The sequence below is a fragment of the Scyliorhinus torazame genome, chromosome 18 (genome assembly GCF_047496885.1).
Source record: "Scyliorhinus torazame isolate Kashiwa2021f chromosome 18, sScyTor2.1, whole genome shotgun sequence".
In the NCBI taxonomy this organism is placed as follows: Eukaryota; Metazoa; Chordata; class Chondrichthyes; order Carcharhiniformes; family Scyliorhinidae; genus Scyliorhinus; species Scyliorhinus torazame.
Genome location: NC_092724.1, coordinates 18,458,543 through 18,746,900, shown reverse-complemented (window position 1 = coordinate 18,746,900; position 288,358 = coordinate 18,458,543). Strand labels below are relative to the sequence as shown.

The 288,358-nt window shown below is 47.5% G+C and overlaps 1 protein-coding gene across 1 annotated transcript; it reads right to left on the bottom strand.

The window, feature by feature from the left end:
* Positions 1-63,584: 63,584 nt before the first annotated feature.
* mef2b (myocyte enhancer factor 2b) lies at positions 63,585-212,809 on the bottom strand. Its single transcript, XM_072482287.1, has 9 exons — positions 212,245-212,809; positions 137,004-137,136; positions 123,403-123,606; positions 119,091-119,231; positions 113,172-113,352; positions 83,093-83,262; positions 80,171-80,273; positions 72,794-72,944; positions 63,585-70,396 (listed from the first exon to the last, which is right to left on the bottom strand). The coding sequence occupies exons 2-9, from the start codon at positions 137,055-137,057 to the stop codon at positions 70,096-70,098; spliced, it is 1,305 nt and encodes a 434-aa protein (XP_072338388.1). The 5' UTR covers positions 137,058-137,136; positions 212,245-212,809; the 3' UTR covers positions 63,585-70,095.
* Positions 212,810-288,358: the final 75,549 nt, after the last annotated feature.

Here is a 288,358-nt window from a genome sequence, read left to right as displayed (position 1 = left end):
CCGGGTATAGGCACTCTCCCGTGTAAATCTAGAGAACCCCAGAGTCCAATACGATGAAATAAACGGATTATACAGAACCACAAATATACACATCACTAAAAGCTACAGTAATGTTAGCACGGATCGTGCTGAGGAGTCGGATCTTTCCCAGGGAGTGAGAGCGAGGAGCTTTTGCTAATGGGGGCGGAGAGCCCAGTGAATGGGTACTGGGTACAATACTGTGTTCTCTTGATACCGCTCAATCTGTAAGATTTAGAAATTTAAGGGCATCTGTTCCATCTCGCCCGTTTCTACATACAGAATAGAACCTAATATTTTATCTTAGTTCATCTATCCATATATCTATAACTATCGCTAGATACACAATGATTATATGTATATACTTCAGAATGATTCATATCTCTCTTATACAGTCACACTACATATATCTGTCTTCTCTACATAGTATTTATTCTCTATAAAAATTAAAGCATCAATGCTAAATTAACCTTTAGCGTGTACATGTAGGAAGTATGTATTAAATGGTATGTCCCAAATATCGACAATGGCACGTCTCAATCTTTTCGAAATGTGCTTTATTCTGCACTTTCTTTCCTGTATTCAGGTTTATGCATCGCTGCAAATTCACAGCCATATTCTAAGCCTGCCGGCCCATACTGTACCTGTGTTATTACAGTCTCTACTGCTTAAACATCCCACGTCCCCTAGTATATTCGTCATTGCAACCTGTCTTTGTCCTACAAAGCACGAAATATATATAAATGCATCATTTTATCTGTATTCCCATTCTGTCGGTACAAGGTTGCAACAGTTAGATATGCATTGGTCCCCTCTGAATGTAAGGAGCTCTTTATACATTTCAATCTCATAAAATTGTAATTTTATGTAACTACAGTACTGGTACGTATTTGGCAAACTGCAGTAACATTAATATCTAAACGATGGTCTATGCAGATTAAGACCATAATTCTAGCACAGCACGGTGCCACATTGACACACTCGCCCAGACACAATCATTCATAAAACATGTTTTTTTTAATAAAGTTGAGCCTGTAAACTTTAAAATGATTGCGATTTATACATTTAAGGTTTGTTTTGGAGCTGTAAGGACAGACTGAATCCAAGTTCGGTAGATACATCCAGGACACATTCGTTCCATCACGATTCTACCTCAATCCCTGCCGCGGGAGAGGTGTAAACAGAGGTTGCCAGGTTATATTTTTATGGGGGGGGGGGGGGGGGGGTGATGAATGCAATGGACGTGAAAGGAAATGTATGAATCAGCCAAAAGAACATAGATATAGCAGTGTTACTGTAGAAAGACTGAGAACGGGTAACACGTGGACTAAAAAAGCGGAGACAGAGGGAGAAACATTCAATCATCATATATTTGAATTTCTTGCATTGTCCTATTTAAGGACTTTACATAAAGATTTTTTTTTTTGTATTTCGCAGCTGCAATGATCTTTTCTACGTTTTAACGGAACCGCGACTCGATTTTACTGGGCTGCTTTAAGGAGAGGGTTATTTCTAATAATATTCTTTAGGATCGTCAACGTGGTGTATTGAGCATACATTCCAGTTATTGGCTGCACGCCTGGTCCATAAGGGTAACCCAGCAGACAAAATAAAGATTCACATCGACGTACCCTTCAGGGAGAGGGAAGGCAAAGTCAGCACTACTGAATTGAGGGATGTGTGCAGAAATATCACATCACCTCGTTTATTTTGCTCCAGATTTAACAATTCTCAGGGCTGGATGGAAGGTTAGTGCTAAGCTGATGAGCAAGGGTTCTCGAACGCTTATCCCGACGAACGACAACCTTTTATTTTACCCAATTTCCCAACACATACAGACAAAATAGGATTGCTTCTTCCAGGCCTCAACCTTCATCTCTTTATCCCTCGAGGGGCGATTGATTCTCTGTGGACTGTACTGCATTGAGAATGTCACGGCTCGCCTAGGCCTTCACGGTGCCTTCTCTTCCCCAGTCCCCCAGTGTTAAATCTCTCTGTATTCCAGCCCCTTCACATCCCCTCTTGCCGTTTTAATGTTACCACAGCGAGCCGTTTACCTCGCTAAAGGATCATTTCCCCATGATCGTTTCTATATAATAATTAGAACCACACATTTAGCCGAGACAAAAGGAATTACATCTGGCTCTTCCCGGGATCCAGCTCTTAGCAACAATCTTGCATTCCTATCATTTTAACAACAAAAAGAAAATTCAGGTTAATGATATTGTCACCGGGAAGGTGTCCAATCTAGCCCCTGTGCGAGCGAATGTACCTGTGTTTAGATTTCACAAGGTCACATTCTGAAACATTTCCAACAGGTTTAAAACACACACACACTGCCACTTCTGTTATATAATGCGTGCTAAGAACATTATTTTGGAAAAGATCACAAATACATTTAACAGAGGTGTTGTCACAAAGTACAGCACTCAGGAAGTATCAACTGCGGCCCTTTCAAATGCGAGACTTTGCCAAAATTGTATTCTAAGCCCCCCTCCAAATCTCCAGATCAACGTACTTCCCCGCCTCAAACTTTCCCCAGGTATGTACAATTTGGGGACCTTCTCATCAACAAGCAGAGGATTTAGAGCCGGTTATCATCTCAGTGATGAGAGCCTGGATTATTAAAAAATGACCACAAATAGTCTGAAGTCACAGTGATATAAATATAAGGAATAATATCCCAACGAGAACGGACACTATTGAGAGAGTAATAGCAGAAATTACTCCATCACCGTTTGCAGCTAAGATAGAAGAATGGATGGATTGATAGAATGAAATTAGCCGTTCATTGTTCTATCGCCAGTTACCAATACAATGTTGTTAGGGCCTTTGCAATAGACTGCTCTGAATTCCTGGGAGTGTATATTGTATTTTTGATGCCTTGCAACCAGCAAAATAATTCGCGTGTTCCTGCACTAGAGTTGAACCTGGTGCAGAATTTCAGCAGGAGTTTTTGAGACGTCAGTATCCATTCGATGTCATTGCTCCAGTTGTATGCACTATCTACACTGAGCTATAACATAAATACACCAATCAGCGGCACTTTAAACAATTTCCATTTGATTTAAAGAAAGAACGTTCAATGTATGAACCAGAGCGAAGGAAGGTTAAACTGCTACCAGAAATTCATGGTGAAAGGGAATCTAACGGAGAGAAAGTAAAGGAAAGAAATAAAGGCGGGATACAAAGAAGGGAAGATTACCTAAGAACAGAAATGAAAATAATATGAAGGAAGCTTAAAAAAAGACAAGAGGGAGGAAGACTCATCCTTAATATTTAAAAGTTCCTTTCTTCTGAAAACATAATTTCTGGAAAATTCACATGTCAAATTTAAGTATTAGCATGGTATGACTGAAATATTATTTTCAATCCACGTTTCAGCTAAAATATAGACAAATATATATGGATAAAAACGTCGCTGCTCGGGGAGGACGATTGAGTCATAGCTAGATTTATAAATGGATTCATGGATGGATAAAGGAACCTATAGTTATAGAGATTCGTAGATAGATAGATTCTTGGACAGATAGGTGAATATGTGAACATGTTGTAGCCCATTGATGGGCTGAAAGACAGTTCTTGGATGGACAAGGGATGCAAACTGAAGGGCCAGGGGTTGCGACAGAGACACGGTGAGGTTACCCCCTGCTGCATGTAATAGTTACAAACTTTGATAGGTCACCTGTCCTTTTCGCTTGCCTTCCAAACCTCATAACGCACCTTTACGTTGTCTCACGTTCAGTAACTTCACTATTTTGCATTGGGAACTTAGTTAACACCCAGTGAGGCCCATTATCCCTAATCTTTACTCTGCGGCTTTTAAGATGGGATTTCTGCCATTTTGTCAACCTTGGACTTCTACCAGTTCAGTAAATAAAATAGTGTTAAAAGTTCTCTGAGTAGAGTTTCACAGAAAGGAAATCCACTTAACTGTGACACTTTATTTTACATTTACTTAATATATATATATACACACAATTATATATAAAAGCCTCATTGTGCATCTCACGTAAACACACAGGTAATTAACATTGGCTGAAATTTTTAAACGCACATAATTTCAGAAAAAAAGTTATTTAGGATGTGATTTTTTTTGTACGATGAGTTGAATTTTGATTCCGAAATTCTTCCTGCAACCAGTAAATGTTGGCGCCACATTTACTACAGTGTAGACTTTGAATGTTTTGAATTCACCTGCTTTACAATAGGTGTCATCACCGGCAATGGCGGTCCATCAAACTATCTACACTTCTATCTATCTGTCTGTCTATCATCGTTGCAACAGTTTAAAAGCAATTCTTTTCCATATAAGCACGGTTGTATTTAAACTGCTACATGACTGTTGGGCTATATGGGAGAGGGAAACATTAATCCACAGTAATGTAAAGTCGTGTAATATCTTACACTCGGATCTTAATCATATGTTGCATTTAAACTGTTGGATCTCTCTCTCCGTCTTTCCATTTATAACTGTCTATATATGTCACTTCTATCACAATACAATATATTTTTATATTGCATTTAACGGCGTCCTGACTACGCAGAAGAGATGCCTGTTTGCGACCTCTAGCTCTGCAGGATATAAGGAAATAATTGTTCCAGGATTTCCCTCTAGTGAATTTGTAATAGTTAAGACCCCCCCCCCCCCCCCCAGAAATAAACTGCTTCGGAATGCTTTTTAAACGGTTGCTACGTGATTCAGTTTTACCTTACATTAGCTTTTGGATGATACAGAATTGTTACCTGGCATTGGAGCCACTCTAACCCATGTTGGACAGGTCTCCTGCCTTACATTGCTTCCCTGCAGTGCACATATATCCCAGTTGCAGCCTGATATCCGACAGGGGAGGTTCGTTGTTGGGAATTTTTTGGGGGGGTATTTAATTTAACTTTTCTTAAACGCCAGGCATGCAGCCACAGACTCAACTCAGCACTTTTCTAGAATTTGAGATCAAAAAGTAAGCATACCTCAAGTGGGAGTCGGACGCTCTATTGTTTGATGGGACGCCGGGTTCCCATTGAACTGTCTTTTCTAGTCACCTGGAGAGACGTTCACGTTGAAATGTTACATCAGCGGGTATTGCCCGCTGGAAACTGCCCTGTGATAATAATATTTTTTACGAACAATATGAACTCCATGTGCCAACTTGTGGTTGTGACTGTGTTGTGTTGTGTTGGTGTTGAGGAGTCCCTCCATGCACAACTCGGCGTGGGGGGATAGAATGTGTCACTGGAGTGTGCACGGTGGCATATGGGGGGTCTGTGGAAAGGGCATATGAGTGTACATCCAGACACATCCAGTCGATGCAAAGAAATTTGCCTTCTTTTCACACGTTCTACTGGGCGTGCTCTTTAATTCTCGAATTGTTTCTTATTTGAGTGGAGGGGGAGGGGGGGGGGTCTAGTAGGGAGCACTGGTGCCATTTGTACATGTTTTGTTTTAATTATCCCGTCCAATTGCATTGCACTGACCACACACAGCAGCGGGCAATGAATGGTCTCATTTCATAGTGTAACATGGAAATTGTCAAAGACCCTCTTCCCCACAGGCTGGAGTATTTAGCCCCCCCCCCACCCCCACTTACTAACATTCAAATGTTCTTACAATTTTCTAAGCAAGTTTTGTTCCCATTACCATAAATCACACGCGTGGATAAAATTATTTCAGATGCAAATTTAAAAAAAAGCTAGCGACATTAATAGACCACAATTAAATTCGAAAAAAAAAATTGATGAAGGATCCAAAACGTGAACGCGTGAAAGTCTTTCTCTTGCAGATGCTCACTTACTTGTTGTGTTTTACAGCAATTCCTGTTATATATATATAAATTCTTCGTTTGCACAGATCTCTCAATATTTTATTGCTAGAGGCCTCCTTATTTTGTCAGCCACACGTAGCTACTGAAAAATCACTTCTTACTGCTTAGAGGATTGTGCGACCTTACCATCTTATATCATCTTAGTGCTGTCTTTGATAATCGTTTAACAGAAAAACAGAAAACTAAGCAAGACGAAAATTCTTATGAGAAAGGGACAGAAGGCGAGAATTGTGCTGGTGACTATGCAATTATATATTGTATATGTGTGTGTGTGTGTGGAGAGGAGAACTTGGGAGAGAGATGTGGTTGCGTGTGAGAGACGCCATGTATGTCAATGCAAAAGTGTGTAATTGTGTGCATGTGTGAGTTTGTGTGAGTATCTGTCTATGCGGTCTCTGTGTGTTATGTTTTTATGATTGGGGTTCAATGTACTGGTTGGAATCGTGTGCCTTGTGATCTGTATGTGTATCTGAGTGTGCATTATGATTCTGTTTGTAAGTGTGCGCATGTTGTGGTCATGGATATGTATGTCTTGTGATTCTGTATATTTATGTATGTGGTGATCCGGTGTGCATGTGCTTACGTGTGTTTGTGTGCTGTGATTCGAATAGTTTGAGTGTCTCTGTGCTGTGATGGAGTGCCTGTATATGCCTGTGATATTTTGCAGGTTTGCAGTGGGTGTACCTGTTTGCAGATATACCTGAACGTTTACATAGGTGTGCTCTTAATGCAGCACCATCAACCTGTCCAAATCAAGGTGCTTGCTTAGAAATAGAACTTCTAAAAATAAAATAAAATAATCCACTCTTTACTCTGAAGCCGGATCTTTACCTAAAATATCCTCCTTTAAAAATAACATTCGGTCTCCTGTACAGTGCTTGACTCTGAACTCAATTTACGTCGATTCCACTCCCTCCCCTGTCTCTAAACCCATCATGTATTGAAAATGTGACGCGTGGCACTGCAGACAGGTTCGGCGTTTAATATAACATCAGATACAAATTCTTACATATAGACAATCCATGTACGCAGTGGATGGGCTGCGAATACCCCAAAGCTCATTGCTGTCTAACCCCCGCAGCAATAACCTTGAATCGTTCGCCGTACACACCGCCTCTTACACTGCACAGGACATGTAGAAATATTCATTTTAGTAACCATAGAGACTTGACAACCAATCCACACAGTTGCGATTCAATGGCAAACCAAAAGGGATGTTTAAAGTTGGGTTTCCCCCCTCCCTGCAACCTCCATGAGGTAGTCAAATCCGACCACACCTGTTTTTAAATGCTGTAATCCCTATTTGAAATGAAGTTACACTGGACAATTTACTGAAGGCTCAACGCTTTAAAATAAGTGGTGATATATTGAGCATCTGACCTTTTTCTCTGTCCATCTGGTCAACTATCTGTCTCCATATTTTGTATTAAAAACCACACGCAATATTTTATAGATAAAATACATCAGATGCTTAATAACATATATGTGTGCAGCTGTGTATTCCGATTCACACACGAAGAGTCTGTAACTATCACTCTCGAATATGCAAGTACAACTTACTACAACGAGGCATTAACCTGTGGACTATCGGACATTTTTTTCCCTCTTCTGTCTCTGCCCACCTACATTTAAAAATTCCCACCAGGAAAAATCACTTCCTGGTTACCAAATGTATTTTTTGTTGTTGAAAGTTTAACATTGTGCCCACAAACACATGGGGCGGTGAATCCTCGTGCCGAATACTTACGGGACGTTTCCTTTGTCAGCTCAGATCTTGCAAATATGCAGTTTGGTGGCAGTGGACAGCTGGCCTGAGATGGCGATTTCCAAACCAGCAAATCACTTCTTGATTTTCTTTTTCATTTGAATAACCAAGAAGTAGGGACACTACCAAGATTGGAAGAGTGGGAGAGAAGACAGGTAGATGAGGAAATTATGATTAATTATTTGACGCCAGGCTTGGATTTTAAGAGCCCGAAGATTGGAAAAAGAAGATTGGCTTCCCATACTTGTTGGGGTTGCGGGAGGGACCCTACTTGCCCGTGTATTCGTTACTCCTGTTCCATTTTAGCCACCTCTCCAACTACCCCACCCCACTGGTTTATCGCCAATCTCTCTCCAAGCACTAATGTACCACAACACAATATCTCACATAACATTACATGAATTCAAATCTGAGTTCACGTGTAAAACTATTTTTAATATATAAATCTATAATATACAAAGGCAATGGAGCCGGTGGATAGATCTTATCTTATCATAGGACCACATCTTGATTGTATGATAAAATACAACATATATTCGAGACCAAATAAAGAATCTTCCCAATAAATCTTAAACTGCACAGTCAGATCTACATATAAAAACAACGCCTTAGCTTGACGATAGCGAGAGGTGGGAAGACATGTACAGTATCACAGAAGGTAAATAACCGTCCAGTTAGAATGGGGAAATGCGTAGCGAGATAGATAGATAGATAGATAGAGAGAGAGAGATAGATAGATAGTCAGAGAAGGTCGGGAGAAGAGAAATATATTCAGAGGAGAGGTGGCTCGGCAAATACATGCAGGTATAACTGGAGACGATATAGTACCACAGTAAGTAGACAGATAAAGTGATAGATAGCCAGAAAGGGGAAGGGAATATAAATGTGTCAAGAACAAGATGGTTAACCAGAGGACCGATAGAGATAGAAAGGTGCAGTTAGATAAAGAGAGCCACTCTGTGGAGATGTTAACAGAGACAACATTCTTTGAATACCTGAGAACTATTTATCTTATAAAACAGGCTCAGCTCGGCCCCCCAAAGGAATTCCAATTGATTTTTTTAACCTAAAGCCGCATCCACCAGACAACAGATGTTCATGGACGATTTGAAACGAGATTAAAATCGCGATATTTTTAAGACTATCGACACGAGAAACCATCGGAAAAGAGAAAATCGCAGTTTACACCCTCGCCCCGCCCTTTATTAGTTTCTCCAGAATATAGTCTCAATTCTGCAAATGCTTAAGTGTCAAGATCGATCTTTTAATAAACGCAGGTTCCTCCTTTAATATCGAACTAAATTGCCAACGTTTAATATTCCCACCGCGCGGGGGGAATTTTGCTCACTTTTCTTAACGTACTCGGCATCTTATTTAGATTAGCAGAAGACACAGAATCGGATAATTTCAATCATTTTAATTCAATCCATCCCGCCTTTTCAGCTCCTGCCGAGAATTCAGTTTGAACTCGGTTCTGTATTGTCCCCGCACTCGGAAATAAAGATTGCCTCTGTTTATTTTTTTTTTGGGGGGGGCGGGGGGGGAGAGAAAAATCGTATCTTAAGTGACACACTAAGACATAATTGTGACGGGTGTGGGCGTGGGGGATACGACACAGATTGAGCGGAAATTCAGCCGACATGCAGGGAAAAGAAGGAATCAAAGAGCATTAAACAGTGAGCAGGGAGCCTACAAGAAAGAGGTGACTGACACACTGCCAGCCCCTCGCCACCGGCCCCTTGCACAACCACTGTTACTGAGACCTGGAGTCATTTCACCCTCTCCTGCACTAACTCATTCACTCCCGGGACTAGGGAATCCTTCCCAATCACTCGTCTGCATCTCATAATGAAATGAAAATCGCTTATTGTCACAAGTAGGCTTCAAATGAAGTTACTGTGAAAAGCCCCTAGTCGCCACATTCCGGCGCCTGTTCGGAGAGGCTGGTACGGGAATGGAACCGTGCTGCTGGCCTACCTTGGTCCGCTTTAAAAGCCAGCTATTTAGCCCAGTGTGCTAAACCAGCCCCAGTTTCCTGGAAGAAACATCCCAATTTGACCCCACACAATCACCACTTTACTTATCTGGCTTTGTTCAATGTTTTGAAAAAAAATTCCAATCTTGGTGTCGTCCTGCCGCTTAGATCTTGGACATGGAGATGGTGCTGGGAAATGAGGAGGAGGGGGTGCTGGAGAGAGAGTTGATCTGTCATGATCTTACTGCATAGTGGAACAGGCCCCGAGCCGCCGAGTACCTATTCATTCTGCTCTTCATCTCCCGGGTATCTCAGGTTTTGTAAAATAAAGTAATTGTTTGCAAAGTATATTATAACAATGCAAAGGGATTTGTGTCCCTCCCCATATACCTCCCTGGGTACACAGATGCCATTTCGTGTACGTAATGGTATAAGGGGCTAGTATCACTAGGAGGGACCATGGAAGTGTCAGATTGTCATAAACATCTATTGGCTCTGTTAGGGAAGAAAATCTGTCACCCCTTCCCAGTCTGGCCCCAGACCCACAGTAACGTGATGAATTGTAACTGCCTCCTGGCACGGACCGACAAGTCTCTCATTTGTATTACAGAGGACGCTTCATTGGATTGGATTTGTTTATTGTCACGTGTACCGAGGTACAGTGAAAAGTATTTTTCTGCGAGCAGCTCAACAGATCATTAAGTACATGGGAAGAAAAGGGAATAAAAGATAATACATAATAGGGCAACACCAGGTATACAATGTAACTACATAAGCACCGGCATGGGATGAAGCATACATGGGTGTAGTGTTAATGAGGTCAGTCCATAAGAGGGTCATTTAGGAGTCTGGTAACAGCGGGGAATAAGCTGTTTTTGAGTCTGTTCGTGCTTGTTCTCAGACTTCTGTATCTCCTGCCCGATGGAAGAAGTTGGAAGAGTGAGTAAGCCGGGTGGGAGGGGTATTTCTCCCCTCACTTTCTCAAGGGCAATTAGAGATGGGCAATAAATGTTGGTGAATGTGGGAAGCATTGTATGTAGCACATATTCATTTATCGGAATGTAGGAATATTTGTTCATGGGATATGGACGTTGTTGGCAAGGCTAGCATTTTTCTGTCCCCAATTGTCCTTGAGAAGGTAGTGCAAAGTTTCCTTTTTGAACTATTGTATATGGTGTGGGTATGGAGATCCGGGATTTTAATTTAGCAGCAATGAAGCAATGGTGATATGGTCCCAAGGTTGGATGGGGTGTGACCTGGAGGGGAACTTGCAGTTGATGATGTCCCCATGTGTCTAGTCTAGTGCACTTGACCTCCCAATTGGTAGAGGTCGTGGATTTGGAAGGTGCTGTCACAGGGGTCTTGGCGAGTTGCTTTGTGCATCTCAGTGGCAGCCACTGTGGCAGTGATGGAGGGCGTGAAAGTTGACAGTTTTGGATGGGGTGCCAATAAAGCGGGGCTGCTTTCTCCTGGATGCTATTGACCTTGAGTGTTGTCGGAGCCTCACTCATCCAGGCAAGTGGGGAGTATTCCATCACACTCCTGACTTGTGCCTTGTAGATGGTGGACAGGCTTCGGGGAGTCAGGAGGTGTGTTACTCGATGCAGAATTCTCAGCCTTCTAACCTGCTTCTGTAACAACATGGTATTTATCTGCTTACATTTGGATGCGTGTTATACATTCAGTCTGTACACATTATTACGTTTATGTATTTAAAACATCACACGGGCACGGGCATTATATATGTGAGGAAGCTATTTATACCGTACAGATTTATTGATTCACGTCTGCCATGTTAGGTGATACCCGTTTCTATTAGAGTCGACCAATGTATTTGGAGTATCAATACAGATCGGGTAAAGATCGCCAAGCGCCAACTCCATATAGACATCCCCTTTTCCCCAGTCTCTCGCTCTCTCTATCTTCCCCCCTCCCCCCCCCCCCCCCCCCCCCCGCCCACCCCTCTCCCCGGGCTGTGCTCAGGCTCGGGTCACATAACCAGAGAATCAATGGATTAAACCGAATTGTAAGTCAGCAGGCATTCAACAAGGGCACTGTCCCAGTCCCAGTTCCTCTCCGAAAAATCATTGCCTGCACCCACATGAGGGGTAGATTCCTACATACTGACTTAAATTGGAGATCAAACTATGTATTTTTTAATGCCGCAAACTATCCCTCTTCCGCAATTTTGTGCAGACACAATTGAAGCTGAAAGCCTTGGTGAAAACCCCTATTAGGACTGGGTCGGATTTTCCATTCCCGCCGCTGCCCCGCCCACTCACCGCTTTGCTTAACCTCGTCTCCCGCTTTAGGAAACCTCGACCCCTTTCGATGCAAATGATTCACCGGGTGTCCGATCTGTGGATCTACGTCGGTTTTGTAGCCAGGCATCTATTGGAATTGGGGGGGGGGGGGGGGGCGGGGGGGGGTGCCTGGGTCATTGTGCAGATGTCATTTCGCTGCATTTCACTAAAGTCCAGCTGCCGGAGTCTCGCCGCTAGTTTGACAGATGTCACGCCCAGTGCCAATGCAGAACCTTCAGTCGGACCCCCGCCCCTACCTCCCGCCTCGGGTTAAACGCCGGAGGCAATTCGGGGCAGTTGGGGACGGGGACAGACATTAGAACCTCATTGAGGGCGAAAGGAAAGTGAGCTGCAAACTCAGGTGTTGCAAAGCGGAGTTCCAGACAAAGTCTTGTCTCAGAACATTATTTCAGATTTCACTTGTGCATATAAACATCTCAGTGAAAGATTCTCTTTTCTCTAATCAGTCTGTGAGGCCGATCACCCCTCGGCCAATTGGCCCCTCCCCCCCCCCCCCCCCCCCCATTATTGCAGAGTCATGGAATAAAACAGCACAGGAGCCCGTTCGGCCCATCGTGCCTGTGACAGCTCTTGGAAAAGACTACCCAATTCATCCCACTCTCCTTTTTTTCCCTTCAAGGGAAATGGGGCAGTTTGAGAGAGAGCGCCTATGGCAAAGAAGGTAACTGGGTACATACAGGCTGTGTGACCGTGAAGATTTAAAGATAGTTTTAATCGCTCACAATATAGAACAGATCTCCCTTTTTAGACACTGTTATTGCACTGACGTAGAAAAAGGTCATTCACCCAATTGGTCAAAAATGTATATTGACGATACATCGTTTAAAAACTACCTGATAAGATTCACGTACAGACGGCGAATCTTTCCTCCCGAATGCTCCGGGCCTTGAGAATCTGTAAGAGAGTAAGACCAGCTCAGTGTGTTTCTCGCTTGGGTTCGGTGTCTCAAACCCACCCTTTGCCTGACTTAAAAACGAATCACTGCATTCACATAGCGCCCCAAATCAGACCCTCCGGACGCTGTTCCCAGCCAGTGAGGGACCGTTTCTGCTGCCACGCTGACCAAGGTAGCTGTCGATGTTCCGCACAGCAAGATCCCACAGGTGCCAACTGAGATGAGTCAGCGGGTAAGCTGTTGGTGGAGAATTGGAACCCTGCCCAGGACAAGAAAGTGACTCCGATGGGCCCGGGTAGCCTGGGACTGAATTGGTTTGGTTCAATGGGTTGTTTCAGCGGTGGTTTCAGACCTGGACGGGAACATGGGGAAAATCATCAGATAAATCGTCCAACCGCAGCCCTGCCCTATCCATACTGAGGACTTTGGGGTCAATTTATTGCACCAGGGAGGCGATTCTAAGCATTGAGCCAAGTTCCTCTCATGACCCGTTCCCAGTATCTGTCCATTCATTGATGAGAAGCTGGGCTCTCTCTATCTACAATCATCTGATCCCTCTGATGGAGTAGGGCCATTTCCTGTGTTCCCATTTATTTCGTGGACGAGGCCCCGGAGATTGATTTGATTGGATGGTTTCACAATGTGTAAAAATGGGATTGTTTAGAATTGGGGGCAACAGACCCACCAAACCACGAATGGAAGATGCGGGCTAAACATACAGACAGAAATTACATCCCTGTGGCGTCTGTCACAACCCCTGGATACCCCCCCCCCCCACCCCCACACACACACACAAGCCAATGAAGTACGTTTGAATTGTAGTCACAGCAACCAGATTGGGCACAGGAAGATCCCACACACAGCTCTGTGCAAATCCATGAGCAGGTAATCAGCCGGAGTGGTACTGGTGAACTCCCCAGCTCGTAGGGGCAGGGATGTGGCCCCAACCTGCCCACCTGAGAGGGCACCCGTTTAACCTCTGACTCTAAAGAGGGGTCACAGTGCGAGAATAAATAAAAACAACAGCAAGGAAAACACCCTACCCCAGCGGGTTCCCATTTGTACTCGAACCCTGGGTGCACGGTGATCACACCCATCCAAACTTCACTGTCACTCTGCTGCCTGGTGTTCGAGACTATTGTTAGTATTTGGGCTCAATCTCCCATTGAAGGCGCTGGCTGCGACCGGGGCCACGCTATCATCAGCTCTGGACTCAAGCCCATTCAACACACCTTCTGTGCACCCGGTCCCCCAGAAAGAGGAGAGTGGCACACTGCCACCTGAAACCGCAAGGAGGATGTGAAAGCCACTGGTCGTCGGGAATTTCAATTGAGTGTGATTCTAGACCATCTGGGCAAAAAAATACAAAAATGGTTATTTAACCACAGGTCTATTTAAAACCAAGGCAGGGTGACTTCACGATGGCCAGGGGTCCGTGAGAAATGTCATCTATCTCATCTCCACTCCTTTCCAACTCTCCAATTGTCATTCCCTCCGCCGATGGAGGCTACTACCTCAACTTCCGAGGCCCTCAGCTCTGCAGCTCCCTCGCTTAACCGCCACATGTTCGAGACATTCCATTATTCTACCTCTTTGAGCGGTATTCTGGCGTGGATCCCGAATTTCCGTTGTGCGGCACGGTGCCAATTGCGGGGCATTTACTATCTTAAAGGCTCCATGTACATGCACATTTTTGTTGCTGACTTCAAATAACATTTGGTAGAGACAGACTAGGAGCTGGGGAAAGGCAACTCCATCCTCCCAGTGGAGCGGACCAAAAACGCAATGGTTGATAGATCAGGAGGCAAGTTATATACACTTGGAACTGTGGCATCCTTCCTCGCATTATTCATTTCTGGTCTTATTTCAGGATCTGGCGTGGACTCAATGGGCCGAATGGCTCTCAAAAATAACTGTAATCCAAAGGGTCGGTGCAGACACGATGGGCCGAATGGCTTCCTTCTGCACTGCGGGGATTCTATGGCTCTGTCAGCTGACCTGGCGTTACACGTTGGAATTCCCTGTCCAAACATCTCCACCATCACCTCTTCCTGTATTGTCCCGCCTTGAAACTCACCCCTTTGAGTAAGTGCTTGACCACCTTCCCTAAAATCTCCTTTTAGTGGATCAGGGTCACATTTTCTTTGATAATTCACCTTCAAAGCCCCCGACGACGTTTGACGACTGAAAAGGTGGCATACAAATGCAAGTTGTTGTTGTTTTATTATCACCCATTGGGCGCTGTCCACTCCCAGAGACTTGAACACAAACTCCAGGCTGACTGAGGGAGTCCTGCAGTGTCGGAGATGTCGCATTTTGGATGCAATGTTAAACCCAGTCCCTATTTAGTTAAAGAAGCTTCTAAAGACGAATTTACAGACGCTTCGTTCGTGAACAGATAGAGGATTTATGAATAAGGATTGTTCAGCATCCTCATGGCGGCACCGAGCTCCCTGCGCGCCTCCTGCCTATGAAGACTCCACCCCCCGGGGGCGATAACCCACCCTGGGTCCCAATTGGTCACCCAAACCAGACGACCCTTTTCGGCTATGTGGCTCTTAAAGGGACAATCACCACAGAGCTCTCCCCAGTGACCTGGGTCAATGTTTATACCCCACCCTACATCACAACAGGTTATCTGGTTATGATTGCATTGCTGTTTGTGGGATTGTACTGTGCACAAATTGGTTGCTACCTTTCCTATATTGCGCCCATGCCTAATTGCAAAGGTTGCAAAGCGCTTTCGGGCTATCTAGGGTGCTGAAAATAACCCTGTAAGTGGCAGTCTTTCATTTTTTTTGCCTGGAAAATATCGGTTACTTTTCCATGGTAGACCACCACTATACTCTTTAGTGTGTGCAATGACTTTCTCACTAACCCAACGAAAGGCTCCCTCCACCCCCCACCCCCAGAGTAAAATGACAACTCCATCCATTGTTTTTCCTCCAATCATTTTTTTAACGTGTCAGAGTTGCATGAAAACTAGAATTTGAAATGTACAACTGCTGTTTCAACAGTTGAGGAGCTGCCAACATCAGCTAAAACGTATTAAAATCTGTTACATTAACTTAGCTGCCTTGCCAGATTGTTTGACTTTCCGGGGAGCCAGGAGGCCCTCGAACGCACCACATGAACTTTGGCCGGGTACAGAATGACTCCAGTCCAGCATGAAGCCGTTGTTTTAAAAGTTCTCAGGCAGCCCAACTGCTCCAGGATTTTGTATATTAACAAAAAGCCTCCAGGCGATCGGACCTCAATTGACGTGAAGGATTCACGCAGGACAGTTAGTTACCAGTCCTAGACAGGGAGTGTGGTAAAAGACAGCTGCGGTCTGTAGTGGAGCATTGCAGACATATATATCTCAGTGGCTCCATCTTGTACCATCTCAAGCTAGGTTTGTCCATCTTGTTCCATCATCTCAAGCCTCCATGCCTTTCCCCAGGACTCCCTGTAGACCACCTACTTAATTCAAAGGACAGCTTTCCTACTTCAACACATTGTTTCTCCAAACATCAAGGAGAGCCCTCTCCTCCCTTACATCCCCTTCTCCCCACCGTCAATACTTCAAAGAAAAACCTTATCCATATTGTGGGCAGCTCATCCGGTTCAACTGGTTTGTGCTGCTGTTCAAGCTCGACTTCCAGTTTACTTCACCCCAGCCCATCAATAAATCCCTCTATTCCTTTCTCCTTCCTGTGTGTTTGGCAGCTTTCCCTAAAAATGTATCTACCCTATTCACTTCGATGGGACGAGTTCCACGTTCACCAGTATCTGGTTGAGGAAGTTTCCCCTGAATTGGATTTATTAGTGATTATCTTGACATTTAGGACTTGGATTGCCTAATCTTCTCTCCGAATCTTTGCAGTTTTGGTTTGAAGCCTCCTTTGCTTAGATTCCGTGGTAGGTATATTGAGGAGTGGATGCTGAGGACGGGTCAGTGACGTACAGCCTGTGCGACCTTATTCCAATCGTGCACCAACCAACATGACACTAAGAAACCCCCAGATTAATTCTGCATTGGTCATTTGCCGTTTCTGGCATCTTGCTGCGCACAAATTGTCTGCTGTGTCTGTTATTGGAAAGTTGTCCATTGGTTCCAAATTGCTCTGGGACTTCCGGTAGATGGGATAAAGAGGTCAAATGCAAGTGCTTCTGACAAACGCAAACCAGCATTAAGGTTAATTCAGATCATTAATGGCGCTGGCTTTTCTCTGCCTTGTTTTACGCAGAACTTTATCTTAAAACAATATTAACCAAAACCTAATTTCATGGGGCCACGTCTCCTTGTCACCGAGTTCCCTGTCTCGAACGGCGAGGGTTTAACTAAAGCGGTAAAATTGAATCCAAGCAATGGGTTCCTCTCCCCCTGTCGGATGACACGCTGATTCTGCCCGTGTTCCCGGCGGCCCAATGAACTCTCTGCTTCCTCCCCGGGATTCTCTCCAAGGACAGTGGCATTTCTGGATCTGATTAAAAGGGCAGGATCAAATCGGACAGAAGAATGTCACTTATTAAAGGAACCATGTCTCCAGCCGGTCCACCCATCTGAAGATTCAACTCTTCCTCAGCGGGCAAATTAAAGTAGATTCCTCTCATGGTCTGAATCCACCCTGAAATAATTCGGATGCCCTCTCCGCTGTCCGCAAGCACGGAGAGGGGTGGGGGGGGGGGGGGGGGGGGGGGTGAAGGGAGACTATATTTTTGTGACACAGACCAGTGAACTTTTTTAATGGACATCATGACTTGCAAGTCAAGTATTGCAGGTCCTGTTTTATGTACCGCAGTTCCACGTTCTGAAAAAAATGGGCCAGAATGGAAAATATGGCATGTATTTCTCTATAATGACTTTATTCAACCCTTGAATACGTTAGAATCGAAAGCCCCCCCCCCCTCCCCCCCCATTGCATTTTAAATGCAAGCCGAAAGACCTCGCGACACCTTTCAGGAAATCAAGCTGGAAATCCCATTATATCCAAATCTAGAGCAGGTTAGCAATGATACATTGGCTATAGAGAACCTATCCTGATAACCCATCTGATTGCACCCGAATTCATATATCTATCGACAGCTAAATCTCGATCTGTGCTCATACACACATAAAGCATAGCTTTATACAGAAACTCACTTATATAACATACATTTTATAATCAACATTCAATGTCGAAGGTTAGATTTAAAACATCTCCATTCAAAACGGATTTAAATATTCACCACGAGTGATAATATTTTCTCCTTAAGAAATATCTAGAACCTGCAGATAACGTTTAAAAGAACAATGACCTCTTTGCTGTAAATTTAACTTAAACATAGAAAATGGATGTTTTATAAAATATATATTTAATGTATAAATAATGTCAACGAGAAACACTTTCTCGACGGTACATCAACAGTTCATAATACAACCAGAAAATGTAAATATCACACTTACACAAACAGTCTCTCACTCACACACATACTTACACACACACACACAGATACTTAGTCTCACTCACACTTACATACATACACACATATGCACACTCATACACACATACACTCTCTCACACACTTATACACACACGCACACTCTTACACACACGCACACACTTACACAAACACTCTCTCTCTCACACACACACTTACACACGTACCAGCCTGGTTAACTATTATCACATCAAGTTACGAAAAATTTCTCTTGTACATTTTTGAACAGCACAAATAAAAATTCGCAGACTTAAAAGGTATCCAGGTGGGGGGGAAATATTAATTTCCCTCCCTGTAATGCAAACGAGAGTATTGTGCAGGTGACTGCTAGACTTACAAAACTCACCACTAGAATGGTACAATAAATATATAAAGTGGCTCCACTTTTAAAAATGACCGCGTTGTTACGCTTTTTCGATGCCCTGTGAGAAATTCATTTATCCCTTTGTGTCTTTTGAAGAAAAATGTACAGGAACCCCCCTTTTACTCAAACAAACGCATCACGTTCACCCTCATTTAAAAAAACGGTTTAACTGGAAGGTGATGGGAGTGAGTTAAGATCATAGTTAGTGCTTAATATCCATCTCTATGATGATATTGACACTTCGCACATACGTTGCATTAAAAATGTTTTACATTATGTTTTTTCACCTTTCATCTACGCACCGGGTGTCCCATTTGGGGGAACTCTCGTGTATGTATGTGTGTGTGTATATGTGTGTGTGTATGTAGATGTGTGTGCGTATGTGTGTATTTGTAGGTGTGTGTATATATGTGTGTGTATATGTATGTATGTGTGTATATGTGTGTGTGTATGTAGATGTGTGTGCGGACGTGTGTGTATATGTATATGTGTGTGTATGTGTGTATATGTATGTGTATATGTGTGTGTGTGTGTGGGGGGGGGGCGGTTCACGGTCAAGTTTAATTTGTAACTATCAGCAATTCGCCAATGGGAAGTGAGGGAACCGTCTGCGTTTGATAAGGATACCCTGCGATTAAAGGTACATCCACCGATAACCTTAAATTATTGACAGAGGGATGCATACAGGATTAATCGAAAATTAATGTTACTTTAAACACGAATTAGATCATCGTTAGTGAAAGCGTGGAACATTCCACTCTGAGTTTTAATAATCACATTCCAGACACCTCCTTCCAAATCTCTCCCCCCTCACTCCGCAAATAAACCGAAAGAGGGATTTATTATAAATTCATTTCAACTGTAATCCAACCTCTGTGGATATTAATTTTATCTAATTCTGGGCGTTGGATTGTGCAGGTGACAGGTGGCTCTGTTAAGTCCCTCCTCTGTCTGTTTTCACTCTGAACTTTCAGAATCTGCGCGAGGTTTTGAGGGAACACATTTCCGTATGGTTAACCACCTTCTTTTTTTGGGGGTGGGGGGTGGGGGGGAGGGGGTGATCAGCTGTTCGACTGGTGTTTTGGATCCGTGCACCAGGCCAGAGATGTGGTAGTGAGCAAGGTCCAAGCAAAGAGAGTCACCGCCGGGAAGACTCCCTGCCAATCGCCAGGTGTCCCAAACACGGCAAATGTCATTTTCAAATATCGTTAAATTTCTCCCACTTTGGGACAGAATTGAATTTTACTGGGACACCTTGAATCAATCTTTCCTGGCATAGCGCAGGACAATTACAAAGGGGATGATTCTTAAATACGCATTGGAACCGAGTGAAGCAATTTAGGGTCATGCAAACCGCACAATAGTCATCAGAAGGGCTGCATGCAACATTCTTTACTAACGTCCGAGTTGTATTAAACACACGAGTGTTGCATGTGTATCGTATGTTTGAGATTTATAATGGGTTACAGTACATGTATAAAATGCAACAGGACGATTGATCCTCGGCCTGGCGGTCCCAGTTTAACAAGATAGCAATAGAACACATCTCTGTATCATCGAAATACACACACCGGCACACACACCGACACACATCACCCCACCCCCCACCCCCCCTCCACACACACACACACACACACACACATACCACACAACACACAACCCCCCCCCACACACACACACACACCACCCCCACACAACACCCACCCCCCCACACACACAACACACACACACGCCGACACACACGAACACCCCCCCCCCCCCCCCACACACACACAAATAAAAACAGCTTGTTACTTTTTGCTTAATAGAATGAGACGGCTCTTTGTCACCCTCCGTAAAAAAAAAACGATATACATATAAAATATATGCTTTTAAAGGATGGACCCTCATTTTTGCCAAGCCAACCCCAACACCTTTATTGGCACTTAAAATCTGCACGAAGTCGAGAATCAGACCTGGCTCAATCTCTTCCATCCTTAGGCAGAAGGAAAGGTTTCTGATTTACTATAAAATACAGTTTGATACACCCCAGGGTGGGGGCGGGATGCGGATGGACATCAGGCAGATCCGGGGGGGGGGGGGGATATTATAATTTCTAAAAAAAAGAGGCCATCGAGGGAGAAGTCGCTTAGCTCGCAATTCCTAACAAGTTTTACAGCGTTTGAGAATGTATTGAATTTTAGCAATAAACACGCTGTAGGCCCTCACATGTCCCCAGAACAGTGAGGGCTGCAACGGAAGATCCTGGAGTTCCAATAGCAGTATTCTGTTCTGCAGCATTGCCATGGAGGTTTATACAGGCCCGCGAGTGTAAATATAACATATATATTATACGCACATTATATATATTATATATTTAAAGGTAAACGTTGGATAGATGCAATGATATTTATCCACTGTAAACAGTTTTGCACAAGATCAAGCTTAAGTAACAAGCCCAGTTAAGAAGGTTGAGAGTTAACACAACTACCACAGGACTGACAGCCCCGAAATATGTCCAACGCTAAGGAGCAACCGTTGAAAGGCAGCTCTCAGGACACGCGTACCTTCTTATTCCATTTATTATTTCACACCTATGTACATTTGCAATAGCCACAGTCAGTTCTGTGCATCAAGGATCCCTGAAAGCCATTGCATTTCCTTACCTTCTGAGGCAGAATGTAACGAAGAATCCCATTCTGGGAGGAAGCTGGCGGGTGTTTTGGTTGGGGGAGAAATCTTGCAAGTCAGAATGTGACGGCGGTGATGGAATTCAAGCAACTGAAACACTGACCAAATGCAGTGTCACTTTATCAGACCTTACAGACTCTCTCTTTCTCTCTCTCACACACACACACTAGATATCGCTGGATAACACACACTGACAGTTAAAAATATGACGTTCCCCTTACTCGATTATCTGAATGTACCTCCTTAAAACAGCACTGCCATCAATGATGTGCCTTTTCAAATCTTGTCCAACCCAGAACTCCCCTTCTCCTCTCCACCCGCCCCCCTCCACACACACATACCCACGCACCCTTGATTATAAAAAGACAGGACTGATTCAGAATATTTTAATTTCACACGCTACTCCCAGGAGAAGAGGGGATTTTTTTTTTGTCTTTTCTCTCTCTCTCTCTCTCTTCTTAAGAAACAAGTGACCGCAAAAAATCGCAGGCAATAGAGGAAGTCAAAATCAAGTTCAACAGCACAGAGGAAGATATTATCATAATAATGCGTCTTTCAGAATAGAATCTGGCCAGACAACGGTCCTGGTGTCACGCTAACCAGAGCAAGGCCCTCAGTGAGATTTTCCCATGAACCTGCTGATTATTAAGACAACTGGGTTCGTCAGTGACACAGACTTTAGGACCATTTCGAGCCGTAATGCCTGAGTAGGAATTCTGTCCTGAAATACATTTTTAAAAAAATGTTTCACATATCGATCTCTCTAGGAAGGGCTGGATAGGATCCACTGACAGTGTCAGGTTAAAAAGGCAGGGCGGTGGGCAATTAGCTAGCGATTTAATAAACTTTTAATATTAAAAAAAAGATATGCTTTTTCTCTCTCATCCCTCCGTGCTCAGAAATGAACACCCCTCAAGTAATTAGCAGTAAGATGTCAGGCATGTTGCGTCCTCAACCCCGCCTGATTCTCACTTTAAGAAGACGAGACTTTATAAAGGAAACTCTTGCATTACTTACATGGTTTCGGAAGAATGGATTTGCATCCATTAGTTCTCGTCCACTGCCCAGTCAGGAATTGCGTCAAGTTTTGCGTTTAAAAATTAAAATTGGAAATCCTTCATTGTGCTCTTGTGGCTATCTTGTTTTAAGTTCTTTTTGACTCCCAAAGTATTAAGTTTGCTCGTCTTGACACTGAAATTGTGGAGGGCCCGGGGATGGGGGCGGGGGGGGGGGGGGGGGGGGCGGGGTAAGTAGACAAGGGACTCAACTCTTTCCCTTAACTTCCCTCCAACACCCGCCCCCCCCCCACCCCCCTTCCCCTCTCCAACCCCCACCCGCTCTGATTTCCCACTAATTTTCTCACAGAACTCGTGCCGGGTGTCTGGGAGTCCGCACTGGAATCCAAACTGGCCCAGCCTGAGGTGGACGTGTTCAGAAACCCAAGCAGTCAGCCGGCAATTCATTGTGCAGCTGAACTGATAGCCATTGTTCAATCTCTGCGGGATCTGTTCTCAAACACCCCCTCCACTCCCACACGCCACCACCACCTCCTCCTACCCCCACCCACCCCCTACACTCCCCTTCACGTCTTGTACACCCCACTCAATCCGCCAAGACAGAGAGAAATATATATATATATATATGGGCCAACATGTCCTCCCAAAGCAGGAAAGGAGCCGGCTCTGAAAGGAAGTGCGCCGCGCGGTACATGTTCCCCTTCGAGACTTGAGAATGAGGGTTACTGCTGCGAGCTTCACTCTTTTCTGAATAATCTGCTCTTGTATATTAATCCCAACTTTTGGCAGTTCATTAATGAAGCAATGGCTGCACATGGCACATCCTGAACATCTGAAGGCATCTCCCTCTCATCCCTCTCTCTCTATTCCTATTTCCTTTACTCTCTTTCTCGGCCACCGTCCAAAGCACCTTTGCTATTCTGAATTTACCTGACACCTCCTCCCCCCCCCCCCCCCCCCCTGTAACTAGGAATTATCCTGGTGCCAAGTTATTTATTTAAAAAAACACACAGCAGACCCACAGACACTGCAAATAACCCCCCCTCCAGCTCACACAAGGACCCGGGTTGCCAAAGGATGCAACCCGTTTTTTGTTAATTTCCCAGCCAGCCTCAAGATACCCATATATATTATTTTTATTTGTCTTTCTGTCTTCCTCCCCCCCCCCCCCCCCGCTCCACCCCACCCTCTCCCTCTCGGTCTGGCTCCTGTTTTTTAAAGAGGGATTTAAAAGGACAGGATTGCGATTGGATTCAGACATTCCAGCAGAAAAGCTCCGGGAAACTGCGCGCTAAAACGCCGCTCAGATCTGACTGAGATGCTCCAAACACGACAGTGAGGGAGCCCAGCTCTGGGTCACGTTGCCCTACGTGAGGTGAAGCAGAGACGTCTCCCATATTTCCCGGGAATCCTGGATTCGACTTCCATGCAATTTCCAAAAGAACAAGCCTGCACATTCTGCCATGTAGAGAGCCCCGCTCTCTCTCTCTCTCTCGCTCGCAAGGCGTTTTGATAAAAAAATATGAAATAACCCATTGCGGGGAATGGAGGGTGGGTGGGGGGGGGGGGGAGGGGGGGGGGAGTCTCCCCCCCCTAAAATCCGCCACGTTTATCATTACGCGTTTGCGTCAGCGCGCGTAGTGGTTGAAACGGATTCACAATTTTACTGTGTTAATATCTGGTGGTCGTTAATGTTCTCCCCCCCCTGCCCCGGGGCTGGGAGGGGAGGGGAGATATTAAGCAGGCCGGTTACATTGGAGGAATGTTTAATTAAGAAATACAAACCGCAAAACCCAGTGAACGGCTTCAGTTAGGAAGGAGCGAATTGAAGAAGTGACTCTTACACGTGCCAATGCAGCCAGGGCTAAATTAAAATATCACACATGGTTCATCAATGGAATAGATCCGTTGTGAAAATGCCGCCTCCTCTTCAGCGAACTCTCTTCCCCGCTCCATTTGCCCCCTCCCCCAACCCCACCTTGGATTAGTCGGAAGCTTCTCGGAATTGCTTCATAATTATGCAAAATAATTATGAATGCAATATCTGAGGGGGGGGGGGGGAATTAAAATCAACTCCCATCTTGTGTAACACACAGAGCAAAGTACTTACAAGAGGGCTAATGCGACAATGCGCATCTCTACTCACCTTGATGCAGAGCATACTTCTCTAACCGTAATATTAGACATGTACTGATGGAGATTGGGGGCCAGGTATAAATTAAATAGTGCATCAAATAAGATGCAACTGCTGCTTAATCTGGGTACCGAGTATTGCAAACAACCTCCCCCACTGCAGAGACCCTTAGCAGAATTTACGTTATTTAGTTGTTTCCTGATATTTTCCCTGGAGCTAAATATTGTGATTTAAATGTGACATGATGAGAGAAGAGTGTATTTTCATTCAAGTTATCCCCCCCCCCCCCCAACCCACCCCTCCGTTAAAAACAAGCTCCTTTTACCACTTGCTTCTTGTGATAGGCAGTTGGACCCAATGTTTGGGGGGCACTGTCTATTTTTAAGACGGGGTGGAATAAGCTGCAGACAAGATATGCAGCAAAGCATTTAAATGCTGAAAAGTAAAGTGACCTTGAAATGATAGATGCTTGACGAAGGTCTCTTTTGGAAGGAGAGCGCCGCATCTTTGCAGCTTGAAAGACAAGCCCAAAATAAGATGAAGCTACCGAACAAATCCCCCCGACTTCATTCGGTTCTGCAATCTTAAATTAAAACCACAATTAAGTCCTTTTTTAAAGAAAAAAGAACGCAAAATTCTGTGCAATAATTGAAATATACACATGAATTTTAAAAAATATATTTAAAACAGATTTCGGCGGGAGACTAGAGAACATGGATAGTATTATGAAGGGCGTGTGTATGGGATGGGTACTTCCTCAGATATCTGTACATTTCTATAGGATTTCGTCTCTATTTATTTTACTTCCCTGCAACTCAAATTTCGCGGGAACAGCAATAATACATTCGCAAGCCGATCTACAATTTTTATTTTATTGTAAACACGCACAGGCGAAACGATACAAGGAAATGAGCAGAAATTAATTTAAAACGTCAAATAGATGCTTGGAATTTTCCATCTGTTGTTTTTAATGTGCTTTCTCCCACCAAATTCCAGAATGGAATAACTCAGAGATAGCAAGAAAAATATCGGCGAATTCTCTCTGTGTAATATATTCCGGAACAAATCATTTTCGTGTGTTAATTATACATGACATACGGGGCAGAAAAGAACATTTTTGAGGTTGCAATTTTACAAGAAAGAACCGGCATTTGGGAGTGTGTGTGCGTGGGAGGGGGTTTGTAATAAGCAGGAAAGGTGATGTTGATGAAAATAATCTCTCCTTCATCTACTTTGTTGCCCTGTCTTTTCGCTTTAAGGGAGCAGACATGACCAGAATATGCGGACTTGAGTTGAAACATCCATGTAAACGCTGCAAAGATTAACTGGACACATGTATTTAAAAAAAAAATTCGAGTACCCAATTCATTTTTTCCAATTAAGGGGCAATTTAGCATGGCCAATCCACCTAGCCTGCACATCTTTGGGTTGTGGGGGCGAAACCCACGCAAACACGGAGAGAATGTGCAAACTCCACACGGACAGTGACCCAGAACCGGGATCGAACCTGGGACCTCGGCGCCGTGAGGCCGCAGGGCTAACCCACTGCGCCACCGTGCTGCCCTTGGACACATGTATTTGATACACATTTAGAATGCCCGTGTTTATCCAATCTATGAAACAGATGGCTTAATGTCCAAAGTGTGGGTCAGTCGGAAACTTTCAGGCACAATGGCCCCTCCAGTCAAACTCACGAGGAAGGCAACACAGATGGATGGTTTGAACATTAAATGCGTTTCTGTCCATTTCAATCTTCCCCTGTGATTTATTTTAAGGAACGCCGATCGTGTATGGGCCCTAAACAGATATGTAAATCTGTGTTTTGAGGGGGGGGGGGGGGGTAGTATGTTTGTTCTTTGCTGGTTTACGAAATAAAATTCCAATATTATCCGACACAGAACTGACTGTGTTCAGTAACATAACTGGCTTGGTTCTCCGATAGGAACCCCGCACTATTCCATATTTCTGGGTTCCCAATTATAATTAACATAAAAATGCAACGACGATTATTTGGGCAATTTATGTTTGAGCAGATAGTTTGATTTTTTTTAAAATGAGAATAGCCGCTGGCACGTTGTGCCTATAATCTAACACAGGAGTGCATGCAGATATTTCTGTTGTGCAGGAATCACAATATTCAAGACTTGTCTTTTTACACGAACTTCAGTATTTAAAACCTGTGTTACTTTTGTGTTTCTTGTTCAAATAAACATTCCCAAATGATTGGACAAAGAAACCAAAGTGTGCCGCTATTGACCTACTCTGCCTGCGCTGTGATCCTGTGTCCTTTGACATCCCATTCACATCTGTAACTGGAAAGCGCGGCCCGGTTGCCCCCTTTCCCCTCCCCTCCATCTAACTTGCCCCGTTTCTTGTTTAATGTCCTGATGTTAAATGGTTGTAAAAGGGCGAGGTCAAATCAATTGGTCCGAGAGGCCTCGGGGACGGGGGAGGGGGGGGGGGGGGCTGCACACACTTGGTCAGTCCCTGAGGGTGAGAGTCTCTGGTCAGTAGGCGCCGCTTAACTTTGAAGTGTTGTTATAACTTTCCCTCAACGAAGGAAATGGTACAACGCATATTGCTCCGTCACTCCTCACCAGTGAGAATCACCTTTGCGATTCCATCTCTTTGGAGACACACACACACTGCATTTATTCAGTTGCTTCTCGTGTAATACACCAATTTGTAGCCAAAACCCTAGCCTATAGCTCGGACATATTTGATACATTATATATGGTACATATCGCACGGCCTGCCCTACACTGTCAAAATGTTACTTATTACCTCCATAATAATATGCTGGTGGCAGTGTGGTATGTTTTATAAATACAATCACCTACATTAGCTGTCATTTTCTCACTGCTAATTCTAAAAATAAACTCCTACAATCACATGTTGTACAATTTGATTCAGATCAAGCACTCAGCGCATAGGCTTGGGAAATTGTATTTCAGGGGATGTGCAGTAACAGCATTTCTACCTGGTCGCCTCACTGGACGTGACTCTTCGCTCTATGCCTCTATAATCTGCCCGAGCGTCGGTGTTAGCCTCCGTTGTTCCGATCTTGAGAGTGAATGGGAAGTGGGCGAAGTCCCCGGGTTGAGAATCGTTCTTCAGATGTGGGCTGTGTGAAATGTCCCTTGTTATTTGTTTGGGTGTGTTGTCACTCGCTCTAACACTGACTTAAAATGTTATTTCCAAAAACAAAACAGACCTGCTAAATATCTACATCAAAAGTGCAGACTGTACACAAACACACCCGTACTGAAATCCGAATAACTGCTAAACCAGCAGAATAATAAAGTTAATTTGTACAGATTTCAGCTAAAGAAGCTGTGTATAAACTTGCCACGTCGCTCTTTTAAGCTAATGAATCTTTCTAGCTATTTTATGATTTAATTTTGCTCCCAGGATCGAATAAAATCCAATGACATTTCTATTTCTAAAACCAGTTGTTTTTATCTAATAAATTCTCCAGTTAGAAATTGCTCAGTCTGGTGATTTGAAGTTCCGTTAACTTGTTTACCGCATATTTGTTTTTTGGAATATTTTTTAAAAGATTGTTAATAACGATTTCGCGGGAGAAATACATCGGAGCCCTATCCTGAATAACAAACCATATTAAGTATACTTTTAAATTCGCTGCACTAGTTTCCAATCCCGTTGCTGCATCTCTGTGTAACACCCATTGTCAGGTTCGAAGGAGACACATTAAAAATGGTCAGAATATGTCACTCTGTATTCAGTTGCTGTTTTCGCCAATTAAATAAGAAAGCTTTTAGTGTTTACATTTTGACATTAGCTTTGCACTGTCACAACAGAACAGTCTTCAGGGAAGATTCGCGTTTAAAATAATGATTTAATCGAATTATAACTTTCGATTAAAATGCAAACACGGAGGGGACAAAAAATTGACATAAAATGTGGCACCGCACTCAAAACCCCAATTTAAAGTGAAAAGGCCCAACATCGAAATTATACCCAGTTTAAAATCTTAATCGATGGCATATTTGATATATGGACATAAAAGTTCTGATCACTGGAGATACTATCGATTCTCTGTTAAATATTACTTCCGTAGACTTCACCGTTCCATACCACGATTGCATAGTTGTTGGGTCTGGAGGTGGTGTTCAGGGGAGGAGGGCGGGGGAGGATTGCAGAATTAGGGCTCCTAACTTTTGCAGTGACATATTGTCCATGTAATCTCCAGGAACCGCACTCCAGGTAGCGGTCGCGCGACGGGACACTGATCCTGGTGCATTTCCCCAACACAATAAAAAAAAAATCTTGCAAGCAGATTTAAGGCAGAGAGCATTTTCTTTTCACAATTCGGAAAGATTCTGTATTCTGGCACTGTTGGAATCCAGTTCTCACGTTAGGGCTGTTTAATGGGTGATATCGAACGTTATGATAATGATCGGAGGATTTAATAATTTGAGCTTTAGTAAAAAATGTATTAGAGTTAAAGTGAGTTTCATATTTAGTAATTATTTGCCATTCTTACATTTTATAGTTTTCAGGGTTAATTTTAGAATGAGGGATTAATTTCTTGAAGAAACAAACAATATGAAAAAAAACATTCGATGCAAAATCGAGACAGATTGGATAATTGTCTTTTTACTAAAGGGGGCGGGGGGGGGGAGATTAAGGTGGGGTAGCTGGCGACATTTGCAACAGTTTCCAAAAGAACTGGAAATGAAAGCGGCAAAACAAAACAGGGAATTTGAATTGTAGAAACGGTGGGTTTAAAGTCGGGAAACGGCTGAATATTTCTTCTTTTCTCAGGTTGAGTTCTGTTTCTCCACCACCCGAATCCAGTCCCCTTAAATCTCGAGAATCATTATCTTTGTTGGAAAGCTACTCTTAAAAAAAAAACCCAGTAAACTTTCAGCCCCAAACTAAAAGATTTAAAACCGTCGCTCCCGCGAAAAAACTCAGAATAACCAAACAATAGAGGGGAAAAATAGGTTTGAAAATAAAAAAATCACATGTCTCAACATTTCAGCAGTTGCTACATAAATAGCTTTCCTCACTAAGGCTGGGCAAATATTTTTTCGCTGCAGGTTTTAATCGATGCTGGTAGATACATTCTGCAAAAAAGACCCACAGGAAATATTATACAGAACGAATATTTCTGCCATTCCTTATTCACACCACGTTGCAAAAAAATAAGTTATAGTGATCGCTTAAAAAAAAAATCAAATTAAAAGTTTACAGGCTGGGAATCCCCTCGGAATTTATGACTTGTCTTGCGAAGGCACATAATTTCATGTTAACTTTCAAAATTTACTTGTGTAACATTACCCGCTAAACAAGAACATATCTAAAATAAATCTGCATATATTCTATGTGAGTTAGGAAAACTCCTGCTTTATTTGGTCAATTCAAGATGTGTCAGTAATTCTGCGACGGTCAAGTTGAGGTATAGCGACACCTGTCGGTTGCAGCCCCAATCTCAGCCAGCCCAATGGTTTATCCAGGTTCATTCAGCTGAGTTTGGGAAATTTTCCAATGGATTATATCCAGATTATATCCACCTATCCCAAAGGAATCAAGATTAGACTCCGAATTTGCCCTCACCCTTCGTCTAACAGCAGCAGTTTGACCTTGCACACAGTTTTGGTGGTAGAATTGGGCATAGATAATTAATAATAATATTGCTCTTTAGGAGTGTCCGTGCAGACTTGATGGGCCAAATGGCCTCATTCTGCACTGCCGGGATTCTATGGATGGCTAGGTTACGAGGATAGGGCGGGTTGGATGGGTGACTACATCTGGGTAGGAAGCTCTTTCAATGGGTCAGTGCAGTCTGGATGGGCCGAACGACCTCCTTCTGCACTGGAGGGATTCTGAGGCATAGAAGAGAAATCAAGCAAAAAATAGAACACCCAGCTAACATCAGACAGGAGCTTGGTCAAAACCTTCGGAGAGGCCTTAAAACAGGCGAGAAAGGGGATGGGGGTTGGGGAAGGACTACCAATGGCGAAGAACAGGTATTGGGGTAACAAAATAAATGTCCCTAATTGGTGGGGCAGACATATAGGGCCGGACAAAATGTTACAACGATAGGGCAATTTGAGTCCATGAACACCAGGGCAAAAGTGTTAAAATGGAGGTATTGTCAAACCAGGAGCCAATGTAGCACTGGACCCATTTGGACCAGAGCTTGGAGCGTGCTCAAGAATCGAGAGCATGGAGGATTGAGGCCACCCTGGAATAATCTGGAGCTAATAAAAGCCGGGATGAGGGCGTCATGGACAGAGGCGAGAAGTTCCGGAGCTGGAACTAGGTGGACTTGGCCATGGAGACGCTAAGGAATCGATGTCAATGTAGGGTTCCAGATTAAGTTTGCAATCACGAGGAACAGGTATTATCCATCAAACCCCCTTGAACCTATTCGATTAGATATATAGCTCATCTCGATTTACCTGCCTTTTATTTGTATCCCTTGATACCCTTACTTCACAAACATCTATCGATCTCAGCCGCGAAAATTTCTCTAGATCCGCATCTACCCGCAGAAGTGCGTTTCAGATTTCAACAATCGTTTACGTGAAGAAATGCTTCCTGATATCATCCCTAAATGGCCTAGCTCATGTTTTAAGGTTTCACGCCCCCCCCCCCCCCCCCGCTTATTCTGGATTCGGTCGCTAGAGGAAGCAGTTGTCTTCCTGTCTACTTTATCATGTCTCTTTATCATGTTCAGGTTACTGATGTGTGGAACTCATTCCGGTGCGGGTCAGTTTGAGACCCCTTCCATCAAACTGCTTATTCTTTCTTTTCATACACTACATGTACTAAATCTGATCAGCTTTCTGAAAGGTATTGAGCTTTAAGGAAACTATGTGTACCTTACTCTTGAGGCACCTTTTTTGACCTTAAAATATGTAAATTAGAGGTTTAGAGGCCCTTCGGTCCATCATGTCTGTTTTTAAATGCCTGCGATCTTATTTGAGCCCAATCATTCAGCCCCACCAATAATAAGATTGAGAATAGCCTTTATTAGTGTCACAAGTAGGCTTCCATTAAAACTGCAATGAAGTTACTGTGGAAAGCCCCTAGTCGCCACATTCCAACGCCTGTTCGGGTACACAGAGGGAGAATTCAGAATGTCCAATTCACCTAACAAGCACGTCTTTTGGGACTTTGAGGAATCCGGAGTACCCGGAGGAAACCCACGCAGACATGGAGAGAACGTGCAGACTCCGCACAGACAGTGACCCAAGCCGGGAATCAAACCCGGGTCCCTAATATTTCCCAACTCTTAGTCACATTTATCCACCCAGCACCCATAATACAGGAAGGGGAGTAGGCTATTCAGCCCCTCAAACCTGTTCCATCATTCAATTGGACCGTGTGTCTTGCCTTACCTAATTCAAATATCCGGTCAACCCCCTTCACTTAATCCATCTCGCCAATCTAATCCTGAATGTTAACATTATATTTGCCTTGGCCACTAACCTCGGAAGCAAATTCTATAGCCTCACAACTATGTGTGTAAACGTTCCTCTGCCCTCTAGTCTGAATCCAACATGGCGGACTGGTCATGGGATCTCAGGTAAAGTCGCATGTTGGATTCAAAATTGGTTCAAAGGGGGCAGCACGGTGGCGCAGTGGTTTGTACTGCTGCCACATGGCGCCGAGGTCCCAGGTTCGATCCCGGCTCTGGGTCACTGTGTGGTGTTTGCACATTTTCCCTGTGTCTGCGTGGGTTTCGCCCCCACAACCCAAAGATGTGCAGGTTAGGTGAATTGGCCACGCTAAATTGCCCCTGAATTGGCAAGACAAATTGGGTACTCTAAATTTAACAAAAAGAAAAATTGGTTCAGAGGCAGGAAGCAAATGGTAATAGTGAATGAGTGTTTTAGAGACTGGAAGGCTGTTTCCAGTGGGTCCCCACAGAGCTCAGTGCTGGCTCCCTTCGCTTTGTGTGGTATATAATCAATGATTTGGTCTTATTGTCGTGAGGGCGGGTGATGATGAATAAGAAGTTTGCAGACCATACAGAACTTGACTCTATGTTTGTTAATAAAGAAGAAAGCTGTCAATTGCAGGAACATAGGAATTATAAGCAGAAGTAGGCAATTCAGCCCCTCGAGCCTGCTCCACCATTCAATCAGATCTCTTCCTGGTCTAAAAACCACCTCCCGAACTGTTCCCCATATCCCTTTAAGATATCAATGCACCAGTCAGGTGGGCAAAACAGTGGCAAATGGAGTTCAATCCATAGGAGTGTGAAGTAATGCAGGATGAAGTATTCCAGTTATATGGATAGACTGAGGAAACTGGGGTTATTTTCATATAGAGGCATTTGAAGTCTTAAAAAGATGGACTTCCATTTATATGGCATTTTTCCCCACAAGCAGCAGGCACCTTGATATGTTTTACAGGCTATAAGTATTCTTTGAAGTTATAATGTAGCCAGTTTGTGCACAGCAAGATCCCACAAATAACAACTTGTATCAGATAATCTTTTTTTGTGATGTTGATTGAATGATAAGTATTGTCCAGGATATTGGAGATAAACCCGCTGCCCTTCTTTGAAATAGTGTCAATGGGATCTTTTACATTCAACCCCAGGTGGCAGAAGGAGCCTCAGTTCAACGTCTCAACTGAAAGAAGTAAATAAGAAGAAACGTTCCGATGGCAAACTGGTCAATAACCAGATTTAAGGTGATTGGCAAAAAGGACCACACTGACTTTTCTACATAACAAATGTTAAGGGTTTGGAATGTGCAGCCTGAATGAGATGAGGGGTACAGTTTTAATCATAGTCTTCAAATAGAAATTCAATGCTGAGAAAATATTTCAGTGTTATGGGGAAAGAGTGAAGGTGGCAGGGTAGGTAGATAATGCGGTAAAGAAAGCATATGGAATGTTTTCCTTTATTGGGGCAAGGTATTGAACACAAAAGCAGGGATGTAATGATGGAACTGTACAAAATGCTGGTTAGGCCACCACTAGAGTTTTGTGTACAGTTCTGGTCAGCATAACAGGAAGGGCAAAATTGCTCTGGAGGGTGTGCAGAGGAGATTCACAAGAATGTTGCCAGGGCTGGAAAATTGCAGCTACGAGGAGAGATTGGATAGGCTAGGTTTGTAGTCGCTAGAACAGACAAGGCTAAATGGTGACCTAATTGAGGTGTACAAAATTATGAGTGGCCTGGACAGGGGAGGCAGGAAAGATTTGTTACCCTAAATGAGGGATCATTTACCAAGGGGCACTGATTTAAGGTGATTGATAGAATGAGTAGAGGGTACATGAGGAAAAGCGTTTTCACCCAGAGGGTGGCGGAGGTTTGGAATTCGCTGCCTGGTTTGGTGGTTGAGTCAGAAACCCTCAACTCATTTAAAAGGTACCTGGATCTGCACCTAAATTGCTGTAACCTGCAAGACTACGACCAGATGCAATGGGCCGCTAGTTTCTTTTTGACCGGCGCAGACACGATGGGCTGAATGGCCTCTTTCTGTGCGGTAACCTTTCTATGGTTCTAACTGGATTGCTGGATGTTCTGTGATTCAATCTCTTGAATCTTTCTTTATAACCTAGGCACAACAAGGCCAGGAACTACCCAGGGCTGGTTTAGCTCAGTGGGCTAGACAGCTGGTTTGTAATGTAGAACAAGGCCAGCAGCGTGGGTTAAATTCCCAAACCAGCTTATCCAAACAGGCGCCGGAATGTGGCGACTAGGGGCTTTTCACAGTAACTTCATACTTGTGACAATAAAATAATATTATTATTATCACTCTCTTGTGAAACCTTTCCAATGCATCTATTTCCTTCTTTGAGGTAAGATGACCAAAACTGTATCCCATGCTTCAGAATTGGGCCCCACCATTGACCTGTACACCATGAGGAGCTACCTGCTGATGTTTCCATAATGCTCAGCTTGATGCAAATCTATACTGATAATGGCTCAGACAATTGTCTCACTCCAAAGACTTGACCACAAAATCTAGGGTGCACCCAGTAGTAATAAGGGAATGCTGCACAGTCAGTAGTTGCATCTTTTAGATGAGGTGCTAAATCAAAACCCTGTCTGTCCTCTCAGGTGGATGTAAAAGCTCTGACAGTACTATTTCTAAGGAAAGTAGTCGGGTGGTTTTTACCTGGTGCCCAAGTCAATAGTTATTCCGCAACCAATACCTAAAATCAGATTATCTGGTCATTACTGTTGGGTGGGAGTGTGCTGTGTAAAAATTGGCTGCTGTGTTTCCAACACTGCAATTGAGACTATGGGCGGGATTCTCCGGCCACACCCGCCCAGCGATGGGAGAATCCCGCATGAGGCGAATGGACTTTTCCATTGTCCGCGTCCCGTCCATGGCGATCTTGTGGCAGGAGGGGTGGAAGAATCCAGCCCCATATCTCAAATGTACTTCATTAGCTGTAAAGCACTTTAGGACATCCTAAAAAAGTGAAAGGCTCTATATAAATGCAAGTTCTTGTTCTCCTTTTACCCAACAAGTTAGAGTCGAGTTTCTATTAACGTTCTAGCAAGTCATGAGCTGGAACTCAATAGCTAATCATTAATCTATAAGATCGGAGATTTAAAAATATAGTATATTTGCAATGAAGGATTTCCCTTACAAACATTTAGGCTTTGTCTAGTTGGCCATTAATAGAAGGTAATGTAAAATAGTGTATGAAGTGCCGAGGGCGAGACTTGGGATAGCAGGGATACAGGTCTCGTGTCAGAAAGACAAATTGGATTCCGGGGAAAAAGCTGCTGCTGACTGTTATTCATTCAGGTGATTTGCACAGGAATATAAAAAAGTGACAAAAGATTACAATTTGAATTTTTTAATACATCTTTACACCTCATAGTGTCAGATAATCAACACCTTGTGAGTTTTGGTGCTGTGAAGGAAGTGGAAATGGTTCCTGCATCAGTGTTAGCCATCAAACCACATGAGGAGAAAGTTTAACACAGAGAAGTCTGAGTCAGACTGGGAACATTGTACATGCAAGAGGGTAGAGGGCCAGGAGCGGGTGACAGAGGGGAACAAGAGGGCAAGGGGGTAATTCCCCAAAATACTGTGCTGAAACAATGTAGTAAATTGGTGAAATATTAATCTCAATCTATTTAGTCTGGAGCTGTCCTTATAATGTAATAATCATTAGAAACATGCCCGATAATGTTCCCTCTGCAAGAGCTGGTATGACAGTGCAGTGGTTCTCTTAGTGGCTAGTAATGATTATAATAAGAAGCCTTACAACACCAGGTCTGTTTCGAATCACTAGCTTTCGGAGCGCAGCTCCTTCATTAGGTGAGTGAAGAGGTGGGTTCCACAAACCTATATAGACAAAGTCAATGATGCAAGATGATACTTCGAATGCGAGTCTTTGCAGGTAATTAAGTCTTTACAGGTCCAGACGGAGCGACTGGAGATAGGGCTAATCACAGGTTAAAGAGGTGGGAATTGTTTCAAGCCAGGGCAGTTGGTAGGATTTTGCAAGCCCAGGCCAGATGGTGGAGGGTGAATGTAATGTGACATGAATCCAAGGTCCCGGTTGAGGCCGTACTCATATGCACGGAACTTGACTATCACTTTCTGCACGGCGATTCTGCGTTGTCCTGCGTCCTGAAGGCCACCTTGGAGAACGCTTACCCGAAGATCAGAGGCTGAATGCGATTGACTGCTGAAGTGTTCCCCGACTGGAATTAACATTCCTGCCTGGTGATTGTCGCGCGATGTCCGTTCATCTGTTGTCGCAGCGCCTGCATGGTCTCGCCAATGTACTATGTGTCGAGACATCCTTTCCTGTAGCGTATGAGATAGACAACGTTGGCCGAGTTGCACGAGTATGTACCGTGTAGCTGGTGGGTGGTGGTCTCATGTGTAATGGTGGTACCCATGTCGATGATCTGGCATGTCTTGCAGAGGCTGCCATGGCAGGGTTGTATGCTGTCGTGGTCGCTGTTCTCCTGAAGGCTGGGTAGTTTGCTGCAAACAATAGCAGGGGTGGCATAGGACTCCCCTGCTTGGTACCCCAGTGCAGAGCAAAGTACCCCGAACTCATGTTATTTGTGCAGACACTCGCCGTCGGTTCCCTTTATAAAGCTGCACCCATTCCGTAAACCTCGGCCCAATCCCGAATCTCTCTAGGACCGCCATCAAGTACTCCCACTCTACCCGGTCGCATGTCTTTTCCGCATCTAGCGCCACCACCACCTCTGTCTCCTTTCTCTCAGCCGGCATCATGATCATGTTTACTAGCCTTCTGGCATTCGAGAATAGCTGCATTCCTTTCACAAGCCCTGTCTGGTCTTCCCCTATCACTTTCGGGAGGCTCCCCTTCAGCCTAGCCACCAGCACCTTGGCCAGTATCTTGGCATCCACATTCAATAAGGATATGGGCCGATACGACATACACTCCATCGGGTCCTTGTCCTTCTTTAACAACAGGGAGATCGAAGCTGGTCTCACCGTTTGTGGTAGTACCCCTCTCCCTATTGCCTCCTCAAACATCCCCACCATCAGCGGCGCTAATTCGTCTTTGAACTTTTTATAATACTCCACTGAGAACCCATCTGGCTCTGCCACCTTCCCCGATTACATACTCCCAATTGCCTCCTTCACCTCTTGTTCCCCCACCGACCCCTCTAACCTATCCCTATCTTCTTCACCCAGCGTCGGATACTCCAACCCTTCCAAGAACTCCCTCATCCCTCGCTCCTCTCCCAGTGGCTCCGACCTAAACAGCTTTTCCTAAAACTCCTCAAAACACCTTATTAATCTGCTCCAGAGCCATCACCAATTTTCCCATCCTATCCTGCACCTGACTATCTCCCTTGCCGCTGCCTCACTCCGGAGCTGGCGAGCCAACATAAACCGCTCGCCTCACCCGCCTCAGTCGGCTCACCGCCTTGCCCATAGACAACCGGTCGAAACTAGCCTGGAGCTCCTTCCTCCTGGCCAGAAGGGTTGGATCTGCATCCCCCGTGTACCTCCCGTCTACCTCCTGTCGTGTTGGGTGTTCCGATGCACAAATGATCCAACACGGCTGTAGATGGTACAATTCTGTTTTATTGTCTTAAACAATAAGAACTACTAACTGCTGGCTGAGGTTCGTGCTTCACCAGCTATACTGTGGACCCAGCCCTATCACTATCTTGGTGAGGCACTCAGCACATGGTCTATGTCAGAGTGGCACGCTGTTAGCTCTGTGCTCTGGTAGAATGAGCGGGAACTGTGGTGTTCCCTGTTTTATAGTGCGTGTGCTCTCACTGGTGATTGGCTGCGATGTGTGTGTGTTGGTTGGTCCAACTACCCGCCTATCAGTGTGTGTGTGATTGCACCATGATATGCTGATGTGGACATCATGACATCCCCACTTTTCACAAGGATATGTGCCGACATGCTAATAAATAGAAATGTGTACTGAGTGCATCTGAGTATGTGTGTGCAATATTTACAACATGTACATGAGGCTAAACTATATACAGAGGAAGGTGTCAGGTGCAGCAGAGCAACGAGGTTGTACCAATAACAAAACAAATGCAATCAGCAAACGACGAGAGAGAACTCCTGGAACGACAAGAAAGAAACACGTTAACAGTACTGTAAAACAATTCAGTGAGTCCAATGTACAAACAGGCTCATATGTCAAGTCTACCAGGTGGGTGACGAGTTTGGGTTGACCGTTAGGGTGGCACACCACTCATCGCCCGGATCAATGCTGTGCACTGGCAGCGGCTGGTGGTTCCGACTTGGGGACATCCGATTCTTGTGGATTACCGCAACGCGGAAGGGTTCCCTGTCTTCGGTATTGCTGGTCTGCATACTGTCTGGATGTGACTCAGTGTATGGGGGCTGAATAGCCCACAGGTCCCTGCGAGGCTGGCGGAATTGTTGAGAGTTGGCAGGTTGAGCTGCTCGACAGCAGGCAGCGTAGTGGCCCATCCTGCCACAGCAGAGGCATTGTCGCGCTTTGGCCGGACTTTGCTGCTTTAAGTGGGCGGAGCCACATTTGCCGCATGTCGTGACGTCATGGCGTTCGTTGCGCCACCGCGCATGCGCGGTGCGGTCTTGCGTAGAGCGCGCCTGCGCATCGCGTCACTCTGCGGCAACGTCCCCTCTTTTAGCGCGTACTAGCGCGGGAGGCCTCGGAAAGCACGCAAAATGGCCACCCTCGTCCGGGCTGCGGGCCAGGAGGAACTCGATCGATTGGACCCGCTCCGCCTCGTAGGACCCCTGCCATGCCGTTTCGGCTGCCTGGATTTGGGAGTACTGGCTGGTCGCGTTCTCGTGGAGGACGCAGGTCTTGATGGCAGTCGCTAGGGTGAGGCGCTTAATTTTGAGGAGCTGCTGGCGCAGGGTGTCCGAGATAACCCCAAAAACTATCTGATCCCGTATCATGGCGTCGGAGGTGGCCTCATAGCCGCAGGACTGCGCGAGGATACGGAGGTGTGTCAAGTAAGATTGGAAAGGCTCATCCTTACCCTGCAGGCGCTGCTGGAAGAGGTACCTCTCAAAGCTCTCATTGACTTCCACGCTGAAGTGTTCCTCGAATTTTAGAAGCACCGTCTTGCATTTTGTCTTGTCCTCGCCTTCCGCGAATGCCAGGGAGTTATAGATGTGGATGGCGTGTTGCCCCGCCATGGAGAGGAGGAGGGCGATCTTCCTGGTGTCCGATGCATTCTCCCTGTCTGTGGCTTCTAGGAAGAGCTGTTTAAACAGCTTCCAGTTTACACCAAGATTTCCAGCGATTCGGACCGGCTGCGGCGGGCTGATGTTGTCCATGGAGCAGGATGGCGGATTTCTGAAAGGGTGCAGGTAGGTCTCACAGTCGCTGGTTAGCTTCCACTACTGGTATCATGTCGTGTTCCGATGCACAAATCATCCAACATGGCGGCAGATGGTACAACTCTGTTTTATTGTCTTAAACAATAACAACTACTAACTGCCGGCTGAGGTTCGTGCTTCACCAGCTATACTGTGGACCCAGCCCTATCACTATCTTGGTGAGGCACTCAGCACATGGTCTATGTCTGAGTGGCACGCTGTGAGCTCTGTGCTCTGAGCTATCTCCTGGTAGAATGAGCGGGAACTGTGGTGTTCCCGGTTTTATAGTGCGTGTGCTCTCACTGGTGATTGGCTGCGATGTTGTGTGTGTGTTGGTTGGTCCAACTACCCGTCCATCAGTGTGTGTGTGATTGCACCATGATATGCTGATGTGGATATCATGACACCTCCCACATCTCTTCTACCAATTTTGACACTCCTCCCTCTCTTTATCCATCTTGGTCTTAAACGATATCACCTCCCCCCTCACTACTGCCTTCAGGGCCTCCCATAGCACCGCCTGCGATACTTCCCCTGTACAGTTAAATCTTACGTACTCCTCAATCAGCTTCCCAATCTTATCACAGAAGCTTCGGTTCCCCAGCAACCCCGCATCCATTCTCCACCCCGGCCTCTGGGCTACCCCACTCTCTAGGACCACACCCACCCAGTGCAACGCATGGTCTGAAATTGCTATCGCCGAAAACTCTGATCCCCTAATCCCAGCCAATATCGCCTTCCCTAGCATGAAAAGGTCTATTCTTGAATATACTTTGTGAACTGGGGATAAGAAGGAATACTTACGCTCCCTCCACGATTGCGCCAGCGAGCGCGGCTGCAACGTGCCCATCCTCGGCTCTTGTACCATATTCCAATCCCCTCCCACTATTAGCTCGTGTGAGTCCAAGTCAGGAATGGCCCCGAGCACGTTCCTCACAAATCCTGCATCAATCTAGTTAGGGCCATATACACTCGCCAGTGCCACCAATTTCCCCTCCAACACCCCTGTTACAATCACATATCTAACCCCTGGTCCGCCACCACCTTCTCTATCTGGAACCTCACTCTCTTGCCCACCAACACCGCTACCCCAGAGCCCTACTAGCGAATGAAATGCCTGGCTCACCCAACCCTTCCTGAGCCTCACCTGCCTGGCCTTTCACCTTCAGGTGGGTCTCTTGTAACATGGTCTTCAAGCTTTTTAGGTGCATAAATCTTTTTATCTCGTCACTGCCCCCGCCCCCCCCCCCACAATCCCCTCACTTTCCACCAACATTACTATTCTGACTGGGGATCTCAACCAACCTTCCCTGTCCCTCCTATCTGCCATCATCATATCTCCAGGCCTTGCCCACTGGTTCTGGCCCGCCCCGTCCCTTTGTTGCCATCAAACCCCCCCAGAATCCCCCCATCCACTTCCTCTCGAAAACACCTCTCCCAATATCGATCTCATCCCCCTGCTTTTCACACCTCCCAGGCCCATCAAAACCTGTTTGACCAGCTGGCGAGTGTATTTGCAGATATTTTCACCACCTCACTCCTCCGCTCTGAGTTCCCCACCTCCTTCAAGAAGACCACCATAATACCAGTACCAAAGAAGAACAAGGTAGCCTGCCTCAACGACTACTGACTGGTGGCCCTGACATCTGTTATCATGAAATGCTTCGAGCTCCATGTCATGCGACGGATCACTGCCAGCCTCCCAGATGGTCTCGATCCACTGCAGTTTGCCGATCACCGCAACTGGTCCACAGCAGATGCTATCTCCCTGGCTCTACAATCAACACTCAAACACCACGACAACAAGGACACCTGTGTAAGACTGCTGTTCGTCGACTACAGCTCCGCCTTCAACACCATTATCCCGACAAGACTAATACCCAAACTCGGTAATCTTGGACTTGACCCCTCCCTGTGCAGCTGGATCCTCGACTTCCTCACCAACAGACCGTAATCTGTCAGGTTAGGCAGTGGCGAGCAGCACGGTGGCACAGGGGATTACCCCTGCTGCCTCACGGTGCCGAGGTCCCAGGTTCGATCCCGGCTCTGGGTCACTGTCCGTGTGGAGCTTGCACATTCTCCCCGTGTTTGCGTGGGTTTCGCCCCCACAACCCAAAGATGTGCAGGCTAGATGGATTGGCCATGCTAAATTGCCCCTTAATTGGATAAAATGAATTGGGTACTCTAAATTTATAGAAAAAAAGGATAGGCAACAGCACCTCCTCCACAATAGTCCTCAACACCGGAGCCCCGCAAGGATGTGTGCTCAGTCTCCTCTACTGTACTCCCTATACACCCATGACTGTGTGGCAAAATTTAACTCCAACTCAATCTATAAGTTTGCGGATGATACAACTGTGGTGGGCCGTATCTCAAACAACAACGAATCAGACTCCAGGAGGGAGATAAATCACTTGGTTGCATGGTGTACCGAAAACAACCTCTCTCTAAATGTTGGAAAGACCAAGGAACTGATCATCGACTTCAGGAAGCACGACACACACTCCCGTCTGCATCAATGGCTCCGAAGTGGAGATGGTCGATAGCTTTAAGTTCCTGGGGGTCACCATCACCAACAACCTGTCCTGGTCCACTCACGTTGATGCAACAGTCAAGAAAGCCCAACATCTCTACTTCCTACGGAAGCTAAAGAAATTTGACTCTCACCACCTTCTACAGATGTGCGATAGAGAGCATCCTATCCGGCTGCATCACAGCCTGGTATGGCAACTGATGGCAAGAAACTGCAGAGTGTGGTGAACTCAGCCCATTGCATCACACAAGCTTGCCACTCCCACATTGATTCTGTATACACCTCCTGCTGCCTCAGGAAGGCAGGCAGCATTATCAGGGACCCATCCCACCCAGGCATGGCCTTCTTCCAGACCTTTCCATCAGGCAGAAGGTACAGAAGTCTGAAGACCCACACATTCAGACATAGGAACAGCTTCTTCCCCACAGCTACAAGACTCCTCAACGACTCCCCCGCAGATGGATCTGTTCCTTGTAAGAACATTATTCACGGCGCCCTATGTTGCTCTTGCTCATGTATTTGCTTTGTTTGGCCCTTGTTCCACACTGTAACCAATCACTGTTTGTCGATGTACTATTTGTCAATGTTCTCTGTTGATTATTCTTTTGTCTACTATGTACGTACTGTGTACGTTCCTCGGACGCAGAAAAATACTTTTCACTGTACTTCGGTACCTGTGACAATAAATCAAATCAAAATCAGGCTCCAATGGCCATGGCGCCTCCCCCCACCACACTCCCATTCACTAGCCGACTTAAGCTTGCTAGTGTGGAGGCCCCTCAGGTAAACAAACCCAGTGCAAACACACAAACCCCAGAAAATCACCATCGCAAAAAATCCCAACTCCTACCCTTCCCAAAGAGGCACTGTCACACCCTTAAATCACAAATATCAACATGAAATAGAACTATATATAACCATTCACCCCCCTACCCTCATTCCAAGACCAAACCTCAGTCCCATTTCTCATTTCTGCCCCAGTCCTTCTGCTTTCACAAAAGTCTCTGTCTTTGAGTCCTTTGAGTTGTAGGTCACCCTACACTTCGCTCGATACACCATGCCAAACCGCTCGCCACTGTTGTACAACGCTGCCTTTACCCGACCGAAGGCTGCCCGCCTTCTCTCCAGCTCCACGGTTAAGTCCTGGTATATGTGTATACCAGCTCCTGCCCACTGCACCTCATGCTTCTGTTTCACCCAACTCAGGACCTTCTCCTTCACATGATACAAATTATTTATTTATTTTTAAATTTGGAATACCCAATTTTTTTTTTCTCCCAATTAAGGGGCAATTTAGCGTGGCCAATCCAGCTAACCTGCACATCTTTGGGTTGTGGGGGCGAAACCCAAACAGACATGGGGAGAACGTGCAAACTGCACACGGACAGCGACCCAGCCAGCGACCCAGCCTCCGCCATCTTTGCGCTGCCGGGCTGACCCGCTCGCTTGACGGCGAACCTTCACTCGCCCCCTTCTTCCCAAGGGCTTTCTTCTGATTTTTTGACATCCCCCTCCTTCCTTATGTCTTCCTGCACTTGTCCATTTAAAAATTGCCCCTGGGACGTGGTATTAAGTTCCGAAAAATCAAGCCTCGAGCAGGAGCTACCCAACGTGCGAACTCCTCCTACATGCTGCCACCCGAATACTTGCCTGGATGAGTAAAGCTTCACCAAGTCAAGAAATTTGACACAATTCAGGACAAAGCAGCCCACCTGATTGGCACCCCATCCAGAAACACTCACTCCCTCCACCAGCAACGCACTATGGCAGCCATGTGTACTATTGATAAGAGGCGCTGCAGGAACTCACCAAGACTCTTAAGCCAGCACCTACCAAACCATGACCGTTACCATCTAGAAGAACAAGGACAGAAGAGAGATGTAAACAGCACCACCTCCAAGCCCCTCACCATCCTGACTTGGAAATATATCGACCTTTCCTTCACTGGCGTTGGATCGAAATCCTGGAACTCCCTCCCTAACAGCACTGTGGGTGTAGCTACACCACATGGACTGCAGCGGTTCAAGAAGGCAGCTGATCATCACCATTTTATGGGCAATTAGGGATGGACAATAAATTCTGGCCTAGCCAGCAAAGCCCTGGAATGAATTAGAAAAATGTTCAACACCATCAAGAACAAAGCAGCCTGCATGATTGACACCCTATCCACCATCTTCAACGGCCACTGTCTCTATCACTGCCACCATCACAGTGAACACAGTATGTACCATCTACAAGATGTACCTCAGACACTCATCAAAGCTCCTTTGACAACACTTGTGCCGAGTGGATGATCCATCTCAGCCTTCTTCGTAGGTCCCCAACATTACAGATGACTGTCTTCAGCCAATTTGATTCATCCCACCTGATATGAAGAAACGGCTGAAGGCTCTGAAGACTGCAAATGCTATGGCCCCTAATATTCCGGCAACAGTGCTGAAGATTTGTGCTCCGTAACCTGCCACTAGCCATGCTCTTCCAGTACAGCTACAAAACTAGCATTTACCCGGCAATGCGGTAAATTGCCCATGTATGTCCTGTAAATAAAAGGCAGGACAAATCCAAGCCAGCCAATTACAACCCTATCAGTCTACTCTGGGTCATCAACAGTGCTATCAAGCAGCAGTTGCTTAGTGATGACCTGTTCACGGGGGCTCAGTTTATCTCCAGCCATGTCACTCAGCTCTTGACCTCAATACAGCCTTGGTTCAAACATGGACAAAAGAGCAAATGCCAGAGATGAGAGTGACTGCCTTTGGCATCAAGGCAGCATTTGACTAAGTATGGCATCAAAGAACCCCAGAAAAACTGGAGTCGATGGGAATCAGGGGGAAAACTGCGCTGGTTGGAGTCAGACCTGGCACAAAGGAGATGGTTGTGGTGGTTGGAGGTCAATCAGTGTCTGAGGCCCAACCATCTTCAGTTGCTTCAACAATAATCTTCCTTCGGGGAGCAGGGTGGCACAGTGGGTTAGCCCTGCAGCCTCACGGCGCTGAGGTCCCAGGTTCGATCCCGGCTCTGGGTCACTGTCCGTGTGGAGTTTGCACATTCTCCCTGTTTTTGCGTGGGTTTCGCCCCCACAACCCAAAGATGTGCAGGGTAGGTGGATTGGCCACTCTAAATTGCCCCTTAATTGGAAAAAATGAATTGGGTACTCTAAATTTATATTTAAAAAAACAATAATCTTCCTTCCATCATAATGTCAGAAATGGAGATGTCCTCTGATGACTGCACAATGTTCAGCAGCATTCGCAAATCCTCAGATAATGAAGCAGTCCACGTCCAAATGCAGCAAGACCTGGACAATACCCAGGTTTGGGCTGACAAGTGGCAAGTAACATTCATGCCACACAAGTGCCAGGCAATGACCATCTCCAACAAGAGAGAATCTAACCATAGCCCCTTGACATTCAATGGCATTACCATCACTGAATCCTCCACTTTCCGAGGAATTATCAGTCCAGAAACTGAACTGGAAAAGCCATATAAATACTGTGGTTAAAAAAGGTCAGAGGCTAGGAACCCGGTGGGGAGTAAGTCATCTCTTGACTCTTCAAAGCTTGTGCACCATCTACAAAGGGGAAGTCCAGAGTGTGATGGAATACTCTACAGTTACCTGGATGAGAGCAGCTTCAACAACACTCAATAAGCTTGAAACCATCCAGGACGAAGCTTGCTGCTTGATGGCAAATATTCATTCCCTCCATCACCGACGAACAGAGGCAGCCGTGTGTACCATCTGCGAGATGCACTGCAGGAACTCACCAAGGTTCCTCGGGCAAGGGGCAGCACGGTGGCGCAGTGGTTAACACTGCTGCCTCACAGGCACTGAGGACCCGGGTACGATCCCGGCCCTCAGTCACTGTCCATGTGGAGTTTGCACATCCTCCCCGTGTCTGCGTGGGTCTCACCCCCACAAACACAAAGGACAAGAGCAACAGATATCTGGGAACACCATCACCTGGCAGTTCCCCTCCAAATGACTCATTACCCTTACTTGGAAATATACCGCAGTTCCTTCACTGTCGCTGGGTCAAAATCATGGAACTCCCTCCCTAACAGCACTGTGGATGTACCGCGACCTCAGGGACTGTCGGGGTTCAAGAAAGCAGCTCACCACCATCTTCCAAAGGGCAGTTAGTGATGGGCAATAATTGTTGGCCTAGGCAGTGAGAGCCACATCCCGTAAAAGAATAATTAAAATACTGCTGCAAAGAATAACACCGTCACCACAAACAGCATCTGAAATGACCCCCCACCACCTCCCAGGGTAATGGAGGGTTCAATGAGTTCCAGCCTTGTGAGCAAGTTAAAAGAACAGCTCAATAATACCTACTTACCTTTAACATAGTAAAATATACCAAGGCACTTCACAGGAGCATTATCAAATTAAATTTGGCGCCAATCCTCCTAAGAAGGTCTTAGGGCCAGCAACCAAATGCTTAATCAAAGAAACCCATTGTAAGGAGGGTCTTTAAGGAGGAAAGTGCAGTGGAGAAGTTAAGGGTGGAAATTCAAGAGCTTAGCATCTCAGCGATTGAAGGCACGGCCACTAATAATGTCACGATTGAAATTAGGGGTCTGCAAGAGGCCAGGATTGCATGAACACAGAGATTTCAGGGGTTGCAGAACTCGAGGAGCTCACAGAGATAGGGAGGGATGAGGCCTTGGGGGGATTGGAAAACAAGGATGAGAATTTTTAAATTGGTACACTACCAGACTAGGAGCCAATGTAGATCAAGGTGAGATATCCAGGAATTATTGATTAGGTGACATCAATCTTGAGGTTTTAAAAGCCCCAAAAAGGGAAAACTGAGAGAGGGGAGAAATTGTATGGTTTTGAGGTCCTGGGGAATGAATGGGTTAGAGTAGCGGATGGTGCCATGTTTAATTTTAATTTGAACAGAGTGAGGATGTCGGGAGTAATTTATTAAAAATTAGGGGGAATGAGGGAAGAAACTCATTCTCCTGATTTCCCTCCAAGTCGTGCCTCTTGTACATTGCCACTTCTTTCAACCCACCATCGATGGCTCTGTCTACAGCAGTTCAGCCCCTCAGTACTGGAATTCCTTCCCACATCCTCGTCGACGCTCTCTAATCTCCTTCTCAAAATCTACCTCTTTGGTCACATGAATTAATATCTCCTTCACTGTCTTGCTGTCAAATTCTGTTTGTTACGCTCCTGTGAAGCACCTTGGGCCATTTCACTATGTTAAAGGCGCCATATAAATGTAAGATGTTATTGTCGGTGCCATCCCAGATATCAAAAGCATTGCACTTCAATAATCGTTATTAGTGTCACATGTAGGCTTACATTAACACTGCAATGAAGGGCAGCATGGTGGCCTAGTGGTTAGCACAGCTGCCTCACAGCGCTGAGGTCCCAGGTTCGATCCCAGCTCTGGGTCACCGTCCGTGTGCAGTTTGCACATTCTCCCCGTGTCTGCGTGGGTTTCGCCCCCACAACCCAAAAATATGCAGAGTAGGTGGATTGGCCACGCTAAATTGCCCCTGAATTGGAAAAAATAATTGGCTAATCTAAATTTATTTTAAAAAACACTGTAATGAAGCTTTGAAAAAATTTAGAGTACCCAATTATTTTTTTCCAATTAAGGGTCAATTTAGCGAGGCCAATCCACCTAACCTGCGCATCTTCGGGTTGTGGGGGTGAAGTCCACGCACACACGGGGAGAATGTGCAATAGTGCAATGAGGTTACTGTGAAAATAACCTTGTCACCACACTGCGGCACCTGTTCGGGTGCATTGAGGGAGAATTCAGAATGTCCAATTTACCTAACAAGCATATCATTCAGGGCTTGAGGGAGGAAACTGGAGCACTCGGAGGAAACCCACGCAGACACAGGGAGAAGTTAAGGGTGGAAATTCAAGAGCTTAGCATCTCAGCGATTGAAGGCACGGCCACTAATAATGTCACGATTGAAATTAGGGGTCTGCAAGAGGCCAGGATTGCATGAACACAGAGATTTCAGGGGTTGCAGAACTAGAGGAGCTCACAGAGATAGGGAGGGATGAGGCCTTGGGGGGATTGGAAAACAAGGATGAGAATTTTTAAATTGGTACACTTCCAGACTAGGAGCCAATGTAGATCAGGAGCTGAAATGAATACTAGATATTAAACAAAGGTTAATCTAGAACATCAAAATACACCTCATTTCCCAGCAGGATACATGTCAGCACTGCAGCATTTATATCCATCATCACAAAAAGCAATCTGTTATTGTTTCAGTTTATTAACAGCCCTCTGTGTCCATCACTATTGATACTGAATGTTCTTAATTTGTATTCGATTTTGTTTTGCGAAATGAATGATGAGAAATCAGGTGCTGAAATATCTTAATGTTAATTATTCTAGGGCTAGATTTCACTTCAATAACTGGTAGCTGAAGCACCGAATGAGAGATGCTGGACGGTGGTAATATTAATTCACATACACAGCTGGATTTAAACAGAATGCTGATCAATAGCCTCATAACTTTGCAGTGAACTGGTTTCACTTCCTTGAACACAAGGGATAAGCGCAGGCGTAGACCTTACGGCTCTTTGTGCGTCCTCTGACATTCAGTCTGATCATAGTTGATCTTGGACTTCAATGCCTATGGGATAGAGAATTCCAACACTTCGGGTGAAGACTTTGCCTGTTTTTTTAAATTTAGAGTACCCAATTATTTTTTTTCCAATTAAGGGCAATTTAGCGTGGCCAATCCACCTAACCTGCACATCTTTGGGTTGTGGGGGTGGAACCCACGCAGACACGGGGAGAATGTGCAAACTCCACACGGACAGTGACCCAGAGCCGGGATCGAACCTGGGACCACGGCGCCGTGAGGCAGCAGGGCTAACCCACTGCACCACCGTGCTGCCCGAGGATTACATTTACAACATACATTTATATTTCATGTCAAATATTCTCTGGTGTATAAAGCCCATTGAGTTTTACATGGATTCCAGATTCTAGTTGTATCATGTTGGGGGGGCCTTGGACTGTGGCCTTTCCTTTTGAGCCTTTGTAGGGACAGCCCCACGCTTTAGTATGTTTATCAGCATGTTCACCTGGACCTTGGAGTGTGTCAGTCTGCAACACTTGGCCATGGAGGGCTTGGCAGAATAAATGCGGATAGATCTGGCTGAACCTTCCCGGCCCCAGGATGACAGGCTTGGATGCTCGGGGGTGGGAGAAGGGGCAAGAAAATAGTGGGGAAGCCATGTTGCACTGGCTCTCCAATGCATTCCCAGTGTAGGGAAACTTTCCCAGCAATAGACCGAAACAGATCAGCTGCCCACAGCAGGCCCCCAATTAGGGCAACATTGCAGCCTTTCCACTATTTTGTCAGTGACAGAGTGATCCCCTGCTACCTGTGGCAGACTGAAGGGTCATCAGAGCGGAGGCTCTATGCTGCTAACAGGGAGCTACATGCCAGAAAGGCTGCAATTGCAGCCAACTGAGATCCAGTGGAGGGATTTCCTCTCTATGATGACCCTCCTACCTGTCCATATCCCAGCTTTTTCATATCTCAAGTACAGAGCAGGGAGGGTACCTCACTTTGAGTGAGGTGCCCTTGCAGTTCCAGACCTGTGTTAACAGCATCCATCTTTCCTGGTGGTGCCATTGAGGTTGTAGAGTTGTTGACCTTTTTTATCATGCAGCATTGAAAGTCCTTCCCTTATATAGGACTGCAAGCTTGGAAGTGACCAATTAGGATGCAGCCTCCCATGGGATTATGCACAGGTCTTGCTGTCAGCACCTGCAGGCTTAGGACCCCAAATTTGTCCCAACTTGGGCGTGCAAAAGCCAGCTGGAAAATTCTGCCCAGCGTTTCCCCAGGGTGAAGAGCCTAGGGCTAGGGAGTCACAGTCTCCACCGTTGACGGGGTGGGGGTGCCTTCAGCCTGTTCCTCTTGAATATTTATTTGGTCGTCCTAACGGTGGACATGGCTGATTCCGGGATGAGGGATGTAGCCACCTGGAATACAAGGGGTTGGGTGGCCCAGTGAAGAGATCGAGAGTTTTTGCTCACCTGAGAAACCTGAATGCTGATCTGGTGTTTTTCCAGGGCACTCACTTGTGGGTAAGAGATCAGACCAGAGTGCGGAGGGGTTGGACATGCATTTCACTCGGGCTTTGATGGAAGGGCCTGAGGTGCGGCAATCTTGGTTAATAAGGGGGTCCCCCATTCGGTTACCAAGATCAATGCGGATCCTACCGGTAGGTACATGGTGGTTAGTGGGTCTCTGGAGGATACACGTGGTCCTGGTAAATGTCTATGCCCCCAACTGCGATGATGTGTGTATTAGGAATCTGCTGGTTTCCATCCCGATCTAAACACGCACCAGCTGGCTCTAGGAGGGGACTTCAATTGTGTACTAGAGCCTAAAATGGAGCGGTCTAGGCCTAAGTCTCTGGCTCTCTCAGGGTTAGGGTTATGGATCAGATGGAGGCGTTGGAAATTTTTACACCCAAACAGTGAAGAGTTTTCATTTTTTTTTCTCATGTGCATGAGGTCTCCTCCGGAATTGACTTTTATATTGGGGGAGTTCCTGCTTCCGAGGGTTAAAAAGAGCGGTTTGACTTGATGTCCACGGGGAAGGCGGTGGGCCAGCTACGCCGCTCCAGGGGGATGGTTTACAAGCACGGGGAGAACAAAGAACAAAGAACAAAGAAAATTACAGCACAGGAACAGGCCCTTCGGCCCTCCGAGCCTGCGCCGATCCAGATCCTTTATCGAAACCTGTCACCTATTTTCCAAGGATCTACTTCCCTCTGTTCCCCACCCGTTCATATATCTGTCTAGATGCATCTTAAATGATGCTATTGTGCCCGCCTCTACCACCTCCGCTGGCAAAGCGTTCCAGGCATCCACCACCCTCTGCGTAAAAAACTTTCCATGTACATCTCCCTTAAACTTTCCCCCTCTCACCTTGAAATCGTGACCCCTTGTAATTGACACCCCCACTCTTGGAAAAAACTTGTTGCTATCCACCCTGTCCATACCTCTCATAATTTTGTAGACCTCAATCAGGTCCCACCTCAACCTCCGTCTTTCTAACAAAAACAATCCTAATCTACTCAACCTTTCTTCATAGCTAGCACCCTCCATACCAGGCAACATCCTGGTGAACCTCCTCTGCACCCTCTCTAAAGCATCCACATTCTTCCGGTAACGTGGTGACCAGAACTGCACGCAGTATTCCAAATGTGGCCTAACCAAAGTCCTATACAACTGTAACATGATCTGCCAACTCTTGTACTCAATACCCCGTCCGATGAAGGCAAGCATGCTGTATGCCTTCTTGACCACTCTATCGACCTGAATTGCCACCTTCAGGGTACAATGGACCTGAACTCCCAGATCTCTCTGTACATCAATTTTCCCCAGGACTCTTCCACTGACCGTATAGTCTGCTCTTGAATTAGATCTTCCAAAATGCATCACCTCGCATTTGCCTGGTAGGCCATCTCTTGGATCACCAGTTGAGGCGACTTCCCGAAGATGGTACAGATCAGAGACACGGATGGCAGCTTGGTGTCCGATCTGAGGGAGGTAAATGCGGTGTTTGAAGCCTTCCATAGGGATCAGAGTCCCGGAGAGTGGGCCGTACATGGCGGAGTTCTTGGATGGGTTGCCATTCCCAGTGGTGGAGAGAGAGTACAGAGGTGTTGGAAGCTCCGTAAAGCTCTGAGGAGGTGCTGAGCGGCTTTGGGCTGATGCAAACTGGCCCTCATGGGTTTTCCATCGAGTTTTATAAGACGTTTATGGACCAGTTGGTGTCATTGATAGTTAATATGTTCAATGATTCTCTAACTTGGGGATCATTGCCCGAAACACCCTCACAGGCCTCAGTCTCCCTCATATCGAAAAAGGATGAGGATCCGACGGAATGTGGTTCATATAGGCCCATCTCTCTTTTGAACGTGGACATCAAGATATTGGCTAAGATACTTGCGCTGCGATTGGAATCCTGTGTCCCGGAGATAATTGCAGAGGACCAGACAGGCTCTGTGAAGGGGCGGCTAACATACAGCGTGCGCTGAAAGCTGTCCTCTTCCCTTTCCCAGAGGTTATTATATCTATGGATGCTGAGAAAGCATTCGACAGGATGGAATGATACCTTTTTGAGGAGCTTGGGAGATTTGGATTTGGGTAGAAGTTTATCTCATGGGTTTGGATGTTGTACAAAGCCCCTATGGCAAGTATGTGCACTAATGCATTGAGTTCAGGGTATTTTCCACTGAATTGGGGTACAAGGCAGGGGTGCCATTGTCACCGCTCCTGTTCGTGCTAGCGATAGAACCTTTAGTTATAGCACTGAGGTCTTCAGGCAAATGGAGGGCAATAAGACGGGTTGGGGTGGGCGAAGGGAGCATAGGGATGCGGATAACCTGCTCTTGTATGTTACGGATCAAGTCTCCTCTGTGGATGAAATTATGAAGCTACCGAGGAGTTTTGGCTCCTTTTTGGACCATAAGTTGAAGCTGGAGAAGTGTGAATTTTTTCCGCTTAACCGTTTTTTGAGTTTTCCGGTTGCGCTACCTGGGTCGTTGGTGGAGAGGGTACTATCACTGACCAGGTTGGAGGAGGGTAAAATCTGGTATCTATGGGAGGCTGGTGGTGGAGGACAAGGCCTCGCTGGACAGGATTAAGGTAAAATGGGAGGAGCTACGGGGTAAGGTGGAGGAGGGGTGTGTGGTGTGAGGCCTTACGGAGGATAAATGCCATGTTGTCATGTGCGAGGCTCGGGCTTATACAACTGAAGGTGGTGCATTGGGAACACTTAATGAGGGCAAGGATGAGTTGAGTTTTTGTGGGGGTAGAAGTTAAGTGCGGGCGGTGTGGGAGGGGCCCAGCGGATCACATACACATGTTCCGGGCATCTCCGAAGCCAGCAGACATTTGGGGCTCTTTCTGCAGCACCATGTCAGCGATCAAAGGCAGGGGGCTGGAGCTGGGTACCTTAGGGACCCTTTTGGGGGGTCAGAGCTGCCGGAGTTGCAGGCGGGTATGGGAGCAGATGTTTCAGCCTTCGCCTCGCTGATTGCTCGCAGGCAGGCTGGAGTGGAAGTCAGCTTCTCCACCCAGTGCCTCGGAGTGGCTGGGGGAACTTCTGGAATTTTTGTATTTGGAGAAAGTTAAATACATGCTAAGGAGGTCGATTGGGAGGTTCTATATAAGATGGCAACAAGTCTGTTATGTCTTTTAAAGAGCTGGTCACTGTCAGCTGTTAGGAGGGAGTATGGAGGGCTGTTCTTGGTTTTTATGCTTGGTATTTGTATATACATTTAAAAGTGTTCAATAAAATATTTACAAAGAAAATTACTCAGGTTTGGTGAGCAGGTTGAGGTGCAATTTGCAGAGATGGGATGTCCGTCTGCTGTCTCCAGTGGGCAGGGTCCAGATGCTTAAGGTGAATATTCTACAAAGGTTCTTGTTTCTGTTCCCCGTTTTCCTTGCTCAGTCTTTTTTTGCCAAGGTGAACTAGTTGGTGACTTCTTTTATTTGGGCGGTAAGTCACCAAGAATTCATAGGTTGTACCATCAGAGTGACCAGCAGTGTGGGGGCCTGGTGTTACCCAATTTTCTCCTTTATTATTGGGCGGCCAATGTTGAGAAGGTGTTGGGGCGGCTGGGGTAGTCAGACTCCATATGGGAGGGGGGGAATGGAGGCAGGTTTGTGTAAGGGTTCGTGTTTGCAGGCCTTGGTTACAGCTTTGTTCCAGTTCTCCTCAGTGAGGTAGTCCTCAAACCCAGTGGTCATCTCTACTTTAAGGATATGGAGGCAGTTTAAGCAGCATTAGGGGAAGATTCATTTTGATCCGGATGCATAGGGAGAGGGTGGAATGAGAGGAGAGACAAGGCTGGTGGGTGAGATTCTGAGGGTGGATCGGAAGTACTCGGTAGTGCCAGAGGAGGTGTTCTTAAAGGAGAGGCAGAGGTTCCAGATCGAGTTTGTGTTGGTGTCCATGGGGAAGGCGGTAGGACAATTGCAGAGGGCCAGAGGGGCGGTGAACGGGCCCACCAGCTGAGGAAGCAGGCGGTGGCAAGGGAGACTGGTAGGGTGAGGGGATGAGAAGAGTAAAGAGGTGTCGGACCCAGAGGGGGGTGAATGGGGTCTTGTACAGAAGGCTGTATAAGATGGATACTCCACCCGGGGAGGAGGGGATGAGATGGTTCCTGGATGGGCTGGGGTTCCCTCAGGTGGAGGAGGAGAGGGTGCGGGGATGGGGGCCCCCGATCGGGCTGAGGGAGGTGATGGACAGCGTTGGTGCGTTGCAGGCAGGGAGGGGCCCGGGGCCGGATGGGATCCCAGTGTTGTTTTACAAGATGTTTGGTGCGGAGTTGAGATCTCAGCCAGTGAGGTTGTGCAATGAGGCAGGGATAAAGGGGAGCTCCTCCCCCCCCTACTTTGTCGCTGGTGTCCATTTCCCTGATTTTGAAGAAAGATAAGGACCAGGAGCAGTGTGGGTTGTACTGCCCGATTTTGCTGTTTAATGTGGATGCAAAGTTGTTAGCAAAGGTGTTAGCGTCGCGGATAGAGGACTATGTGCCGGGGGTGATAGGGGAGGATCAGACAGTGTTTCAGAAGGGGCGGCAGTTTTTGGTGAATGTGTGTAGGCTGCTTAATATTGTTATGATGCCCTTGGAGGGGCAGGGGGTAGAGGTAGTGGTGGCAATAGATGCGGAGAAGGCCTTCAATTGGGTGGAGTGGGCATATTTGTTGGAGGTGCTGGGTCGGTTGGATTGTGGCCAGGGGTTTGTGAAGTGGGTTTGACTGCTGTACAGGGCACTGGTGACAAGTGCCTGGATGAACACGACGAGTTTGGTGTACTTCAGGCTACACAGGGGAACGAGGCAGGGGTGCCCGCTCTCCCCGTTGCTTTTCACCTTGGCAATAGAGGCGCTGTGATAGCACTTAGGGCGTTGAGGGGTTGGAAAGGGATTGAGTAGGGTTAGGACACAGAGTCTCGTATGTGGACGATCTATTGTATATATTGGACTGGGGGCAGCTTCGAAAGGATCATGGAGATATTGAGGGAATTTGGCAGGTCTTCGAGGTATAAATTGAACATGGGGAAGAGCGAGGTGTTCCCGATTAATGCTAGAGGACAGGCGAGGAGGAGTTGCCATTCCGGGTGCTGGGGGTGAGTTTTCGGTCTACGCGGTGTTGGGCGCAGTTGCATGAACTGAACGTGGTGCGGCTGGTGGAGGGGACGAAGGCGGATTTTAAGAGGTGGGATGTGTTGCCGCGGTCACTGGCTGGGTGCGTGAAGACGGCTAAAATGAAGGTGCTGCCCAGATTCTTGTTTGTGCTCCAGAACCTTCCCATCTTTGTTCCCAACAAGGAGGAGGAGGGGTGGGGGAGGGCTGCTGGCGGTGCCAAGTCTGATAAATTATTCTTGGGCAGTGAACATGGTCTGATACACCGTGATCCCAGTGGTGGTTTTGGAGTTGCGGTGTCGTGGAGCCAGTGCAGGCAACATTTTGGGTTAGGGGGCATGTCGTTGTGATAATCACAGGTTTGTGCCAGCTGGGCTGGATGTGAGGTTACGTAGGTGGCGGCCAGTGGGGATAGAGTACTTCAGGGACTTATAGGGACTTCAGGTGCATTTGCAGGTCCGAAGGAGTTGGAGGAAATGGAAGTGTTGCCCAAAGGGAATGGTTTCAGGTACCTGCAGGTAAGAGATTTTGTGAGGAGAGAGGTACCGTACATCCCAGGACTGCCGCCTATGGTGTTGCGGGACAAGTTGTTATCAGAGAGTGATAGTGGGGAGGAGAGAGTGTTGGATATCAACACTGAGATAATGGAGAGGGAGGGCGCTCCGATGGAGGAGATGAAGCCTAAATGGGAGGAGGGGTTGGTTGGGGAGGTGCGGGCCAGGCCGTGGAAAGAAGCCCTGTGGAGGGTGAATGCCTCCTCGTGAATGTGCGAGGTTAAGCCTCATCCAGTTTAAGGTGGTGCACAGGGCCCCACATGACAATGATGAGGATGAATCGGTTCTTTGCGCGGGTAGAGGAGAGGTGTGAACGGTGTGCAGGGGGGCGGAGGGGTCCTGTGAATCACGACCACATGTTCTGGAGTGTCAGAGGCTGAGGGGGTTCTGGCGAGGGTTCTCGGATGTGATGTCCGAGATTCTGGGTGTGGGGGTGGCCCCCAGTCCGCAGGTGGCGATATTTGGCATGTCGGAAGATCCGGGAGTCCAGGTGAGGGGAGAGGCCGATGTTTTGATCTTTGCCTCTCTGATAGCCCGGAGACAGACCTCATTGTGTTGGCGGGACTCTGAGCCAGGGTGACCTGGCAGAATGCCTGCGTTTGGAGAAGGTCAAGTTTGGGGTTCACCCGGAGGTGTAAACGAGTCATTGGTTTCTTCAAAATGGATTAAGGATCGGGGCGAGAGGATGGTGGAGTGGGGAAAAATTAGGAAGGCAGGGTGTGGTGTTGGTATTGGGGGAGGTTGGGGGCTGGTCGTTTCTGTGGATGTTTAGTCTTCTGATATTTTCATGTATATATGTATATGACGTGAATAAAAATATTTTTAAAGAAATCGAACTGAGAGATACCACTACCTCAGATTGACGCCTCCGACAGTGCAGGACTCTCTCAGCACTCTTCTCGAGCGACTGCCTTGATTTTAGTGCTGGAGACTGGAGCTCCTGACCTTTAACTCACTACCTGCTGACTCAGAGACAAGGATGTTACCCACTGAGCCATTGGGCTGAATAATACAAGGGGTAAGGGGGTAGACGGCACCCTACCTCCTCCCAAAAATGACCCGCCCAGCAACCGTAAAGCTATGTGGGGCAGTCTAATGAGGGCCAAATGGTACTTCTGCTCCTCACAGGGGCTAAGATCCCTTCCTCTAGAGATGCCGGCCAACCAGATTAGCTGGCAGCTGTAACAGTCTTGGCAGTGCCAGGCAGGCGTCAGTGGCCACTGCAATCCGAAAAGAAGATCAAGGCTCATGGGTTCCCAGAGCTGGTAAATTCGGGGTGTCCTGCCGGGAGGGTGTGTGCAGATTAAGGAGAGTGCTGGGGAGGGGGGATGGTTTCAGGGAGGGAGCAGGTAGGGAGGAAGTGGGTGTTCAGCCTAAGGGGTCGGGGTCGCCTCACAAGCGGCAAAGGGTAGGCCATGAAGAGCGACCACACCCCCATTTATGTTCAAAAAATAATAATCAGGCTTTACGGTAGCACAGTGCTGCTGCTTCACAGCTCCAGGGTCCCAGGTTCGATTCCCCGCTGGGTCACTGTCTGTGCGGAGTCTGCACGTTCTCCCTGTGTCTGCGTGGGTTTTCCCCTGGGCGCTCCGGTTTCCTCCCACAAGTCCTGAAAGACATGCTGTTAGGTGAATAGGACATTCTGAATTCTCCCTGTGTACCCGAACAGGCGCCGGAATGTGGCAACTAGAGGCTTTTCACAGTAACTTCATTGCAGTGTAAATGTAAAATAAAAATAAAATAAATAAGCTTTATCATCACAAGTAGGCTTACATTAACGCTGCAATGAAGTTACTGTGAAAAGCCCCTAGTCGCCACATTCCGGCACCTGTTCGGGTACACAGAGGGAGATTTCAGAATTCTCAGCCGGTACGGGAATTGACCCCCGCTGGTGGCCTTGTTCTGCATCACAAGCCAGCTGTCTAGCCCACTGAGCAAAACCAGACTAATGTAAGCCTACTTGTCACAATAAAGGTTATTATTATTATTAACTGCTCGCACCACCCGTTTCATTGCCTGGATCAATTCGCTTGATACCAAGCCTAATTGACCCATAACTATTCATTTAAATCCAACTGGCAGGCTGCCGATTTCGGCAGGTGAATTCTGGTAGTGGACGGAAAGATGGTGGGATGGGCGTCTGCCCCATTTAACGTGCTCCCCCCCCCCGCCCAACGAGAAACAAGCCCGCTGGGGGCATGTAAATTTCAGTCCATGGTTGACAGTTCATTTGCATATTATAAACACAAACATTAATATTCTATTTCTCCATGAGCGGAAGGGAAGAGAGTGATGGACAAAAATAATCACTCACGGCGATGCAGAATGTGACTCATTCTGTCAGTGTAGCAGAAAGAAAATCAGCATCAGTGTAAATAAGCCACAAATTCAACAAGAAACTGCCTTAAAGGCACAACGCTGCCTTAAAGGCACAACGCACCCAGAGGGGTAAAGGAGAAGAAATATCTTCCCATCCTGAAAAGACCAGAGGAGAGCAGGTGTGTGGTTACTGTGGTGGGATCACAGCTATATATTAATTAGGAATCACAAGAGGACCAGACAATCTGTGTATAAATAATACATCATTATCAATTTTTCAATGCTCATGGAAAAGGAGATAGACTTTAATGGCTTGTGTGTTCTCAGTTGAGAAATCGAGTTATCTCTTTCACTCAGTGACATAATTATATAATACCTTCTGAATAATACAACTTCCCAACCCCCTCTGTGCTCAGTCTGCGTAGGGATTTGTTCAGATGGAGGGTAGAATTTGGACTGGTCAAGGACTGAAATGACTGACATTCTGTTCTGTACATTACAGGATAGGCAACCCCAGATTATATATTCAACCCGGTTTGTAATGGTCTTCTTATCATCCAACACCCTTCTCCTCCTTGCCAGAGGGTGCTTTCAGCTTTTTAATGGGATATTTGTGTGTTGAGGAGACGGTCTGTAAGGGGAGGTGCAAAAGCTCGGCGGCACCTCCTAGTGTTACCCTGGCCAATTGAGTAATGATAAAGAGACACCGTTCATGTTCTGTTACTGGAGTAAACTTGGCTTTAAGACTCAAAGACTGAGAGGGAAAAAAAACACACAATAAAGGAAGAGAGAAGCAGACAGAGAGGGAGTGCAGGAGAGAGAGAGAGAGAGAGAGAAGAAGATGCAGAAAGGTAGAGACAAAGAACAACGGAGAGAGACATAATGAGAGACGCAGAGGCACACCACAGAGAAGGATGAAAAGAGAGCTTAAGAAAGAGAGAAGAAATAGAGAAAGAGAAATATGGAGACAGAGAAAGGCAGATGGAAAGGTACAGTCTGTTCCTCATACAATGGTGTTCCTTGTACCAAAACAAATTAAACTTTCCAGTAATTAAAATTAAGCAAACCCAAATCACAAAGGATAATAAGTACTTAGAGCTAAACAAAGATGGAATAATCAGATCATTTGAATTAAGAGTAGACTGTACATAAACAGACACGGACTGTCCAGAGCAGCTACAGACATCATAAAATCATAGAATTTACAGTGCAGAAAGAGGTCACCCGGCCCATCGAGTCTGCACCGGCCTTTGGAAAGAGCACCCGACTTAAGCCCACGCCTCCACCCTTTCCCCGTAACCCTGCAACCCCACCTAACCTTTTTGGACACTAAGGCAATTTATCATGACCAATCCACCTAACCTGCACATCTTTGGACTGTGGGAGGAAACCAGATCACCCGTAGGAAACCCACGCAGACACGGGGAGAACGTGCAGACTCTGCACAGACAGTAACCCAAGCCGGGAATCGAACCTGGGACGCTGGAGCTGCGAAGCAACTGTGCTAACCACTGTGCTGGCCACGTGATGGGTCAAATGGTCTACTTTGTGCCATACATTTTCTTTGTTTCTGTGTTTGTTATATTAAGAGAGATGCTGACTCGTCCAACTTGCTTTATCGGCAACTGGCAGCCCCACCACCTCTGTCAACTCTAGGCAAAAAACACTGACACCTTGGGAAACCCATCACCTCTAAAGTCAGATAACTGTCCAACTCAGAAGTAGATCAAGATTCCTCACATCAGTAACCCTACCCAACATCATAGCGGGATTAGATTCAGCGCAGTGACGGCAGAGGTTCAAGCAGAAGGGCCCCTGCCATCATTTCCACAGGGCAATGGATAATAAATGCCAGCCTCGCCCAAGTTTGGAGAACAAAGAGGAAAGAAATATTTTAAAGGGATCACGGTTCCGCTAACGCACCATTGTGAAAAATTTCAGGAAGCATTAAATTCCCGCAGTGTTCATTTCAGCAAATGTTAATTTCAGGAAGTGTTAGTTTCAGAGCCTTTATCTCCTCCCAGTGAGCGATTCACCCACTCTGATTACAAAGTGGCTGGAATGAATGAATGATGGTGTACAAGGACATCTAGTGGCTTCACACACAGGCTGCAACAGTTCCTCGTTATTGGGTCAAAGCCAAAATATTACAGATGCTTGAAAAAGATATAAAAAATACTGACCAGGCCAGAGCGGAGGGAGAAACAGGGTTACCATTTCAAGTTGATGATCTTTCATCACAACCTCTTATTGGGAGTTTCTGTTCAAGGAAAGGACATGCCTTATAGCAACTGAATAAACTTTTTTATTATATGCAAGATAGATTATGTAATTCTATAGCATCTTTCACCACCTCAGGACATTTTAGAGCCAATGATGCACTTTTTGAAGTGTGGTTACCATTCTAATGTAGTAAATGTGGTCGCCAATTTGTGCACAAAAAACAGCAAGGTGATAATCTTCATATTATCTGTTTTGTCTTGCAGTGATGCTGGCTGAGGAATACACGTTGTGCAGGACATGCCGAAGTTTAACGTTTTCTTCTTCATCAAAGAATCTTTTGCATCCAAGGAGATCAGATAGGGCTTTGATTTAACACCTCATCTGACAGATGGCACCTCTGACACTGCAGCACTCCCTCAGTATTGCAATTGCAATGGAAATGTTAGTTAATATTCTGTGCCCAAGTGGTAGAGCCTGAACCCACCGCCTTCTGACTCAGAGACAAGAATGCTACTCATTTAACCAAGGTCATCGCTCAGAATGTTTGGGAAGCTGGGAATTGGGATTCTGGAACTTTCAAAAATCCGTGCCCTTGTTTGAAATGCATTATTGTATTCAGTAAAATATAAAATACACTTTTGAATGGTGGCGCAGTGGCTAGCACCGCTGCCTCAAGGCGCTGAGGACCCGGGTTCGAATCCCGGACCTGGGTCACTATCCGTGTGGAGTTAACACATTCTCCCCCTGTCTGCGTGAGCTTCACCCCCATGCCCCCAAAATATATGCAGGTTAGGTGGATTGGTCACGCGAAATTGCCCCTTAATTGGGAAAAAATATTGGGTGCTCTAAATTTAAAAAAAAAAGAAACAAAAATAAAACAATACACTTTTGAATGACTGCAACATCCCGGGTGTTTTTGTTTTGCTCGATATTCTTCCTTCTCCTGATTTTTACTTGCAAGCACCAACTCTCAGCCCCACCTCAGCCAATCCTTCAAGTGTGAGCCGAGACAAGTGTGCACAGGCCCGATCGGATCCTCGGCCGTTGACGCACACATGGTTCCGCAGCAGCCAACATCCCATCCGGCTGTAGCTCACTGATCGCTGAGCCTGACGATTGTGGGTTCAAGTCCCATGCAAGGACCAGGCTGACTCTCCAGTGCTTGCATAGAGGGAAGAGTTGAAGTATTGTCAGTTGGAGGGGATGTTAAACTGAGGCCGTGTTTTCCCGCTTGTGTGTCTATAATGGATTATGGCACTGTTATAAAGAGCAGGGGAGTTCTCCCCATAGTCCTGATACTTATCCATTGATCAACATCAGGAGCACCGAAGGTAATTACAGCACCAATCTTGCTGTTTTCACTGGTAATTCAGCACAGGGCAGGGGTTGGACCGAGTGTTTCATTGTTCTGCGACTGCTCAGGGTACCTCTGGGTTTAACAATTACTCATTGACCCATTCGGACTCTTGGTTCTCATTGCCAAATTGAGTTGACCCCATCAGACTTCGCCCATCTCATTCAGCAAGAGAGAGCTTGTACTTCTAAAGCACCCATCATGAGTTCATGAACGCTGCAAAGTGTTTACAGCTGATTAAGTGTTTTTTGAAGTTTTGTCCCTATTGCAATGGCAATGTGGCAGCCATTTGACACAGAACAAGCTCCCACAAACAGGAATGTGATAAGAACCAAGCAATCTGTCTTCCCCCCCCCCCCAATGATGTCAATTGATGGATAAATGTTGACTCGGACAAGGGGAGATCGCCCCTGGTGCTTCTTCAAAATCACATGTCCACCCGAGTGGGCTGCGCGGTAGCACAGTGGTTAGCACAGTTGCTTCACAGCTCCAAGGTCCCAGGTTCGATTCCCAGCTTGGGTCACTGTCTGTGCAGAGTCTGCACGTTCTCCCTGTGTCTGCGTGGGTTTCCTCCCACAGTCCAAAGATGTGGTTAGGTTGTTTGGCTATGCTAAAATGCCTTTAGTGTCCAAAAAGGTTAGATGGGGTTACTGTGGTTGCAGGGATAGGGTGGAGGTGTGGGCCTAGGTAGGGTGATCTTTCCATGGGCCGGTGCAGACCCGATGGGCCGAATGGCCTCCTTCTGCACTGTAATATCTGTGATCCATTCTACGAGAGGGCAGACAACACCAAGTTTAGCGTCATTTCCGAAAGACAGCATCTTTGAGAGCGTAGCACGCCTTCAGTACAGCAGTGGTATCGTACATCATGATAAACAGAAGCAAAATACTTCCGATGCTGCTGGAGATCTGAAATAAAAGCATGAAGTGCTGTAGAAACTTGGCAAGTCGGCAGCAAATGCAGATGCTGCCAGACCTGCTGCGTTTTTCCAAAACCATCTGTTTTTAGTTCACACATCATCAACCCAATCATTGACCTTGGTGAATGGATCTTCATGTAGAAACGGACAAAGGCTCCCTGGACTATGGTAGAGTGGGGCTTTGATAACAGCTTTGTGGAGCTACAAATTGCAAAGATTTGCAAATTTGAATTGAATAAACCTGGTGATTTGTGGTGTTGCGATACCCATAAAAACAGTGACTCACCAATATCGTACGGAGGGGGAAACCAGTCTGCCCGGCCCCTGATGGTTCTCCCTGACTACGTTATTGGAATTTAATATCCTCTTGAAGTCTCGCATTCACAAAAGAGGCATCTCGGAATGGAAAATAAATTGGGCCTGGCCAGTGTCAGCTTATGTAGCCTGGGTTTTTAGTCGTTCCACCATTGGCAGCCACGTCTCCAGCTGCTAAGATCCTGAGCTCTGAAATTCCCTCCCTAAATGTCTGCATCTCGCCCCCTTTAAAAGGGTCCATTAAACCTCTTTGACCGCCTGTCAAAACTTCGTCCAATTACACTCCTGTGGAGTGGCCTGGTATGTTTTGCGGAGTAAAAGGTGCTAGGCAAATGCTGGTTGGGTTGTTGTTCTTGAGGTCAGTGACATGGTAGAGAAACCGGCGACTGACTTTCTTTTTTGTTTAAAAAAAAATTATTTCAAGGGATGTGGCGACACCAGCACTACTTGCCCACCCCCAATTGCCCTTGAACTTCGCACTTGTTCAGCCATTTCAGAGGGCAGTTTAAGAGTCGACCGCATTGCTGTGGTTTGGAGTCACATGTAGGCCAGTCCGGGTAATGATGGCAGATTCCCTTCCCCTAAAGGACATTAGTGAACCAGATGGATTTTACAACAATTAATAATAGTTTCATGGTCACCATTACTGAGGTGAGCTTTATTAAAAATATATTCCAGATTTTTTAAATAATTCAAGTTAAATTCCACCAGGATTTGAACCCATATGTCGAGGCTATTGGCCTGGTCCTCTGGATTACTAGTTCAGTAACATTACCGTTACGCACCGTCTTTCTGTTGGAGCGATGGTGGTTAAAATGACCCACTTCCACCAGGCGCTAATTTAGTTACTTCTAAGTTTCCAAGTTTCTACTTTAGTTCCAGTTTTGAGAGTTCCATGTTTCCATTCCCACATCTCGCCCAGTTTTGATTTAAGGAAGGAAAGCAATGGGACACAACGTAGCAGGATAAGGACTTTTATTTGTTTTTTTTTAAGTTAACTTAATAAAATACAACAGTGCTTTTCCCTGGAGAATTCCGCCTCTATCTTAATGTACAGGCTCGTTGTGGGGATTGAGGGGTGGAAAGGAAAGACAACACTGTGATTTTCGAATGGAGTCTCTAAAACCAATTACGCAGAATCTTCTGGAGAAGTCTAGAACATTCTGAAGTGGTACGGCAGCAAAGAAGGCAACTTTGGACGGGCAAAATAAACAACATCGCTGAACATCTTCATTCAAACTAATGGGAGATGGGGTGGGAGTGGGGCATGTGAAAATATGGTCTCCTGTTGGAACCTCTGCATCTTTTTTGTTTACTAATGATTGTTAACAAACAGAACAAAATAACCCTCTGAGTGCTGGACACCACCTACCAATTACATTTGCAATTCCCCCCCCCATCCACCTTCCAGCAATATAATAGCCTGAGACACTAACTCTCCAATGCTATGGGGATTCAGAATTGCTGCGTCCTCTACTGTTCTTGAAGCAGCACCTTCTCCCAGCCTTTAACGCTATCCTCTTGCTCATAACACTCTCTCCCATCCACAATGCCCCTCCCTATAGCAGTCTGCTTCTGCCTTCAACACACTCTTCCCCTCCTGCCCCGCATAACACACCCTTTGCCTCCAACACTGTCCCCAGCACTCTCCCCCTGCCTCTAACACTGTCCCATGCTTCTTCCCTTACACCACTCTTTTCCTGGTCATAACACTCTCCCTCACCAGCAATACTCTTCCCCTCCCAGGAACACACTCCCCCTGCCTGTAACATTACCGACAACACTCTTCCCTTGCCTGTAACACTCTCCTCCCTCCTCCTGCCTGTAATAAAAGGGTTACCAGGGAGGGTGCTTAAGGCCATGTTACCAGATTCATTTGCAGAACAGCTGGATGCTGTGAAGAAGAGACTGGAGTTTGAATCATAGAATCATACAGTGATTCCAACAGTGCAGAAGGAAGCCATTCAGCCCATCGAGTCTGCACCAGCTCTTTGAAAGAGCACTCTACCCAATCCCATGCCTCCACCCTATCCCCATAACCCAGTAACCCGACCCAACACGAAGGGCAATTTTGGACACTAAGGGCAATTTTTTAGCATGACCAATCCACCTAACCTGCACATCTTTGGACTGTGGGAGGAAACCGGAGCACCCGGAGGAAACCCACGCACACCACGGGGAGAAGGTGCAGACTCCGCACAGACAGTGACCCAAGCCGGGAATCGAACCTGGGACCCTGGAGCTGTGAAGCAACTGTGCTAACCACCATGCTACCGTGCTGCCCTTTTCAGATGGAAGTTCGAGATCAAATGCATCAACGTGTTTCTATCACCTGAAAGCACCTTGAGGTGATGCCACACAATTCGAACCCATTTTGCCTCAGAATTCCAGAAGGAAATAACACTTCCCGATCAGCATTCTTTCCCTGTTTGACTATTTTCTTTCCTTCTGGGTGGGAGATGTTGACCATTACGAGTGACAACCAATCACTCTTGCTTAAAATCAACACCGAATTAGTTGGGCTTCTGTCATGAAAATAAAAACAGCTCATTTATACGAGGAACGTAATCTGTCTCACTCTTAACTGACCAACTCTTGCTGATGGCTCTGTATTGCACTAGCAAGTATCCCGATTGCATCCTCCTCCAACCCATTAGAGGGCAGTATAGGTGGATGGATACCATCTACAACAGAAACACCTGCGTCAAAAAGTTGAATGTATCACATGTTGCCAACTCTCCAGGAATCAAAGGTTAATCTCCGGAACAGGCTGCAAGCCAAGCCCAGGAGATAAATCATAGCAGACACTAAAATAAATAGTGCATTTTTAAAATCTTTAAAACTTTGTTCATTAGTAATAAAAAAATTTACAGGTGGGAAAAAAAAAAGATAAAGGTCATGTAATTGAACATCCAGGAATTCATCTGACTTGAGTTGGCAACACGCCTATCACCAAGCCATCGGACCCATTGGCTAATTCCTGTTGACATCCCTCATAGTCTAACACTACCTTCCAGTCAGTGGCACAGGAGGCACTTGAGCTTTAACATCATAGGGAGGATGGAAGGCAGTTTGCTACTTCTTCTCTGACAAGGAAATCACCTGTAATAACTTGAATAGGAGATATCCTTTCCCATCACATCTAAAACTCTATCGCAATCAAAGCTCAATCGCAATCAGTGACCCATCGCAATCAGTGACCCATCGCAATCAATGCCTCATCATAATCGGTGCCCTATCGCAACCAATGCCCCAACTCAGTGACCCATCGCAACCAATGCGTCTTCATAATCAATGCGTCCTCGTAATCAATGCGGCCTCGCAATCAATGGGTCTTCGCAATCAATGTCTCAGTGGAACAAATGCTCCTAAGCAATCAATGCCCCAGTGGAACAAATGCCCTATTACCATCAATGTCCCATCTCAACAAATATTCCATTGCAATAAATATCCTATTGCACCAAATACCCCATTGCAACTTCTGCCCTATTGCACCCTTGCCCCTGGAGTTTAGTCATTGAGGATGAAGCTTACAGTTTCTATCTTCAGGAGGGTTGCCTTGCATTTAGAGAAGAAAAAAACTGGGAGATTTCCTTCATCACACTAGTTGGTTTGTGACTTTTATTCTGTTTATTTTTTTAAATTAGGACACCCGGTGAAGACTCTTGAGTGCAGGGCACTAACAAACTTGGGAAGAATATTACAAAGTATTCATGACACTGAAACAGGCCATCCCCGTACCAGCCTCCCCGAACAGGCGCCGGAATGTGGCGACTAGGGGCTTTTCACAGTAACTTCATTTGAAGCCTACTTCTGACAATAAGCGATTTTCATTTTCATTTCAGCCTAAATGGTCCATGCCAGTGTTTATACTACACACACGCCTCCTCCCATTCCACTTCATGTAACAATCAACATATACTTGTATTCCTTCTTCCCTCCCGTGTTCATCCAGATTCCCCTTAAATGCACCCACACTTCACTTCAACCACGCCCCGTAGTAACAAGTTCCACATTCTCACCACTCTCTGGGTAAAAAAGTTGCTCTTGAATTCCCTATTGGATTTATTAATGGCGAGTGATTCGGGAAGAAGATAAATCCAGCCAAGAGTAATGTCTAAGTGCCAACAAGCTTAGGCTCCGAGGGTCTATAAACCGTCAGATGAGGGGTAGACTGAGGGATGGGAGGAGCACCCTCTGTTTTAAAAAATGAGTTAAATAGTGATTTTGCGATGAGTCTTCATTTCATCACGGCGAGGATGTAGGGAAGGGCAAGGTTGGGTACAACGGGGGATTCGGAGCTGAAGAGGAAGAGAGAAGAGTTTAGGGAGCATTGATTAGAGTTACAATGGGGAGAGAAAGAAGTTGGAAACTAAATAGAGAGATTAGCTAGGGCAATAAACCCGTTTTTGCACCGTGTCCCATAAAGAGGTAATAGAAGAGCTTCGCAATTGATGGGATTTGGGTCTTATTCAGGAGCGAGAGCGTAGTCAGCCTCACAAGGTTGAGATAACACCCAGACACAGATTCCAGCTAAATACAAGAACTGTGCTTTGTTTTTTGACATGCTTCAAATACAAAAATAAAATTGAAACTCGGGAGTGTGCAGATCTTGCAACACACCTTAAGTAACTCTCATTATATAATGAAATTATAAAGTACTGCAGTTTCTAGCTGCCCTATAAAATCACAGCAAAAGTTGCCAACACCTTCAGTCAAACTGTTGTAATGTTTGTTTTCCCTTGTACAGTGTTGTCCCCCAGGACACAGAGGGAGGGACAGGGTAACAGAGCTGAAGGATTCAATGAAGTTATTAAGATCTTATTTTTGTGTGCCAAGAGGTTTTGTGTTCAACAAAGGTTTGTTGGGGGGGGGGGGGGGGGGGGGGTGGTCAGGATGAGTTCTAAAGCAAATTTATATTCTGCAAAAATTCAAGGCACCATATCATGGGAAACAAATTTCCCTTTAACAAAAATATGCTTGGTGCCTATTTTATCCAATAGAGATTTGTGAGCGAATGTTTCATTGAATCGCTACGCTCCTTCTTGTCCCAGGGGTGTTGGCTCTTAGTGAGGTACCATCTCCCACACACCAGGGAGTCGAGGGAAAGGGAGGTGAGGGGAAGGTCAGGAGAAGTCACAGGAGGTAAAGGGAGAAAAGGGGAAGTGAGGGGAGAGGAGAGAGGGGTGGGGGAATCATCATAAATGTAGCTGATAAGTTGCCTTGCGATTGCTCCCGGACCAGGAACAATAAAAGGCATAGTGTCACTCGCACAATTTACATCCTCGTGACAAAAAAGTGGCACAGGCACCCTCTCCCCGAATGCACAACCAAAACAAATGTTTCCACACACTTTCCATTTTACCCCCACCTTTAAACGGGTCTCACACAGAGAAAAAAAGAGACACAGAAATCTATTCGCACTGCGAAAAACCTTCACTTTTAAAAAATAAAACTGAACAATATTTAACAAAGTTACGGTCTCCCGTTTGAAACCAGGGGAGTTTTAACCCAAGACTTGAGTATTCAGGAGCAGTGAGAACCTGTGATACATTTCCACCGCACCCAGGAAATTTATCGCGGGTTAAGATGCCCAGAGTTTACGGAAATCCATTTGCAGCCTGTGATATTCACAGAATAAATGATAGAATGTGTCATCTCCAACATCTAATGAAAGGTTCTTTTAACTTAACCTGCTTGATAGGATCAGCGAGAGCCCTGGTTTTTACATCTTACCTAATTTTACTTTTGGTCGGAGTGAGTGAGGGGTAATGTCACAAGGGATGCAAAGCCTGCATTCCTCCCAATCCTGTGGGATTCCTGCCCAGCGACCTAGGTTAAAACGAGGCCCCACCCCTTCCCGAAACATGCCATGTGGGTGCAGGAGTAAGAGCCATTTGTGGGGAATGAAGAAGAATTTGCTCCAATGGGGTCCACCTTCAATTGCGTTTCCCTGACCCATCTCCACCCCAGCCACCCCCCCGTCTCAAAATAGCCAGCCATTGGATTACCAGCCGTATTCCCGGGTCAGCCAGGATTCCCCTGTGACACTGTGGATTGGCGCCAACGTGCCAACTTGAGGCAGGCAAGGATGAGTTCCTGATCTTGGCTGGGCTGTGGGTGAGCACAGAGCTGTAATCCTCTGCTGTCTAACATAGAACATACAATGCAGAAGGAGGCCATTCAGCCCATCAAGTCTGCACCGCCCCACTTAAGCCCTCACTTCCACCCTATCCCCATAACCCAATAACCCCTCCTAACCGTTTTTTTGGTCACTAAGGGCAATTTATCATGGCCAATCCACCTAAACTGCACGTCTTTGGACTGTGGGAGGAAACCGGAGCACCCGGAGGAAACCCACGCACACACGGGGAGAACGTGCAGACTCCGCACAGACAGTCACCCAGCGGGGAATCGAACCTGGACCCTGGTGCTGTGAAGCCACAGTGCTATCCACTTGTGCTACGTGCTACCCACACCCATGGCTTAGTGGGGAAATGGGCATGCTTTCTGTTCCATATGAAACCATGAAGTTGCCCATGCCAATTCCCGAATGTACAGGTAAGCATAATTTATGCCGTGGCTGGTAGTAGGGGGGGTTGTGGGGCATTTTTTTTGGCGGGGGGTGGGGTGAACGGACTACATTTTGCCTCATTAGCCTCGGGGGGCAAATGGGGGAAGCTTTCTGCCTCAGTTCCTGCTCATTATCCAGCACTCTCATGTGTGGCTGCGGTGCCATATATAGTCAAACCGCCTGCCATCAAACAGGTGAGGATAGGCCACTTGGGCGGAGTGTACCAGAGGCGCCCAGCGCCCAGAGAAATTATTGCCCCAGGATTGTCCGTGTTATGTCCTGCCGCCTCTCTCTCCCTCAGTCACGGACCAAGGATTGAGCTCAGGGTTTTTCATGGCCCATATGGAAACAAATGCATGACAAGGGGAGGCACATTTAGCACATGCGACTGAAGAAGGGAGCCGCAGATGTTAAAGGCGGAGGAAGGGAAAAGGGATTAAAAAAAATAAATGCACCAAAGGACAGAAACATAATGGCAGAAACTAGCACGGAGGCCTCTAACCAGCCGAGGCTCTGGGGAGGAGTTGGAGAGCGGGAAAGAGAGAGAAGGCTGTGGGCCAAGAGCTGGAAAATGGGATTAGAATAGTTAGGTGATTGTTTTTGACCTGCGCAGAAACGATGGACCAAAGGGCCTTGCTGTCGACCTCTCTGACTCCATGGGAAATGGAGGAGGAGGAAACACCCCCTTGTCCTGCTCCCTCAATCCTATCCCCAATCAAAGTGGTAACTGCCAGCCTGGTTCTCAAAGGGTTAACAGATTCAATGTAAATTAATTCCTGGCCCCTATGCTGGAGAACACAGGAAGAACTGCAAAACAAAATAAAAGCAAGATCCAGGAGCTGCCTCCGTCAGTTTCTTTCTTAAAAACGGTAAATTTTGGCATAGCCACGGAGCGTCATCTCTGCCAGCTGTCCACAAGGCGCATCCGTTTGGCTGTGAGGCTTTCCTCGTCCCTGGCCGGGGGCCGGGTCAGCACAATGGGGCACTGGTAGCCCTTGGCGTAATCCTTGGGTTCTTCACAGGGACTGTGAGCGCCGTCTAGCCCGCTGAGTGCCAATCGTCCGTCGTGGAAGATTCCACCACCCCCTCCTCCTCCATCGCTGTGGGGGGAGGCGCGTTCCGACTTGATGTTGACCGTTTGAAAAGTAGGCAAGGCCAAGCTGGAGCCCTGGCTCAAGTGGGAGTTGCCAATAACCCTAGCAAGGGGAAAGAGAGAGAGAGAGAGAGAGAGAGGAAACAAAAATTAGGTAGTGTTTGACATACAAGTTAACCCCATCCACCCCCCTTGGTTCTGTAACCCTCAATACCTTCCCTAATAAAAGCCACAAATCTGAGGCTTTGACATTTTCTCCCAACTCCCAGCCTCAACAGCGTTTCGGGTGGGGCTTTGTCCATCAGAAGAAATAATTTCTGTTTATCTTTCCCTATCAACTTCTTTAATCATCAGTTATGGAATCTCTACAGTGCAGAAGGGGCCAATCAGCCCATCGAGTCTGCACTAACCGTCCCAAAAAGCACTTCATCTAGACCCACTCCTCTGCCCTGTCCCCATAACCCCCATGCAGTGATCCTGGCCAATCTATCAACCTGCACATCTTTGGACACTAAGGGGCAATTTAGCATGGCCAATCCACCCAACCTGCACATCTTTGGACTGTGGGAGGAAACCGGAGCACCCGGAGGAAACCCACGCAGACACGGGGAGAACGTGTAGACTCCACACAGACGGTCACCCAAAGCCGGAATCGAACCCAGGCCTCCAGCACTGTGAGGCAGTAGTGCTAACCACTGTGCTGCGTGTCGGGTTAAGCACACTGAAATAACACGGGCTGCAACTGGATGCAGCTTTAACTGAAAGATACTCCAGATCTTGAAGTTAGTTCAATCGGATTTATTGAACCTGTCACACAGTTAGCGCAGTTCTCTGTGAGTTCGACTCATTGCTAACCTAAGTGTGATTACTCTGTCTGACTGAACCAGACTAGCTCTTAGTCACGTGCTGGAGGTGTTATGTGATATATACACCCTGACTCACTCTGTACATGTCCCCAGTGAGGCGGAGTGTGAGTGCCTCATGCCTTTTATAGTGGGAAACCACCCCCAAGTGTTCTGCCTGCTGATTGGTTATGTACTGCTATGCCTGTCTGTATCTCATTATGTGCATGTCTGCATTTCATGACACTGCCCTCCTTAATCTTTTATCCTGGAGGAAATACCAGCTTCATCACAATTTAACCTTTTAGCCTCAGTTGAGAGTCCCAGGTTCGATTCACTGCTGGGTCACGGTCTGTGCAGAGTCTGCACGTTCTCCCAGTGTGTGCGTGGGTTTCCTCCGGGTGCTCTGGTTTCCTCCCACAGTCCAAAGATGTGCAGTTTTGGTGGATTGGCCATGCTAAATTGCCCTTAGTGTCCAAAAAGGTTAGGAGGGGTTTTTGGGTTAGGCGGCTAGGGTGGAGGGTGGAAGCGGGCTTAAGTGGGTTGGTGCAGACTCGATGGGCCAAATGGCCTCCTTCTGCACAGTATGTTCTATCTAATCCTGACACCTGGTGTGAAGCAACCCTGTCCCAGTAGTCGTTTGTGCGAGGAGTTGAGAACATTAAGCAGTGTGTCAAAAATGATCTGCTTTTCTTTCTAATTGACAGGCACCTGAACGTTAATATTCAAACAAACATGACTTTAAAACGTCGTTTGGAAAGAAAAGCATGATTTTTCTAAAAAAGCTTAAAAATAAAGTGAAGGGTTACAGCCATAAAGAAACAGGGTAGGATTTGTTTCTGACACACTGTAGGTTGTAAATGCAGTGTGATTATCACCAAGGCCTGCATGTGCACAATGCACATTCTTCAAGCTGCACCATACTTATGGGCCAACAGCAGGAGGCAGACTCAAGTCTTGATCCCCTCCATGTTAAAAATCAAACTAGGATCAGGTGGGGCCTGGGGACAGATAAATATATATTTTTTTATTTTTGAAAAATAACTTTAGAGTACCCAATTCTTTTTTCCAATTAGGGAGCAATTTAGCGTGGTCAATCCACCTACCCTGCACATCTTTGGGTTGTGGGGGCGAGACCCACGCAGACACGGGGAGAACGTGCAAACTCCACACGGACAGTGACCCGGGGCCGGGATCGAACCCGGGTCCTCGGCGCCGTGAGGAAGCAGTGCTAACCACTGCGCCATACTGCCCTCAGGAGGGACAGATAAGGAATGATTATGGATATCCAAGGTGATATCGCAGGTCCTGCCCAGGATGGAGATGATTGGGTAATTTACCCATTAATTACACCTGGAGGTCACATCCTGCTGTAAGGGACAGGGATGGACTTGATAATCTGTGTTATGCATACTGTCCTCCACTCACTGCACCTTGCTCGAGAAAACACTCTGCTGTGGCGAGAAATTGCTGTTGTTTTGAACACGAAATAGGTTTGCTGCAGTTTGTAGAGGCTCTAATTAAACAGACTTTGTTAGTTTGCTGATTCCTGTAAAATAGACTGTTTGCAACCGGTTCCTGCCCACCTCCAGCCCTGTGATGAACACAGAGCTGCCCACAGACTCTCAGTGTGATTACAGGTGGGACATTTGACCTACCCTAGGTGGGGGTGTGGAGAAGATTGAAGGTCAGCCTGGTGCGAATGATGGTGCTGGTGCTGTCGTGGCTGCCAAATTGCAGACTGGTCTGGATGGACTCCGCCTGGCGAGTTGTACACGGAGACAGACACGTTGTCATTCAGTGAGTAACCTACAGATGAACAGGGAACAGGAAAAGAAAGTGACGGTTAATAAAACCCAGTTCATGTATATGAAATTGAAGGTACTTTAGAATAAGCAAGTTGTTGTAATCTGGAGTGTGCTGCCTAAAAGGCTGATGGAAACAAATTGAATAACAACCTTGAAAATGCTTAGAACATACAGGGCAAAAGGAGGCTATTCAGCCCATCGAGTCTGCACCGACCCACTTAAGCTCTCGCTTCCACCCCATCCCCGTAACCCAATAACCCCTCCTCACCTTTTTGGACACTAAGGGCAACTTAGCATGGCCAAGCCACCTAACCTGCACCTCTTTGGACTGTGGGAGGAAACCGGAGCACCCGGAGGAAACCCACGCAGACACGGGGAGAACGTGCAGACTCCACACGGACAGTGATCCAGCGGGGAATTGAACCTGGGACCCTGGCGCTGTGAAGCCACAGTGCTATCCACTTGTGCTACCGTGCTGCTCTAAATGAAAATGCCCCAAGTGAAAATGAAAAACTTGTAGGGCCATTGGGAAAGAGAAAGGGAGTGGGACTAGTTGGATACTTTTCTCAAAGAGGCAGGACGGACAGAAAGGGCTGAACGACCTCCTATTTATTTAATCAGTGTCAGCCATGGCTAGTGGTTCTCCCAACCCTGACTCAGAACGACGTGCGTTCAAGTCCCACTCCAGAGACTTTTAAAAAAAATCTCCAATTAAGGGGCAATTTAGCTGTTGTGTTATGTACTCTGGGATAACACAGGCTGCAACTGGATGCAGCTTTAACCAAAAGATACTCCAGACCTTGAAGTTAGTTCAATCTCATTTATTGAACCAGTAGCACAGTTAGCACAGTTCTCTATGAGTTAGACTCTCTGCTAACCTAAGTGTGGTTACTCTGTCTGACTGAACCAGACTAGCCCTTAGCCACGTGCTGGAGGTGTGATACTGTAAATACACCCTGACTCACTCTGTAGATGATCATCAGTGGAAAGAGGCAGAGTGTGAGTGCCTCGTGCCTTTTATAGTGAGATACCACCCCTGAGTGTCCTGCCTGCTCATTGGTCATGTCCTGTTCTCGGTGTTCATTAGCTGCCTGTCTGTGCATCATTATCTGCATGTCTGCATATCATGACATTAGCGTTGCCAATCCACCTATCCTGCACATCTTTGGGTTGTGGAGGTTGAGACCCACACAGACATGGGGAGAATGTGCAAACTGCACACGGACAGTGACCCGGGGCCAGGATCGAATCCGGGTCCTCGGCGCCGTGAGGCAGCTGTGCTAACCACTGCGCCACCGTGTCGCTGAGAAAACACAGGCTAATGCTCCTAGTGCAGGTACTGAGAGGGTGGCTGCACTGTCGGATATGCTGACTATTGTCATAATATACATCAGCATATCATGGTGCAATCACACACACACTGATGGACATACAGTAGGACCAACCAGCATACACAACATCGCAGCCAATCACCAGTGAGAGCACACGCACTATAAAGACAGGGGACACCAGAGTTCCCGCTCATTCCAGCAGCAGCCAGCTCAGAGCACCGAGCTCAGAGCCTGCCACTCAGACATTCACCATGTGCTGAGTGCCTCACCCAGATAGTAATAGGACAGGGTCCACAGATAAGCTGGTAATGCACGTACCCAAGCTTACAGTATGTTATTACAGTTGAGTTGTTAATAAAATAGAGTTACACCATCTCCAGCCGTGTTGGCCTGTTTGTAGACCAGAACACCCAACACGACAACTATCACATGACATATTGAACCTTGCCTGCCCTCTCAGGTGGGCACAAAAGATCCAATGGCCACTATTTCACAGGAGTTCAGGGAGTTCTTCCTGATATCCTGTCAATATTTCTCACTCAACAAACTTTAAAAATAACCCAGGCAATCTGGCCACTGAGGGAGACAGTGGCATAGTGGGAATGACACTGGACGAGTAATGCAGAGGCCCACAGTAAAGCTGTGCGTTCAAATCCCACCAGGGCACCTGATGGAATTTAAAATTAATAAATAAAATCTGGAATTGAAAGCTAGTCTCAGTAATGGCGACCATGAAACTATCACCAATTGTAAAAAATAAACCGTCTGGCTTACTAATGCCACCCTTACCCAGTCTGGCCTCCAGTGTGACCCCTGAACCACAGCAAAGCGGTTGATTCTTAATGGCCCAGAGAGCCACACTCTTTAAGGGCAATTATTGCTGTTTGTGGGGCCTTGCTTAGTGTAAATTGGCTTCTGTGTTTTCCCCACATTATAACAGTGACCACATAACTTCCTGGGGCTGTGAAAGTGGCGATATAGATTTTAATTTATTTTATTTCTGTAAATTTAGAGTACCCTGATGTGTTGGGTGTTCTGGATCACATACAGGTCACCAACACTTGAAATAGTGCAACACTATTTTATTGAACCATTAACTGTTTAAACATACTCAGACTGTGGGTAAATACGATACTAGCTTTAACTAAAGACCTTTGCCTTGTCCTAACCAGTCGATGCACTCAGCACATGGTGAATGTCTGTGTTGCAGGCTGTGAGCTCTATCCTCCTAGCTAGCTGCTACTCGAATGAGCGGGAACTCTGATGCCCCCTGTCTTTACAGTGCGTGTGCTCTCACTGGTGATTGGCTGCGGTGTTGTGTATGTTGATTGGTCCCACTGTGTGTCCATCAGTGTGTGTCTGCACCATGATATACTGGTGTATATTATGACATACCCAATTCATTTTTTTTCCCAATTAAGGGGCAATTTAGTGTGGCCAATCCACGTAGCTTGTACATTTTTGGGTTGTGGGGGCGAAACCCACGCAAACACGGGCAGAATGTGCAAACTCCACACGGACAGTGACCCAGAGCCGGGATCGAACCTGGGACCTCAGCGCCGTGAGGCTGCAGGGCTAACTCACTGTGCCACCGTGCTGCCCAAAGTGGCGATACAGATGCAAGTCTTTCTTTTTGTCATTCAATTCATTCAGGTTCATGGGATCTCATGGTCGTCCTCCAAATGCCAAATCCTATCAGTTTCACCCTTAACTTGCAGGAGGCGAATGAACATCTCATCTATCTTACCACAGCAGCATTAAACAACTTTGAGTCTACTGTCTGGCGCAAATCAAGGATTTCTGACTCTCCTGTCAGTGTACACGGCAGAGGCAGATGTTAAACAAAGCGAAAAGCGAGTTGATCCAGGGGTCACGAAAGGTGATATATGGGAGTGAGCAAGCATCCATGTTAGCGACAAGTTGCCAACTCAGGCTGAACGCACTCCTGCCCAATTCCCGATGTGACCTCTCTCCTCCAACCACCCGTCTGCTCAAACGGCCTTCATATTTTCCTGCCACTCCCCCACCAATCTTCTTTAATTAACAAACAAAAAGATGGACCGTACATTTCTGGGGACTCCAGGGCAATTCTGGAGGGTTGGCAACAAAGGAGACGGCACCAGTTGGAACAGGGCTGCAACCACACTAACTAATTTAGGTTCTTGATGTCAGGATAGTGAAGAGTGGGTCTAAACGGTTTTAAACTTAAAAGGCGACTACAAGGGTATGAAGTCTGCTGGATAAAGTGAACTTTAAAAAATAGGTTAAGTGGTAGGGCAGAAGAAATGCAGTGTCTGACATTTAAGGAGCTGTTTCATAACTTTTAGCAAAGATACATTCCAGTGAGAAAGAAAGACTTGGGAGAAGGATGCACCGTCCGTGCCTTAACTAAGGATGTTAAAGATAGCATCAACTTGAAAGAAAAGGCGTACAAGGGCAGCAGGGTAGCACATTTGCTTCACAGCGCCAGGATCCCAGGTTCGATTCCCGCCTTGAGTCACTGTCTGTGCGGAGTCTGCACGTTCTCCCTGTTTCTGCGTGGGTTTCCACCGGGTGCTCCGGTTTCCTCCCACAGTCCAAAGATGTGCAGGTTAGGTGGATTGGGCATGCTAAATTGCCCTTCGTACCCAAAAATGTTGGGTGGGGTTACTGGGTTATGGGGATAGGGTGGAGGTGTGGGCTTGGGTAGGGTGCTCTTTCCAAGGGCTGGTGCAGACTCGATGGGCCAAATGGCCTCTGCACTGTAAATTTTATGATTATGCTCGTCTTACAGCCCATCCTTGGCGGGGACAAAATTAAACTTGGACGAGTAGCAAAGCGACTATGCGTTGCCCCTTAATGGCCACACACCGCTCAAGACTGGGGCAGAAAGTTGGCCATGATCTAATTGAATGGCAGGGCAGATTCAAGTGGACTTATGTCCTACTCCTTTTCCATTTTTCTTATTTTCTCTTGGAGGCAGCTGACCGGATTGAGTTGCTCTAGCCTCCTTCCCCCATGAGGTGGCAGTAGTAAGCAACAAGTCCAGCAAGATCGGTCAAGGAACATTCAGCTTCTACTTGACATCGAGTAGGGGCCACTGTTAAATTTGTAGTCTAAAACCAATGTCTGTATTGTGCTCGCCTCTTAGACCTAGGTTACAAAGCATCATACAATGACTGTGGCCGCAAAGGAACTCTGGGTTTGTGTTCTCTGCTCTCTGCAAAGCTAATTTTAAACAGCTATTTATAAGCAGCAGCAAACTCATTCTGTTAACATCAAAAGGTTCGATTTCAGATCAGAGGAATGAACAGAAAAGTCTCCTCTACCTTCTGGCTGTAAGGGTCCAAAGTGAGATGAACTTTGTACATTCACCACTGGTCCTGGCACTATGTGGGCAACGCCACATAACAACTCCTAAGCGAGAATGCATTGACAATCCTGGCAAGTGTCAGGTCACACTTTGAAGGATCCTGCTGTGCACAAATTGCCTGCCACATTTCCTATTCAGTGCTGCTGTGGAATGGCTGCTATTGAAGGAAGTAAGAACAGTTGCATTTCTGGCATGGTGAGCCACTATTGTGAGGTTAGAGCTCAGTTGTAGGCATACCATAGAGGAGCTTTACTCCATATCTAACCCCATGCTGCACCTGCCCTGGGAGTGTTTGATGGGGATAGTGTAGAGGGAGCTTTACTCTGTATCTAACACAGTGCTGTACCTGTCCTGGGAGTGTTTAATGGGGACAGTGTAGAGGGAGCTTTACTCTGTATCTAACCCCGTGCTGTACCTGTCCTGGGAGTGTTTGATGGGGACAGTGTAGAGGGAGCTTTACTTTGTATCTAACCCCGTGCTGTACTTGTCCTGGGAGTGTTTGATAGGAACGGTGTAGAGGGAGCTTTACTCTGTATCTAAACCCGTGCTGTACCTGCCCTGGGAGTGTTTGATGGGGACAGTGTAGAGGGAGCTTTACTCTGTATCTAACCCCGTGCTGTACCTGTCCTGGGAGTGTTTGATGGGGACAGTGTAGAGGGAGCTTTATTCTGTATCTAACCCCGTGCTGTACTTGTCCTGGGAGTGTTTGATAGGAACGGTGTAGAGGGAGCTTTACTCTGTATCTAACCCCGTGCTGTACTTGTCCTGGGAGTGTTTGATGGAGACTTTTCTGAAGGGAGCTTTACTCTGGATCTAACCCCGTGCTGTACTTGTCCTGGGAGTGTTTGATGGGGACGGTGTAGAGGGAGCTTTACTCTGTATCTAACCCCGTGCTGTACCTGTCCCGGGAGTGTTTGATGGGGACGGTGGAGAGGAAGCTTTACTCTGTATCTAACCCTGTGCTGTACCTGTCCTGGGAGTGTTTGATGGGGACGGTGTAGAGGGAGCTTTACTCTGTATCTAACCCCGTGCTGTACCTGTCCCGGGAGTGTTTGATGGGGACAGTGTAGAGGGAGCTTTACTCTGTATCTAACCCCGTGCTGTACCTGTCCTGAGAGTGTTTGATGGGGACAGTGTAGAGGGAGCTTTACTCTGTATCTAACCCCGTGCTGTACCTGTCCTGGGAGTGTTTGATGGGGACAGTGTAGAGGGAGCTTTACTCTGTATCTAACACAGTGCTGTACCTGTCCTGGGAGTGTTCGATGGAGACTTTTCTGAAGGGAGCTTTACTCTGTATCTAACCCCGTGTTGTACCTGTCCTGGGAGTGTTTGATGGGGACAGTGTAGAGGGAGCTTTACTCTGTATCTAACCCCATGCTGTACCTGCCCTGGGAGTGTCTGATGGGGACAGTGTAGAGGGAGCTTTACTCTGTATCTAACCCCATGCTGTACCTGTCCTGGGAGTGTTTGTTGGGGACAGTGTAGAGGGAGCTTTACCCTGTATCTAACCCCGTGCTGTACCTGTCCTGGGAGTGTTTGATGGGGACAGTGTAGAGGGAGCTTTACTCTGTATCTATCGTATAGAAGGTTACGAGTCAGGTGGAGTGTTTCATGTGCAACCAATTCCTTACTGGCCAGTTTACATTCTCGTTGACCATTAAAAGGGTCCCGGGATGTGTACACAGCTGCAGACACATTGTGATAATGATCTGATAATCTGTTTTTCATGATATTGAGTGAGGGATAAATATTGTCCAGGCCACTGGCAAGACCCTCCCCTACTCGTCTTTGAACAGTGTCAAAAAAATCTCTTACGCCCATTAGGGCCTGGGTATCTTCCGAAAGACAGCACCTCTGACAGTGCAGCCCTTCCTCAGTACAGCCACGGGGAATGTCAACCTGGATTATATTCTCAAAGTCTGCAGCAGGGTTTGCAGAAACTTCTGACTCCAGAGACAGGAGTGCTCCCAAGTGAGCCAAGCTGACAAAAAGGCACCGGGATGTACTTCCTCCAGCCCAGAGCTATTTGTGCTAAACCACGGTACTGCATTGTATTGTGCTGTACATGCCTGGACTTGTCCAGGCTGGCTCCGCCTGTGGCTTCTCCCCTCGGGCTTATGAATAAAGGTGGCAAGTCTCCACCTCCGACCCAGTTCGGGTCCATAGGCAGGAGGCTTGCTGTTTCGTGTATTAAAGCCTCAGTTAGGTTCATCGCTCGTCCTGTGTTTATTGATGCCATATCACTATCCTCCATCACCTTTTTGACACAAGAGCCCGTGCAAGTGGGTGTACAGATGAGACTGGTTCGAGCACCTTGCCATTCGCCTCTGATCAGTCAACTCAGTGTAGGGTCAAGGGCAAACAAGTCTGAGATCTTCTCATTCTCCAAGGCTTACAAAAGGAAGCATTGAGCTACTAAAGCATCAAGAGCTGCCTCATGAATCATCTTTACTGCCTGTAATGTGCAGGTGGAGGTGGGGATGGAGGCATCACAAGGAAGTAGATGGATAGCTGCAAAGTACCCTGATCAGCAAATATTCCTACCAGTTAGGCCGGAGGAGTAACCACCTAATCCATGGCCAGTTAGACTGGGGGTTGTCATGGTAACCATCGGTGAGGTGGGTTGTAGAGCTGAAGTGTTCGTTCTCTGGTGAGAGAAAAAAAGGTTTAAAATAGCACATAACATTCTTCGCACTAGAATATTTCTTGCATAATTCTGTGTGAAATGTCCTAAAATGGGACATCAATTGCTCCCACGTCAGAACTAAGCTCTGCCAATGTCTGACATGATTTCTGTCCTCCACGCTTACACAAACTTTTCTTTTTCTTCTTTCCTATAGAGCAGCAATGCACCCCCCCCCCCCCCCCCCCCAAACCCCCTCCCCGCACCACCGTTTTCCCTGGCTCTGCACTCACCCATTGTTAAATCTTTAATTTATTCCAGGTCTGGCAGTTTACAGCTGAGCTGCAGCCGGAAACAGGAACGGTTTCGCTCTCCACAGACGCTGCCAGATCTGCCGGGTCTTTCCATGCCTGTACCGGGGATTAGATCAATTTTCAAGCAACCTTTTCTCCGTCAACGGTGCTCGGTCTGACCCACTTTCCACCCATTGGTACGGCCACTTTGAGCAAAGCTGCCAATTCAGTGTAAAATTGTAGGTAGTTTTTGTACCGTAGGGTGGAATTCTCTCATCATAGAATTTACAGTGCTTAAGGAGGCCAATCGGCCCATCGAGTCTGCTCTGGCCCCTGGAAAGAGCACCCCACCCAAGCCTACACCTCCACCCCCACATTTCCACCCTATTCCCGTAACCCTACCTAACCTTTTTTGGGGGGCACTAGGGCAATTTATCATGGCCAATCCACCTAACCTGCACATCTTTGGACTGTGGGAGGAAACCGGAGCACCCGGGGGAAACCCACACAGACACGGGGAGAACGTGCAGACTCCGCACAGACAGTGACCCAAGCCGGGAATCAAACCTGGGACCCTGGAGCTGTGAAGCAACTTCTGAGACTATGTCCCGTGGTGCGGGTGGGAACGTGGAGTGTTTCCCGTTGCGCAGGCGGGACTCATTAAGTATATGCGCCATCGGGTGTTTTGTACCATATTGGGTGGCGGGACAGGTTTGATGGCGTGTAGTCCACCTTTGTATCCGACTCACATCACCGACTCACTATTGAAGAAAGTGAAGATGGATCTCCCGGAGCACTCTGGCCTGGAAGATGGGTCATCTCGGTGACACTGAATCGTGACGATCCACTGGTGGATGCTCCCCCCCACCCATTGCTGCGATGTTACGGGGTGTAGGGTTGCTGACAGCTTCTATTCTGAACTCTGGAGTAATCCCAAGGCATTGGATTGGATTTGTTTATTGTCACGTGTACCGAGGTACAGTGAAAAGTACTTTTCTGCGAGGAGCTCAACAGATCATTAAGTACATGAGAAGAAAAGGGAATAAAAGAAAATACATAATAGGGCAACACAAGGTACACAATGTAAATACTTAGCACCGGCATCGGGTGAAGCATACAGGGTGTAGTGTTAATCAGGTCAGTCCATAAGGGGGTCATTTAGGAGTTTGGCAACAGCGGGGAAGAAGCTGTTTTTGAGTCTGTTCGTGCTTGTTCTCAGACTTTAGTATCTCCTGCCCGATGGAAGAAGTTCAGGGGATTGTTCAGGTGAATCCTGCCATTGGCAGGCCATGGTGTTCGAGATGTATTTTGCACCAGGGTCTTTTCTCCACTGGCACTGCAGAGATTAAGGCATGGGGTGGAAGACTCCGTCTGCATCCCATCAGCGGGCTGCGAATCAGTTTCACATCGGCCTCCAGCGGGTTTCCAGATGTTTCATGGTGGGCACCAGCAAAAGACACTGCGGGAAATTCACGCTGGCATGAAACCGATTTTGGGAGAATTTTGCCCCGAGACTGGACATGAGAAATTGGATTGAGCACTGATGGAAAACAACCAATGTTATCTCTACAATGGTCAATCAATAACTCCCAGATCAGTTACATTTAGATATAGGATAAAGCTTACTCTATCCTGACGTTTCTATGACTCAACTTCAGAATACTTTCCCTCACACCACTGGGAATGACATTTCAGTCATAGCGACGGTCTCTCAGAGTTAGGTTACCAACTGGTTTCAAACTTGCACCCATGTTATTCTGCTGGCCAAACCCTCTACCAATTGGATTGTCCGAAGTCAATGGTATAGCCTATCAGATAGATGGGGCATTCATCCAATCAGTGCCTTAGAGAGGGTGCAACAACGTTTTGCTGCACAGAATGAGAGGGTTGTTCTATCAGGAGAGATCGAGAGGAATGCGTCTATATTGTCTGGACCTTAGAAGAACGAGAGGTGTTCTCATTGAAGCATGTATGATTCTGGAAGTGCTTGAGAGGCTGCTTCTCCTGGCTGGAGGGTCTTAAACTAAATTTCTGGAATGTAAGGGAATCCAGGCTGAATATCAGCTGTGATCTGATGGAATGGCGTAACAGTTTTGAAGGGAAATATTTAAAAAATTAAATTTAGAGTACCCAGTTCATTTTTTCCAATTATGGGGCAATTTAGCGTGGCCAATCCACCTACCCTGCACATCTTTGGGTTGTGGGGGCGAAACCCACGCAAAGACGGGGAGAATGTGCAAACTCCACACGGACAGTGACCCAGAGCCCGGATCGAACCTGGGTCTCGGCGCCGTGAGACAGCAGGGCTAACCCACTGCGCCACCGTGCTGCCCTTGAAGGGCAATATAACCTACACCTGCACCTATTCCATATGTTCTTGTGCTATTATTAAGGCCTTTTCACCAAGGTCCCAAAAGGGGAGTGCGTTAATCTACTGTCTGGATGTGTTTTCACAGGATTATCATCGAAGTGCGGAGTAAAGTCAAAGGGATTCAGATAACCCATGAAGTGTAGGAATAAGTGGCCAACCAATTGGAGTCAAGCTCTCACCATTGCAGCAACCATGTTCCTGGAGCCAGTTGAGACCGCGTGCATTTCACCTCTCCGGTTGTCGGGCCCAAGGTTCACAGGGGTCGGCGACCTTGTTGCCATGTTTCTATTGAGGTTACCAGGGGAGACCAGCATCCCTGGTGAGACATGGGTATTCAAGTAACCAGCACCTGTCACACAAAAGGAAATCAGTATACGATGATAAGTGATCAGTAAACAAGATTTGACCACATTTATGTTGCTGGTTTATCTATAAAACCCGTTGTGAAATCTAGATGAATGGCCAAGACTCACATTGAAGGAGAATATCAATGGAAAAAATATTAGGTGAAGAGGTAAGGGAAATTGAGACGTGGTGGGATTTGAACCCACGACATTGTAGTAACCATAGGACCGGGCCTCTGAATTGCCACTGTGCCAACTTCATCCCCTTAAGATACTACAGCTTAGATATTAGAATCACGTTGATTCTTGGAGGGAGCAGAGGTAAAACATCATCCTGCTCCAAGACCCGCTGAGATCCCCAAACCTCTCCATCTCCATCCTGCTCATCTCCCATTTCTTTGCTCCGCTATTGGCAGCTGGGTTTTTTTTTTTTTACACCCAAGTCCTGAACTCTAGAATTCACTCCAGAAAAGGGCAGCACGGTAGCACAAGTGAATAGTACTGTGGCTTCACAGCGCCAGGGTCCCAGGTTCGATTCCCCGCTGGGTCACTGTCTGTGCGGAGTCTGCACGTTCTCCCAGTGTGTGCGTGGGTTTCCTCCGGGTGCTCCGGTTTCCTCCCACAGTCCAAAGACATGCAGGTTAGGTGGATTGGCCATGATAAATTGCCCTTAGTGACCAAAAAGGTTAGGAGGGGTTATTGGGTTACGGGGATAGGGTGGAAGTGAGGGCTTAAGTGGGTCGGTGCAGACTCAATGGGCCGAATGGCCTCCTTCTGCACTGTCTGTTTGATGTTCTATGTTCTAAACCTCCTTGGTTCTTTTTCTTCTCTCTCTCCTCTTAGAACTTACCTCTTTGACAAGGTTTTTGGTCACCTGTCCTAAAATCCCGTTCTTTGGCTCAATTACTCTGCCCCGTTTCTATCTGCAGAGGCTCCCGGACCCGCTGAGTGTTTCCAGCATTGTCCGCAGAATGTAGCAAAGAAAGCTTCCTCTACTCTGTCCCATCAATGGCCCTCAGCCGTAACCTCACACCAGTAACCTGTGCCACCATTTTGAGCAAGGTTACCAATTTAGTGGCAAATTATCACACCGGAGTGACATACAGGCTCAGACCAGGTATGGACAGCAGGCATCCTTCTCTGAAAGGATATTATTGAACCAGTTGGGTTGTTGATGACATTCCCACAGCTTTGTGGCCACTTATTTCATTCTTTTTAAAAACCAAGTTGAATTCTCAAACTGTCGCAGTGCCGATTGAACTGCCGTTCTGCGGATTACTGGCCTAGGCGTCTCGGTTAGCAGTAACATAACCACTGTGCTGCTACGCCCTAATTTGGATTCAGAGCTGACCTGTGAGTGTTTGATGCTGATGCCATCAGCTCAAAATAGATGTGCTTCATTCTCCAGCACTAACACCCCAACCTCTGTGAACACACAACAGTAATACTTCACAAAGTGGACAGTGGGCTTAAGTTCAGTTCCTGATCGGTGAGGTGTTGATCTCATCTGGGACTTCACTTGCTGTCTGGCCTCGCACTGAGAAATGAAATACTTGCATTTCTGTAGCACCTTTCGTGGCCAGTGAAGTACTTTTGAAGTGTGATCATTATTGAAGTGTGCAACAATCAAGTCTTACAAACAGCAATGTAATAATGACTAGATAATCGCTTTTAGGTTTTGGTTGAGTGATAAATATTGACCTGGAACCAGAGATTACGTCCCTTTTCTTCTTCAACATGGTACCATGAGATATTTTGCACTTAACTGGGAGCACAGATTAGGGCCTCAATTTAACATCTCATCTGAACGATTCATCCCAGCAGGACAGCGCTCCCTCTGACCTGATACCGGGAGCGTTATTCTGGATGTTTGTCCTCGAGCCTCTGGAACGGGACTTCTACCCACAACCATTTGTTCCAGAGGCAAGCTGATAACCCACTGAGCCCCAGCAGACAGAAAAAGGTCACCTGAAGAAAGGGGTCACAGAATCACAACCCAGAAGGAGGCCATTCAGTCCATTATACCTGTGCTAGCTCTTTATAGGAGTCATCCAATTAGTCCCACTCCCCCCGTCTGCACTTATGGATTTACAATTCCCGCCCCCACTCGTTGTCCTGAACGAACTTTCACCCCAGTGATAATAAATCTTTGAGGTACAATACCAGCTCAGTTTGTGAACCTGTGGCTTGGGGCAATATTCAAGGAATATTGGCATTCCTTGCTTTGTGAGGGTATATGTCATTTGAGGTAAGGATGGCTTGGGGTCAGTATTGGAGCGTGATATCAAAGAGCAGGCCGAAGCCAAGACATTGGGCGGGGTCCTCCGTCAGCGGGATCCTCCGTTTCGCCGGCAGCACACTTAGGCTCGCGGATTTTCCGACAGCGTGGGAGTGCCCACAATGGGAAATGCCATTGGCCGGCTGCCGGGACAGAGAATCCCGCTGCCGGCGTTGGCGTGCCGCACCTGTGCGGGACGCAGCATCCCACCCATTATCACCACCGCTAATGCGAAAAATAGGTCATAGTCACCTTTGTCTCTCACCCTGACTCCGCCAAATGCTGGACAATGACTTTCGTACACATCCTGAAATTAAGTTGTTCAAACTTAGGTATCAGCTATTTAAACATAAACCACCCACCACCTCTCGATTTTAATCCAACCTGTAACTCACACCCAGGCATCTGTTACTCTACATGAACAACACAAGTGGCACAGTCGTTAGCACTGCTGCCTCACAGCGGCAGGGACGCACGTTCAATTCTGGCCTTGGGTCACAGATTGTGCGGAGTTTGTACATTCTCACCGTGTCTGCGTGGGTTTCCTCCGGGTGCCCCGGTTTCCACCCACAGTCCAAGAATATACGGATTAGGTGGATTGGCCATTATAAATTGCCTCTTAGTGTCCAGGGGTGTGCAGGTTAGGTTGTGGGGGTTACAGAGATAGGGTGGTGTGGACATGGGTAGAGTGCTCTTTCGAAGGATCATGCAGTCTCGATGGGCTGAATGGCTTCCTCCTGCACTGTAGGGATTCTATGGGAAACCACCTGAACTGCTGAATTAGATTCCAGCCTGTAATAATTCTGGTATCTGTTATTCTATAAAAATCACCCAATCCCGCCGATTAGATTACAGCCTATAACTCACTCCTGGGTATCTATTTTTTTCTGTACAAATCATAATAGGAATTAACTGTAAGCAGATATAATGATAACGTGAAACAGTCTGTGACCGTGGCCAACCTTATGAACACTTTTTACTTCTAAAAATCAATTTGAATGGTCGCTGTGTCATTGATGAATATTCTTTTAGAAATGATTAAACAAAGGGTCACAATGGCAGGTTTCCCCAGGGGAGGCAAGGACAGTCAACAGCACTAAACGGTTGCCGTACAACCTGCCTCCACTAGCTAGGTGACCCTCCTGCAGTTACCTATTGGCGGTGGGTTGCCAACACACCAGGGTTGCCCTCGAGGGTCTAGGGCTCTTCATCGGCAGTGCAGCAAGCAACGTCCGGAGAGGGGGCAACTGGATGTAGGGGGTCATGTGATTAAACTTCCAGGAATATATTCATTCAATCAGGACTGGCAATCCTACATCAGTCTTAAAAAGGAATGCGTTGAAAAGATGTTCCTTCACCTGAGGAAGGAGCAGTGCTTCAAAAGCTAGTGATTCGAAACAAACCTGTTGGACTTTAACCTGGTGCTGTAAGACTTCTTACTGTGCTCACCTCAGTCCAACGCCGGCATCTCCACATCATGAAAAGATGTGGACATGGCTGTCAATGCCAATTCATGACCCAGTCCTTAACACCCTCAAAATGCTGCTTCCCATTCTTGCATTTCTTTATTCATGACTTCACCAGCTGAGCAGGGATTTAATGCCATCCCATCTCGTTTAAGAAAACAAGAGATAGGTTGCCTTGCATCCCAAAAGATGGCACAACAGGATTATCCTAGTCTGCAGTCGGCAAATAAATCCATAATTTAGAATAGAATAGTGGCGCTGTAGCATTTTTATCCCCATCCCGCTCTCCCGTGGGATAATCCTTTGCTTCCATTTGGCAACTGGGATGCAGTTCTGCATCTGCGTTTCTTACTGCGTGGGAAACCGTACTTTGAAGGCTCAGGTCCCATCAGTCCACCTCCCAGCATGTCACAACATCTCTGGGAGTAGGCCTCAATCAAGATCGTTGGGGTGATGATGCTTGGCAAAACATTAGAGAGTAACACTGACTAGAGATCGGCTCTGGTCCACATAGGAGGATAAGATCAGGCAATGGCGAGACTTATGGTTCGCATAAACCCTTTGCACATTGTGAACAAACCCACTTCCTGTGCACACCACGGCCCTGTGGCTACAATCACAGGCTTCGGCCTACACAACACCCACACCAGGCGTGGTATTACTGTGCACTTCCATCTAGGAATGGAAAATACTTGTAGGCCAGAATTAACCCTTGAGAATCTTTGGATTTTTCTGCCCTGGTATATTGTGAAAACTGTCACAGGTTCTATTTTTATCATTTGCCGATTTTCGTGGGCGGTGGATTATGTCCAGATTTCCGTTTCCATAGTTACCACACTGTTTCTTTTAGTTGTTCATGCTGATGGAAGATAGAAAATTTTACAGCTATTTAACAGCAAAGGCTCAAACTAGAAAGAGCTTTCCCTCACTTCGAAAAAACATTAAAGCAGTTCACCCTTATTTACAGGACCGACAATCAGAAAAGGAGGAAATCCTTCAGAAATTTATTTATCTCCCCTTTCTCAAAATGAAGCATTGCTGTACAGTGTCTTTCATGGCCTCAGGACATCCCAAAGCCCTTCAGAGCCGATGAACTATTTTTCCAAGTGTAGTCACTGTTTTAATGCAGGAAACACAATTTTCAATTTGTGCACAGCAAACTCTCAAAAGCAGTGAGGTAACAACATAGGGTGAAGGGGCAAATTTTGGCCAGGGCACTGGGAACAAATCCCACATTCTTTGAACTCGGGGCCATGGGATCTTTTACGCCAACCTCAAAGGGTAGAGAGGGTCTAAATTTGACTATTGATTCAAAAGACCCCTGACAGTGCAGCACTCCCTCAGTGCACTAGCAGGGTCCTCATAGAGAACAGTGCAATGTTATTGCTCGGTACAATGGTACGAAAGTACCAGACTGTTTGTGCATGCTACAGTACATTGAGACCTGCAGGAGACCGGAGACTGGGAACAACAACGATGAACCCTGGAATTTTCAGGGTCAGGAGGAACCCCAAGCCCTACAATTCCTTCCCTAGAACTCTATGCCTCCCTTAATTTCTTCCCTCCTTTAAAGCACCCCTTTTAAGTTACCTGTTTGACCAAATAGAGGTCAAACTGTACTAATATCGCTCTAATGGCTCAGTGCGAAATTTTGTCTGACAGTTGCTCATGTGAAGGGAGAACGTAAAGGGCTATAAAAATGCAGGCTCTTTTTATTGACCGATGCAGTGGGCATTCTGCAGACCAGGGGCGAGCCCACGTTGTAACTCAGTGTGAATCTGTGCATTGCACTAGTGAAATCACTCAGACAGTGGTACAGCCAACTAGCACTATAACCCCAACCTCTCCTCGTCACGGGCTCAATTTGAAACCGTGGAACTGCACAGCACTGAGTAATGCTGAACAGGAAATCCGGCGTGCTCGCCAAGATACAACTGTGAAAATGATGTCAAGTTTCATTTTGACGTAGAACCCACAGATGATACAACTAAGCTTCTTAAAACTTCCTCTTTGAAACAGCAGCAGGAAACCTCCTGAGGTATCTATAACACACCACTCGATCTACAGCCCTGGCCTATTCCTGCCTTTTATTTTTTTTTGGTGCATGTTTGCATATATACAAGCATTAACCAACATGTGGCTAATTGACAATCCAGATGAGCTGTAATTCCATTCCCGACACTTCCAAAAAAGGAAGGAACTCTCATATTACATGGCAGCTTTCAGAACCTTGGGGTCTCCTGAAGTGCTGTAGAGCCAATTAAGTACTTTATTGGAATTGTAACCACTGCTATAACGTATACAACGGCAACAACTTGTTTCTGCACAGCAAGATCCCACAAACAGTAATGTCAGATTGTGTGTTTAGGTGTTGGTCGTGTGTATTGACCAAGAGGCCATTTGGGCGAGAGGGGCGCCCATATCGTGAAGTCACACATTACACAAAAGGAGGAAATTGGCATTAAAAAAGTTCAATTTGACTTTTAAAAATTGTTGCCCCTGAGCTAAATTGTTTCAAGAGCAGTTAATAACAATGGCACAGAAAAAATTCATAAGCCTCGTTTCTGGCCTCATCACTTTCTATCTCTGTAACCTTTTCCAGTCCCACAACTAATCTTCGCTCAGGGAAGAGGGGATAGGGTAGGCTCAGTCCAGATAATCCCAGAAGCAGATCCTAGGTAGCCCCGAAGGCCGATGAGTACCGAGGCCCGCTGGTTACAAGGCCAGTTGTGTGGGCGGCATGGCGGCGCAGTGGTTAGCACTGCTGCCTCATGGCACCGAAGTCCCAGGTTCGATCCCGGCCCCGGGTCATTGTCCGTGTGGCGTTTGCACATTCTCCCCCCCCCCAACCCAAAAGATATCAACTCATGCCCCCCAACTACTGGGTCTCATGCCAACACATGCTCCAAGCTATTCCATACCCTCTCACATCATCATGCCAACTAATGCATCCACCCACTCCCATTCTCTCTTATACCCCCATGCTCCCTCATGTCCCCTCCATAGTCACTCAACCAATATTCATCAGATCTCAGGGGCCATGTGGAGATGTAAAATACCCTCTAACAATCTAATACAGCTATCACTCCTGCACTCTTGATATTGGAAAGAAAACCTTCAATTCAAGAAACTCATTCAAAGCTTTTAAATCTCAAGTGGTTAAACTCTAATAAAAACAAAAAGACTTCTGTTCAGACCCCACATCAAAGACTGCTAATCCTTTAATTGCCTATTTAAACTGGCAAACAAGCTGTGAACCCAGTTCGAACTGTGAGCCTTGTTGAGATCAATTTAGCTTTTGAATATCAGCCAAGCATTCAGACTAGCTCTTGGGAAAATGTCAACAAAGACATCTATTAAAATTGCATGGCCAGGGGCAAGATTCTCTGGCCAGTCGGTGGTGTGTTTTTCGGCATTGGGATGCAGTCCTCTGTTGGAGAAGATCACGCCGCTGTCAATGGGATCTCCCATTGAATCCACTCCACCCTGTTGCTGGACTGGAGGATCCTGCCGGTATGAACAGCAGGAAGATCTCACCTCGATAGTAATTTTTTTTCTTACACCAGATGGCATTTCAATCAAAACAGTCCAGCAGAGGGTTTTTTCAGAACTGTCACTGACCGCTTACGCCTATTTTTTCATGTTTAATGAGGAGGTTTTAAAATACTTCTGCTCTTAATACTTAAACAGAGCTTACCTGGCCTTCATGAGCATTTACATCCACTCTTAATTCATCACTCCCGCACTGCAGGTTAAGGCTGTACCAAACGTCAAAATGGGGTCTGTTCGAACTCAGCACTAGGTTCAAACGGACATTCTCAATTTGAGCTTTGGATTGTGTGAATCATGCTCCACCTGTTTCCCCCCGCTGTGCGGAGTCTGCATGTTCTCCCCGTGTCTGTGTGGGTTACCTGCGGGTACTCCGGTTTCCTCCCACAAGTCCCGAAAAACGTGATGTTAGGTGAATTGGACATTCTGAATTCTCCCTCAGTGTACCCGAAAAGGCGCCGAAATGTGGCAACTAGGAGATTTTCACAGTAACTTCATTGCAGTGTTAATGTGAGCCAACTTGTGACATTAAAGATTATTATTATTAGAATGGGATGTCAGAAATGGGAGCGGGGCTTCCGTATCCAGGTCCCCTGCATCCAGGTCCCAACTTGCCAGAATCCAAACTTAAATTTTTTTACAACGAATAAACTGATTTAAAAGAAAATTATTTTTGGTATATACATTTCTGCTCTGCATTTTCTCCCCAGGTTTGCTCTGATCAGTTTCTTGGAAATTAGTCTTCAATTGCTGGAAAGTCCAGGACAACCCTATCGGGTTAGCACCTCTCGGAAGTGTGACGTGGTTCATTATGTGCACAGTTACTGTTCTGTACCAGTGTGCTTGCCGCCCTGTACACTCTCCATCGGAGTTAGTCAGACAGACAGCCATCGATGCCTCTGCGTACTCTCAGATACGACAGGGCCCAATGTGAACCAGAGAGTTCTAGCCACAACAAAGTCACTGATTAGATTTGTGTCATTTCAGGTCAAACCCGCCTTCTGCGTTTAGTTGATGGTGAAATTCCTTTTATTCAAAGTACTTTTCTCTCAAATTTTTAATGTTTATGCCGATTCTCAGGCCCTACTTGTGGACAAAAATCGAATTGTGTTTTCAACTAGGTAACTTAAGTCAATGCACTCTTGAAAGGGGTCGGGGGGCCCAGTGGGTTAACCACACTGACCTGGGTTCAAATCCCTGGCGTGCCCACTCTTAAACATTAAGATATTGATGAGGAACCTCAATATAATTGGATATTCTGGTAGATATTCCTAAAGAAACCTGTGAACATTGAGACATTTAAAGTGATCACCTATAAATACTAATGCATTGTGCATTCTGTTGCAACAACCCAAAGACAGGTTCAGCCACAAAGCAGAAGGTTGGAGATTCACACCTATTTTAGTGCATAATCTAAAAACGGTAAAGAAAGACTTGCATTTATATAGCATCTTTCACAACCTCGGAACAAAGCGGTTTACAGTCAGTCAATGAAAAACGGTGTGAATTGTAATCACAGTTGTAATGTAGGACACACATACCTGTAGGAAGCACCTAATTTGCACACAAGACTCCAAAAAAAAACCCAACATGACAATAACCAGATAATCCTGTTTTAAATCATGTTGGTTGAGGACACAGTGGAGAACTTCCCACTCTGCTTCAGAACTGAGATCCTTCGCAACAACCTTGGAGGATAGACTGGGGCCTTCCATTTAACATAGTGTCCAAATGATGGCACCTCCAACAGCGCAGGACTCCCTCAGTACTGCCCTGGAGAGTTTGCGTGGATTTTGCGCTAAAATGCCCGAATTGGCCCTCGAACCTCCCACCTTCTGAGGGAGAGGGGTGAGCGTCACCCACTGAGCCTCGGTTGACACCATGGTCCGCCGCGGTGGGGCCGGAAAATGTGGCAGACCGTTCAAAACTTCACCGACTTTGCCGGGACTGGAGGATCTCACCGCGGGGAGGGGCGGTAAAATCTCACCCCTTATCTAGGCTAACAATCCAAGTGTTGAGGGAGTGTTGTGCTGTTGGAGGTGCTGACTGCCGATTCAGATGGATGTAGCAGATGGCACGCTACTATTCAAAGGAGCGGAGGCATTTCCCCATCAACCCCCAAAACAGTTTAACTCATTGCTGTCTGCGGGACTTTGCTGTGTGCAAACTGGCTGCCGTATTTGCCAATTGACAAGTGGACAGACTTTAAATTTGGACTGGACTAATAATTCAGACTCGCGCAAATTCAAATCCCTTCGTGTCGATTTGAGTTATTGAGTTTTCAAAAAAATCTTGGAGAAGCAATCTGGGAACAGTGAACGTGATCTTGAAGATTTGAGTCTGTCCTACAGATATAACTGGTTCATCATTATGGATTGAAGCCTGCCGTCCTTACTCTGAATGGGCCCACGGTGGCACAGTGGTTAGCACTGCTGTCTCACAGCGCCAAGGGCCCCGGTTCGATTCTGGCCTTGGGTGATGGTCTGTGTGGAGTTTGCACGTTCTCCCCGTGCGTGCGTGGGTTTCCTCCTGGTGCTCCGGTTTCCTCCCACAGTCCAAAGAGATGCAGGTTAGGTGGATTGGCCATGCTGAGAAATTGCCCCTTTGTGTCCAAAAGGTTAGGTGGGTTTACGCTGATTGGACGGGGGAGTTGGCCTATGTAGGGTGCCCTTTCAGACCTGATGGGCCGAATGGCCTCCTTCCGCACTGTAGGTATTCTATGGTGAATGCGACTCCAGCCCCATGCCATCATGGTCAGTTCCTAACTGCCCTCTTCCGTAGCCTAACAAGTCACTCAATTTAAAGATAAATTACTTCCCTGCAATGTGGGCACCGTTGGCAAGGCCGGCATTTGTTGCCTGTCCCTAATTGCCTTGAATAAGGGGCTTGCTCAGAGAGACGGTGGACGATTTCCTTCCCCAAAGGACACCAGATCGATTCAGGGGTGTACGAGAAGAGATTGAACAGCTTAGGCTTATACTCTTTCATAGAATTTTTTTTTTTTTTTTTTTTTTTTTTTTTAAACAGTGCAGAAGGAGGCCATTCGGCCCATCGAGTCTGCACCGGCTCTTGGAAAGAGCACCCTACCCAAGGTCCACACCTCCACCCTATCCCCATAACCCAGGAACCCCACCTTACACTAAGGGCAATTTTAGACACTATGGGCAATTTAGCATGGCCAATCCACCTAACCCGCACATCTTTGGACTGTGGGAGGAAACCGGAGCACCCGGAGGAAACCCACGCACACACGGGGAGGATGTGCAGACTCCGCACAGACAGTGACCCAAGCCGGTATCGAACCTGGGACCCTGGAGCTGTGAAGCATTTGTGCTATCCACAAGGCTACCGTGCTGCCCAGTTTCTCTGGAGTTTAGAAGAATGAGAGGGGATCGGATCGAGGTATATAAAATATTAAAAATGATCGATAAAGTAAACGTAGACCAAATGTTCCCCCTTATGGGGAAATGTAGAACGAGAGGTTACAGATATAGGTGGCGAGGTGGTAGATTTTAAACTGAGATGAGGAGGAACTACTCGCAGAGGGTGGTGAATTTGTGGAACTCGCTGTCGCGTAGTGCGGTGGAGTCGGAGTCATTAAATGGTTTCAAGAAGGCGATAGATATATTTTTGATTTAAAAAATGGATATGGGTTACGGGCAGGGAGGTTGATCTGAGACCAGGAAGAGATCAGCCATGATCTGATTAAATGGCAGAGCAGGCTCGAATGGCTGAATTACCTACTTCCGCTCCTAATTCCGATGTTCCACAGTGAACCAGATGGGACATTTTTTTAAAAAAAGGACGCTTTCATGAGTCACCATGAGGTTTCAATTTCAGCAGCGGGATTCTCTGCTTTACGCTGAAATGTCCTGACGCCGGCGTGAAAACCGGTGCGAACCACTCCGGCGTCAATGGCCCCCGAAAGTGAGGAATTCTCCACTTCCTCGGGGGCTAGGTGGACGCCAGAAGGGTTGGCGCCGCTCCAGCTGGCGCCGAAGGGACTGCGCGAGTTCATGCATGCGGCAAAGGGCCGGCGTGATCTCGCGCATGTGCGGAACCGCCGGCGTGTTTTGGCGCATGCATGGGGGGTTCTCTTCTCCGCCCGGGCCATTGCAGAGCCCTACAGGGGCCGGTGCGGAAAGAAGGAGTGCCCCCACAGCACAGGCCCGCCCGCTGATCGGTGGGCCCCGATCGCGGGCCAGGCCACCGTGGGGGCCACCGTGGGGCCCCACCCCCCCACCCGGCAGGGTCGGATCCCCCACACCCCCACCCTTGAGGACTGCCCCAGCCGACTTACCTGCCAGGTCCCGCCGTGTGGGACCATCCATAACCCACGTCAGCGGGACTAGCCAGAAACGGGCGGCCGCTCGGCCCATCGGAGCCCAGAGAATTGCCGGGGGGGGGGGGGGGGGGGGGGGGCTGCCAATGGCCTCCGACCAGCGTGGCAAGAACCCCGCCTGAAAAACGGCGCCGGAGAATACAGAAGCCAACGTTGGGGCGGGATTCGCGCTGCCCCCCGGGGATTCTCCGAAGTGGCGGAGTGTTGGAGAATTTCGACTCAGGTTTATGAATTAAAGTTAAATTCCACCAATTGCCGTAGTAGGGTTTGAACCCCAGCAGCATTAACATCTGGATTACTACTCCAATGGCATTGCCAATACAACACCCACCATCTCCACTGAGTTCTATCCAACAGAAGAAGGTCCACCTCCAACTTTTCAGGGGTAATGGAGAACACGCAATAAATGGCAGTCTTTCCAGTGACACCCACATCCCAGGAATTATTTTTTTTTAAAATAAACAATTTACTAAGGATGTGAAAGGTGCTACACAAATGCAAATCATGCCTTTCTTTCTTCCAAAGAGACAATACCTACACTGCAGGCTTTAAAAATAAGTATGCAGCGACAGAAATGCCGGTGAGACGTGACAAATTTCAGACAGTCGGCTAAGGGAAAGCTCAGAGTCAAAATCAGACAGCTTGGCGAAAACATTGTTATTTCCCCACTTGACAGTCAAATGACCGCCCCCCTCGGAATGCTGAGATTTCTCTTGGACTTTCCAGGATTCTCTCACCGAGACGCAGCCACCACACCCTGGAATTTCCTGGGAGAATTGAAGGTGCCATTCTATCCATTTTGGCGTTGAGGTTATTTTAACCGCTCCACCATTGGTGACCCGGCCCTCATCTGGCTGAGCCCGTAATGTCCGGAATATCTCTGGAATATCCGGCCTAAACCTCTCGCCATTCTCTCTTCTCCTTTAAGATGGTCCTGAAAAGACTTCCTCTTTGATCAAACCCTGTCCTAACATCTCCTCACGCGGTTCGGAGTCAAATGCCGCCTGTCACGGGTCCTGTGCAGTTTCTTGGGTTGGTTTACTATGCCTACGGCTGCTATGTAATGACACGCTGCTGTTGCTGCTGCAGGTGTGAGATTGTTCTGGCTGGGTGTGAATGCAACAGGAAGCTGGAGAACTCGGATACAACCCAGCCGCACAAGGCGTCAAGTGGGGGCGACATGCTGTCCAAGAAGCTGTCTGGCATTAGAGTCCCTGCCACTGCAGGTATAATCCTGATCTGATGGGAAACCACATTCTGAAAGGTGGCAGGTGGAAACTTTGAAAAGTCTTGAACAGGACATTTTAAAAGCTTGATGCGAAAGGACGTGACCCTACCCACTGTCTTGCCACTGGGTAGGTGTGTGCGTGTGTGTGTGCGTGCGCGGGGGGGGGGGGGGGGGATGGGATCTCAGGCAGCAGGGGAACAAACGTCAAAGTGCCTTGCCTTTCTCATTGCAGGTTCGTTTCGATACAAACATTACCAATGGTGGTGTTACTCGAGTGCCAACTGTGTCTCAGTTGGTAGCACCCTCCCGTCTACTTCACAAGATTCCACACTCAGGACATTTCCATTCATAATCATCTTTATTGTCACAAGTGGGCTTACATTAACACTGCAATAAAGTTACTGTGAAAATCCCCTAGTCGCCACACTCTGGCGCCTATTTGGGTACACTGAGGGAGAATTCAGAATGTCCAATTCACCTAACAGCATATGTTTTGGGACTTGTGGGGGGAAACCAGAGCACCCGGAGGAAACCCACGCAGACACGGGGAGAACGTGCAGACTCCGCACAGACAGTGACCCAAGCCGGGAATCGAACTTGGGACCCTGGCCCTGAGACACAACAGTGCTAACCACCCAATCAAGCCTGACACACCAGTGCTGCATCGAGGCAATTTTTATTTATTTAAAAAAAAATTAATGTACCCAATTCATTTCTTTTTCCAATTAAGGGGCAATTTAGCGTGGCCAATCCACCTAGTCTGCACATCTTTGGGTTGTGAGGGCGAAACCCACCCAAACACGGGGAGAATGTGCAAACTCCACACGGGCAGTGACCCAGGGCTGGGATCGAACTTGGGACGCGGCGCCGTGAGGCAGCAGGGCTAACCCACTGCGCCACCGTGCTGCCCTGCATCGAGGCAATTTTTAAGATGCGATGTTAAACCGAGGCCCATCTGCCTCCTCAGTGGGCATAAAGATAACCGTCACACTATTTTGAACGAAAAACGAGCAGGAGAGCTATCCCAACAAATCGAGCTGATATTTATCCTTCAGTCAACATCACAAACACAGATTGTCAGCTCACAATCTTCCTGCTGTGTGTGGGATATTGCTGTGCGTGAATTGGTTGCCGTGTTTCCAACCTGACACCAGTGACCGCCTGACCGCCACTTTATTGGCTGCAAAGCAATTTCAGACCCCTGGTGGTGATAAAAGGGGCAAGTCATTATTTTTGGACCAAGTAATTCACGGGGCCAGAATTCCAAATCCCACTGTAGCAATTTGGGAATTTGAGGCACTTGGACGAGGGAAGAGGAAAATCAAATCTTCATGAATCGCCACCCAGTGACATCCCAAGAAGGTTCGCACGCGTGGACGTAAGTTCGAAATACCAGTGATCTGGTTCAACTGTGATGCTGACTGTGGGCGAATAGCTTTGTCGATGCTTAGCGTCAAGGCCAGCACATGGTGTACGAGAACATGCAAGTGGGGGGGAATGGACGATGTAGTGAAGCAATATTAGAAGAAAGCACCTTCAGGATCAGCCTGAACAGATATCATTCAGCCCATCCTCCCTGAACCCGTTGCCAGATAGACAAAGATAGCCACTTCAGTCTTTATTACCTTGCCCTTTCCCTTGTAAATTTTTCTTCATTGCTATTTTCCCATATTACACACACCTCACTTTTTAAATTCTCATCTTTGTTTTCAAATCCCTCCAAAGGTCTCATCCTTCAATCTCTGGAATCACCTCTTGCCTTCCAACCTTCCCAGATATCTGTGCTCCTCCAGCTGAGGCTTCTTGTGCACCTCGGATTTTAATCGCTCCACCATTGACGGCTATGCCTTTAGCTGACTCAGCCCCAAGCTCTGTAATTCCCATATTAAAGTTCTCCACCTCTCCATTTTTTACCCTCCTTTAAGGCACTTCTTAAAATCCACCTCTTTGACCAGGTTTCTGGCCTCTATAGAATTCCTACAGTGCAGAAGGAGGCCATTCGATCCATCAGGTCTGCACTGACACTATGAAAGCACATCCTACCTAGACCCACTCCCCCACACTATCGGGCAGCACGTAGCCCAGCGGTTTGCACTGGAGCTTCACAGCGGCAGGGTTTGATTCCCGGCTTGGGTCACTGTCTGTGCGGAGTCTGCACATTCTCCCCGTGTCTGCGTGGGTTTCCTCCGGGTGCTCCGGTTTCCTCCCACAAGCCCCAAAAGACGTGCTGTTAGGTGAATTGGATATTCTGAATTCTCCCTCCGTGTACCCGAACAGGCGCCGGAGTGTGGCTACTAGGGGCTTTTCACAGTAACTTCATTGCAGTGTTAATGTAAGCCTACTTGTGACAATATCCCCGTAATCCCATGATCCCTCCTAACCGGCACATCTTTGGACTGTCCTAACATCTCCCAATGTTACCCGGTGCCAAACTTTGTCTGAAATTGCTCCCGTGTACCATCTTGTGACTTTTACAATATTAAAAATGCTACAAAAATGCAAGCTCTTGTTGTTATGTTCAATGGATATGCAGAAAATGAGAGAATTATGGTGGAGATGACAGCTTAGGTAAGAAAGACAAAAACACTTTGAATCTGAGAGCTACCCCTTTGGGAAGTCTGAGATGGAATATCGAGCTCAGAGCTGACTCTGCAACATTCTCCATACCATCACTACTGATGGCCTTTGATTGGGAGAATATTTCAAACAAACACCTTCCTGTTCCCTCCCGATTTCCTCTGCTGGCTGGGCGAGCTGTCCCCTTCATTTCCTGTTTCTGTTCTAACACTTGGCTACTGTTCCTCTCCACAAGCTTGCTAACCACCCCCCCTCCCCAGGCCCGGTCATTCTTGTCCCTCTTAACGTCCGCCTCCTCTTCTCGAGCTCTCAATCCTCCCATCCCTCTCGCTATACCTATTCCCTCCATTGAAATGAAAGATCAGTCAGACTCTTCCTCCAATACTTCTTTAAATCTTTTTTTTGCATCTTCACTTCACTGGATGGGTGAGGGCTGCATACCCAAAAATCTTCTTTAGCCAGTGGGTTTGGAAGGGCATTGGAAGGGCCAAGCAGAAACGAAAGACACAGCAAGCCGAGAAGGCAGAGGCCAGTGAGTCGTGCACCTTCTCGGCCAGCTGCCTTCCTTTGCAGCAAACGTGACAGAGGCTGCTGTGCCAGAGTGGGCCTCCAGAGCCAAATCAGAAAATGCTCAGCACAGAGCAGCACAGTAGCACAGTAGTTAGCACTATGACTTCAGAGCTCCAGGGTCCCAGGTTCGATTCCCCGCTGGGTCACTGTCTGTGCGGAGTCTGCACGTTCTCCCCGTGTCTGCGTGGGTTTCCTCCGGGTGCTCCGGTTTCCTCCCATAGTCCAAAGACGTGCAGGTTAGGTGGACTGGCCATGATAAATTGCCCTTAGTGTCCAAAAAGGTTATGAGCGGTTACTGGGTTACGGGGATAGGGTGGAAGTGTGGGGTTAAGTGGGGTGGTCTTTCCAAGGGTCGGTGCAGACTCGATGGGCCAAATGGCCTCCTTCTGCACTGTAAATTCTATGTTCTATGTTCTGAGTTGGTTACCACAGTGTAAACCAGAGGTGGGCAACCTGTGGCCCGGGGGCCACGTGCCGGAGTAAGTGAAGTGAGGTGTGTGATGAATGCCCACAACATTGACTGTGAGAGCCGTGCGCTCCCTCTACGCCCAGTCAACTGTAAATGTTTCTTTTGTTTTTACCATTTGAAGCTGGTGACAGTTTTATAAATATATGAATGATCAACCATTTTCTACAACTTATTAAATATTCGGCATGTGCTAAACGTATTCAATCTTGTTCAAGGGTCATGGTGAGTGAACAAGCCCGAATTCAATCTTGTGACCCACCGAGATGAAGGAGGGCCACTCATGCGGCCCCCTCACTAGCCTCGGTTGCCCATCACTGGTGCAAACCATCATCTTAGGAGTAGGAGGTTGCCACTCACTCCACACTGGGAGAACAATGCGCAACTATGGAAGTCTCAGACTGGATTAACAATCCGGCAGGTTGCAACGTGGACATTCCCTCCATGGCTGTGAACATCGTTACAGCCCATATAGTGGGGAAGGCTAGGAGACAGACAGACCATAGAGGGAGTTGGACAAGGGATGTTTCCTATTGTGGTGATATGCGTCACTGTAAATACACAAGGTGTTAATGTAAATACACTACAACTAAGTAAACACTAGAGGGAGCACCGGAGATGTCATGACATGCAGACATACAGCTAATGAACACACAGAATAGGACACGACCAATGGGCAGTCAAGACACCCAGAGGTGACACTACCACAAGGGGGCATTACAAAACCCATATATAAAAGGACAGGGCACACATGCTCTGTCTCTTTCCACAGGCAACACTTAAGAGAGTAGGACAGGGGCAGATCAGAACCATCACACCCGCCACGTGGCTTAGAACAGACTGGTTAGTTAGACTGGTTACTATAGCAAGATTAGCAGAAGAGTCGAACTCATAGAGAACTGTGCTAACGGTTCAATAAATCACATTGAACTTGCTTCAAAGTCTGGAGTATCTTTTGGTCAAAGCTGCATCGCGTTGCAGCCTGTGTTATCCCAGAGTACATAACACATCACCTATAACCCATACAATGTGACACAGAGGGAGTCAGCCACTTGGTATAAATATTTCACTGGATGCCAAGCCAAATTTCAGGACAGTACTCCAGGTTGCCTGGAGTGAGGTTTGAACCAGTACCTTCTGGCTGAGAGGCAGGAATGGCTGCCACTTAGCAAAATATTGTTTCCTCCCCCTTTAGGTACCATTATGTAAGGCTCTGTCCACCATACAATCACAGAATTTACAGTGCAGAAAGAGGCAATTCGGCCTATCGAGTCTGCACCGGCCCTTGGAAAGAGCACCCTACTTAAGCCCAGACGTCCACCCTATCCCCGTAACCCAACCTAACCTTTTTGGTCACTAAGGGGCAATTTACCATGCCCAGTCCACCTAACCTGCACATCTCTGGACTGTGGGAGGAAACCGGAGCACCCGGAGGAAACCCACGCAGACACGGGGAGAACGTGCAGACTCCGCACAGACAGCGACCCAAGCCAGGAATCGAACCTGGGACCCTGGAGCTGGTTGTGAAACAAGGCAATGTTCCAGAACTGAAAAAACCTGATCAGAATTGGGCTCTGTGATTCTACTGTTGAAGTTAAAAGGAGCTAATTTAAGCTCTGTAAATGCAGAAGATGTTTGCTCCCACCTGTTCTTTCTGTGTCTCCCTTTGAACATGGCACTTGGCACGATTACAAAACATAGCTGAGTGTGGCACAAAGCTTCCAATACAGGGATAGAGACCTAGAGGCATAGAGTCGTACAGTTCAGAAAATGCCCTTCGGCCTATCTAGTCTGCACCAACAATGACTACCCCAATCCTGTGCTAAGTCCACTTAGCAGCACTTGAAACCCCGTTACATTCAAAGATATGGGACAAGTGTTCCTCCAAGTGCTTTTTAAAGCTTGTGATGTTTCCAGCCTCCGCTACCTTCCCAGGCCGTGCATTCCAGAGTCTCGTCACCCTCAGTGAATTTTGTTTTCTTAAATCCCCTCGGAATCTCCTGCCCCTCACCGAAAGCTATGCCCTCTTGTGATTGACCCCTCAACCAAGGGGAACAGTTGCTTCCTATTTACCCTGTCCAAGCTCCTCAATCTTTCACACCTCAATCATATCTCCCCTCAGCCTTCTCTGCTCCAAGGAAAACAATCCAAGCCTATCCAGTCTCTCCTTGTAGCTCGGATGCTCCATCCCAGGTAACATCCTGGTGAACCTCCACTGTTCCCCCCTTCCAATGCAATCACTTCCTTCCTGTAGTGAGGTGACCAGAACTGCACACAGTACTCCAGCTGTGGCCTAACCAATGTTCTGTACAGCTCCAACATAACCTCCTTGCTCTTATATTGTATGCCAGTGACCCATATGCCGTCTTAACCACCCCATTCACCTGCTCTGCCACCTTCAGGGATCTGTTAACAAGTACCCAAGATTCATCTGTTCCTCTGAGATCCCTAGTGTCTTGCCATTCATTAAATACTCCCTTGTCCTGTTTCTTCTTCCAAAGTGCATCACCTCGCACTTATCAGGGTTAAATACCGCCTGCCACTGCTCTACCCTTCTGACCAACCCATTTATATCTTCCTGTTACCTACGACCTGCCTCTTCACTATTAACCACCCTACCAATCTTGGTGTTGTCTGCAAACTTACTTATCATTCCCCCCACGCGTTATCATTCATATATAACAAACTGTTCTTCTGTGATGGGCGGCACGGTAGCATAGTGGTTAGCACAGTCCAAAGATATGCAGGTTAGGTGGACTGGCCATGCTAAATTGCCCTTAGTGTCCAAAATTGGCCTTAGTGTTGGGTGGGGTTACTGGGTTATGGGGATAGGGTGGTGGTGTGGGCTTGGGTAGGGTGCTCTTTCAAAGAGCCAGTGCAGCCTCGGTGGGCTGAATGGCCTCCTTCTGCACTGTAAATTCTGTGATTCACAGTTGCTTCACAGCTCCAGAGTCCCATGTTCGATTCCCGGCTTGGGCCACTGTCTCTGCAGAGTCTGCACGTTCTCCCCGTGTCTTCGTGTCTGCATGGACTTCCTCCAGGTGCTCCGGTTTTCTCCCACCGTCCAAAGATGTTCAGGTTAGGTGGATTGGCCATGCTAAATTGCCCTTAGTGTCCAAAAAGGTTGGATGGGGTTGCTGGGTTGGGGTGGAGTTGTGGGCTTAAGTGGGGTGTTCTTTACAAGGGCTGGTGCAGACTCGATGGGTCAAATGGCCTCCTTCTGCACTGTAAATTCTATGAATAAGGGACCCAGCACTGATCCCGGTGGCTTGCCGCTGGACTCCGGCCTCCAGTTACTCAAACAGCCTTTTAAAAAAAATAAAGCCTTCAGTCTTCCCCTCCACCCACAAGCTTCAGGTTTTCAAAACCCAAGCTTTGCATTACATTACCACTGATATGTATATATATGAAGTCACGAAGCCTTCCACAGTCAAACATCCAGGAACATGGTTCCAATTCAGATTGGCTGCTTAAGTCTGGTCCCAACGGACTGCCGGAGCTCAAGGAAACAAAGGCCTGCAAGAGAAGCAGAGCAGGGCAGGAAGCGCGATTAACCAGAAAAACAGAAGCAGCTTCTCATGAGCACGGAAATATTCCAGGAGATGCGTTGGAGGCATGAAGTTTAATACTTCCCATCGCCCTTCCTCCACACAACTTGCGTTTGATGGAAATTTCAAGTCATTGTCTCCCGCACTGAATACAGCCAATCATCACGCAAGCCTGGGACATTGGAACATAGGAACAGGAAGAAATCATTGAGGCCATTCCACCAGTGAGATCATGGCTGATTGTATCCGAACTTCAGCTGCCCAGATTTGCTCCATATCCCGTAATACCCCCATCAAGCAAAATCTACCTGGTCTCAGATTTAAAGCTACGAATTGAGCTGGCAAATACTGCATTCTATGGGAGAGAGCTCTACACTTTACTGTCCCTTGCTTCAGGAAGTCTTTCATCATTTCTCTCCCGAATGGCCTTATTTTAACGTTATGTCTTCTTGTCTTCGACAGCAGAAAGGGTTCCTCCCCACCCACCAGATGAATCCCTTTCAAAATCCTGAACAAAAACACCCCAAAATCAAATCATTTTTTTCAACTTTCTAATTCCAGGGAGTGCAAGTTTATAGTTGTCAGATCTCTGCTCATTTCGAACCTGTGTTGCTCTGGTGAGATTATGGTAATCAGGGCCTTCCCAAATCAGCATTGTCCTGCCTAAGGTGCGATGTGTGCAGTCACCCCAAGGCCTGAGCACAGTTTCCGCATGTCCACTATTCTCTGGGAAGAGAACAATTAAAAGGAACCCCAACATCCCACCTAGTTCTGCTGTTTTGTAATTTCTTTTAGCAAAGAACTTCCAGAGAAACGGTTTCAGGTGCTTGAAGGCACCAACACCAATGGCTGGGCAGAGGCCAGTGCAGACTTACGAGCACAAGTCCTGGTCTAGGAACACACATTGAGGGTTAATTTCTTGTGGACAGCATGGATCAGGGGCCACCATGTCAGGGGTCGCTCAAATCAATTTTCTATTTATTTTCAATTTTCCAGACTTGTTTACATTTCACTAACTTACAGGTAGTGACCGGCTGTCTCCCAACTCAGTAAACAGTCTTGGGCTGATGCAAGAGGCGCTACTGAGAATCTGGACCAGACCAGAAGGATTGCAAAGTCTTTTCTCACACTCTTGATTACCTTGCAACCCATAGCTGATATGCTGCTGAAGGACATTTATATTTTTCAGAACATAAATCAGAGCCTGTGTGATAACCCAACTAGCTTTGATTGCCTGAGGGGTTCAGGAGAACTATCTCGGAATGTCCAGACAAGAGGGACTGATGCAAATCGAGGACTCGGCTTGCTGGCTAATTACTGTTTTCAGCAAGAAATTCTCAATTCCAGTTCCTACTTCCAGCCCTTGACCACTAAACAGACCATTTGTTTACAGCAAGTTCATTTTCATCCGCTCTATCCTCTTCTTTATCCCTCCCTGCCTCCCAAATTTCAGGCATCACTCCTTCCACCAAGAAGCTTGAAGATATCTGATGTTACTGTGCAAAAATAGAGCCGAAACGCTGAAGAAATAATTGTCATCCAATCATACTGCACAGAAGGAGGCCTTTCATTTTTTTGGGAGAACTATCCAATTAGCTCCACTCTCCCGCTCTTTCCCCACAGCCTCGAAATGTTTCCCCTTTCAAATATTTATCCAATTTCCTTTTGAAATTTATTACTCAGTCTGCTTGAACCATCCTTTCAGGCAATGTGTTCCAGATTGTACCAATAATTATACAGTCTGGTTACCTCGATTAAGTGCTGATCAGATCTGAACTTTTAGCAGTAAGGGGGGTTCTCCTGAGGGCTCGACACATCACCCACTTGCTCTGTAATTATACCCCAATTACTGCGCCCAACACTGGCCTTGTCTGTGGCCAATATTGTGCTGTCCTCAATCTGTTATCAGTCTTGTTCTCAAACAAAAATGTGCCAAGTTCAGCCAGTACATCTGGAGGACAAGGACACTGTAACTTGCTGTCAACAGGCACAGCCTGCTCGGGAAAATGGCCAACTAGGAATGGTCAACTAGCTTATAATTCCCTTGCCAACTATTGAGGGAACCTGGTGGATGGAAGTGCAGGGGACATTCCTTTGCAGACAGGAAATGCCATAGAAGGCATCGCACAGGAACAGGCCATTCGGCCCAACATATCCCTGCATCCTTTGTCCAATCTCATCTTCATAGAATCATACAATACAGAAGAGGCCTGTTGGTACATTAAGCCCGCTGAATGACAGCCTGGTTCAGTTATCAGCACTCTTGCCTCAGGATTAGCAAGTTGTGGCTTCAAGATCAGTCTACGACCTGAGCGTGTAATTTGAGCTGAACCTAAATTCTCATCCCCTCTCCCCAACCCCACCCAAATCTTTTCATCCTACCACTGGAGAAAAAGCCTTCAGCTGTCCGAATGTTCCTCCTTGAAAAAAGAGTTACACAGGGGCAGACAGATGGTGTATTTTGAGCGGTTCTTCTCATCGAGTGGATATGAGGAACAGGCGGCCAGCTTGAGCTCACCTTCCCAAGTGAAAGCTACACCTTTTTCTGGTAGGGGTGAAGATCACTTTGTACAAGAGATGGGTGTCGTACATTGTAAATTCAGGCCAATGTAATCGCCTGGGCTAGATACAATCTCCCAGTGGGATCAGAGAGCCATTGCCCGAATCTTTATCCCCAATTGCCCTGTTTTTATTCTATTTTTCACCCCTTCCCAGAGATTGCAAGGCCTCAGGTCAGGTGGAGAGCTTCTGTATCATGACGCATGAGGTATCAGGGCCAAATGGAACAGGCTCGGCGGACCTTTTCTTTTCCCCGGTCCCACATTTCTGTCCATTCATTTGTAAACTTCTCCATTTTCTCTTTTTGTAAGATCTCTTCAAAATCCAACTTATTAAACAAATTTTTGGCATCCCCTCCTAATCTTTCCTTCCATGGGTCACCATCTGATTTCCATCTGGGAGGAGGGGTGGCTTATTAAAAAAGACTTGCGTGGAATTAATAAGAGCGGTTGCTGTTGGTCCTCCACTGTGTGGCACTGAGGAAACACATTTCTTGATTTTAATCCAGGCGACAGGGGTCTCTGCCACCAGCTGGTGAGGGCCCCGCATCGCTTCCATCAGAGACTTAACTAGCCAGGAACGGAAATTCCGTCCTCCAACAGCTTCCGGCCATAGGCCTGGAATGGATAAGGCCACAGGTGAGCGAGGGTCATGGAGAACGGGGCTGATCAGCAGGGGAGGAAGAAGATTGGAAGAAAGGGCAGGGGGGCTTGGCGGGTTGCTCTCCGAAGAAACGCCCCTCCTGAAATCCTTGATGACAGATCCCTTGACCAGGTCCCTTTGAATGAGAGATCCCCCCCCACCTTCTGGATGCCCGCAAGCAAATTTGAGAGTTTTCTTTTTGGGTTTCTTCTTGGCGAGCCCCCCTGCCTGCCACTATTTAAATACCATGAAGGGGTTAAAGAGCCTCAATTAGCATCCAGGCAGCGAAGCCACCCATGAATCCTCCACCCCAGAATTAAATCGAGCAGAGGTAGCAAGGTGGCAGGGTGGTGGGGGGGTCTGGAATAGCTGCCTCAAAAAGATGATACAGGCAGAAACCCTCATCAAACTTAGAAAAAAAACTAGGAATGCACTTTGGAGTGCTCAGCCTACAAGGCTACAGACCCACGGGTGGGATTTTCCAGATTTGCCATCATCAAGACGGATTTAAATGGATCGCCACACCCGCCGTGAGAAATCCCACCGCAGGGGGCCAGAACGTCTTGGTGCAGGAGCTCAAAAGAGGGTTCAGGCGGGATGGCTCATTTTCAGCCTGCACAAGCTCAAAGGGACAAATGGCCTCCTTCTGCACCATACGTTTTTGTTTCAAAAAAAAAAAGAGAGGAAATCTGCTGTCCTTCCCTGGTCTATCCTACCGCAGCACGGTAGCACTGTGGCTTTACAGCGCCAGGGTCCAAGGTGCGATTCCTGGCTTGGGTCACTTAACGGAGTCTGCACCTTCTCCCCGTGTCTGCGTGGGATTCCTGCGGGTGCTCCGATTTCCTCTCAGGTCCCGAAAGACGTGCGGTTAGGTAATTTGGACATTCTGAATTCCCCCTCCGTGTACACGAACAGGCGCCGGAATGTGGCGACTAGGGGATTTTCGGGGGGATTGGAGCCAGGCCATTCAGGAGCGACCTCAGGAAATACTTCTCCACACAAAAGGTAGTGGTAACTATTTTGCCGCATCACCCAAGGTGCTGGGGCTCAATTAAAATGATTTAAGATGGAAACTGATAGATTTGATTTTTTAAAAATTAAGTTAAGGACATCAAGGGACATGGAACCAAGATGGCAAATGAATCTGAGGTCGAGATCGAGCAGCCGAGATCTAATGGAATGGTGGAGCAGGTTCAAGGGGCTGAATGGCCTACTCCGGCTCCAATAGAACCCAAGATAAGTGGAGTTAAGGATAGCTGCGCAGTGAGGACTTTACTGCAGTAATTTCTCAGCTTTCGCGCTATGCTGTTCTGTCTCGGGGAGGAAAGTGAGTCATTCTCTGCTATTTGTTTCTCTGCATCTGGCCGACAGGAAGCTTGTGTGAGCCACCTGCGAGCAGCCCACTGTGTGTCTGCTGGGCAAGAGGCTGGCCCGCGCTGAGCAACGCACACAATGCAACTCCACCCCCCCCCCCCCCACCCCCTCTTATCACGTCATGCTACGTTAACGCAGTCACCACTGTGAAGGAACACGGCCATTCTCAAGTTGTGACATTCCTCCTGCCCCCTCACTCGTGTCTGAATCAAAGGGAGGGGGGGGGGGGGGAGGTTAAAGTGTTCTTGTACAAAACCTGTGGCCTGGAAACTGTGCGGCACTCATGGAGTTAATGAGCTCATATGTTCCTGAAGCAACCAGGGCAGGAAATGGCACTCAGTACTGTACACTGTGGTTGGATGAGTCAGCCAGCAGATTTTAACCCATTCATGGCCTACATCTTTCCCTCTCTTCTTCTACAGTGGGTTTGTAAGTGTCTTCCAAATCAGCTCCTGTTCTAAGAGAATCTGGATCAGCCATGGCTTAGATGATAGCCTTTATTGCCTATGAATAGAATGTTCAAGTCCCATTCCAGGTACTTGAACACATAATCCAATATGACACTCCCAGTGCAACACTGAGGGAGTGCTGCACTGTCGGAAGTGCCGTCTTTCAGATAAGACATGAAACAAGTACACTTATTCAGGTAATGAAATGCGGGTTTGGGAATGCAACCTTCTCGCGCTGGCACAGCCGATGTCGCCTTACATCCCCGTCGACTCATGGGAATCCCTGGTTGAGTGCCTGGCCAAAGTTGGGGCAGGCTCGGCCAAAGAAGGCACCAAACCCGCTGACAGACTGTGTCAGGAACGTGCTGAGACGAGGTTGAATGGTCAAAGGGAGCGACAAACATCAAATCAGCCCAATTTTACCCGACCCTTCGAGCACCAATTGCCCCGCATGTGGTAGAGTCAGCCAATCGCGCATTTGAATTATCTCGGGACCCATCGTGCCAGAGCAGCTGCAAGTCCTCCTCGATCCCAAGGGACTGACTAAGAGACAGTCAAACAGAAAGCACAATACCGATGTCGCTGCGTTCGACAATAAAAACATACTGGAAACACAGGTGTGGCAATATCTGTGGAGACCTTTTCTCAATAAAAGGTGGCATAAAAGGTGACAGATCTTGGCCCTTTCACCCTGTTCTTTGATTCACAAACAATTGGCTCTGCCCCATTTCACGAACTCTGGACGATTTTGAGTTTCCCGGTTGGTGGGTAACATTGCGAATTCATGGCTAGACGCGCTGCATTGAGGAGATGCTGTTTCTTAGCTGCTTTCAGCAATCATTGATTCATTTTATTGTATTTGATCAGTCCCTTGATTCTTAATTTTTACCCCTTTATTTTCCCTGTCACGATTGTAGTCCAGTGTCACTGATTATTGACCAGGATACTGACTATGTCATTGATTATTGCCCAGGGTATTGACTATGCCATTGGCCAGGGTATTGACTATGTCATTAATTATTGGCAAGGAACTGACTATGTTATTGATTATTGGCCAGGGTATTGACTATATCATTGGCCAGGGTATTGACTATGTCATTAATTATTGGCAAGGAACTGACTATGTTATTGATTATTGGCCAGGGTATTGACTATATCATTGGCCAGGGTATTGACTATGTCATTGATTATTGGCCAAGGCATTGACTATGTCATTGATTATTGGTCAGGTTATAGACTATGTCATTGGCAGGGTATTGACTATGTCATTGATTATTGGCCAAGGCATTGACTATGTCATCGTTATTGGCTGTTTACCCTGTATTAAACCTGTTTTTCTTTCCAAACAGCCTCTCTATTGCTGATTATTTAAATCCCCAATACATGTTTGAGCCCCATAATATGCAATCCTGCACTGGAAATAGATCGGTTTTCAACTGTACGTAGATTCCACTCAATCCTGAAGTTTCCATATTTGATTTATTTCTTACAGTTGAAGGAGGGAGGATGTTGGATTGTGTGAGAATCTCACCACAGATTTGTTTTGTGGGCCCTTGTGGATTTGCTAGTAAAGACAGCAGACTGGACTATGGAGCCCAGCTTCGACTAACAGTGCAAAGGACTACTAGGTAAGACCTGGTGTTTGTACCTGACCACTGTCCAGAGAGCTCTCTTGTAATAGGTGAAAGTCAGTGTGTGTGCATGTGTCAGGATGTTTGTTAATATGTGTGCATGTGTGAGAGAGTCTGGGTGCATGACAGTGTGCGTGTGTGTGTGTGTGCACGCTTGTCAGTGAGTTCACGTCTGTCAGTGAGTGCGCGTGTCTGTGCGAGTCTTTGTGCGGTAGCCTCATTACCTAAACTAACGACGTTCTTTTTCTCCTTCCCGCTTTTGGCAGACTGAAGCCAGCTAGACAGAAAGGCCCGGCTGTGTGAAAAGCCATGGACACTCCATCGAGCGGAATGATGTTTTGTTATTCAATGGTCCAAACCGAGCTCTCCAAAATTGCGTGGGCTTCATGTAAATTTCATTCAAAGAAAGCCAATCAGATGTGAGTTGAAGGAAGGACCTGCGATACAGCGCTGTAGCTAGGGTTGAGAGGAAATAAAAATAGCAAAGAGATTCGGGAACAGAAACAAGACATTCTGATGCCGGTATACCAAGTATACGGGATACTGGTTTCTGGTAATTAAACACTGATGATTTCTCAATAAACCAGCAGAAATTATTGATTCCCTTGTATGGATTAGAAAAATGACATTTCTTTTTGGCCATGTGTAGAAACCCATTATCGTGTAGCATCACAGGCTCAGTGGGCAGTTTTCCCACCTCAGAATCAGGTGGTCCTGGCTTGAGCACAAAAATCTAGACAGACACACCCATTGCAATACTGAGGGGAGTGCTGCACTGTCTTTGGGGATGAGATGTTAATCCGAGGCTTCCGTCTGCCCCCTTGGGTGAATGTAGAAGATCCCATGGCACTATTTCAAAAACCAACAGGTGATTTCTTCCAGGTCTCCCGGGCTAGTATTTGTCCCTCAATCGACGTCACTAAAAGCAGATTATCTAGTATTTGTCACATGACTATTTTTGGGAGCTTGCTCTGCACAAATTGGCTGCTGTGTTTCCAACAATAGTGATGACGCTTCAAAAATTATTTAATTGGCTCTAAAGTGATTTGAGGTGTCCCGAGGTCATGAAAGGTGCTACAGAAATGCAAGTCTTCCTCTTTTTTTTCCTTTTTCAATCCCCATAACAAACTGGAAGAACTCTATATCAGCCTGTCTTTCAGCGCACACTCTCATCCTATTGGGATATTGTCTACTTAAGCCTTGAGATCGTACGGACTCTACATAACAACTGACAACTTGGGATTCCACTCCCGCTTACTCCAAAATCTGGTCACAGTTTGTGAGGGGCCAAAACAGACTTAGAGCCCACGTGGGTACTGGCTCAATGACCCCATTCTTCTAAAAGGGAACTGGTAAAGTTGCTTCAAAACAGAAAGATCAGTGAATGTTTTGGGATTGCTGACAGGAAGCTGATGTGAAGAAAAACACCAGACAGTGCAGACATTTTACTTTGTTCGTTCAAGGGATGTGTGCCAACTTTCATTGTCCATCCCTAATTGCCCTCGAGAAGGTGGTGGTGAGCCGTTCATGTGGTGTAGGCACACCCATGGTGCTGTTAGGGAGTGAGTTCCAGGATTTCTACCTAGCGACAGTGAAGGCACGGTGATAAGAGTTTCAAATCAGAATGGTTAGTGGCTTGGAGGGGAACGTTTGATGTTCCCATGCATCTGCTGCCCTTGTCCTTCTAGATGAAACGGGTTGGGAGGTGCTGTCTCAGGAACCTTGGTGAGTTGCAGCAGTGCATCTTTTAGATGGGACACACTGCTGTCAATGTGCATCAGTGGTGAAGAATGTGGATGTGGGAGTGCCAATCTAGCGGGCTGCTTTGTCCCGGAGAGCATTGAGCTTCTCAAATGCTGTTGGAGCTACACTCATCCAGGCAAGTGGGAGGTATTCCATCACAGTCCTGACTTGTGCCTTGTAGATGCAGGGCAGGCTTTGGGGAATCAGGAGGCGAGTTATCCTCCACAGAATCCCCACCCACTGCTTGCAAGAGCAGTTCACAATACTCATAAGGCTATTCCAGTTTAGTTGCTGGCCAATGTGACCAGGATGTTGATATTGGGGGATTCAGCAATGGTAATGCCGTTGAATGTCAAGAGAGACGGTTAGATTCTCTTTTATTGGGGATGGTCATTGCTTGGCACAAATGTCACTTGCCACTTATCATCCCAATCCTGAATATTGTCTGGGTCATGTTGCATATGGAGTTGAAGGGGCAAATGATCTGTTTCTGCACTATAATAGTCTATGACTCTAAGATGCTCTCTGCAAGCCCAGTTAAGCCCACACTATGTGCTAAGATGTTGGTCGACAGGGTCAGCTAGAGCTAATGTGAGAAGCATCTCAGGCCTCAGTCAAATGCCTATTTCCAGGTCTAACTGGCCTAGAGCATTGAAACTCTGCCAGGTGCACAGCAGAGAACTAATTGATTCCAATCTCCCATAACCAAAGATGGCAGCTTGGAAGAAATTCAATCATGTTACAGAGCATCTTAAGAACATTGCTGCTGCTGCTGCCCCCCCCCCCCCCCCCCCCCCCCCACACATCCCAATGGGTTGGCTGCTCTTTTGAGAGATGTGTATTTATCTAGTGCCTTGCACAACTTCAGGGCACACCAAAGCACTTTATAGCCAATGAAGTAGACTTGAAGTGTGGTCGCATTGTCATGTGGGGGGAACACAGCCAATTCTCACACAGCAAGATCCCATAAACAGCAACATGATCATCTATTTTTCTTAATGATATTGATTGAGGGATAACGGTTGACCATGAAACAAGGGATCACGCCCCTGCTTTTCCTTGGAATATAGTGCCCACGGGACCTTTTATATCCATCCAAAAGGACAAACGTGGGCGTAGGCATAACACTTCATCCAAAAGAACAGCACCTCCAACAGTGCAGCACTCCCTCAGTACTGGCACTGGCGTGTCAGCCTAGAAGTTATGCAAGTGTCTGATATGGGATACAAGAAGATCAGAGGACACAGATTTTAAGATAATTAGTAATATGAGCAAAATTGTTTCTAAGCAACTCGACACTGAGCTGGAATGGATCACTTCAAAAGGCAGTAGAAGCAGATTCAACAGTAACTTTCAAACATGGACTAAACGGTCTCCTTCTACGCGCTAAGATTCCCTGATTCTAAGAGAATGTCCCCGAATTGATGAGGCACTGATATTAATTCAAATAAGGAAACATTTGCAAATGCTCAGACTAATTTCAACAACATACCTGAATGGGAAATTGTGGACACTTGCGATGTCAACCCTGATGAATGAGCACTTCGAGGTACAATTGGCTGTTGCAGTTGTCCTCGATTTAGGATGGACCCAGTCGGGTTGCTGTAGGCCAAACTGGTGGCACTCTGTGCTGCAGCCAGAATGGATACTTCATGGTTAGACAGTGTGCCTGCCTGAGAAGGAGAGAGCGAGAAAGAGAGCGAGAGAGACAGGCGAGAAGGTGGAGCAAAGGCAAGAAATCGCAACGTTAATGCTCAATTGTGAAACTCCATGAAAACTAATCACAATAACTTGCATTTATGTAGCACCTTTAACATAGCAAAATGTTCTGAGGGGCCTAACAGGAGTGTAATCAAACAAAGGAGGTATTGGGACCAGGTGACCAACAGCTTAGTCAGAGGTAGGTTTTAAGGAGGAGAGATAGAGATGCAGAGGCAGAGATGTTTAGGGAGGGAAGTCTGGAGTTTTATGGCCACAACAGCTGAAGGCAGGGCTGCCAACGGCAGAGCAATGAAATTCAGGCTGTGCAGTAGGCCAGAATTAGAGGAGCACGGAGATCATGGACAGTTTGGGGGATTTGGAGACGAGTAACCATGGAGGAATTTGAAAACAAGGATGTGAATTTTAAAACTGAGGCATTGTCATACCAGCAACCAATTTTTTTTTTTTTTTAATTAAAAAAAAATACATTTAGAGTACCAAATACTTTTTTTTTCCCAATTAAAGGGCAATTTCGCCAATTCGCCTACCAGGCACATCTTTGGGTTGTGGGGGTGAGACTCACGCAGACATGGGGAGAATGTGCAAACTCCACACGGGCAGTGACTGGAGGCCGGGATCGAACCTGGGAACCTGGCGGAGCAGCAACCAATATAAGTCAGTGAGCGCAGGGGTGATTGGAGCATGGGACTTGGTACAGGTTAGGATAAAGTCCATGGAGTTTTGGGCAAGCCCAAGTTTACGCAAGATGGCAGGCCGGCCAGAAGGACATTGAAATAGTCAATACAGCATCATAGTCACTAGGAAATACTCCTTCCGTTTTGGACACCAAGAATTTGCCGATTCACCAAAGAGATGGGGTCCAATTTCAGAATCCTCTGTTCATCGAATCACTGGTGTTTTGGAATCAGTGGGGTCAAAAGCTAGGTCCTTTTAAGGGTTTGGGGGACAGTCAACATTGACCACAGTTTGATCATTACAATACAAGTTATTGCAAGAAATAGGAGCAGGAATAGATCATTCAGCCCTGCTCCGCCATTCAATAAGGTAATGGCTGATCTGATGCCCACTTTCCTGCCTGTTCCCCATAACCTTCGACTCTCGTCAATCAAAAATCTATCCAAGTCAGCCTTGAATATATGCAGCAGTTCTGCTTTCACCGTACTCTGGTGTTGGGAATTCCAAAGATTAATGACCCTCTGAGAGAAGAAATTCCTACTCATCCCTGCCTTAATGAGGTGATCTTTTATTTTGAAACTCTGCCACATCGTTCTAGATTCCTGCACAAGAGGAAAATCCTCTCGGCGTCTACCCTGTCAAGCCCCCTCAGAATCTTACATGTTTCAATAAGACCATCTCTCATTCTTCCGAACTCCGAAGAGTATCGATCCAACCTTGTTCATTCAACCTTTCCTCGTAAGCCAACCCCCTTCATACCAGGACTCAGCCGAGTGAACCTTCTCCAAACTGCTTCCTATGCAAACATGTTCCTCAGTGCATCCTAGGTGAAGAACGTTAGCAGGAATTTATAATAATAATAATCTTTATCAGTGTCACAAGTTGGCTTACATCAACACTGCAATGAAGTTTCGCCCAAGTCATCACCTCATGCAAGAGTTTCTGATGGAGCAAATAAGGAGAAACAGTCTCCAGTGGCTGAAGGGTCGGCAGCCACAGGGCTCGATTTCTAAGGTAATCAGAGATGAAATGAGGAGAAAGTTTTCATTCAGCAAGTTATTGTGATCTCGAATGCACTGCCTGTTGCCCGAGAGGGTGGTGGAAGCAGATTCAGCAGAGAATTGGACAAATACTTGTGAAGGGAAAAGATTGGAGAGCGATGGGGGAAGAGCAGGGGAGTGCAACCAATTAGATCGCTCTTTGAAAGAACCAGCGCAATCGCAACAGGCAAAATGGCCTTCTTCTGTGCTATATCATTCTATGGTTCTAAGCAAGTTACTTGGGCTACGAGGATGGAAGAGTGACTTTAATATATTCTTCCATCCTTCTGGGCATTCTCTTTGATGAAGTTTCCTTCTCCGCAGTCCACCTCACTGTAGGATCTGCGATTGCTTGCTCACCTGGAGGCCTGTCGTTTGAACAGGAGCCTTTTTGCTGGGAATGCTGGGACATTCTTCTCTCCATTGCGAACGCCTGCATTGTTTCACTCTCCAGCAAAAGCAAGCAAAGTGTCAGAGATAACTGGTACGATCGCAATTCTCTGTGACAAGAAGACATAATATGAGGGGTTCCATTGAATGTGGCATGCTCCTACTGCTGGTGATCACCCCCCCCCCCCCCCCCCAACCAACAAAATAGGTTGCCATCTACGTTAGGAAGATACAAAATAGTAGCAAGAGAAGACCACACGGCCCACCGAGCCAGCCGCACAAGTCAGTACGATCATGGTTGATTTTGGGCTTCAATCCATTTTCCTGCCGTCCCCCATATCCCTCAACTTTCTGAGAACTCAAAGAGTTTGTCTTTCCTGGCCTTAAATGTATTCAACATGCTGATCGCCTCGTATTCTTCTGAACTTCGGAGAGTACAAACCCAATTTACTCAGCCTCTCATCATAGGACAACCTCCTCTCGTCCCAGGGACCAATTTAGTGAACTGTCACTGTACCGTCGCCAATGAAATTCCCCTAGCTTAGGTTGCTCCATGTCACTCTCCCCACCCTCAGCTTTTCAAATGGGCCAATCCTTTGAAGGATATGCAAGATTCAACACACAATATCATCATGGGACAGTCCATTTGAAGAGAAGGGAAGCACAGGAATTTGACTGGAATAATTCAGCCTTTGACTATTTTCCAGGTTACAGGTCTTGACTGTGGGTGGCTGCTGTTGTGTCCTTATATAGCCTGGACTTCTGCAGTGCTCTCTACTGATGAATATACTTGCAGCTTGCCAGAGAATTTGATGGTTCGGTTATGATTTTGGATCAAGGTCTCTGGCACCACTGTGTCTGGGGTAAAGAAGGGGGGGGCATCTCTCATAACCCAAATGGGATTTTCTTGTCCCATCTTTCTCTGCCCGTATACAAGGGCATTGATCGGCATGAGGATCAATAGGCAACGACTATTCTCTTATCCCTTACCAAATTGGCAACTCTTAATGTGCAGCCGTAGACAGGGATGTTTGCAAGTCATTAGACACTAGAGATTTCCAGATAGCATCACTAGACAAGTAATAGAAGCAGGAATATTGGCCAATTTTATTTTATCCCCTTCATTCTTTCATGGGGAGGAGGTGGCGTAGTGCTATTGCCACTGGACTAGTAATGCTCTGGGAACCCAGGTTCAAATCCCGCCTCTGCAGATGGTGACATTTAAATTCAATAAAAATTTGGAATTAAAAGTCTAACGATGACCATTGTCGATGGTTGACTGATGTCTTTTAGGGAAGGAAATACGACATCCTTACTCTACATATGATTTCAGACCCACAGCAATGTGGTTGACTGGCCCCTCAAGGGCAATTAGGGATGACCAATGCTCGTTGCCCATCCCTAATTACCCTGGACTTGCTTGGCCATTTCCAAGGGCGGTTAAGAGTCAACCATATTAGAACGGCATGGTGTTGAAGTGGTTAAGCAAGGCCACCTCACGGCGCTGAGGACCCGGATACGATCCTGGCCCTGGGTCACTGTCCCTGTGGAGTTTGCACATTCTCCCCGTGTCTGCGTGGGTGTCACCCCCACAACCCAAAGATGTGCAAAGTAGGTGGATTGGCCATGCTAAAATTGCTCCTTAATTGGAAAAAAAAGTATGGGTACTTAAAATTAAAAGAAGTCAAAACTAGGTAAGGATAGCAGATTTGTTTTACATAGAACTACAAAATTCCAAGTGCAGAAGGAGGCCATTTGCCCCATTGAGTCTGCACCAACTCTCTGAAAGAGCACCCCACCTAGGCCCCTCCCACACCCTATCCCCAGGGTATTGGAGGACTCCAGGTGCATACCATTTGGGAAGGGTGGTACCCCTCACACTGCTGGTGCCACCTGGGCACCCTGGCCATGCCAAGGTGCCCAGGTGGCATTGCCAGAGTGTCAGGTTGGCACTGCCAAGGTTCCAAGCTGTGGCGATCGGGTCAGGGGTGCCCTGCGCGGGTGTTACAGTGGGAGGGAGGGCAGTTAACAGCAGGGGATTCAGCGTTGATAATGCCATTGAACTTCAAAGGGCAAAGGTTTGATCCTCTCTTGTGGGAAGTGGCCATTGCTTGGCATTTGCATTGCGCAATTGTTTCTTCTACATTGTCTATTAGTATTAATGGTTCACATTCTTCCCGTGATGGGTGGGGTCCTGAAAGGGGGGATGGCCAAAAGGAGGTGTGGGAAGGCCTGAAAAGGGGGTGATCCCTGAGCAGGGTGTGGGGTAGAGCCTATATGCTGTGGGGGTAGGTGACATTGCCTGTGGGTGGGGATGTGAGGGACCTCCAAGTTCACTTGGAGATTGGGGCACCCTTTCAAAATGGTGGCCCATTCTCAGAGGCGCTGGTCGGGCCAGTGGGTTCAGCTTCCCAGTGATGGAAAATACTCTAAATGTTGGCTAGCCCAGAGAGGCCTGAAAGAAGTGACGTGAATAGCGGGAACTCTCTGAAAGAGCAGGGGAGAAACTCCCAGTCAAACCCGCCTGAAACGTCACTTAGAAACCTTTCCGTTAGATCGTGCCCTCAGCGTGAGGTTACTTTTTAAAATGTAGTTCCTGGTTTCTGCCACTTGATGCTGCTAGTGAGTGAAGGTGCCAAAAAACTGTAAATTTGCATCTCCATTGCATCTCTCCCGCATTGCAGTTCATCTGGTTAAGGTTTTAGAGTGATCAGATTTCTATCCTTATGATGAGCTCAGCGTCTTAGGGATTTACTGAGTCGCTTGTGCATTGTCATCACCAGCTGCCTAACCCTCGGAGGTCTCCGCCGTCTAATTACAGCCTCTTGCCCATCCCGGACTTGCGTCCCTCCATCATTGGTGGTGGTGCTTTCAGTTGCCGAGCCCCCCGAGCTTTCGAATTCACACCCTCTCTGCCCCTCTCTCCTCCCTAAAATCGGCCCTTTGGCCGAGCTTTATTCGGCCGTCCCAATACCTCTGCACGTGGATCAGCATCAGGAATGGTTTTATTCATGGTGCTGTTGTTAAGTGCCTTGGGTGGGTTTACAATGTTAAAGGTGTTACATAATGCAAGCTGTTGTCGCTGTACATCTAATCAACATCTTCTGCAATGCCAACATCATCTGGGGACGTGAGCGGTCATTGGGGCGGGGGGGGGGGGATTAGAACAGGAGTCCCTGGGAATGTATCAATATTTGCAAGATTCCTCCAAGGGAAATTTACTGGCATAGAATATGCAAGATTTGTTGAGAGGTTTGTTTACACAGCAAAGGAGCTCAAGAAAGAGAGAGGAAAAAATTGCCCCAGAGCATTCAGATCTAATTTGTACTTTGTGATTCCAGAGAATATTTAATCCCATAGGTCAATGATGGTAAATGAAGGCCAGATTCTTTCACATACGGAGCACGTAAAGAGCTGGGACAACGTTAGCATTCCCCTCATATAAAGTTGACGAGAGGCCAGAGATCGAGGCCCCTCAGTAGGCGCTATTTGGTTGTGAAAAGTACGTGATGTGGGGAGATTTCTGGAGGAAGAGAAAATAAGTTCGACAAAAAAAAACATATAAACCATTCCAAACTACTTACACAAACCCTCTGTCTGTTGTTCATGTGATTCACCACTTCATACTTTCTGTATTTGTCGTTCACCTCCAGGCTTGGCTCAACGGAATCATCAATCTCCAGATCGGGACTCTCGCATCCATTTAAACCCTTTTTTCTCAGCGTCTAGGCAGAAATCACAGTTTAAAGGGACATTCAGCACCACATCCTGAATATTTTCCCAGGGGAAGTTCTTTGGCAATCTTGTCATGAATTCGAAAAGTGCAGACAAGCATAGAGGCCTTGGTACCCACATGCACAAATCCTTCAAAGAGGCAAATAAAATTGATTTTAAAAAACATAGGGGGTTACCTAAATTTATAAATAAAAGCATATAATATAAAAGCAAAAAGCCACTGCTCAGGTCTCCGCTGGAATGTTGTGGACAATTATGGGGCCCACACTTCGGGAAAGATGCAAAAGCCGAAAGATCTTGGGCAGGATTTATTGGCTGTTCACGCCGGCGGGAAATTCCGGTCCCAGGCCGGCGCATGGGCTTCCCGGCGACGAGGGGTGCAGTCACCGGGAAATCCCGTTGACAACGGTGGGATCGGTAGATCCCGGCTGGCGGGCCGCCTGCACCGCTGGAATCCCGCCCCTTATCAGGGATGAGGGGCTTTCAAAACCAAGAAGAGTTTGGAAAGGTTCAGGCAGTTTTCCTGGGAATAGAATTATTAAGAGGTGACCGAATAGTCACGGTGATGATAGGATAGACGGAGAAAGACCATTCACTTCTGACGAGCGGGTCTGTGACGAGAGGTCACAGATTTAGAGTCAAATTGGCAAAAAGAAATACGGGAGATATGAGGAAAATCAGTTTTCACTTCGCGTTGTCATGTTCCGGAATGCTCCACCTGAAAAGGTGGCGGAAACTGATTCCATTAATAATTTTAGGGGCAGCACGGTGGCGCAGTGGTTAACACTGCTGCCTCACGGTGCCAAGTTCCCGGGTTCGATCCCGGCCCTGGGTCACTGTCCGTGTGGAGTTTGCACATTCTCCCCGTGTTTGCATGGGTTTCACCCCCACAACCCAAAGATGTGCAGGGTAGGTGGATTGATCTTTAATTGGAAAAAGTGAAATGGGTACTCTAAATTTTAACAAGATAATAATAATAATTTTAAAAGGGTGTTGGCACTTGAGGGGAAACCCACAAGAGTCACGGTCAAAAAGCGGGTCCATGGTACTCAGCACGACTCTTCTTTCAAAGAGGCAACCTGTGCACAACAGGCCAAACGGTCTCCTTGTGCGTTGCAACTTTCTGTCATTCTATCTTAACAAGAGACTCAAGTAAGTGAATTCTGAGGCAAGATAAAGGCCTAATCTTAGCTATGTGCCCAGCAGATTCAATACAGAACGTTGGGTTGGCAAGGAAACGGGCCTCTATCCAAAGTACGACCACTTGTCCTTTAGAAAATTCTGATCAGCAAGTTAAAACATGCTCCCTCAAAGTTCAGATAATGTGTCGAGCCAACCACCCACTGGACCCCACCACCACCCCCGATGTTTAAATATTTGGCGGTGAGGGAGGAGAATGCTCCCTTTTGATTTTCCTGAACGCCCAGCTCAAAACGGCACGCAGAGCAACAATCAACAGCTTCGATGCAATTGTTTGGAGGTTGGTTGTACAAAATGAAAGAGATTAGCGCCTGCTACACAAAATGGTCAGCCTTCATTCTTTGCAAATTTCGATGTGAAAAGGTGATATTTTATTTGCATAACACATCAGGCTCACAGGAGCCCAGTGAAAACTTTATTAACAACGAGCTGAGCTTTGAACGAACTTCATTAGTAGAGGCGGTAAGGTAACAGAGTGGTTAGGTTTTTGCACTTGCAATCCAGAGATCTGGACCACTGCTTCGGAGACGGGAATTCAATCCCGCCATGGAGGAAATTTAAACTCAATACATAATGAAGAAATCAAGGGCAGCACGGTGCCGCAGCGGATTAGCCGTGTTGCCTCATGGCACCGAGGTCCCAGGTTCGACCCCGGCTCTGGGTCACTGTCCGTGTGGAGTTTTTCACATTCTCCCAGTGTTTGCGTGGGTCTCACCCCCACAACCCAAAGATGTGCAGGCTAGGTGGATTGGCCACGCTAAATTGCCCCTTAATTGGAAAAAATGAATTGGGTACTCGAAACTTTTTTTTTTTTAAATGAAGAAATCTGAAATAAACTGCTAGTCTCATTAATAATGATCATGAAACTATTTGAGTGTTATAAAAACCCATTTGGTTCACTAATGTAGTTTAGCAAAGAAGATCTTCAGATATTGGGTGGGATTCTCCCCTACCCGGCGGGGCGGGGGGTCCCGGCGTAATGGAGTGGCGGGAACCACTCCGGCGTCGGGCCGCCCCAAAGGTGCGGAAGTCTCCGCACCTTTAGGGGCCAAGCCCTCACCTTGAGGGGCTAGGCCCGTGCCGGAGTGGTTTCCACTCCGCCGGCTGGCGGGAAAGGCCTTTGGCGCCATGCCAGCCGGCGCCGAAAGGTCTTCGCCGGGCGACGCATGCGCGGGAGCGTCAGCGGCTGCTGACGTCATCCCCGCGCATGCGCAGGGGAGGGGGTCTCTTCCGCCTCCGCCATAGTGAAGACCATGGCGAAGGCGGAAGAAAAAGAGTGCCCCCACGGCACAGGCCCGCCCGCGGATCGGTGGGCCCCGATCGCGGGCCAGGCCACCGTGGGGGCACCCCCCGGGGCCAGATCGCCCCGTGCCCCCCCCAGGACTCCAGAGAACCTGCCCGCGCTGCCTTGTCCCGCCGTTCAAAAGGTGGTTCAATCCACGCCGGCGGGAGAGGGTTGACAGTGGCAGGACTTCGGCCCATCACGGGCCGGAGAATCGCCGGGGGTGGGCCCGCCGACCGGCGCGGCGCGATTCTGGTGGCGGAGAATTCAGGACACGGCAGGGGCGGGATTCACGCCAGCCCCCGGCGATTCTCCGACCCGGTGGGGGGGTCGGAGAATCGCGCCCATTGTATCAAACCACTACAGAAAAAGCACTGTAGATGTACCTGGGCTTCACGGTGGCACAGCGCTGCTGCCCCACAGCTCCAGGGTCCCGGGTTCAATTCTGGCCTCGGGTGACTGTGTGGAGTTTGCAGACTCTCCCCGTGTCTGCGTGGGTTTCCTCCGTGTGCTCCAGTTTCCTCCCACAGTCCAAAGATGTGCAGGTTAGGTCGATTGGCCACGCAAATTTGCCTCTCAGTGTCTAAAATGTTGGATGGGATTACTGGGTCACGGGGATGGGGTGGAGGTGTGGGCTTAAGCAGTGTGCTCTTTCAAAGGGCTGGTGCAGAATGGCCTCCTTCTGCACTGTAAATTCCATGATTCGAGACCAGAGGAACTGTGGCGGTTCAAGTTGGCTCCCGACCACCCTCTCAAGGGCAATTAGAGGTGGGCAATAAATTCTATGTGGACAGAAAACTGGAAAAGGCAAAAGTCGTCTGCACTTATGATACACTGGGTTTTATGAATAAAACGTTGTTGACAGACTGACTGTTCCAGTTTATCTTTAATGTCCTCGATGGTCTTTCTCTTGGACGGTGCTAACTGACTGCAGTGTACTGCAGATTAATTCCTGAAACTCCAGGACAATCTTGGCGACCCATGCCGGCTCCCAAGAGACTCCAATTAAACGCAGTCATTGTGCACAACAAAACTAGATGGTCGAGGAAGACCTTTAACAATGCGCAGGTGAAGATTATCCAACACCGTTTAGGGAATTGCTAATAAATACCCGCTTTGCCATTGAAATCTATGTCGCCAAACCCAACATGAAAAAAAAAGCAAATAAACGTTCCCCACTTCCACCTTCTCTCCAGTTTGAAATCATCGAACCAGATTTAGTTTTACAGCTCAGAAACAGGCCATTTGGCCCAGCTGATCCATACTGATCACACATCTTCTAGTCCGTTCTCCATCGTGTGTTTATTAGTTTATTCTTGAATTGTCTATTCAATTCAGCTCAATTACTCCCCATGGCAATGAACAATTAAACATTTAAGAGGATTCATTCCTTCCAAAAATTTAAAACGCATGCTTAAACAAAATCATTTGGGGAAATAGAGCATGGGGAGGGGAACATGGGGTTAGAGTTAAGACTTTAGGCTTTGTCTGGGATGGGGTAGGGTAGAGGTGACAGTGGTTAATGGAAAATTCTAACCAGGTTGTCCTGGTGAGTTAGCACTTGTAGATACTAGGCCAGTTGGTCGACTCCTGTTCCTTAATCCTGGACTGTGGAGGACAGGAATTGAATGGTCGAGTCAATGGGTTGGCTCATTGCTCACGACGGACGATCTCCTTACCTCTAGGATGTCGGAGTTTGTGCGGCTCTCGTGCGGCTCGCTATACTCTGTATACTTGAGCAGCACCCGGTCCATGTCAGTGCTGGCGTACTGGAAGAGCCGATTGGTGCTATTGAAGATGATGAGGGCAATCTCGCAGTCGCACAGCACACTCAGTTCATATGCCTTTTTCATCAGGCCAAACTTCCGTTTGGTGAAGGTCACCTACAAAAAAAAGTAAAGAAAGACTCGAATTTATGCAGAGCTTTACACGATCATTGGCCATCTCAAAGTGCCCTTCGACGTGTAGTCACTGTTGTAATGTAGGAAACATGGCAACCAATTTGTGCACAGCAAGCTCCCACAAAAAACACCGGGAAATCATCAGATAACCTATTCTTATGATGTTGATTGAGGGATTAGAAATGGTCAGACTACTTGGGAGTGCTCCCTTGCTCTTCTTTGAAACAGCGCTGTGGTATTTTTTAAATGTCCGCCAGAGAGTCACACTCTCGGTTTAGCGTCTCATCTAAAAGACGGCCGCTCTGGCAGTGCAGCACGTCCTTGGTATGACGCTGGAGTGCCAGCCTTCGGAGGGGAAAAGGTGAAAGGTTATCAAGATAGGTGGAGGGAGGAGGAGGAGAAATAAGAAAGATAAGGGGCGGGATTCTCCCGCAAATCGATGGGATGGCCCGATGCTGGCGCCAAGAACGGCACGAACCACTCTGATGTCAGGCCACCCGGACGTTGTGGAATTCTCCGCACGTCCGGGGGCTAGGCCAGCGCCGGAGGGGTTGGCGCCGCGCCAAAGGGCCGCCGTAGTCCCACGCATACGCAGAACCGCCGACATGTTCCTGCGCATGCGCAGGGAGGGTTATTAACTGCGCCGGCCATGGCGGAGCCCAACAGAGGGCAGCGCGGAGGGAAAGAGTGCCCCCGCGGCACAGGCCCGCCCGCAGATCGGTGGACCCCGATCGCGGGCCAGGCCACCATGGGAGCCCCCCCTGGGGCTGGATCCCCCTGCGCCCCCCCCCCCTCCCCGAGGACCCCGCTAGACAGCCGACAAGCCAGGTCCCGCCGGGATGGACCATGTCCATTTCACGCTGGCGGGACTGGCCGAAAACGGGCGGCCGCTCAGCCCATCGGGGCCCGGAGAATTGCCGAGGGGGCTGCTGCCGACGGCCCCCGACCTGCGCGGTGTATACCCGGCCCCCAAACCAGCGCCGGAGAATACGGCAGCCGGTGTTGGAGCGGAGTGGCGGGATTCACGCCACCCCCCCCGGGGATTCTCTAACCCGGCGGGGGGGGTCGGAACATCCCACCCGAGATGTCAGAGGTGAATTGAGGTTACGTTATCATCAAAGCAACATAACTCAGTTCGAATGGTGGAATTCACCCAGAATCACAGAATGGTTTTTCTTTAGGTTAAACTCACATTCCCGTGGTCCCCCCCACCCTCTGCTTGATGAAGGTAAATGTACAACCTTAACTGAACCAAGTAAACTTGCATTAACGTGTTACCCTGATGTGTGTCCAACAGGTCAATGTGATGTATCAGGCATGTGGGTGAAGAACGTTAGTGTGCTTCTTGCTTTCAGCCGCCACGGTTGCCCAGCAACAATGTGAGACGAGTCACATGTCGAAGTCTCTCCATGTCAACACACAGCCTCTCCATTGGCAATTCTACAGCTTAAATCTCTTTGTGGTGACACACAGAAACAATGGCCCCCAGGCTAAAGCTTCACAGGAGCTCAGAGGCGAGCTGGCCCCCCCCCCAGGCATGCGGTGTGCAGGCCCATCAGCACCCGGAGACTCCCAGTTTAGGGCAAATCGACACAACTGGAGAGGTCGGCTTTTGGGAAGCCATTAATTTGGGTCTCCATTAATTTGGCCGACACTTGTACTCTGGAGAGGACACTCCACTTTCTCTGAACACAAAGAGTTGACCACCACGGGTCATACCATCTTCTCCCCGATGAAGGGGCTCTCTGCTGGTTGTCAAATCTGCTGATGATTCAAAGATAAGTAGGAGAGCAAAGAGGAAATAGAAAATCTGCCATTAAATGAGTGGGTGCAAATCTGGCAGATGGCGTATAATGTGGACCAATGTGAACTTGTCTATTTTGGCAGGAAGAATAGAAAAGCAGGAAATTATTCAAACTAAGAGAGATTGCAGAATGTTGCATTACAGAGGGATCTGGATGTCCTTGTACATAGAACATGCAGAAGGAGGCCATTCGGCCCACTGAATCTGCACCGACCCACTTAAGCCCTCACTTCCACCCTATCCCCGTAACCCAGTAACCCTTCCTAACCTTTTTGGTCACTAAGGACAATTTATCATGGCCAATCTACCTATCCTCCACGTCTTTGGACCGTGGGAGGAAACCGGAGCACCCGGAGGAAACCCATGCAGACACGGGGAGAACGTGCAGACTCCGCACAGCCAGTGACCCAGCAGGGAATCGAACCTGGGACCCTGGCGCTGTGAAGCCTCAGTGCTATCCACTTGCGCTGCCGTGCTACATGAATCACAAAAGGTCAGCATGCAGGTACAGCAAGTAATTAGGAAAGCAAATAGAATGTTGGCTTTTATTGCAAGGGGAATGGTATATCATAGAATGCCTACAGCGCAGAAGGAGGCCATTCAGCCCATCGAGTCTGCACAAACTCTTTGAAAGAATATCCTACCTAGGCCCATGCCGCCACTCTATCTCCGTAACCCCACCTAACCGTTTGGACACTAAGGGGCGATTTGCCATGGCAAATCCACCTAATCTGCATATCTTTGGACTGTGGGAGGAAACTGGAAAACCCAGAGGAAACCCATGTAAACACGGGGAGAATGTGCAAACTCCAGTCACCCAAGGCCGGAATCGAACCCTAGTCTCTGGGGCTGTGAAGCAGCCGTGCTAACCACTGTGCCACCCCTCCTTAAAGTAGGGAAGTCTTGGTACAGCTGCATAGGTGGGACCATACCTGAAGCACTGTGTACAGGTCTGATTTCCTTACTTAAGGAGGGATATACTTGTATTTGAAACAGTTCAGGAAGGATTCACTAGGCTGAGGCTGAGACTTATGGGGAAAGGTTGTGGAGGCTGGGCTGAGGCTCAGCGGAGTTTAGACGAGTGAGAGGTAACCTTAATTGAAACATAAGAGGGGGCTTGATACCGTAGCTGTGGAGAGAATGATTCCCCTCGTGAGGAATCTAGAACTCAGGGCCATAGTTTCAGAATATTCACGATGGAGTGCAAGAGGAATTTCTTCTCTCAGATGGTCACTAGTCTTTAGAATTCTCTTCCCCAGAGGACAGTGGAGTCTGGGTCATGGAATATATTCAGGGTTGAATTAGACAGATTTGTGGTTGACAAGGAGTTAAGACTTGCGAGGGTAGGCAGGAAATTGAAGTTCAGACCGCAATCAGATCAACCTTGACCTTATCAAGTGATGGAGTAGTAACGAGGGGCTGAATGGCCTACTCTTGCTCCTATTTCTTGTGTCACACGGTTCAGGTGCTGCCAGAGAGTTTGTTGTAAATTATCACAAGGGTACTCCAGAGGAACATTGTTCACTGATTGTGAGTCAGGGAGGAGGGGGGATTGTGAAGTAGTGGTATCCAGCGATCCAGGCTAATGCTCTGGGCACTTGGGTACAAACCCCACTGTGGCAGCTGGTATAATTTTAATTCAATTAATAGTTAGGTGGATTGGCCATGCTAAATTGCCTCTTAGTGTCCAAAAGGTTAGGTGGGGTTACAAGGATAGATGGGGTCGTGGGGCTAGGTAGGGTGCTCTTTCAGAGGGTCACTGCAGTCCCGATGGGCCGAATGGGGTCTTTCTGCACTGTAGGGATTCTAAATCTGGAATTGAAAGCTAGACCGCAAAACTGTCATCGATTGTTAGAAAAACAATCCACCTGATTCTCCTTTACAGGTGGAAATCTGCCACCATACGTGGTCTGGCGTCCATGAAGTAGAGACCGACAGCAATGTGGCTGACTCTTAACTGCCCTCCGAAATGGTCTAATTAGCCACTCTGCTCAAGGCCAATTAGAAGAGTGAGGTACCATTTAGTTGGCTTTGCCAGCGATGCTCGCATCTCATGAAAGAATAAATTAAAAACGCATGTCTTTCTGAAAAATGCAGATTATGGGGAAGTTGATTCTAACCTCGCTGCGATTCTTCACACAGTCGATAGGAAATATTGAACTTATAATCGCACTTTACCACATCTCAGAAACATCTTAAAGCTGAGGGCTGCTACGTGTAACAGCTACTTTTGAACGCACTGATATTTAATGTGTTCCACGGCCACATGGAATTCTATGAGGTGAGCGACCAGTCACCCTGCTATTGATGAGGAATGTAGACTGGCCAGGCCAACTCCTTACTCTTCTCAGAGTACCGTGGGATCTTTACTGTCCACCCACATGGGCCACCAGAACAGGCAAATCTTGGCTTGCACTAAAGGCGGCGCTTCTGACAATGCAGCGCACCCTGAGCGCCAGCATGGGTTATACCCAAGGCCACTGAAACAAAACTTGAACTCACAGGCTAAAACTTTCCGGCAGCTCCCACCGGCAGGATTTTCCTGTCCCGCTGACGGCAGACCCCCGTCGCTGGTTTCCCGGTGGCAAAGGGCACAGACAACGGGAAAACCCGTCAACAATGGCGGGACTGGAAAATCCCACCCATAATCTTCTGACTTAGAGGCAAGAGTTTTTTTAAACTCATTCATGGGATGTGGGCAACGCTGGCTCGGCCAACATTTATTGCACATCCCTAATTGCCCCCGGGAAGGTGGTGGTGAGTTGCCTTCTTGACCCGCTGCAGTCCGTGTGGTGCAGGTACACCCACTGTGCTGCTGGAGAAGGAGTTCCAGGATTTTGACCCAGTGACAGCAAAGGAACGGCCAATGTACTCCCAAGTCAGGATGGTGTGTGACTTGGAGGGGACCATCCAGGTGGTGGCATTCCCATGTGTCTGTTGCCCTGGTCCTTCTAGATGGTAGGAGTCGTGGGTTTGGAAGGTGCTGTCTCAGGAGCCTTGGTGATTTCCTGCACTGCATCTTATAAATGGTACACACTGCTGCCACTGTGCGTCAGTGGTGGAGGGAGTGCATGCTTGTGGAAGGGGTGCCAATCCGCAGAGTGATACACACTGAGCCACAAGTGAGAGGTACTGCCAGCTAAGGCCAACAGATACTCAGTGAAAGTACAGCACACAGCTCAGATTGAATAGCCTTCTGGCACTCACTGTCTGGCCTGCTGAATGAAGAACAGTCACTTGAACAAGGATGAAAGCCTGCCAGTTGGCCTGGAACTGTCCCAAGGTGAATCACCTCCTTCAGGAGCAGAGGGAATAAAGAATTTCTCTCAACTTCAAACAGATAGGAAATCTTTAACTTGCATCGCACTTTACCACGTCTCGGAAACATCTCAAAGCCGAGGGTTGTTACGTGTAACAGCTACTTTTGAACGCAGTGATTCCTATGGGAGAGGGGAAGTGATATCACAACACCCAGAACTTCAAATATTTGAAGGGGAAAAAATTGCTCAGTTACGGGTAAAAGAACATGGCGGAATGGGACTAATCGGGCAGATCTTTCAATGGGCCAGCACAGGAATGCTGGACCAAATGGCCACATTCAGCGATGTGTGATCCTATATAGCATGTTCCCTGACTATTGTTAGGGATGAATGGGTGCAGACTGTGTCACATTGAAGGAGACCGAGTCTCCACTCTGACCCTCTCCACAATTTCACACTTACGGTGAGGTGTTGAAGAGACATTAACACAATGAGCTGGCATCCGACCACAACAAGTCCCCTGCAGCGCAACTGTGGCTTTGCACGTACAGCAGATGCCCGACGATACAGACTGCACAGGTCCGACTGTGTACTCTGTCCCCGTGCAGACTCTGCATCAATTGGTGTACTTTAGACAGCACCCGGGCAACCGTTTCCCAGTATGAGTCAGAAGACAGCAACAAAAGCCCTTGCAGTTAAATCAATGCCTACTGCATAAATTAATTGGGCAGAAAATCTCTATAATCCCCTCCAGCCCTACAATTCTCCGAAGATACCGATATTCCTCTAATTCTGGTCTCTTGACCATCCTCAATTTTAATCGCACACCACTGGGGCTGGATCTTCAACTATTGAGGGCATAAACTCCAAACTCCCCTCCCTCAACCTCTTGCCTCTCTCTCCTCCTTTAAGACGCACGGCAAACCTACCTCTTTGGTCACTTGACCTAATATCTATTGAATTGGCTCAGTGTCAAATTTTATCTGATTACATTGCTGCTAAACATCAGGATGTCTGCATAAAAACAAATAGTCATCGTGGGTTCTGCCAATCCTCCCGACTTGTCCAGCAGTCTGCAGGAATTACCAGCTAATCTTCTGGAAGGAAAAACCCCATAGGAGGCATTGAAAATAGGTCGTGTGCGTCTACAGTTTTCTTGTCAGCACATTTTGTTTATTAGTTGCAAAAAGAGATATTGATGATGGGGAGAAAAGTTATGTGACTGGCTACGACAGGTTGGACACACGAGGTATATGCTCAGCCAGAGTTGGCAGCCCTAATCGAGCAAGGCAGAGAGGAGATTTCTACTGGAGGAGTAATGCAGACCTGTAATAATACCCCAGAGAATATAAATTCAGGTCCCGCCACGTCTGTTCGAGGGTTTGAATTCAGTTTAAAAAAATAAATAAATCTGGAAATGAAAAGCCTAGAATAGGTAAAAATGACCACGGATCGTCTTAAAAACCCGACTGCTTCACTCATGTCCTTTAGAGAAGGAGATCATGACCCTGTCTGGGCCCATAATGTGACGCCAGTCCCAGACTAAAAAAGAAAGACAAACTTGCATTTCCATAGCACCTTGCACAACCAGTCTACGTCCCAAGTGCTTTACAGACAAATAATTCTTTTCTGAAGCGTGGTCATTGTTGTAATGTACGAAACATGGCAGCCAATTTATGCACAGCAAGATCCCACAATATGATAATGACCAGAAAATCGGTTAATTGAAGGGTTAATATTGGACTGGATCCCCCCCCCCCACAATGTGAGAATGTCAGCCGAGATTCTTGTGTTGAAGTGCTGGAGTTGGGCTTGAACCCACATCCTTATCACAGAATTGTTATGGTGCAGAAGGAGACCATTTAGCCCATTGTGTCTGCACCAGCTCTCCAAATGAGCAACTTGCTGAGTTCCATTCTTTGGCCTTCCCTCCATAACTCTGCACATTCTCCCTTTGCAGATAGCAGCCTAATTGCCTTTAATGTTTCAACTGAACTGCTTCCACCACACTCCCCGCATCTCACTATTGCTTCTTTACTTTGTAAATCTGTGCCCTCTTTTTCTTGATCCTTTCAGGAGTGGAAACATGTTCTATCCACCCACTCTGCCCAGACCCCGCATCACCACCGAACCTTCTCCTCTCGAAGGAGTCATAACTTCCTCATCCCAGGAGCCATTCTTGTGAATCTTCTCTGTACTCGGTCCATGCGACGCTTTCACATCCTTCCTAAAGTGTGGCGCCCAGAACTGGACGCAATAATCTAACCGAGGACAAACTAGTGACTTATACAAGTGCAGCATAACCCCCTTGCCCTTGTACTCTATATACTCTTATTAATAAAACCCAGGATATTGAATGCTTTATCAACCGCTTTCAAACTATCCTGCCACCTTCAATGTCTTTCGCGCATACAAAACCCAGATCCCTCTGCTCCAGCACCCCTTTTCAGAACTGCACATTTTATTTTATATTGTCTCTCTATGTTCTTCCTACCAAAATAAATCACCTCACATTTCTCTTCATTTGAACTTACATCTGCCACGTGTCCACCCATTCCACCAACGTGTCCTTCGAAGTCCTACACTATCCTCCTCACAGTTCACAATGCTTCCAAGTTTTGTATCATCCACAAACTTGGAAACTGTGCCAAGTACACCAAGGTCCAGGCCACTAATATATTTCTAGAAAAGATCCCAACACTGACCACTAGGGAATTCCCGTACAAGCTTACGTCCAGCCTGAAAAACAACCATTGACCATTCCTCTCCGTTTCCCGTCACTCAGCCAATTCCGTATCAATGTTGCTGTTGTCCCTTTTATTCCAGGAGCTACAGCGCTGCTCATAGGTCTGTTGTGCGACGCGGTATCAAACACCTTTTGAAAATCCATGTACACCCCATCAACAGCATTGCACCTCATCAACACCTTCAAATAAACTCCAGCGAGTTAGTTAAACCAGATGTTTCCTGAAGAACATTTTCCCCTTATGGCCCAAGAGAATGTTGCCAGGGTTTGAAAATTGCAGCTATGTGGAGAGATTGGGTAGGCTGGGGTTGATTTCCTTAGAACGAGGAGGCTAAGGGGTGTCCTAATTGAGGTGTACAAAATTATGAGGGCCCTAGACAGGGTAGCCTTGATTCCCCTAGCTGAGGGGTCAGTTACCAAAGGGCGTAGATGTCTGGTGATCGGCAGATGGATTAGAGGGGAGATGAGGAAAAACTCTCCAGAAGGTGATAGGGGTCATGATATGCAAACATGCAAACAATGAACACTCAGAATAGGACGCAACCAATGGGCAGTCAGAACACTCAGAGGTGGCATCACCACAAGGGGGCATGACATTAACACTATAAAAGGGATGAGGCACTCACACCCTGCCTCTTTCCACAGACAGACATCTAGAGAGTTAGACAGGGTTGATCAGCAGCATCACAGCCCAGCACGTGGCTTAGAGCAAGCTGGCACAGTTAGACTGAGTTACTACAGTTAGATTAGCAGAGAGTCGAACTCATTTGAGAACTGTGTCAACAGTTCAATAAACACGTTGAACTCGTTTCAGAGTCTGGAGCATCCTTTAGTTAAGACCGCATCAAGTAGCAGCCTGTGTTATCCGAAGCAGCATAACACAACAATAGGCATCTGGAATTCACGGCCTAAGTTGTTGGTCGAGGCTGAAATGCCCAACTCATTTAGAAAGGTACCTGGATCTGCCTACGAAGTGCTGTCGGCTGCAAGGCTATGGACCAGGTGCCAAAAATGGGATTAAAATGAGCGGCTAGTTTCTTTTTTCTCCTTTTGGCCAGCACAGATACAATGGGCTGAATGGCCTCTTTCGGCATCGTAACTTTTCTATTGTTCTGTCATTCTCGTGCAACCAGCTGAGGCACGGCTGACTCCATAGAACCCCTGCAATGTAGAAGGAGAACCTTCGGCCCGAGTATGCACCGACCCCGCACCCCTCCTGGGCCCCACTCCCCCACCCTATCCCCGTAACCCCACCTAACCCGCACATCTTTGGACAGTGGGAGGAAACCAGAGCACCCGGAGGAAACCCACTCAGCCACGGGGCGAACGTGCAAACTCCACTTCGACAGACAGCCACGGCCATAATTGAACCCGGGTCCCTGGTGCTGTGAGGCAGCAGTGCTAACCACTGTGCCACCGTGCCGCCCTTGGCTTTTTGTTTTCGAAGTGGCCTCTTACTCATTTCTATTAGTGCCACTAATTGAAGAAAGCAGCTCACCAGCACCTTCTCAAGGCAACCGGGGATGGACAATTAATTAGTCAGTCTTTGCCAACACTGCTCACAGCTCAGGAACAAATAAAAAAATATATAAATTTGCTTTCTAAAGACAAGTGTGAATGATTTCTCTGATTGATGACAGTGTGAGTTCATAAACAAGAACATTTGCTCAATATTAAACTAACAGGGACTGAAACTGATACGTGGATGAGAATACCACAAGCCAAAGATAGCCAAGAGAGACGAAAGATTTTGCACATGGTGACTGATTACTTGTGCTTGGGAATTCACCTATGAGAAGCTCTGATAACTTTGCAACATTGACTGAATGGGCAGTGACTCGTCAGTCTTGTGACTTGCTGATTCACAACCAGAGATTAGGCAAATCTGATGCAAATCTGCGCGGCAGTTTTTTTTTTTCTCGGGGGATTTGGAAACAGAGGGCGGCCCCTCGGGAACGTAACCCGAGCCAAAAGGGCATTCAGAGAAGTAGAGATCGAGCTTGCATTTACATAGCACCTTCTGCAACCCCAGGACGTCCCAAAGCTCTTTGCAGCCCATGAACTACTTATTGAAATCTAGTCACTGTTGTAAAGAAGGAAACACGGCACCCAGTTTGCGCACAGCAAGCTCCCACAAACAGCAATGGTGAGAAAATAAAAACAGAAAATCTCTTTTAGCGACATTGGAGGATAAATAAGGACGAGGATGCCTGGGAGAACTCCTCCGGCTCTTCTTCGAAATAGGGCCGTAGGATCTTTCCTTTCCACCGAGGGCACAGATGGGGCCTCAGTTTTCATCTCATCCGAAAGGGGAACTGTAGCCGATCGGTGCACAGCAAGATCCCACAAACAGCCACGAAATAGGTGGCTAGGCGGCAGCCAAGACTGTTCGACCATGCATGGCAGGCCACAACATTCTCAGCAAGAGCTACGGGAGTGTGGATCGGGAGGGGGGGCCTCTGGCTGTGTCTTTCTCTTCCGGTCACGGCAGCTGGAGCGAGTGACCCTACCGCGGGGGGAAGGGAAAAACCCTGACACCAGTGCCACAGTGAGCAATGCATTTATCAGTGGAGCCATGGGTGTAGGTGGAAAATTGGTAACTTTTATTCTTAAATTAACCTGCACCATAATATAAGATAGACACTGATGGATACAATACGGAATTCAGGAGAAAGTTTACCCAGAGAGCGGTGAGAATGTGGAATGCGTTGCCAGGGGGATTGGTTAAGGCAAACAGTATTGAAGGAGGAGTTAGGTAAACTCACAAGAGAGACAAGAATAGAAGGATTTGCAGATAGGAAGAGATGAAGGAGGGTAGGAGGAACTTTGTGTGGAGTTGTAATAACAGCATCCACTGGTTGGGCCAAATGGCCCATTTGAAGGTCGAAGATGCCATAGAACATACAGTGCAGAAGGAGGCCATTCGGCCCATCGAGTATGCACCCACCCACTTAAGCCCTCACTTCCACCATATCCCCGTAACCCAATAACCCCTCCTAACCTTTTTGACCACGAAGGGCAATTTATCATGGCCAATCCACCTAACGTGCATGTCTTTGGACTGTGGGAGGAAACCGGAGCACCCGAAGGAAACCCACGTAGGCACGGGGAGAACGTGCAGACTCCGCACAGAGAGTGATCCAGCGGGGAATCGAACCTGGGACCCTGGCGCTGTGAAGCCACGGTGTTAGCCACTTGTGCTACTGTTCGGTCCTGGTCAATTCTATGAAAGTTATTCTGAGAGTTTCTCTCGTCACTTTAACATTCCCAGACCACCAAAAAGGTGGAATTTCAACTGGGATTGTGGAACAATCTATTCCAGGAAGCTCTTGGGATTTAACCTAACCGACCAAAAACTCCCTAATATGGTGATGGTCCCCTGTTATCGCTGACCCAGGGCATCACCCCTCTCTTCACAAAAATAGGAAACTTACTTTCCTGCAATGCTTACTGCCTCTCAACTGAAGTGAAGAATCCGGTTTTAGTTTTAGATTTATGCCGGCAACCTGGGAATTCTGCCTCCGACCCTCACACGAGCAGATGGCTGACTTACCCTGGGGGGAGTCTTGGTACCAATCCAAGAAAACGCCCCCAACTGAATATCTTCCCACAATCAAGGGTGAAGGAAATTCCTTCCTTAAATCTGTCACCTTCCTTTTCGATCTGGGGCTCTTTTCCCAGACACAATGGGCGCGATTCTCTCCCCCCACGGCAGGTGGGAGAGTCGCCGGGGCGCCGTGCGAATCGCGCCACGCCGCCCCGACCCCCGCATGCGATTCTCCCACCCCCCGCAAAACCACCGGTCCGCTCGGAGAACCGGCAAGCGGCGATTCTCCGGCCCGGATGGGCCGAGCGGCCGCTACGACACGACAGGTTCCCGCCGGCGCCGTCCACCCCTGGTCGCTGCCGGTGGGAACTCTGCGGGAACGCTGGGGGGGCTCCTTCACCGAGGGGGGGAGGCCTCCGATGGGGTCTGGCCCGCGATTGGGGCCCTCCGATTGGCTGGCCGGCCTCTCCCCCCCCCCCCCCCCCCGGGCCTACCTCCTTCCGCGCGCGGCCCCAGAACACCGGCGTCACGTTGGTGAGGGGCCGGCGTGCGTAAGAAGTTCCCTGCGCATGCGCGGGTTGGCGCGGCGCAAGGACGCTGGAGCGCCGTGAACCGCTTCAGCGCCGTGCTGGGCCCTGTGGGGGCCAGAATAGGTCATGCCCGGGCCCTGTTCGCACCGTCGTGAAACGAGACGGCGATCACGACGGCGCGGGCACTTGGTCCGCAACGCAGAGAATCGCCCCCTTGATATTACCTCACTTCACCACCAGGCAACTATAACCCAAGTTTTTCCAGTATGCTCTCAGGGGCTGCTTTAGCACGGTGGGCTGAACAGCTGGCTTGTAATGCAGAACAAGGCCAGCAGCGCGGGTTCAATTCCCGTACTGGGGCCGGAATGTGGTGACGAGGGGCTTTTCACAGTAACTTCGTTGAAGCCTACTTGTGATAATAAGCGATCATTATTATTATCTCTTCTGCACCCTCTCTAAAACTTCCACATCCTTCTGGTAGTGTGGCCATTGACAGAAGGTCAACAATGGGATGGGCATGCTATTTATAAATAATTGAGGCGAGCGGAACGTGATTTAAAAATAGTCTCTTGGCAACATGGTGGATATGTTAGTTGGTAAATGCAGTGCCCAGTGAGATACAGAACTTTCCACGTTCAATGCCCGGCACACAAAATCACAGAATTGTTCTGGTGCAGAAGGCCGCCATTTGGCTCATCATTCTCTCCAAACGAGCATTATGGCTTTGTGCCATTCCCCTGCTTTTTCCCTGTATCCCTGCACGTTAGATGATGACTTGAATAGAATCAATGCCCTCTTGAATGCCTCGACTGAACCTGCCTCCACCACACTACCAGGCCGTGCATTCCAGACTCCAGCCACTCGTTGTGTGGAAATGTTTTTTCTCACACCACATTTGCTTCTTTTGCAAATCATCTTAAATTTGCGCTGTCTCGTTCCTGATCCTTTTACGAGCAAGAACAGTATCTCCTCATCTGCTCTGTCCAATCCCCTCCTGATTTTGAACGTCCCTATCAAGTCTCCTCTTAGCCTCCTTCACTCCAAGGAGAACACCCCCAACCTCTCCAATCCATCCTCAGAACTGAAGTTTCTCATCCCTGAAACCGTTCTCGTGAACCCCTTCTGCACTCCCTCCAATGTGTTCACATCCTTCCTATAGTGTGGCACCCAGAACTGTACATGATATAAAGATAAGTATCATGAGAGGGGCCACCATTAGCCTAAGATGCCCAGGGATGGGAAAGGGAGGCATCTTCGTTAGGTTCCCCCATCTTAATTGCTGAGTAGCTGGAGTCTGTAAGGATGTGGGCTTGGCTGTGATTACCACCACAGCTGAATAGCTTGCCGATGTTCACTGGCTGGGTGTCACATGAAATATTGGGAGCTTGGCAAAATAAATTTTAATAAAATTAGACAGGGTCAGAGATCAGCTGTGTAAGAGGTTGCGCCATTTCCTATCTCCACCCTCCCCCCACTTGTGGAAACTCCATACCTGTCGATTCCGCTGGTCAACAATCCGGGAGATCTGTATCTTCTTTCTCCCCATGTTTCACTCTGTTCGTTTGACAAAATCGTCTCTTTTGACGTTTCAAATCCAATTACAGAACTGTTTTTTTTGTCATCACCTGGGAAATGTGGAAATAAATGCACATTAATAAATAATTGCATCTATATAATAGAGTGAAATATTTTACATCTGCACAAAATTGTTTACAAAATCAGCATCGTCACATAAGTTCTTATTCATAACGGAAACTGTAAATGTAAACATGTCACGCTGTAATTACATCATCTTGCCAGTAGTGGCACCAGGCCATCTCAGTTTCACGTCTCCCAACTTCTTGTTCTGCAGGAATCCCTCCTCAGCTGTATATAGTGTCAGCATTGTCCCAGGAGTTACAAAGCGTTACAACACCACAATCTGAGCACTCCACTAAATGACTGGGATCGATTCCACATGCGTAATTTGTGTTATGTAACTACCCTCCACTCACTGCATTTTGAAGAAATCATCCTGCTTCAATCACGAGTTATTTTTGCTGTGGTTCATCGGAACTTCCATTTCCCAGTGGTCTCCATAAACTGTCCGCAGAGTTTGTTTACTGCAAGATACGGAGTGTTGCAACCCCCCCCCCCCCCGTCCCAATTCATTGGCAAACACAGTGGAGTACCCTGATCCAATCAATTATACTTTGCACTTCCCAAATTGTTGCAAGTGTTTCTATTTAAACGTAAGTAAAAGTCTCAGTTTCAAAGTTTTTAAAAATAAATTTAGAATACCCAATTCTTTTTTTTTTCCAATTAAGGGGCAATTTAGCGTGGCCAATCCACCTGCCCTGCACATCTTTGGGTTGTAGGCGTGAGACCCACGCAGACACGGGGAGAATGTGCAAACTCCACATAGACAGTGACTCGGGGCCAGGTTTGAACCCGGGTCCTCGGTGGCGTGAGGCAGCAGTGCTAACCACTGCACCACCGTGCCGCCTTTCTAAGATTCAAAGTATTATGGACATATGCCGTTTAAATGGGGAATAAATTGTGCGTCTCTTATTAACATAAGCCACGTCACAAAAACAGGAAAGAGAATAATCACAAGCAATTTGGAGAATGGAGACGTGGATTTCAAATTGACAATAATATCATTGATTAGCAGCGAATTTAACCAGTCATTTTATTGCTGGCTTTTAGCTGTTTGATGGCCCTGGGTGATGATGTGCAGAGATTATATACTCAAACTAGTAATCTGAAGGGTTCTTCAAACCAGCACAGTCATTCTAGACTTTTAAATAAAATAACTTATGGCTGTTGTGCCACGTAGGCCTGTCAGCTGCCACCATACAAAATTTGCACTGTGACAAACCCATTGACTTTTAACCCTTCCAGGTTTTTGTTCCTCTTCCCGCTCCTGAAAGCACCAACTCCATGGACACTGGCTGCTTTCCGTCCAACTGTTGGCTGATGGTCAGCAACAGGGTGCTTATCAGCACTTGCCAGGAGAATTTGCTTGATAGCAATCGAGGGGGGCCGGGGGGTGGGGGGGGGGGGGGGGGGGAACCTCTAGCTTTCTTTCCCACCCCCAGCAAAGGGACGAGGAAAGCTTTAAAAAGAGTCAGTGCGGACAAGAGGCTGGGGGGAACAGAGGGGAGTGGGGGAGAACAGACCGAGAAGGTGGAGGATTATAAACATTGGCACAAGACAGTTGTGTTGAGAGGCCGATCTCTGTACTGTAAGTTCTATGCAGTACACAAGCAATCCAGCTGTTGACATTCAAAAACGTAAAGGCGAATTGAGAGAGACCCAAGAATCACAGAAAGCCACTATTGAATCTGTTCACACCATCTTATCAGGCAGTGCATTCCAGACCTTAACCACGCTTACGTATAAAGGTTTTTCCTCATGTTGCCCCTTTGTCCAATCACTTTAAATCTGTGCTCTCTGGTTATCAATTCTTCAGCTATTGGGAAGTTTCTCTTTATTTAACATTCCCTGTTCCACAAAGAACAATTCCAGCTTCACTGGCTTCTGCAAATAACTGAAATCCGTCATGTGTTTGTGTGTGTGTGTGTGTGTGTGTGCGCGCGCATGTGGGTGGGGGGTATATATGTGCACCTGTTTGTTGATATGTCTAAAAGCGAGAAAACAAATCCAGCGACAACCAAGTGGTTGCACTGGCTGACAACAGTTACTACCCACAGGGCAGGCTGGCCACATGGAAAATGGCCCCGAATTCCATACTGCTGTGTCATCAGGGCCTCCCCATTGTCCCTGCACCGTTTTGGAGATTGTTGGAGAGGTACTCAAACAGTGCACCTGAAGAACCTCGACAAGGGACAATACCTTCAGGACTTAAGAGAAAAGAAAAACATTTGGGAAGGCGGAGGGGTGTTAGAGAAGAATTGTTTCCAAAACTTCAAACACACCTGGCAATACTGTCTGGGATATCTCAGCCTGCTGCATTCATCTCTGGAAGGCTGTGCTTTTGTCTGCCTGCACCCTAAACTCTGGAATTATCCGCTTAAAACTCTTGCCCTCTTCCTTTAGAATGCTCATTGGAACATCCCTCTTTGACCAAAAAGCTTTTTAGTCGCCTGCTCCAGGATCTCACTGCTGAATGTTTGATCAGCGTTCCTGTGTACCATCTTGGGATGTTTTAGTTCATTGAGGCGCTAGATGAATGCAAGCTGTCGCTGTAGTTGGTGAACGGATCAAGCCAAAGAAAGCTCGAACCATGCAGTTTTATACACGCCCAGGGTTTTGTTGCCGCTTTCATTTCTCTCCAGTATGGGAAACTGTGGGGAATGAGGTTGTTTGTTTGACCAACACTGAAATATTTGTGTGAACTGCGGCTCCTTCAGGAACTCTCCAGGCTCAGTTGCGTCAGAGAGGGAGAGAGTTGGGGTGGGGGTTGTGGTGAGAGAGAAGGCAGATGCAGAGAAACTATCCCCATAGTCCCTTGACGTCACACGGGTATTGGGCCATGAACGGGATTACTGTAGGTCACTTACAGCTGGCCTGAACCGGCTCCAAGACATGTGCAGCAATTTGTCCCAGTTATTGTCAGGGAAAAAAAAAAGACGCGGTTGCAAAAGTTTCAAATCAGCAGCAGAACACAGAAAATCAAAAGTGATCCCAGGGTACAACATTCATCCCGTTGCATCGCTAACCCCAAACCGAACACTCTGGCAATCCCTCCACTGCACAGATTACAGTAATACATACACATAACACACACATGTAACACACAGACAGACACACACACACACACGCACATGTCACACACACGTCACGCACACATCACACACACGGCAACTAGGGAAGGGCAAGGAATTGGATAAATATTTGAAAATGGACAATTTACAGGTCTACGGGGAGAGAGCAAGGGGATCGGACAAACCCAAGCCGAAGGCCCTTGGCTGGACAACATCAACTTCGTATCAGCAGCAGTGGAAATTCTGCATGTTAGTGTAGCACTAGGGGTTTGGAGATTTGGGAAGATGGAGGTGATGCTTTGCTAACTGCTTTTCAAGAAACTCACCGTACATGGAGGAAGCTATCAATTCATTGCAACAATAACTTGTTTTTTTCCATTTGGTAAAGATTTAAAAAAAAAAAAAAACATATCTACAGAATAAAACAAAATGTGTAAACAAAGTTCAAATTGGCCCATCGCAGCCACAATTCGGGTTCCAGTGCCCCTCATTATTTCTGCTGCAAGCTGTACACACAACGTACGAGGTCGATGGCAAAGAGGAAGTCTGCAAATGTTCTCCCGGGTGAGATGCCAACACAATCTCCTTTGTTCAGAGGATTGGACGGTATCCGTAGGTGCTTCAAAGGAGCATTTTTAAAGGCCCGAGGATATATTAGGACAGGGTGACCAAATGTCTGGTGGTCAAAGAGGCAGATTTTAATAGGGCTTCTTTGGGGGGTGGGGGTGGTTTGAGATGGAATTCCAGAGCTTAGGGCCTCAGCAGCATTGGGAGACGAGACAAAGATCCAGGATGTGCAGTTGGGAAGAATTGTAGGCTCGCAGAGATCTCAGAGGGTCGTGGGGCCGGAGGAGGGTTACAGTGGGCCGAGGCAGGACGAAAGCTTTGAAAACAATGTTGAGAATTTTAAAATCGAGGTGGTTATCAGAACAGGATCCAACGTGGGCCGGTATGCACAGGGGTGATCAGCGAACGGCACTCGGACGCGTAGAATATGGACGGCAGAGTGTACAATTAATAGTTGCGTCGAAGGAATACATAAAAGTGTACATGCAGGAAAGATGCGACTGGGCTGGGATCTTGTGGGATTGTGCACACACACAGTTGTTATCCAGAATAACGATTTTAAAAAATTCTTTCAGGGGACGTGAACATCACTGACGAGGCCAGTATTTGTTGCATATCCTTTGAACGGAGTCGTTTGCTCGGCCATTTCAGAGGGTAGTTAAGAGTTAACCACTGCTGTAGGTCTGGAGTCCCACATAGGCCAGACCAGGGTAAGGACGGCAGATTTCCTTCCCAAGGGACATTAGTGAACCAGATGGGTTTTTAAAACAACAATCGAAAATGGTTTCATGGTCACCATTATACGGAGACTAGCTTTATATTCCCGATTATTAATTGAATTTAAATTCTAACAGCAGCCATGGCGGGCCATGTCCCCAGAGCATTACCAATCCACGACATTACCACTATGTCACTCCAGCGAAGTGACTAAACAAGTCAACAGTTTTCTGGGATTTTTCAGGGTGTACTTGGGATCACCCACAGCTTTAATCACCGGAATCTGGAGGATGTGTTTGATAAAGAGAGGAGGATTAAATATTGTGCTGGAAAATGCATAATTATAATGGGAACATAGATCAAAAAAGAATGAAAGAAGATATAAAGGAGTTTTTGATCTCAGTAATATAGTGCATTCTACAATTTATTTAACAGTACCTTCCATGCTAGCACCCTTTCCTGACACACTGCCAGCTTTGGCTCAGGTGGCAACAGTCTTATCTCGGAGTCAGACGGTTCTGAGTTCATGTCCCCACTTCTGGACTTGATCACGAAAATCAAAGCTGACCCTCCAGTGTGGTACAGAGGACGTGCTGCACTGTCAGAGATGCTGTTTTTTGATGACGCATCTCCCCACTTTTTTTTTTCCATAGAATTTACAGTGCAGAAGGAGGCCATTCGGCCCATCGAGTCTGCACCGGCTCTTTGAAAGAGCACCCGACCCAAGCCCACATCGCCACCCTATCCCCATAACCCAGTAACCCCACCCAACACTAAGGGCAATTTTGAACACTTGAGGGCAATTTAGCATGGCCAATCCACCTAACCTGCATATCTTTGGACTGTGGGAGGAAACCGGAGCACCCGGAGGAAACCCACTTTCCAATAAGTATCTACTCCTCAACTAACATTACAAAAAGAGATGATCTGATCTTTGACACATTTCTGCTGGCAGGTGATTGCTGTGTACAAATTGGATTCTGTGATTCCTACAAGATAGGGACTGCTTTTCCATTAGCTGTGAAACACTTTTGAGTGTCCTTAGGTTATGAAAAGCATTAAAGTCACCATAGTCCCAGATGACCGTAGGCTGCTTTCCCCTTTGAGTGGGGGAGCTGACTGGTGGTGATTTAACCTGAAGGTCACGACACCTCGGGCGAGGGGCGAGAGACAGGGCCTTCGGGAATAACCTCAGCCTGTACGGGAATTGAAGCCACGCTGTTGGCCTCGCTCTGCATCATGAACTAGCTGTTCAGCCCAACTTTGCTAAACCAGTTTATTTGCAGGTATCTCTCTCTCTGATTGTTGAAGCAAGTCAAGTCAGCAAAGACCACAGGTGAAAACAAAACAGGGCAGCTCCTCTGCCAAACTGGAAAACACTGGAATTTCAAAACTGACTGTTCACCTGCTGAAGTCACGATTGGAATCACGAATCGCAATGCTCAATCATCTACACCTCATGAGTCAAGGTGTTTTGTATATTTATTTTTAAATTTAGGAATCAAGTCTGACTTCTAATCTGTATGAATGTAAATGCGTGTGTTTTATCATTTTTTTTGTGTTTAGTAGTTAATAAACTCAGTCTTTTCTTTAACACAGGAAAGTCTGGTTAAATTGGTTCCTTTTAAAACATAAATATTGGGATTGGGAAAAGGGATCCTTGAAGGGAGGGATCCTTTTTAGATTAATGTTGTCACAATCAACAGAGGGGATTGAATAAAGAAAGGGAGCCAGTTCATCCCCCCTCACCCAGGGCTTTACAATTTGGGGATATCCCAGCCGGATGTAAATAAATTGGGGCGCTTGTCCGGGATTTTAACAAAATTGTGGGCTCATACGGAGATAGCTCCCACAGAGGGGACGGGGGTAACAAATTGAGGGATCGTATCTTGGTTAACAAATTTGGGGAACCTCACCTGGGCACAGGGCTAAATCGCTGGCTTTGAAAGCAGACCAAGGCAGGCCAGCAGCACGGTTCAATTCCCGTAACAGCCTCCCCGAACAGGCGCCGGAATGTGGTGACTAGGGGCTTTTCACAGTAACATCATTTGAAGCCTACTTGTGATAATAAGCAATTTTCATTTCATTTCATTTCGTAACAACAGAAATGCAAGACTACCCTTTAAGAACAATGGCAGCTATATCATAGGATATTGAGACAAACACCATTCTGGACATATATCTCTTGTCCTTTAACCTCGTTCGGCCAAAAATCTTTTGAACTCTCCACTCATCATCAGGGAGTACCATCAGAACAAGGTGGTTGCAGTTCAAGAGGTAGCTCATCTCAATCTTCTCAGGTAACACAGGATGGGCAACAAATGCAGCATTACCAGCAACGTCTACATCCCATACACAAATAGAATAGAATCCTCAGAATCCATACAGTGCAGAAGGAGGCCATTTGGCCCATCGAGTCATCGAGCCATCTCACACAGTGAATCATGTACAGAAAGTATCCATGGGATTGTACACAAGACATCGTACACACAGTACTGCACAGAGGGTTATACCCAATTACGACAACAACAATTGATTTTTAGCAAGTGGTTTAACATTAAAAAAATGTCCAAGGCTTTGTACAGGAACATTATGAAACAAAGTAGGACACTGAACCACGTAAAGAAATGTCAGAGAAGCAAAAGCTTGGACAAAGGGGTAGGTTTTATAGTGTCTTAAAGGAGAAACGTGAGGCGGAGAGGTTTAGAGGAGGAATTCCATAGCTTGCGGCCCAGTCAGCCGAAGACACGGTCGCCAGTGGTGGAGTGATTAAATGTGGGGATCACCAAGAGGCCAGAATTTGAGGGGTGCGGAGGGTCGTGGGGCTGGAGGAGATGACAGAGATAGGGAGCAGCGAGGCCATGGCGAGAGTTAAAAACAAATATGCGAACTTCAAAAATCAAGACCTTGCTTTAACTGGGAGCCAATGTAGGGCAGCAGGCACAGGGGGTGACAGGGAAATGGTGCAAGGTAAGACATGGACATGGACAGCAGAGATTTCGATACTCTGGAGTTTACCAAGGTTGGAAGTTCAGAGACCGGCCGGGTGTGCTGGAACGGTCAAGACTAGAGATAACAAAGGCAGAGATGGGGTTTCCAGCCGCAGATGAGTTGAGACAACTGGGGCAAAGTTGATGGTATAGACAGAAGATTATACCCAGTGGATGGAACCTGTCATGATATGCAAACATGCAGCTAATGAACACATAGAATAGGACACGACCAATGAGCAGTCAGGACACTCAGGGGTGGTATCTCACTATAAAAGGGATGAGGCACTCACACCCCACCTCTTTCCACAGACCAACATCTACAGAGTGAGACAGGGTGTATCCTCAGCATCACACCCCAGCAAGTGGCTTAGAGCAAGGCTGGTTCAGTTAGACTGAGTTACTACATTTAGATTAGCAGAGAGTCAAACTCATTGAGAACTGTGCTGATAGTTCAATAAAACACATTGAACTCACTTCCAAGTCTGGAGCATCCTTTACTCAAAACTGCATCGAGTGGCAGCTTGTGTTATTCCAAATTACATAACACAACAGAACCTTGCCATACTTTTACAAAGTGCCAGGCTCAGACTGAAAACTGGCGTGTAGCTCTCCAGCTGCACAGATAAGTTTTCTCTCCAGATCTTGAACCACTTTAAAGAAAATGATTGGACGTGGTTTGCACCGACATTCTGGCAGAGTGGGGGCTGATAGAAACGGCACCCGGATCCACAGAGACTGGGGCGCCATCTTTAAAAGGGTGTGTCCCCCTTCCCCGGGTAAACATCGGGGACTCTCCTCCCAGACAAGACAATCATCAAGGGCTCGCCAACCCTCACCACTGCGAAAATATCGCCGGTGTTCCCCCACTCAGTGCCCACACTTCCCCTCCCTCCCCCATGCCTGCAAGTTCCTCCCTCTGCCCATGCTACCCCCCCCCACCCCCCCCACCACCACACATAAACAGAACCCCCCCATTAGGCTACCACAAGGGTCTACCCCTGACACTGCCCCCAGCACAAGTTGGCACCCCTGGGGGCAGTGCCAGGACTATACTTACCTTTGCGTCCCAGAGGGATACCCTTGGCCGATTCCAGTTTTAAATAAGCTATTGTAAACCAGTCGGCAATGTAGGAATATTTAGTGGTTGGGGCCCATTAATAATATTTAAATTTATTTTAACCCATTTAAACAAGGACCCCGCCCATTGTGGGCGTCGCCAGCGAGGAGAGGGGAAAATCAGGAACGGCGATCTCGATGGAGGAAATCACGTTTCCCGATTCCCTCCAGATTTTCCACCCGGGTCACCGTTCTCTCTGCCAGTGAGCGCAGGATGAAAATAGTCTTGCACACAGTGCGAGTTGGATGGGGGGAGCATTATAAATGGGTTGGTACCAACCCGATGAGCAATTTGTCAGTTCCCTTCTTCTCACCATCGGAGGGATTGGGCCAGAGTGTGAAATCATCGAGTAATCATTCAGACAAACACAGCAAATTTAGGAGTCAAGGCGAGAAAATCATCGGAGCTTTCTTGCTGCCCAAGTTTCTCTGATCAGGGGAATTGGGTCGCTACCGGTTCGGACAGGACATTGAACCATGATATGCAAATCAGCACGCAAGAATGTGGCCAGAGGGGGCATTTTAAAGCAAATTACTCATGACACCCTGGCACATAACCACTGAATTGCATTATGTCTCCATAGGATTTAGGAAGGGAACTGAGAACTTGCACCCTGATGCAATTAAGTGGGTTGTGCTATAATCTGGAATGAACAGCCTGAAAGAGCAGTGGAAGCAAATTCAATTCGGACTTTCAGAAGGGATAGATTTATCCACTTGTCTATTGAGGGGAGCATTACTCAGTATCTAACACCGTGCAGTACCTGCCCCGGGAGTGTTTTGTGGGAAGAGCGTAGAGTAAGCTACACTGGGTCTTCAACTCATGTTGCACCTGCTCTGGGAGAGTTTGATATTGATGATATGAGCCCAAAACAGAACATGTTCTGTTCCCTGGTGTCACTACCCTTCACACTGATAAACATGACAAAATTGATAGAACTATTTTTTTTATTATAAAAAAGCTAGATTAAAAACTAGTGTCTCAATAATAAACTTTACTTCTGTTGTCACTCTGTTACAAATTTGTATGTGCACATTTATAATGGTATCTGCCGATGTAAACTGGTCACACAGCAATCACACCCTCCTACCAAAGGTGGCACTGTGGTACCCCAGTTTTACATCTTGATGGTGAAAACCGCTATCCTTCAAACAACTCCTACTTCCTTTGTGCTCTAATTTGCTATTTAACGTTAAAAAGAAACCTGCATTTATGTAGCACCTTTCACAATTTCAGGCCGTTCCAAAATGCTTTACACGCAGTTAAGTACTCTTTTGAAGAGGAGTCACTGTTGTATTATTGGAAACATGGCCTGCCGCCAATTTGGAGTCCAGCAATATTCCCAGAAATGTGTTAAATGATTAGATCATCTGTTTCTCGGTGTTGGTTGAAGGACGATATTGGCCCAGGAAGCCAGGGAGAACGTTCCTTTGCTTCCTTGAAGCAGTGTCTACCTGAGAGCACAGACAGGGTCTCGGTCATTACTTTCCGTGCACGAGGCTGCAATGGGAGACCAGCCATCCAAACTGTTGTTGAGATTGGCTATTATTTCACAGCCCCGTGACCCTGCCAGTGAGACAAAGAGGGGACCGAGAGATCAGTGCCGCTCGTTGGGAATTACAAGACGCAGTCTGGACAGGATGTGACTGTCCACCTACTGATTCTGCATCTCAGAATGGTTGAAGGAGGGACAATCGCAGCATCAAGTCTCCCGGAAGCAAACTACAGCCAGCTTTTATAAATAACTTGACAGTAAATAAATAAAACAGTGGGAATATCATAAACAGAACTAACACGGGACCCTGATAAAACAATATATCAGACAGCTCTGGTTTCCCACTGCCAGTGGTCTATGAACCAGAGTTGAAGCTTGCAACTCAAAAGGTTGACTGCCAGTAGAATGATAAGTAACCCCAGGTGAACTGATAATCTAGGAGGTAAGGGAGTACTGCACTGTAAGAACTGCTGTCTTTCAGATGAGATCAGATCAGCCCTGGGTGGCACAGTAGCACAGTGGTTAGCACTGTTGCTTCACAGCGCCTTGGTCCCAGGTTCGATTCACGCTTGGGTCACTGTCTGTATGGAGTTTGCACGTTCTCCCCGTGTCTGCGTGAGTTTCCTCCGGGTGCTCCGGTTTCCTCCCACAAGTCCCGAAAAGACGACTTTGTTAGGTGAATTGGACATTCTGAATTCTCCCTCTGTGTACCCGAACAGGCCCAGGAGTTTGGCGACTAGGGGATTTTCACAGTAATTTCATTGCAGTGTTAATGTAAGCACAATAATAAAGATTATTATTATAAAGTTGGATGCAGAAGATCCTAGGGCCACTAGTTTGAATAAAACGCGAGATATCTCCTCAACCAACATCACGAAGCAGATATCTCAGGTCATGATCATTTAGTTGTGTGTGTGGGAGTTTACTCTGCACAAAATTAGCTGCCATGGTTTCCACATTACAAAAGTGCCTGCACTTATGTGACACAATCTGATATTTACCTTATTTTTAAATGGTATTCGCCGTTTAGGAACTACGGGTGGAATTCTGTGATCCTGCATTTCCCGACGGCGTCAACACAGCCTCAGGATCAGCAATTCTGGCCCCGCCAGGAGGCCAGCACAGCACTGGGGCAGTTCCCGCCGCTCCAGCTGCTGATCCCGACGTGAACTGGGCGCCGCGGGGTCCGCGCATGCGCAGTGGCACCGGCTCCAACGCCCGCATGCGCAGTGGCTCCCTTCAACGCGCCGGCCCCAACGCAACATGGCGCAGGGCTACAGGAGACGGCGTGGAAGAAAGGAGGCCCCCAGCCAGGTAGGCCGGCCCGTCGCTTGCGGCCCGGCCCGGCCCCGGGCTGAGAGAATCCCACCGCACACTTCTTGGTGTACCTTGTGACTTCTGCACGTGCGTCGGCCATGAAGTGGCTGCACGGCGCAGCTTGGGATTTGTTTAGGGTTTTTCATGCAGCCACCAGCCAGGAAAAGGCAACACGCACTCAGTTAGCCTTTTTACATTCTTTAGACCAGGAACCAAGCCTGTGCACATACACAGAAGAAAAGGAAGCAAAGAAGTGATACAGAGCGAAACTGCCTGTCCGGTGAGCTGTAACCAGAGCTCTATTGCAGGGAAGGTATCCCAGGGAGAAGGTCCAAAACCATAGAATGGGAAAGAAAAGGCAGGGACAAAGACAGGTATCAAAAAGCGCTCCCTTAAGATAGTCCTAAGTAAGGGACAAGGATAGAGGGCCGATACAGAGCCCGTTAAGTAAAATTGAGAGAAAGAAGCAGAGAAATAGGCACAGAGTTAAAAAAAGAAAGAGAGAGCTGTGGGGAGCAGACTAATGCAGATTTTAGAGAAACCTAGAAGATCTGACAGGGCAGTCGAATATTGGGGACTCTGTACTCTAGACCGTAGAGGCAAAGGGAGCTGAGTGCTCCACTTGGCACAGCTGAAGATCTGAAAGTGTGCTTTGATGGCAAAGTGTGAGCATACTTGGAGCTCATGGGGAAAGAAATCTCAGAAGGCGAGATTGAATCCCTGGAGGTGGATTCTTGCTGTAGCCGCCCCAGTGGGAGCGACGTTTGGAGAGGATTCCAAGGCTGGTTCTTCAAACAAGGAGATTGGAAACCCTCGTGAAAGAGACAGAGGTTCAAATGAGACCAGTTGACTCACAGAGTGACAAGCACCTAGGGTTGAGAAATCCACTGAATCGGCTTTGGTCGCATCCGTCATTTATATTGGACAATGATGTGTCTGACCACAGTTCACCAGTTGGTTCACATGTACAGCACGTATACTTACCTTGAATATTAGAGTATAAGATAGATATGGTAAATGTATGTAAAGATATAGCTGGGGTGAAGGAATAGTGAATATCTGAATTGTTTCATATGTTCGTATTGAGATCTTTCCAACCTTTTTGTCTGGTATAGTATAGTTTGTTTTTCTTGTTGAATAAATGTTTTATTCTTTGTGCTAAAAGTTCATCAGCAGACTCCTGTGAATCTGTTCAGTAACTTTCTTACATGGTTTCTAAAAGAAACGTTAGGATCTATCAGGCTAGGTTTCACTCTGGAATCTGACTTGTCCAATAGCAATATCAGCGGTGACTGTAACACTTCAGAAGTTTCATTGGCTGTAAAGCGTTTTGGAACATCCTGAAGTTGTGAAGGGTGTTATATAAATGCAACATCCTTTTTTTTTGAGTCAGAAGGTGGAGGGATTGAACCCCACTCCTAGGAGACCAGATTATTGTCTTTCAACAATGTGGTGACATCTTGTGGAAGAGTAGCAACCAGGTAAAGTGATCATGGCTCAGGAATAGCATTCTCCACTCCTGGGTCACAAGGCAAAGTGCTTTATTCCCACTACAGACAACCTCAGCAGCCGGAATCTGCAACGCGTCCTTGATTATTTTCCTGCTGTTTGTTAAAGAGGGATACTATGGGCAGCACGGTGGCACAGTGGTTAGCACTGCTGCTTCATAGCACCAGGGACCCAGGTTTAATTCCAGCCTTGGGTGGCTGTGTGGAGTTTCCACTGTGTTCGAGTGGGTTTCCTCCGGCTGCCCTGGTTTCCTCCCACAGTCCAAAGATGTGCAGCTTAGGTGGATTGGCCATTCTAAAAGATGACCCCTTAGTGGCCAAAGGTTAGAGGAGGTTATGGGGTTACAGGGATAGGGGTGACGTGTGGGCCTAGTAGGGTGCTCTTTCCAAGGGTCAGTGCAGGGGGGCGGGGGAACAGAGCCATAAATAATGAAAAGTATTGGTGCTCATTAAAAAGATAATTAATAAAGCAAACCAAGCCCTGGGGTCAATTTTGAGGGGGAGAGAATTGGAAATCGGAGCGAGGCTGGACTTCGAACGTTGGTTAGTCTACACTAGGAGGAGGAGTGGGGCATTTGGCCCATCGAGCCTGTTCTGCCATGCAAACAGATCATGGCTGATCATCAACCTCTATACCAGCCCACCAGCCCCCCCCAACTATCCCATTTTAGACTTGATATCATTATTATCCAGAAATGTATCAATTTCTATCTTGAACATGCACAGTGAAAGAGCTTTGGGTTAAGAAGAGTGGCTATAGAGACAATGGAGTAGGTGCAAAGATTTGTTAGGGTGATATCGGAACCAAGAGTTTATGCCGATTGAGGAAGCCACGTTTCCTCTAGGCCTCGCAGCAATGCAGTAACCGGAAGGTTCCTGCGGAGGGCGTTCACAAATGAGCCATTTTGTTACCACGCAGACGTGGCCCTGCAAACAAAAAAATTAAAGGGACCACAAATTTAAACATGCCGCTCTCCCATTACAGAAGGAAACGAAGGGGTACATTGCAAGAAAGATCAAAGAGGCTGGAGCACTTTTCTCGGCAACAGAGAAGACTTTTGAGGGGTGACCTGATAGAGAGGTCTTTAAAATTATGAAAGAGTTTCGATAGGGTAGACACAGATCAGTTATTCCCATTTGTGGGGCTAACCAGAACTAGGGGTCATAAATACAAGACAGTCATTAACAAATCCAAGAGGGAATTCTGGAGAAATTTCTCTACCTGGAGAGTGATGCCAATGTGGAACTCACTACTCTAGGGAGCGGTTGAGGTGAATACTAGCAACACCATAAGACACAGAAGCAGAATTAGGCCACTCGGCCCATCGAGTCTGCTCCGCCATTCAATCATGGCTGATATTTTCCTCATCCCCATTCTCCTGCATTCTTCCCATAACCCCTGACCCCTTTATTAATCAAGATACGTTTAAGGGAAAGCTGGATACGTACATGAGGGAGGGAAGTAGGGCAGCATGGTGGCGCAGTGGTTAGCACTGTTGCCTACGGCACTGAGGACCATGGTTCGATCCCGGCCCCGGGTCAGTGTCCGTGTTGTGTTTGTACATTCTCCCCGTGCCTGCGTGGGTCTCACCCCCACAACCCAAAGATGTGCAGGTTAGGTGGATTGGCCACGCAAAACTGCCCCTTAATTGGAAAAAAATAATAATTTAGTACTCTAAATTTATTATTTTTTGAATTTTTTTTTTAATGAGGAAATGGAAGAATGGAAGGTTATATGATTGAGAGGTGGGAAGAGGAGCATAAAAACGACTGGACCAGCTGGGTTAAATGCCGTGCTTCTGTCGGAAGGTAAAATCCACGAGGACAATGGCAACTTACCTCAGCTATTTTTCACTCGGAATTGGCTCAAGAACTCATGTATGCAACTAGAGTTATGACTTGTGTTTTGGGCCAGAATATAAGCTACATTCGGGTATCTGGGTTAAAAGAAAGGTCAGAGGAATTGATACAAACTCTTTTAAGATCGCATCTGCCAGTAAGAGGGGTCAATCATTTATCTTGCATGCTGCTAATTATATTTTTATTTGCTCTGTTATTGCAGAAGAAAACGTTGGCTATTATTAAAACAACGGGCTATATTTTGCTGCATTTGGGCTCCTAGTTCTTTAATCATTCACATCTGTGTTGCCCTGTTTTAGGGATGATTATCTGCAGAGTTATGGAACTTCAAAGCCTAGTTTCAGGCCTATCCTTCCAGTAATTTGGAGGAATGAAAACCAGAAGTTAAATGGCCACGTTAGAAGACGGTCCACATTGCATGATTGGGTTTGCCTGCATGAGCGTGCTCAGAGCAGCAAGCTTTCTCATACGGAGACAGGAAGGAGTTCTCTGCGTTAGGGTTACCAACCGCCTGTTGCCCTGAAGTTTCCAGAAATGAGTGATTTAATCAGTGCTGCGAGCAGATCAATGGAACACATTACTGCATAGAAGTATCATTGTGAGATACAGCACAGAAGGAGGCCATTCGGCCCTCGCGTTTGTGCCAGCTCTTCGAAAGGACGATCCAATTATCCACATCCCCTGCTCATTCTTGCAGCCCAGAAATTTCCTTTTGAATGTTATTAACAGACCCAACTCCACCAGCCTTCAGATAGTGAATTCCAGATCATAGCACGCCTTAAAATATGTGGCTTAATTTTATTCATTTTGAGTACTTTTGAAAAAAAGTTTCCAAAGAAGAGGCAATTTGGTGTGGCCAATCAACCTACCCTGTAAATCTTTGGGTTGTGGGGGTGAGATCCATGCAGACACAGGGGAGTATGTGCAAACTGCACACAGGCAATGACCTGGGGCTGGGATTGAACCCGGTTCCTTGGCGCCGTTAGGCAGCAGTGCTAAACACTGCGCCACCATGCCACCTCATTCTTTGAGTGCTTCTATTTATTAATATATTGGACGTGTGGCAGAGAGGGCGGGGGAATGGCAGATTGAATGGGCACCAAATCGACAAACCTACTCATCGCCCCAAGGCACAGCTCCACCTTGCTTGATTCCTCCATTTTCTCCTTTTTGTCAGGCAGACTGGACAATATCCACTACCGGATGAACAAATTCCTCCAGTTAAAACATTGGGAAGACCAAAACCATTGTCTTCAGTCCCCACCACAAACTCCATTCCCTAACCACGGACTCCACCCCTCTCCCTGGCCACTGTCCGGGGCTGACCCGGGCTGTTCCCAAACTCGGTATCAGATTTGACTCCGTTATGAGCTTCCCACCACAGAGCTGCCCCATTACAATGACTGTCTACTCCCATCTCCGTGCCACCACCCTCCTCCGTCCCTGCCAAACCTCACCGGCTGCTGATATCTTCATCCATCCTGTTGTTAGTTCCAGATTTGAATATTCCAAAGCTCCTCTGACCAGCCTCCCAATTTCCACCTGACGTAAATCTTCCCAAACTCTGCTGCCCACCCCGCAAACCGCACTCTGCACCCGTTGACCTGGATTGGTTGCTCCTAGTCCAGAAAATCCTCGCTTTAAAATTCTTATCCCTGTTTTTAAATCCCTCCTTGGTCTCATCCCTCCCTTATCTCTAGAATATCCTCCAGCTAACTCTCAGAGATATCTGCACTCCTCTCATTCTGGTCTTTAGAACGTCCCTGATTTTAATCTCTCCATCATGGTTCACCGTGCCATCAGCCGCCAAGGATCTAAATTCTGGAATTCTCCCGCTGGCTCGACCTCTCTACCTCCTTCTGTGCTTTCCTCCTTTGAGGCACTTCTCAAGCGTTACCTCCCTGACCAGACTTTTGGCCACCTGTCCTAATATCTCCTTGTGCCGATTGATGTTAAATTTTGTTTGATAGTGCTCCTGTGCAATGCTTTAGGACATTTTACAACATAAACGATGCTATGTAAATGCAAGTTGTTGCTTTTATTTGCATATTAGTGTGCGTGATGTTTTCACCTCTTAAGCTATAGGAATGTCAAGACCAGGTGTAGGCCAGTCAGCCATCCGTGCCATGAACAAGATCGCGTTTGGTCGATAGCTCAACTTTATCCACCCATCTTTTGTCCAGATCCTGCAAGACCCTCGGGCTAGCAAAATCGAGCAATCTTAAATTAGTATGCACAGAATCCATAGGATTCCTACAGTGCAGAAGGAGGCCATTCGGTCCATCGAGTTTGCACCGATCCTCCGAAAGAGCATCCCACCGAAGCCCACTCCCCTGCCCTAACCCTATTGCCCCATCTATGGGCACCAAGAGGCAATTTAGCACGGCCAATCCACCTACCCGACACAACTTTGGACTGTGGGAGGAAACCGGAGCACCCGGAGGAAATCCACGCAGACACGGGGAGAACAGGTAAGCTCCACAGAGTGACCCAGGGCCAGAATTGAAACCGGCTCCTTGGTGCTGTGAGGCAGCAGCGCTGACCATGTTGCCACCGTGCTAGCATTGACTGCTTTTTATGGGAGAGAGTTGACAAAAGATCTGATGGATTGTTGTGAGGGGCGAGGGGAGTTCTCACTGTTGTCAACTGACATTGCTTTTTAAAATAAACAGATTAACTGGTCATTATCACATTTCAGGACCTTGCTGCACCCAAGTTGGCTGCTATATATATCTTATTTATTACAGCAGTACCTACAAAAACTATCAACTGCAAATTGCATTCTGACATTCGGAGCCATGAAAGACACTATGCAAATTCAAATTCTTTTAAGTCTTTCTTTTAGGTTGATTCTAACCACACCGGAAGCATTCTTTCTACCTGCCAGGAGTGTCTGATAGGAGGCAGGGAAGGGTCAAAGGGGACATTCATACAGTGAGCTGGACCTTGCAGGATTCAGCTGTACATGCAGATTTGTCTCCAGATTTGGGGCCTTTCCTGCTGCTTCAATGTCTTCAGCCGAGGGTGAAGCATTCAGTGACAGCTAATGGAGTTGGGAGAAGCAGGGGGAAGCTGGGCGGACTGTTTCCTGTACCGCAGCCTGAGAATCTGCATGCAGGAATCTTAATTCCTATAGATTTTGGTGGGTATGGAGGATACAGGGGTCACCTCTAGCCAACCTTTGCCTTGACTAAATTTAGCATTTGCCATGAGACAGAAAGGAAGAAGAAAAAAATGCCTCATTGCAAATGTGAAATAGACAGTAAGTTGGTATTTATACAATGCCATCAAAGCACAGAATACCATCCCAAGGTGCTTGACGCCAGAGCAGCAATATTGAGGGGATGCTAAGAAAATCAATAGGGTCAGCTTGGAATAGTTGGTAGCAATTCAAGTCTGAGTCAGGAGGTAGTGTGTTCAAACCCCACTACAGGTCTTGGGTGCAGAACCTTGGCCAAAGTGTCAATTGCGCTGTATTAACACCTTCAAATTAAAAGGAAATGGAAGACCCGAAAACATCCAGCCATGATCAGCTGAGGTTACGTATTCAAAGCTTTACAATGCTGCATTTGCTTTACTCGCTAATGATGTTACATTTCTGTTGTCCAAACAATTTTTACTAGACATTGAAGTAGTTGCTCCTGGTTGACGGACTATATTTAGCTAGTCCTTGCAATCTAGGCTTACGAACGGAAACAAGTGATTCCATTCCCACGACCCCTATCTCACCCAGTCTGTCAACACACTGGGCAGCTACAGTCACGGCAATGGCATTTTCTCCACCTCCAATGCAGATGGACTCATTCCTCATAAGGATATAATCCATGTGCCACACAATCCAGCTGGTCAGCCTGGCAAGGGAACAGAGGGTCAAACTGTTCCCCCATTCTACAACAATGTCTCCATGGGTCAGACATTTCTGGATTGGACACCAGGGATTGGTTTGAGAGAGGGTGGGGGAGGGGGGGGGGGTGGAATGGACTGAGATTCCCACGGGCCCCCAGGGGTGAAGGAAGAACTAACCCATGGGCATTCTATTCCCAGCAATGCCAAGTTTACTGACCTCAGCAAACTAAGGCAACGAGCAAGTCCTACAATTAACCCATGCCTAGGGCGAGGGAAGTATGAAGGATGCCAGCCGTTCTTTCACTGTCGCTAGGTCAAAGTCCTGGAACTCCCTCCCTAACAGCACAGTGGGTGTGCCTACACCACATGGACTGCAGCAGTTCAAGAAAGCGGCTCGCCACCGCATTCTAAAGGGCAATTAGGCATGGGCAACAAATACTGGCCCAGCCAGCGAAGCCCATATCTCTTAAAAAAAATAAAAATAGGACATCAATCAAGAGTTACTGCTTCCAATCACTTGAACAGTAACTGATGCTGGGAAGTGCCCATCCACCATCCACCCAGGCTGCCGGAGGACAGGATCAGCTTTGGTCACGATCCGCTTCAAGGTCAGATAGCTGGCTGACACTGTAGCCCGTAGAAGGATCAAATGGGCAGGACTTGGCTCATGACCAAGAAATCTGATAGAATCCTCGAATCCCAGTAGAGCACAGCATTGAGGGAAGTCACTAGTCCCATTGTGCCTGTGCTGTCGGTTTGGTTACAGCTATTCAGTTAATCCTCTTTCCTAGCTCTTCCCCTGGAGCCCTAAACATTTCCCCTTTCAAGTATTTATCCAATTTCCCCTTTAAAGCTCCTATTGAATCTGCCTCCACCATCCATTCATGCAGCTCATTCCAGTTCACAACAACTCTTGATGAAACACACTAGGCTGGATTCTCTGTTTCAGCGGCTATGTGCCGGCTGAAATGGAGAATTTGTGGCCATTTTACACTGCCAAAATTGGCTCCAAACCCTCACCGATTCCAGGGCCGGTGAGGGGCTAGAAGCGGCGCAGGATGAAACTCCCAGTTCCCGCACCAAAAATGACCGGAGAATGGCCGGGCCCCTGGCCGCGCATGCGACGACCTGCATCGTGGCGTCGGCAGTGTGTGGACCCGACCTGCCATATGTGACCCAACAGGCCACCCACTCGCCACTCCCCGCTAGTCCTCCCAGCCCTCGCAGAAGCTTTCCCGGCCAGTGGCACGGATCCCTGCTGAGTGTGGACACAGTCCGCAGCAGCCATGCAGGGTTCCCGACCACTCCGACCACACGTCAATCGTGCTGTCGGGAACTCAGCCCATTGGGGGCAGAGTATCGTGGGAGGGTCTGCCGATGACGCGCCAACGCCAATGCAACGGCGTACACTGCGCAAGGCGATGACGCCATTTCGGAGTGGACGGAGACACAAAAACCAGCGTCAAACCGGTGCTGCCCCATTTGGGTGTCGGAAGGGATTCTCTGCCCGATCGCCGATTACGATATCGCCATCGGCCAATGGAGAATCCCGCCCCATGTTCCTCTTTGTCGCCTCTTGTCTTTTTCACAATCACTTGGATTTGTGCCCTCTGGTTGCTTTTCCTTGACCAGTGGAACTGGTTTCTCCTCATTACTCTTCAAGACCCTTCAAGGGTTTAAACACCCCCATCGAATTTCCGTCAAACCCTCTCTGCTCCAAGGAGAATAACCCCCAGCCTCCCCAGTCACTCCACATAACTGAAGTCCCAGGGACCATTCTCGTGAATCCAGTCTACACCGTCTCCAGCATTTTGACATTTTGCCTCAAGTGTGGTGACCGGAATTGAACACATCCCACCGGCTGAGACCGTGTTTTAATTATAAAAGGTTCAGCAAAGCGTCCTTGTACTATATTCCTCTGGCGAATAGGCATAAATGGGTAATTTTCTGGTTGGCAGGATGTGACATGTGGTGTGCCACAGGGATCAGTGCTGGGGCCTCAACACTTTATAATTTACACAGATGATTTGGATGAAGGAACCGCTGGCGTGGTTGCTAAATTTGCTGATGACACAAAGAGAGACAGGAAAGCAAGTCCTGAAGAGGGACATATGGAGGTTACAAAAATATATAGATAGGTTAACCTGTTAGGACTGTGGGGAGGAGAAATTTCTTCACCCAGACAGTAGTGAATCTGTGGAATTCACAACCACAGAATGTGGTTGATTCCCAAACATTGTGTGATTTTAAGAAGGAATAAGACATAGCTCTTGGGGCTAAAAGGATCAAGGAATAAGGGGAGGCAGGGTCAGGTATTGCATTTGATGATCAGCCATGATCATAATGAATAGCAGAGCAGATTCGAAGGGCCTGGTCCTGCGTCTATTTTCTACGTATGTTAGGTGTGTGGGCAAAGATCTAGCAAATGGAGCTGAATGTGAGAAAATTTGAAATTGTCCATTTTGGCAGGATGAATTTAAAAAAGCATATTTTCTAAATGGCGCGAGATTGCCGAGCTCTGAGATGCAGAGGGATCTGGGTGTCCTAGTGCATGAATTGTAAAAATTAGTATACAGGTACAGCAAGCGAATAGAACGTTAGCGCTTATTGCAAGGGGAATTGAATACAAGAATGGGATGGTTATGCTTCGGCTATACAGGGCATTGTGTGAGACCACATCTGGAGTACTTGGTCTCCTTATTTAAGGAAGGATGTAAATGCATTGGAAGCATTCCAGAGAAAGTTTATTCGACTAATGCCTGCAACGGGCAGGTTGTCTGGTGAGGAACAAATGGGCAGGTTGGGCCTGTTCCTGCTGGAGGTTAGAAGAGCTAGAGGTAAAACTTGATGGAAACATAGAACATCGAGGGGTCTTGACAGGGAGAATGTGGAAAGGATGTTTCCTCCTGTGAGAGAATCTAGATCTGGGGGCCACGTTTAAAAATCAAGGGTCACCTGTTTAAGGCAGCAATGCAGAAAGATATTTTCTCCGAGGGTTGACAGACTATGGAATTCTCGTCCTCAAAACGTGGTTGGGGCAAAGTCTTCCAATATCTTTAAGGCAGGAGTAGACAGATTTTTGATACGCAAGGGCGTGCCAGGTTACCGGGGGTGGGGGTGGGGGGGGGGGGCAGGAATGTGGAGTCAAGGTCAAAATTAGATCAACTTGGGCGGCATGTGGCACAGTGGTTAGCACTGGGACTGCGGCGCTGAGGACCCGGGTTCGAATCCCGGCCCTGGGTCACTGTCCGTGTGGAGTTTGCACAATTCTCCCCGTGTCTGCGTGGGCTTCGCCCCCACAACCCAAAGATGTGCAGGTTAGGTGGATTGGCCACGCTAAATTGCCCCTTAATTGGAAAAAAAATAATAATTGGGTACTCTAAATGTATAATTTAAAAAAATTAGATCAACTTGTCCTTTCGCCAAAGATCTGTGCAGGTTAATGGGATTTACTGTGGATTCCTCCCACAGTCCAAAGATGTGCGGGTTGGGTGAATTGGCCAATGATAAATTGCCCTTAATGTCCAAATTGCCCTTGGTGTTGGGTGGAGGTGTTGAGTTTGGGTAGGGTGCTCTTTCCAAGAGCTGGTGCAGACTCAGGGGGCCGAGTGGCCTCCTTCTGCACTGTAGATTCAATGATAATCTATGATTAATCTAGGACAAAGGTTCGGCACAACATCGTGGGCCGAAGGGCCTGTTCTGTGCTGTATTTTCTATGTTCTATGTTCTATGTTTAAAAGTGAAAAGTTCCCAAGGCCCGATGGGCTGTGCCTTAGGTTTTTCAGTAGAGGTGACTCCGTATGATGTGGCTGCATTGGTTTTCACCTCCCAGAATTCCCCAGATTCTGGAACAGACACCATGGATTATTGGATGGCAACGAAGGGAAGCCTCACCAGCCAAGAAAGGGGGGGGGAAAGACAACAGGAACTACGGCCGAGACTTTCCAGTCCCTCCCAGCAGCAGGAGGGATGGAAAATCTGACGGACCAGCAAAAGATCCGCCGACCTCGGGCATGAATTTCCGGCCCACAGATCAGTTAGTCTGACATAAATAATACGAAAAAGGCTAGAAAAGGCTATTTTGGACTCAGCAGATAATTCTTTAAATTGGCTAACACAGGCATGATAGGCCGAATGGCCTCTTTTTTTTTTTTGCAGTATGATTCTCCGAGTCACTGTCTTGTTCTGTTTTTTTTTTGTTGACCCGTTAAGGTTTTGAATGACTTCTCAGAAGATAGTGTCCTGCTTCTGCTTTCTTCGGGCACTGAAGTGTTGATCAGCTCTTCCTAGAAGTTTACCACCGGCCTCTGCTGTTTTTACAAAGAAATCGTGACAATTCGCATATTGCGGGGTGGGTGGGTGAGAAATATCTCCCCCCGCCCCCTAAAAGAGCAGGAGGTGAAGGACGTTAATAGGATTACAACACTTTGCATTGCAGGCTTCCAGTGCCAGAGTAGCCACCTACCTGCAAGTCAGCTATAACAACAGAAATCCCTTGCATTCATAGAGCGGCTTTAGCAAGGTAAAACGTTCCAGGGTGTTCCACTGGGGAAGTCATCAAACAGAATTTGCCATCGATTCACACGAAGAGGACAGTTGACCAAAAGCCTGGGCAACGTGCGATGTTTTAAAGGAGAAACCCAGAGGAAATAGAGAGGTTCAGGGAGGAAATGTGAGAGCTTAGTGCCGAGGAGGTGGGGGAACACCATTTAGACTTGTGAGAATGGGTCCAGGTATGAGGGACTTAAAAAGTTACGTGGCTAGGTTGGAGGATCTGGGGCTGTTTTCCATAGGAGAGAGGGAGGTTTTGAGAAGAAATTTGGTCGAGGTGTTCCGTAGCATGAGGGGTCTCGGACAGAGCAGGAAGAAAGAAAGTGTTCCCATTGGCGGAATGCATGAGAACCAGAGGAAACCAAATTAAAGGTGAGCGGTGAAAGAACCAAAGGAAACATGAGGCAACACTTGTGGTAAACCATGGTATTGCATTGTATGGCATTGTGTTGTGTTGTACATGCCTGAGCTTGTCCAGGCTGGCTCCGCCTGTGGCTCCTCCCCTCAGGCTTATGTATAAAGGTGGCACGTCTCCGCCTCCAACCCAGTTCGGGTTAAGAGGCAGGAGGCTTGCAGTTTAGTGTATTAAAGCCTCAGTTACATTCATCATTCGTCGTGTGTTTATTGATGGCACATCAACACTAAAACATAGCAAGTGGTTACGATCTGGATGCATGCCGGAAAGGCAGTGGAGGCATATTCAATCGTGACTTTCAAACAGGTAAACACACACACACACACACACACAAACACACACACACACACACACACACAAAGAGAAAAAGTTTGCAGGCTTACAAGGAAACTTAAGGAACTTAAGCAAGGAGTCAGGAGGGCTAGAAGGGGTCATGAAAAGTCATTGGCAAATAGGGTTAAGGAAAATCCCAAGGCTTTTTACACGTACATAAAAAGCAAGAGGGTAGCCAGGGAAAGGGTTGGCCCACTGAAGGATAGGCAAGGGAATCTATGTGTGGAGCCAGAGGAAATGGGCGAGGTACTAAATGAATACTTTGCATCAGTATTCACCAAAGAGAAGGAATTGGTAGATGTGGAGTCTGGAGAAGGGGGTGTAGATAGCCTGGGTCACATTGTGATCCAAAAAGACGAGGTGTTGGGTGTCTTAAAAAATATTAAGGTAGATAAGTCCCCAGGGCCTGATGGGATCTACCCCAGAATACTGAAGGAGGCTGGAGAGGAAATTGCTGAGGCCTTGACAGAAATCTTTGGATCCTCGCTGTCTTCAGGGGATGTCCCGGAGGACTGGAGAATAGCCAATGTTGTTCCTCTGTTTAAGAAGGGTAGCAAGGATAATCCCGGGAACTACAGGCCGGTGAGCCTTACTTCAGTGGTAGGGAAATTACTGGAGAGAATTCTTCGAGACAGGATCTACTCCCATTTGGAAGCAAATGGACGTATTAGTGAGAGGCAGCACGGTTTTGTGAAGGGGAGGTCGTGTCTCACTAACTTGATAGAGTTTTTCGAGGAGGTCACTAAGATGATTGATGCAGGTAGGGCAGTGGATGTTGTCTACATGGACTTCAGTAAGGCCTTTGACAAGGTCCCTCATGGTAGACTAGTACAAAAGGTGAAGTCACACGGGATCAGGGGTGAGCTGGCAAGGTGGATTCAGAACTGGCTAGGCAATAGAAGGCAAAGGGTAGCAATGGAGGGATGCTTTTCTAATTGGAGGGCTGTGACCAGTGGTGTTCCACAGGGATCAGTGCTGGGACCTTTGCTGTTTGTAGTATATATAAATGATTTGGAGGAAAATGTAACTGGTCTGATTAGTAAGTTTGCAGACGACACAAAGGTTGGTGGAATTGCGGATAGCGATGAGGACTGTCTGAGGATACAGCAGGATTTAGATTGTCTGGAGACTTGGGCGGAGAGATGGCAGATGGAGTTTAATCCGGACAAATGTGAGGTAATGCATTTTGGAAGGGCTAATGCAGGTAGGGAATATACAGTGAATGGTAGAACCCTCAAGAGTATTGAAAGTCAAAGAGATCTAGGAGTACAGGTCCACAGGTCATTGAAAGGGGCAACACAGGTGGAGAAGGTAGTCAAGAAGGCATACGGCATGCTTGCCTTCATTGGACGGGGCATTGAGTATAAGAATTGGCAAGTCATGTTGCAGCTGTATAGAACCTTAGTTAGGCCACACTTGGAGTATAGTGTTCAATTCTGGTCGCCACACTACCAGAAGGATGTGGAGGCTTTAGAGAGGGTGCAGAAGAGATTTACCAGAATGTTGCCTGGTATGGAGGGCATAAGCTATGAGGAGCGATTGAATAAACTCGGTTTGTTCTCTCTGGAACGAAGGAGGTTGAGGGGCGACCTGATAGAGGTCTACAAAATTATGAGGGGCATAGACAGAGTGGATAGTCAGAGGCTTTTCCCCAGGGTAGAGGGGTCAAATACTAGGGGGCATAGGTTTAAGGTGAGAGGGGCAAGGTTTAGAGTAGATGTACGAGGCAAGTTTTTTACGCAGAGGGTAGTGGGTGCCTGGAACTCGCTACCGGAGGAGGTAGTGGAAGCAGGGACGATAGGGACATTTAAGGGGCATCTTGACAAATATATGAATAGGATGGGAATAGAAGGATACGGACCCAGGAAGTGTAGAAGATTGTAGTTTAGTCGGGCAGTATGGTCGGCGCGGGCTTGGAGGGCCGAAGGGCCTGTTCCTGTGCTGTACATTTCTTTGTTCTTTGTTCTTTGTTTGAAAGAGCTGCAAAGTGGGATTACCCAAATTGCTCTTGCAAGAGAGATTGCATGGGCTTGATGGAATGAATGACCCTATTTTATGCAGTAACCATGCAATGATTCTAAGAGCCAGAGGGAGCTGTTGTGGTTTGCAACTGGATGCTACCACAATGACCATGGACCAATTTAACGTGTGGCGGGCATTTTATATGCAAAATAAGCAAGAGAAGCGTTTGATACTGTGCAAATGAAGAACATGGTTACTATGCCTGCATTAATGTTTAACATGGTTATTTTTCATCTAACAATTCATAAGGTCCATCTAATTTGTCATCTACCATCCTGGTAGCTGCATAATACCACAAAATTGAGGCATTGACTAATCATAGCAATCGACCTCTATCATTAGGTTACATCACATCCAGACTCGACGCGCAGAAACCCCTTTGGGGCGACAGAGTTTTTTATTTTAAATTTAGAGTACCCAATTCATTTTTTCCAATTAAGGGGCAATTTAGCGTGGCCAATCCACCTACCCTGCACATCTTTGGGTTGTGGGGGCGAAACCCACGCAAACACGGGGAGAATGTGCAAGTTCCACACGGACAGTGACCCAGAGCCGGGATCGAACCTGGGACCTCGGCACTGTGAGGCAACAGTGCTAACCAACTGCGCCACCGTGCTCGCCCCGGGGCCACAGAGCTAAGGTTTGACTGAGATAAATAGCGGTGAGTGTATTTGATAGGACTTCTCATTCTGTGGAAGGGGGTCTATGCAATATGTCCAACCGGTGGAACTCAGTCAATGCAGGCCTGAATCAAAATACAGGCATTTGTTAGCGTGAATGTTACAAAGTGGTGATTTATGATTAAAGGGCTAAATACAGAGTCCAGAACAAGTGGCAGAATCTTCAAAGAGGAGCCAGACCATTCAAGGGTGATGTCTGTAAGTACACAGGGCAGCAGAAATCTGGAACTCTGCTACAAAATGCTGTTGGGCTGGAGAGAGCATTAGGAAATTTCAGAACGGAGACTGGTGGATTTTCATGAGGTAAAAGTATTAAGAGATACAGAACCAAGGTGGGTAGTTGGGGTTAAGATACAGATGAATCATGATCTAGTTGAATAGGGAATCGGGTTCAATGGGTAGGGGGAATGCGTTTACAGATGGGGAATTGGCTGTGCTGGGGAATGACTCTCTGGTGGGGTGTCAGATGTGATTGAGCAAGATTGGTTATGGTGAGAGTTGGTGACTTGGACGGTATGTTTGGGGCATGGAGAATGACCTGGTTGTTAGTGGGTGGATAGGTCTATGCTTTGGTGGCTTGGGAGGGGTCTGCCCTTAAGGGTAGGGACTAGCATCACATAACAAAATCCTCCCTGCATTTTGTAAGCTGCCAGCCAGCTCTGGTTAGTGTGATCAGAACCACCTGCCTTTGAGGAGTGGAGCCTGATAACTTCTGTAACTGAAAACAGGAAACAAAAGCCCCAGTTTGTGAATTGCTGCATTTGAAAGTAATGCCAGGTGTGTCTGAGACTGCGACCTTCCCTTTTGCATGTTTTTAATGAATGGAGCCCTGCTTCCCATCCAGATTTGGACTGCAATAATGATGGATCATGGGGAGAGGAGAAGAGGTTGTTGTGGGAAATGGAAATATGGGCGGCACAGTAGCACAATGGTTAGCACTGTTGCTTCACAGCACCTGGGTCCCAGGTTCGATTCCTGGCTTGGGTCACTGCCTGTGCAGAGTCTGCCCGTTTTCCCTGTGTCTGCGTGGGTTTCCTCCGGGTGCTCCGGTTTCCTCCCACAAGTCCCAAAAGACATGTTGTTAGGTGAATTGGACATTCTGAATTCTCTCTCCGTGTACCCGAACAGGCGCCGGAATGTGGCGACTAGAGGATTTTCACTGTAACTTCATTGCAGTGTTAACGCAAGCCGACTTGTGACAATACAGATTATTATTATTAATAAATCTATGCTACATCAGTGCAGTAGAGGGCACTCTTCTGGGATTGGGACTGAGCCATATTTTCAGAAATGAGCATCAGGAGCTTTGCTCTGTATTGGCTGTCATTGACCTCCCAACTTGCAGACATTGTAAACTCGCTCAAAACCCAGTTCTCCCAAATACCCCTGTTCTCACCTACACTTGCTCCTGGTGCAGAAAAGCCTTGATTTTAGCACTCTCATCCTGGTTTTCAAAATCACTCTATTGCCTTGCCCCCATCCTCATCTCCACAACCTCCTTCTGCCCTAGGGGGTGGAGACACAATTACAAGGGGGCACAGGTTCACGGTGAGAAGGGGAAAGTTTAGGGGAGATTGCAGGGAAGGTTTTTCATGCAAAGGGTGGTGTGTGCCTGGAACGCGTTGCCAGTGGAGTTGGTGGAGAAAGGCACGGTAGCAACATTTTAAGCTGCATCTTGATAGATACATGAATGGGCGGGAAATGGATGGATACAGATCGTTTGGGCAATAAGTAGTCGGTATAAATAAGGAATCTGGATCAGCGCAGGCTTGGTGGGCCGAAGGGCCTGTTCCTGTGCTGTAATGTTCTGAATACAACCTTCTGCAATCCTCCAATTTCCAATGTCTCAGCATTGGCAAGCCTGGCATCAGCTGCCCAGGCATTGGAATTCCATCCCTAAACATCTCCACCTTTCTGCCTCCCTCTCTCTCTGCTTTTTGAATAGTTCCCTTAAAGCCTACTTATGTCCAAGCTCTTGGTCACCAGTCCCATTATCGCCTTATGTGGCTCAGTCAAAAACTTGTTGGATAACAATCTTACAAAAACCTGGGTATTGTTTGCTATGTTAAAAGGTGCGATATAAATACAGGTTGTCGCTGTCAACATAAAACCTTGAACATCAGCAGGATATTTAGTTAAAGGGTGCATCATAGCTGAACCCAATCATGTTCTCAACTAAATGACAAACACACAAATTAGAAGGAGTGGTCTATTCGGCACCTACAGCCTGCTTCGCCATTCAATAACGGTCATGGCTGATCTGATTTTGGCCTCATCGCCACATTCTGCCAACTCCCGATAAACCTTGGACTCCTTTGCCAGTCAAGTAACTATCTAAATCTACGGTAAAAATATTCAATGACCCCCGTCTCCACCATTCGCTGGGGAAGAGCTTTCCAAAGCCTCACAACACTCAGACACATTAGCAACATTTAAGGGGCATCTGGGTGGATACACGAGTAGGGAGGACATAGAGGGATATGGACCAAGTAAGGACAGAAGTTTTTTTTTTAAAGTTAGGGCATCATGATCGGCACAGGCTTGGAGGGCTGTTCTGTACTTTCCTTTGTTTGTTCTTTGACTGTGTGGAGTTTGCACTTTCTCCCAGTTTGTGTGTGTTTCCTCCGGGTGCTCCAGTTTCCTCTCAAAGATATGCAGGTTAGGTGGATTGGCTATGCTCAGTGCAGGGGGTTACAGGGCGGGGTGTCGTCCAGGTGGAGTACACTTTCAGAGGGTCGATGCAGATGCAGTGGGCCGAATGGTTTCTTCTACACTGTAGGGATTCTGTGGAAGTTCCCTCTGTGTTTTAATAAGATCATCTCTTATTCTTCTAAACTCCAATTGACAGGCCTCGTCCAATTTATTTGAAGAATTTACAAGGCTAATAGTTCCTGAAACTGGTATTCCAAAGGCCTGGAATAATAATCCATAGAATGGGAGTTCAAAACCTATCGTGGCACCTGGATAGTTTGAATTCAAATGTTGTAAAACGTGGAAATAAAAAGGCTGGCTTTGGCAGAAGTGACAATGAAGTTCTCAGATTGTCAGTTTTAAAACCCAGCTGGTTGACTAATTTCCTTTGGAGAGGGAAGCCTTCGGCCAATATCCAGTCAGGGCCCATATGTGACTCCAGTTCCACATCAATATGGCTGGCTCTTAACTGCCCTCTGAAGTGACCCACTCCATCAAGGCTTCTAGGGATGGGTAACAAATGCCAGTCTTATGAACAACTCCCACATCCTGGGAATGAATTTAATAAAGTATAGAGTTTGTGGGATAGTACAACACAAAGCGAATTTCTAACCCTATCACCTCATAATCTTTTGCTTGGTTTTGACTATATCTTAAGACCAGGTGACTTAATTTGCACCTCTATCCTGGAAATCTTATTTGATTAGAACATTTTGCATATGGTGGAATTTTGCATCAAAAGACACAAAATATGAAGCACATTAGGAATCACAATGAACGACTTAAAATCATTAGTCAATGATTAATAAGGAGTTTATAACGTGCTAACAAAGCAATCTGTGATGGGTTGGCAGTTCACCAAGGTGGGGATGATTGTGCATCACCGTGCTGTGGTAACTCCTGGGTTAGAACCCTCACTCCATCAAACTGATTACGGAAAGACATTTAATTCCTTGCAAGGGGTCAGTAAAGACAGATCATCAGGGCTGCACGGTAGCATTGTGGGTAGCACAATTGCTTCACAGCTCCAGGGTCCCAGTTTTGATTCCGGCTTGGGTCGCTGTCTGTGCGGAGTCTGCACATCCTCCCCGTGTGTGCGTGGGTTTCCTCCGGGTGCTCCAGTTTCCTCCCACAGTTCAAAGATGTGCAGGTTAGGTGGATTGGCCATGATAAATTGCCCTTAGTGTCCAAAATTGCCCTTAGTGTTGGGTGGGGTTACTGGGTTATGGGGATAGGGTGCAGGTGTTGACCTTGGGTAGGGTGCTCTTTCCAAGAGCCGGTGCAGACTCGATGGGCCGAATGGCCTCCTTCTGCACTGTAAATTCTTTGGTAATCTATGATAATCAATTTATCATTGCCATTTCTGTAGAGGCAGGGTGAGATTGGGAGGAATTCTTTTCTCGCTGGAGGTTGAGATACTTGGCCACAGGGAGTAACTGAGATTGAAACCCGGGCAGCACAGTGGTGCAGTGGTTAGCATTGTGGCCTCACGGCGCCGAGGTCCCAGGTTCGATCCCGGCTCTGGGTCACTGTCTGGAGTTTGCACATTCTCCCCGTGTTTGCATGGGTTTCACCCCCACAACCAAAACGATGTGCAGAGTAGGTGGATTGGCCATGCTAAATTGCCCCTTAATTGGAAAAAAATGAATTGGGTATTCTAATTTTATGTTTAAAAAAACGGAGATAGAAACTACCTTATTTTTTTAAGGTCAAGGTGGATTGATATTTAAATTAGATCACGATACAGCGTTACCATTTCTATATAGAGTCCTTCATAATCTCAGGAGGTCCCAAAACATTTTTCACTTTTTGGCGTATAGTCACTGTTGTAATGTAGGAAGCATGACAGCCAATTTGTGCACAGTAAGCTCCCACAAACCATAATATGATAATGACCAGGTAATCTGATGTGGAGGTGGGATAACTATTGACCAGAACACTGGGGAGGATCCCCTGATCTTCATTGAAATAATCATAGAATCGCTACAGTGCAGAAGAAGGCCATTCGGCCCATCGGGTCTGCACTGACCCTCCAAAAGAGCACTATACCTAGGCCCAATTCCAGCCCCTTCCCTGTAACCCCATAGCCCCATCTAACCTTTGGACACCTGGGGAAATTGAACATGGCCAACCCACCTAACCTGCACCTCTTTGGATTGTGGGAGGAAACCGGAGCACCCGGAGGGAACCCACCGAGACACGGGTAAAATGTGCAAACTCCACACCGACCGTTATCGGAGGTCGGAATCAAACCCGGGTCTCTGGCGCTGTGAGGCAGCAGTGCTAACTACTGTGCCACCATGCCGCCCGTGTCATGGGATCTTTTACGTTCATCTGAGAGAGACCGGCAGGGTCTTGGTTTAACACCTGATTATCATAGATCATAGAATTTACAGTGCAGAAGGAGGCCATTCGGCCCATCGAGTCTGCACCGGCTCTTGGAAAGAGCACCCTACCCAAGGTCAACACCTCCACCCATCCCCATAATCCAGTAACCCCACCCAACACTAAGGGCAATTTTGGACACTAAGGGCAATCCACCTAACCTGCACATCTTTGGATCTGAAAGGCAACATCACAGACAATGCAGCACTCCCTCAAGACTTTACTGGGAATCGCGGCTTAGAATATAGCATTTAAGTTTCTAAGTTGAATGCACAGAGGCAAGAGTGCCACCAGCCTAGTGTGACGCTTTTGGGTGGAGCTTTTTTAGAACATTACATTAGAACATTACAGCGCAGTACAGGCCCTTCGGCCCTCGATGTTGCGCCGACCTGTGAAACCAATCTAAAGCCCATCTACACTATTCCATTATCATCCATATGTTTATCCAATGACCATTTAAATGCCCTTCATGTTGGCGAGTCCATGAATGTTGCAGGCAGGGCATTCCACACCCCTACTACTCTCTAAGTAAAGAACCTACCTCTGACATCTGTCCTATATCTATCTCCCCTCAATTTAAAGCTATGTCCCCTCGTGCTAGCCATCACCATCCGAGAAAAAAGGCTCTCACTGTCCACCCTATCTAATCCTCTGATCATCTTGTATGCCTCTATTAAGTCACCTCTTAACCTTCTTCTCTCTAACGAACACAACCTCAAGTCCCTCAGCCTTTCCTCATAAGATTTTCCTTCCATACCAGGCAACATCCTGGTAAATCTCCTCTGCACCCTTTCCAATGCTTCCACATCCTTCCTATAATGCGGCGACCAGAACTGCACGCAATACTCCAAATGCGGCCGCACCAGAGTTTTGTACAGTTGCAACATGACCTCATGGGTCCGAAACTCAATCCCTCTACCAATAAAAGCTAACACACCGTACGCCTTCTTAACAACCCTATCAACCTGGGTGGCAACTTTCAGGGATCTATGTACATGGACTCAGAGATCTCTCTGCTCATCCACACTGCCAAGAATCTTTAGCCATTAGCCCAGTACTCTGTATTCCTGTTTGGATTGTATTAGGCGCAATAAGCCGAATGGCCTCCTTCTGTAGTGCACACTTACCGAGTTCCTGCTCCTATCTGTTCAGTCAGTCCTTCACCTGGCGAAATGTACCTCTTTCAATATTGGTTCAGGCAGGATCAGTCATAATTGATATTTTCAGCCTATCAAAACTTGCCACCAAGGCTCCTGGATACAGAAAGGGCTATTGGATAAAGTGACAGGGAGACAGGACCACCTATGGAACTTGTACATTTTACCTGGAATGCACCTCACAAATGAGCCCAACTGTTCAGTGCTGATGCTCTACAAGTCTTCTGCTTCTCTTCCTCGCACCCTATCACAACATTGCCGACTATTTCTTTCTCCCCCATATACTTACCGACCTTCTCTTTTATGCTATTCACCTCACCTCGTGTGGTAGTTGCACGAGTCAGTACATTTGGGCAAGGAGAAGAGGAAACAGCAGGCACAAAACTGCATTGCAAATGTAAACAAAGCAATATTCGCCAGTCAAAGTCCTAACGGCAACAGTTTACAGATCACAACAAAATACACTTCAAGGGTCAACCAGGTCCCCATTCAGCTTTTATGTTCAATGGGCCTGGGGTAGGAGAAATCTTATTATCCAAAGCGAAGTCTGGTATCCCAGGTCGGTATACACACAACTTTTTCCTTTTCTCTTTGGAGAACATTTCAATTAAAAAAATGTCTTTGTTCTGCTTCAGGAGTACCAGTTATTGCTAAAGGCGGTCTTTCAAGCATTTCTAAAGAGTAGTTGAGGCCTATAATGCTCAAGTGATTGGAGCCAAAGGGGCTAGTTGAGGAGGAGCCATCAAAAACAAACACGTAGCACCTAAATGCATAAACGTGCAATAGCTTCAAAGTGAATCTCCCCACCCCTCTTGAATTCTTAATTACCAAGTTCCCCAATGACAGCTTCCTATCAAAAAGCTTACTCATTACCTTAAATCTAAGAGAATGTCAATCCCCTGGGTATTGTCTTGCAAGCACCCAGAACACAAAATTCATTAGCTTACCTAGAATTGAGGGAGACAGCTGAGAGTTAACAAGAGTCATTGTAGAAGATAAGAGAACCATAATGCAATGGTAAACCGTTCTTCCTATGGCCTATAAAGTGAATTAAATGAAAAGAATGCCCTTTTCTCTACTGGAGCTTGCCAAATTGCCCGGCTACCTACTTCTCAGCAGAATGGATTATTATTTAAACGGTAAGATGTTAAAACATGCTGCTGTGCAGAGGGACCTGGGTGTGCTGGTGCACGAGTCGCAAAAAGTTGGTGTGTAGGTGCAACAGGTGATTAAGAAGGCTAATCGAGTTTTGTCTTTCATTGCTAGAGGGATGGAGTTCAAGACTAGTGAGGTTATGCTGCAATTGTATAGGGTGTTGTTGAGGCCGCATCTGGAGTATTGTGTTCAGTTTTGGTCTCCTTACCAGAGAAAGTACATATTGGCACTGGAGGGAGTGCAGAGGAGATTCACTAGGTTGATCCCAGAGTTGAGGGGATTAGATCATGGGACTGTACTCATTGGAGTTTAGAAGGATGCGGGGGGATCTTATTGAGACATATAAAATTATGAAGGGAATAGATAGGATAGATGCGGGCAGGTTGTTTCCACTGGTCGGGGAAAGCAGAACTAGGGGGCCTAGCCTCAAAATAAGGGGAGGTAGATTTAGGACGGAGTGTAGGAGGAACTTCTTCACCCAAAGGGTTGTGAATCTCTGGAATTCCTTGCCCAGTGAAGCAATTGAGGCTCCTTCTTTAAACGTTTTTAAGAAAAAGATAGATGCCTTTCTAAAGAATAAAGGGATTCGGGGATATGGTGTACGGGCCGGAGAGTGGAGCTGAGTCCACAAAGATCAGCCATGATCTCATTAAATGGTGGAGCAGGCTCGAGGGGCCAGATGGCCTACTCCTGTTCCTAATTCTTATGTTCTTATGTTTCAAACTCTCGTTTTGGGGAAGACCATCACTCCTTGTGTGTAAGCTGCCCTCAGATATTCATCCCAAGGTTTGTGCCCCGACATCGACTGTTTGCACCTCATATGCGTTTTCTACTTTAAATACACATTCTTTCCATCAAGGGTCGTTCGGGTTGCCAGCCCACCCAGATTGCCCTAGAACATTCAGGAATTAAAGATTAATCTTAGGGGAAACGTTGTGCCTGATTCGGTGAGAAAAATCATAGAGATGCTAAGCTAAATTGTCTTTTAAAAATGTGCTTGGAACACTTTTGTTTATTGGTCAAAAAGAATTGGCAATGCGAGAAAGAGCTGTTTGATCGACAGTCAAGAATCACTCAGTTGGGCAATGACAAATCTGTTCTTATTCCAAATGGTGTGGGACCATAAGAGTACTGTAAGGGTGGAGGCATCGGGTGGCCAATGGCAGGAGTGTGGGGGCAGGGCAGTTGGTGATGGCAGATCATGTGATGACCCATTCAGGAATAAGTCCCACCAGAGTTGGCAACCCTAGGGGTCATTAGCTGGGTGATCAGGAGCATGATTGCTACTCTCCCACCCTCCCAATTCCCAAACCCACCCCTTGAACCAAAAACATCAAAGCTACTTTAAGCACCCTTTGCTTCATCCTCGTGAACTTAGCAAGGACCAGGGATCAAATCCGGAATTGTCGTGGTCAAATCGCCCACTGCCACCCAAGCAGTCCCAGTGATCTATCTAAAGGCAATAATGGGCCTCTCATGACCTCAAGACATTCCAATGTTTAAAATAAACGAAAAAAAAGTGCAGTAGCTACTTTAGCTTAGGAAACACTCTGTACATGGCAAGCTCCCAAATACAGAACAGTGATAGCAACCATACAATCTGTTTTATTTACTTATTTTTATTCATTTATGGGATGTGGGCGTCGCTGGTTAAGCCAGCATTTATTACCCATCCCTAGTTGCCCTTCAGAAGGTGGTGGTGAGTTGCCTTCTTGAACCGCTGCAGTCCTTGAGGGGTAGGTACACCCACTGTGCTGTTAGGGAGGGAGTTCCATTATGTTGCCCCAGCGACAGTGAAGGAATGGCGATGAATTTCAAAGTCAGGGTGGTGAGTGACTTGAAGGGGAACCTCCAGGTGGTGGGGTTCCCAGGTATCTGCTGCTCTTGTCCTTCTAGGTGGTAGTGGTCGTGGGTTTGGAAGGTGCTGTCTAAGGAACGTTGGTGAGTTACTGCAGTACATCTTGTAGATGGTACACACGGCTGCCACTGTTTGTCGGTGGTGGAGAGTTTGAATGTTTGTGGAAGGGGGACCAATCAAGCGGGCTGCTTTGTCCTGGATGGTGTTGAGCTTCGAGTGTTGTTGGAGCTGCACTCTTCCAGGCAAGGGGAGAGTATTCCATCACACTCCTGACTTGTGCCTTGTAGCGGTGGACAGGCTTTGGGGGGGTCAGGAGGTAAGTTACTCGTCATAGGATTCTTAGCCTTTGACCTGCCCTAGTACATAATATTTATATGGTTAGCACAGTCCAATTTCTGATCAATGGTAACCTCCAGGATGTTGATTATGGCGGATTCAGTGATGGTAATGCCATTGAATGTCAAGGGGCGGTGGTTCGATCCTCTCGTCTAGAAGATGGTCATTGCCTGGCCCTTGTGTGGCACGAATGTAACTCATCAGCCCAAGCCTGGATACTGTCCAGGTCTTGCTGCATTTGGACATAGATTGCTTCATTATCTGAAGAGTTGCAAATGGTGCTGAGGGGTAGGTACACTCACTGTGATGTTGGTTGAGGGATTAAACATTGGCTGGATGGAGAATGGAAGATACTCCGTTCTTCCCCAAAGTAATGCCATGGGATCTTTTACACCCACCCGAAAGATCAGACGGGCCTTGATTTAATGTCACATCTGAAAGACGGCAACTCCAACACTCCAGCACTCCCACAACCTGCAGCTTCATAGGGCACAGAGCTACCATTGAGCCATGTTTTCCCTGAGCTCCCTGCAGGATACTGTCTCACTTCAACTCTCCTCACATCATGAGGGCAGCACGGTAGCACAAGTGGATAGCACTGTGGCTTCACAGCGAGGGTCCCAGGTTCGATTCCCCGCTGGGTCACTGTCTGTGCGGAGTCTGCACATTCTCCCCATGTCTGCGTGGGTTTCCTTCGGGAGCCCCGGTGTCCTCCCACAGTCCAAAGACATGCAGGTTAGGTGGATTGGACATGATAAAATTGCCCTTAGTGACCAAAGGTTAGGAGGGGTTATTGGGTTACGGGGATAGGGTGGAAGTAAGGGCTTAAGTGGGTCGGTGCAGACTCGATGGGCCGAATGGCCTCCTTCTGCACTGTATGTTCTTTGTCCATGTCTATGACTGAACAACTGGATTAATGCACAATACTTTTACAAGGGCAGTCAATCTTCTACCTTGTGCAACAAAATCATGGGATGAACATGAACCTCTTTACATATCATCTTCCTTCAGGTATCATGCCCTAAGGGGATGTTGATGACCATTGCATTGCTCCATGATGATGCTTGGCAAAGTGTTGTAGAGGTTTCCCAAGTATGACTGACCAGGAAACTCTCCCACTCTTACCACCTGCCAATGAGCTGATAACCCTGTTTCACCCCATTAAAAACACACCTTGCAAGGCCATCAAGTCCTGAAGAGGGACTTGAACCCAGAGCTTCTGGTCCTGAAGTAGGGACTCTACCACTGAGCCGCAAGACCGCCCTCTTCGCATACACTTATCTCAAAGAAATCTACTTCCTGAGCCACTAAGTAAGTTCAATACTTGGCACCCATGCCGAGGACAATAAATCATGGAAAATACAACAGCATCAAGCCCAACCTCTTAGTAAAGTCCCTCATGGATTAAACTAAACAAGGTAATGAGGCCAAGTCTCTAAATCCCATACCCACATACTTGCAATTACTGCTCAGCCTTCGTTTGCACTGTATCCAGTGTTGCTGGCACATTTAAATTAAGCTTTGTAAAAAGAAAAATCAACCTGACAAACAAGACATCCCAACCAAAAGTCACAGGGAACATGCAGATCACACAGTTCCTTTGCCCGCCTCTAGATAATATCTCTCCAACCATCAATTTCCCCCTTCTTAACAGATATGCAGCCACATTCCTTTATAATGCCAATAGACCCCGAATAAAAAACCCTTCTCTGGAATATTTGTTCTCCGAGTTCACTACCTTGTTGTGAGAAAAAGATACAACTGTGACATGATTCGTTAACATTAAAAAATAGAACAGGAGGAGGCCAGACGATCCCTCATTAAGATCATGGTCGATTTTCTACATCACCTTCACATCACATCCTATCCCCTTGTGCACAGAAAAAAAAAACTTTGCTGCATCTCAGTGAGATACATTTCCAAAACTTGATTTTAGTCAGACCTCTGACTGCAAGACAATGATGCCTCCCCTCCAATATCTCAACATTTGGCTCATTGCCTACTGCCCATTCCTGTCGATGGGAGAATCTTATCTACCGAGCCGGGCCCTCACAACGGCCACTTGAAGCGAACCTTGACTGTATTAAACATCATCCAAGACAAGGCCACCTTTATCGTCCCAAGCACTACCACACTTACTCCTCCTGCATCCTCCGTTTACTCATCTGAACATCGCCTACTCTAACATATTCTTTCTTAAGACTTCAGAAATGCCCGGTTCCTTATCCCTCGCAATCAGCAGGTTTTGAAAATCCCCAAGATTAACGTCAATTCAGTCTCATTTCTCTCCCACACTTTTCATCCTGCATTGTCAGTGGGGTCTTTTGACCAGAAGACGGAGGAGGGGGAAAAACACAGAAAGGTTCTTGTTGCATCTTGCATCATATGAACATACAAACCCCTCGAGCCTCCTCCTCCATTCACCAAGACCGTGTCTCATCCGATTGTGGCCCCAACTCCACGTTCACGCCGACCCCAATAACATTAGACACCCCGGTTAGTCAAAAATCTGCTTTAAAAGTATTCAATGACCATGCCTCCATTGCGCTTTGGGGTAGAGAGATTTCCAAAGGCTCATTACCCTCAAGAAAATAATTTCTTCTCATCTGCGTTTTAAATGGAAAGCCCCTTATTTTTAAACTGCCTAGTTTCTCCCACAAGAGGAAACCTCCTCATCATCCACCCAGTCAAAGTCCCTCAGGATTTTGTGTGTTTCAACGATCTCACCTCGCATTCTTCTAAGCTCCAATGAATACAGGCCTAACCTGTTCAACCTTTCCTTGTAGGGCAGCATGGTAGCACAAGTGGATAGCACTGTGGCTTCACAGTGCCAGGGTCCCAAGTCCAATTCCCCGCTGGGTCACTGTCTGTGTGGAGTCTGCACGTTCTCCCCGTGTCTGTGTGGGTTTCCTCCGGGTGCTCCGGTTTCCTCCCACAGTCCAAAGATGTGCCGGTTAGGTGGATTGGTCATGCTAAATTGCCCTGAGTGTCCAAAAAGGTTAGATGGAGTTGTTGGGTTACAGGGATAGGGTGGAAGTGAGGGCTTAAGTGGGTCGGTGCAGACTTGATGGGTCGAATGGCCTCCTTCTGCACTGTATGTTCTATGATAAAACCCTCATTCCAGGATTCAGTCAACCAAACCTTCTCTGAACTCCTTCAATGCCATTATGTCCTTTCTTAAATAAGGACACCCAAACTCTACACCATATTATAGATGTGATCTCACCAATGCACTATACAACAACTGCAGCAAAACATCCCTACTTTTACATGAACGCAGTGGGCCATTCGGCCCCTTGAGCCTTGCTCCGCCATTCAATAAAGATCATGGCTGATCGAATATAAAAAGAAATTCCAATTAAGGGGCAATTTAGCGTGGCCAATCCATCTACCGTGCAGACCTTTTGAGTTGTGGGGGTGAGACCCACGCAGACAAGGGGACAATGTACAAACTCCTCACGGACAGTGACAAGGGGCCGGGATCGAACCCGGGTCCTCGGTGCCATAGACAGCAGTGCTAACCACTGCGCCACCGTGCTGCCCAACATTAATCATTCTTGCTGATTTTTATATTCTGTCCAGTCTTCTGACCTGCTACCCATCATTGCGCAATTATATGCTTTTTCTTTAAGTTTGAAACTATCTTTAACTTTTTTAGGTAACCACAGATGGTGGGTCCTTCCTTTGGATTTTTTCTTTCTCGATAGGATGCATCTATTCTATGTATTCTGAAATATCCCCTTAAACATCTGGCACTGCATCTCTATTGACCCAAATTGCCAGTTCACTTTAACTAGCTCTGCTTTCATGCCCTCATAATTGCCCTTATTTAATTTTAAAATACTAGTCTTAGACCCACTGTTCTCTCCTTCAAATTGAATTTAAAATTGTACTCACTGCGAACAAGGGGCCCCTTCACTACAAAGTCATAAATTAATCCCATCTCGTTGCACTTCCATATATTCCATTCCCCTTACAATAAATTACAGCATTCTCTTTTCCCTCCTTATCACTTGCTGAACTTGCATAATAACTTTGTGATTTACATTCCTGGACATCCAGATCCCTCTGGAGCACCAAGTTCTGCAATCTCTCTCCATTTTAAAAATATGCTGTTTAAAGTGAACAAGTTCACATTTTCTCACATTATACTTCATTACCAAATTTTTGACCACTCACTTTAATTATCCATATCTCTTTGCAGGCTCCTGATGTCCTCTTCAAAACACTTATTTCGCTGAGTCATTGATATAAATTGTAAATAGTAAGGGGTGGCACATGACACAGTGATTAGCATTGCTGCTTACGGCGCTGAGGACCCGGGTTTGAATCCCGGCCCTGGGTCACTGTCCGTGTGGAGTTTGCACATTCTCTCCGTGTCTGCATGGGTTTCACCCCCACAACCCAAAGATGTGCAGGGTAGGTGGATTGGCCATGCTAAATTGCCATGTAATTGGAAAAAAGAATTGGTTACTATCAAGCCACCCCAACCAATATTATATCATATAACTTACAGTGCAGAAGGAGGCCATTCGGCCCATCGAGTCTACACCAGCCCCTGAACGAGCACCTAATCTAAGCCTACATCTCCACCCTATCCCCGTAACCCACCAACCCCACCTAACTTTTTGGACACTATGGGGAAATTTAGCATGGCCAATCCACCTAACCCGGTGCACCCGGAGGAAACCCACGCAGACACAGGGAAGAAGTGCAAACTCCGCACAGACAGTGACCCAAGTCGGGAATCAAACCTTGGTCCCTGGCGCTGTGAATCATAGAATTGAATCACAGAATTTACAGTGCAGAAGGAGGCCATTCGGCCCATTGAGTCTGCACCAGCTCTTTGAAAGAGCACCCTACCCAAGCCCACACCTCCACCCTATCCCCATAACCCAGTAACCCCACCCAACACGAAGGGCAATTTTGGACACTAAGGGCAATTTAGCATAGCCAATCCACCTAACCTGCACATCTTTGGACTGTGGGAGGAAACCAGAGCACACGGAGAAAACCCACGCACACATGGGGAGAACGTGCAGACTCCGCACAGATAGTGACCCAAGCCGGGAATCCAACCTGGGACCCTGGAGCTGTGAAGCAATTGAGCTAACCACCATGCTACCGTGAAGCAACAGTGTTAACCACTGTGCTATCTTGCCCCCTTGATGATCAGATTACCTGGTTATATTCACACGGCGGTTTGCGGGATCTTGCTGTGCAGTGATTGGCTGCTGCATTTTGTTGCATTAAAATAGCTCTTCCACTTCAAAGTACTTCATTGGCAGTAAAAGATCTTTGGGTGTCCTGAGGTCACGAAAAGAGCTCCACAAATTTGAATAATTTTTTCTGAGTAAAACAAACGGGGTCCCGACCTTCACAAAAGATCCCACCAGGCAAACTCTACTGCTTCCCAGGATCAAGTAATTTCAGGAAGAAGGGCACGGATTTGAACGGGGATCCAAGTTTCCTTCCTGCAGGCCCGTTGCAGTTATTAATAACAAGCACAGTTGGTTGCTGTAAGTCTCAGCATCACAAACTCAACAGCAACAAATATTTGACTGCACGTGACCCCCCATAGACGGCTAAGTAAAGACTGTGACCTTCACTACAGACAGTTTCAGTTCAAATCCTGTGACAAAAATACATTACACACCATGCTTTACATGTACGCTTGCCACCTCTGCAACGGTCAAGTGCACATCAAGCCCCGACTGTTTTGCTGCATTGGGTTTCAAATTTAACTTAAAAGTTCAGAAGGTACGTATTTGGGAGCGCCATAAAACGCTGGAGTAAGTCTCAGCTTGATTCTGTGCTTTGGGAAGAAGTTCAGAAGAATGAGAGATGAGCTAACTGAAACATTGAAGATCATGAAGGGGCTTGACAGGCTATACATGGAGAGGTTCTTTTCACTGGTTGGGAAATTTGGAACGGGGGCAGGGGGAGGGGTGGGATGCAATGGGGGCACTGCCTCAAGATAAGGGGGCCAATCATTTAGGAACCGGGGTGAGGAGAACTTTCTTCACTCTAGATTGAAGATCTTCACTCTAGATTGAAGGGGCAGCACGGTAGCATTGTGGATAGCACAATTGCTTCACAGCTCCAGGGTCCCAGGTTCGATTCCGGCTTGGGTCACTGTCTGTGCGGAGTCTGCACATCCTCCCCGTGTGTGCGTGGGTTTCCTCCCGGTGCTCCGGTTTCCTCCCACAGTCCAAAGATGTGCAGGTTAGGTGGATTGGCCATGATAAATTGCCCTTAGGGTCCAAAATTGCCCTTAGTGTTGGGTGGGGTTACTGGGTTATGGGGATAGGGTGGAGGTGTTGACCTTGGGTAGGGTGTTCTTTCCGAGAGCCGGTGCAGACTTGATGGGCCGAATGGCCTCCTTCTGCATTGTAAATTCTATGATAATCTTTGGAATTCTCCACCTCAGGAGGGTTACAGATACTCCATCATTGGTTATATTTGAAGCTGGGATAGACAGATTTAGGTTCTCTCCCAGGGAGTTAAGGGATTATGGGGAGCGGGCGGGAAAGTAGAGTTAAACCCAAGAACAGCAATGGCCATTTGAATGGCAGAGCAGGCTTGACGCACTCTATGGTCTCCTCCTGCTCTTATTTCTTAGGTCAAGGCCTTGGAGGGGGTGCAGAGGAAACTTACCAGATTGGAATCAGACTACCTGTTCAGTTTTATACCCGACAGTCCCGTTTTTAGCTGGTCTGTCCCCTATGGTTTACCTTAATTAATATTATTTATTTAAAATTGTATTGGTCCTGGGCATCACGGAGATCACAATGCAACCCATATAGAAGCTATCCACTTTTTGTTTTTTTTATAAGGCGCTGTTGTACTGACCCTCATAATTCCTCGGCACACGTAGTGTAATTCCATTCCCAACATGTCCTTGACCCGATGGATGATGTGTCACCCAGTGGAATGGCAAATCTTTGTCCGCACATTCTTCAAGGTAACTCTGACAGGATCTCTCAAATGGATGCTGGGAACGAATGGGTTCAAGCCAATAATCACATTGAGCAATGGGTGTAGCGTTTCCTGTATTCAATCTCAAATGGCATCCACAATGTTCCCATTGGGGGGTTAGCTAGGGAGGAGTCCAGGATGCAAGATTTCAGTTATATGGGGAGACTGGAGAAGCTGGGATGGTTGTCCAAAGAGCAGAGAAGGTTAAGGGGCGATTTACAAAACAATAAATTTAGAGTACCCAATTCATTTTTTTCAATTAAGGGGCAATTTAGCATGGCCAATCCACCTAGCCTGCACATCTTTGGGTTGTGGGGGTGAAACCCACGCAAATACGGGGAGAATGCGCAAACTTCACACGGACAGTGACCCAGAGCCGGGATCAAACCTGGGACCTCGGCGCCGTGAGGCAGCAGGGCTAACCCACTGTGCCACCGTGCTGCCCCTTAAGGGGAGATTTAATGGAGGCGTTCATCGGGAATGCACTGCCTTAAAGGGCGGCGGAAGCAGATTTGATAGCAACTTTCAATGGGGAATTGGATTTAAAAAAAAGGATTAATACAATACCTTTTACTTCCCTTTTAGCTCAACAATTATACACAGGTTTTAGGATTGACATGGATTACAAAGTATATCTTATGATACAATGGTCTCACTAACACACAAAGTTCATTTTAAGCACAAGATGACTGGTCAAATACACAGTCTGCTCAAACCCATATTAGTGTCTGTCGGTTGCTCCTCGGAATCCCCACCAGATTAATGTTACGTGAGAATTTTCAAACTCCACTCCCAAAAACACGCTCTAAAATCTTCTCTCACAGTTGTTGGTTTACATTCCAAAATCCAGACCAGGTTTTCCAAATGACACGCCAGGATTTTACACCAACTCCTTTACGATTGCTTTGTCTTAACTGCTGTGCAAACTGCTCACAATTGCTTTAACTCTCGATTCCCAGACTGTATTAAAATAGCAACAGACGTTGGGTTTAATTTGAAGGCTGCGGTCTCATTTTAAATCTGGTTACTGCAGTCGTCTCTTTAACTTAGAACACATTGCTTACTTTTCCTTGAATTCTTCTACCATTCCTTGGTCTCTATTCACTTAACTCCAGATTTATTTTTCTCTTGTTTCCTGAACTAGATGGACTTTAGATTTACAGCATCTGTATGCTTAGATTTCCGGCATCTGTGGATGCTTTGGAAAGAGTGAAAAGAAGGTTTACCAGGATGTTGCCTGGTTGGAGCGTGTTGGCTATTAGGAGAGGTTCAATAAACTCGGATTGTTTTCATTGGAAAGACAGAGTCTGAGGGGAGACCTGGTTGTGGTCCACAAAATTATGAGAGGTATAGACAGGGTGAATGGTCAGAAGCTTTTTCCCAGGATGGAAGACTCAGTTACAAGGGGGCACAGGTTCAAGGTGAGAGGGGGAAAGTTTAAGGGAGATGTGCGGGGAAAGTTTTTCAAGCAGAAAGTGGTGGGTGCCTAGAATGTGTTGCCAGTGGAGGTGGAGGCAGGCACTATAGCAACGTTTAAGATGTATCTTGATAAACACATGAACAGGTAGGGAATGGAGTGATACAGATTGAATGGGCAATAAGTAATAGATCAAATTAAAGAATCTGAATTGGCGCAGGCTTGGTGGGCTGAAGGGCCTGGTCCTGTGCTGTAATGTTCTTTGTTCTTAACCATTACTTCATAGTATGGTTTTTCTTCTAGAAAAGCAGAGAGAGAGATGTTCCTTTTCTAGCCTTCTAAACCAACTGCTTCTAGCAGAGCTGTGAGATCTGTCTTCTCTCTCACTACCCATCTTCACTGCAATCAAATTAGCTAAACTAAAACTTGAAAGCTTCTCCCTTCGTCCCCAGTTGCTAAGCAACACACACATGCTTATGCATTTTATTTATTCTTCATGCCAATGCCCTCTTTAAGCACAATGGAAACAGTTGGAACCTAATCAACCCCAGACACCTTTGACCAGCAGTAATTATAGGTTTTATCCTTCAAGGCACAGAAACATTAAACTAAACCTTATTTCTAATGTCGACTAATCCGTAAAACTATCTTTGTTTTTCTAACACCTCTCCCTTTCTAAGAAAGAAATCTTCATTACACTGGCCTTACAAATAATTTACACAAACTTAACATGATAAATATCTAACCACATAAATACAGTTTTCTTAATTCACAATATTATATAATTACAATGATTTATCCAAAACAAAGACAAGAACTTCAACAGCATCAGAACCTATACATGATACATTATCATACTCCAGTCATTTTCTTCTGATTTCCAGTTTTCAACTAAGATAACAATGTTTCACTTTAAATCTTCAGTGCAATTGTCCTTTTTGTCACTTGTCGGCATGGTTCCATTCTCAAGCCCACTTTCCAAATTCAGTCCAAACCTCATTTTTTTTGTGTGTTAACAAATCTCTTCTTCTCTGACCAAAATCTGTTTCAAGAATGTTGTTAAGTTTCTTCTTCTGTTCATTCAAAATACTATTGTATCTTGCTTTGTTTGTTCTTTGAACTTTTTGTGATCTTGGTGTTTCTCCCAGTCCCATTTCAAACGAGTAATTTTCAATTTGGATTGAGCCAGGTCAATTACTTCCTCTCTCTGATGTTTCATAGTTTGTTCTAATTCTTCAACCTTTTTGCACAAGTTCTGAACTACCTCTGTCCTGTTCTCATTGGAATTTGAATGGTCTTTGGCAAATTGTTCACTTGCCTTTCTCCCAACTACTACATCTTGTGTAGTATCATCAACAAACATTTTTAAAATCAGTGTCTCTGGCCATTGACTGATCCTTTTGCAATTTCAGTACTTCTGGTTGACTATTCATAATTTCCAATTCTGCAGGTACTTCAGCTGTTGTCTTATTGCCCATTACTGACCTTGATACATCAGTGATATTACTTGGATCAGTTCTATGCGCAACTGCATCAGTGTTGCACAATGAGTTTTTATTCACAGGAACAGCACAGGGCTAAATCGCTGGCTTTGAAAGCAGACCAAGGCAGGCCAGCAGCACGGTTCAATTCCTGTAACAGCCTCCCCGAACAGGCGCCGGAATGTGGCGACAAGGGGCTTTTCACAGTAACTTCATTTGAAGCCTACTTGTGACAATAAGCAATTTTCATTTCATTTTTTCAACATTCCAATTGTGACACTCCATACCATCCACGTTCTTCTTCATTTCCTCTACTTTGCTTGGAAGTTCACAAACCTCGTTGTCCTCACGGCGAGGCTCTAACAGTTCGTTAGTTTTGCTTTTTAATTCTGGATTCAACCAGTTATTCTGATTTACCAGAACCTCCTTTTCTGGTTCAAGGCATTTTCCACGATAGTTCATAAATGCTTCTGGTGCTTGAAGTTCACCAAGTTTTAATTGAAGATCAATCCTTTAGAAATGGTCAGTTCAAATTGTCAGTAAAATATATTCCACTTGCCCGACTGATTCTCAGTTGTCCTCATCAGCTCTTTTTTCATTCGCACTCCTCTTTCGCACGTGCAAGTTGACTTTTCTGTGTTAATCAGGTTTTTCTTCAATTGCTTGCTATCTGCAATGTGTCTCATTTTTCCCCACTGTAGTCTTCAAAAATGTGCTAAGATCACCAAGATCAACCGCCTATTGCAATACAGTTGTCATCACATTACGGTCTCCACAAACCAAAATCATTGCCTATTATGAAATCTATTCTTCCAATAAGTAACTTAGGAATAATTCCGACTGAAGCAATTCCAATTATAAAATTACTCCTTAAATTAACTTTGCACAAAAAGGTTCATCCCTTCTATTAATATCCCTTATTAATTCTTTTTCCTTCATAAATCTTCCTGGAATACAAATTGCATCATCCCAAAATCTCCACACACCCGGGTGCCAAGCCCAGCCTTTCCGAGCTCCCCCACAGATGCCCTCAGAGGCACCAGGATACTGACCACAGCATCAGGCCACATAATAAAATCAGGAAAATATGACCCCCGGAGCTTCCGCACAAACCTAACACCTACACCCAGTCGAGCCTGCACTTACCTAGTCCCAACCAGGGCAAGGCAATACTTCCACCTACACAAGAGGAGAAAGGAGGTGACCCCAGTCCAGAGGGCAAAGAATCATCAAAACACCCCAAAAATGGGCACCTTGGGAGGGAGGTCCAGTCCTTCCCACCCCCGATACCCAAGAGCCCTCCACATCCCACCAGGCCACACCAGGACCAGCACCAGGGTTCACCCAGATGTGAGAAGGAAAAAGAGAACTCCACAGGGAGTGGACACCTGACCGGATCATGGAAACCACCACCGTGCAAAGGATGCACAAGGCTGCCCTCAACCCCGGTACCCAGGGAGAGGACACCCAACCGGATCATGGAAACCACCACCATGCAAAGGATGCACAAGGCCGCCCTCAACCCCGGTGCCCAACCACTAAGGCCTGTTCCAAAAATGGAGCAGACATTCTTATTAGTTCCAAAGGTATTGAAAGCAGCAAAAGAAAGAGACCCTGTACTCGGGGAAAAGACAAGCACGACCCAGAGGATGAGTCAAACAGAACCCAGTCCTCCCCAGAAGTCTGCCCAAGCCCAAGAAGGATGATGGCATGGATTCTCAAACCCAAAACCAACAGAAATATGAAAATCCCAGAACGGATTAGTTTTAACTGGGGAGGAATCCACAATCACAGCGAGGACGGGCCACCAACTCAAACCTTCCACCCCTCACCTTCCCTCTAAATGAGATGGGATTGGGGAAGGATAGCAAGAAACCACAACCTCAACGACAAGGAATATCAGGCGTTATACGGCCTAATTACATTTAGGATTGAAACGGTGCACAAATCCCACATTCAGAATTCGCCTCAACGGGACATGAACTGGCTAAATCAGGATAACCAGTAGTACAGGCGATTCCATCTATATTACACCTGTAGGGGAAAAGACAACAAACAAACAACATGATCAACTGGCCCAGCTAGGGGAGAGATGGGGGATGGAATCACTCGATCGGTTCAGCCACATCCAACCCCTCATGACGAGTATCAGGATCAGGACAAAACAAGGCCAGTGAACCGGCAGGTCAAACTGACCCCAGGCCTCGGAGACATCTCTCGTTCTCTCTCTCATCCATCAGGATGGACGACAGGCCACGCAACAGAACCACCTTGTGCGCCTTCACAAAAGTACTCCGCAACTCTTGGAATCAAGCCCTGACAACCTATACCGCAGAGTCGAGATTTTCAGACAGAGCAACATCATTGACAGCCATCATCCGTTGATGCAAATAGCACCGTCAAGGAGGGAGCCCGCCCAATAGCAACTGTGCCACTGAAAGCAGGGCCCCACCCCAACTCCTTTCACCCGTCACGAACAAACGAGTATTGAAACATTTTATCTCGACTCTTTTGACGACGGGAAAAAAGGTTTGGCTGTAGAGACCAGTTTGTAATCATCAGCAATCTCTGCTGCCTGTCTAGCAGTTTTAACTTTTTGTTCCTCAACGTGCAATCTAATAACCAAAGGAAGTGAATCGTTAAATTCTTCTAAAAGAATCAGCTCTCTAATATGTCCTCTCTATCTTTAATGCCCACATCCAACAGTCAAAATTATTTTGCTTCGCCCTCTCAAATTCAATAAGAGTTTGTCCAGGCTGTTTTCTTGCGTTTCAGAATTTCTACCAATATGCCACATGAAACAACTCATATGCACGAAGGTTAACTTTCTTTACTACATCATAATCTACAGATACCTCTTCTGACAATGATACATTCACCTCACTAGCTCTACCTACTAGTCTACTTTGTAAAAATAATGTCCAAATTTATTTTTCCCATTTAATCTGTTTAGCTACCTTTTCACAGAAAATAAGGAATGCTTCCACATCCTTTTCCTCAAATTCTGGAAGAGCTTGTATAAATTTAAACATTTCCCCACTAAGTTCGTGTCTGGAACTGAGTTCTTCCTCAACCTGCTCTAGTGTTTCTTCTTTAACTTCCAGCATTTTAAGTTTAAATTCTCTCCCCCTCCCATTGATTAATTCTCCATTTCCAATTCCCTTCGAAAAGCTCTCACTTTGTCTCCTTCCCTTCCTTTTGCTTTTCCTGCATTTCTAATTTCTTTATTTCTATTTCTTTTGTTTTTAATTTGCCCCCAATTCAATTTTCTTCATTTCTATTTCGCTCTCTTTCATTTCTCTTTGAATTTTAGCTAATCAACTACCTGACTTTTCAAAACACTTGGTCTATCTGACAACACTTACAATTTTTAATGTTTCACAATGCATTCAAAAATGTCAGCTTTCCTTAATCCCAACTCCAATTTATCAGTTAACTGACTCTTGATTACAATAAATAAATGCAAATTACTGCGGATGCTGGAATCTGAAACGAAAGAGAAAATGCTGGACAATCTCAGCAAGTCTGGCAGCATCTGCAGGGAGAGAAAAGAGCTAACGTTTCGAGTCCGATGACTCTTTGTCAAAGCTAACAGACAGAGAATGTGGGAAATATTTATACTGTGACTATTGATTACTTTCTGTAAGCCAATCAGTCAGAGTTGTTACCGAGCTCCAGTCCAGCTAGTTAATTGTCAGACACCTCTGCATAACTACGAACCCACAAGAAGCTCTCACACCTCTGCATAACTACGAACCCACAAGAAGCTCTCACCCCTAAAGTGTTCCAGCTGTCTGAATTTATAGGATAATCAATGTCACGTATTTAACTAACAATTCGCTTAACAAGGTAATTGTCATACACAGCGAGTAATAGTACATTGACAAGAGCTACAGCTTCCATTTTTAGGAACGTCTTAGCAATTTCCAGTGCCATTTTGGACTCTAGCCTGTATAATATACCTCAAAGTAACTCAATTATTTTGTCAGTATCTCAGTACCCCACTTACTATTTCCTGAGGATTCACAGATTCCACCATTTAACAATAAATCCCAGAACAAGTTGAGCAATTCAGCATCCAGTAACATGCATTCCATGTTTCAAAAATACCCCAACAAATTATTACTAATCAGCATCCATGTTTTGAAATCCCGGACAAGCCCCCACTTTTGTTACGATCCCAGTTGATGGGATGCCTGGGTGGGAGGATCCCAGAATGGAACCAAGCAGCTAAAAAGAGTTAGCGAACGATAAAAGGTTTACCTCCTATCAGCCAGGCCGTCATACAGTATGAAGCAATGGAGATTTTCACGAAGCATAAATGATTAGTCGCTTGGCAAAAGGCAGATGTTTGGTACGGGGTGGGGGCTGGAAGGGAGGGGGGGGGGGGGGTGGCTAGGAGGCAGGGTGCACAGAAACTTTAGGGAGCCAGGTTGGGTTAGTTCTGCTGCCAGGTAAGATAACGAATGGAGATGGGGCAACTTATTTCAATAATTAAAACCTCTTTTATGGGCAGTTTTCCTGGGCTACTGGCAGTTTTGTCGTTGGCGGAGTAATCCTCCCACCGTGTGTGTATGCTCCTTGTGGCAGTCCGGAGATGGGTGGTAGGTGAGAGGGGCCTCAACTGGAGCTGGAGGCCTTTAATCGGACGACGAGCCTGGAGGTGGCCAATCAGGGGGCTGCCTGTGGGAAATCAGCTGAGTTGTGATGAGTGCAGGCTCAAGTTCCCCATTTTGTCCCAATGTTACAATCTCATTGAATACCAGAGAAGACCCAATGGGCCGAATAGGCCATTCTGCTCCTATATCTTATGGCCTTGAGGTCCACCCCCCAAAGCCAGTGGTAAAATCCCAAGCAATGAGTCTACAACAGGCCCATAGGCCAGGAAACCCCCCACTGGAGGACAGCTTTGGGAACCATAGGCACAAAGTCATCTGTTATTCCCGAGCATGCTACAGTCACTACAGGTTATGTGACATCACCTCTGTGGCAGACATGACTACGAACAATCAACCTTCCCTGCCCTCCTCTACATTGGGGGGATACCCAAACCATGGCCCCCAGGCCAACTCCAGACTATCAAGTTCCATTTGTTCCTGTGCGGGTGGATTTGGGTTCACTCCATCTATTTGGGTTATGGGAGGAGGGAGCCGGTTTCTGTAGCACATCTTCCAAAGTTACCATGGGAGAAACACCCCCTCCCCACTCCCCCACCCCCTGGAGACATCCATCCCCTAGATTCCCTAAATTTATTTGATTTAGTTCAATTTCTTGAACCTGGAAATTAAAAGTTTATTTATCTATCCCTTGCACAAACTCAGGGTGTTCTGAAGCGCTTCACAGTCACTCGAGCAATGTTTTAGAAATGGGGTTATTTTGGTAATACAAGATGCGTAGCAACCGATTGCACACAGCAAGTTTCCACAAACAGCAATGCAATAATGACCAGATAGTCTTGTATTTTCTCAAGGGATGTTGGTTGAGGGATAAATATTGCTCGGGACACCAGGGAGAATTCCCTAGCTCTATAGATGGTGGCTGCAAATCTTTTACTTCCACCTGAGAGGACTGAAGGTGCTTCTGGGTGGTGTTGCAGAGGAGCAGGAAACCTGCGGAGCACCCTGAAGGCTCCGTTGTTACAAATACTTCCCAGCACAAAACTGAGTCACGCAAACCAGAAAAGTTCCAGGTTCAATCTTCAACATCCCCCAGAATCAGAAAAATGTTAGGGGGCAGAAGGAGGCCTCTCAGCCCATCAGAACTGCGCTGGCCCTTTGGTAGTGTCATAACGACCACACTCACTTTGGTCTTTCCCGACAGCCCTGCAAATTATTTGTCTTCAAGAGTTTATCTAATCCCTGATCTGGAAGTTATTGAATCTGCTTCCATCGCACTTTCAGGTATCTTTGTTGATTTGGCCCTAATCGGTTCAGGGGTAATTCGATCATAGAATCCCGACAGGTGCAGGAGGAAGCTATTCGCCCCATCGAGTCTGCAACGACACTCTGAAAGAGCACCCTACCTAGGCCCAATCCCCCACCCTATCCCCATAACCCACTTGGTGCAATTTATCATGGCCAATCCACCTAACCAGCACATCTTTGGACTGTGTGGGAGGGAGCACCTGGAATAAACCTACGCAGACACGGGGAGAACGTGCAACCTCCACACAGACGCTCACCCGAGGTCGGAATCGAAACCCGAGTCCCTGGCGCTGTGAGGCAGCAGTGCCACCCTAATTACGAGAGTTAATACACTTCAGCCCCCCACTTCCCATGGGTACATATGCTTTTTAAAAAGTGAGGCCTGGAAGGAAAGGGCTGATTTAGATAATAATCACCGGACAGGTTCACAGGCTGTATTTCTGTATACATTGTATACCAGGTTGTTGTATCCAATCAGTGACTTTGAGGGACAGGGTCGGACCCAGCTTTAGCCGCCCCGTCCTCCCATTGGCCGTATATCTAGCCAACACCACAGTCTGAGCTCAGAAACAGAAATGTCTGCTTTTCAACCGGGGGACACAAATCTTTCTCCAGGAGGCAAACTCACCCAACAGCCTTGTCCCGTTCTCGGAATCCTGATGCTGCAGAAGAACTTTGAACAACGCCGAAGAAACTGCCAGTTTACACAACGGTTTCAAAAGCAATAAATTATTCAATTCGTTCCGACTTCCACATTTTAAAAATTTATCTACCCGCGGCTCCCTTCGGGGTTTGGAGGGGAGGGTTGGAGGGCATGTGTGTGTGTGTGTGTGTGTGGGGTGGGTGGAATCGGGGGCCAGGCAACGCTCCTCAACCTCTCTTGTCGGACGTGCTAAAGACCTCCTGAGGACGCAGAGCAACTCTTCCCGGACGTGATCAGATTTCTGTTCCACAGATGCTCTGGCAGGATTGTAGTTATATTTCGCGCTGTGATATCGCAGACAAAGGCAGAATCCATAATTGGCCCAGCTACAAGTTTCCATTTCAATACGAATAAACAAAAGACAACAAGCCCTTCATTTCTCAGGGATGGGAAGTTGCCGAAGCCTGAGCAATACTTCTGGAACTTTGATAAGAGTTAACCCTTCAACATGTCCGGTGAGCCTTCTTTCTGCTGCTGTCACGATTCTGGCTAGCCTGCTCTCTATGTGAGAAAACAATTATTTTTTCTTTACTCCTTCATGGAATGTGGGCGTCACTGGCAAGGCCAGCATTTGTTGCCCATCTCTAATTGCCCTTGAGTGTCTTGCTGAGCCATGTCTTGCTGGGCAGTTGAGAGTCCACCACATTGCGGTGGGTCTGGAGTCACAGGTAGGCCAGACCAGGTGAGGACGGCAAATTTCTTTTCCGAAGGGACATTAAAGAACCAGATGAGATTTTACCAAAAACAAATCAGTGATAGTTTCATGATCACCATTACGAAGACTAGATTTATTTTCCAGAATTATTAACTGAATTTAAACTCCACCAGCCACCATGGTGGGACTTGAACCCATGACCGCAGAGCATTAGGCTGGGCCTCTGGATTTGTAGTCCAGTGACATTATATCTACGCCGCCATCTCACGGTAGACTTGCATTTCTATAGCACCTTTCACAACCTCAAGAGGTCGCAAAGCGCTTTAGATCCAATTAAATATTTTTGAAGGGTAGTTACTGTTATAATGAAGGAAACACATAACCAATTTGCACACAGCAAGCTCGCACAAGCAGCAAAGTGACAATGTCCTGTTTTAATGATGTTGGTTGAGGGCTCACAATTGGCCAGAACACTATGGAGAAGACTCCAGTGAATAGATACATGGGATATCTGAAATTGGGGAAGAGGCAATAGAGCTCACACAGATGTTTCTTTTTCCAAAGGCGGTTACAGAGATAGGATGGGGAAAGTGACGAAGGAGGATATTTGAACATCAGAATGAGCAGTTTACAAAGGGTGGCACAGTGGTTAACACTGCTACCTCAAAGCACCAGGGGCCCGGGTTAAATTCCGTCCTCGGATGACTGCCTGCGTGGGGTTTACACGTTCTCCACATATCTGCGTGGGTTTCCTCTGGGTGCTCTGGTTTCCTCCCACAGTCCAAAGATGTGCAGGTTGGGTGATGTTGTGAGGATAGGACGGGGGTGTGGGTCGAGGTGGGGTGTTCTTTCAGAGGGTAGGTGCAGACTCGATCGGCCAAAGGGCCTCCTTCTGCACTGTAGGGATTCTACGATTCTTTGAAAATGGAGGCTGAGACACTTATCTGTGCCCTATAGCTGAAGCAGAGGCCAAGCAGGCAAGCAGTCCACAGACATCTAAAATGGTGCAGTCACCCGTCGTAGAATGGCACACCCTGCAGATTGCCTTCATTACCTCCTGTGCATGTCAGCATTCCAAGAACATCCATCCGCTATTCCCCATGAAGGAATGATCATGAGGCAGCTCATGCTCAAATTCCCACTGCAGACTACAGGGGGCAAGGGTTCCTCCCTGCAAGCTTGGGAATCTACTCCAGAAAGTCGGTCTGAATTTCTGGAACATGAACAAATCATCTTGCGCCATTTTAAAATTATTATTCATCAGGGTGTGGGCTGGAATTTATTGACCATCCCTCCTTGCCACTGAGGAGCTTGCTTCAGAGGGCCAGGAAAGATTCAGTCTCATGGGGGTGAGCCTGGAGCCACATAGGGACCCAGGCGAGACAGTTTCTTTCTTTGACGTCTATTAATTAATCCGCTTGGTTCTTCTTATAAGTCAGCTTCAAGCTCACTTTATTGTTCAATTCCAAGGTTTTCAGGAACTGAATTCAAATTCACAGGCCTTCTCTGGTAGGATTTGAAATTGTTCCTTGTGGATTATTTGTTCCGGATCCTGCATTACTCGACCAGTGAGATGCCCACTGCACAGCACTGCTACTCTGCTCTGCTCTGGGTGGGTGCAGGAATTGAGAGTGTTAATTGAGCCTTCCAACAGATTTTCACCGGCATGACAGAATTGGGATGGCTCCAGCATCCAGCCCCTCTGCACAGGCACCACCTCTCCCCAATCTACCACTGCTGCCGCACCCCCACCTCCCAAAACATCAGATACCCCCTCCCCGCCAAAGAAAATGCACTAGTTATAAAGGAGTTAATAGCTATCAACACTTGGACTGACAGCACTAAGCAATGGGCATCTCTTTCCTTTTCACCTTGGCAAAGATCCAAGGAATGAGGGACGTCATAAAGCAGCTCAAATTTCAGGCGTTTAAAGATGAGGTACTCACGACCTCCTTTCCTGACCCTCCCCCCACCCCCACCACCCACTCTACTGGCACAGAGCTATATTTAACTTGGAACTAAATGCGTTCTGGACAACTCAGTTCTAAAAATAGTCTCGAAGGCATTCTTGCAATTTAGTGCAACATGCAGTACCTGCTCGCTCAGCCAAGCTCAGACTGGAGAATGGGTTAACTCTCATTTAGAGATTCCACCCACACTGGAGCCAGACAGACAAAGAGAGAGAGAGACACACACACACACACACACATGCAGTGACAGAAACACACATACACATGGCAACACACACAGTGGGAGAGGAATTGGACTTGCTCTTAAAATAGTAGATTTTGGGGAGCCAGAGAGAGAAAGATAGAGGTGGAGAAGTTAAGGGGAAAATTCCAGTGCTTAGGGTCGAGACAGCTGAATGATGGTGGGGCAGGGATTGGGGGCGGGGGGTGGGGGGTGGGAGGGGGGCGATGGAAATGGGTGGCTTGGGCATGACACCCGAACTGAAGGAACGCAAGAGTTCCCGTGTTGCGGGCCCGAAAGAGGCGCAAGAAGTGGGATTGCGAGGAAATGTTCGCGAAGATATCGGTGCCAATCAGGCCATCTGCGACAGGGGGGGCCACTCATTGCGTATGGAATGGTTCCTCCAGCCAGAGTTTCTCACAGGAAGGATCTGCTTTGTTAGCACAGAGAGAGAGAGAGAAAAAAATTGCCCCCCACCTCCTACAAGCAAAGACATCACTGGACAATCTGCAGCAATTATAAGTGGAATGGAAACAAAATTTGTGACAAACAGGAAACAGGATAGGTCCATGCTCTATTTATAGTATTGCAACAGGAAGTTAAAATGGCCTCTAAGGGTCAAAGGTTAAAGAACTGGTTCTATGAGGGTCAAGAGTGAAACTCAGCTAACTCCTGGTTTATACAAAGGCAGAAAATTCTATCCCCAATGCCCTTCCCCAACTGCATCTCCTCCAAATCGCCCCCCTCCTTCCCACCCGACACACACACAAAATCACAAATAAAATCCTGTTACATTTATCACAAAAATAAAACCTGGCAGGACTGGTGTTTTGCTCATTCACTGGAACTCACACCAATGGTATTGATAGATGGGCAACAGGAGACCGACCACCTATTCATCCCTTTAAGAGTCCCCACCCCTCCCTTCCTCGTCTATCGGACCATTCACCTTGACCAAGAGAGCTAGAACTTGCATTTCTACAGCAACCGCAGGACATCCCAAAGTCCTTCGCAGCTATTTATGTGTTTTGAAATGTGGCAGCCAATTTGCACACAGCAAGAGCAACAAACAGCAACATGCGAGCGGCCAGATAATCAGCTTCCTCAGTGACCTTTGATTGTGGTGAAGCGCCCCTGCTCCCCTTTGAATAGTACCATTGGGTCTTTTACATGTGAAGGTGTGATGAATGGTTACTGCACCGTTAATGTAATGAACCCTTTAAGACCGGGTTTGGAACCCTGGGGGACTCCACCTCTGGCTCCACCCCCCCAGGGAGCCATTTATAAGGTAATGTCCAGTGGGCAGTGTGCAGTGAGCACACTTCTCAGTAGCTGACTGGTTCTCTGCTAATTAAAGCCTTTGTATTACCAATCACCTCTCTCGAGTTGTAATTGAGGGTATCTCAATTTAATTCGCAGACTACTTCAAGAAGGACAGCAGGCAGACGGAGATCTCGGTTTAACATCTTATCTGAACGAGACAACACCTCTGACAGGGCAGCACTCCTGCACTGAAATGTCTGCCTGGAATTCGGGCTCAAGTTCCTGAAGTGGGACACAAATCCACAGCCTTCAGGCTTAGGGACAAGAGTGTTACCCACTGATCCACAGCTTCTCATGGGCAACTGGGGATGGGCAATAAATGCTGGCCTAGCCAGCGACGCCCACATCCCATAAAATTAATTTTAAAAAATACTGCTGAAAGGAACATGATGGGTAACCGGATTATCCCATAAATGGAACGATAGCACACAAAAACCCAACGCCATTCTGCAGAGGGAACTTTTATCACATGCATCACCTTATTTGAAATCCGAGACCTTAGGACTGGTCAAAATTTCCCTCCCCCAAGTATCCGAATGCATGTGAATCAATATGTGGGACTCTATTTGCAGTTGTTTGCAAACTTATTTTCCAGAATTCTGAAAACACTTGCTGCTGCGTCGACAGAAATAATAATTGAAAAGATGTAAAACAAACTCTCACTCGCTGACATCGTTATTTTATCTCCGCAAACTACCTAATTGACTTTTAACTGTCCTCTGAAAGGGTTCAGCAAACCACCCTGTTGTATCCAGGCTGACGAAGGATGGGAAATTATTGCCAGTAATGCACAAATCCTGAGAAAGCATTTTTTAAAAATAATGTTATCTGCAGTACCAGAGGGCCATAAAGTGGCTATTGTTTGCTGCACTGCTAAAGAGTCATGCAGAACCACATGCTTTCACCTACTGCACGAACACAAGTCTTTATTTTCAATGACAGGTACCATGATCGGCGTCATTAAGCTCAAAGATCGCGTTGATATGACATCTTTGGGATTCTCTTTTCCCGCTGATAGCGCCCCCCCCCCTCCACCGCGGCAGGGTTCCCAGCAGTCTGGGGTGGCTTCAATGGGAAATCCCATTGACAAGCGGCAGGAAGAGAGAATCCCGCCGGCCGTGTACGGCACACCGCCGAGAAACATGCGGCTGGGGCACCGGAGAATCCCGCCCCTTGTTCATCACATCTCTCAGAGAGACACGCAAAGGCACTGAATAACTCGGCAGTGTAATAACGGTCCTCACAGAGACGGCCTTTTTGTGCACAGGCAGCAATGGAGATGAATGACCGGTTAAGGTGCAGCACAGAAGGAGGCCATTCAGCCCACAGTGCCCATGCTGTTCCTTTGAAAGAGAGTCATTCCACTCCAGCTGCTCTTTCCCAAGGATCTGACATTTTTTCTTCCTTCAAACATTTATCCAATTCTCTATTGAAAATTACGAGTGCAATCTGTTTCCACCACCTTTTCAGGTAGCACGTTCCAGATGACAAAAATTCGCCGGGTAAATTAAAAAGTTTCTTTGTATTGCCTGTAATTCGTATGCCAATCACCTTAAATCTGCCCCCTCTGGCAACCGAAGCATCCATTGGAGCCAATTTCTCCATATTTACCTATCAAGCCCCTTGATGCAGAGGGAGTTGGCCACGGCAGGAGCAAACTCAGCACAAGTGTTCATATATGATGAATTATCAGGATCTCCCCTTACGCCATGTGAATTCCATGCCTTCTTAGGGGTCCCATGTGTCAGCAGTGACTCAGTGAGTCACTCTCGCCTCCAAGTCAGAAGGCTCTGCATTCAAAGTGCCACTCGAGCGTGTGGATGTAAATCTAGACTGACACTCCAATCCAGTGCTGACAAAGCTGTCAGAAACATAGAAATATAGAAAATAGAAGCAGGAGGAGGCCATTCGGCCCTTCGAGCCTGCTCCGCCATTCAATAGGATCATGGCTAATCATCAAGTTCAATACCCTGATCCTGCCTTCCCCTCCCATATCTCTTTCAGACGTGATGCTAATCGGAGGCCCTGTCTGATCTGCCGGGTAAAAGATTTCACGGCACTAAATTATTTCCCTCCGAGAGCGGTGGAGACAGGGTCATTGAATATTGTTAAGGCCAAGTTAGTCAGATTCTTGATTGACGAGGGAGTCAAACGGTCTAAGGGGTAGGCTGGAAAGTAAAGCTGGGTGTACCTACAATTGAATCAGCCATGGTCTTAACTAATGGTGGAACGGGCTCAAAGGGTAGAATGGCCTAATTTGTATGTATGTATCAGGAGCAGGAAAGGTACCCCTAGTGTCCTGGCCAATGTTTATCCCTCAACCAACATCACAAAGGCAGACAATCTGATCATTAATGGAGAGGTGGTGGCTAAGTGGTATTGCCACTGGACTAGTAACCCAGAGATCCAGGGTAATGTTCTAGCAGAAGGTAGAATTTGAATTCAACAAAAATCTGGAATTAAAAGGCTAATGGTGACCATGAAACAATGGTCGGAAAAACCCATCTAGTTCACTAATGCCCTTGAGGGAGGGAAATCTGTCACGCTTACTTGGTCTGGCCTACATGTGACTCCAGATCCACAGCAAACGCCCACCAAAATGGCCTAGCAAGACACTCAGTTCAAGGGCAATTAGGGATGGGCAACAGACGCTGGCTCAACCAGAGAAGCCCACATCCCTGAATGAATAGGAACAATTATACACCTTGCTGTGGCTACACTTCAAAAAAAAATATTTTCTTGGCTGTAAAGTACTTTGGTGCATACATCCTGAGGCCACAAAGGGTGCTTTGCTTCAGGAACCAGGAAGGTGTTCCCTGCTCTCCTTGGGATAGTGCCACAGGATCCTTCATATCCATCTGAGCCAAGAAAGAAAGACTTGCATTTATAAAGCACCGCTCACAATCTCGGGCTATCCCAAATTGTTTTACAGCCAATGAAGTAATCTTGAAGATAAGCCACTGTTGTAAGGTAGGAAACGGAGCAAACAATTTGCGCGCAGCAAGATCCCTTGAACAACAATGAAGGTAAATGATCCAACCATTTGTTTTGGGTGTCCGGCACTAGCGGGAACTTCCTGCTCTTCTTTGAAATAAAAGCCTTGGGAGATTATATAGTCAGGTGAGAGGGTAGACAAGGACCTTGGTCTAAAGTGACGTCCAAAAGCTGCCCTGGTGGGATTTGAACCCCAGTTCCCAGGGTATTAGTCTGGGCCTCTGGATTACCACTGCACCACCCATCCCTCCTTTCACCCTTTCTATTTTCTCCCCTTTCTATTTCTCGCTGCCTTGCAAAGATGTTGCTGGTCTTGTTGGCAATGGTTTGATAACCCTAGGGGAAAGCTAGACTGTGTCAGAGGGCAGTTATGGGTCAATCACATTGACATACAGGCCTGGGATTAGTTCCCTAAAGAACATCAAAGGACCAGTTGGGTTTTTAGTCAATGGCCATTTTTACTGATACCATCTTATTAAAACCCAGATTCTTTCTTAATCCTGGTGGGATTCAAACTCATGCCCTAATGGTTTATAGCTCAATATATATACCAAATTACTCATCTCATAATACAGCCACAATACGACTGTAATACAAAATTGACAACCTTACTCACTGAAGTATTGGAAAGGAAAATAAATATTGCACTGATCCAGTGGGAGATATTGTTCTGGTGTTGGGCGAGTCACTTGGCGTGGGAATTTCCCCGTGGGCTTCAGAATCCCACCATCAGGGCCAAATGGGGGTCAGAGGTTCACACTGTATGAGGAACAGTCACTTGACTGATTCTCCGCCCCCCCGCCCCCACTCCTGCAAGCTAGCTGGCTGTGTGGAATTCCACCCCACCCCCTCACAGGCCCTAGAAATTGAGCCCTTTAGAGGTAATGTAGAGGGAGCTCCACTTTGCATCTACATATGTTGGACCTGACCCAGGAATGCCTAATGTTGACATTGAGTGGAGTGGTCACGTTATATGTCTCAGTCTCAGCAATATCCCTGGGGAATGACATTTCAAATCCAGCCCTGGGAAGTTTTGAGATGTCATTAACTCAGTTCAGAAAAAAATTGGGAATTAAAGGGTAGCGGTAAAAGTTATCATAAAAATCCAACTGATTTACTGATGTCTTCGCGAGAAGGAGACCTGATGTCCTTGCCTTATGGGTGAGTCCAATCCCAATCCAACGCAGGTGATTCTTAACTGTCCTCTGAAGTGGTTTAGAAAGTCTCTCAGCACAAGTACAATTATAAAAATGAAATAAAATCCCCGACAACTCTCTGCCCTCAGGGCTCAGTGGGTCAAGTGAAGCCACTTTTAAAAAGAGCCAGTGGACCAAATGGCCGCTGTCTTTTTTTTTTTTATAAAATATTTTTATTCAAGGTTTTTCAATAATTTTTACAAAACACTCCAAAAAGGAAAATAATACAAAGAAAACAGGGCAATATGCCAACAAAACAAAACAACTTAACCCTCTAAACGATTAACAATTTAACACCCATCTAGAAGCCAAATGGGGCATGCGCCCCTGACAAAAAGCAAAAGAAATCAGCCCACCCCCCCTCCCTCTGAGCCTGGGGGAAGATGAGGAGGAATTGACCCAGACCAGGGCGTCAGCCCACGGGCCCTCACCCAGCTCCTCCTCCCACCTGCCCTTCAGCTCCTCCACCGAGGCTTCCTCCGCCACCTGCAGCTCCTGGTATATCTCCGATATCTTACCCTCCCCGACCCACACGCCCGAAACCACCCTGTCCTGTATCCTTCGGGCAGGCAGCAGTGGGAATTCCCCTACCTGCTTTCTCATGAACGCCCGAACCTGCATATACCTAAAGGCATTTCCCGGAGGTAACCCAAATTTCTCCTCCAGCACCCTCAGACTGGCAAAAGTCCCATCGATGAATAACTCCCCCATCCTTTTAATTCCCACCCGGTGCCAGCTTAGGAACCCACCATCTAGCCTACCTGGAACGAATCAATGGTTGTCCCGTATCGGAGCCCAGACTGAGGCCTCTACCTCCCCCCTATGCCGTCTCCACTGTCCCCAAAATCATCAATGTCACCGCCACCACCGGGCTCGTGGTATTCCGCGTCGGCGGTAGCGGCAACGGTGCCGTCACCAGTGCCCCCAGGCTAGTACCTATACAGGACGCCGCCTCTAACCTTTTCCACGCCGCCCCCCCTCTCCTTCCATTACCCACTTCCGAATCGTAGACACACTCGCTGCCCAGTAATAGCTGCCCAGGTTCGGCAGCGCCAACCCTTTTTCTCCCCCCCCCCCCCCCCGACTGCGCTCCAAGAACAGCCTCTTAACCCTCGGGGAAATGGCTGCTTTCTATGCTGTGAGGTTGCACAATGCACACCAGGAACGGTCATTTTTGTGAAGGAATGGAGGAATTCTGTCGGGACAAAAGTTAGTGCCATCAGTTAGGGGGAGGGGGCATGGGAAAGGGAGTTAAAGGGGGCAACAGAAGACATGACAAGAGTGCCACCCCTGTCCCCAAACTCAGCTGCAAACCATGTCTTTAAAAATAGCAATTACAATTCTTGGATTCGCCGAAATTTATTCGAGCTCTAATCATGTCTGTCTATCTGTCTGCTATCACAGAGGCTCTGCAGTGAGCTGCTGTAGCGTATATATTTATACGCACACACAGCACACTTAATTGTATCTAAAAGTACAAACCTTGTAATTTTCACGTACTGATGTCAGACTAAAGCACCAGCACAACCTATAATTTGCGGCCTCCAATGTCAGTCAGACAGAGTTTTATTTAGAAAGCGCAGTTGCTTTCTGGTCCCCGGTCCCCCCCCCACCCCACCCCTACACACACCTCCCCCTCCACCCCCCCAACCCCCCTCCCCCCTCCCCACCCCACTTTGAGCTCAGCCGAGTTAGAGAATCCCATTCCTACTCTGCTGCCTTCCATCCCAAGGTTAATGCAGGGACCACATTACATGAAAGATTAAAGTACCAAGTACATTTACGTACAAAGTGGAGCATAGGAACAGGCCATTCGGCTCAACCTCTCCATGCTAGTTTTATGCTTCATTCAAGATTCCCCGTCCTCTTCGTCTTACCCGACCGGTGTACCCTTCTCCACCTTCCTCTCTCATGTTATTCGCCTCAACCACTCCCCGTGATGGCAAGTTCCAGATTCTAACCACCTTCTGGCTTGAGGAATTTCTCCCAAATTCCTCATTGGATTTATTAGTGACTGCCGTACATTTACGGATCCTAGTTTTAGTCTCCCCCACACAAGTGGAAACACCTTCCCCCTGTCAAAATCCTAACGGGCGACACAGTGGTTAGCACAGTTGCTTCACAGCTCCAGGTCCCAGGTTCGATTCCCGGCTTGGGTCACTGTCTGTGCGGAGTCTGCATGTTCTCCCCGTGTCTGCGTGGGTTTCCTCCGGGTGCTCCGGTTTCCACCCACAGTCCAAAGATGTGCAGGTTAGGTGGATTGGCCGTGATAAATTGCCCTTAGTGTCCAAAAAATGTTAAGTGGGGGTTGCTGGGTTACGGGGATAGGGTAGATACGTGGGCTTCAGTGGGGTGCTCTTTGTAAGGGCTGGTGCAGACTCAATGGGCCAAATGGCCTCCTTCCGCACTGTAAATTCTATGATTCTATGACCCTGGGTCAATTCCGGCCTCGCGTAACTGTTTGTGTGGAGTTTACACTTTCTCCCCGTATCTGTGTGGGTTTCCTCCGGGTTCTCTGGTTTCCTCCCAAAATCCAAAAATGTGCAGGTTAGGCGGGATTGCAGGGATAGGGCAGGGGAGTGGGCCTGGGTGGGGCGCTCCTTCAGAGGTTCAGTGCAGACTCAATGGGCCGAATGGCCTCCTTCTGCACTGTACGAATCCCATGGGCCTCGAATCCGCTATCTAGCAATCATCAGTGCAGCGGTTATGTTCCTCGATTGGTAATCCCGAGACTGGGGGGACAAATCCCAACGTAAGAACACAACCAGTTCACAAACATGTTTTTATGGAAGATAACCCAATGTCCTGATCCAAGTTTGAGCCTGTATGTGATCCCAATGCATCCAACTTAACTGCCTTCAGGTGTAGATTGGCGAAGACACAGTCAAGGCAGTTAGGGATGGACAATAAATGCCGGCCTTGCAAGTGGTGCCCATATCCAGAAAACCTATTTTTTAAGTTGTTCACAGGGCCATATTAGATCAACAGTCCTGTGGTTCTTTGGGCGGTTTTAGACAGTCAAATGTACCAACAGATCAGATCCAACGTGTCTCAGGCTGACATATACCACATATAATACATTGACCATGGTTTTATATTTAATGTGGGAAAGCCTCTCTCTCATCCTGTGAACCTTGGCAAATTCTTTCTCTTTCCCTACCCCCACTCTCCCCCCAACTCCAAGCTATTGAAACATGTTTCGGGTATTTCACAGCTCCTGTTGGAGGCTATTTTTAAACTCATTGAAATATTTTCTAATACTGTGCGTTAGCAGTTCAGAGCTGGGAAAAAACGACAGGTTCCTTTTAAAGATGCAATAGCTGGCAAATGAAAGCACTTTCAATCTGACTCATTATTCAAATTCGTGTCAAAACGCAAAATAAATTATCCCGTTGATTCCAGATTTGATCAAATTCAATCACGACGCGATGGACTCTCAGTCGCAATGGAAAAGTCAGGAGTAATGTGTGGGGCTTCCAAACATGGAGGGAGAGAGTTCAAAGATCAAGATGCCCCCTCGGCCAATCATGACCACCCAGCATCGAGCTCGGGGCCGGCTCGAGCAGTTGGTGTGGTCCTGTTAATCAGGTCAGTTCTCTTGCCTCAGCAGCCTGCATTTGGTTTGAGCTCAGGAGAGACAGCATGAGTAAAAAGCAAAGTCCCAGATGGCCATAGGCTGCTTTCCCCTTTGAGGGACGGGGAGAGCTGACTGCTGTTGTTTTAACCCGAGGATCACCACACCTCTGGTGAGGGTCAAGGTTGAGAAGGTGGGGACTTCATGGATAACCTCAGCCAGTACGGGAATTGAACCCGTGCTGCTGGCCTTGCTGTGCGTCACAAACCAGCTGTCCAGCCCACTGAGCTAAACCAGGTTTACCAATCCAGTAACCACTGCACTGAAGGCGAGTAGATTGGCCTATTGAACAGCATGAACATGACTGCTCACTACAACAATCTTTTGTTAAATGGGTTTATGCAGTCCCAACCTAGGTCCCATTGGGTACAAGCCATCTGCACAAAGCATTCCTAAAACCACAATGTTGGTGCGAGTGCAGATGCCATAGGGTGTTGGAGGTTCGATGTGAACCAGAGATATACATGACATGGAAACAGTGTAGAGGGAGCTTTACTCTGTATCTAACCCCGTGCTGTACCTGTCCTGGGAGTGTTTGATGGGGACAGTGTAGAGGGAGCTTTACTCTGTATCTAATCCCGTGCTGTACCTGTCCTGGGAGTGTTTGATGGGGACAGTGTAGAGGGAGCTTTACTCTGTATCTAACCCCGTGCTGTACCTGTCCTGGGAGTGTTTGATGGGAACAGTGTAGAGGGAGCTTTACTCTGTATCTCACCCCGTGCTGTACCTGTCCTGAGAGTGTTTGATGGGAACAGTGCAGAGGGAGCTTTACTCTGTATCTAACCCCGTGCTCTACTTGTCCTGGGAGTATTTGGTGGGGACAGTATAGAGGGAGCTTTACAATGTATCTAACCCCATGCTCTACCTGCCCTGGGAGTGTTTGATGGGGACAGTGTAAAGGGAGCTTTACTCTGTATCTAACCCCGTGCTGTACCTGTCCTGGGAGTGTTTGATGGGGACAGTGCAGAGGGAGCTTTACTCTGTATCTAACCCTGTGCTGTACCTGTCCTGGGAGTGTTTGATGGGGACAGTGTAGAGGGAACTTTACTCTGTATCTAACCCCGTGCTGTATCTGTCCTGGGAATGTTTGATGGGGACAGTGCAGAGGGAGCTTTACTCTGTATCTAATCCTGTGCTACACTTCCTGGGAGTGTTTGATGCTGAACCCTATGTGAGAACATTTACAAACTAATTTAAATAGGTTCCGCACTTTATCACCATTTAGTTCAAAATCTTTCCAGTTTCGATCCCTCCATTTATCATCCGCTCTCGATTAGGCCAGCACCAATTACAGATTTAAATTTCATTCTGCCTTGACAGAACGTACTCGTACTTCGTTCGGTTGTACTCAATAAAACCTAGCTTCGCTGATCTACAAGGATTAGGGTTAGGGTTAACCCTGAATGGGCAAGATACCATACAGCCAGAAACTAAAATCACACAAAATTTACAGCACAGAAACAGGTAATTCGAATCAGATCCATCCTTCACACAAGCTTCCTCTGCATCCAACTCTTTATAAAGTAATGGATCGAGAGATCACTTTTCATCAATAGCTCACCTTGTCAAGTTTGGAGTTGATAGTAAAGATTTATTTTGAAAGTGCGAATCAAAGAATCACACACTGAAGGAGGCCATTCAGCCCGCAGTTACTGTGCCAGGTTTTTGATAGAGCTTCCCAATTAGTCTCACTCCTCTACTCTTCTCCCATTGCCTGCAAGTTTTTCCCGGTCAAGTATTTATCTAATTCCTGATCATAACACATAGCATCAACAAAAAAAAAAACCCTTTCTGCTCATCCCCTCCGATTCGTTTTGAGCGGCACGGTGGTTAGCACTGCTGCCTCACATTGCCAGGGACCCGGGTTCAATTCTGGCCTGGGGTGACTGTGTGGAGTTTGCACTCTGTCCCAGAGTGGGTTTCCTCCGGGTGCTCCGGTTTCCTCCCACAGTTCAAAGATGTATAGGTTTGGTGGATTGGCCACACTAAATTGTCTCTTAGTGCCCAGGTTATGGGGATAGGGCGGGGTAATGGGACTAGGTTGGGTGCACTTTCAGGGGGTTGGTGCAGACTCGATGGACCGTGTCAATGTAAAAGTGTCTGTGAAGGTCTCCTCCCTAGTTATCACTGACTGACAGCAATGGGCATTAATTCTTGCTGGAGTAACAGCGTCCGAGTGGCTACTTGTAATTAGTGATCTTGAATGGGGAGCATTAGTCAGTGGGTTTGTGCATCCAGGGCAGGAACATCCTAGCTAACATTTTCTCATCCATTTCTGCCCTCACCAATTTCCAGATGTGTGCACTTTCCCCTGGGAACCAGCAATAAGGTACATGGACCCTGGCTGACATCTCACCCAGTTCTTGCTCTGGGAGAAATCTGAAATGTTGAGACACAGGTCAACCCAGATCTAATTGAAAGGCAGAACAGACTTAAGGGACTGAATGCCATCCTCCTGTTCCTCTATTAGCAAAAATAATGAAAGCCAATCTGGTTCCAATCACAGATTTTGTTTTAAGCTTGCATTTGTGTAGCACCTTTCACAACCTCAGGGCATCCTGAGGAACTTCACGTTCAATGAAGTGCTTTTGGAAACACGGTCACTGTTGCAATGTTGGAAATAAGGGAGTCGACTTGTGCCCAACAAGAACCCATGAGCAGCAATGTGGTAATGACCAAATATTTATTTTTTAAAAGACCGGTTTGGTAGAGGGATAAACTTTGGCCAGGATACTCGAGATCGCTCCTGCTCTCAGAGACAGAGCCATGCGATATTTTACACCCGGGTGAAAGGTCAAACAGAACATTTTATTTAATGATGCACCTGCTGCCTTAGCTCATTCCAGGCATGCTGCCTATGGCTCAAAAGCATGAGTGCTATTGAAGCTGAGTGCACCTTATCTGGGTTTGAAAGTGACACCTTGGGTTCTGATTGAAACCCAGCGTGTAACTCTCCAGATTTAAAAAAAGTTTTAAACTTGAAATTAAAAATGAAAATCGCTTATTGTCACAAGTAGGCTTCAAATGAAGTTACTGTGAAAAGCCCCTAGTCGCCACATTCCGGCGCCTGTTCGGGGTATTTAGAGTACCCAATTCATTTTTTCCAATTAAGGGGCAATTTAGCGTGGCCAATCCACCTACCCTGCACATCTTTGAATTGTGGGGGTGAAGCCCACGCAAACACAGGGAGAATGTGCAAACTCCACACGGACACCACATGGACAGTGACCCAGAACAGGGATCGAACCTGGGACCTCGGTGCTAACCACTGTGCCACCGTGCTGCCCGCTCTCCAGATTTTCAGCCACTCTGAAAAGTAAATCCAGGGGGTGTGGTTCACGCCGTCACTGTGACGGGGCAGGCCTGACAGGGCCGGCAAGGCCAGTTCTACAGAGATCGAGGTGTCCGTCAGCACAGAAATTGACACACAGGATCCCCAACCCCCCCCCCCCAATCAGCATCAGGGGCTATTCTCCTCCCTCTCCCCTCCCCCCCCCCCCCCCTCCAACAAACATAACATGAACCCTGTACCCAATGGGGTTCCCCAGAGGGCCTGCCCTGGGCACTGCCAGGGTGGCACTGCCAATCTGTGCCAGGGCACTGCCCAGGCTTGTCCCTCTACCCCCAGGGACTACACTCACCTTTGCGCCCCGGGTGGATCTTCTTGACTCACGCTTTTCCAAACCTTTTATTTTTATTAAAATTTAGAATACCCAATTTTTTTTTCCAATTAAGGGGCAATTTAGCGTGGCCAATCCACCTAAACGAGGGGTATGGAAAACAGGAAAAGGTTGAGCTCGCTGTTTTCCCGATTCTCACAGGATTCCCTGCCCGCCACCGCGCTCGCTGACGGCTAACACAGGCTGAAAATCACCCCTCTTGTCTCTTGACGGATCACGATTGATGGTACAGTTCTCCGCTTCCTTCACTGACTGAGATGCTTAAACGTGACAACACCCAAAACAAAAGATGCCCCTGATCAAAGGCATTTAATCACAAAGTGCTAAACTTACATTAGCCGAGCATTCCGTTTATAACAATAATAATCTTTATTAGTGTCACAAGTAGGCTCACATTAATGCTGCAATGAAGTTGCTGTGAAAATCCCCCAGTCGCCACACTCCGGCGCCTGTTCAGATACGCTGGCTGAGAATTCAGAATGTCCGATTCACCTAACAAGCACGTCTTTCGGGCCTTGTGGGAGGAAACTGGAGAGCCCGGAGGAAACCCACTCAGGCACAGGGAGAACATGCAGACTCCGCACAGACAGTGACCCAAGCCAGGAATCGAACCTGGGACCCTGGCGCTGTGAAGCAACAGTGCCCAAGTCTCTAGTCGTTTTGAGAGATTCGTCTTCACCTTTCACCTTCCCACATGAGAGGATTAAAAGTAAAGCGAGATCCTGCATGTAAGAAAACAACCTCCCCATCGCACTTCGCTGGCTTTTTTAATTTAAAAAAACTTGCGTTTACATAATGCCAACGCAGTGACTCTCGCAACCTCCAAATCTTTACAACCAATGACGTACTTTTGAAAAGTAGTTTCTGTTGTAATGTAGAAAATGTAGGAGCCAATTTGCTGTTTGTTGGAGAGATATTGAGATAAATGTCCAGATAATTGGTTTCACTGAGACAGGCGGAGGGATGAATATTGGCCAGAGCACTGGGGAAAAGTCCCATGCCCTTTGTCAAAGAACACCTTGGGATTTTTTACATCTACCCAGGGGGCAGAGAGAATAATGGGGTTAACAGCACCTCTGACAGTGCAGCACTGCCTGAGTATTGCACTGGGAGTGACAGCCTAGATTATGTGCTGCTTGGGATTGTTTTTTTTAAAGCAGTCGCTGCTAATTTGCAGGCAAATTATCTGCAATCTTGCAGTCCCGTCTTTTATTAGGTCTCATTGCTGTTTTCCTTCTGTTTGGGTGGGACCTGTTAATAGGACACTTTTTAATTAAAAAAAGAGAAGGCCCACAGCCTGCATTTTTAAATTTATGCTAACAAATTTAGAGGTAATTGCATTTTGTTTCTTTCTCTGCATTCTCCAATCCTGCTCACAAACGCCCCTGGGTAACACACCCTTGCCTGCCCTTGCTCACTGAATCAGATCAACGCTCAGAATCTGACTGCACAGGTGGCTGTTCAACCCATTTTGCATACCCCAGGACCCTGATAAAGCTATCAAATCAGTCCCATTCACCTGCTATTTCCCCACAGCCATGTATTATCCCTTTTCAACTATATATCCAATTTCCTTTTGAAAGTTATTGCTGAAGCTACTTTCACAACCTTCTCAGATCACAACAGCTTGCTGCATTCAGGAAAAAAAATCCGACTTCACTCTCCTCTGTTTCTTTTCCACCAATTATTTCAACTCTCATGTCCTCCGGTTATCGACTCTCCTGCCAACCAAAATAATTTCTCGTTATTTACTATCAAAACCCCCCATGATTTTGAGCACATCTATCAAATCTCCTGCCTGCTCGGAGGAGAGCAACCCTGTCTTCACCAGCCTCTCCACACAACCTAATCTTCTCCAAGGCCTTACCGTTCTTGCTATGGTGCGGTGCCTAGAATTGGAGGCAATATGCCAGCTCAGTCCGAACCAGTCATTATCAAAGCTGGAGCATACCCTCCTTCCTTTTGTATTATTTGCCACAACTAATACAGCCCAGAATACCCTTGGATTGGCATCACCACCCACCCCAGTCTCTGCTGTAGTGAAGTAGGTGAGTGGGTGGCACCCGTATTACACCTTCAATACCCCCTCATCACAACAATACGGCCATGATTGAATTATGACATACATTGAACAATGCAGTGAACAGCGAATGCCAGCTCTTGGCATTACTGCACCACCCATTCATTAACCTACATGTGAAATCACCTGGTGAAAGAATTGCGCTGGTACAGCTGAATCCTGGAGAGAAAGTTCAAGACGGGCGGCATGGTAGCGCAGTGGTTAGCACTGTTGCCTCACAGCGCCAGGGACCCGGGTTCGATACCCGGCTTGGGTCATTGTCTGTGCGGAATCTGCACGTTCTCCCAGTGTCTGCGTGGGTTTCCTCCGGGTGCTACAGTTTCCTCCCACAATCCAAAGATGTGCAGGTTAGGTGGATTGGCCATGCTAAATTGCCCGTAGTGTCCAAAGGTTAGGTGGGGTTACTGGGTTCTGGGGAGAGGGTGGAAGTGTGGGCTTAAGTAGGGTGCTCGTTCAAGGGCCGGTGTCACTGATGGGCCGAATGGCCTCCTTCTGCACCGTAAATTTTATGACCTATGATTTATTTATTTTTTAAATTTAGAGGACGCAATTCAGTTTTTCTCATTAAAGGGGCAATTTAGCGTGGCCAATCCACCTACACTGCACATCTTTGGATTGTGGGGCAAAACCCATGCAAACATGGGGAGTATGTGCAAACTCCACACGGACAGTGACCCAGAGCCGGGATTGAACCTGGGACCTCGGCGTCGTCAGGCAGCAGGGCTAACCCACTGCGCTGCCCTGACCTATGATTATAACGGGGAGCTGCAGTCCACTTATGAAGCAAACAGGAAAGGGCCACAGGTAGCAGCAGTTAAAGGGGCAGCTGATTATGTCACACATACAGCCTTTCACGGAAAGCCAATCGACATTTACCCCCTTTCTCTCTTCCAGATGCTGAATGACCTGCTGCGTATTTCCATGATTTTATGGTTTATATTTCACATTTCCAGCATTTCAAGGCTGCCTTCTGCCTCAACTATTTTTTCAGATTTGTCAACAACTTTTGCCTTTGTAATTACAGGAAAAAAGAAAGACTCACATTTATGTAGTGCATTTCCTGACCTCCGGATATCCCAACGCGCTCTACAATGAAGTTCTTTTATCGTCTATTTACTATTGAATTGAGGGAAACACAAGAGGCCAATTTGTTCACAGAAGCAGCAATGGGATAAATAACCAGATAATCTGTGACTTTGACTGGGGGGATAAATGTTAACCGAGACAACCTGATGTTTCAAATAGTGTAATGGGATATTTCACATCAAGCTGTGGTGGGCAGAGGGGGCCTCAGTTTAACCAGTCAGAAAAGAGTGTCATCCTGGCTGACGTGCTCAGGTTTCTGGAGCTTTTCTCTGGCCGAGGTTTCTGCTGTGCCCTCGCTCAGCAGTGGTTTCATTATCACAGAATTCTTAGGGTGCAGAAGGAGGCCTTTTGGCTCACCATGGCTGCACCGATGAGCATCATAACTTTGAACAAAGAACAGTACAGCACAGGAACAGGCCCTTCGGCCCTCCACGCCTGTGCCGATCATGATGCCCTAACTATTAAAAAAAAACCTTTGGCCCTTACTCGGTCCATATCCCTCTATTTCCTCCCTATTCATGGGGCGATGCCTCTTAAATGTTGCTAATGTGCCTGCTTCCACCACATCCTCTGGCAGCACGTTCCAGGCACCCACCACTCTCTGTGTGAAAACCATGCCCTGCAAATCTCCCTTAAACTTTCCCCCTCTCACCTTGAATCTGTGGCCCCTTGTAATTGAAACTCCACCTTTGGAAAAAGCCCCAGACTATCCAGCCAATCTATGCCTCTCATAATTTTGTAGACCTCTATCTGGTCTCCCCTCCACCTCAGTCTTAGTGCCATTCCCCTACTTTTCCCCCAGAGCCCCTGCACACTGGGCAAATTTATCTGGCCTCCCCGCGGCATGTTTCTCGGCATAGGGAGGCAGCCTGCTATTGGCCAGCGGCGGAATCTCCTGGTCCCACCGCTGTCAATGCGATTTCCAACTGAATCCACCAAAGATCTCACTGTCATGAACAGCCGGAGGATCTCACCCATTATTTCTATTCAAGTAATCATCTAATGCCCTCTTGGATGCCTCGATTGAACCTGCCTCCACCACACCTCCAGACAGTGCATTCCAGACCTGAAGCACTCACTGTGTGAAAAAGTTTTTCTCACGTCACATTGGCTTCTTTTGCAAATCACTTTAAATCCGTACCCTCTCGTTCTCGATCTTTTACGAGTGGGAACAGTTTATCCCCATCTACTCTGTCCAGCCATTTCTTGATTTCGAACTTCTCTGTCAAATCTCCTCTTAGCCTTCTCTCCAAGGAGAACAGTCCCAGCCTCTCCAATCTATCCTCGTAACAGAAGTGTCTCATCCCGGGAACCATTCTTGAAACCTCTTCTGCACGCTCTCCAATACGTACACATCCTTCCTATAGTGTGGCACCCAGAACTGTACACAATATTCCAGTTGAGGTCTAACTAGGTTAGAGCTGGACTCAAACCATGGTCATCCGACACAGAGTGCTATCAACGGGGACACGGATTGTCTTCAGAAACATCTTGTGGGGATCTCTGAAAAATCATCACTTTGGGAGAATTTCCAGTCTCCCTTCTGATAATTTCCAGTCCCCCCCCCCCACAAAAAACCTCACCCGTGTATTATTATTGAGTCTGCAATTAATATTTCACTCCCAAGAAATATTTCTCGAGAACAGAATCATAGAATTTACAGTGTAGAAGGAGGCAATTCGGCCCATCAAGCCAGCACCGGCCCTTGGAAAGAGCAATATACACCTCAAAATTATTTTCCCGTTATTGTGAGTTCAGTGAAAACACCAGATACAGGTGAACACAGAATTTCGCCAATCTTCTGCCAAAGTAACATTGGCTGATGGAAGAACTCTGGGAGGAAATTTGCAGTGATAATTTATTTTTCAAAATTTCCCCCCTTTGTTTTGAGAGTGCCCACTCCTGCTTGGCGGGCACTCTGCCAGAGACGTTGGGCATCCTCTGATACCTTAGCTCAAATGGTCTTTCTTCATAAGTGAAGATAAGAAGTCAGTTCCGATAGGTTATTCATCTGCATACGGTTGCACTCAACTGGTATCACCTCACTTTCCAGACAGGTGGGAGAAAGAATATTGCTGAATTCACGCCTCCACTATCCAAGGAATTAAAGGCCCGTTATTACTAACTTGCTAAAATCAATTAACTCAATGCTGGGAAGCTCTGTACACCGCAAGAGACGGGTTGCATTCGATACTTAACTTTAAATAAAAATAGCAGGCCAAACAACATTGAAGAACACAAGATATTCAGGCAATGTCACTTCAACTGACAATAAAACTCAAGAGCACATCCAAAATTCAGCTGCCTCTGATTTAACTCACAGCAAGGCCTTTTCATCCATCACCTGTCTGCCTGACCTATATTGGCTCCCAGTCCAGCAATGTCTCATATCTAATCCTGTCATCCTCGTGTTCAAATTCCTTCATGGCCTCATCCCTTCCGATTTATGTAACCTCCTCCAGCCCTCCGGAGATCACTGCACTCTTTGAATGCTGCTCCCTTTTGCATCCTTGACTTTAATCTCTCCACTATTGGCAGTCGTGCCTGCAGTTGCCTGGGCCCTAAACTCTGAAATCCCCTCCCTAAACCTCCTTTAAGTCACTTCTTAAAACCAACCTCTTTGACCAAGCTTTCAATCATCTTTCCCTAATATCTCATTGCCAAATTGTGTCTCTTTACACCCCTGTGTTTGGCTTCATTTGACTATGTTAGAGGTGCTATATGAATTCAAGTTATTGTTGAAATTGGACAAAATGCTATTTAATCATAGCAGAAACTAATCGCTAAATGGGTAATCTATAGAGATAATGAACACCACCTTCAGATAGAGTATTTATAAATGGACTAAATGCATTCGTACAACGTCATATATAACCTCCCTTCTCCAATGCTATAGGCCTCTAGAGTTATGGAGAGGGCAAAATATAGGAATTGTTTTAAATTGCTCCAGTAAAGAGCCAACACAGACACAGGAGGCCGAATAGCCTCCCTATGCGCTGCAAGATTGTATGGTGCAAGATTTCACTTTCAATATCGGACTCGTTTAACTGATTTTCCTTTGAAAATGCCACCTGCACATCTTTCAAAATAAAGCGCAGTTCCGTATTTTGAAACGGGTTTGTAATCTGTCTCATTCGTTTTGCTTTTTTAAAAAAACTTGCATTTAACGGTGTTTGCCACATGGCTGTGAAGTGTCTCAAAGTACTTCACATCCAATCGATCACGGGGATACTGTGACTGCTATTACGTAGGAAAACACATCCATCGAGGACACAGCCTGATCGACAGGTAGTAATGACCCATTAATCTGTTTCGAGTGCTGTTGGGTGCGGGAGAAATGTTGGCCAGGACACCAGGAAAACTCCTTGCTCTTTTATCAATACGATGAGACCTTTAATGTCCACCTGAACTTTATATAGACAAGCTCTTGTTTTAATATCGCACCAAAATAACAGCACCTCCAACAATTATATCCCAATCTGTACAGTCCCGAACTCATGTTTGAACCCACAATCTTGGACTGACCAGAAGCAAATCTGAGCCACACTGATTGGCCCATATATATATATTTGTCCTGTAATACATCCTAATGACTTCTTACATATTTAATCTAATCAAATTACATGCTTAATGCATACAACACATAGATAGCTTTCTGCAATTCTGAAGACGCCACCGACCTGATACTGGAACCGATCTCCCAAAAATCCACTCCTCTGGCGATTCCTGATTTGAACTTCAACACAACAGAGCAATTCAGTCCGGGATGATTGAAAACTGGACACGTTTGTTGGAGAACCGGATTTGTTGTTTTTTTAAAAACTGTTGCTTTTCAAATGCACCGCCTCATTCTCCTTCAGGGGTTGGAACGCGATCTTGGCGCAGAGAATGTAAAGACTAAGTCAGTAGTAACACAGAAGAGGAGAGGAAGAGTGGGGGGCCGGGATGGGAAGCAAGAGGAAGGCGGCGAAGAGCACACAATTCTCTCTCAATGTGATACTGTACCGGAGATCCCAGGAGCTCTGACAGCCCCTGTCAATTACTGGAGTGCCAAGTGGCCGGCCTCATAACACTGTCCCCTCCCCGCCCCCTGACCTGCTCTTCAGCTGGTGGCCTTTTGGTTGCAATGTATTTGAAGTCGAATGAGAAGGGGCTCCTTTCTTTCTATCACACTTGTCTTGTCTCTCTGGCTGTGTCACTGATCAATGCCGCGGCCCCACGTGAGCCTCCAGCTGATGTGTTTGTTGCAAAAAAGTTCCTTCAGTTTCACGGCGGCCTCCGCCCACGTTCTATCATTAGCATACGCCTCCCCCCATTGGCCGCTAGGCTTCCTGTATCAATTTCCCTTCCAAGACCTGATTGGCCGCCTGCTCACCCTCTCTCCCTATTGGCCGGCGCGCCTGCCACTCAAATCCCGCCTGTCAATTAATTGCGGGGGAATAAAAACTGGAGCACTTTCTGGGTTTGGTTTCTGTCCCCCCCCTCGGGTGATTATTTTATATCTATGCACATATCAATTTTTGTATTTTGAATTGTTTCAATAATTTGGTCCAATTCTCCCTCTCCTCTCAAGCCTCCCTGTTTGCATCAATCAGCCGGACTTTGCGTTTGCATTTTGTGGCGCATTTATAAATGAATCTAATATTAAACAAAAAAGGGGGAGCAAATCCCAACACTGTCACTGACTCCAGCTTTTAGGGGCCGTGTCCAAATAAATCCAAAACAGCTGGTGAAAAGACAAGAAAAAGAGCAGGGGCAGCTTTAACTGCTCATCTCCATTTCTCGCTCTATTATATGTTTTTAAGTGGGGAGGCGCAGGATTACGAACGATGCACCCACGTCTTCTTTAATTTTCCGACCCCACCTTCATCCTGAAAGGTGTGTTGTGAGTGGTTTATTTGGAGACGCTCCCTTGCTTCATTGCACCCTCTCAACTCCATTTTAGCTCCCGTTTCAGCACTTCTGATAACAGATCTGTTTTTAAAAAAATATAAAACATGCACTTTATTCTGAGAAATCTTATGAATTAAAGGGATGAGCGTTGTGGTTTCGAACCTGTGACCTGATAGCCTTGCAGTACAGAGATTGTCGGTAAACCGAGATATATATCCTAGTTCTGGTCAATGCTGAACATCCTCCTGACACTATTTAAAGAGCAGAGATTTCTCTCAGTGCCTCAACTAACGCTCAGAAAAAGTATGCACAGTTTCGCAAACAATTCACTGAAAACTTTGTTCACTTCTGTTATATCTTCTGCAGCATAAACATGTTGACATTCTCCACCTTCCCTACTTCTGCAGTGTCATTGTGTTGGAAGTCAAGACTCATTGTAGCATCTCTTCTAAGTCATAGGCTTGGGGAAGAAGCAGGGCATGTGGAATTTGGGATAGTTCAAATACATTTTGGCCTGACTCTGTGCAGTAACATTTCTTCCCAGGTTCTCAGAATTGTTGAATGCCTCGCTCCTTCCAGCATTCCCTCCCTCGTCCAACCTCCAAGGTTTTAAATTTAAAAGCTTGCATTTCGACAGAACCTTTCATGACCAAAGGCCATACAAGCAATTTTCAGTCAATTAAATGCTTTCTTGAAATGTAGTTATTTGTATAATGTAGGAAACACAGAAGTGATTTTGTGCACAACAAGCTCCCACAACCAGAAATGTGATAATCATAGAATTTACAGAATTTACTGTCCATTCGGCCCATCGAGTCTGCACCAGCCCCTGGGACGAGCACCCCACTAAAGCCCAAACCTCCACCCTATCCCCATAACCCAGTAACCCCACCCAAACGTTTTGCGCACTAAGGGCAATTTAGCATAGCCAATCCACCTAACCTGCACATCTTGAACTGTGGGAGGAAACCGGAGCACCCGGAGGAAACCCACGCAGACACGTGCAGACTCTGCACAGACAGTGACCCAAGCCGGGAATCGAACCTGGGACCCTAAAGCTGTGAAGCAACAGTGCTAACCACTGTGCTACCGTGCCACCCCTGACTGGCTACTTTTTTCTTGTTGATGTTGGTCAAAGGATAAATATCATCAGGGACACCAGGGATGACTCCCCTGCTAATCTTCAAAATAGTGCCATGGAATCTTTTACGCCCACCCGAGAGAGCAGACGGTTAAATGTCTCATGTGAAAGACAGTACATCTGATAGTGCAGCACTCTCTCAGTTCTGCCCTGGGTGTGTCAGCATATAATCTTGTGCTCAAATCCACAAAGTGGGACTTAAACCCACAACATTCTGACTCACAGGAAAAAGTGCCACCAACTAAGCTAAGGCCGATACTACTAAAATAACCCTGGTGTCATGTAATCATGATTTCAAAATACCAACGATTCCATCCTTTCCAAAATTGGTGGTAGTTCCTCTGCGAGTTTAGGCATTTCATTTGTGTTATTCAATACTGTCTTTCCCTGCCTGTAAATAAGATGCCTCACTGTGGTGATGTCCCACTATTGTGCTACTTTAATCCCTGAACGTTAATCTTTATTATAGAACCATCCGTTATGGCAATACAAGATGATATTATCCTAAACATAGATTTAGGGGCTTTCCTGCCCTAGTGACGTATGAGGTAGACAAAACATGTCTGTTTCCATTTCTAGTTGCTTCTGGAACAGGTCACTCAGGACATCTCCAGAGATTCTCGCTTGAGCAGTGCCACGCTGCATCGGGTATGGCTGACCTGGAGACATTCCTGTCCCTACTAGCTGCCACAGCCAGTATTGGAAGGATTTACAGGTTGGTAATTAACCTGTTTGGCCACTTTATGAATGCATCTTCTGCGGCCATCAAAGGTCCAGGAGTGGGATTTCAACCCAGGGTTTCTGGCTCAGAGGCAGGGACACTATCCACTGCATCACAAAACCTCTGCTTATTATCCTAACCATAGAATTCTTACAGTGCTATTTGGGCCATCGAGTCTACACTGATCCTCTGAAAGAGCACCCTACCTAGGTCCACACCCAGCCCTATGTTGATAACCACACCTCACCTGCGATCTTTGGACACTAAGGGGAAATTTAGCATGGCCAATCCACCTAACCTGCACATCTTGGGACTGTTGAGGGAACCCGGAGCACCCAAGGGAAACCCATGCACACACAGGGAGAAAGTGCAAACTTCACACAGACAGGCACCCAAGGCCGGGCTGGAACCCAGGGCTCTGGCGCTGTGAGGCAGCGGTGCTAACCATTGTGCCACCACGCCACTCAATGGATCTGTAAATAGATCTTGACATTCTTCATTTAAAAAACATAAACATGTTAAAAATAGGAGTCGGCCATTCATAGAATTTACAGTGCAGAAGGAGACCATTCGGCCCATTGTGTCTGCACCGGCCCTTGGAAAGAGCACCACTTAAGCCCACACCTCCATCCTGTCCCCGTAACCTCACCTGACCTTTTGGACACTAAGGGCAATTTATCATGGCCAATCCACCTAACCTGCACATCTTTGGACTGTGGGAGGAAACCGGAGCACCCGGAGGAAACCCACGCAGACATGGGGAGAACATGCAGACTCCGCAGAGACAGTGACCCAAGCTGGAAATCGAACCTGGGTCCCTGGAGCTGTGCTAACCACTATGCCACCGATGCCCGTCTAACCTAAAACCTTCCACACTTCCGGAGTCTGTATCCCACTATTCCCATCCTATTCATGTATTTGTTAAGACGCCCCTTAAACGTCACTATCGTACCTGCTTCTACCACCTCCTCCGGCAGCTAGTTTCAGGCACCCACTAACCTCTGTGTAAAAAACTTGCCTTGTACATTTCCTCTAAACTTTACCCCTCGCACCTTAAACCTATGCCCCCGAGAAATTGACTCTTCCACCCTGGGAAAAAGCTTCTGACTATCCACTCTGCCCAAGCCTCTCTTAATTCTGTAGACTTCTATCAGGTCGCCCCTCAACCTCCGCCGTTCCAGTGAGAACAAACCAAGTTTATCCAGTCTCTCCTCATAGCTAATACCCTACATACCAGGCAACACCCTGATAAATCTCTTCTGTGCCCCCTCCAAAGCCTCCACATCCTTCTGGTAGCTTGCTGAACACTATATTCCAAGTGTGGCCTAACTAATGTTTTATACAGCTGCAGCATGACTTGCCAATTTTTATATTTAATGCCCCAGCCGATGAAGGCAAGCATGCTGTATGCCTTCTTGACTACCTTCTACATCTCTGTTGCCACTTTCAGTGACCTGGGGACCTGTTCACCTAGATCCCTCTGCCTGTCAATACTCTTTAAAAAAAATTTAGAGTACCCAATTCAATTTTTTTCAATTAAGGAGCAATTTAATGTGGCCAATCCACCTACCCTGCACATCTTTGGGTTGTGGGGGCAAAACCCACGCAAACACGGGGAGAATGTGCAAACTCTACATGGACAGTCACCCAGAGCCGGGATCTCGGCGCCGTGAGCAGCAGTGCTAACCCACTGCGCCACTGTGCTGCCCTGTCAATACTCTTAAGGGTTCTGCCATTTACAGTATATTTCCCACCTGTACTAGACCTTCCAAAATGCATTACCTCACATTTGTCCGGATTAAACTCCATCTGCCATCACACCGCCCAAGTCTCCAACCGATCTATATCCTGCTGTATTCTCTGACAGTCCTCATCGTTATCCGCAATTCCACAAACCCTTGTGTCGTCCGCAAACTTACTAATTAGACCAGTTACATTTCCCTCCAAATCACAGCAAAGGTCCCAACACTGATCCCTGCAGAACACCATTAGTCATGGCATTCCATTCAGAAAAGCACCCTTTCACTGCTATCCTCTGTCTTCTGTGACCATTCTGTATCCATCTTGCCAGCTCATCTCTGATCCCATGTGGCTTCACCTTCTATACCAGTCTGCCATGAGGGTTCTTACTGAAAAGCCTTACTGAAGTCCATGTAGACATCATACACTGCCCTACCATCATCAATCACCTTCGTCACTTCCTCAAAAATCTCGATCAAGTTAGTGAGACACAACCTCCCCTTCACAAAACCATGCTGCCTCTCGTTAATACGTCCACTTGCTTCCAACTGGGAGTAAATCTTGTCTTGAAGAATCCTCTACAATAATTTCCCTGCCACTGATGTAAGGCTCACCGGCCTGTAATTTCCTGGATTACCCTTGCTACCCTTCTTAAATAAAGGAACAATATTAGCTAATTTCCAGTCCGCTGGGACCTCACCTGTAGCCAGTGAGGATACAATGATTTCTGGCAAGGTCCCAGCAACTTCCTCCCTTCCCTCCTTCAGTATTCTGGGGTAGATCCCATTAGGCCCTGGGGATTTATCTACCTTAATGTTTTTCAAGACGCCCAACAGCTCCTCCTTTTTGATCTCAATGCAACCCAGACTATCTACACACCTTTCCCCAGACTCATCACCCACCAAGTCCTTCTCTTTGGTGAATACTGATGTAAAGTACTCATTTAGTATCTCGCCCATTTCCTCTGGCTCCACACATAGATTCCCTCCCCTATCCTTGAATGGGCCAATCCTTTCCTGGCTACCCTCTTGCTCTTTATATATGTATAAAAAGCGTTGGTATTTTCCTTAATCCTGTTTGTCAATGACTTTTCGTCCTTTAAGTCCTGCTGACTCCTTGCTTAAGTTCCTTCCTATTTTCCTTATATTCCTCACGAGCCTCGTCTGTTCTTGGCCTTCTAGCCCTTACAAATGCTCCCTTTTTCTTTTGGACTATGCTCACAATATCCCTCATTATCCAAGGTTCCCGAAACTTGCCATACTTATCCTTCTTCCTCATAGGAACATGCCAGTCCTGAATTCCTATCAATTGACATTTCAAAGACTTCCACATGCCAGGTGTTGATTTACCCTCAAACATTCCCCTAATATTCTTCAGTTCCTGCCTAATATTGTTAAACTTAGCCTTCCCTCAATTTAGCACCTTCAACCGAGGACTACTCTTATCTTTATCCTACAGTACCTTAAAACTTATTGAATATGGTCACTGTTCCCAAAATGCTCCCCTACTGAAACTTCGACCACCTGGCTAGGCTCATTCCCAATACCAGGCCCAGTACGGCCTCTTCCCTAGTTGGACAATTGACATATTGTTTCATGAAGCCCTCCTGGACGCTCCTTATAAACTCTGCCCCATCCAAGCCCCTAGCACTAAATGAGTCTTAATCAAAGATCCACAACTTTTTGAGTGAAGAAATTGCCACTCATCTCAGTCCCAAATGGCTGATCCCTAATTCTAATACTGTGATCAACGATCTCTGTAAGCTGTGCAGCCTGTCAATCTCCCCATGCTGGCCACGTACAAGCTGGTCTGTGGATCTGCAGCCCCTCAAAATAAATTAATGGGTTCATGTACTTAACAAAGCACCCGTGTGCTACAACAAAGAAAGGGCATTCAAATGGTCATTGGATAGACATATGGACGATAAGGGAATAGTGTAGATGGGCTTTAGAGTGGTTTCACAGGTCGGCGCAACATCGAGGTCTGAAGGGCCTGTACTGCGCTGTAATGTTCTGTGTTCTATGAAACATTGACCGTGAGCCCCCAAGATCTCCGTGATGTGGGCTGGGGGTTGTTAGACTGCAGCCCTTTAAAGAAGGCACCCCGATCTGTTTGGAGCCAGTTCCCAGCTCTAAGAACCCCCACCAGTGATGGCATAAACCACGCCTATTCACTTTATTTTGGCAAAGAGGCTCAAAATTCCTTGAGAAATCCCGCCGACATTCGCACTGTTTTTCTCACCAGAACTGACACTTAGCCATTTTTTGGTAAGGTTCCACCCAGTATCTTGTTTCCTCCATCAAAGCCCTTCATGTTTTTAAAATCTCTATTACATCTTCCCTTAACCTTCCCTGCCCTGAGGAGAACACTCCAAGTTTCTCCAACCTCTCCGAATGTGTCATCGAATCACAATGGAAAATGCAGGTGTCGACCCCACTACCGCCCATTTGCAAAGGGAGCACTCTACCATTTGAGCTAATTCTCCAGCACCAAGGATGAAAATCCTGCAGTCTGGATTCCACGTCCATGTGGGTCGTCTTGCCCCATGCGCCCAAAGATGCCTGGATCCAGAATTGGCCTGTTCAGTCATATGAAGACCTATGACAGAAACTCGTGCTCCTGAATAGGTTTCGTCCTGAAATTGAGGAGCAGCCGCCACTATCAATCATCATAATGTTCCAAAAGTCAAGAAAATATAGAGCCTTTGCTAACTTCAATGTGACCAAAATGCAGGGTGGGGGGGGTGGGGGTGGGGGGGAACAATCTTCAGTTAGAAGCATTTGTCTTCCTTATCCTTTGGTGTGACAGGTATGTTCGCAGCAACAATGCTGGTACAGTGAGTTTGTGAACTGTACTTTCACCTCTGGGACCATGGCTGTCAATCAAAACAGCAATTGGACAACAGAAGCACTAATTGGCAATCTCATTGAGAAAGGCCACAAAGGCAGCTGGTGTGGGAAATGGAAAGAAAATTAACGCTGGTTCAGTAGCTAAACCCTCGTCTGGTTGTGTAGTCAAGGGAGGTCCCAAAGGAAGCTCAGTCCTTTAAGCTTGAGGAGTGTTTTGCGTGTTATCTGTATCTTGTTGCAATGATGCAGAGGTCAGGCTAATCCGAATGAATGATGAACACCTTGACAAAACTGCAGCAAAGGCAAAAGGAGTTACCCCAGTGCCTCAATTGCTGATCCTGACCTTAACGGATGGCCACATTTGTGCTCTTCACAAAGAGTGACTGGACGACAATTATAGCTGGGCATCCTGGCTGATTGCTTTCTCCTTTTCTGTGTTGAATGAGACATTATGGTTGTAAACAGTCTGGTTCAGCCTGAGACCATGATCTTGGAGCAGATTGGAATCAATGGCCAGGGCACATATTTTTTTGTGGTGGGTTGGGGTGGGGATAGGCGGACGGAATGCCTTCTGTCCCCCGAATATTTCACTGGGGGAAACTTCAGCTCAATCAAGGGCGTCACAGAGGGAACGGAGGTTGGAGTTGGTGACAGTAGTTTTTAAAAAAAAGGGGGGGGGTGCGGTACACGAGGGCATCGATTCATTTGTCAGCGAACCTAAAGGCCAGGATGGGAAGTTGGGTGGTCAATAATTTAATAGGGATGGCGTCAAGGGAGCATGAGATGGGTCTCATAGACAATGCACGCTTGCCCATCTCAAGACGAAGGCAGGTATAAAAGGGAAAACTGAAATGGGCAGCATTGCCAAGGTGAAGAATCTAAGCAAAGGGCTCCTGATACTTAATGGAAAAGCAGATGGTACAGTGACACAATCAGTTGGCACGGTGATATGATTGCATAATTAACAACACCCACAGTTATGAAGTTTTAATTTTTCAAAAAATATGTAAATTATGTGAGTAGAGAGTGGCAAGAACAACAACTTGCATTTCAAGGGAGCTTTGCCAACCAAAATTTGTCATCAAGCTACATGAGGAGACATCAGGACAGGTGACCAAAAGTTTGATGGCAGAGGTGGGGTTTTAAGGAGCATCTTAAAGAAGGAGAGAGAGTTGGAGAGGTGGAGAGGGGTAGGGAAGAATTTCCAGAGCGTAACACCTTGATAGCTGATGGCACAATGGGGGTGCTCAAGAGGCCAGAAATCTCAGAGTGTTGTAGGACTGGTTGCACCACAGAACACGACCATTCAGTCCATTGCGTCCTTGCCGGTTCTCTGTAGAGAAATCTAATCAGTCCCTTTCCCCTGCCCCAGACAGCAGAAATACGTAAGAACCTACTTCGGGCCACAGCGCAGATCTGAGAAGAGTTTTTTTTTAAATGAGAAAGTAATAATCAGATGATGTCAAATTTGGTCTTTGTAAATCTTGCAGGTTATAGGAAAGAGGCCAGCTGAGGGAAGTGAGGATGTCCTGATCTGGGAAAGAATTAGTTGTAGCAGGAGACAGTTTGCTGAATCTTGAATTTGAAACAGTGCAGTCGCAGGGAAGTGGCAGAGAATTTAGATGAGAAGAATATGGCAAGAACACTCCCACACACAGATTGCAATCTTCACATGACACAGGGACCAAACAAGAGAGAGCATGACCTCTGAACTAGGGCCAAGGAAATGCAAGCCAGACTGAGGAGGCCCCAGAGGTCATGGGGGTGAGATGGAGAGATATTGGGCACAGGAGATTTTGACCAAGATTTCCATATGTAGATTAGCTATGACGGATGCATAAGAATAACATTTAATGAAAATGCATTGAGTTAACGGCTTAGCATGCTCAAGAGCAGCTGCATATTTTTACAATCTGGCTGCTGTTATTCTCAAACCAATAGATTCTTATTTTGTGTAATGTTAAAGGTTATGGGACTAAGGTGAGCTGTTGCAGTTCAGATCAGTCATGTCCACAAGTGAATGGCGGGCGGAACAGACTCTGGGATCTGATGACCAGAATCCTGAGTACAAGGTCCCCCATCCATGGTTCAATTGTGGATGTAATTAGTAACATTTAGGGAATGACAGTGACGTGGTGGTAATGTCAGCGGATGGGTAACCTAGAGGCTCGGGCTAATACCCTAATGGGCTCTTTGACTATGACCTGCTGTCACCCCGTCTTCACACATGTGCTCTCTCTAGAAGGAGCCATGGATTTGCAATGGGGATTTGGAATCCTTTCTGAGGTTTTCTAATGAAAACCCACAGTCGCTGGACATCTGAATTAAATTATAAAATGCTAGAAGGCCGTGTTAGCTTCTAAAAATTGGAGAAAAGACGGTGTAATATCTTTAGCACAGGTCTATTATAAGGTCCGGAAAGGAGTCAACACCAAGCCCAGCATGAAAAAGATTTAATGCAACTGAACAAGAGTACAGAGCAGCTACTCTACTACAGTAGCCAGCTCACAGTTCATGGCCCTCTGGTATTATACAGGATGTAGAAGGCCCAGCCCCTCAGTGAGGAGTGCATATTCCCCATCCCCCAGTCTCACAAGTGTCCCATGATTTGCTTAATGTTTCATTAGTGTCCCATGATCTGCTTAACCCCGGCTATGCCAGGGAGCTGGATTCTCCGTCCCACCGCACCACATTTTTGTTTCACCTTGCCGGCGGGATGCTCCATTACGCCGGCAGGTCAATGGGGTTTTCCATTGTGGGGCAGCCCCATGCCGTCGGGAAAGCCCCCAGGCTGCCGGCAGCACGGAGCATCCCGCCAGCGGAGAATTCAGCCCAGGATCTTTAATTTTCCCTCTGACTTCCCAACTCTCCTCTGCTGAATCCATCTTTCACTTTTCCAACTCTGGTGACAGTCCCTCCCCTAACCCTCTGTCCCCCTTCGGCAACAAATTTCATGTCGTCATGGCAATAATCGCCACAACGCTCCTTCACCCCATCTACCTCTTTCACATATCATCAGAGCCTCTTCAAAACCTGACTTTAATTGGTAACTTCCTGTAAGCACTTCTTTATTGAGTGACCATCTCCCTTCTTTCGCTCTCCTGCCCGGAATCTTGTTCTCCAATGAATGGCCACCTCTTTCCTTTCAGTCACTCCCCCTAACTCTGCCGCACCTGTAAATAACCATTGTTTCTTCTCTCTCGTGCGGGTGTATCGCAACATGTTTGAATTTGTTAAAGACATCGGAGAAACATAGGCAGTTGTCAAAACTGGAGACCTGCGAGTGGATCTAGTCCTCAGAAATCATTTAGACATTGACAGAGCTTCCGTGCAGTTTTGCGACTTCGCCATCTCTCGTCTTTAGTCCCAAACCAGCCTTGAGCAAGGTTAAGACAAGCTAACACAGCACAAACCATGGATTGAACCTGTGACCTTCCTGCTCTACTGTGTCTCAGTTCCAACTCAAACTGTCACCTTGTTTTGTCCCCTTAATTCCTTTTGGATGACACGATCCTGCTCAGGCTAGACCTCAACATCTGACTATGTTGTTGATGTCAGTGTTGAAATCTGTGGTGGTCCAGACTGTAGCGTTTAGTTTTCTGAAGGCGTAATCTCAGCAACAGAAACTCAAGGGTTGCAGGAGAAGGTCCAATGCCACCTTGTCAAGGCCACTAAGGGTGAACTTGAATACATCCCTTGCCAACGATGCCCACATGCTCAGAACAACAGTTTTATCAAGTCATAGCAAAACGCTCCATTCCCGTTCTAATGGGTGTTCAAGGTTGCAAAATTTGATGAGGTTTCCAAAAGATCAGTGCACTCAGAGGATGCCCAACTGCTTCAAGAGCAGAGTAGCGATGTGCTGGATCTCAGCTTGCCACCTTCACCCCGATTCCCAAAGACCTATGGCATTGTCAGCAGCATCTCGGTGAACCAGGGTTTCCAACTCTGCGATGGACATAATCGTGGAGGCTTCTTCACATGGCATCCCTCAGTACTCTTGCCATTGGTTGACTGACAGTCTATCTTTGAGAGGCCCAGCTCCCGTAGCCAACGGGAAAGCAAAAAGATTCTTCACTATCTGATTGGGTGATTCTTGTCTGACACCAACAGCATTTCCCCTCTCATGTCTGATATTTTTGTAACTAAAAAACAAAACGTTCAAAGACTTTTCTTGCAAAGCATAATTTTTATTGCCCCTTTCATCTTTCTATTTAACCCAAGCCTCCCTGGGTGATCTCCTTTACTTTCTGACCTCCCACACCTTCAGCACGCACTGACAGAACAGCATTAACAAGACTCTGCGGGTTGGTCTTATCTTCCAACCTGAGTGCTTAGTCCAGGGGACCTGAGGGAAAATGGGCAGAAGGAAGCATAGGCACAGGAGGAGGTCACAAAGAGCAGGAGCAAGCTATTCAGTTTCTCAAGTCCGCCCCACCATTCAATAAGATCATGGCTAATCTCCTGATTCAACACCACCCTCCCGCACAATCCCGTGTACCTTGAATCCCTTGGCATCCAACACTTTATCAATTTATGTCTTGAATATACTCAGTGACGGAAAATCCACATCCCCCGGGAGTCGAAAGTTTCAGTCCTTTGAATGAAGAAATTTCTCCTCATCTCAATCCTAAATAACTGATTCCTTGTTATGAAATAAAATGTTATTTGTTTCAAATCGATCACCTCAAGCTCCCCTAAACTTGAAGGAAAACAGGCCAATCTCTCCTTGGAAAACAATTTCCTCATCCCAAGAATTTATCTCGTAATTGAGTACAATTCTGCTGTTGCTGATTGTCCACAGTGTCTCATGGATGCCCAGTCCTGAGTTGCTAAATCTGTTCAAAATCTATCCCATTTAGCTTACAGCGGTAGTGCCACACAACACGATGTAGGTAATCTTCGGTGTAAAGACGGGACTTTATCTCCACAAGGACTGTATGGCTGTCACTCCACCAATAATGTCATGGACAGATGCCTCTGTGACAGGCAGATTAGTGAGGATGAGGTCAATAGGTTTTTCCCTCTTGTTAGTTCTCTCACCACCTGCCACAGACCTAGTCTAGCATCTATGTCCTTTAGGACCCGGCCAGCTTGGTCAGTAGTGATGCTACTGAGCCACTCTTGGTGATGGACATTGAAGTCCCCACCCAGAGTACATGCTGTTCCCTTGCCACCCTCAGAGCTTCCTCAAAGTGGTGTTCAGCATGAAGGAGCACTGATTCATCAGCTGGCAAGTTGGAGGGCTGGGGGAGATGCAGCAGGTGGTAACCAGCAGGAGATTTCCTTGGGTCCCGAATCAATGGGGTCCCAGGGCTACTCCCTCCAGACTATATACCACTGTGCCGCCACCTACGGTGGTTCTCTCCCGCTGGTGGGGCAGGACATGTCCAGGGATGATGATGCTGGTGTCTGGGGCATTGCCTGTAAGGTATGATCAGTGAGCATGACTATGTCAGGCTGTTGTTTGACTAGTCTGTGGGACAGCTCTCCCAACTTTGACACAAGCCCCCAGATGTTTGTAAGGAGATCTTTGCAGGGTTAACACATTAACACAGCTGGGTGTGCCATTCTCTGTTTCACCTAGGTCTACGCTGGGCGGTCCACTTGTCCTGTATCATTCCTTATCAGTTTTTCTGTAGCGATTCTGAGGGCAGTTGAGAGTCTACCACATCGCTATGGGTCTGAAGTTACATGTAGATCAAACCAGGGTAAGGATGGCAGATGTCGCTCCTTACAGGGTATTAGTGAACCAGAGAGGTTTTTACAACGGTCAACAATGGTTTCACCATTACTGAGATTAGTTTCTAATTCCAGATTATTTAACTGAATTTAAATTCCACCATCTGATGTTCAGTCAGCTAAAATGCAGAAACAGAGAGAACTGGGATGTATAATTTATATATATATATATCGGGGACCTAGGTCCGATTCCGACCTCGGGTCACTGTCTGTGTGGAGTTGCACGTTCTCCCCGTGTCTGCGTGGGTTTCCTCCGGGTGCTCCGGTTTCCTCCCACAGTCCAAAGACGTGCAGGTTAGGTGGATTGGCCATGCTAAATTGTCCCTTAGTGACCAAAGATGTGCAGGTTGGGTAGATTTACGGGGACAGGACATGGGAGTGTGCCTAGGTAGGGTTCTCTTTTGGAGGGCAGACCCAATTGACTGACGGCCTCCTTCTGCACTGTAGAGGTTCCATGGATTCTATGTACACAAATCTGTGATGGTGACAGGACAAGTTGAGACGGCAGCAGACAGGATTCTTGACACTGTTAACAGAGGAATGGCGTACCAAAGCAAGGACCTTCTGCTAAATCTTTAGAAAGCAATGGTTAGGTCTCAGGTGGAATATTGTGTCCAGTTCTGGACACTGCCCTTTCGGAAGGCGTTAATTATAGGATGCAAAGAGAATGTTACCACGGACTGGAGCAGCCGTGCTCTTTAGAGCAGAGTAGATTAAGGGAAGATTTGATAGAAATTTTCAAAATTATGAGAGGTTTGATAGAGTAAATAAGGAGAGAATGTATACAATGGCAGGAGGGTCAGTAACCAGGGGGGCACATATTTAAGATCATTGACAAAGGAACCAGAGGCAAATGAGGAGAATTGTTCTTTTTACATCACGAGTTGTGATCACGGTAGCATTGTGGATAGCACAATTGCTTCACAGCTCCAGGGTCCCAGGTTCGATTCCGGCTTGGGTCACAGTCTGTGCAGAGTCTGCACATCCTCCCCGTGTGTGCGTGGGTTTTCTCTGGGTGCTCCGGTTTCCTCCCACAGTCCAAAGATGTGCGGGTTAGGTGGATTGGCCTTGATAAATTGCCCTTAGTGTCCAAAATTGCCCTTAGTGTTGGGTGGGGTTACTGGGTTATGGGGATGGGATGGAGGTGTTGACCTTGGGTGGGGTGCTCTTTCCAAGAGCCGGTGCAGACTCGATGGGCCAAATGGCCTCCTTCTGCATTGTAAATTCTATGATAATCTATGATAATCTGGAAGGCGCTGTCTGAAATGGGCGGTGGAAGCAGATTCTCAATAGTAACTTTCAAAAGGGAATTTGATTAATACTTGAAAAGGAAAAATGCATTTGCAGGGTTATGGAGATTGAATAGAGGGAGTGACATTAATTGGATAGTTCCTTCCAAGAGGCAGCACAGGCTGAGGGGCTGAGTGACCTCACTCTGTGCTATATCGTGCTCCGAGGTAATGAACATCCTGACGATAATTGTATTGCAGCATGAATCAAAAAAGGGTGCGGCCCAGAGATGTGGGATATTGAAATCTTTCTCAAAAGTCCTTCACTCACTTCCAGAGAGGAGGAAGTGTGAACTCAATTTCCCCCACCACCCCCCTTCCCGTCCCCACATTGTGACACACAGCAATGCTGTGCACAGTGACGGAAGTGTTGAGCTGTTTTTAGATCTCTTACTGGTACCCCATGAGCTTAGAAACCTCTGATCTTCCTCATTGTATTTTTGCTTTGTTTTGAAAATGTAGAAAGCATTTGTGTTGTGTGCGCAGGGTGTCTGACCCGTGTCGCCCTCCACATTTTCTTTTCACAGTGATCAGCTCACACTTGACAGCAGCCTCTGGAGCAGGAAGGTGAGCTGCCACGTTTGTGGCCAAACCCACGCTGAAGTGTTAAATCGAGCAGGGTGTAAAATGCTCAGCTGATCCCACTGTGCCTGTTTCCTCATTTAAAATTAGCCCCCGTGTCTTTTAACACTCGCATAAACCTACCCCTGAGAGCTACTGAATCTTTCAATTGTTGCACACTGACCCCTAGTGTTACCATCATTCAGTGCAGTACTGAGTGAGTGCTGCACTGTTCCTTAGAGGAGACAATCAATGATGGCCTCATGTGCCCTCTCAGGTGGACATTGCATGGCATTATATTTCGAACAGGAGTTCTCTCTGCTGCCCTAGCTAATAGTTACCCCTCTGTCAACGTCACTGAAAAGTGTCTGTTTTGGGGATCTCACTATGAACAAATTGGCTGCGGCATTACATGGCAACAATGGCTATACTTCAAAAGTCATTGGCCATATAGCACTTTGGAACACTCTGACCTCATGAAAGGGGCTAGATAAATGCAAGTTATTTCTCTTTAACATTTACGCACTGATCTCCAGAGTCGCCGTATGTTTTAACCGCTGCACACTGGTCTCATTTAACAAAGCTGCAGGTTCTGATTGCTTGTTGAGTAGATGCACAGCACAGTCCTGTGCATTACTGAAGCTTGTGAACTAGGACATTGCCTCATCCGTCCCTTGCTCTCTGTCAAGTCAACCAATCACCACTGGCAGTGTGATAATGTGATGCTTCATCCCAGATGCACCTTGGACAAGGGAAGGGTGAGGGGCTGGATGTGAGGGTAGGTGAGGGGGGGGGGTAAAGCACTAGTCCACGTTCCTGTCCTTACATGTTATCCACTGAGCCCCAGTAACCACACGATGGTATGTGTCCACCTTTGCTGAGGTAATGTGAGGACAACATTGGATTCTTTGTGAAACCTCTCACAGTCAAAGAGCAGGCCAATGTTCAGCGATTGCATTGACTGCAAGGACAGGCAGCACTCAGGGATCTACACCACACCATGGTGAGGAATTCAGGAGAGGAAAATGCAAGGAGAGGGTGTTGTATAATGGGTTAATAGTCAATAATATAATAACAATCGCTTATTGTCACAAGGAGGCTTCAATGAAGTTACTGTGAAAAGCCCCGAGTCGCCACATTCCGGCGCCTATTTGGGGAGGCCGGTACGGGAATTGAACCCAAGCTGCTGGCCTTGTTCTGCATTACAGGGGCATTCTTCAGGGGATGTCCCGGAGGACTGGAGAATAGCCAATGTTGTTCCTCTGTTTAAGAAGGGTAGCAAGGATAATCCCGGGAACTACAGGCCGGTGAGCCTTACTTCAGTGGTAGGGAAATTACTGGCGAGAATTCTTCGAGATAGGATCTACTCCCATTTGGAAGCAAATGGACGTATTAGTGAGAGGCAGCACGGTTTTGTGAAGGGGAGGTCGTGTCTCACTAACTTGATAGAGTTTTTCGAGGAGGTCACTAAGATGATTGATGCAGGTAGGGCAGTGGATGTTGTCTATATGGACTTTGACAAGGTCCCTCATGGTAGACTAGTACAAAAGGTGAAGTCGCACGGGATCAGGAGTGAGCTGGCAAGGTGGATACAGAACTGGCTAGGCCATAGAAGGCAGAGAGTAGCAATGGAGGGATGCTTTTCTAATTGGAGGGCTGTGACCAGTGGTGTTCCACAGGGATCAGTGCTGGGACCTTTGCTCTTTGTAGTATATATAAATGATTTGGAGGAAAATGTAACTGGTCTGATTAGTAAGTTTGCAGACGACACAAAGGTTGGTGGAATTGCAGATAGCGATGAGGACTGTCGGAGGATACAGCAGGATTTAGATTGTCTGGAGACTTGGGCGGAGAAATGGCAGATGGAGTTTAATCCGGACAAATGTGAGGTAATGCATTTTGGAAGGTCTAATGCAGGTAGGGAATATACAGTGAATGGTAGAACCCTCAAGAGTATTGAAAGTCAAAGAGATCTAGGAGTACAGGTCCACAGTATCCACAGTACAGGCATTGAGTATAAGAATTGGCAAGTCATGTTGCAGCTGTATAGAACCTTAGTTAGGCCACACTTGGAGTATAGTGTTTAATTCTGGTCGCCACACTACCAGAAGGATGTGGAGGCTTTAGAGAGGGTGCAGGAGAGATTTACCAGAATGTTGCCTGGTATGGAGGGCATTAGCTATGAGGAGCGGTTGAATAAACTCGGTTTGTTCTCACTGGAACGAAGGAGGTTGAGGGGAGACCTGATAGAGGTATACAAAATTATGAGGGGCATAGACAGAGTGGATAGTCAGAGGCTTTTCCCCAGGGTAGAGGGGTCAATTACTAGGGGGCATAGGTTTAAGGTGAGAGGGGCAAGGTTTAGAGTAGATGTACGAGGCAAGTTTTTTACGCAGAGGGTAGTGGGTGCCTGGAACTTGCTACCGGAGGAGGTGGTGGAAGCAGGGACGATAGGGACATTTAAGGGGCATCTTGACAAATACATGAATAGGATGGGAATAGAAGGATACGGACCCAGGAAGTGTAGAAGATTGTAGTTTAGTCGGGCAGCATGGTCGGCACGGGCTTGGAGGGCCGAAGGGCCTGTTCCTGTGCTGTACATTTCTTTGTTCTTTGTTCTTTGTACAAGCCAGCTGTTTAGCCCACTGTGCTAAACCAGCCCCAATATGTTATGGTATTACATTAGGAATGTGAGTCATGATGTAACAATGATATTAGCAGTTATGTACAAGAGACTCTACAGAGCAGAAAGAATAATCTATACACAAGAGAAATGTGCCGACCCATTAACTCATCATGTATATAGTGTAAATAAAATATCTTTAAAGTCACCAATTTGAGTCGTGGTTACTCATGGTAAGAAGTAAACCTTGTCAATATAGATCATTGAGACCAACATCTTAAACTGAGGGAGGTGTGATCAATGTAAGTAATGTCGCCATAGTCCCAGATGACTATAGGCTGCTTCTCTCTTTGAGAGGGAGAGCTGACTGCTGGTGGTTTAACCTGAGGACACACCTCAGACGAGGGGCAAGGTTGAGAAGACGGGCCTTCATGAATAACCTCCGACGGTACAGGAATTGAACCCACGCTGCTGGCCTCGCTCACCAGTCATCCAACCAACTGAGCTAAGCCAGGCCCCATTATCAATGTAACTATGTCGTTCAGATTCAAGGAAAAATGTAATTAATGTGAGCGAAGCTGAAACATGGGGTCACTCATGGCCCAGTGGATGTCACTCTCACCCTTGCATCAGAGGTTTGTGGGCTCAAATCTTACCTCCAGGGATCTGAGCAGAAAGGGAGTGCTGCACTGTCAGAGGTGCGTTTTTTTCGAATGAGAAGTTAACTGAGTCTGTGTCTGCCCTGTCATGTGGATGTGGAAGACCCCACCGCCACTATTTGAAGAAAAGTGTAATATCCCGCACGGGATCAGCGGGGTAGGAATGCCTATCTTCCCGGTGCTCCTTGTGGAGTATGAGCTCCCCCACTAGGGGCGGGTTATCTCAATAACCCAATGTGTATAAGGTCGGCCAGTAAGGCATTGACCATGCAGCAACCCGGTAGGGGTTTACCGGTTAGTGTATATATCGTTTGCATAAATAAAATTTTGTCCTTATTTTGCTCGGTGTAGACACCCCATGTCCTTATTTTAAAACGATAGTGAAAGGTGAGAGGTGAGAGGTTTCACCTGAGGAAGGAGCAGCGCTCCGAAAGCTAGTGACATCGAAACAAACCTGTTGGACTTTAACCTGGTGTTGTAAGACTTCGTACTGTGCTCACCCCAGTCCAACGCCGGCATCTCCACATCATGGCTTATTTTAAAAAGCAAGGAAGTTCTGCCCGACATCCGGCAGCCAATGTTTGTTCCTCAACCAACATGACTAAAACAGATGATCACATCACCTCATTGCTGTTTGTGGGAGCTTGCTGTGCAATTGTTTCCTACATTACAACAGTGAGGTTCTTTATCTGAGGAACACTGGGGTGGATGGGATTGTTATGACCAGAATCGCTCGGCAAAGACTGTGGAGAGTCACTGAGCATTGACAGAATTCCTAGAACCCAACATTATCTGAACAGTAGACTATTTCAGCATTAAACTGTGAGTCATCACCGGGACACAGCACAGAACGCCCTTTATCAGGAGTGGAGAACTCGTCACAGACACAGCCATTTCCTGTTTTTATGGGATGGATTGTGCAAAGACTGATTTTACTATGGAGTGATGTCTTTCAGAAATGGGGAGGAGGGGAGGTCACTATCAAAGCCCATCAACGTGGGTGTGCAAGTCCATTGCCCTTCCCTTCACTCGAACGTTGCAGAGGAAGGTCTCATAAAGAATCCCTGCTAATTATGGGGTTTTGTTATTAGGATCCCTTCTTAGTATGGACTCTCAATATTTTAGATTGTGTGGGTGAATGTGTTGCCAGCTGTAGTACTGACACACACAGGGTGGGAGGGTCCCAACTTCCATCTGAATTCAGTTTGAGCCAACAGGGTTATGGGGTTGGGCCACAGTTATAAAGGGAGATGGCAATATGGATCTGTATCCAGAGGCCTCCTGCCTTTGCTGGAATGCAAATGCATATGATGATGGTGTGTGGACAGAGACTAGCTGGTTTATGCCGCCCCCCAATGCCAAATAACCCAATTGCCATCAAAGTCTAGGTGTATGCATGAAAAATGACCATTTGGGTGCAGCATTGGGGGAGGGGGTTTGCTCCTGCGAATTTGGGGCCGAGCTCCAGTATGAATCAACCAGGAGAGGAATAGATAAGCAGAGAAAAATAGGGTTTTAGAAAATGGGGTGGGGAGGAAGGGGAGTATGGGAGAAGGCACAAAACACAGGAATATTGGGAAGGCCTCCACACTTTTATAAACAAATGTCCTTTGAATGTGGAAGCACGGTAGCACAAGTGGATAGCACTGTGGCTTCACAGCGCCAAGGTCCCAGGTTCGATTCCCCGCTGGGTCACTGTCTGTGTGGAGTCTACACGTTCCTCCCGTGTGTGCGTGGGTTTCCTCCGGGTGCTCCGGTTTCCTCCCACAGCCCAAAGACGTGCAGGTTAGGTGGATTGGCCATGTTAAACTGCCGTTAGTGCCCAAAAAGGTTGGGAGGGGTTATTGGGTTACAGGGATAGGGTGGAAGTGAGGGCTTAATGTGGGTCGGTGCAGACCCGGTGGGCCGAATGGCCTCCTTTTGCACTGTATGTTCTATGTTCATTACATGTTCTGACACAACATCCACCTGATTCTGTGGTTCCATGAAGCGAACAGGGGGGGTCACACTTGAATGGGTGAACCAGAAATGGATCAACAACATGGTGGTCCCAACACTCAAACCTGTATCCTCATTGTGTGCAGGTTTCCCCTGTTGGTGAAGGATTGGGGAATCAATACTGGCGACGCCTGTGATAGAGGTTCAGCTCCATTACCTGGGAGCCTTTGAAGTTTCAAAAAACAATCACATAGTATAGAAGGGGGCCATTCAGCCCATCATGCCAGGAGCCGGCCCTTTGGAAATGGCCCATTTCCATGCTCTTCATTGATAACCCTGCGGCCCTTTCAGTTCCACGCATTTATCCAATTCCATTTTGAAAGTTACCGTTGAATCTGCTTCCACCGTCCCTTTGAGGCAGCGCAGCCCATAACTCACTGCGTTAAAAACAATCTTTTAGTTAAGGCTCAGGATTAAAGAAATGAATGCACCATCCGCGTTCACTCACCCCCATCTCCATCCCTGATGCCAATAGGCTAAGCAAATGTTATTTTTCTAGCTCGGGAATGCAAGTGGTTTGGGTCTATATTCGCTGGAGTTTAGAAGAATGTGAGATGATCTGATTGAAATGTACAGGATTTGAAGGAACCTGATAGGGCAGACAATGTCCGCCCGGTCAGGAAATCTAAAACAGAGGCACAGTCTCGGGATTAAGAGTTGATCATTTAGGACTGAGATGGGAAGAAATTATTTCACCCTAAAGGGTTGTGAACTTCTGGAAGTCCAGGGCTTGTGGGTGTTCCATCATTGAATATATTTAAGGTTGCGAAAGTCAGATTTTTGGTCTCTCGCGGTATCAAGGGATATGGGGAGCGGGTGAAAAAGTGGAGATAAAGCCCAAATGGGCCATCATCGTATTGAATGGTGGGCCAGCCTCGATGGGTCATGTGGTCTACACCTACCTCTTGTGTTCTTGTGAGATATCCAGACCAGGAAGATCTCACGTTCCAGCTTCAGGCTGGGTTGAGTCAGTTGATGGTCGAGATCTTCCAATTAACCTTAGCACGCTGGGATATTGAGAGAAAGCTTAGCCCCGGCTCCCAATCCAGATCATAATCCGTTTCTACACATTCCGGCCACATTTTTGTAGAAGTAAAGGAAAAGTTTTGGGAAGAAGGAAAACCTTGCCTTTATATGGAGCCTTCCACATCATCCCAAAGCGCTTTCAGCCACTGAGGTACATTTATAATGTTGTCACTGGTGTGAAACGAGGCAGCCAATTTGTACACAGCCATCTCCCTTGAAAGTAATGTGATAATGACCAGATAATCTGTTTTAGTGATATTGTTTAATGGATAAATATTGGCCAGGTCACCCGGGAGAACTCTGCTGCTCTTCTTCAAAACGCTGCTGGTAGGGCAGCATGGTGGCGCAGTGGGTTAGCCCTGCTGCCTCACGGCGCTGAGGTCCCAGGTTCGATCCTGGCTCTGGGTCACTGTCCGTGTGGAGTTTGCACATTCGCCCCGTGTTTGCGTGGGTTTCACCCCAACAACCCAAAAATGTGCAAGCTAGGTGGATTGGTCACGCTAAATTGCCCCTTAATTGGACAAAATGAATTGGGTCCTCTAAAATTAAAAAAAAAACACTGCTGGTAGATACGTCCACATGCGAGGGCAGATAGTGCCTCGGTTGAACACCTCATCTGAAAGGTGGCACTCCTGACAGTGTAGCACTCCCCCAATACTGCACTGAGATTATGTGGCTTGAGTGCCTGGAGTGGAGTGTCAACCTACATCGTTTTGACTCAGAGGTGGGAGTGCGACTGCGAGAGGCATGCCTGGCATGTCAAGAAGAGGATGATCCAGGTAGGATTTACATGGACATTCTTCTGATCATTCAGCAGAGGATATGCAAAATCCTTGGAGAAACACTATTTACTACATTTCTCCAGGGTTCCTATGTGTCATTTCACAATGTTACGTGGATGGTTGTCGAAACACGTATGAAAATTCTGCCCCAGCGTCTCTTGTCTCATCAATTCTCTTTGGACCATTTGCTCCTTTGGACCTTCCATTCTACTTCCTCCTGAACTCCAAGTCTCCATCAAACATAATCATTTTCCCCCTCTATCCTCACTTAGTTGAAGCCGAGAGTTTGAAATTGTCGATAGTCAACCTTTCCAAAAGCCTCAAAACTTTGGACATCCCCTTCACCCTATAAACCCAAGGTTTATGCCAATTTGTGCACAGTAAAGTCCCACAAGTAATGTGACAGTGACCAGATCATCTGATTTCATGCACATTAATTGAGGGATAAGTGTTGACTAGTGCACTGGAGCCAACACTCCCTGCTGTTAGATTATCATAGAATTTACAGTGCAGAAGGGGGCCATTCAGCCCATCGAGTCTGCACCAGCTCTTGGAAAGAGCACCCTTCCCTAGCCCACACCTCCACCCTATCCCCATAACCCAACCCAACACTAAGGGCAATTTTGGACACTAAGGGCAATTTATCATGGCCAATCTACCTAACCCGCACATCTTTGGACTGTGGGAGGAAACCGGAGCACCCGGAGGAAACCCACGCACACACGGGGAGGATGTGCAGACTCCGCACAGACAGTGACCCAAGCCGGAATCGAACCTGGGACCCTGGAGCTGTGAAGCAATTGTGCTATCCACAATGCTACCGTGCTGCCCCAGATGTTCTTTGACGTACAGCCATGGGATCTCCTGCGTACACCTGAGAGGTCAGGCGAGACCTCGGTTTGACATCTCATCTGAAAGGCGGCACGATTATCACTTCTCAGTTCACCTGCCATCTTTTCTACTCATCCTTCGTGTCTTTGCCTCTTCACCTGGGCTCTTCAGGTTTCATAAGAGAAACTGTCTGATTAGAAACCAAAACATCTAACGAATCCAGTTGTCTGCCCACCTTTGACCGTTATCACATCATATGCTGAAAACATATTTTTTAGATTCCTTGCTTCACATGTTTCTGAATCACCCTGTCACACACACCCGGTCCCCGTGGGATATTAAAGTTCTCCTTTAAAGGTTCTGCTTTACTGGCTATCTGACAAGAAGAGACCTCTGTGAGTCTATTTATGGCCAATGGTATTGGTTCTTGGAAATGAACAACAGTTCTTATGAGCTTCATATGTTGTGAACTCACCCAGGTCCATTCTCACAATAGGGCGTCACCCTCTACAACAACAGAAGTCAAACTGTTGGGCTTTCACAGTCCTCTTTTATTTGTTCTCGTTGCCAAAAGTACCATCCTTCAGCTTTCCTGCATCCCAGTGATGTTGAAAACAGGATTGGTTGTTCTATTACTCTCTGCCCACCATGGCCGAATAGCAAGCTGCCATTTTTTCCACATCAGGCCCTTCGGTCTTGCAATATAGTTTTCTTAAAGGAAAAACAAAACCTATCCTTAGCGTTGCCCAAAGTGTCACCATTTTCTCTGCTATTCTTTACTCTACACACTGTCTTTCGTACCTGGCAACCTGGTTCCAACCAGGCCAGACTGAAAGGATGCAAATTTACTTTTGGCCAATTTTAAGAGTTCCGAGTAAGGAAATCTGAAGCAGGTTCAAACCAAAGGACTTCCACAGCTGGTGAGGTATTTTTTTGAAGTATATTCACTGCTGTCATGCAGGAAACATCCCGATTTGGGCACAGCAAGATCCCACAAACAGCAATGTGACCATGATAATCATCTTTTTGTGATGTTGGCTGAGGGATGCATATTGCGAGGATGTGAGGGAGAGCTTCTTTGAAACGTCAAATCTTTCGTGTCCACTTGAGAGGACAGAAGGGGCCTCGGTTTTAACATCGCATCAGCAGTACACCACTTCTGACACCATGGCCTAATGTGCTCACGTTGATGTTGTTGCTGTCCTCATCTCTTGAACACCCTGAGGCAAGATATGCTACCTGCTGAATCGCTGCTCACACCTTATTATAAATCAGAAATCCCCTTCAGAACACCATGCGGAGTGCCTCACAGTGCTGTTCATAGCTGCATTCTGAGGCTGCAATCAAGGAGCATTGTTGATCCAGAATAAAAGGAGACAAGAAGCCTACAATTCCCACCCCAAAAGCACAAAAAATACATCAAATAAAGCCACTTCAATGATGATAGGGTGTTTGACACTGAACTATGTATGGAGATGGCTATACATATGTGTATGTACGTTCTATCTATAGAGATGCTGATATTAGAATCATAGACTCTAAAATAGCTCAGAAGGAGGCCATCCTGCCCATCTGGCCCATGTCAGCTCTTTTAAAAACATTTTGTGATCCCAACTCCTCTCTACTCTTCCCCATAGTCCTGTATTTTGTTTTCCCTTCAAGTATTTATTTAATGTCCTTTTGAAAGTTAGTACTGAATCTGTTTCCAACGCCCTTCCAGACAGCACATTCTAGATTACAACACACTGTGCAAAAATGATTCATCTCCGCTCCCCACCGCCTCCCCCCCGCCGCCCCCCCCCCCCCCCCCCCCGCAGTTCTTTCAGACTCTACATTTCTACACCTCTTTCTTCTCTTCTTCAATGCCCCCCAAAAGTTCAACACCTTTTACAACCTGAAATCGTGCGAGGCTCTGCAGTCCTACACTTGGAGTGGCCAGCAGACATTCTTCAATGGGCCAAGACTTCACTTTCATATAGTTAACCTCTGTATAAAGTTACAAACTTGGCTAGGGAGAGTAAAAATCAGTGCAGGTTCCTGTGTGATTCCTTCTGGGTAATGTGCAAGTGCGGGCTCTGGGATGAGCGAGGGATCACACTCTTTTCAGCTTCCCACGATAACCCACGGAGACACTGCACCAACAACCATCCTGAACGAGGGTCACCGGGAAGGAATACCAGAAGTTGGCCTGTAACAGATTCCATCCTGATTTGGCAAGTTGAGGAGTGGAGGGCAAAACATTGGAAGGAGGACAGGAAGAATTGGCCCAGTAAATACTATTACTGTGCTATTTCATTACAGCGTTCAGTACAAATCTTGGCTGCTGGGTTAATCCTGAGAAGCCAATTGCCATGGTATTAATCAGTCTCGTTAGCAGCTCCCCAAGGATTCTCAAATTTGGAAACTTGATATGACATGGCAAAGAGTTTTGTTTCATTGAATCAGATTGTTAATTGAAATGGGCATGGTTTAACGTGGTAAAAAAAACAGAGTTCCGTGTCAAGTGTGTTTAGCCAGGTGTTTCCCGGTGCTTGCGTGCCCGAGCACGACCTCGCTATTAAATGGAAATCTGGGGTGCGATTCTCCGACACCCCACCGAATCCTCCGCCCCTTGAGCGGCCGAGCCCTAACCTTGAGGGGCTAGGCCCGCGCCGGACTGATTTCCGCCCCGCCAGCTGGCGGGAAAGGCCTTTGGTGCCCCGCCAGCTGGCGCGGAAATGACATTGCCGGGCGGCGCATGCGCGGGAGCGTCAGCGGCCGCTCACGGCATCCCTGCGCATGCGCAGTGGAGGGAGTCTCTTCCGCCTCCGCCATGGTGGAGACCGTGGTGAAGGCGGAAGGAAAAGAGTGCCCCCACGGCACAGGCCCGCCTGCGGATCGGTGGGCCCCGATCGCGGGCCAGGCCACCGTGGGGGCACCCCCGCCAGATTGCCCCACGCCCCCCCCAGGACCCCGGAGGCCGCCCCGCCACCTTGTCCCGCCGGTAAGAGAGGTGGTTTAATCCACGCCGGCAGGACAGGCATTCTAGCAGCGGGACTTCGGCCCATCCGGCCGGAGAATCGCCGGGGGGGGGGGCCCGCCAACCGGCGCGGCCCGATTCCCGCCCCGCCGAATATCCGGTGCCGGAGAATTCGGCAATCGGCGGGGGCAAGATTCCCGCCAGCCCCCGGCGATTCTCCGACCCGGCGGGGGGTCAGAGAATCGCGCCCCAGTTCTTTTTTCAGGTCTCGACAAGGAAGGTCCTGCCAAGGCAGCACTGTTCTTCATTTCCTGCACTGAGCTCATCTTTTTAAATGGCGCTCCGATCTCGCGACCGCCAAACCCGAACCCCCACCCAATGGCACAACTTACCAATTAGGGGTCCTAAAGCCCCCCTCACCCCACCTCATTAGGGAAAGACGTCCCCGGGCCAATCCTTGGCATGGGCAAGATGCCATTGGTACCTTGGTACTGCCAGTCTGGCACCCTGGCAGTTCCCCTCCCATGCCACCTTGGCAATGTTAGGGTGGCACCCAGGTGGCACTGCCAGGGTGTCACGCTGGTGACACTGCCAGGTTGTCACGCTGGTGGCACTGTCAAGGTGTCAGGCTGGCAGTGCCAAGGTAGAATGAGGGTACCACCAGAGGCTGACCACCTGTCCAGGTTTGTGGAGACCAGTGCTAAACAGTGCCGACCTGGGGTCTCCGAGGCGAGAGGATTTGATTCTGGGTGCTGGGTAGATCCGACGTAGACATATTCAAGTGAGGCTACCTACTCACTAGAATATGCAAACTTGGATCCTGCCACAATGGGCATCCATGTGGGCAGCATCCAGATTGTGACGCTTTGCGAGACTCCGCGAGGCATAACGAGCCGGGTAATCTCGTGAGATTTACCAGCCGCATCGCGTCCCGGGTCGGGCACGGCACGCCGTTAGATCGCACTCATGATCTGGAAGGACAAACTTTATACTCTGCCATTGCGAGATGTTGATGCTATTCATTTTCCTAGACCACTGAACAATAGAAAGTAAAAACAACTTGCATTGATGCCTCAGGACCTTGCACAATGCTTCACTGCTAATTTCTGCGATGAAGTCTTTGTGGTAATGTAGCAAAGGTGGCAGACAATTGGTGCACAGCAAGCTTCCATAAACAGCTACTAGTTAAATGACGGCATAATTTGGTTGAATTGCCTCTTTCTATGCCATAAATTTCCTATGTTACTATAATCTGCTTTTAGTGAAGTTGGTTGAAAGACCAGTTGGCCGGGCGATGAGGAAGAACTTTTTTAAAATAATAATAATCTTTATTGTCACAAGTAGGCTTACATTAACACTGCAATCTGCAATGAAGTTACTGTGAAAATCCCTTAGTCGCCACATTCCGGCACCTGTTCGGGTACACTGAGGGAGAATTCAGAATGTCCAATTCACCTAACAGCACGTCTTTTGGGAATTGTGGGAGGAAACTGGAGCACCCGGAGGAAACCCACGCAGACACAGGGAGAACGTGCAAACTCCGCACAGACAGTGACCCAGCGGGGAAATCGAACCTGGGACCCTGGCGCTGTGAAGCAACAGTGATACCCACTGTGCTACCGCGCCGCCCTTCACTACCCTTCATCAAAATAGTGCTGGAAGGAACTTTTCACTTATTACCAGAGTTGACCTGTACTTCATTACAAAAGCTGCGTCTGTTTTCAGGTTAAATATTCCCTTCTCCCTCAATTCTTGGGTCCCTACAGAACTTTAGTCTGCCCTATATTGAATGCTATGCTCGTATTTTGGCAAGGTTTTCCCAAACTTCTCGATGGAAATTGGGATGGAAAAACAGCCAGGCCTGTGATGACTGAGGATTCTCTTCAGCTTTCAAACCTTCCTCAGTCACAAACATCCTCAGCTAGCTCCATGTTACCAGAATATCGATGGTCATTCCTTCTCAAAGCATTGTTTATTAAAATTCCTTTTTGGGATGTGGGCGTCGCTGGCCAGGCCGGCATTTATTGCCCATCCTTAATTGCCATTGAGAAGGTGGTGGTGAACTACATTCTTGAACCGCTGCAGTCCAGAGGGTGTAGGTGCACCCACAGTGTTCGGGATTCCCAGCAGTTTGAATCAGTGACAGCGAAGGAACAGCGAAATATTTCCAAGTCAGGATGGTAAATGGCATGGAGAGGAACCTTCAAGGGATGGTGTTCCCATGTGCCTGCTGCCATTGTCCTTCTAGATGGTAGTGGTCGTGGGTTTAAAAGGTGCTGCCCAAAAACACCTTGCTGGGTTTCTTCTTCTTCTAGATGGTACACACTGCTGCCACCGTTTGTCCGCGGTGGAGGGAATGAATGTTTGTGGAAAGGGGGAGCAATCAAGCGGGCTGCTTTGTCCGGGATGGTGTCGAGCTTCTTGAGTGCACTCATCTGGGCAAATGAATGAATCTTCTGACTTGTGCCTTGTGGACAGACTTTGGGGAGTCAGGAGAGGAGTTACTCGCTGCAAAATTCCAGCCTCTGACCTGCTCTTATAGCCATAGTATTTATATGGTTAATCCAGTTCAGTTTCTGGGCAATAGCAACCCCCAGGCTGGGAGGACTCAGCGATGGTAATGCCATTGTATGTCAATGGGCAACGGTGATAGGGGCTGGTTCAGCACAGTGGACTAAACAGCTGGCTTGTAATGCAGAACAGGGCCAGCAGTGCGGGTTCAATTCCCGTATCTGCCTCCCCAAACAGGTGCCGGAATGTGGCGACGAGGGGCTTTTCACAGTAACTTCATTGAAGCCTACTCGTGACAACAAGCAATTATTATTATTATTAGATTCTCTCTTGTTGGAGATGGTCATTACCTGGCACTTGCGTGGCACGCATGATTTTCTAAGATTTGGCATGTTCTGTTTCCTGTGCAATCTTTCTCTTTCACTCATGCTCGCCCAGGATCCTAAAACCGCTGCACTCCCTAAATCCTTCACTTTTTCCTATAACCAACAAACAAGCAAAATCCAAGTTTAAAAACAGTTAAGAAATGAAAGTACTGACGGTGACTGTGGTGTTCTTTGTGTTGCTTAATCCAGGATGATTGGCGTAGTGTTCACAAAGACCACAAAATAGCTGGTACTTAAACAAACTCTAAATTTATTAACACTGCTAATTTGAATTCAACACGTACTTATAAATAATATACAGTTGATTGTTAATATATGAACTACACTCATCTACAACTAATCTTAATACTGGTATAAACAATAATCTGCTCTAACTCACACCCCTCTGCCCCATCCCCTCTGTTGCTCTGCTCCATGCCCTCTGTTGCTCTGCCCCAGCCCCTCTGCCCCATACCCCCTGCCCCACCCCCTCTGCCCCATCCCCTCTGCCCCATCCCGTCTGCCCCTCTGCCCCATCCCCTCTGTCCCTCTGCCCCACCCCCTCTGCCCCATCCCCCCCGCCCCATCCCCTCTGCCCCATCCCCTCTGCCCCATCCCGTCTGCCCCTCTACCCCATCCCCTCTGTCCCTCTGCCGCATCCTCTCTGCCCCATCTCCATTGCCCCTCTGCCCCATCCCCTCTGCCCCATCCCCTCTGCCCCATCCCCTCTGCCCCACCCCCTCTGCCTCTCTGCTCCATCCCCTCTGCCCAATCCCCTCTGCCCCATCCCCTCTGCCCCATCCCCTCTGTCCCACTGCCCCAACCCCTCTGCCCCTCTGCCCCATCCCCTCTGCCCCACCCCCTCTGCCCCTCTGCCCCATCCCCTCTGCCCCATCCCCTCTGCCCAATCCCCTCTGCCCAATCCCCTCTGCCCCTCTGCCCCATCCCCTCTGTCCCTCTGCCCCATCCCCTCTGCCCCATCCCCTCTGCCCCATCCCTCCTGCCCCATCCCCTCTGCCCAATCCCCTCTGCCCCATCCCCTCTGTCCCTCTGCCCCATCTCCTCTGCCCCATCCCCTCTGCCCCATCCCTCCTGCCCCATCCCCTCTGCCCCATCCCCTCTGCCCCTCTGCCCCATCCCCTCTGTCCGTCTGCCCCATCCCCTCTGCCCCATCCCCTCTGCCCCATCCCTCCTGCCCCATCCCCTCTGCCCAATCCCCTCTGCCCCATCCCCTCTGTCCGTCTGCCCCATCCCCTCTGCCCCATCCCGTCTGCCACTCTGCCCCATCCCCTCTGCCCCATCCCCTCTGCCCCATTCCCTCTGCCCCTCTGCTCCATGCCCTCTGTCCCTCTGCCCCATCCCCCTGCCCCATCCCCCCTGCCCCATCCCCTCTGCACCATCCCCTCTGTCCCTCTGCCCAATCCCCTCTGCCCCATCCCCTCTGCACCATCCCCTCTGCCCCTCTGCCCCATCCCCTCTGTCCCTCTGCTCCATCCCCTCTGCCCCATCCCCTCTGCCCCATCCCCTCTGTCCCTCTGCCTCATCCCCTCTGCCCCATCCCGTCTGTCCCTCTGCCCCATCCCCTCTGCCCCATCCCCTCTGCACCATCCCCTCTGCCCCTCTGCCCCATCCCCTCTGTCCCTCTGCTCCATCCCCTCTGCCCCATCCCCTCTGCCCCATCCCCTCTGTCCCTCTGCCTCATCCCCTCTGCCCCATCCCCTCTGTCTCTCTGCCCCATCCCCTCTGCCCCTCTGCCCCATCCTCTCTGCCCCTCTGCCCCATCCCCTCTGCCCCATCCCCTCTGCCCCATCCTCCCTGCCCCATCCCCTCTGCCCCATCCCCTCTGCCCCATCCCCTCTGCCCCAACCTCTCTGCCCCTCTGCCCCATCCCCTCTGCTCCATCTCCTCTGCCCCATCCCCTCTGCCCCATCCCCTCTGCCCCATCCCCTCTGCCCCAACCTCTCTGCCCCTCTGCCCCATCCCCTCTGCTCCATCCCCTCTGCCCCATCCCCTCTGCCCCATCCCCTCTGCTCAATCCCGTTTGCTAAACTCCCTCTGATTAAAGGCCTTTCTTCCATCTCCATTCAGGCCAAGCTGGTGCACAACAAGTGTGAAAGGGTCCAGACTGGGGAGGGTCGGTCGAGATTGTTGCCCTGACTGAATTCGAGGAGGCAGCAGCTGAGCTTCCTGGGGGGAGAGGGATCTCTCCTGTGGGGAAGGGAAGATGGGCCTCTCCCAGGAACAGAAGGATCTCAGCTCCATCACTTCATCAAACCCTTACAATCACACAGAGTCACACACAGTTTGATATAGCTCATGCTCAACAACTAAAACTCTATCCTCTATTTCTCGGCACCAGCAGACTGAGGCCCTCCACACAGCTGAGAAGGACTCCGAGCCCCCAGACCATTTTGGAGGATGAGCCTCTGGAAGTGGCTGCCGGCCCACTGGTGGAAATGTAACAGCAGGCGGAGGCGGAACACCAGACAGAGATTCAGCAGTCAACAGGCAAGAGCGAATGATGGATGAGTCCGTTTGCGTTGTGTCTGATGTCGCGGCTCTGACATGCACGCACCATGAGGTCACCCTGGGAATGTTGGCGACCACCAAAGACCCCTTGGTACAGCAGGACTTGCCAGATTTGCGCTCTGCCTGCACTCCATGGCTGCACACCCAAGTGGGCACCATCAGGATGTTGGCAACAAGGGGAAGAAGCACCCTGACCTTCCTCCAGGTTCCCCATCTCCTCCAAGAGTCAGGACTGGACCCTCTGGTACCCACAGGGAGGATGAGCATCCTGGAGGCTTCCTCTCAGGACACACCAAGGGTGTGCAGCAGTTCACAGTCCCCTCTGCATGTGTCGGCACCCAGTCCAACAGCACACGCTGCCAAGGCCACTTCTGCCCATGAGCAGGAGACCCTTATCAGGCTGGGGCCCTCCAGGCTTTGGGCCACAAGAGGTACGCCAAGGTCATCACAGGCATCAGGATGTAGCAGTCAGCAAGCTGCCTACACCCTTGCTGCAGATGTCGGGGCTGCACCAATTCTGATGCTACCTCAGGTTCATGGCTGTGATATCACCGTAAAGAATTGTACTTCTCTGAAATCATTGGATGGGTATGTGAATGTTCTGGTCACCTGAAGGAGTGGTGAATTTGTACTTTGGAGTCTTCTTATGTCAAGGTGTAGCCATCCTCCCACACAATGTCCCACTCTGAGATTAACATTCATGTGATGTCAACCTCAGTCCCCTTCTGTGTTGTCAGGGAGATGTGTTTAAATTTTTATTAGCAGTGCATGATTGAACCTTTCTTCCTCATGGGCACCTGTGAGTGAGGCAGCTCATTAGCATTGATACAATGGCAACATTTGGATCTCCTCAGTGGTAGCGCCTGAATCCAAGACACACACTTAGAATGAGATCCCCAGGCTGGTCCTCACCTCAGTCGCTCAGTTTGCATCATTAGACGGCGGCGAAAGCATCCAAGTTTCTCTCGCATCGCTCTTGTTCCTCAGTGGACTCTCAGCTCACAGAGTGAGCGCATTCACAGGGCACCGCAGACCAAAGCTGAGGTCATGTCCCAGCGAGTCTTGAGGTCAAAATGAGCAAGTGTGAATGTTGCACTCATTCTCTCAGTGGTTGTTTGGCCATCCCCTGAGCTGACAGGGAATGACTTTGAGGGCGAGGGGAGATATGGCCCTATGACCTCACTTAACTTCACTCTTCCTGGGACCTGTCAGCAATTAAAGTGTCTCAGGCAGGTCTCCCAGATCCTGCTCCCTCCAAGGCATCATCGCTCTCATACTGGCCCTCAGCAGTCACCTGAGCTTCCTGGACCTCCACATTTTCACCTTGCAATGAGCTCTCATCCTCCTCCACTTCACCCTCTTGCAAAGCCTCACCTCTTTGCATGGCCACATTGTGACAAGCACAACACACTATGATCAAGTTGGAAATTCTTTCTGGAGTGCATTGCAGTGAGCCACCTGATTGGTCCAACATCTGAAGAATATTAACATAACATAGAACATACAGTGCAGAAGGAGGTCATTCGGCCCATCGAGTCTGCACCGACCCACTTAAGCCCTCACTTCCACCCTATCCCCATAACCCAATATAAGAATATAAGAACTACTTTCATGATACCCTGGGCTGGAGTGCGGTCAATTCCAGCCACACTTGACCCAGAGTCGCAACACAGTTGAAATTAACTCTTCATTTTAAAAATTCCTGAATTCTTTGGTCTTTGGCTGACCAATAACTCCAGTCACCAGGTTTGTAAATTTAAGCACACTTAACTTTTATTAATAACAATAACTATAATGAAATAGGCAACAATTACAGCTGGTTCACTACTATCTAATTTCTAACCCCTCCCCTTTAATCGTTCCCACCCTCTACGCACACACAAGACACACAAACACAGAGGGGAAAGAGGGGTGTAAAAAATAATATTAGAAGTAAAAGTCTCTGTTTCAGATGGATGTCTTCCAGTCAATCTAAGCCTCCAGTTGGATGATGTCTTTGCTTTCAGTCTGTAATGGTTTTCACTGTAGACTCATCAGGGTCTCAAGCCTTTTCTGCAGACTCAGAAACTGCAAGCAAGAAACATTTAGAGAGAGAGAGAACAACGCACAGCCTCTCCTCTCAATGTCCAGGAGCATTCTGCCAGCTCCACTGAAAAAAGACCACCTGGCAGGACCCAATCGCTATATGTTGCCAGGCAGAATATGGTCCCTGGCCAATCCATTGGCCACTAGCCAACCAATCGAACCATATCCCTCCAATCTCTCAGGTGCCATAAAGACCAGAAGACCCACAAGTCTGAGCTCTGAGCTCTTCTTTTTTTATAAATTTAGATGACCCAATTTTTTTCCAATTAAGGGGCAATTTAGCGTGGCCAATTCATCTGCCCTTCCCATCTTTTTGGGTTGCGGGGGTGAGACCCACGCAGACAAAGGTCGAATGTGTAAACTCCACACGGACAGTGACCCGGGGCCGGGACCGAACCCGGGTCCTCAGCGCCGTGAGGCAGCAGTGCCAACCACTGCGCCGCCATGCTGCCCTAGTCTGGGCTCTTCTGTTCAAAATCTAAATCTCAATTACGTGGTCGGAAAGGGGTAGGGAGGGGCGGGGAAATTCTCTCCTGTGGTTAAAACAATAGCACTGAGCATCGTCCTGAAACTGCCATATGACCATTGACCTCTTTGGAATGTCATGTGTGCTGTTCCTCATTATTCGGGACACCACTCGAGAAGAGTGTCAGGGGGTTGGTCGGCCCTTTCTGTCAAAACAATTCAAAGGCAGCAAGCGGTAAGGAGGAAATTCCGCCCATTGAGTCGGTAGGTATGGCCTGAGGTGGTAATGAGTAACTCGGAATAGGCACACACTAACCTGCCGGGTTAACTGTTCTCCAGTTGTGAGCAGTTGGCTTTGGGCAGGGTTGGAAGAGCAATTGTTTAGTTTGTCCACTCGGCCGCCAATCCAGGGGCAGAAGCAGGTTGGATTATGGGTTGTCTGCGTTCCCTGTTCAATAGCCCACCACCAACTAACTGTTTATCTCACAAAGCCTGGCAGGCCAATTGGGCGAGAGGGCGGGGCAGCTGACATCTGTGTCCATCCAGCAGTCAGCAGTTTTTGGAGGGGAGGGTAGAAAACTTGGGGGGGGGGGGATGTTAAATTGTCAAAAATAAGTAGCTCAGACAACAACGCAAAAAGGAGAGAAATCTTAATTCAGTCAGCTGTTGCTTTCAACCTCTCGGCATTCAACATGTGTCAGTCTTAAATTAGAAATGCAAATTCCACTGTGTGGGGGTTTCAATTGAGACAAATGCCAGAAAAGAAAATTCGAACAACCATCCTGTCAAGGTGCTTCTGGTTTTAGTATATCTTCTTCGCCAAGGAAGCTTATGGATCAAATCAAATCCCCCTTCCCACAGTGAATCTGTGTATCTCAGCAACTATCCCCAGTGTGTGCTAATCACACCTGTAAGGTGGGCGTGCATATTACCATTAGCCTCAGTGCCACTAAGCAAGGGAAGGGTTAAAAGATCAGCCAAGGACATACCCCTTTGATTGCTGGCCTCTTGTGTCCGGCATAGACAGGGTCAAGCTCCCCTCTGGCTTTCTGCTCAGTCAGGTATCCTAGGCCAGATTCTCCGTTTCTGAGACTAAGTGCTGACGCCAACGGAGAATCCGTAGACTTTCCCGTCAGAAAAATTGGTGCCGCACCTGCACCGATTCTGAGGGGCTAGCACATGCGCCGCATGGAACACCCTCAAAACGCATGACAAGATACTTCCGGTGACGGCGGGCGGGAGGCAGCCGCACAATGGAGAGCTCCCGCTCGGGAACGGCATTTTTGGGGCTTTAAGCCCGGTCCCAGGGTCCATGGAGGCGGCAGAAGCAGGGAGAAGGCACGGAGGAGGCACAGTGAAGACACAGGAGGAAAAAAAAACCAAAGAAAAATGTCGAGAGTGAGCAAGAAAACGGCCGAAAAAAACCCAGCTGGAGGTCCGTCGGGGAGTGGAAAGGTCACCGCGGGGTCACCAGGAAAAATGGAGGCTGGAGCACCAGGGAAGGCCGCACTGCTTACGGCTGAAGAAATAACCAAGGTGATGGCTGCGGAATTTGAAAAGCAGTTGCTGCAGATTGCGAAATGCATGGAGACGGTGAGGAAGGAGATGAGGGAGGTTTTGAGTGTGCTGGTGGAGGAGGCGGTTTCCCCGGTGAGGACGGAGGTGGCGAGCGCAGTGGCGGAGGTGCGAGAGCAAGGGGAGGTGCTGAAGGAAGTGGAGGAGATGTTATTGCAGCACGGCGATCAACTTGCCTCGATGGGGAAAGAGATGCGGAAGGTGATGGATACTAACAAGGATCTGCGAGGAAAAATGGAAGACCTGGAAAATAGATCCAGGCGACAGAACTTGAGGATTGTGGGGCTGCCCGAAGGAGTTGAAGGACTGAAGCCGACTGAGTATTTTGCCGCAATGCTGGCAAAACTATTGGGGGAGGGGGAGGACCCCTCCCGATATGAACTGGATCGGGCTCATCGGCTGTGGAGGCCTGTACCAAAGGCGAGTGAGCCGCCAAGGGCAGTGACTCTGTGCTTCCATAGGTACAGTGTGAAGGAGAAGGTCCTGAGCTGGGCCCAGCAGAAGCGGGTGGTGCAGTGGGCTGGAGCTGGTATACGTGTATACCAGGACTTTACGGTGGAGCTGGCAAGGAGGCGGGCTGCCTTCAACCGGGTGAAGAGGGCACTGTACATTAGCAAGGTGCAGTGTGGCATTGTATATCCAGCGAAGCTGAGGGTGACTTACAAGCTCAGGGACTTTTATTTTGGAACGGCGGAAGCAGCGGAGGAGTTTGCGAAAGCAGAAGGACTGTGGCAGAACTGACAAATTGAGGAATGGCCATGTGCCGATGTAACCTCATGACTGTATTTTCTTCTTTTTTGTATCACTGCGCGCGGGTGTAGAGATTAAAGGAGCCAATATGGTATATATTTGGACAAGGGAAGGGACGCGACTTTCACTCGAAATGAGAGTTCTTTGGGGTGTAGGTGGATATGCGGGGTTTGTGTGCTAAAGGGGGTTCTTTGGGCTTTCCTGGGGCCGGGCAAGTGGGAAAGGGACCCGGGCGGGGGCCTCCACGCTGGCCTGTGTGAGCCGGCCAGTGAACGGGAGTGAGGTGGGGGGAGGGGCTGCGGCCATCGGTGCCTGTCAGAACAGGGTCCGAGTGGTCTAGCCGGGGTGGAAAGTTGGGGGGGAAGGAACCGAGGGTGGGGGGAGGAGTTTTACAAGAGGCAGTGGACGGGAGGAGCTGGAGACCTGGGTGGGAGCTGTGTAAGATTAAGGGTGACTACGGGTAATCCCTGATTCCTTTTTGTCATTTGTTTATGTAAACATGCGGGTTGAGGTTTGGGGGTTGGTGGGTAGATGGGATCGTTGTTATTATGGGGACTGACATATCTTGCTGATTATTGTTTATTGTTGATGGATGTAAATGTGGGAGAAAATGTGAAAAAGGAGGAGAATAAATTTTTAAAAAACACACACACACTGATCGGGGCCGAAAAGATGGGACAGGTTGTGCTGGAGTGCGCCCATACAGCTGATGGGTCAGCTGGGGCCAGATGGCAACCAGGGGTGTGCCCCGTGGGGGTCACCTATACAACCCAGGGCACCAGGTTTTAAGTGGGCTGTCAGGGGCACGGCTGCCCTGCCAGCTGCAGTAATGGTGTTGTGTACCCGTCCACCCAGACCCCATAGCCCACCCCCTGGCCACCCCCCACTACTCCCCCCAGTCCTGGCTGAAGGCCCCTGGCCAGCGGCACGACTGTCAGCGAAGTATTATGGTGCTGGACACTGTCCGCACGCCCTCTCTCTCTCTCTCAGCAACCACCACGCCAGGTTCACAATGTTTGAATCAGAGAATCCAGCCCCATGGATTTCTTTCAATGGAATGGAGAATAGAAATCAGTGCAGGAAGATTGGTCATCGTGAAGCCAGCCTTCAGAAGGTGGACAGATGAAAGACAAGACAATTGCCCTTGTGAACGTGTGGTGAGCTGCCTTCTTGAACCACTGCAATCTGGATGTAGGTACGCCCACTTAGCCTGCTCTGAAGGGTGTTCCAGGATTTGGAAGGGACAGTGACAGTGAAGGGATGTTGATGCATTTCCCAGTCAGGGTGGTGCGTGACTCGGAGGGGAACATGCAGGTTATGGTGTTTCCATGCGTCTGCTGCCCTTCTCTGCGGTAATGGCAGCGGGTCTGGAAGGTGCTATCGAAGGAGGCTTGATGAGTTGCTGCAGTGCATCTTGTAGATGGTACACACTGCTGCCACTGTGTGCCAGTGGTGGAGGGAATGAATGTTGACTGTGCTGGATGGCGTGCCGATCAAGTGGGCAGCTTTGCCCTGGATGGTGTAAAAAGTGAAAAATGGTCTTTTGGATTCAGCTAACAAGGGTTTGCAGAACAACGGGTTTTTGATCAGTTCATAGGTCTTGTCCTGAGCACCTCTTTAAACAGCTATGGGGTGGCCGCCCCTCCGACCCCCTCCCCAGCCCTTGGGGGAATTAATTGTCTCTCTGGGGCAGTTCTCCCGTAGTGTAAGGTGCATGTTGAAGCTGGTTGGCTCACAATAAGTTTCAATTTAGAGGCTGATTAACACGTGAATGGAAATGAGAATAGTCAGACAGGCCGCACCAAAAATTTTTTAAAAAATTCTTCCCTAAAATTTAGATTTATCTTCAAAATTACAGCCGCCTGAATTCCAGGACGAATTAATTTTATTTGTCTTTGGGATGTAAGTGTTGCTGGCCAGGCCCAGCATTTATTGCCCATCCCTAATTGCCTTGAGCAGTTGCGGGTGAGCCATCTATGGCTGAATGGCTTTCTGGACCATTTCAGGGCGTGGTTGAGAGCCAACCCCCCCAAAACTGTGGGGATTGGGCGCACTTGTAGGCCAGACCAGGTAAGGATGGCAGATTACGTCCTCGAGAACATCAATGAACCGGACGGTTGGTACAACAATCTGCACTGTATCCCAAATGTATTAATTAACTAAATTTGAATCCAGTTAATTAATAAATTCTTTCCCGCCAGCTGCGGTGGGATTTGAGATAATGTCTCCACAGCCTGAGAGCTGCCTCCAGATTATAGTTCAGTAAAATCACCACTATGCTACCTTCTTTCTTATTTATCCTTTTATTGGTTGTCCATCCCTAATTGCTAGCTCATTTCAGCGGGAAGCCAAGAGTCAACTGCATTGCTGTAGGTCTGGAGTCACATGTAGGCCAGAGCGGATAGGTTTTAAAAAATGTTATGTTTTTATAAATTTAGAGTACCCAATTCATTTTTTTCCAATTCAGGGGCAATTTAGCGTGGCCAATCCACCTACCCTGCACATCTTTGGATTGTGGGGGCGAAACCCACGCAAACACGGGGAGAATGTGCAAACTCCACACGGACAGTGACCCAGGGCCGTGATCGAACCTGGGACCTCGGCGCCGTGAGACTGCAGTGCTAACCACTGCACCACCGTGCTGCCCTCAGAGCGGATAAAGATGGCAGATTTCCTTTCCTAGGAGACATTAGAACAATCAGTGATGGTTTCATGATCACTACTATGATGAGTTTTATATTCCAAACTTTTATTGATTGAATTTAAATCCCACCAACTATCATGGTGGAATTTGAAGCCATATCCTCAGAGCTTTAGTCTCTGGATTATTTGTCCACTGACATTATTACTACACCACTGTCTTCACCTGAGAACACTGCCACCATGCATTATACCACACAACAGTCTTAGTTTAATAAGGCACGGGATGTCCAAGTAAGAAAAAAAGTGAGCAACATTTATTTTACAACAATTATGTACATGAGTCCCAGTAGAACATCACCGGGTACTTTAGCTCCTTCACGGTGGGTTCAACACTGGCCGACCTTTTATACAAGTACGGGTAAACTACTCCACCCCTGGCGGGGAGCTCATATTCCTCAAGGAACAGGGGGGAAACAATCATCCCCACATTGTATGTCCCATGCAGGTTATTACAATCTTTCCCCCCCCCCCCCCCCCCCGCCCCACAAAAGTCCGAAGACCCCCTCGGAGGACGAAGAAGAGGAGAAGACAACGAAGTTACAAAAATCGTTGATGAAGAGGAAGAAGAAGAAACCGATGCAGTTTTTCTCCAGTCGGATGACGAAGATGTTTCGGCTCCGGCAGGTCGCCGTCGAGTGAAGGAGTAGGATTGGCCGGCGTGTACACTGCCAGCGAATAACATTTATGACTCGAAAGCCTGGGCCGATCATCGGTCGAGGGCAGTGGCACCACGGTGTTGCCGTCAGAAATTCCAGCCGCTTGGGTCTCCATGTCGGAGTCTGAGGACAGGACGCCAGGATTGTCTGCCTCGCGGGAAAACGAAGATGTCGCAGCAGCAGGATGTACCGGCAATGGAACCGGAGGATCCGAAGAAGAGGCCGCTGGGAGCGGATATGATCCAGGTATCGCCGCACACGTTGCCCGCGAACCTGGTAAGACACAGGACCTGATTGCTGAACGATGATCACAGAGAGCCAGTGAACGCCATCGGCAAATTTACGAACTTAGACTGTGTCGTCAGGTGCTAAGTGACGAAGAGGTCGATGACAAGTTGGGCCATACTCTTGTGACTCTTGGCTATGGCGCACCTTAGCGCCAAAATCCAGCATCAGCAAACACAATCGCATCCGAAGCCTTCAGCCCATTAACAGCTCGGCAGGTGCCACCCCAGTCACCAAGTGAGGAGTGGTCCGGTACGAAAACAGGGATCTTGCCAGCCTGGTATTCATCGAGACCTAAGTCTGCTTCTTAATAATAATAATAATAATCTTTATTAGTGTCACAAGTAGGCTTATATTAACAATGAAGTTACTGTGAAAATCCCCTAGTCGCCACACTCAAGCACCTGTTCGGGTACACAGAGGGAGAATTCAGAATGTCCAATTCACCTAACAGCACGTCTTTCGGGACTTGTGGGAGGAAACCGGAGTAGCCGGAGGAAACCCACGCAGACACGGGGAGAACGTGCAGACTCCACACAGACAGTGACCCAAGAGCGGGACTCGAACTTGGGACCTGACGCTGTGAAGCAACAGTGCTAACCACTGTGCTACCGTGCCGCCCACTTGCCGCCCACTTTAACCACTTCTTTAACCCCCTTTTCACCCTCTGTACGGCTTTCTCGGCTAAACCATTTGACACTGGATTATAAGGGGTGGTGTGGGCATGGGAAATCCCGTTGTGCTTTGTAAAAACGGCAAACTCTTCACTTATAAACGAGGCTCCAAAGTCAGAGACGAGTACCTCGGGCCATGGACCAAAAAAGAAGTACGTCGGATCTCTATGGTTGCTCGGGTTGTGATGGGCGTCATCCGGTCGACCTTTGGCCACTTTGAGAGGGCGTCCACCAGCATCAGAAACATCGAGCCCAGAAAAGGACCATCAAAATCCGCCTGAATGAGAGCCCAGGGAGGACCCGGCCACTCCCAGAGGTGTCAGGGGGCCACCCCAGGAAGCTTCTGATGTTCCTGACAAATGGGGCAGTTCTGGGCTAATGCCTCGATTCCGCACATCGCCGTGGCCACCTGCTTCTAGCCAACATCTTCATCTTGGGTACACCAGGGTGCCCTGCGTGGAGATCCTTCAGAACCCAAGCTTGTCCTTTTGCAGCGACGATGACCCTCCTGCCCCATAGGACGATACCGTCCATGGTTAGTTTGGTTGCCACTGCCCTCCGTACAACACCAGCTGATGCACCTTAGCCAGTACAGGGTCTGTCTGTGTCCACACACAGATACAAGAAGCAGTCACAGATAAAGAGCCCATAAAGTTTCATAGAATCACTACAGTGCAGAAGGAAGCCATTCAGCCCATCAAGTCTGCACTGACCCGCTGAAGGAGCACCCTACCAAGGCCCATGCCCCCACCCTATCCCTGTAACCCCACCTTACCGTTGGACATTTAGGGGCAAAAAAGCGTGGCCAATCAACCTAACATCTTTGGACTGTGGGAGGAAACCGGAGCACCCGGAGGAAACCCGCGCAGACGTGGAGAGACCGTACAAACTCCACACAGACAGTCACCCGAGGCCGGAATTGAATCCGGGTCCCTGGCGCTGTGAGGCAGCAGTTCTAACCACTGTGCCACCGTGCCGCCCATTGAGGACCGCGATGACTTCATCTGACGTGGGCGGGTCAGCGGGTACCATCGGCAGGGGAAGATGACTCAACACATCCACATTCACGATTTGTGTCTCTGAACGGTGCTCAGAAGAATACTCAGAGTCAACTAACAGCAAAGCCTTGTCCTGGATCCGTGCGGACGCTATCGGTGGGACCACCTTGCCCTCACAAAAAAGTAGCGGCTTCTGGTGAGCGATGACGACAAAATGGCGACCAAAGACGTATTGATGAAAATGCTTGGCCCCAAAATCCACAGCCAGGCCCACCCTTCTCAATGGTTCTTCTTGGCAAACTTCAGTGTTGGGGGGGCAAACGTGATTGGACGGTCAGGGCCGTCACATGTCACCTACAGTGGTTTGGACGAGTCAAAATGAGTCAACCGTTTCAAAGAGGATAAGGAGCGCTTCACCTCCTTAAAGGTAGTCACCTGGGCTGCATCCCAAACCCCCTTCTTCTACAGCAAATGAGGGGGGACCAGGATGGTAGCCAGGTTTGGAATGAGACGCCCATAATAATTGATGAGGCCTAACAAAGTGGGCCACCTTTATCACCTGCTCTTTATCCGCTACCGAGTGCACCCTTCACGATCGACCCAGTGGCCCAAATACACAACCTCATTGGTGTGAAAGACGCACTTCTCCCTGTGTAGGCGGACTCTATACTCGGAGAACCTCTGTAGCATTGCCTTGAGGTTCCGCAGATGCTGCTCCTCCATGGCCCCCGTGATCAAAACGTCATCGAGATAGATGGCAATGAGCGGCAAGCTGCACAAGATGCCCTCCATCACGCGCTGATACACAGCACAGGCCGAGGTCACACCAAATGAAAGCCAGGTGTATTTGTACAGACCCTTATGTGCGTTAATCGTCACATACCTCCTTGAGGCAGTATCCAAACGTAGCTGCAAAATAGCATTACTCATGTTGAATTTTGTAAATGTTGATCCACCAGCCAACGTGGAGTATAGATTTTCTATCCTGGGCAGTGGGTAACTGTCTAATCTAGAAGCCGTGTTCACTGTTAACTTGTAATCGGCACAAAGGTGAACCATCCAATCCGGCTTCAGCACCGGGACCCCAGGCGTCGCCCATTCGGTGAAGCGCACCGTCGGAAGATTCCCAAACTTTCCAACCATTAAAGCCTGGGCTCGACCTTCCCGACGATGGCATAAGGGACCAGACGGGCCTGAAAATACCAGGGTTGGGCCTCCGGGTACACCTGGATAGACTTCTTCCATCGGGCAGGAGATACAGAAGTCTGAGAACACGCACGAACAGACTCAAAAACAGCATCTTCCCCACTGTCACCAGACTCCTAAATGACCCTCTTCTGGACTGACCTCATTAACACTACACCCTGTATGCTTCATCCGATGCCGGTGCTTATGTAGTTACATTGTATATGTTGTGTCGCCCTATTATGTATTTTCTTTTCTTCCCTTTTCTTCCCATGTATTTAATGATCTGTTGAGCTGCTCGCAGAAAAATACTTTTCACTGCACCTCGGTACACGAGACAATAAACAAATCCAATCCAATCCAAAACTTGGCCGAAAATCTTCAACAAACTTGCTCAGCACCGAGCCTAAGCTCCCCGTCCCCATTTGAAAAACATATTGCCAATCAATTTTCAAGTGGAGCAGCCAATCATGGCCCAACAAATTAGGGCCACCACCTCGCACCACGATGAGGGGAAGGTACAGGGACCGACCACCGTAAACCACAGAGGCGAACATAGACCGCACTATGTGCAAACGTTCACCCATATACATGGCCAACCGAGCTGTTGTGCCCGTCAACGACAAGGTGCTCACTACCTGCTTGATCTGGTCAACGGTGTGTTGAGCCACTATCGAAACAATCACTCCGGTGTCCAACTCCATCCGGAGCAAATCTCCATTTACCCGTACTGAAATGCAAATCGGGGTTACAAGGGGCACCGACACACAATTGAGACACATCTCAGCCTCATACTCAGCCTCTTCCGCGTCGTCCAAACGCAGGGTCTTACCACGCGGTCGAAGCCTACCATGACCAGGGTGCCTGGGGTGTCGTCTCTCCTGCCACCTGCTTCCACGTCTGGCACAATGTCCACACTTCACGCAGGGGGCGGAATCGCTGTTTGCAGAGTCCTGGGACGGCGTGCGTCGCGCCTGACCCCATGACCAAAGGCTGGAATTACCACGGCGTTCCTTCCAAGCCATCGATGAACCCCGAGGGGGGCTGCGCCAGACAACATCCACATTCTGCAACTCTGAAAAACTCCTTGTGGTGCTTCCTTGATAAAGCGAGATTTATAGCACTTGTTGAAACGTGAGTGAACTTTCGCCCAGAAGTTTCCTTTGAGTTACTTTGCCATTTACCCCGCAGATCAAACGGCCGTGGAGCATACCCGTTAACACAGTGCCGTACCCATAATATTTGGCGAACTTTCGAAGTCGCGAAACAAATTCTGCCACGGAGTGGACCACTCCGCCATATTGAAGCTGTATTGCTGAACGATGATAGACGGGATTGGGGTGAAATGCTGCCCCACCAATATGACAGTTTAACGTCATCGAGTCGGGCACCGATGTGAGGTCCCGAATCACTCCAAACGTATGCGCTCCGCAGGCCGTTAGCAAGATTATGGTCTGACGCTCGTTTTCTGTGAAATTATTGACTCTGTAGAATACTCCATTCGCTCAGCGTACTGATTCAAGGTTTCCATACTGGGACCAGTAGCATCCAAACGCCCAAACAGAGGCTTCGTCACTTACCCAACTTTGCAGCATGGTCCAGCAGAACAAACAAAAAATCAACGTGGCTCAGCTTGATAGGTTGCATGTCAACAGTTCCAGGTTTAGCCTTTTTGCAAATTTAGAAAGGCACGGGAAGTCCAAGTAAGCAAAAAGTAAACAACATTTATTTTACAACAATTATATACATGAGTATCGGTAGAACCTCACCGGGTACTCTCTCTCTCTTTCTCTGTCTCCCTCTGTCTCTGTCTCTCCAAATTCAAATTTGTCTATATATGTGTTTGTGGACCCTCCTCTTCATTCACCTGAGGAAGGAGCAGCGCTCCAAAAGCGAGTGATTCGAAACAAACCTGTTGGACTTTAACCTGGTTTGTAAGACTTCTTTCTGTGACCGAGCCAGTTCTGTATTCATCTTGCCACCTCACCTCTGATCCCACGTGACTTCACCTTCTGTGCCAGTCTGCCATGAGGGACTGCCAAGTAGGCCATTCGGTCCATCGAGTCTGCTAGCCATTCAATGAGGTCATGACTGATCTGATGTGACACTCCTCAACTCCAGTTTCCCGCCTTATCCCCACAACCCTTGATTCCCTCACTGACTAAAAATTTGTCTATCTCAGCCGTGAGCATACATAATAACCCGGCCTCTGCAGCCCTCTGTGGTAAGGAATTCCACAGATTTGTTACCCTCCGAGAAGGGAAATTGGTACTTCAATGGAAAATTAAAGAGTTGATATTTAAAGGTCGAATTTGAACTACCTTTTGCTCCGATGGGCACACTGTCATCTCTGACTCAGAAAGTTGTGGGTTCAAGACCCACTCCAGGGACCTGAGTACAAAATCGAAACTGTCACGGCCCGCTGCAGTACTAACGGAATGCAGCCCCAGCGGAGGTGTTTGTTGAAGGAGATGTTAAACCAAAGCCCTGCCACATTTCCTACATTACGACAGTGACCATGTGCCATGGGCCATTACTGAGGTTGTGAAAAGCGCTCTATCAGTGCAAATGATTTTTGCACGTCTTGTTTGACATTTTCTGATTGACTGTGCAACAGCTCTCAGCTCTGACAGAGTTAAGCTGCGAGGCCTGAGACCTGGTAGTCAGAACAATCCAACGACCCACCCCGCCCCCAGATCTCTTTTTTTTTTAACTTCTCCTTTCAATACTGCTTTTGCAGCCATTGCGGTGCAGTGATAACTAACAGAAATAGCATTCCTGTCTCAGTGCGGTGAACCCCAGCCCATCTCTTTTGAGGAAAAGGCTTATCGCCTCAAACAGGTGGCTCCACCCATGCAAACCCTGACTCTGATGTTTCTGCAGAGTGCAAGCGAGAGGGTGACCAGCTATGGATTCCAAGCAGAGCGTTAAACGGACGCTTTAAAGGCTAGCTAATCTATCTTGAGCCTCTGCAGCAACCTTCTAATTATAGAAACCTCATGCAAACACATTTATCACCAATTGGACTTTCTCAGGTCTTTGTCTCTCCTCAACACTTGAAAATTGGCGAAAGCCAATACCCGTTCGCGGCCTGAATGCTGATCTCACGGCAGAAAAAGCTCTTCAAAAACACCTTTGGATGGGATAGAAGAACCATCTTGTCACGCAGTCCCTCTCATATCTCTCAACCTATATATACTATCTAAAAGGTCACTCTCAGAACATGAGCCAGCATTTGCAGTACATGAAAAGTGGCGGTGTAGCAGCATTGTCACTGGACTGGTAGTTCAAAAACTGGGGGACCAGTTTCGAATCCCACCAAGGCAGATGTTGGAATTTGAATTCAATTAAAAACCTGGGATTCGAAGTCTAATGATGACCACAAAACCATTGTCGTAAGAACCCGTCTGGTTCGCGAACGTCCTTCAGGGAAGGAAATCTGCCACCCTTACCTGGTCTGGCCTACACGTGACTCCACACCCACAGCAATGTGGTTGACTCTTAATTGCCCTCTGAAATGGCTGAGCGAGACATTCAGTTCAGGGGCAATTAGGGATGGGCAATAAATGCTGGCCCAGCCCAGCCATGTCCACATCCCCTGAAAGTATTGTTCAAACACCCTTGCCCTGATACAGAGTGTCTGTCCAGGCCATTTCAGAGAGCGATTATGGAATCATGTTGAGGTCAGAACAACTAAGGAGAGCAGGTTTCCCTGACTATATTAGTGGACCATGTATGTATTCATAACATATATAAGGATGAGACAGCAGTTTATATATATTTTTTCACAATGCTAATCTCATATTTTTAAAACTGCCATCATGGGATTTGACATGCTGAACTAATGAAACATTAAAATAACCATTATGCTAACACAGTCATACATGTACAAATGGCTCAGCAATATTATTGGGATGACTTGCATCTCTGAATCTTCCCCTCTTGTCCCTCACGATGTCCCATCCTGAATTCATCCCCTCCCTTAGTTGTCCTCACTTCCAACAGGAACTGCCATCTCTCACGAGAGGTTCATGGATTGACAATCAATGGCAAAAAATAACCGAGGAGAAACCTCTTCAAACAGACGATGGTTGGAATCCGGAATGCTCCACCAGAAAAGTTGGAAGCTGATTGCATCAATATCTGTAAAAGTGAGTTGGACGGACATTTGGGGATAAGGAACCTACGAGGATTGGGACAAAGAGCAGTGACGTGGGACTAAACGCAACTACTTTCAAAGAGCCAGCAGAGGCACGGTGGACCGAATGGTCTTCAATGTGCGGCAATTTTCTATTTGTCGATGACCACTTTCTGACATAGCTTTTCTTTCCTCCAGTCCTTTGCCATCTTAACGGAATCTCAGGTAAGAAAGTTCTGTCCTGCACAGACCTGGACATCTCCAAACAAGTGAAACAGAGTTTTTGCAAAGTCTTGAAGCAGTGGCAATTCACTAAGTCACATCATAGCCCCCTCTGAGAAGGCAGAGCTTGTAGAGATTTCAGATGTTCAGAAACACTGTGAGTCTAAAATGGATTCCTGTTAACTGCCTTTTGAAAGAACTCTATGAGGAAGTGAAAGAAAACACAAATCTCTCTGGAGACAGATTAGAGTTTCGGCGAGACAGTAAGCAAGATGCTCACGGTACTGATGATTGCCGAGACACCAGAAATGAGAGCAAAGAAAAGAGAGACTTGCATTTTTATAGCGCCTCTCACCACATCCCAAAGCGCTTTACAGCAAATGACATGCTTTTGAAGTCAAGTCACTGTCGTAATGTAGAAAATACAGCAGCTAATTTGCACACAGCAAGCTTCAATAAAAAGCAATGAGAAGACATAAGAAAAGGGTCGATAAACATCAACGAGTATAGGCCCAACCTATTCAACCTTTCTTCATAAGGCAATCCCTTCATTCCAATAATCAGCCCGGTGAATCTTTTCTGAATTGACTCCAATGCTCCTCCTTAAGTCAGGTGACTAAAACTGCCCACAGTGCAGTTTGTTGTGTTCCGTGATCTTATCTTGCAATGATTCTACAGAACGACTGGTGACCTAACCAGAATGATGATTTATTGACGTACAAGTGGTAAGGTAACAATCAGAATGCTATACAGACCAAGTTATCATAGAGTTACATTGGACTCTCCTGGAATGACCCTTATGTGTGACTGTCCTCATGTAAGCCTTACAACCTTCTGCTGGTAGCCGGATGTCCCATGACTGATGTCTGACGCCGCCTGCTGATGGGAGGTCGCTGAGTACATGTAATATTATCTATAGGCATATCACCACATCCCCCTTCCTTTGGAGATATTGATGTTTATGTACAAACATGATTAATGTCTTTACTTTACACATTTGGTTAATGTATAAACAATATAAACACATTTAACTAGTGTGTCCATAGACATGATATGCCTGCTGGGTGTATGTTGCTTGTGCATCGCCCATTGTGCCTCCCTCACGGGATCGCCCCTCTGATCACTTGGGCTGTTGCCAGCCTGTTTGAAGGCTGGCCTGTGTGTCGGTCTCTAGCTTCAGGTCGTTCTGACGCAATGCTTTTTGAAGGCATGTATCCTTGTTGGCCACACCTGCATCACCAACTTTTTCTTTTTTCGTTTCTTCACATGACATGTTTGCTGCTTCATTGTATGTTCTCTGACTCTGGCTTGTCAGTCACAATATCAACGTCTTCTCTCTTGTTTTTATCAGTGGGATGTGTTAGCTCCCCCACTCTTCTCCTCTTCCTCTTTTTTGCTTTAATGATCATTTGGCGAGTGCTTCTCTTTTTGGATTTGGGTTTGGTAACCCCTGTCTGCCTACTAGTCTGCACCCTGTGCACAGAAGTGTGCGGATCTTCAGTGAGGACCTCTGGCGCCGGCGTGCTGCTGAGGGTTTGTGTAGCCACGCCCAAGTCTGTACCCTCAACTGGAGGTTGGAGATCCTCATTTTCTGGTGCCTGGATGGAAGTCACATCTATAACATCAGGTGCTGTTCCTTCTTGGCTTGTTGGAACATCTATTGACGGCTCTTCGTCACTAGTGATTATGATACACACGTTCTCCGGCCCTGACGATCCAGGTGATGAGTCAGCCTGGTCTTGTGCTGGTTTGTATGTATGATCTATCGAGCTAGATTGCGACATAGTCATCAGCTCCTCTAACTCATATTCCAGAGCAATAGCCTCGAGCGTCAAGGAGTCGAATATCGGAACCATTTCAGAGGCCTGAGACGATTGTGCCTCTGGAGACAGCTTCTCCAAGATTGGAACAACGTCTTCTGTTTCTAGTTTATTCGAGAGCTGTTCCCCTGAGGTGTCGTCCACTGCAATCTCACTTTTCATTTTGGAGTGCACCATCTCAGAGCTCTCGCACGTCTCGGAGTCCTGCGCAGTCCGGGCGTCCCTTGTGTGCATCCCGTCATTCCCGCCAAACCACCGGAACAGCGCTTCGCGGGCTCTTTCGTCGAGCTCTCCATTACTCCTGCGAAACAAGTTTAGCAACATTTCATAGTCGCCTTCATCAGGCTCATCTTGCACGTCTTTACTTTCTGCATCATCTTCGTAGTCGTCATATATGTCTTCGTAGTATTCATCATCAGAGTCAGTACCTTCTGCAAAAACATCCCCTATAATATACAACATTGCACACGGAATTATGTGTTTGCGAAGGGACAACAAATTTCAAAGTCAGCATCGAGTTTTGCTGCAGAACTTTTATCTTACACTTCAGGAGGACTGAAGAAATTGAAGAATACTGTTTTGCGAGTACTCTGACCCTTGAGCTTCGACTTGGTTTTAGTTGTTTTCAATGTGACATTTTTTCCTTTCTTCCAGTTGATCTGGCAGCCTGTGCAACCCAGCATTTCTAGTCCATCAAAGCATGAAGATCCAAGCTCGTCAGGCCACGATTCCAGCTGGAAATACTTTCAGAATCACCTCATTTGTAAAATATTCATTAGGCTCGAACTTAAACTCTAGAGTGAAGATCATCGACTGTTCATGCTCTGAACATTTAACATTCACATCTCGTAAATGCATGCTCATCATGCTCCTGTATCATACTACTGATTACATACACCTTCTTAGAGACTGTTAACCAGAAGTCGGAAATATCCTTTGGCTCTTCCGCCTCTTCATCTGATTTGTCATCCTCCGCCTGAACTTCTGCTGGATCCTCATCGAATGACTGCACTATCATATCTCGTCGGGATTTGTAAGGTTCGGCTGACCACCCGCTGTCTGGAATGTCCAGTTGCTCAACTAGGTTCAGGGCCTCACATGCATCCGCTCCTATGATGGACTCGATTTTCATGTCCACGATATAAAACGGTAGCATGTACGTTGTGTCATGCATGCTTTGCTCAAGCTAACATTCACCCAATGTCTCCAGCTTTTTCATAACGTATCGGCAGTTCCGGTCGATCAACGACTTTCGGCTGGGCGTTCAACCTTTGCAAAGTGGACCGACTGATGAGGTTGGCCCTCGTTCGTATCTTGAGGTTGCATCGTACCAGTGAGTCATTCATCCACACTAAAGTTTTCCATCTGGTTTCGATGGCATTAGGTTTGTTTTTTACTAACTTTGTTATTTTTTGAAATTCTATCTCCATCTTTATGGGTTGGATTGTTCTGGTCCTTGGTTGCAATGATATCGATGAAGAACTGTTCGGCCGGAGACATCTCATCAACCGTGGTGACTGATCTGATTTGGTCTACTGTAGGACGCAAAAAACACTGTTTCGCAAAATGACGAACATGGCCACACCTGGAACAGACTTTTCCAAAGGCCGGAATTGCCACGGGCCATGTCGATTGCCACATTTCTGGCACAAGATGGCGGCTCCTGTTGGCCGCTTAAAATGGCTGCCCGCACTGAGACCACGTTTCTTATTGAACTGCGTCACAGTGCTGATGGTGCTGCCATCCTCTTCTATGTTGGTGCCAAAATGCTTCAGAGTGAGTGCACTGATTTATTGTGCAGACAACTCACTCTCATGACAAATCTTTACCGCGTTTTCCAACTTCAGATCTTCCTCTCGTAACAATCTTTCATGGAGCTGATAATTTGATACACCAAATACAATTTGGTCACGTATCATCGATGATTTAAGATCACTGAAATTGCAGCACCGCGCCTTCAGCCTCAAGTCACTCACAAAACTGACGAAAAATTTGTCTGGTTTCTGGGCATGCATATGAAAAATGTATCTTTCAAAAGTTTAATTTGTCTTGGGAGAGCAATACCGATCGAAGTGCTTGATCAACTCATTGTATCTCTTGCTGTCCTCTTCACTATAAAACGCAAAAGTATTATATATTTCAATTGCTTGTGGACCCCCCACCCTGAGCAGTAACACAATTCGCCTCTCGTCAGGCTGTGCCTGCAGGCCAAGGGCTGAGACATAGAGTTTAAGCTGCTGTTTGAAAACACACCAGTTTTCGTCTACGTTACCCGAGACTTGAAGTTGGTGGGGTGCCTTCAAACCTTCCATCTTGAACTTCAATGTTGTTTGTTGTGTTGAGTCGCCAATGGTCAGAGTTCACCAGGTTGGTTCTTCGGCCAATTTAACTTCGCCTTTTCTGATGTTGCCCTCAAATCTTCAGCACCCCTAGTACCATGTTGTGTTCCATGATCTTGTCTTGCAATGATTCTGCAAACTGCTGGTGACTTTAGTAGAATGATGATTTATTGATGTACACGTGGTAAGGTAACAATCAGAATGCTATACAGACCAAGTTTCATAGAGTTACATTAGACTCTCCAGGAACTACCTATGTGCAACTGTCCTCATGTACGCCTTACAACCGTCTGCTGGTAGTCGGATGTCCCATGACTGATGTCTGACGCCACCTGCTGGTGGGAGGTCACACTGCTGAGTATATGTAATATTATCTGCAGGTATATCACCACACAGTCCTCAAAAGGAAGTGGAAGCAGAGTGTTTGAATGTTTTCAAGGCAGAGGTAAGCATATTCCTGATAAACAAGAGGGTGAAGGGTTACCGGGGATAGGCGGGAGGTTACAGTCAGATCAGACATGTTTTTATTGAGCGGCAGAGCGGCCGAGTGGCCTAATGAGTGGCATGGTGGCACAGTGGTTAGCACTGCTGCCTCACAGCACCAGGGACCCGGGTTCAATTCCGACCTTGGTGACTGTCTGTGTGGAGTTTGCACCTTCTTCCCGTGTTTGCGTGGGTTTCCTACGGGTGCTCCAGTTTCCTCCCACAGTCCAAAGAAGTGCAGGTTAGGTAGATTGGCCATGATAAAATTGCCCTTTAGTGCCCAAGGATGTGCAGGTTAAGTGGGGTTACGGAGATAGGGCGGGGGAGTGCGCCTAGGTAGGGTGCTTTTTCAGAGGGTCGACGCAGACCCGATGGGCCAAAAGGCCTCCTTCTGTACTGCCGGAATTCTAGCATTCGTCTAGGGTTTGATTCCCGGCTTGGGTCACTGTCTGTGCGGAGTCTGCACGTTCTCCCTGTGTGTGTGTGGGTTTCCTCCGGGTGCTCCGGTTTCCTCCCACAGTCCAAAGATGTGCAGGTGAAGTGGATTGGCCATGCTAAATTGCCCTTAGTGTCCAAAAAGATTAGATTGGGTTACAGGGATAAAGGGAATAGGGTGGAGGCCTAGTGCTTAAGTGGGGTGCTCGTTCCAAGGGCCGGTGCAGACTCGATGGGCTGAATGGCCTCCTTCTGCCCTGTAAAATCTACGGTTCTGTGATTCCTACTCCTTTGCATGTTTGCATGCGTGTACATTACTCTAGGTGTGTTTCACTTACAACAGCGAAGGTTAAGGGGAGATTTAATAGAGGTGTTTAAAATTATGAATGATTTTGACAAAGTGAAAAGGAAGAAACACTTCCACTGGCTGGAGGTTCTGTAAACAAAGGGCACAGACTGAAGGTATTTCGGAAAAGAACCACAAGCAAGATGCGGGGAATATATTTTGTTGTGATCTGGAATGTGCTATCTGAAAGGCCAGTGGAAGCCAATTCAATAATAACTTCCCAAAGGAAATTGAGCATATATAGTCGAGAAGGAAACGATGGCAAAAGAGCAGAAGAAAGTATAATTGGTTAGTTCCTTTGAAGACCCAGCACAGATACGATGGCCAGAATGCCCTTCTCCCATGTTGTGAAATTCTATTTCATTATTCCAGTGGAGATAGGTCTCAGGCATATGACTGAGATAATGGAAAAGTGCGATGAATCCACTCCCCTATGTAACCCATCAAAAAATGGTTCCCACCTCGGGGAGAGCACCAGGGGGAGGAAGAAAGAAAAGAGAGAAACTTGCATTTATATAGCTACTTTCATATTCTCGGGACACCTCAAGTACTTTGCGGACAACAAAATATTTTTGAAATATAGTTATGCTGTGATGTAGGAGACGCAGAAATGTTCACAGTAAGTGTGGGTCATGCCAGCAATACCTACATCCTATTAATGCAATTGTTTTTAAATGGCAGTCTATTTGTGCACAGCAAGATCCCAGAAACACCAATGTACAATGACTAGATAATCTGTTTTTAGCAATGTTGGTAGAGAGAGGAACATCAGGGAGAATTCTTGAAACTAGCCCCACTGAAACCTTTGAACGCATGTGTCAGAGTAGGCATTTAACATCTTGTCTGGAAAACAGCACCTTTGATAGTGCAGCACTCCCTCGGGAGTGCCAGCTGTGTCACCCAAGATTTCAGTGCTCTAGTCCCCAGAGTAGGACGTGAACCCACAGCTTTCTGATTCAGAGGCAAGGCTGCTACCAACTGAGCCATGAACAACACACAGCTGCTATAGCTGGAACTACCAATACATGGCTTGAATTTTTGATCGACAAGGGAGTCAATGTTTATGGTGGCAGTCAGGCAGGAAAGTGGAGATGGGGCCGTGATCAGATCAGCCATGATGCTACTGAATGGTGGAGCAGGCTCAAGGGGTCGAATGGCCTACGACCACCCTTAACCTCTTAAAACATTTTCTCAATGCTTCTCCGATCGAATTGGGTCTATTTAAGTTTAGTATGCCGCTGACACAAGAATACTTCAAAGCCTGTGGAAGAAGGTTTGCAAGCCTGGGTGCAGATGTTTCTACGTCTTCAGCCAGTGGCAATGAACTTCAATCCTTGAGAACCTTTTCTTTTGTTTTTTGAAAAACTTTTTATTGAGGTACTTATACATATACATCAAACACAACCATAAAAAATAGCAAGCAACCAGGAATATAAATAATCAAAACAAATAAATGTCTAACACCCCACTGTCCTGCCTCCCGCTCACCCTCCTCAATGCCTCCTCCCACAGACCAGACTCCACCTTCCTCCTAACTTTGGGAACCCTTTCTAATATAGACTGTATAATATAGACTTAGGTCATCATGAAGGAAGCGGGACCGAAAGCAGTGATGATATTATCCACCCAATAATCTGGCCTGGGTTTGCGAAATCCTACTAACTGTCCTGGCTTGAGGCAATTCACACCTCCTTAACCTGTGATTATCCCTCTCTCCAGTCGCACCGTCCGGACCTGTAAAGACTTAATCACCTGCAAAGACTCGCATACAAAGTATCATCTTGCATCATTGGCTTTGTCTATATTTGCTGTGTTGTGTAACCTACCTCTTCACTCACCTGATGAAGGAGCTACGCTCCGAAAGTTCGTCATTCCAAATAAACCTGTTGGACTTTAATCTGGTGTTGTAAGACTTCTTACTGTGCTCACCCCAGTCCAACGCCGGCATCTCCACAATCTAGACGGAAACAAGGAGAAATGTCTTCGCTCTGATAGTTGTGAATATTTGGGATTCTCTACCCAAGAAATCACTGGATGCTGAGCCACTGAGTATGTCTGTGACTGAGATTAATAGAATTTTTAAGCACAAAAGGAAATGGGAGTCATTTGGGGATCGGGAGGGAAGGTGGAAGTGGGGTAGAGGGTCAGCCGTGATCTCACTGAATGGCGGAGAAGGCTTGAGCAGCTGAATGGCCGTTCATATTTCTTACATTCCAACATCAGAGAACTCCAATCATGAGCTTGACCCCCCTGCAAGGAAGAAGTTGCCAGGAGCTAGTCCTTCCGGGCCAGTTGCATCCATGGAATAAGTGTCACCTCTGACTTCAAAGGCGCCTTTTCGGCCAACATTTTCTCAATCTCATCTCTCTCAGAGTTCAAGCTACAGAAGGCTGTTGAACAAGTAAAATAGCTGACACAAAGGCACAATGTTCAAAGGCAATTGTAGATACACTTTCCATATATTTCTACAGCCCTTGTCCATTTTGGCAGATTGAGCAACAACAGATTTAATATAGATGCGGATTGAAGGTACACCTAATTGAGACATCCTTACAGGTCCTCACCACGTGTGAGATTCATGGAACTGCTTTAGATTTAGTGATGTATGGTGCAAAGGGACTTGGGAGTCCTAGTCCAGGATTCTCTAAAGGTAAACTTGCAGGTTGAGTCCGTAATTAAGAAAGCAAATGCAATGTTGTCATTCATCTCAAGAGGCTTGGAATATAAAAGCAGGGATGTACTTCTGAAGCTTTATAAAGCATTAGTTAGGCCCCATTTAGAATACTGTGAGCAATTTTGGGCCCCACGCCTCAGGAAGGACATACTGGCACTGGAGCGGGTCCAGCGGAGATTCACACGGATGATCCCAGGAATGGTAGGCCTAACATACGACGAACGTCTGAGGATCCTGGGATTATATTCATTGGAGTTTAGGAGGTTGAGGGGAGATCTAATAGAAACTTACAAGATAATGAATGGCTTAGATAAGGTGGATGTAGGGAAGTTGTTTCCATTAGCAGGGGAGACTAGGACCTGGGGGCACAGCCTTAGAATAAAAGGGAGTCACTTTAGAACAGAGATGAGGGGAAATTTCTTCAGCCAGAGAATGGTGGGTCTGTCGAATTCATTGCCACAGAGGGCGGTGGAGGCCGGGACGTTGAGTGTCTTTAAGACAGAAGTTGATAAATTCTTGATTTCTCGAGGAATTAAGGGCTATGGAGAGAGAGCACGTAAATGGAGTTGAAATCAGCCATGATTGAATGGTGGAGTGGACTCGATGGGCCGAGTGGCCTTACTTCCGCTCCTATGTCTTATGGTCTTATGGACTCTGTTGACAACATCTGCAATCTTGCTGACTGCTTCTGGTTAACAGGTATTTATTTAATCCTAGCCTCTCACAGTCTATCCCTGGCTTGTTCATCTTCCTCCTGTCCCTCTGATTCAGTGTATATCTCAGTGTTTCTCTGTGGTTCTCTCTCCCATTATGCTCATGTATCTGTGTGTCTTTGTATGTCTCTATGTGCCATCCTCTTTCTTTCTCCTGCATATGTGATTTTCTCTCTCTGCTTCTGGCTCTGTCTCTCTTCCTCTCTCTGTTTCTGTGCGTGCATTTTCCCATCTCTGCTTCTGTCTCTCTCTGTTTCGATCAATGGACTTTTGTGCCACTGAAGGTCAGGGGGAGGTAATACTTTTGCCCATTTGTTAGTCTGCTTTTCTGCAAACAATATAGCTCAAAAACCAAGGGACGACTTTCTCACTAAGCCTGGTACACACATAGGGTACAGCCCAAGAAAGATCTTTTTGTTCCTTTTTTGTTCTAATAAATTTAGAGTACCCAATTACTTTTTTTTCCAATTAAGAATCAATTTAGCATGGCCAATCCACCTAACCTGCATACCTTTGGGTTGTAGGGGTGAAACCCGCGAAAACCCAGGGAGATTGTGTAAACCACACAGACAGTGACCCGGGGCCGGGATCGAACCCGGGTCCTCAGTGCCGTAGGCAGCAGTGCTAGCCACTGCGCAACCATGCCGCCCCAACCCAAGGAAGACCTGATTAGCCTTTGAGAAAGATGTGGATCCGGATCCTGGAATTCTATTAAGGATTTGTTACGATTGGGAGAGAGGGAGAATTGACTTTTTAAAAATGTTGCTTATTGCCTAAGCTGCTGTGATTAGATTTGTCATAGCTTTCCAAATTATGGGCAGAGTTTTCAGAGCAGGTGGTTGAAGGTGGATTGTCCCGAAAATTCTTTAATGAGATGGAAGCCCTTGATAAAAAAACTTTATTTTATCGGCTTTGTAGTTCCAGAGCATCAACCAGGCTGGGAAAGCTTTAGGGAAGAGCTGCATAATTGCAATAAGTTTTGAGTTTACACAGCTCGGCGGAGGTGAACGTTTTGTCAGGTGCCCTGTTCGCTGGTGTTTACTGCAATGAGATTTTTATTTGTTCCATAGTGACTGAGTTTGAATGCCTGAACACATTTCACAAACTAGTCCCGAGAGACTATAGAGAGGTTGGACTTACTTTCCATCAGTCCGTCATTTGCTCGTTAACATTCATCACTAAAATGCTGGGATATACACTCAGATACTACCTGACCCCCCCCCCCTTTCACACAAAGCCTTATTAGAGAATGTACAATGGACTTGGCGGAATGTAGGGTTAGACCTGAAACTTTCGACCCTCGGGGGTTTGATACAAGTTTAGATGTGCTGATAGAATGGGGTAGAACCAGAAATAAAAGCAACAAACTCAAAACAACTCGGTGCAGTGGTCAACACTGCAGCTTCACAGCGCCAGGGTCCCGGGTTCAATTCCGGCCTCGGGTGACTGCCTGCGAGAAGTCTGCATGTTCTCTCTGTGTGTGCGTGGGTTTCCTCCGGGTGCTCCGGCTTCCTCCCACAGACCAAAGATGTGCAGGTTAGGTGGATTGGCCACGCTAAAATAAATTGCTCCTTAGTGTCCGAAGATGTGCAGGCTAGGTGGGGTTTCGGGGGTAGGGCCTGAGAGTTGGCCTAGGTCGGGTGCTCTTTCAGTGTATCGGTGCACACCGATGGGACAAATGCCCTCCTTCTGCACTGTAGGGATTCTGTGGATTCTGTAGATAGGGACTGACAAGAGCTAATAAGTCAATAGTCATATGTACCTGATGCTAGACTGAACCACTTAAAATATTTTGCGTTTAGATAACTAATCTAAGCAAAGACAACAGTCAGGGTGTCCCGTGAACCCCATTCAAAGCTTTGCTGCCTTTATCCTAACACTCACCCATTATCCCTTATGCTCACTGACTTACATTGCCTCTGCTCCAGCAACACCTCCACATTAAAATTTGTATCCTTGTTTCCCAATCCCACCGTGGGATTGTCCCATCCTAAGGGCAGCATGGTAGCACAAGTGGCTAGCACTGTGGCTTCACAGCGCCAGGGTCCCAGGTTCGATTCCCCGCTGGGTCACTGTCTGGGCGGAGTCTGCACGTTCTCCCCGTATCTGCGTGGGTTTCCTCCGGGTGCTCCGGTTTCCTCCCACAGTCCAAAGATGTGCAGGTTTGGTGGATTGGCCATGATAAATTTCCCTTAGTGGTTAGGAGGGGTTATGGGGATAGGATGGAAGTAAGGGCTTAAGTGGGTCGGTGCAGACTTGATGGGCCGAATGGCCTCCTTCTGCACTGTATGGTCTATGTTCTATCTCGGTTATCCCCGCCAGCCCTACAACTGCCTGAGAGCTCTGCGCTCCTCTAACTCTGGCCTCTTGCCAGTCACCGTCGCTGGCCGTGACTTCTGCTGCCTGGGGACTGAGCTCTCAAATTCCTTCCTGAAACTTCTCCACCTCTCCTTTCCTCATCCACCATGCTCCCCAAAACCAGCAGCCAGTCATCTGTCCCAATATCTCCTTGTGTGACATCGGTGTCAAATGTCACTTGATAGCACTAGGTTCCCAGGTTCGATTCCCGGCCTGGGGCAGCACGGTAGCATTGTGGTTAGCACAATTGCTTCACAGCTCCAGGGTCCCAGGTTCGATTCCGGATTGGGTCACTGTCTGTGCGGAGTCTGCACGTTCTCCCCCTGTCTGCGTGGGTTTCCTCCGGGTGCTCCGGTTTCCTCCTACAAGTCCCGAAAGACGTGCTTGTTAGGTGAATTGGACATGCTGAATTCTTCCTCAGCGTACCTGAACAGGAACCGGAGTGTGGCAACTAGGAGATTTTCACAGTAACTTCATTACAGTGTTAATATAAGCCTACTTGTGACAGAGATACAAGTTATTATTATTATGCTCCTGCAAAGTATTTTCTTTTACTATATGAAAGGTGCGATATAAATGCAAGTTGTTGTTGTTGTTTGTTCTCAATGCCCTGGGGCCGGGCAGATTCCCTCTCAATGGGCGGGATTCTCCCTCTGATCCCACTGCGGTGAATGAAGTCTTGGCTGAGCGGCAAATTCTCCGATCTCGCTGGCAGTGGTAGCGGGGCGAATTTGGAGCGGAGAATCCCGAACAATGGCTCTGACCGGATGTTACACGCGGGAATGCTGTCTGAAAGCACAGAGTGTGCCTGAGCAAAGGGCTCAAAAGCCTGCGGCAGAACGATTGCAAATACAGCTCCAGATCCCCGACTGCCCAAGAGCATCACCTGCGGAGGGGGATCAGTGGGGTTTAAATAAACTGGGAGTGAAGGGCAAGGTTTGGAATGACCTGGACTGACTGCGCGAGCTTAAGCTCTCGGAAATTCAGTGCATGCCTCCCTTTTAGCTCGAGATGAGGTGTGATTCTGGTTGACTTCTGCTTTTTGTTGTTCTCCACCGCTCTGCAGAGAGGATTGGAAGAAGTGCACACATGACCCAAACCTGGGCAGTCAAAAATAAACCATGTGGTTTCTGATGTGAGACGAACACAACAACCATCAAGGATGGAAAATATCTTCGCCTCGCCAGTACCCCAACTCTCCCAGAACACCACTCACTTATCGCCAGTGGGGTTGTTTTTTGCCTTGGAATAATGGGAAAAGGAGGAGGCCATTCAGTGCCCCCAGGCCTGTTCCGCCAGCCATTCGGTTAGATAATGGCCAATCTGTATCTTAACTTCAACTAACATAAGAACATAAGAGTTGGAATCGGCCATTCAGCCCCTCGAGCCTGATTTGCCATTCAATACGATCAAGGCTGATCTCAGCCTCAGCTACACCTTCCTGCTCACTCCCCATAACCATTCATCCCGTTACTAATTAAAAACCTATCCACCTCCTTCTTAAACTTGTTGAGAGACTCGCTATGGTCCTCAATAACCTTAGCTAACAAAATACTATCATAGACAGTTTTGAGATTTTCAATAGCATTTTGCACACTCCTGCAGCATCCCCCATCCCCTCACCACCCCACCACCCCCATCTCCTCAACCCGCCCATTCCCTCGCCCCTATCCTCTGCTCCCCCCCTCCCCACCTCGGTGTTCCAGACTTCCAGCTATCCTTGGTATGAAGATGTGCTTCATGAAATCGCATCTGAACTGACTAGTTCTCACTTTAAGGCTATGTTCTGGACAACAGCCCCCCCACCCCCTCACTGCCTGAAAGCGTGTTCGAGGTGGGAACCCTCACAACATTAAGAAGCATGTAGATGAACCCTTGAAACACTATAGCGTACAAGGCTATGGACCAAGTGCTGGAAAATGGGATTAGAATAGATGGGTGTTTGATAGACAGCACAGAGGTGATGGGCTGAAGGGCCTCTTTCTGTGCTGTAGAGCTCTGACTCTATGAGGTGGGCGTGTGCTCAAAAGATGCCTAACGACACGTTAAGGGCACTGGAATGGGCATTGTGGCCCCATGACATACCTAAGATGTGCTGCAGCTGGCTGATGTATAGGAGCATGTGTGGAGAAAGGACAACTGATCCCATAGGACTGATTTTATACCGTGGTATTGGAGGAAGCGTAGGGCTCGATTCAACTAATCGGGAATAAAGTCCCATAGTGAATGCATTTAATCGTGTGTTTCCCGGCGCTCGCAGCGAGACGTGTTGTATAGCAGGCCTCAGCAGAAAATACACGGCCAAGACCGCACGTAGCCCCGTTTTGTACACTGAAGAGCTCTGCTTGCAGGAACCCCCTAGTGTAGCGAGAGATCAGCGCCATTTTTAAATGGTGTCCTGATCTCAGAGGCCCCCGAAGCGACCCCCAAACCCACCCCCCCCCCCCAGCCCGAGCATATTACAGGAGGGATCCTGCACCCCTCCCCCCCAACATCCACAAAGGGCACCCCCGGCCCAATCACACACGCACAAAAAATGCCAGCTTGGCAATGCCAACATGGCACCCTGGCTGTGCCCAAGCATCTGTGGGGACCAGTTTTTTTTCTCCAAAAATATACTTTATTCATAAAAATCTCTAATAAACATAACAGAACATTTTGAATTGTTATGACTGTACATTTCCGTTGAAGGTAAGTTGCTGGCGAAGGTGCTGGCTACGAGAATTGAGGACTGTGTCCCGGGGGTGATTCATGAGGACCAGACGGGATTTGTGAAGGGTAGGCAGCTAAATACAAATGTGTGGAGGCTCCTCAATGTGATTCTGATGCCCTCGGTGGAGGGGGAAGCGGAGGTAGTGACAGCTATGGACGCGGAGAAGGCCTTTGATCGGGTGGAGTGGGAGTATCTTTGGGAAGTGTTGCGGAGGTTTGGGTTCGGGAAGGGGTTCATCAGTTGGGTCAGGCTGCTATATAGAGCCCCGGTGACGAGTGTGGCTATGAACCGGCGGAGGTCGGAGTACCTTCGGCTGTACCGGGGCATGAGGCAGGGGTGCCCCTTATCCCCCTTGTTGTTTGCACTGGCAATTGAGCCACTGGCCATGGCACTGAGGGAGTCCAGGAAATGGAGGGGATTGGTCCAGGGGGGAGAGGAACACCGGGTGTCGTTGTATGCCGATGACCTGTTGCTGTATGTTGCGGATCCAGTGGAGGGGATGGCGGAGGTCATGCGGATCCTTAGGGAGTTTGGGGACTTTTCGGGGTATAAACTCAATGTCGGGAAGAGTGAGCTCTTTGTGGTGTATTCAGGGGACCAGGGAAGGGGGATAGACGAGCTACCGCTAAAGAGGGCGGAAAGGAGCTTTCGGTACCTAGGGATCCAAGTAGCTAGGAGTTGGGGGGCCCTGCACAAGCTCAACTTGACACGGTTGGTGGAGCAGATGGAGGAGGATTTTAAAAGATGGGTTACGCTGCCACTCTCACTAGTGGGTAGGGTGCAGTCGTTCAAAATGACGGTCCTCCCGAGGTTTCTCTTTGTGTTCCAGTGCCTTCCCATTTTGATCCCCAAGGCCTTTTTCAAACGGGTAAGCAGGAGCATCATGGGATTTGTGTGGGCGAATAAGATCCCGAGGGTGAAGAGAGTGTTTCTGGAGCGTAGCAGGGACAGGGGGGGGGGCTGGCGCTGCCGAATTTGTGTGGCTATTATTGGGCAGCCAATGTGGCGATGATCCGTAAGTGGGTAATGGAGGGAGAGGGGGCGGGGTGGAAGAGGCTAGAGGTGGCGTCCTGTGTGGGCACGAGCCTGAGGGCGCTGGTGACGGCACCGCTGCCGCTCTCGCCGACAAGGTACACCACGAGTCCGGTGGTGGCGGCGACGCTGAAGATCTGGGGGCAGTGGAGGCGACACAGGGGCGAGGTGGGAGCCTCGGTTTGGTCCCCGATTCGGGAGAACCATCGGTTTGTCTCGGGAAGGATGGATGGGGGGTTTTGGAGCTGGCATCGGGCAGGGATTAGAAGAATGGGGGACCTGTTCATCGATGGGACGTTTACGAGCCTTAGGGGCGCTGGAGGAGAAGTTTGGGCTACCCCCGGGAAACGCTATCAGGTACATGCAAATGAGGGCGTTTGTGAGGTGGCAGGTGAGGGAATTCCCGCTGCTTCCGGCACGTGGGATTCAGGACAGGGTGATTTGGGGTGTATTGGTTGGAGAAGGCAGGGTTTCGGCGATTTACCAGGAGCTGAAGGAAGAGGAGGCCTCGGTGGAGGAGTTAAAGGGCAAGTGGGAGGAGGAGCCTGTGGAGGAGATAGATGATGGTCTGTGGGATGATGCCCTAAGTAGGGTTAATTCTTCCTCCTCTTGCGCCAGGCTCACCCTAATACAGTTCAAAGTTACTCACAGAGCGCATATGACGTGAGGTTGAGTAGGTTCTTTGGGGTGGAGGACAGATGTGGGAGGTGCTCGGGAAGCCTGGCAAATCACGTCCATATGATCTGGTCATGCCCAGCACTGGATGGGTTTCGGAGGGGTTTTGCGAGGACTATGTCCAAGGTAGTGAACGCCCGGGTCAAGCCGAGTTGGGGATTAGCATTATTTGGGGTATCGGACGAGCCGGGAGTGCAGGAGGTGAAAGAGGCCGGTATTCTGGCCTTTGCGTTCCTGGTAGCCCGGTGGAGGATTTTGCTATTATGGAAAGATGCGAAGCCCCCTAGTGTGGAAGCTTGGATCAATGACATGGCAGGGTTCATCAAGCTGGAGAGGATAAAGTTTGACTTGCGAGGGTCTGTGCAAGGGTTCCTCAGGCGGTGGCAACTGTTCCTAGACTATCTTGCGGAGCGTTAGGAGGAGGTCAGCAGCAGCAGCAGCAGCCCAAGGGTGGGGGGGGGGGGGGGGGGGGTCTTTTGTGGTGACGTTTGGGTAAAGGTGTTTTTTTTTCCCTATTTCATAGATTATCATAGAATTTACAGTGCAGAAGGAGGCCATTCGGCCCATCGAGTCTGCACTGGCTCTTGGAAAGAGCACCCTACCCAAGGTCAACACCTCCACCCTATCCCCATAACCCAGTAACCCCACCCAACACTAAGGGAAATTTTGGACACTAAAAGCAATTTATCATGGCCAATCCACCTAATCTGCAATGGCAGGGGTTTTTGGGGTTATTCGGGAGGTACAACAGAAATTCATCCCAAGGAGGATGAAACATGCCAAGGGGAAGGTGAGGCAACCATGACTGACAAGAGAAGTCAGGGGCAGCATAAAAGCAAAAGAAAAAGCATACAATGTTGCAAGGATTAATGGGAAGCCAGAGGATTGGGATGCCTTTAAAAGCAAGCAGAGGACAACTAAGAAGGCAATGAGGGGGGAGAAGATGAAATATGATTGTAAGCTAGCTAGTAATAGAAAAGAAGATTGCAAACGTTTTTTTCGATGTTTAAAAGGTAAGAGGGAAGCAGGAATGGACATTGGAGCACTGGCAAATAAGCATGGAGGAGTAGTAAGGGGGGAACAAAGAAATGGCAGGGGAACAGATTAGGTACTTTGCAACAGTCTTCACTGTGGAAAACACCAATGGCATACCAGAACTTCAAGAGAGTCAGGGGACAACGATGAGTGTAGAGACCATCACTAAGGAGAAGGTGTTGGGAAGCTGAAAAGGCTGATGGTAGCTAAATCACCCAGACCGGATGGACTACATCCCTGGGTTCTGAAGGAGATAGCTGAAGAGATCGTGAAGGCATTGGTGATGACCTTTCAAGAATCACTGGAGTCATGGAGGTCCTAGTGGACTGGAAATGGCTAATGTAACACCCCTGTTAAAGAATGGAGGCAGAAAAGGGCGGCATGTGGCACAGTGATTAGCACTGGGACTGCGGCGCTGAGGACCCGGGTTTGAATCTCGGCCCTAGGTCACTGTCCATGTGGAGTTTGCACATTCTCCCTATGCCTGCGTGGGTTTCACCCCCACAACCCAAAGATGTGCAGGCTAGGTGGATTGGCCACGCTAAATTGCCCCTTAATTGGAAAAGAAAAATAATTGGCTACTCTAAATTTATTTAAAAAATAGAATGGAGGCAGAAGACGAGAAGTTTTAGACTGGTTAGCCTGACTTTGGTCATTGGTAAAATTCTAGAGTCCATTGCAGAGTACTTGGAAGTGCATGGTAAAATAGAATTGAGTCAGCATGGCTTCGTCAAGGACAGAAAAATCTGTTAGAATTCTTTGAGGAGTTAATGAGGAAGTTAGACAAAGGAGAGCCAGTTGACGTGATCTGTTTGGATTTCCAGAAGCCCTTTAACAAGGTGCCGTACAGGACGCTGCTAGATAAGATTGCATGGTGTTAGGGGCAAGGTGCTGACATGGATAGAGGATTGGCTGACTGGCAGAAGGTCGAGAATGGGGATAAAGGGGTATTTTTCAGGATGGCAGCCAGTGAAAGTGATGTTCCACTGGGGTCCGTGTTGGGACCACAACTATTCACTAGACACCTGAATAATCTGGAAGACGGGACTGAAGGCATTGTTGCTAAATTTGCATGTGATACAAAGATATGTGGAGGGACAGGTAATGTTGAGGAAGCGGGGAGGCTCAGAAAGACAGGCTAGGAGAGTGGGCAAAGAAGTGGTCGATGGAATACAATGTGGAAAAGCGTGCGTGAGGAGAAGTGTGCACTTTGGTAGGAAGACTAGAGGCATAGTCAATTTTCTAAATGGGGAAAAGCTTCGGGAATCTGAAGCACAAAGGGACTTATGAGTCCTAGTTCAGGATTCTCTTAAGGTTAACATGCAGGTTCAGTCGGCAGTTAGAAAGGCAAGAGCAATATTAACATCATTTCGAGAGGGTTAGAATACAAGAGCAGGAATGTAATGCTCAGGCTGTATAAGGCTCTGGTCAGATCCCACTTGGAATATTGCGAGCAGTTTTGGGCCCCGTAATCAAAGAAGGATGTGCTGGCCTTGGAGAAGGTCCAGGAGAGGTTCACAAGAATGTTCCCGGGAAATGAACAGCTTGACTAATGAGGAGCGGTTGAGAATTTTGGGTCTGTACTCGATGGAGTTTAGAAAGATGAGAGGAATCTCATTGAGACTTATAGAATACTGAGAGGCCTAGAGAGTGGATGTTTGTGTTTTTAAATGTTATATGGGGGGGTTATTGTATATGGGGGAAATCCAATGTATAATTTCTGCTTGTTGTGTTCTTGTTTCTTTCTTCTTGTTGGGGGGGGGGGGGGGGGGGGGGGTTTGTTGAAAATTTGTTGAAAAATTTGAATTAATATATATATTTTTAAAAATGACTACATTTCCATCAAAGTTACATATTCACTTGACTTTCTTGCATTCAGTTGGGATGACATTCCACACATTCCCTGTTTACTTTACAATTCTTTCTTAAATATTTACATCGTCATGTTTCTTTCAATACTTTTATACATTGGAGTGTTAATGACCCAGACCGAGGGGGGTTTACACTGTTACCCGCCCCTCGGTGTACATTTGCTGGTAAGACCTTACACAGTGGTCTTTCCCCATTGCGCCTTGGCGGCAGCTGCCCCAAGCTTGAGTGCGTCCCTCAGCACGTAGTCCTGGACCTTGGAATGTGCCAGTCTGCAACACTCGATCGAGGACAGCTCTTTGCACAAGAAGATCAGCAAGTTTCGGGCAGACCAAAGAGCGTCTTTCACCGAGTTGATGACACTCCAGCAGCAGTTGATGTTTGTCTTGGTGTGTGTCCCTGGAAACAGTCCGTAGAGCACAGAGTCCTGTGTCACAGAGCTGCTCGAGATGAACCTTGACAAATGCCACTGCATCTCTCTCCAGACCTTCTTTGCAAAGGCACATTCCACAAGGAGGTGGGTGATCGTCTCATCTCCCCCGCAGCCACTCCGAGGGCAGCGTGCAACGGCGCAGAGCCTTCGGGTGTACATGAAGGACCTGACGGGGACCAGTGCTGAATGACGCTCGCCCGAGGTCTCCAAGGCGAAGGGGTGAATCCCAAAGCCTCAGGTTCCTCGGGAATCTGCACATCAAAGTGAGACTAACGGCCGCGCTCTAATATGCAGATTTGCCAAAAAGTGAGCCCGCCCTCAATGGGCGGGATTCACATCGCAATGTCTTGGGAGATCGCGTTAGATCTTGTGAGGCATTGTGAGCCGGGTGGATCCCGGGAGTGAGTCTCCTGCCTTTTATTCGTCACACTGTGCCGTGGCGAGCTGCTCTTCAGGTGCAACATGCCATTGGATTGCGCCCTTAGTGTCCAAAAATGCTTAAAGCTCTGTACAGTTCTCTCAGGGTGTGCAGCTCTGGGAGATTCTAACATCCTGGTCTCATTTACATCCAGAGATGCTGAACCCTCCTATCACACCCTGCTGTCCCTCTGACAGAAATATCTGATTAATCCCACTCTGACCACTCTGACCACTCTTCCCTCATAGCCCTGTAGATCTCTCCGTGGTAGCACAGTGGGTAGCAATGTTGCTTCACAGCTCCAGGGTCCCAGGTTCGATTCCCGGCTTGGGTCACTGTCTGCGGAGTCTGCACGTTCTCCCCGTGTCTGCGTGGGTTTCCTCCGGGTGCTCCAGGGTTCCTCCCACAGGCTAGGTGGATTGGCCATGCTAAATTGTCCCTGAGCATCCAAAAAGGTTAGGTGGGGTTACTGGGTAATGGGGATAGGGTGGAGGTGTGGTCTTAAATAGGGTAGTCTTTCCCAGAGCCGGCGCAGACTCAATGGCCAAATGGCCTCCTTCTGCACTGTAAATTCAATGATTCTATGCTTCAAGGTATTGATCCAAACTTCTTCCGAATGCTACTATTGAATCTGCTTCCATCACCCTTTTGGGCAGCGCCTTCCAGAGATAACGCGCTGCGCCAAAGAGAAGATTCTCCTCCTCTCCCCCATCTGGTCCTTCCGCCTGAGTACCCGCCTGGCACTGCCAAGGTGCCCAGATTAGCACTGCCACGGTGCCAAGCTGGCATTTTTTGCACGTGCGCTATTGGGCTGGGGTTGCTCACCGTGGGAGCAGGGGACCCTCCCATTTTGCGTTCAGGCTGGGGGGATTTTTTTTGTGGGCCTCGGAGATTGGTACACCATTTAAAAATGGAGTCCTGGGGCGAAATACTCCGGTATCGGCGCGATGTCCGCCGACTGGCGCCCAAAACGGCGCAAATCAGTCGGGCATCGCACCGCCCCAAAGGTGCGGAATTCTCCGCATCTTGGGGGGCTGAGCCCCAACCTTAAGGGGCTAGGCCCGCGCAGGACGAATTTCCGCCCCGCTAGCTGGCGGAAAAGGCCTTTGGTGCCCCGCCAGCTGGCGCGGAAATGACATCTCCGGGCGGCGCATGCGCGGGAGCGTTAGCGGCCGCTGACGGCATTCCCGCGCATGCGCAGTGGAGGGAGTCTCTTCCGCCTCCGCCATGGTGGAGAGCGTGGTGAAGGCGGAAGGGAAAGAGTGCCACAACGGCACAGGCCCGCCCGCGGATCGGTGGGCCCCGATCGCGGGTCAGGCCACCGTGGGGGCACCCCCCGGGGCCAGATCGCCCCGCGCCCCCCCCCAGGACCCCGGAGCCCGCCCACGCCGCCTTGTCCCGCCGGCAAGGTAGGTGGTTTAATCTACTCCGGCGGGACAGGCATTTTAGCGGCAGGACTTCGGCCCATCCGGGCCCGAGAATCGCGGGGGGGGCCCGCCAACCGGCGTGATTCCCGCCCCCGCCGAATATCCGGTGCCGGAGAATTCGGCAACCGGCGGGGCGGGATTCATGCCAACCCCCGGCGATTCTCTGACCCTGTGGGGGGGTTGGAGAATCGCGCCCCAGATTCCCAGTCGTCAAAGTTTAAATTAGTTGAAAAGATTGAATAGAATCGACATACAGGAGCTATTTCCAATGGTGAGTCGTCGAGAGGAAAGGAGGTGAGAGCAATAATCAGAGCTTTACTCCATATCCAACCCATGTTGTACAGTGTAGGGAGAGCGTTACTCTGTCTCAACAAATACAGGACCAAGCCTCAGCTATTCATCCCCACAAACTGAACAGTTCTTTAATGAGATCATGGCTGATCTGTATCTAACCACATGCTGTACCTGTCCTGGGAGTGTTTGATGGGGGCAGTGTAGAGGGAGCTTTACTCTTTATCTAACCCCGTGCTGTACCTGTCCTGGGAGTGTTTGATGGGGACAGTGTAGAGGGAGCTTTACTCTGTATCTGACCCCGTGCTGTACCTGTCCTGGGAGTGTCTGATGGGACAGTGTAGAGGGAGCTTTACTCTGTATCTAACCCCATGCTGTACCTGTCCTGGGAGTGTTTGATGGGGATATGCAGAGGGAGCTTTACTCTGTATCTGACCCCGTGCTGTACCTGTCCTGGGAGTGTCTGATGGGACAGTGTAGAGGGAGCTTTACTCTGTATCTAACCCCATGCTGTACCTGTCCTGGGAGTGTTTGATGGGGATATGCAGAGGGAGCTTTACTCTGTATCTAACCCTGTGCTGTACCTGTCCTGGGAGTGTCTGATGGGAATATGCAGAGGGAGCTTTACTCTGTATCTAACCCTGTGCTGTACCTGTCCTGTGAATGTGTGATGGGGACAGTGTAGAGGGAGCTTTACTCTGTATCTGACCCCGTGCTGTACCTGTCCTGGGAGTGTCTGATGGGACAGTGTAGAGGGAGCTTTACTCTGTATCTAACCCCATGCTGTACCTGTCCTGGGAGTGTTTGATGGGGATATGCAGAGGGAGCTTTACTCTGTATCTAACCCTGTGCTGTACCTGTCCTGGGAGTGTCTGATGGGAATATGCAGAGGGAGCTTTACTCTGTATCTAACCCTGTGCTGTACCTGTCCTGTGAATGTGTGATGGGGACAGTGTAGAGGGAGCTTTACTCTGTATCTAACCCCGTGCTGTACCTGTGTCCTGGGAGTGTTTGATGGGGACAGTGTAGAGGAGGTTTTACTCTGGGCTCTATCTAATGGAAATGTTTCACAATGTCTTTTATGGCAGGTTTTACTGGGAGTTTCCTGTCGGCTTTGTCGGTGAGTTCCCCAGTGCTATCTAACCACACTAGTCACTTTTTTAGGCCCTGGGAGATTCTCACCAGTTTTGCCCACACTTAGAATTATTTTCATCAGACTTCCGGTTGCGGCTATGATGAGCTAAGTCGCACGCTGGGAGCTCCCGCCAGAAACTGACTTTTGGGCTCTTTTGTGGGGCCCCACTGGCATTTGTTCGATGGTTCCCAGTGTGGGAAAGTGACAGTATGATTTCCCCGGCACTGTATGGATTGGACCAGGAGTGGAGCGGTGAAAAAAGTAATTCTGGTTCGGTGAAAAGTACAAGGGAGGAATGTCAAATGGTGGCGGGTGGAGACCAGGCAGCATAGGCGCAGTGGGCGCAAGAGCAGCAGGAGTTTCTCGAGCGCTACTTCACGGAATTGAAAGCAGAGCTGCTGGAGCCGATGAAGGCTTCGATCGACAAGCTGGTCGAGACCCAGTAGGCCCAAGGGGCGGCGATTCGGGAGGTGCGGCAGAAGGCCTCGGAGAATGAGGACGAGATATTGGGCCTGGCGATGAAGGTGGAGGCGCATGAGGCGCTGCATAAGAAATGGCAGGAGAAGTTCGAGGACATGGAGAATCGGTTGAGGAGGAAGAATCTGTGGATTCTGGGTCTCTCGGAAGGAGTGGAGGGGTCGGATGTTGGAGCATATGTGGTCACGATGCTGAACACGTTGATGGGCGCGGGTGCCTTCCTGAGGCCCCTAGAGCTGGAGGGGGCCCACCGAGTCCTGGCGAGGAGGCCCAAGTCTAACGAGCCGCCGCGGCGGCATTGGTGCAGTTCCACCGCTTGGTGGACAGGGAGTGTGTCCTAAGATAGGCAAAAAAGGAGCGGGGCAGCAGGTGGGAGAATGCAGAGGTCCATATATACCAGGACTGGAGCGCGGAGGTGGCCAAGAGGAGGGCCGGGTACAATCGGGCTAAGGCATCGGAAGGGGGTGAACTTCGGGATGCTGCAGCCGGCGCGACTGTGGGTCACGTTTAAGGACCGGCACCATTACTTTGAGACGCCGGAGGAGGCGTGGACCTTTATTCAGGCCGAAAAGTTGGACATGGACTGAGGGTCGGTTGTGAAGGGAGGTCGCGGAGGGCTACTGTGGTTACTGTGCTTTGGGGGCTGTTGCGGGATGTTCTATTCTGTTCTGTATTGTTTCCTTGGGTGCTGGGTGGGGTAGGGTGAATTGGTTCGAAGGGGGGGTTTTGTGAGAGTGTGGACGTCGCTGGTTGGAAGAACGGGGCCCCGTTGGAGGAGGGGAGCTGGGATTAGGCCGCAAAAGGGAGATGTGCCAGAGAGGGCGGGGCCGGTCTGATGGAAAGCGCAGGCATTTTCCCACGTTAGGGAAGGAAGGGGGCAGGGCCGGAGGGGAAGGGCGGTGTTGGAGAGGAGCGCCCGCTGATGGACAGGAGGGGGCGGGGGGGGGGGGGGTGGAGACTACCACACTGGGGGGTCGATGGAGTGGCCGGGGTCAGTAGGAGTCAGCTGACTTACGGGAGTGCTGTGGGGGGAGCAACGCAGCTAGGGGGGGACCTAGCTGTGGGAGAGGGGGGGGGGGTACTGGGTTGCTGCTGCATTGGCCAAAGGTGAGCTGGAGCTCGGAGAGAGAGTCGGGGCGTGGATCTGCCGCTGGGGGGAATGGAGAGTGCGGGAGGCGCGGGCATATGGCTAGAATAGAAAAGCAGATGGCTAATCGGCAGGGTGTGGGGCGCGAAGTCCCTTGATCCGGCTGATAACTTGGAATGTGAGAGGCTTGAACGGGCCGGTCAAGAGGGCCCGTGTGTTCGCGCACCTGAAGGGACTGAAGGCAGATGTGGTTATGCTCCAGGAGACGCATTTGAGGGTGGCAGATCAGGTCAGGCTGAGAAAGGGGTGGGTAGCGCAGGTTTTCCACTCGGGGTTGGACGCAAAGAATCGAGGGGTGCCGATTTTGGTGGGGCAGCGGGTGTTGTTTGAAGCGCTGAACATCGTGGCAGACAATGGAGGTAGGTATGTGATGGTGAGTGGTAAGCTGCAGGGGGTGCGGGTGGTCTTGGTGAATGTGCATGCCCCGAATTGGGATGATGCCGGATTTATGCGGCGCATGTTGGGCCGGATTCCGGACCTGGAGGCAGGGAGCTTGATAATGGGGGGGGACTTCAACACGGTACTGGATCCAGCATTGGACCACTCCAGGTCCAGGACGGGTAAGAGGCCGGTGGCGGCCAAGGTGTTGAGGGGGTTTATGGACCAGATGGGAGGAGTGGACCCATGGAGGTTTGTTAGGCCGGGGGCCAGGGAATTTTCTTTTTTTCCCCACGCCCATAAAGCCTACTCCCGGATAGACTTCTTCGTTATGAGCAGGGCACTAATTCCGAGGGTGGAGGGCACGAAGTATTCGGCCATAGCCATCTCAGACCATGCCCCACATTGGGTGGAGCTGGAGCTAGGGGAGGAGAGGGACCAGCGCCCGCTGTGGTCCCTTGAGGTGGGTTTGCTGGCGGATGAGGAGGTGAGCGGGTTGATCCGGGGGTGTATTGAAAGCTATCTAGAGGCTAACGATAATGGGGAGGTGCAGGTGGGGGTGGTCTGGGAGGTGCTGAAGGCGGTGATCAGGGGAGAGCTAATCTCCACTAGGGCCCACAAGGAGGGGAAGGAGAGGAGAGAGAGGGAGAGGTTGGTGGGGTAGATAGGAGGTATGCAGAGGTCCCAAGGAGGGACTACTCAAGGAGCGACAAAGCCTCCAGGCCGAGTTCGACCTGTTGACCACCAAGAAGGCAGAGGTGCAGTGGAGGAAAGCGCAAGGGGCGGTGTATGAGTACGGGGAGAAGGCTAGCCGGATGTTGGCACACCAGCTTCGGAAGCGGGAGGCAGAGAGGGAGATTGAGGGAGTTAGGGATGAAGGGGGGAACACGGTGCGGAGTGCGGTGTGAATAAATGGGGTATTTAGAGACTTTTATGAGGGGCTGTATATGTCTAAGCCCCCGACGGAGGAGGGGGGGATGCGTCGATTTTTGGATCGACTGAGGTTCCTGAGGGTGGAGGAGGAGCAGGTGGCTGGGCTTGGGGCACCGGTAGGGCTGGAGGAGCTAACTATGGGGCTGGGGAGTATGCAGGCGGGGAAGGCACCGGGGCCAGATGGGTTCCCGGTGGAATTTTACCGGAAGTACATGGACCTGCTGGGCCCTCTATTAGTGAGGACTTTCAATGAGGCAAGGGAGGGGGGGGGGGGGGGGGGCCTGCGGCCCTACCCCCGAAGATGTCCAAGGCGCTGATCTTGAAGCGGGACAAGGACCAGTTACAGTATGTGTCGTATAGGCCAATCTCTCTTCGTGAAGGTGTTGGCTACCAGAATTGAGGACTGTGTCCCGGGGGTGATTCACGAGGACCAGACGGGTTTTGTTAAGGGAAGGCAGCTGAATACCAATGTGTGCGGAGGCTCCTTAACGTAATCATGATGCCTACAGTGGGGGGGGAGGCGGAGATAGTGGCGGCGATCAACGCGGAGAAGGCCTTCGATAGGGTGGAGTGGGGGTACCTCTGGGAAGTGTTGAGGAGGTTTGGGTTTGGGGAGGAGTTGGGTTAGGCTACTTTACGAAGCCCCGGTGGCGAGTGTGGCCACGAATCGGAAGAGGTCGGAATACCTTTGGTTGTACCGGGTGTCATGATATTCAGATAAACATCATGGTGCAAACACACATACACACTGATGGACAGATCAACGGACCAATCAACACACACGCAACATCACAGCCAATCACAAGCAAGAGCACATGCACTATAAAACAGGGAACACCACAGTTACCGCTCATTCCAGCAGGAGACAGCTCAGGGCACAGAGCTCACGGCAAGCCACTCAGACATACACCATGTGCTGAATGCCTCTCTAAGATAGTGTAAGGGCTGGGTCCACAGGTTAAAGGGTAAAGAACGAACCACAGTCATAAGTTTACAGATGTTGTTATTGATAGTAATAAAACAGAGTTGTACCATCCGCAACCGTGTTGGTTCGTCTGTATAGCGGGACACCCAACACGACTTAGTACCAGGTTTGAAACCCAGCAACTGTGAGACCTACCTACACATCTTCAGGAATCCGCCATCCTGCGCCATGGACACCATCAGCCCGCCGCAGCCGCTCCAAATCGCTGGAAACCTCGGTGTCAACTGGAAGCTGTTTAAACAGCGCTTCCAGCTCTTCCTAGAAGCCACAGAAAGGGAGAATGCATCGGACACCAGGAAGATCGCCCTCCTCCTCTCCACGGCAGAGCAACACGCCATCCACATCTACAACTCCCTGGAGTTCGCGGAAGGTGAGGACAAGACGAAGTACAAGACGGTCCTTCTTTTTTTTTTTTTAAATAATATTTTATTGAAAATTTTTGGTCAACCAACACAGTACATTGTGTATCCCTTACACAACATTGTAACAATACAGATAATAATGACCTTTTTTAAATTTAAACAAAAACAACAACAAATAAATAAATATTAAATAACAAAAAATAAAAACTAGCCCTAATTGGCAACTGCCTTGTCGCAGGCCACACACCCCCCCCCCATCCTCCCCCATCCCTCCCCCCCCCCAAGTCCTGGGCCGCTGCTGCTGCCTTCTTTGTTCTCCCCTATCTATCTTTCCGCAAGATATTCGACGAACGGTTGCCACCGCCTAGTAAACCCTTGAGCCGACCCCCTTAGGACGAACTTAATCCGCTCTAACTTTATGAACCCCGCCATATCATTTATCCAGGTCTCCACCCCCGGGGGCTTGGCTTCTTTCCACATTAGCAATATTCTGCGCCGGGCTACTAGGGACGCAAAGGCCAAAACATCGGCCTCTTTCGCCTCCTGCACTCCCGGCTCTTGTGCAACCCCAAATATAGCCAACCCCCAGCTTGGTTCGACCCGGACTCCTACTACTTTCGAAAGCACCTTTGTCACCCCCATCCAAAACCCCTGTAGTGCCGGGCATGACCAAAACATATGGGTATGATTCGCTGGGCTTCTCGAGCACCTCGCACACCTATCCTCCACCCCAAAAAATTTACTGAGCCGTGTTCCAGTCATATGTGCCCTGTGTAATACCTTAAACTGAATCAGGCTTAGCCTGGCGCACGAGGACGACGAGTTTACCCTGTTTAGGGCATCTGCCCACATCCCCTCCTCAATCTCCTCCCCTAGCTCTTCTTCCCATTTCCCTTTTAGTTCGGCCATCATAGTCTCCCCTTCGTCTCTCATTTCCCTATATATATCCGACACCTTACCGTCCCCCACCCATTTCTTTGAGATGACTCTGTCCTGCACCTCTTGTGTCGGGAGCTGCGGGAATTCCCTCACCTGCTGCCTCGCAAAAGCCCTCAATTGCATGTACCTGAATGCATTCCCTTGGGGCAACCCATATTTCTCGGTCAGCGCTCCCAGACTCGCAAACTTCCCATCCACAAATAGATCTTTCAATTGCGTTATACCTGCTCTTTGCCACATTCCATATCCCCCATCCATTCCCCCCGGGGCAAACCTATGGTTGTTTCTTATCGGGGACCCCCCCAGTGCTCCGGTCTTTCCCCTATGTCGTCTCCACTGTCCCCAAATCTTCAGTGTAGCTACCACCACCGGACTCGTGGTATAGTTCCTTGGTGAGAACGGCAATGGGGCTGTCACCATAGCCTGCAGACTGGTCCCCCTACAGGACGCCCTCTCTAATCTCTTCCACGCCGCTCCTTCCTCCTCTCCCATCCACTTACTCACCATTGAAATATTAGCGGCCCAATAATACTCACTTAGGCTCGGTAGTGCCAGCCCCCCCCCTATCCCTACTACGCTGTAAGAATCCCTTCCTCACTCTCGGAGTCTTCCCGGCCCAAACAAAACCCATAATACTCTTTTCTATCCTTTTGAAAAAAGCCTTCGTGATCACCACCGGGAGACACTGAAACACAAAAAGGAATCTCGGGAGGACCACCATCTTAACTGCCTGCACCCTCCCTGCCATTGACAATGCTACCATATCCCATCTCTTGAAATCTTCCTCCATCTGTTCCACCAACCGCGTCAAATTTAGCCTGTGCAATGTGCCCCAATTCTTAGCTATCTGGATCCCCAGGTAACGAAAGTCTCTTGTTACCTTCCTCAACGGTAGGTCTTCTATTTCTCTACTCTGCTCCCCTGGATGCACCACAAACAGCTCACTCTTTCCCATGTTCAATTTATACCCTGAAAAATCCCCAAACTCCCCAAGTATCCGCATTATTTCTGGCATCCCCTCCGCTGGATCCGCCACATATAGTAGCAGATCATCCGCATATAAAGATACCCGGTGTTCTTCTCCTCCCCTAAGTATTCCCCTCCATCCCTTGGAACCTCTCAGCGCTATCGCCAGGGGCTCAATCGCCAGTGCAAACAGTAATGGGGACAGAGGACATCCCTGCCTTGTCCCTCTATGGAGCCGAAAATATGCCGATCCCCGTCCATTCGTGACCACACTCGCCACTGGGGCCCTATACAACAACTGCACCCATCTAACATACCCCTCTCCGAACCCAAATCTCCTCAACACCTCCCACAGATAATCCCACTCCACTCTATCAAATGCTTTCTCGGCATCCATCGCCACTACTATCTCCGTTTCACCCTCTGGTGGGGCCATCATCATTACCCCTAACAACC

Excerpts from the sequence above, each read along its gene's own strand:
- mef2b (XM_072482287.1), bottom strand. The coding sequence starts at position 137,057 with ATGGGGAGAAAGAAGATACAGATCTCCCGGATTGTTGACCAGCGGAAT. Across the intron at positions 123,607-137,003 it reads TTGACCAGCGGAATCGACAG|GTGACCTTCACCAAACGGAA; the intron begins GTATGGAGTTTC and ends TTTTTTTTGTAG. Across the intron at positions 80,274-83,092 it reads GGAACATGGTTGCTGCAATG|AGAACGAACACTTCAGCTCT; the intron begins GTGAGAGCTTGA and ends TTCTCTCACCAG.